A 262218-nucleotide genomic window follows, 5' to 3' on the forward strand; every position below is an offset into this window, starting at 1 on the left:
ACTCAGAAAATGATCATAGTGGAAAGTTTTAAACTTACGATTCTTTCTCCGTATCGCATTTTGTTTCTTTTTCAAAATATTTTTATTTGTGATTAAGGTAACACACCATGTCAATACGAACTTCATAAAGTTAAAGTGCTTGTGATTTTGAAATTTTAATACATCTTAATTGCTTGAGAGATCATTTCCAGTCAAATAAAGGCAACATTAGTATACCGCTGTTTAAAAGTTATAAATCGAATAAGAGAAAACAAATCAGGGTTACAAACTTCAACCGAGGGAAACACATCAACTACAATAGAAAAACAACACATTTAGTTGCAATTTTTCTTTAAAACAAAGGAAAAAGAAAAGTCATCTTTAATGTCACTTTCAGATAAATTAATGATGTCCTGTCACTCAATGAGTGCTGGCGTCTCAAATATTCCCGAGTACTTGTGATTTAGGATACAACCAAAAGTCTGTCTGATATCTTGAGTTTTTTTCCGATCGTCACACAGATCGACGACTCAAAAGAATATATGACAAACGTGATGACTTCAACTTTCTTATCGACATGTTCTCATTCTCTGCATTAACATACCCTCTTTCCAATCGTAAGTCGTTTACATATCTCAATTGATACTCTACGTTCGTGCATTTTTACTCTATACGGACTTCTTTGTGCTGCTATCAAAGAAAAATAGTTGTGAAGAAGAACGACTGAAATCGACACCACATAATTTATTAGCTCTGAATCACGAATTCGTGTCTCAACTAACTACGACATGTCTTATAATTTTAGATATCAGAATAGTCGCTTAATATGGCATCATTCCGATTGTGTTTAATTCCTGATTGTAACATTCTAACTAGTGTGGGTCCAATGGCGGATGGTGCTTGCATAGCAGGAGACACTTAGCCCATCGATGCACACGGTCTTGTTCCTTTTGGAGTTCATATCAGTTGAGATCTGAAAATCGGTCAACTACTGCTTCCTAAATTCTTTACCCTGCTTCGGGTTGTAAGATCAAGTCGTTATATTCCTAATCGTGATTTTCACTTCAACTGATAACTACTTTTAAATAGTTATTTTCTTATTTATTTGGTGAACTCTTATAATGTAAAGATAATATAATATTCCTTTATCTTGTCATTTAAGTTTCCCCAAAAGTCCCAATCCTGACTGGACCTACCAACCTGATCTCTGGATCCTCAGGGAAATGGACTTGTTCTTCAATGAATGGATACCCTGCTCCGACCATTTCCATGAGAACTCAAGACCTATATTACACCAACGAGCTTATCGTTGTACAGTATTATGATGTTATTGATAGAAGTTATTCAGTAACTGGTACATTGAACTTAGTACCATCGTCTGACAAAAGTAGACAAAATCTTTGTTGTGATGTTAGTCATCTGTTCAATAACAAAGTACCTCAATCAGTTTGCTTGCAGCTGACAATTAATGGTAAGTTATGTTTGATACTGTCATTTGTTTTTCGTATTGTTTCTTGAGATCATACGTATTTGAGTTTGATAATCAGGAGGAAATATGTAAACTAAAAACTAATGAAAAATATGTTTAAGAACGCTTTTTTTTATAATTTTATTGAGGGTTAAATTCGTTGACGGAACTACATGTTGAATGAAGCGCTTTCGGCGCTTCAATTAAAAGTGTGCACACGATCAACGCTTTTACACCCGTATAAAATTAATAAAAGAAGCATACAATTCTTATTTTACATTTTTATGCTACAACCATAACAATAAGAGTTATATGAAGCTTTTCGTTTGTTTTTTAAATGCATTTTTTTAACATTGTCATGGATAGCACGTGCATTCATAGCTGTTGTATTTTTAACAGAAATAAAATATGATATTGGAGTGCCTTGCAGTGTAAGCCAATCAAAATTACGGATTTTTATGAAACACGCATATAAAGTAATTATGATAGAATACACCGAATTGATTTTATATTTAGTTTCAGGAGTTCCTGATTAATGAAAAAATAAAAAGATATGATGTGATTGCCAAAGAGACAACCTTCCATTAGAGACTTTTGAAGTAAGCAACTAATGGTCATCGTACGGCCTTCAACAATGTGTAAAACTTTTACCGCATAGCAAGCTATAAAAGGCCCCAATTTGAGAAGAAGCATATTTCAGACACATGTTAGGTTGTTTGAAATAGGTATTGATTTTAATCTAAAACCAAAAACTAGCTTAGTATTTACTGCAATGACATATTTAAGCAACCACACGGAATTCTAAAGCAGGGTGAATATATTGAAGCACTTATATTACTGGTGGTTCGTTGATATTAATTATTTTATTTCCATTAGGAATGCATTTTTCTGGAGTTTTTCATAGGTTATGTTCAATATTTCAGTAAATTTTTATTCTTATCCACATACTATTTTATTAAGATATATTCAGTTTACATTTAAACAGTTTAGAAGTTGTTATTTACCTGTACAAATCAACAAATCTATATGGATTGGATACAAGCCAATAGTCTGAGCAGTACAACAAGAAAACATCTAAAAAAAAGTTAAAACTCTTATCAAGACTTAAGGATGTTTGCTACTCTGTTTCAAAATAACAAGCTTTTTAAAAGACTATTCTAAAATGATAGTATATAAATAAAGGAACTAAAAAAGTAGAAACAAATGAAGGGTCCGTGAGCTTGTTTTCGAGATATAAGCCATTGAAAAATTGGCGGGAAATGATTCTCTCTAGATTTTTCATTCTTTTAACGTTGGCCGCATTTTTGTTTTAAAAACTATGAAAAAATAACAAGGATTTTATAAGACTTTGAAATATGGCTTTTTAAACTATATGTAATAAAATTATGAAAAGAAAAGTAGGGGTTAGTGGGCAAAATTTTTTAATGGCAATACATGGATAAAACCAGAGGATTCCGAAAATCTGGCAAAAATTCAAAAACAAGAGGAGCAAACATCCTTAACGTTTTCAGATTCAGACGTTCCAGTTGGCCATAGGATCTAATTAGCCGTTTAAGACTAAAATGTATTTTGTTTTCCAAATTATTAACCTAGTATCTTTGGTAATTTTTTATTACAGTAGTGATATAAATAAAATTAAATGCTTATTTTTAGATAAAGAAGATCAGAACATTATTATATACGCCGTGATTGGATTGGTGGCAGTATCATTGTTCTTAATATTAATTATTGCAGTACTTTGTACATGTAGTAACAGAAATGGTATGGTTTATTTTATTCAAGCGTTAAACCTCAAGTTGGCATGTAATAGCTGTTCCATTATATTGATAGTCCTAAATGAAAGAAATATTCTAGAATAGAATTTGTCGTAAAAGAAAACGTTAGAAAGGGCTGCTATCTAAATAGGGTATAGTGTATGAGTTCCAACAAAAACATATATCCTAACATCGTTTTTAACAAAGTTTTCAGAGGAATATCTCTAAGGCGGAACAAACATACTTTGACAAATAGTTGCATCTAAACATAATTCAACATGGTCATAAATTTAGACTGACCGCAACAAATCAGTTGGGACCATAGCTTTAAGATAATAATGAATTCCGTGAAGGACTACGCCAAAGCATAGACAACTGGAAAACATTTGAACTAGTCACTCTGTCAGAATAGGTGATAGAAATTAGGTCTTTGATTATATGTCAAATCCAAAAGTTAAAACCACTGTGTAAATGATCGACTTCAGTTTATATTCAGAGACAAAGAAACATTTATCTTCTCTTCACGATAAATATGTTGTTGCTCCTGCGGAAAAGCTGCAAACAATATTGTTTAACCTGTAATTCCTATAACTTCAAGTTTCTTATAAAAAACTTTTGAATAACATTCGGGAAATCCAATATACAAAACATTTTGATAATGATGAGATCCTTGCATATCACAGGTCCTTCAGACCTCATTGAACATTCCATTAAGCAACAAATATTGAAGATTTACCTTGTTTTTTTTCTTTAATACCTAAACTTCACAAAAATCCGTAAAGTCAAAAAAAATGCTGCTAAGGTGATGAAAATGAATTAGTAACGTATCAGTAACGTATCAGTAACGTATCAGTAACGTATCGGTAACGTATCGGTCAACAAATTCGTAAAAGTGTAAATACGTCTATAGCTTGAAATATGGTGTACGGTAATAATGGGATGCGTTATTCGAATTTCACTGATAAGAGGAAGAAAAGTATTTTTTTACTTATCTCCTGTTTTAACTTTCTGTATAGGTTTATCTAAAATTGTATTTTTGTTCCAAATTTATTCAATAGTGGATTATTATATGACTCATGTTCGCATATTTATCAGCTTCATTTGATGTATATGTCTTCAAGAAGATACTTTGAAGGACAACATTCACATTATACATACATTTTCTCAATTCGTGTCAAAATCTATGTCTAAGTATCGAAAAGGAAGGACTAAATGGAATACCTATACCATCAATTTTGTCATTGCAACCATATGGTGTCGCAGCTTCCAATTCTCGAATTCAGTAATCTTCCTTTTGTGTACAGAGAGGTGTTGCAATAAGAGGATTGTTAGCCCTGTGGTATATTTTTTCGATGTGCAAACTTGCATAGAAATGATCAGGCTGAATAAAATGCTGTTAAAGAATGTCATTTGCATTGTTGTTAAGGTCTGACACAAGTACGTTTATTGAGCCTAAGTTCCTTTCGTTTCAGCTAAGGTACGTTACACTCTAATTCGTAGACGATATTTGTTGATTTACAATTCAGCTCATCCTAGCGTCTGGTTAAATAAGATTTTTTAGTTAAATTGCTAGCATATTGAACATTTGTTATTAAACTTTTACAGGTTTTGCAGTTTTTGGTTTTACATTTAGAAATGAGACAGTGTTGTTCGGAGTAATTAAATTCCAAAGTGTCTTGTAGAAGAACTGAACACGGCCGCGTACACGAAGATTATTGCTATTGTCATTAATATGATGATCTGAATGTGTCGTATTCGAGATATTTGTCATGTCTGATCATAAAGGGACACCTGCCTTCTCAAACGACACCGTGTATATGGTGACGTCTGTTTCGGACCCTTTTATACTAGGCGAGGTCGAATAAAGAATTCTTTTTGATCGTTATGATTTCATGCATAGTATGTTAATAATGAGGAGTTATCTGACAATTTCGGCCATTTTACTTATTTGATGATCTTGTCTTGCTTATCATTTTTGCTTTTTAAAGTGTCTATTTTAGAGAAACATAACAGTGTTTATTTACCACACACACACTGACTACTGTGTCCATTAAAGTTGCAATTTTAATAACATATTCGCCGAGATTGCGATTCGGTCACCTAATCTATACCTAATGGTCCGGCCAAAAATAGTTAGAAAAGCTAACCCAAATGAATTTCAAAAGGGCAATCAAAAACAAAATGTTGAAGAAGGAATCCTATAGCAAAAATTATTAATATGAACAGACAAACAACAGTCAATGAAACACCACACAACACTTAAAGATGTCCACTGACCTTGTCAGATATTCGAAATACTCTGTTTTTATCCATGAAGTGCCATTAAAAATTTAAAAGGCCTGCTAACCCTTACTTTTCTTTTGATAATTTTATTACATATAGGTTTAAAAAGCCATTTTTGAAAAACTTATCAAATCCGTGATATTTTTCATAATTTTTGAAAGAAAAAAGGTACAAATGTTAAATGTATGAAAAGTATAGAGAGAAAAATCATTTACCGCCAAATTATTTAATGGCGTATATAAAAAAAAAGAATGAACCTTTCATGTTTTGTGCTCTTTTGGCTCTGTTATTTATATACTATCAATGCATAACAGTCAAAGCAGCGAGTATAAAGAGATGTTTACATATAGTAGAGGCTTTAAAATGAAACAACATATCCAACCAAGCAAGATTCACGTGACTTTGGTGACGTAGCAAAGCCGCCATTTTGTGTCATTTTGTCCCATATAAAATTCATAGGTGCTTCAATGAAGTTCAATTTTCTCATTATTCTGACCCGTTTTCTAATTTTTGCAACTATATCCTTGGTATTCGAACATAATTCTACCTAAAAATATTGGTTCTGACAGTTTAATTTTTGATTAAATTACGTCCCTGGAGATTCGTAAAAATCGTACTGTTTCGCGTCATTTGCCCGTTGACTCAATGGTAATTCTAGCGACCCCATGTCTACTTGTACATCAAATTCACAAATTCGGTAATTAAAAGTAATACTTTGCAACTCGATTGAGAATATTAAAACATATATCTAGCGAAATATTCTACTTAAAACAGTTTAAATCGAGGACAAATTACGTCCCACATCGATTTAAAAAAGAGATTTTTTCGGAATTTTTCAAAATGGCGGATGTGTTTGGAAGTGTCGCATGTTTTTTAAAGCATCGTGTATTTTTCATGCAGAATTTGTACTGTTTCTGTTATTTTCTCTGTTGATAATTTGGCATGTTTGATTTCAAAATTTCTTGAAAAAAAAATTCAAGTGTGAAGTGAAAAAAATCAGAGACATATATGTGTATATATGTCTCTGAAAAAATAGTTAACACTGAAATTTATAGAGAATTGTTTTTCTCTTTATTTTTTTTTTTTTTACTTTTTCTCCCTTTTTTCTTTGTAATTTATCTTAATTTAGAAAAAAAATATATATTCTTTTAAGAAAAAATATTTTCGTCTCGAGAGAAAAAAAATGCCCAACAATAGATAAATGCTCTGTACCTTTTAAATTTAAAATCCCTTGCATGATCAATATACGAACAGGTGAACTTGGATTTAGGTTATAAAGTTACATAACAACAAATTGTCAGGTAATGTAAAGGAATCGTGTCAAACCAAAAGCCATCAGGTGACATTAACATCCTGTGTACACATGTATTTCCAGAGTTTTGTTTTAGTGATATACAAAAGTTTTCTGAAATGTAAAAATAAATATTTTCTCTTTCCCGTCTACCCTTCCGAGGAAATATATATCAAAAAGAACTTTAAGAAAATATGAATATTATGAAAATTCTTCGATAAGTTGATTTTTGCTTAAAAAAAACAACAAATATTAATGTTTCACGATAATTGTGTTAAAGAAATACTCTAATTCAAATTTTATATTTAATAGATTTTTTTTTATTTCATAGAAAATTAAAAGAGACTTCATTTGATATTTTTTTATGTCAATGTTTTAAGCAAAATCCAGTCATTAAAAAAAATCGATATTGAAATTTTAACTTGTGTACAAAAATATGTTATTGTATACATTTCAACATTGTTTATCAACCAATATTTATCGACAGAGTTATCGGTCCTGAATAGTATTTTCAAAATTTTGCTTTGAAATAAATTAAAGAAGTAATAAAACGTATCTATATGATTCATCTATAATTTTCTTATTTCAGTATTACTTGATATTCCTATCATCTTTAATTTCATTGTAATATTTTTTTCAGTATTACTTGATATTCCTATCATCTTTAATTTCATTGTAATATTTTTTTCAGTATTACTTGATATTCCTATCATCTTTAGTTTCATTGTAATATTTTTTTCAGAATTACTTGATATTCCTATCATCTTTAATTTCATTGTAATATTTTTTTCAGTATTACCTGATATTCCTATCATCTTTAATTTCATTGTAATATTTTTTTCAGTTTTATTTGATATTCCTTTTCTATACAATGTATTTATTTCATTGAAATATTTTCGTATTCTTTTTTGTATGTTGTTAGCTGTCGCTAGGCACGGTTTCTAACTCTGGTATAGCTTTCATCTCTATAAATATAATATGGACGGAACCAATTTTACTGCACCAGATTCGCATTTCGACAATAAATGTCTTTTCAGTGATGCTCGAAGCCAAAATATTTCAAAATCCAAATTTTATTAAAAATTGAAGAGGTTATTAACCAAAAGACAAAAAGTATAGCCAAAGCCGGGCAGGGATTCCGAGCTATGCTTGAGCTGAAGACTTAAATCTTTGTTGTGTCTTAAATCAAAGTGATACTCTACACCCAGTTTAATGTCAAAATTTCAAATCTCCAACCTTTAAAAAAAGGATTCTGAGACTAAAGATCATATATATATCCCCTCAAATCAACGTCAAAGACGTCATATCATATTACTTTTATATTTCAATTTTTCGCAATAGTTTATTCTTGTCCGCAATTTACCTAAATTTATTTCAGTTAAGGAACGTACCCCGAGGCTTAACAGGGGTATTTAAATATGGTAACTTGGACTTATCCCTTAATTCCAACGCTCCTCGGTGGTTTCATTTAAGCCGTGATCCCAAAAAAAACCGCTCACACTCGAATAAACCCGATCAATTCACTCTAAAAACAAACTAGATCCCAGTTGGACATTATACCTACCGTGACAAGGCTCTTTTTAAAATTGTAATCGGTTCGATTGGCTGTACCTAATAACCGAATGTCGATTTGAATGAACCGTGCTCACAAGACACATAGGAATGTTTAGCATGGTGATGTTTCCCGTATTGCCTCTAAACTAAGATCCGCACGTTCGATGGCACAAGCACATGGAACAAAAGTAAGTTGATCTACATTAATCAAACTTAAGGTTCCAAAGAGCCTTTATCATTCACAAGGTATCTCTCGGCTGATCCAAATACTTTGTGTTTGTCCTTAGTAGATAGGGGCATTCTTTAATACATTCACAAGCATTATCTTGATATTGTTTAATCGTTAATACTTGTTTTGTTAAAATCTTTCAACGGTCCATTTGTCCGAGAGTTAATTCGTCTCACAGGTCATTATTCCAAAACTAAGGAACTTAAATGCAATATTATCCAATGGAACTCGGTACATTAGAGGGGATTTTTAATGGGCTGGGATGGAGGGTAAAGTTTTCCCTTGTCCATCATTCAATTTTTTACGCTACAAAGAACTCATTTGGTATTTTAACAGACCTAAATGGAACTTTGTATTGAAAACTCGCGCGGTATCATAATTGAAAATATTTCGTTAAAAGGGGGACGGGAGAAACTAAGGGGTCAATCAAAATACCTAAAGTCGAAATAAAAGACCAACGGACACAAATAAACAACAGTCCACAAAACACTTCACAGAAAACTAAATATTAAACAACAAGATTCCCTTCACAAAAGATGGACAATAAATCACAGTTCATGTTCAAATAGCAGTGTATGGTAGGAGTGTAGACTAAAAACTGCATACAACATTAAAAAATGATTCTGATGATCATAACTTTTTAATTCGAATATAGACAATCAGTATCTACACATTTTCTAATGATAATGGTTAATTTAAACCTCTGTGTTATTTGGTAATATATTATGCATGTACATGAGGCTTATCATACGCTTTTCTGAACTTATCGAGATATAAGGCGTTTGATTGTTTATTTTATACGTGATGTACACTTGCTAATCAAAGAAGTTGTTGATTTGTGATACTGCTATTTGTTTCTTAATCGATATTGATCTGTTGAAATTGAAACCTTCTGGCATTTAAGAAGAGTTTTTATACAGGCCATTTGTTTACTAAGCATCGTGATACTCTGAAGGATTTGGTGGTGTTACTTTGTTTAATGACGCCAGACAGTAGAACTTTGTGAAGGTGAGTTTTGTATAGTTACATCTTAGCAAAATCGATGGTTAGGTTCAATCTTCTTGTCCATCATTTAGGTCGATTGAGTTAGCTCCCTTTCAACACAGACGCTTCTAAATTGAAAATAAAAAGTGATACACTCATGAAAGTCATGATCAGTCATAGATACTATTACAAAAAATAATAAAATAAGAAATCGACAGGGAAAAAAAATCAAACGAAAAAGGAGGTCATTATTTAATTCGAACTAAAAGACTAAAAGAAAAAAGACGGTCTAGTAATTAATTTGACAGGCACTAACGGTTGAGCAACACTACACACATTTAACCAGCTCCTGAAGGGTTAGCAGTGCGTAATCTACCAGTTGCACCTGCGGTCTTGCTCATGACAAGCAATCATCGATGATCAATCGTCCTTTGGTGACAAGTCATATATGTTTACAAACGGGATCTGTGACGGATATGTTCCATTCAAAGGTCACATCATAATGATCGTCCGTTAAATGCTCAGCCAAATTACCAAGTCAACAAAGTTTGTACAATTTATTCTTTTCAATTTTCAAACACTTATGTATCTAATGGTCGCAAAAACAAATAGACCCTTTTTTTTGGTCTCCTATGTATTCAGAATCATGGAACATGTCAATTGACTCTAATTGTTGATTATTCATGTGTTATTCAGCTGAAACAAAATTAGTTTAAAAAAAGCATGATAACCGTATGAAATTGATGTGTGAAACAATAACAAATTCGTAGCATTATACATGCATCGCCATTTAACTTTTAGTACGAATTAAAGATAATTAAAAAACATTAAAAGTGTCCAAAATAGGAAACATATCTGACTCCGCATGCATCTTGTATCTTAAAGTTAAATAATTGCTTCGGAGTATATGATTGTGCCGTGTTCATAATCAAACTTTTAAAGCTGGTTGGTGTCCTTTTTTTATAAATCATGTATGATAGAGTCTAATTTGAGCTTCTCTGATTTTTTTTCTTCTTGTATAACCTCATCAAAGATACATATATCTTATAATTTGTGACGTCATACGCGCGTTTCGTCATCATCAGTGGCGCTCAAATTATAAAGTAGGAGGACTAAATCCAATATGAATTTGGAGAACATTGGCGCCAAAAATTCCAAAAACAGTACAATTTGTACAACCAACACCAAACATTTGGAAACCAATTTTCTTGAAAGGGGTCAACTATATTCACATAAACATATTTATAGAAAGAGCAGTTTTATATTGTCATGCGTTGAAACCAAAATCGCTTTGGTGCCGGGTACTCGGTGAAATACAGGATTGAATTACATGAAACAAGCTGATTCACGAGGACAATATTGATTTGAATAACTCACAATCTCTAAAATAGATAAAAGAAAACCAAAGAGCTCTAGGTAAAATTCAAAATGATGTGATTGTTGCAGATAAATTGGTAAACATGTGTATTGTTTCAGTTGTAAAACTTTGTTTACTTCGATGGTTCTCCATCGTGCATTTTTTTAACGTTTTTTTTTTTACTTTGAACTCACCCTTACAAAAGTACAAGGTATCTTTTTCGAACTCTTCAGTATTACAAAATATAAGTAATTGCTGTGCATTTTGTGAGCGCGTGATGACACAGTTATCTACAAAAAGTAATTGATAAATCATCTGCACTAATTTACAATAATATTAGAATTCTTTTAATCTGATTGTATACGTGCAGACAAGAGAGTTTATATGTTATTTGTTATACTTGAAGGCATGGTTATAACGCAAATCCGCCATTATCATTTTTGTATTATATAGTCTGTTCTAACTGAGATATGATTTCAGTTACTTCTATTCAAAACATAAGAAAATTTGTTAAAGATCATAAAAAGAAAAATTATTTACTCTTGGAGAAGTGCGTGCCAGTAATAAAGATCAAGAAACTATACGTCCTGAAGCGGTTTGGGGGGGGGGGGGAATATGACAGCGTCGGCCGGCGAAAAGTCAGGTCGAGGCTGGTCACCAGGATATTAATGTAGCAGCCGTCGTCCTGGCGATCAAAAATGTAAAAAATAGAAAGCTGGATGAAGACTGCCAAGCCTGGCAGTGGCGTAAATTTAAGCATAGAAAAGACGATCCGCGTCGCGAAGCAGGGGAGAAAACTACAGGGGATCGGTCGGGAAAAAAACACAGGATAAATAACTGTGGACGATGTTTGACCCGTGCTGCCCTAATCCCTTTTGAGATTAATGCAGCCCCCACTTCATCATGTGACTACAGCAATACTTTTTGATATTCATCATTGAACTTTCTATAAACCACAACACACCGAAAATTTAATTCTTCTGTGCATTGAATTGGAGAAAACCATTTCATTTTAGAAAACCATTCAAGTACATTTCAAATCATATAATCTTCAACATGGAAAAGTTACTAAGTAGTATATAGCAAGTAAGGAAAACATCGTTTTCACTAGAAATCTTGATCTGCATACTATTTAAATGTATATGTAATTACACCATTGACAGTCAAGTTTTATATATAAATGCTGGAAATTTTTATATTAATGTATACACATGTTACCAATATGTAACTGATAAATGAATGCATTCGATTCATGTTAAATGTTGGACCCTTTTATTGTCTATAAAGTCCAATCTTCTTATTTACTTCGTACTAATTACTGATAATTAGAAATTCAGAGTGTCTCGACTGCTTAATTCAGGTCCACCACTAGTTTTATGGAGTACAGGTCTGTTGATATAATTAGAATAAGGTTACAATTCAGATATCTTAAGTCCTTTGAGAGTATTTTTTATAAAAAAATATTGAAGTACAGTGAAGTATTACTGTGAATTTATTATTATTTGTTGGATACCAATTTTCATAGATTTCGTGGGTACAGGGGAACCACAAATTTAAAAGTTCAAAGAACTAAACATTTCTTATATCCTTGGCTTTCAAATATTTCTTGGTGAAGGTAAATCCAGAAAATCGCTTCGGACGCATGAAATTTATGAAGTGTTTAATTTTTGTAGAAATATATACAGACTTGGTCAAAACCACGAAATCAAATATCTAAGAAAATGAAAATTTTCCTTAATCCACGAAAATAATTGTATCCACAGTAGCAGGTTTTATACACTCATAAAGGACAGTTTAATTACAATTATTAATTGTTGTTTTCTTAATGTCCAGTAGCAAATATTTCATGCTTATTCAGCTACTACGATTACAAAGTGAACTGTAAATCAAAAAATGCGAAGAAGTCGGTCGGGATAATGGACGAGTAATGTGGACTTATTAATTCAGTGGTTGTCGTTTGTTACTGCGTAATATATTTATTTTTCGTTCATTATTTTGTACATAAGTTAGGCAGTTAGTTTTCTTGTTTGAACTGTTTTACATTTGTCATCTCGGGGTCTTGTATATATGACTATGCGGTATGGGCTTTGCTCATTTTGCTTTGTTGAAGGCCGTACGGTGACCTATAGTTGTTAATTTCTGTGTCATTTGGTCTCTTGTGGAAACATGGGAAAGTCTTATTGGCAATCATACCACATCTTCTTATTTTTATATGCCAATGAAAAAGAGGATATGATGAATAGGGTACAAATTTTGCCATTTAACATACCGTTGCACAGACGGACCCTTGCTGCAAGAGTTTTTCCAATGGTTTCATATAACATGCCGAGAGAAAGGCACTCTATCAGTCTTTCGTAGAAAACACTTTGTGGTCAGGAGAAGTCTATGGAATGTTTACACGATAACGCTTCACTTCTTACAGATGTATCTATTATGCATGTTTTACCATAAATCAGTATGAAATCGATGGAAACCGAAGATCGTGATTCTAATAACAGACAATTAAATAACGTACCAACAGTTACCTTAAATTAAGTGAATGAGTTCAATGACCTTCTTCGGTTGTTCTGTTTCTGTAGTGCAGTACAATTTCATTGTATTGGTGCACATGGGTACGACACGGGGAGCTTTATAATATACATACAGAAAGAAGCACAATTATAGAATAAATAGATAAACAATATGTCAATTGCTTTACATATCCACTTAATAGATTACTGCATGCTAAGACCAGCTGGAACTCAGCTTTACATACATCATACATGTCAATCAAGGAAGGAACGTGTTTGAAGTTTTTGGAAATGTTCCCGTGAATAATACATATTAATGTCTCTTCGATGAAAATCGAGACTAAACCATTTGAAAATCCAAATCATGATACTAACATTAAAAATCTGATAAAACGGAAAGGAAGTCAAGTATTATCCGGAAAAGGAATTACATCTTTACATGAGGGAGATATTTCTCAATTTAAAATGATTTCCAAAATATGTAAAAGCAAATATTTATGAAACTATGTCCCGCGTATTTTTATGCCAGTACCGAAATTTTTACTACTGAGGGAAGTTTTGAGTAAACAATCCAGAAAAACCAGCCTCATGATACTGTTTCTCTACCATAAATATCAGTTAACATTTCAATAGTAAACATACCAGGGTAGATGGAAAATGTTCAATTCAATGTTTACTGTAAGTTCTGAAATCTGTGCAATGTTTACTGTAAATTCTGAAATCTGTGCAATGTTTACTGTAAATTCTGAAATCTGTGCAATGTTTATTGTTAATTCTAAAATCAATGCAATGTTTATTGTAAATTTTGAAATCATTGCAAATGGTTACTGTAAAAATTCTAAATCAATATACGTTGTTTTACTGTAAATTCTGAAGTTAATACAATGTAATGTCTTTTTTAATTGTCGCTTAGATGTGACAGAAAGAGCAATGATCGCAAAGTATGATAATCGCATTTTACATTTTGGAATTATCTTCTTGAAAAGTAACAGGAGCGGTATGAATTCCATTTGCGTCATAGTTCGCGGTAAATATATCACAATGGTCGTTTTAGATTTTAGAATGAAATTTTTTTTTCTAAGGAATTTCTCGCTTAATAGCTGCATCGTTCTACCCGTCATGATATGTGAAATCATATATATTGTTGAAGCCAGTAAAAATAAGGAGAGTGGTATGATTGCCTGTGAGACAAATATCCATTAGAGGTGAAACGACGAGGATGTTAACAACTATAGATCATCGTACCGCCTTCAACAATGAGCAACGGGGTAAGCTATAAAAGGCCCCTGTATGACAAAATGTGAAATACAGAATAAACTGTAAAAATCAGTTCATTTTTATTTGTTTTCCAGTAAATTGTGTAATTACTGTTCTTAGTTTTTAAGGCATAACATGCAGTTTGGACTTAAGCTGTAGAACTGAATGGATTTTTGTGATCTGAAAACAAGTGGTAATGTTACGCATTACACATGCATTAATAAATGACCGCTTTAATTAAAGTATACTAAGTCACGTGATTTATTATGATTGATTGATTGATTGATTCATTGATTGATTGATTGATTGATTGATTCATTCATTCATTCATTCATTCTTGGTGTTTAATGCCACGTTCAGCAGTGTTTTCGATGAGAAATTTGAAATATCCCATCAACATTGGCTTTAACAATAATATACAGGGCTGACTATAAACAATTTGATTTGATGGAGATACATTTGTATGTAAAATGTTGAATATTTAATGGCGTGTCCTTGAAACTCTTTAGTATTGGAAATCAGTCCTTGGAACTCTTTAATATTGGAATGTCATTAAGATTCATCAACTTTCCGATAAGAACAAAAATTAGATGGCATTCTGTTTGCCTGAAATATATAACATGTTGATATATTTGTATTTCCCATCAAACACATGGTTCACATCATTGATCGAATTGGATAGACATTTCGTTCCTTGATTGATTATTTGTTTGTTTGATATCCCAGGAAGAATGTTATGTACAAAATTACTTCATTTGATAGACAACCTATCAAATTTATAGTTTGAGTCACGTGACAATAAGACCATTCTTTGGGAGGGGAGGGGGTGAAGATGTCAGTTCGTCACTTATTGGTGACTATACAAGTTATCAACCTATAATCTCTTGGACTGAAATAAACGTGTTACGGTAATATGAAATGAAATGCCCAATATATTATATGAGGGTGTGGATGGGGTTTACAGAATAGAATTAATGGGCAAAAAGTGCGGAATACAGGACAAAAAAAAGAATAGAGAAGAAAAGGCGAAAAAAAATAAAGCATAGAGAATAATAGGGACTGAAATATGAAGAAATGAAGAATGGAAAATAATAGGGTGCTGAAATGAAAAGAATACAAAGTAATGGGGTGCTGAAATGTGAAAAATAAAAAATAATTATAGGGTGCTGGAATGTAAAGAATAGAGAATAATGGTGTGCTGAAATATAAAGAATAGAGAATAATTGTGTGCTGAAATATAAAGAATAAGGAATACATGTAATAGGGTGCTGAAATGTAAAGAATAGGGAATAATAGGGTGCTGAAATGTAAGGAATAGGGAATAATAGGGTGCTGAAATGTAAGGAATAGGGAATAATAGGTTGCTGAAATGTAAAGAATAGAGAATGAATAGAGAATAATGGGGTGCTGAAGTGTAAAGAATATGGAAATAATAGGGTGCTGAAATGTAAAGAACAGATCGAGAATAATAGGCTGCTGGCATATAAAAAAGAGAATAATGGGCTGCTGAAATGTAAAGAATAGAGAATAATGGGTGCTGAAGTGTAAAGAATAGAGAATAATAGGTTGCTGAAATGTAGGAAATAGAGAATAATGGGGTGCTGAAATATAAAGAATAGAGAATAATGGGGTGCTGAAATATAAAGAATAGAGAATAGTGGGCTGCTGGCATATAGAATAGAGAATAATAGGCTGCTGAAATGTAAAGAATAGATAATAATAGGTTGCTGAAATGTAGGAAATAGAGAATAATGGGGTGCTGAAATATAAAGAATAGAGAATAGTGGGGTGCTGAAATATAAAGAATAGAGAATAGTGGGGTGCTGAAATATAAAGAATAGAGAATGATAGGGTCCTGAAATATTAAGAATAGAGAATAATGGGTACTGAAATATAAACGATAGACAACAAAGACAAAATAAAAAAAGAATAGAGAAAAATGGTCTAGAAAATTGAAGAGTACAGAAATGAAGGACCCCTCATCCAGACTCTCATATATTCTTTATGAACTAATTATCATATAATTATGATGTTGCATAAAATGAAAATGAAATTTGACTGCACAGTTAAAACCTTTCTCATACTAAAGATAACTTGCGTTTTAATTAGACAAAATAAAAGGACGTACTTGAAGATACAGGAGAGAATGTCTCTAATTGTTTGCTATAGTCTTACAATACAATCGACTGTTATGTGGAAATAGTTAATATGTTTACCGATGACTTGCATTTACGTAGCACAGAGATCGAATTGTAGAACTGAAATGATACGTTGTGAATTATTGAGTTTGAGTGAAGCTTTTATCAATATGTTCATAAATATCGGTGTTCAATTTTGTTCATATAGAAAATGGTTGTTGCCAATGAATTTCGACTTTCATAACCAGTATTTTAAATTGTAGAAAATGCGACATCACATATTTGTATGCTACTTTCTTAATAATAGATTGCTTTTTGGCTTCATTCCCTTCAAGAACCTGAGAGTGACCATTCTTAAACAGAAGCAAGAAATAGAATATAATAAGGAGATGCGGAATGATTAACACAGAGACAACTATCCACCACAAACCGAATGGAGTAGATGTTAGCAGCTATAGGTCGCAGTACGGTTTTCAACAATGAGAAAAACTTGTATCAGCATAGAAAGCTATAAAAGGTCCCGATATAACAAAATATGAAACAATTCAAATGAGAAAACCAACGACCTGATTTATGCACAGAACAGCAATGAAAAAATATGATATACAGTAACAAACGACAACCACTGAATTATAGGCACATACAGAATGTGGTGGGGTTAAACATGTTAGCGGGCGCCCAACCCTCCCCTAACCTTGGATAGTGGTGCAATAGAACAAAAAAGAAAAAACAAACAAATATGATAAACAGCAACAAACGACAACCACTCAATTACAGGCTCTTGACTTTGGACAGGCGCATAAAAAATGATCAGTGACTTCAATTACAATCATTGTCATATAAAAAAGAATAGATCCATATTTTTAGAATAAGCTATACTTCAGCTCATGAGGTTCTTCGGGCCAAATGTTCCGACCATTGGGTCTTTGGACGACTGAACCTTATTTTCGGACTAAAATACTTCAGAAAAATTACCTTTCGAATACAAAGTTATCGCAAAATAGTTATATTATTATTGCGTTTGTTCCAACTTATTTGATTCGTTTAGAAACAGTCACATGCCAGTTTAGCTATTATTTCAAAGGTAGACTGAAAACAGCAGATAGAAAAGTGATATTGCATGGTTATTTTTAGAATATCTGACACAATCGTATCAACCAATCAAACGAATTGCTGCTCTACTTATTGACAACAATACAATGATATAACAATTGTAGCCTTTGTATGAGGTCGACACGAGGATATATCGACCTCAAACAAAGGCTATAATTGTGTAGTATGTTACAACAGAGTGTGCATACCGTTATGTTACAGCAGAGTATGGATAATGTAATGTTAAAACAAAGTATGGATTGTGTTAATATTATATATCAAATTATGCATATTGTTGTTATGTTACAATTAAGTTCGCACATTGCTGTGTTACAACAGAGTATGCATATTGTTATGTTACAACAAAAATCAGCAGCAACTTTACATATTGTTATATTACAACAGAGTATGCATATGTATATGTTACAACAAAGTATGTATATTGTTATGTTTCAAAAGAGTAGGCATATTGTTATATAACAACAACATTTGCATATTGTTGAAGGCCGTACTTTGACCTATAATTGTTTACTTTTTACACATTGTGACTTGGATGGATAGCTGTCTCATTGGCACTCATACCACATCTTCTTATTTATAAATATTGTTATAAAACATCAGAGTTTGGCGGCAACTTTGCATATAGTTATATTACAAAAAAGCATGCAGATTATAATGTAACAACAGAGTATGCATATCATTATACTACACAAAAGTATTCATAGTGTTATGATACAACAGATTATACATATTAGTATGTTACAAATGAGTATGCATATTGTTATATTACAACAATGTAGGCATATTAACGGAGTTCGCACGTTGTTGTTTTACAACAGAGTATGCATATTGTTATGTTACAATAGAGTATATGAATATCGTTGATTATATATATTGCTATGTCAAAACAAAGTATGGAGTGTGCTATTGATATCAAATTATGCATACTGTTATGTTACAAAGGAGTATGCATATTGTTATGTTACAAAAAAGCAACTGAAAAAACAAGACAATTAGCAGTTTTTACATGCGAAATATCTGATTTCGTGTCTTTCAAATATATATAAAATTAAGCACGGGCAAAAGAGCCAGAGGCAACACTATTTTGCGACCACTCCCACATTTTGGCAAAAAAGTATACTCGTACGCAACTGTGAAGAGACAAAATTGTAATACAAAATGCATACATAAAAACAAAACAAAAACACATGAATGTATAGAGTGTTCGTATCTCAGCATAATTATGCTATTTCAGTCATAGTTACGTTCGATAATTCTGCATGTTACTCAGTCTGGTTTAATAAGAATTATGTCAAATTTACTGGTTATCCGTGTGATGATTAGAAAATTGAAAAATATAGATATTTTACCTCGGTTACCATCCATTCGAGATTTTCTTTTATTGATATAAAATAATAGCATAAATTAATTTCATTAAGAATCGAACAATACTAATTTACATGTACACAGGTCTTGTCAAAACTTACATCGTGATGGTTTATTCCTTGAATGCCAACATCCTTTGGTCTACCGACAATTTACCTGTAAAATTATGTTGGCGTTCAAGGAATAGGTGTAAGTAGTTATCACAACAAAAGTGCATGCTTAGCAAAACAATCATACTAATTAAACAGATAGGTAAATTACAGGTAGCTAAATCTAGTTTATGTTTGTCAAGTTGTTAAAAATCATTTTTTGCTGCTACTGCACAAATATGGATTCTCTTAAAATGAAACTTTGAAAAGTGTTGCATCACAGAGTTAACTTGTGCATATTTTCAGAAATTCCCGTTTGCACAAATTCTACATTAGACTCTTTAAACTTTGATGTTGCTTTTCAATATTTCTATAGTTGTGTGTGCTGTAATATCCGCCCATATTACTTGATGGAATTTCTTGAAACTTTGTATCTCGTGTAAGATTACTATGTGTAATTAGGGCCCCGCCTAGTGGCGGTTCGCCCTATTGTAATCAGTCTGTCCGTCCGTCCGACAAATTGTATCCGCTCTATATATAGAGAACCGTTATGATTTCAAAGTTTAAACTTGACATGTATATCAACCAACACTAGAGGGTGCGTCATAATGTATGTACAACTCCCAGGTCAAAGGTCAAGGTCAAAAACTTTGGTTTCAGTTGACAACCCCATGTCCTATGGTAAAGATCGTGTCCACTCTATATCTAGAGAACGGTTATGATTTCAAAGTTTATACTTGTATATTTACCAACACTAGAGGGTGTGTCATAATGTATGTACAACTTCCCAGGTTAAAGGTCAAGGTCAAAAACTTTGGTTTCAGTTGACAACCCCATGTCCTATGGTAAAGATCGTGTCCACTCTATATCTTGAGAACGGTTATGATTTCAAAGTTTATACTTGTATATTAACCAACACTAGAGGGTGTGTCATAATGTATGTACAACTTTCTAGGTTATAGGTCCGTCCGTCTTTCTGAATAAAATCACTCTCAGCACATAACAAGACTATACATATATGTAATAACTTGAAAAAGTGCTTCATATCAGCTCATACATACACATTTTTTAGTTTGTGATAATTGTATTTAACTAAAATTTCTTATATGTCTTACGTTATTAAAATTTGCCATTCCCAAAATATCTTTTTTTTTTAATAAAAAGTAATAAAAATGTTTAAATTTTCTTTATTTCTTTAAAATTCATAATAATTTTAACCCCAAAATCTACTATTTTTTCTTATCAAAAAGTGATAAAATGTTTAAATTTTATCAAGTTCACTAATTATTTTTAACAGTTTAATACTTATAAAAACATTTAAATAGTTATAAAAACACCTATTGCTATTATATAAACATCTATTGAAATATTTTTGTTGGCGTTCAAAGAATAGGTTACATATAAAATGTTGGCATTCGAGGAAGACACCATCGTGATTAGGTGCCATGTTTGTTTTCTTTGATCACGTTAATGACTTAATATCTCCTTAATCTAGCTATGTCCTTGGGTATTATTAAAGTGACAATAACGTGTTATACTTAATTGCAATATCAACAGTGAAATCAAATTGAATCATGTGCATGGGTAAATTAGTGTAGAACATCTTCTACGTTTGAAAATTATTTGGTCGCCATTTTTTTTACGTAGCTTCAAAATTTTATCAAAACAAACAGCATGTATCCACTTTAACAAAGAGAAACACTGTTTGTTTCTATGTTGCTTTAAGGTAAGACAATTACTGAAAACGCAAGCATCCAACATTTATTCGATTTTCATCGTAAATATCTTACAAAATATATCTTCACAAGTCGGCCCAAGCTGTCAATGTAAACTGCCCTTATGGAACTGAATTGTTTGCCGCAAACTTGCAGCAGACTTGCTGCAAGCTTGCGGCAAACAAAAAGTTTGCAGGAACACAGAAAATAGTGTTTGCAGATGTTTACCGCTAGCTGCAAACTTCCGGCAAACATTGCAGCTTTTTGCTGCAAGCTTGCGGCAAGTTTGCAGAAACATCAATGTTTGCCGTTAGATTGCCAGAAAGTTTAAAATTATAAAGAATGTTTGCCGCAAGATTGCAGAAAACTTTGACCATTCTATATGTTTGCCGCAAGATTGCAGAAAACTTTGACCATTCTATATGTTTGCCGCAAGATTGCAGAAAACTTTGACCATTCTATATGTTTGCCAGAACATTGCAAGAATTACACAATATTGACTGGGCATGCCTAGTTGGCACTTCCTGGAAGTTATCAATTTGAAATTGTGGCTAGGTCATGTTGGTTGTGTTTGGAAAATGCATTTCACAAATAAGAGATCAAGGAGGCATTTTGGTTCAATAGATAAGGATATTCAGTATGTAATTTTGTAAGTACAAATAATTCATAGAACTGCATGTTTTAATAAAATAATTAATGTTATCATCATACATAATAAAGTAAGCAACTATATATACATGTATGTGTGTAATGAAAAACTTTAGCTATTATACGTTTGAATTTTGTAACTGATGTACATGTACTGTACCATGTTTATTAAAACTAAGTTCAATTCTGTTATGCAATTGTTACCTAGCTTTATACTCAATACACATTTGAGATTTATCCTTTTTCATTTCTTAATACAGGTATATGATGTCATTTGAGAATTACCCCTGCCCCCTTTTTCAAAACTCAAATGCATGTATGTATTTCCTTAAATCTCGTAAGTTTGCAAGAACTCTTTCAATGACTGTTTGTATACAGGCATGAATTGATTTTTTAAAAATGTTGCTGTGTAATTTGAATGAGATAAATTGAATATGTCTACACACATGACATTGGTATAATGTGTAGTTCCTGCAAGTTTGCCGCAAGTTTGCAACAAACGATTGCCGCAAGCTTGCAGCAAACAATTGCCGCAAGCTTGCGGCAAATCTAATTTGCATAATTATGTTTGCAGCAAGCTTGTCGCAACCTTCATTTGCATAGTAAAATAGTTGCGGCAAGTTTGCAGCAAATGTTTGCTGCAAACTTGCGGCAAATGTTTGCCGCAGAGCTTATTTTTCGGTAAGGGTGCATGGTTAATGCATATAAATCTATGTTTTGAGTGCGAGAGACTGTTTCTAATAAATATATTAAAGAAAAGGTGATATAAGAAATTTCTTAAATACAATAAGATACACTTTTTATAAAAATTTGAAATATTACTTTTTGATTAATAACTAAATGAATACCGGCATATCGTTACGTTGTTTAGGTAAACGGACAGAAAGTCACAGGACAAAAAGTCACAGGACATAAAGTCACAGGACATAAAGTCACAAATTTGATAGGACAAAAAGTCACAGGACAAAAAGTCACAAATAATTTGTTGACAATTTTTTTAATATATAAGAGAAAGATCTTGAAATATTTTCTTTTTATTACATATATTCATTTTTAAGTTTAGGAAATTGTTCATAGGCCTTGATAAATCAAAATTTATTAAATTTTAATCATGCAAAGGATATATTTCTTGGCACAATGAAGCCATTTAAGTACCAAGCCACTTTGACATTTTGTTTTCATAACAGTTATTAGATCATTATTGATATTTATTGAATAAATTTTAATTACAAGGTTGCTTTATATATAATACTTCAAGAAAAAACAAAAAAAAAATATTTTTAAAGTTAGTGTTTTCTTGTTTGAAAAAAAATAATCTCAAAAATGAATTGTGACTTTTTGTCCTGTGACTTTTTGTCCGTGACTTTTTGTCCGTGACTTTTTGTCCTGTGACTTTCTGTCCTACATTCGTTGTTTACTCCCAACAGCGGCCGCCATGTTTAAAATATTGGTAACGAATGCCAAAATGTCAACTTTTCAATCAAATTTTGTGGCAAAAAGTTTGATACCTAAACTGATATGGTTTACGATTTCATTTATATGAATATGTTGTTAATCTTTTTAGGGGTTGGAAGGATATTAGTAATAATAAATAAGTTGAGAAAATTGATTATATAATAAGGTCCCATTGCAATTTTATCGAGTTTTAACGAAGAAGTCAACGGAGGCTGTGTGACTATGTCACCTCAATTTTCAAACTTATTTTGAAGCAAGAAATCATATATCTGAACTGAAACTTAAAACATTTTTAATTGTAAAAATGAATGTAGTGTAAAACGCGGGGTTGGGAGGTAAAATACACAATGCAACAAAAAAGTTATGACCGTTTAACTTTTGTACCCCGTTCATTTTCATTGATATTCAATCGGCCATTAATGATATACAACTGAAGTGTAAAAGTCACGTGATGACCGCGATAGTTGGATATGAAACATTATGTCAAAGTGACTTGTAACAACTTTAAATAGGCTATGCAAATGATGAGTCTGATATATGCAACATATTGTAAACGTGTGCTTAAAAGTCAATAAATAGCTGGACATTTTGCCTGCAGCTGTTAAATAGTAATAGCAACACATGCGAAATTTACCCATGAGGAAGTAAATTACGAGACTAAAGCCGTAACATGTGTAACAGATTGTACTTTACATCTACGTACATTCGTAGTGCTTCAAGTAGTTGGGTCTTACTTCGTTGATTGGGTAAGTAGCCTTAAATGTTTAATATTTATACAGGTACAATGTTTAAGCGTGATATGTTTAAGAAAAGTATATGGAAGTAATTGGTAATTAATTTAACGCGCCAATTTTTCAAGAAGAAAAAAAACCAGGAATGACACTATAGCTTCTTATTAATTAAAGAGGATATGGGTTTTTTGTGTGTGTATTCCAAATTACTGCATGGATCATACACACTTCATACAATAGAAAAACAGCGAGGAATATGTTTACATGGAACAATAAAAATAAAAAACGTCATTAACGACTTATCACTATGGGGATGATAAAATGATGTTTTCTCTACAAATTTGTGACTAGTGAGATTTTTTTTTGATTTTTTTGGGGGGGAGGGGGGATCTTGTAACGAGTATTGTTTTGAGATCACCAGAAAGAGATGTTTTTGAGAAATTTATAATCCTTCATTAACGAATGGGCAAAAAGATGCATCATTAATCCGTCTGCTTTGCAGTCACGACGTAACTTGTATGGCATTCAAATCCCTACCAATTTATTTATTTCTTAGGAAAATCATAACCGATTTATATATTTTCCAAGATATCAGAAGTACAATCTATTACATCTTTAGATGTACACCATGTTGGATCATTCATTTATCATTAGACAAAAATATAAGTACACATGCAGTTTTAACAGACATCTTAACAGAACATAAAGATTTATAACCCTTTGACATAAAAATTTCTACCCATTGTTATACTACCTCTGCGGAATTGCACCCCATTGACATATATTTGACATTCAAAAAGGTGACCACCTGCAGTACGTCTGTGTTTGCCTTTCTATGGGAAGAGACCCCCGTGATCTTGTTTGCGGTGGTAATGTCACCATACAGTAGTCGAATATAGATTAGAAACTTTCACAGTAGCGATCAGGCCACCGTTTCACAAAGCCTTCTTAACTTACGATCACCGTATCATTTTACGATCCGTTTACGTGTGGTTCTACGTTCCCGTTACGTGTGTTTCACAAAGGCATCGTAAAGGACTACTAAGTTGATCGCAAGTTACGCACTGTGTATCATCGTAAGTATATCGTAAAAAGGAACTCTAGCTGTAAACAGGAGGTGTGAATCGTAGTTTATTTACATCGGAATATGGCACACTCTTCTTTCACAGATCGATGAGTCGAGCATGCCGATGAGAGCGGACGTGAAAATGTTTGCAGAGCGAATCCTTCAACATCATTGAAATTGTTTTGCCAAATTGGTTTCATGGATAAATATTGTTATCCTTACATCTTATATTTTATGTTTTGGATTATATTTTTTTGTTGAGGAAAGTTTCTGCAGATATTTTCAGGTTTGTTTGAGACATGTGGTCCATTAGTAGTTTCCATGTGGGAAACTATCAGACCAATTTATTTGATGTCTTAGGGTTTTAGCTGTTGTTCCCCTAATGGATCGGTAGTTTCTTTCCGAGATGCTTTATTGTAAGATTTTCGGCTTACCTCTAACAGGAATACAGCTGGGCATTTAGCGGTATCGGTTTGGAATCCAAGTATGTCCTTTCAGGTTTCTCCACTGTGTCTAAACTACCCCGGCAAAAAATGTTTGGACTCGATGGTATCTAATATCCGGCACGGTGACGGAATATCAATAGACAGAGAAAAGGTAGTTTTCTGATTATTTATTTGTTATTTTTATGATATCGAAGAATATATATATATATATAAAACTATTTTCTATTGTGAGACGTAATATTTTCTACAACCGTTCTAGATTAACAGAGAAATAAGTAAAAATGCACGTCAAAATGACGAATTGAGTGAACCTTGCCTCGAATTTGTTTAATTTCTCCTCAAATTGTTCACATGGTACGGAAAGAAAGGTACGGAAAGAAAGATATTGATATGGAGATTGCAAAACTAGTCACTTTGAGCACCTCAATCCTTGTATTTCTGCGTATGGAACGAAAGAAATAGGTCATGTCAAAATGGAAGCACCCGGTTTTGTCAATGTTGTTTACTACACAACGACCCGGTTTTGTCTATGTATAGAACCTGGTTTTGTTTATTTTATGAAAAACAACGTTTACACTGGTTCCCTGAAACAAAAAATAAATTTACAAATGGCTGATCATGTGAGTTTTCAAACCAGATACCTCAATAAAGCGTGTGGTCAAGTTTAATTAAATCATTGAAGAGGAGAAGATGTTTGTAAGATAATTGGCAAAAACTCAAAGAAATGGTAAAAATCGTAATTAAAGGTCAATAATTATCACAAGGATATCGACCATGCAAGTCGACTTATTCGTATATATTGTCTTGCTGATCATTTTTGCTATATAACTTTTATAAAGAGATATTAGACAGAAATGGAAAAAAAAGGAGAAATTCGTCATTCAAGGACTTTAACTTCTATAAGAATTCGTGTGAGAGTTTTGATGTGTATGGACAAAATGTAGAACTCATCATTATGAACATATCTGCCCCTGTTAAATTTTCTCTTTCTATAGCTGTTTTCAAATAATAGACAAAACTTGCATCCCCCTATGTTCTATTTTAAGCCATATCGGCCATCTTTGTTGACAAGCGGGGTCATCAAAATTTTTTTAAACTAGATACCCCAATGATGATGAAAAACTGTTAAACATAAGTTCGTTAGACCTTTTAAAACCGACATAAGATTGTGGATAAGGTTCGTTAAATGTATTGTAGCCCAGTATTTTCAGAGGAGAAGATTATGTAAAAATTTAACGGAGACGACGGACGACGGGGGCCAAGTGATGAAAAAAGCTCACTTTTCCCATGGGGTCAGGTGAGCTAAAACCAACCAAAAATTCCAAACAGGATTGCACCGTTCTTGAATTAAAAAAAAGTCTTACATTTCATAATAAAGGCTTACACGAACGAGATGAACTTATCAGACATTGCAAAACAACTTCAATTGCGTTTTTTTTTAAACAAAAATAAATACTACATATTATTTATACAGGAGTGACTGTACGCACTGACATTTCGCGACTGCTGGAATGATTGTTATCGAATTTATTTTGAAGGTCTGTAAGATAATTAATTTAATAAAAATATCTCATAAAAAAATTCAAGGTCTGATGAAACCTGCCAGACGGACATGAACACATTACAATCATTAAAACCAAACAAAAAAAACTTAACATTTACCAATTAATCAAGAAAATAAGTTCAAGGTCACTTAAATAGTCATGTGTAGGAAATCGCTTAACCATGAAAATGAGGTCAAGGGCAATGGACATATGACAGATAGAAACATTGTTACATAAAAGATCTGTGTGCGAGGTATGTTTCAGTCAGGCCTTCTAACTTCTGACATATGAAGCTTCGTACAAATAGTTCAAGCCGCCACGAATTTGTATCCCTTGGTCTCGCATTCCGACAATTCCAAAATATCAATGTGAATTTTTAGAATAAACATGATAATCCTACTCACATACATCCAATTTCGCGGGTGTCCCTGCTTTCTGATTTCTTATAAAATTTTAAGTTGGTATACGATTTAGTTACTAGTATATAACATTAGTGGCGAATCAAGGCCCCCACCTTTGATGGCCCAAAAAAATTAAATTTTATTTTACGATTTTTTTTAGCATAATTCGTCCAAAACATTGTTCGCTTAGCTACGCTCTGCGGTATGTAAGCTGTTTGAATTACGCCCACTTTGAAAAAACCTGAATCCGTCCCTACATATTGTCAATAATATATTGACCAACGTCAATGTACGATAATCATAACACAATGGAGAGATAACAGAACCGTTTATTTATACAACTATTAATAAACTATCATTATTGCATTTTCTCGATGGCCTGAGACTATTATACTAATTTATACTTAGTATTATAGTTACAATTAGGGATAGATAGATTTGATTTTTAATGCATGATTATTGTAATCCTTTTCTCACCATAAACATTCATTTTCTATGGCGATTCTGCAAGCATATATACATTTGTCTGATTATCATGCCTTATAATGAACATTTAGCCTTAAGAAGATTTATTTTAAACGATCATAGGAAATATTACACCCCTAGGTAGGACTACTTATAAAGATAACCATCCTGTTGTGCAAGTAAATCATGATCACATATCAAATGTGCGTCCTTCAATTTTTAAGACCATAAACTCTAATTTTAAGTTTAAACACTAAAATTTACATAATTCATATAAAAAAAACGTATAGAGAGCTTAAAACTCAATTTGCGGTTTAATGTTCATTTCTATCTATTTCGCAGTTAGAGTTTTTTTTTTTTGAATGCAAAGCAAAATTATAATTATTTTTGTTCCAATAAAGTAGGAATTTAAGTGTTTACAGATTAAAATAAGTAACAGGTTGTCCTCTGTAAGAAATCGTTTTCCAACCAACCACCAAACTCCTTTTAGTTGCTAAAGTTCAATTATGTTATGCGATTATGCATTTTTTTTCTTTGACAGAACCGGGTTCTGCCTTGTGAAATCTAGGACAAAACCGGGTTGTACACATTGACAAAACCGGGTGCTTCCATTTTGACATGACCAATTTCTTTCGTTCCATACTCAGAAATACAAGTATCGAGGTGCTCAAAGTAACTAGTTTTGCAATCTCCATGTCAATATCTTTCTTTCCGTACCTTTCTTTCCGTACCATCTGAACAATTTAAGGAGAAATTAAACAAATTCGAGACAAGGTTCACTCAATTCGTCATTTTGACGTGCATTTTTACTTATTTCTCTGTTAATCTAGAACGGTTGTAGAGAATATTACATCTCACAATAGAAAATAGTTATATATATATAAATATTCTTCGATATCATAACAATAACAAATAAATAAACAGAAAACTATCTTTTCTCTGTCTATTGATGTTCCGTCACCGCGCCGGATATTAGATACCATCGAGTCCAAACATGTTTTGCCGGGGTAGTTTAGACACAGTGTTCTCGTTCGTTGCCTTAGCATTTGTGCGGCATCCGGGGTGACCTTATCCTTTATTTTGTATATAATTGGTTTTATATTTTGAATTTTTATATTTGTGAGGACGAGCGAATCAGGTGAGTGGGTGTGTTCGTATGTTTTTCATTTGTAAACGAAACACAAGCCTTGTATCTTTGATGGGTTACTTCCTTTGATATTCAATAATACTTTTTTTCTTTGTATCGGAAATTTGAAATAATAGGAGAGTGACGAGACGTGTTTATATTTGATCAAAGGATTAAACGAATTTTTTAACAATTATTTGATAATGTCTAAAGTTTTTATAGTACTGCAATTTTAGAGGAGATATGATTGATTGGTTGCTGTTTTATGAACGTACAGTGGCAAATATTTCATGCAGATTTATGACCAAGAGAAGAATTTTCAAACAAGAAATAAGAAGTTGCATGCGTTGTCGTTGAAAAAGAATTAAAAGAAAGTCCAATAAAAATAAACAAAACCAGTGTATATAATGTGCAAATCCTGAAATACCGTTTTCACTGTATCCGTTATGAATTTCTAATGTAGAATGATAAATAAATAGACGACAAATTCATGATTTTTGAATAGAATAAGAAATAAGATATAATGTGTACTGTTTTTATAAATTCATGATGTAGTTATGAGATGCGGACGGGTTTTCATCGCGCCTACAGCCATCCAGGTGTAAAATTGATACACAAATAGATAAATATTAAGAATAGTTCACGAACAGAGCGTGCAAGAGATTTAAAAGCAGCAGATAAATTTCATTTGCAGAAAAATGTACCTTTTAACATAATTATTAATGTTGTATAACTTAAAATATGTTTTGTTATTCAGCTTGTTGATATTGAATTAAATTCAACTATGCTGTTTTCGTTATGCGATTCATGTTTACTGTCGAATAATGATACTAGACTTTCATTTTCACTGTAGGGGCGATTCATTTCTATTATACATGCGATGCATTTTCACGGAAGGAAATTAATTAATTTTCATCATATAACGTCTTAATTCAGCCGACTCTCTAACAAAATTTATGAAGTCAGAAGGATTGATTATATGTGACCCGCCACGACATTTCCAGGCTTATGGAGGTAGAACATCATTGTGAGAAAAACGCCGTTAACTATATGTGACTAGCCACTTCCAGGCTTATGAGGGTACATTGTCTAAACTTTGCTTTTTGTATATTTATCTAGAACATTCTGAAACAAAAAATTTCTGTCATGTTATTATGACCTATTTTTTGTAATAACAATGAAACGAGTCATTTTGAATACCGACATGATAATGAGACTGTTCGATGACGAATTTTTCATTATCGAAGACACTAATTTATAAAATACAAAGTTATTGTATTCTATTGGCGCTTAGTAATCTTCAACAGCGTATTTGAATAAAAATTTCAAACGAATTAAATTTATACAACATTACAAACAGTTCTTAGCTCTATTTTAGAAAATGTAATTAAAACTTGTTAAAATGAAGTTAATATAAAATTTGTCAAAGAAAGCTTTTAGAATTCCCTTTTTTTTGAATTTGTCTTTTAACTTAGATTTATGATGCATTTCTCTATACATAGTATGCGACGCGTAGCAGTTTATAAGTAGTTGTTCTCATATATGCATTTGATACAGTGCATTTATTATGGATATATTTGAGACTACATTTATGAAAATCTATAAATCAGAGAATTTTGATTTTTTGTATCAATTTAAAATGTAGATTCAAATATTTATATGTCGTTGATACAGACAAAAAGATCTTATCATGTCAAAATCATGATACAACAGAAAATTTTCAAATGCACGGTCTGAACACAAGAATTTACAGAATAAGCATATTTCTTACTGAATAGAGAAAAATGGCCAAAAGAATTACAGAATACAGAAATGTAAAACCCCCCCACTCCCCCCCCCTAATCAGATCTTCATATATCATTGTGACGGATAGTTTTGTTTGTTTTATTTAACTGTTTTTATTTTCGAAAAGAGTATTTGTACAAGGTGTTGTTAATAAATGTAACGGACAATATATACCATGCCCTCTCAGCCGACGTCGTAATTTCATTTTTAATGAAAGAAAGTATTTCAAAGCTTCTCTCCCTGTGCAATATGATTTATTAAACTCATTAGGCAAAGCAATTTTTATGACTACTTGCATAATTGTTTAATCGTATTAAATTCTGTATCAATAGATATAAGAAGATGTGGTATGAGTGCCAATGAGACAACTCTCCATCCAAGTCAAAATTTATAAAAGTAAACCATTATAGGTCACAGTACGGCCTTCAACACGGAGCCTTGGCTCACACCGAACAGTAAGCTGTAAAGGTCCCCAAAAATTACTAGTGTAAACCATTCATTCAAATTTATATTAATAATAAAAGTTTCAGATCTTTGATATTGAAAACGGGTTAAAATTATTTACTTGCATTAATAGTGATATAAAAACATCCAGTTCGTTTTTTGTGTTTTTTTTTGTAGATCTAAGAAAAAAAGCAACTCTGTTACACTAAAACAATTGACTAATTAAAATTGTCACATGGTGTCTTCTTATGTCGTCTGAATTACAATGTAAGTTATTGATCCGTAATCTATATATTCGACATCCGTAATTATTATCTAAAATGTTTATTTGACATGCCATACTCGATAGAAGTGCGGACGTGAAAGAAAGCACTCTTCACAAAAACGTGAACGGAGATTACATTTCGATGGTTTCGTCATTTATAAAACAAAATACGTGAATCTGAAGATAAAAGTTATATCAAAATTGAATGTTGACACCGATATCGATCTGTTGGGTGTAGAATTTATTTTCAAAATAGGTGTTTGTTTAGGATATACCATTCCACGGAGATTACATGCTTAACAAATCTCTGCAGTTTTCAACTTTTTTTAGTTTTCAAGACTGATATGATTTGGAATAAATGACGATTTAACAATATTATTTATGGTAACCTCATAAACAAAATTATTTATGGTAACCTGATAATCAAATTTAACTCATATCACACTCTATGTTGTGCTAAATATTTAGTCTTGCTTGGTCTTCTATCCGTTAACGGGAATTACAGGTTTACGAAGAAAACATTATGACGGCCGGTACGATCACTATCGTTGTGCAATATGTACTAAACTTTATATAAATTAAAAATATAGATAATAAAGAAATATAAAAATCTCAGATATAAGTATAACAAGCTACGGGTATATAACTCGAAGTCGTTAGTTTTGCTTTGTTACGATGGGACAAATCAGCGTCATAAAATGGGCGCTTTACCGGAGAACCAGTGAGTAGCGCAAAGCTAACAAAACCTGCGTTTCAGGAGTAAGTGCATGGGACCTATTTGTATCATGTTTTATATCTATTGCCAATGTATTTCATTGATACTGTGTCTATCCAGTCTGTATCTGGATATAATATTCATTTCATTTTCAAAATGATCAAACGAAGAAAGTGTGGTTCTAATATTGAAGATTCTTCTTCGTCTTCTAACATTTGCGGCATCTTGATCGAGAATAAAGCCATCTTAGATATGGTTTAATTCATATTCGCGGATAAACTACGATCGAGATACGACTGGGTATAGCTGTAGTAAGTTACGCCAAGATTTACGTATTATTTACGCTCATCTTAACTTACGACGGCTTTGTGAAACGGCTGTAAAACCTACGATTTATTTACGATGAACGTACGATGACACGTAGATTTACGAAGGCTTTGTGAAACGATACCCAGGACTCTGAGGTTAAACGTGAGGTCTACAAAATCGTGATTTTGCAACACGTGTTTATTCAGTTGAGATTTTAGTTGCAATAGGTGCAATGTTCTATATAACAGACTGATCTTAAATGAGTAGAGCTATTCTAGATTGGACAGCTTTTGATGGAGGATAATGACTTAATTAATGGCATAAATACCCGCGGTATTTTTTTTTTCCAATAGTTAGTTTCAGAAGCATTTAAGAGTTTTTCCATGTCTTTTTTTTCAATACCAACAGGTCTTAAGACTTGTCATACTCTGTGGATGCTTTCTCGTTGTTATATAATTGTCGATCTATTTGTGTTAGCTTGTGTTGTTAGATTGCTACCTGATTGACGCTTACCCAACATCTACTATATTCATATTTATATAAAACGGTCATCTAAGAAAAAGAAGAAGAAGAAGAAGAACAACAACAACAACAACAACAATATATTCATAGATTTGGAGGCAATATTAAAGATACGATTTAAAACACTTTTACCTTTTTATCTCTCTTTCTTTGTTTTCTTTCTTTTTTTATGGAACCACATGTATAATTTAAAAAAATTTGAAACTTATTTCAGTTCATTAATACTGGGATATCCCAGATTAATATTTATTTTTATTACTTTGAAATGTTTGAAAATTCTCATATTTAATATGTATTGGGTGCCATTACATCAAGGTATACATTGAACTGATCCCATACTATATATATATATATACAACATTTACGATTATGCATGATAAATACATATATAAATATCATTTCGTGATAACATTGAATGATCTATATATATCAGTAGTTACCTATTATTATGAAAACTGTCCATATAAAATGTCTATTTTTGTTGCATCTGTATTGAAGTTTACATTCCTAAATACGACTATTCTTGTCGACATGACCTTGTCGATACTCAGTAGTTAGTACTTCGGTACTGACGTGATGTATAACAAACTTTTCTCAAATCACCATTGATGAATTAAGAAATTCAGGTTCCAACTCCCTCAGACAGCGTTGATCTTAGGTGAATTAAGAAATGAAGGTTCCAACTCCCTCAGACAGCATTTATCTTAGAAGAATTAAGAAACTCAGGTTCCAACTCCCTCAGACAGCGTTGGTCTTAGATGAATTAAGAAACTCAGGTTCCAACTCCCTCAGACAGCGTTTATCTTAGAAGAATTAAGAAACTCAGGTTCCAACTCCCTCAGACAGCGTTTATCTTAGATGAATTAATAATGGAAGTTCCAACTCCCTCAGACAGCGTTGATCTTAGAAGAATTAAGAAACTCAGGTTCCAACTCCCTCAGACAGCGTTTATCTTAGAAGAATTAAGAAACTCAGGTTCCAACTCCCTCAGACAGCGTTGATCTTAGATGAATTAAGAAACTCAGGTTCCAACTCCCTCAGACAGCGTTTATCTTAGAAGAATTAAGAAACTCAGGTTCCAACTCCCTCAGACAGCGTTTATCTTAGATGAATTAAGAAGTGGAGGTTCCAACTCCCTCAGACAGCGTTGATCTTAGATGAATTAAGAAACTCAGGTTCCAACTCCCTCAGACAGCGTTGATCTTAGATGAATTAAGAAATGGAGGTTCCAACTCCCTCAGACAGCGTTGATCTTAGATGAATTAAGAAACTCAGGTTCCTACTCCCTCAGACAGCGTTTATCTTAGAAGAATTAAGAAACTCAGGTTCCAACTCCCTCAGACAGCGTTGATCTTAGATGAATTAAGAAACTCAGGTTCCATCTCCCTCAGACAGCGTTGATCTTAGATGAATTAAGAAACTCAGGTTCCAACTCCCTCAGACAGCGTTTATCTTAGATGAATTAAGAAACTCAGGTTCCAACTCCCTCAGACAGCGTTGATCTTAGATGAATTAAGAAACTCAGGTTCCAACTCCCTCAGACAGCGTTGATCTTAGATGAATTAAGAAACTCAGGTTCCAACTCCCTCAGACAGCGTTGATCTTAGATGAATTAAGAAATGGAGGTTCCAACTCCCTCAGACAGCGTTGATCTTAGATGAATTAAGAAATGGAGGTTCCAACTCCCTCAGACAGCGTTGATCTTAGATGAATTAAGAAACTCAGGTTCCAACTCCCTCAGACAGCGTTTATCTTAGAAGACTTTGCCTATTGCAGATCCCTTTTTGTCATATAGCTCTCTATGTGTGTTGGTCCTATACATCCGGGGCTTTCAAATATTTGGGTTGGAGCGTTCCTGGTGAAGGTAAATCAGAAAAGCGCTTTGAACGCACGAAATTAATCAAGTGTTATTTTCATTATCATTGAAGAGAAGGTCAGTCTTAGTTTTTCGCCTTCATGGGTGTAAGAGTCGAGGGAAAAGGGCAAAACTGTGTATTTGCCACCCCCGCCACTTTACTGGTAAAAAAAAATATTGAAAAAAAAAATAATTTGATAATGAAAGAGAACACTGACAAACCTTTAGACCATTAGACTATAGAAAAAGGTGGGTTTTTTTCTTGTTAGTACTTTTAGAAGTTTGTCCTTACTTTTGCTATCTTTTTGTTGTCCATTCGTACGCCACTGCCTTTAAGACGATAACTTTTTAATGTTACCAATTTTTACAGTGAAAACCATCATTATTCTGTAGAAGCAAACTCGTCTTATTGGTGCATAGACATTTCATCATATATAATTGTCACCGTTATTAGTAGGTATATATATGAACACTTTGGCGAGACTTATTAATAAGAAAAGAATAAACTGCAATTGTTGTTCAATCACTGTGTCTCGTATTTTTATGGGATTAATATCAATTTGATATCTTATAGTCTTAAGCAATACTAAACTGTATCGTTTACGGTTATCTACATAGTTTTTAATGGGTTTTGCTTCCTGTACTGCTTATTGCGTAGCTGTATGAAATATTCTATAAAGTACAGCAACCAATATTAAGTGTAGTATGACATGGTTTCTTATCAGCATGTTAACTGTATTTAGAGTGTCACTGTATGCGAGCGACGCCGGATATTGGTACCAGCTGAAGTGGAGAGATTCGCACAATGCAAGCTGCAGTACATATCAACAAATAAGTTGCCGTACACCATCGAAACTTTGTCTTTGTGAAACGGTCGGTGCTTTCTGAGCAGTAACGGTGAGCCGGGTATTTTTTTCATTTTTTTTTTATCTACATTACCGGTATTTTATAGTAAAGTGCTTTTTTCCTGTACTGTTGTTTTTTATTTATAGAACGTTATTATATGTTCACACGTGCGTATTGTTAATTGACAATGAGGGATGTGATCTAAACTGAAAAAAATGTTGTTAACCCTGTCACCCATTATGAGAGTGTGGATGGGTGTTTACAGAATAGAGAATTCGCGAATAATGGACAAACTTGAATAAAAAGAATAGAGAAAAATGGAAAAAAAAAGAAAAGAGAATAATGAGGTGCTAAAATATAAAGAATAGAGAATAATGGACAAAAAGTATAAAGACTAGAGAAAAATGACATAAAATATTAAAGAATTCAGAAATGAAGGAATCCCATCCAGACCCTCTTCTATGTGCCTGCAAGGAACTTTGCCGCGGTCAGTATTGTAATTGTCAATGTCATATCTTAATGTTTTTCGTTATTTTGGGGGAATTGGCTGCTAAAGAAAGATTTTTGGTTGTTTCTGTCAGTAAATTTATTTACAACGCATCTACAGATACAGATAAGTCTGTCTCATATCTTGACTTACATCTCGAAATTGACAATGAGGGTCGGTTGAAAACAAAACTTTACGACAAAAAGGGATGATTTTCAGCTTCCCAATTGTGAACTTTCCATTTCTCTGTAGCAACATTCCAGCTGCGCCTGCATATAGAGTATATATCTCTCTCAGTTGATACCATATTCCAGGCGGCTTGTATTTCCTATCATGACTTTCTTGAAAGAGGGTTGCTGCTCTCAAGAAAGCTATTAAACCAAGAGTTCCAAGTGGTGAAGTTGAAGTCATCCCTCCGTAAATTTTACCGTGACGCCATCACGAGTTGGTTGACCGTTATGCGGAATATCCGTTTCACAGATGATAGCGGATATGTTCCAATTGTCACCGGTAACTAAAATCCAGTCTTTCTTTCCTCGAATGTGACCTTTCGAATTAGACTTATTACCGAGTTTGTACTCACAAGAGAAACACGACTGGTGCCACATGTGGAGCAGGATCTGTATACCATTCGGGAGCACCTGAGATCACCCCCAGTTTTTGGTGGGGTTCGTGTTGCTCAGTCTTTAGTTTTCTATGTTGTATTTTGTGTACTGTTAATTGTCTGTTTGTCTTTTTCTTTTTAAGTCATGGCGTTGTCAGTTTATTTTGGACTTATGAGTTTGAATGTCCCTTTTGGTATCTTTCGCCTCTCTTTTACGTTACCGTGGACGATTTAGAGTTTCAGCGACACATTACGGTATGAACACCTGTCTGTTGTTGAAGACTGTTAGTTCAATCCCATCTCGATGTCCTTTGGTTATTTTGTCGATGGGTTGCTGTCTCGTTTATGTGTACAACACGTCTTTCAATTTTTATTTCGCTTGATACTTACTAATTGCTTTTTGAAGAATGTTTAAGTTGCTCAGTGTTTATTACTAGTGATATATGTACGTGTTATGTTGCCCATACACACGCTCTTATATTTGGCAATAAATATTCTTTATTCTATATTCCTATATATTTCCTTTCCTAAGTCTTTGTTGCTATCAACAGAATGTTGTCATAGAAAATATAGTGTGTATACTACAGTTTATAAAGAAGGCCATTGTTGTCCTATATTTTGTTAAACATTTATGACTGGTTTTTAGCACGACCTAATGTATTTTTTGGCACCTGTTTCCGGAGAGTTCCAGTCACGTTCGCGTGAAAGAAACTGAACTCTTGAACTGATTCTATGGAATATATGCTAATTATTTATTTGTTTAAATAACATTTTTATTCTCAGAAGTTAACAAATTGTGGAAATATAAGTCATTTAGCGTAAGTTTCAGTATAAATAGCTGAAAATTTTCCATGTTATTGAACGAGTTCAAATAGTCAATGGTCTTTGTTTGACGTCAACGGGAAGAATTTGTGTCTGATTTCTCAATGTCAATCAGGTTATATGTTTGAAAAGCCCATATTTCTCAATTTAATGTTTCATTTCCTTAAAGGTCTTTTTAAGCGATATGAAGTTACATTATGGTTTGATACAGTTAAAATGTACATGTATCTATTAGATATTAGACACATGGTACATTTAAACCTGACATCATGTTTGCAATCTATTTCCAGTTACATGTATATATAGCAGATGCTTTAAATTACCTGTTCGTAATTGTAGAACTGAACAATGTAGTCAATCTTTGTAAGAACAATTTCAGCCTCCGGTCAACTTGTGTGAACTTACATGTACCTTGTAGAAAGCTTCAAAAACAATGTTACTCTCACATCTTAAGACAAGTATGAGCAGCGTTCTCTTACAAATTATGACGAAGATATTTGTATTGTGACGACAAGTTTTCCTCGAAATGCATGAAAAGTTTCATATGCCTATGCCCCCCCCCCCCCCCCAGCATAATCAGTACAGTGTCATATAAAATCCAGGTCCGTTCGTCCAAAATCACGTTCACTCCCATTCATGTTCACCCCACCACAGATTCGCACCCTTTTTATTGGTTTTGTGTTGAATAAAGTTTCAATCATGTTTAAGTACATGAAGTAAGTGTATTGCAATTAATAAATTGTTCTTATTGTTTTAAAATAAAGTGACATACTAAAAATGTAAACAGGTTTCCTTTAGTGTTGTTTTGTTTAATTAATTATTTTGACGAAAATGAATCATGAATAAAAAAGTAGTCATGACAATTAAGGCAAAGTTCATTCATTTAAGATACTAAATCTTCATTGAGTTTACTCATACCAAACTAACTACAATGTATAGCAGTATTTACTTCAAAGCTAGTTATAACAACAATCATGATTTTCAAACACAGAACAATAATACCAAATTTGGCTTTGTAAATACCAATTAACAGTTATCATACATAATTAGCATTTAATCATTAATCAATTGCAACAAATCACCAAAAAAAAATATTACATTTAAAAGTTCCAGAATTTTTAAAGAAAATTTAAATCTGTATCTGTGAGAACGAACTGTAGGGAGTGAACAGACCCAATACCGCCAAATGTAATGGAAGATGATTTATTGGTTTTGATGCGGTTAGAAAAGGGTTAAATTCTAGCATTTTATTTTAGATGTTTTAGTGCTTGAAGCCTATTATTCAAGGTTTTTCTTGCAGACTGGTATTATGAGAGCAAACTGTAAGCTACATGTAAGCAACAACATGTACATATATCTTAAACAACAAATGAAAACACACAACTTCCATTAATTTCTTGTGTTATTTTAAATTAAGTAATTATGTTCACACAGTCCCTTTTGATGGGCCTTAAAAAAATATTCCAGTCATCTATTAACATAATTAAGCATATTGTTTTCTATTGCAATATTCAAAAGATTGTATTGGTCCTTTATAGCTTATTTTGGTGGTCAGGGCCCACAATAATAGCAAACTCGGATACTAGATCATTGCTAGTGTTTCTCTCAGTTTTAAAAAAATGGTAAGGTTAAATATTGCTCTGAGGACTTGAGTGTGAAGATGGATACTTTTTATTATTAAACGCCATATCCCAAATTTGAAGCTCAAAGGATTTTGTTTTCAGTGAATATTTCCAGAACTGCAGTTAATGCTCTAAATCTCACATTAGATAGAAAGTTGGATTGTTAGACCCGGCTCAGTATTTTAATGCTCCTTATCTCACAGTAGATAGAAAGTTGGATTGTTAGACCCGGCTAAGTATTTTAATGCTCTTTAGTCTTAATCTCACAATAGATAGAAAGTTGGATTGTTAGACCCGGCTCAGTAATTTTATGCTCTAAATCTCACAGTACATAGAAAGTTGGATTGTTTAGACCCGACTCACTATTTTAATGCTCTAAATCTCACAGTAGATAGAAAGTTGGATTGTTAGACCTGGCTCAGTATTTTAATGCCCTTAATCTCACAGTAGATAGAAAGTTGGATTGTTTAGACCCGGCTCAGTATTTTAATGCTCTAAATCTCGCAGTAGATAGAAAGTTGGATTGTTTAGACCCGGCTAAGTATTTTAATGCTCTTTAGTCTTAATCTCACAATAGATAGAAAGTTGGATTGTTAGACCCGGCTCAGTAATTTTATGCTCTAAATCTCACAGTACATAGAAAGTTGGATTGTTTAGACCCGACTCACTATTTTAATGCTCTAAATCTAACAGTAGATAGAAAGTTGGATTGTTAGACCTGGCTCAGTATTTTAATGCCCTTAATCTCACAGTAGATCATGTAGATAGAAAGTTGGATTGTTTAGACCCAGCTCAGTATTTAACATGTTTAATGCTCTGAATCTCACAGTAGATAGAAAGTTGGATTGTTAGACCCAGCTCAGTATTTTAATGCTCCTTATCTCATAGTAGATAGAAAGTTGGATTGTTAGACCCGGCTCAGTATTTTAATGCTCTAAATCTCACAGTAGATAGAAAGTTGGATTTTTAGACCTGGCTCAGTATTTTAATGCTCTGAATCTTACAGTAGATAGAAAGTTGGATTGTTAGACCTGGCTCAGTATTTTAATGCTCTGAATCTCACAGTAGATAGAAAGTTGGATTGTTAGACCTGGCTCAGTATTTTAATGCCCTTAATCTCACAGTAGATAGAAAGTTGGATTGTTTAGACCCGGCTAAGTATTTTAATGCTCTTTAGTCTTAATCTCACAATAGATAGAAAGTTGGATTGTTAGACCCGGCTCAGTAATTTTATGCTCTAAATCTCACAGTACATAGAAAGTTGGATTGTTTAGACCCGACTCACTATTTTAATGCTCTAAATCTAACAGTAGATAGAAAGTTGGATTGTTAGACCTGGCTCAGTATTTTAATGCCCTTAATCTCTCAGTAGATAGAAAGTTGGATTGTTTAGACCCGGCTCAGTATTTTAATGCTCTAAATCTCGCAGTAGATAGAAAGTTGGATTGTTTAGACCCGGCTCAGTATTTTAACGCTCTAAATCTCACAGTAGATAGAAAGTTGGATTGTTAGACCAGGCTCAGTATATGCTCTAAATCTCACAGTAGATAGAAAGTTGGATAGTTAGACCTGGCTCAGTATTTAAATGCTCTAAATCTCACAGTAGATAGAAAGTTGGATTGTTTAGACCCGGCTCAGTATTTTAACATGTTTAATGCTCTGAATCTCACAGTAGATAGAAAGTTGGATTGTTAGACCCGGCTCAGTATTTTAATGCTCTAAATCTCACAGTAGATAGAAAGTTGGATTGTTAGACCAGGCTCAGTATTTTAATGCTCTAAATCTCACAGTAGATCATGTAGATAGAAAGTTGGATTGTTTAGACCCAGCTCAGTATTTAACATGTTTAATGCTCTGAATCTCACAGTAGATAGAAAGTTGGATTGTTAGACCCGGCTCAGTATTTTAATGCTCCTTATCATCTCATAGTAGATAGAAAGTTGGATTGTTAGACCCGGCTCAGTATTTTAATGCTCTAAATCTCACAGTAGATAGAAAGTTGGATTTTTAGACCTGGCTCAGTATTTTAATGCCCTTAATCTCACAGTAGATAGAAAGTTGGATTGTTAGACCAGGCTCAGTATTTTAATGCTCTAAATCTCACAGTAGATAGAAAGTTGGATTGTTTAGACCCGGCTCAGTATTTAACATGTTTAATGCTCCGAATCTCACAGTAGATAGAAAGTTGGATTGTTAGACCCGGCTCATTATTTTAATGCTCCTTATCTCACAGTAGATAGAAAGTTGGATTGTTAGACCCGGCTCAGTATTTTAATGCTCCTTATCTCACAGATAGAAAGTTGGATTGTTAGACCCGGCTCAGTATTTTAATGCTCTAAATCTCACAGTAGATAGAAAGTTGGATTGTTAGACCCGGCTCAGTATTTTAATGCTCTAAATCTCACAGTAGATAGAAAGTTGGATTGTTAGACCCGGCTCAGTATTTTAATGCTCCTTATCTCACAGTAGATAGAAAGTTGGATTGTTAGACCCGGCTCAGTATTTTAATGCTCTGAATCTTACAGTAGATAGAAAGTTGGATTGTTAGACCAGGCTCAGTAGTTTAATGCTCTGAATCTTACAGTAGATAGAAAGTTGGATTGTTAGACCAGGCTCAGTATTTTAATGCTCTGAATCTTACAATAGATAGAAAGTTGGATTGTTAGACCAGGCTCAGTATTTTAATGCTCTGAATCTTACAGTAGATAGAAAGTTGGATTGTTAGACCTGGCTCAGTATTTTAATGCTCTGAATCTCACAGTAGATAGAAAGTTGGATTGTTAGACCCGGCTCAGTATTTTAATGCTCTAAATCTCACAGTAGATAGAAAGTTGGATTGTTAGACCAGGCTCAGTATTTTAATGCTCTAAATCTCACAGTAGATAGAAAGTTGGATTGTTTAGACCCAACTCAGTATTTTAATGCTCTAAATCTCACAGTAGATAGAAAGTTGGATTGTTAGACCAGGCTCAGTATTTTAATGCTCTGAATCTTACAGTAGATAGAAAGTTGGATTGTTAGACCTGGCTCAGTATTTTAATGCTCTGAATCTCACAGTAGATAGAAAGTTGGATTGTTAGACCCGGCTCAGTATTTTAATGCTCTAAATCTCACAGTAGATAGAAAGTTGGATTGTTAGACCAGGCTCAGTATTTTAATGCTCTAAATCTCACAGTAGATAGAAAGTTGGATTGTTTAGACCCAACTCAGTATTTTAATGCTCTAAATCTTACAGTAGATAAAAAGTTGGATTGTTAGACCAGGCTCAGTATTTTAATGCTCTAAATCTCACAGTAGATCATGTAGATAGAAAGTTGGATTGTTTAGACCCAGCTCTAAATAATTTGTTGTTACTGCTTTAAAAATAATTTCATTTACTTAAAACTATATAGTTTTTAAAGTATTTCTTAGGAAAAATTTTCTGGTATAGCAGAATATAAGAAATAAGGAGAAAAAGCTCCCCAAAACTCTAAGTATGGCTTGTTCTGTCAACTAATATTCAGAGTAAAGTCCTATTTCAAGGAAATTTTCTCATAAAATGTGTTTTGGAGACTCAATCCACTCAGAATATTTCATTATTTGTAATATTTCACTTAAATAGCAAGAAATTTTAACACATGCGAGTACTCACAAGGTCAAAGGTGCATGTACAGCTTCCCATATTAGGTGTAATACCACCATTGATTTTCCCCTATTAGTCTTTGTTAAATTTGCACTTTTCAAAAAATTATGCAGAATTTATCTTTGTTTCAAATAAAGAAATACTTGGCATGAGTAAAGTTTTATCCTGTCCAGTACTATAGAAAAAATTTCACATAACATTTCATTGCATATAAGAAAATAACCATCACTGGAAGTTAACCAATCAAATTTTCCCCCTTTTTTAACCTGTGTACAAGCTTTAGTAACCATGAAACCTCAAGTTTCCAAAATATTCTATAGAAACCCCAAATAAAAAAATAATGGTGCTTTGAAATACCCAAGATATATGTTTATGACCCAGAAATGTTTTACTGCAATGAAATGTAGGATCAATTACCTACAACTGTCAAATTCAAGGGAATATTTTTTTTCGACCTATTTTCGTATGCAACCGGATGTGACGTACTATGATTTGGTGGTATTACACCTAAAGAAGACTTTTTTGTTAAATAAACTGAATGTGACTTTTTCCCTTTGTAATACTGGTTATTTCAAGCATTCCTGTCAAGGTTTGTCATAATCAGTTCAATAGTTTGAGAAAAATCTAGTATAATGTAAGACGACATCTACAGTGTTTCGAGCAAAATTTCTTCGAAAAATCCAAACCAAGCCGCATCATGATAGAATATAGTGTGGACCAATAAATGATCAAATATTTATCTCATCTGCCTACAAACAGTTGAATATGATACAAAAGATGACTTTAGGATGATAAATACTACTAATGGACCTCTTTGTCTTCCTTATAAGGCAGGGATGGGCACGATTACTGACAAATGTAATCGATTAATAATCGATTACTTGAGGGATTTTTGTGTATTCGATTAATAATCGATTACTCTGATTTTTGTATGTAATCGATTGCAATCGATTACTTTATCAAAAGTAATTGGATTACTTTTCGATTACTGTCAATTACATGCTATAAAATTACAAAAATATAATAAAGTAAGATAAACACAAACATTTTGTTATGTATAGGGGAAATTTATAACTTGATCAAAACTTCATTGAAAGCATTGTTTTCAAAGTTCATGAAGTTAAAGTTGAGAGTTTGTTTCTAGATAGAAGCTCTCACTGAGGATTTGAAATATTCAAAAATTCTTTAAAATCTGGTTATCTACATGAGTGAGATGTAATAAAGTTCTTGCAATGACACCACATGGCTTCAGTCACTTCTTTATAGTCTAGTTTATTTTCCACATGTCTCTATATTTTTCAAGTTTTGCTGTCATAATGACTTAAGTTAAGTATTTTGTATTTATTAATTTTTAACTATATTTGATATAGTATATATTACAATTAAAATGTAAAAAGAAGAATAATTAACTTGTTCAGCTAATTTCAAAGATGTAAATTTATTATATTTATAACTAATACATGTATGAATTAATTATTTTGTTTGGATAATCTCCCTAATTACAGGTTATAAAACTGCCAATGGAGTACATTTCATAACCTGGGGAAATATAATGTCAATCTCCTCTTAATTAGACATAATTGAAATCAAAACATCTTATTAATTAGAAGTCCTTGATCATCTGATTAGTAAACACAGGAATTTGTTGGGATTTTCTATACTCTATTCAAAATCATGATATTTAACAAGATATATTTTAGTGTCAATATGGGATACATGTATCTATTTCTAAACAAGAATTTCAATGCAAATCAATTGGTACGTTGTGTACATTCTGATTTTTATATCATAATATTATAACGAATCCACTGTGTATCTAGTTTAGCTAAAATTCCAAATCTTATTGAAAATTACACTTCAATGTCAAAGTAGTACAGAACTTAACATAAGACTCATTTCTTATTTTTATCTATTTACTTATTTCAAAATAAAAGGTCTTTAAATAATTGACAAGCATTGAAGACAGTTATAAGTCAATTGTTTAAAAAGCTGGATATACAGTAAAATTGGTAGGAGTTCTGGTTGATCATAATGCAGCTTGAGACAATAGATACAAATAAGGCATTTGATAAGCTCTGAAGTCTAAATACTTTCTATTTTATCTGTACTATAAAGTGATGAATGCATATATATTTTCATTTAAAATAGGTTTATTTTCTTCAAACTATTTCACTAAAAGTAATTGAAATGTAATCAAAAGTAATCGATGATTACATCCTAATTTTTGCTGTAATCGATTAAATTACGATTACATGTAATCGAAAATGTCTTCGATTACAGATTACTGTCGATGACTGGGAAACCTGTAATCAATTACAATCGATTACGATTACAGATTACGATTACCCCATCCCTGTTATAAGGTCTCTTTTGGTCCATTTATACCTCTCATTTCCTCAAAATTTCTACTTTTTAGGCCAATAAATAAAATTTTTGGGGTAACTTTCACTCATTTATGATAGAAATGTTATAATAAATGATTAATTGAAGTATTCAAGCTGAATGAACTATCCGTATAAAAGTTTACTGTCTCCAAGGAGGTTTCAATAAGTCCTTACGTAAAATTTAAATTTACGCCGCGTTCCAGAGAGTGACATAAAAATCTTCTCTTTTGGTGAATAATTTGTTGTTACTGCTTTAAAAATAATTTCATTTACTTAAAACTAAATAGTTTTTAAAGTATTTCTTAGGAAAAATTTTCTGGTATAGCAGAATATAAGAAATAAGGAGAAAAAGCTCCCCAAAACTCTAAGTATGGCTTGTTCTGTCAACTAATATTCAGAGTAAAGTCCTATTTCAAGGAAATTTTCTCATAAAATGTGTTTTGGAGACTCAATCCACTCAGAATATTTCATTATTTGTAATATTTCACTTAAATAGCAAGAAATTTTAACACATGCGAGTACTCACCAGGTCAAAGGTGCATGTACAGCTTCCCATATTAGGTGTAATACCACCATTGATTTTCCCCTATTAGTCTTTGTTAAATTTGCACTTTTCAAAAAATTATGCAGAATTTATCTTTGTTTCAAATAAAGAAATACTTGGCATGAGTAAAGTTTTATCCTGTCCAGTACTATAGAAAAAATTTCACATAACATTTCATTGCATATAAGAAAATAACCATCACTGGAAGTTAACCAATCAAATTTTCCCCCTTTTTTAACCTGTGTACAAGCTTTAGTAACCATGTAACCTCAAGTTTCCAAAATATTCTATAGAAACCCCAAATAAAAAAATAATGGTGCTTTGAAATACCCAAGATATATGTTTATGACCCAGAAATGTTTTACTGCAATGAAATGTAGGATCAATTACCTACAACTGTCAAATTCAAGGGAATATTTTTTTTCGACCTATTTTCATATGCAACCGGATGTGACGTACTATGATTTGGTGGTATTACACCTATAGCAACATTACACTGACTTGTCTGCACTAATGTGTCTATATTTTGTAGATTAACCAACCTGTTAATTTATCAATAAAATAGATATAATTGTGTCGCTTTGACGGAGTCAAAAAGTGAGACTAAGGTTTGCTGTTTCCTGCGGCAGCAGCATCAACAATGTATTAGTTTGTGATTAGATCAGTTTATGGGAAACCACTAGTGGTAGGTCAATAATATTTGGTATGCAGTTGTATAAGCATTGGCACATCTTATTTTCATGGAGATTTATTTTTTTGAAAAAGTCTTGAATTATTTTACTACTTTTGTAATTTCATTATCCAACCTCTTCCTTTACTATACCATGTATACAATGTTGACTAAAATCCCAGATTTACATTGTTATTAATGGTAGACTTATGATTTAACAATGTTTAATCTGTGTTTTCCTTTCATTTTAATACTAACAAAGTAACATACATGTATATATATGATGTATACATGTCACTTAATATTAAAGGACCTCATCTTAATTTGGATACTAAATAAATACCAGTTTAAATGGTGGCAGTGGCCCGCTTAACATTATAAACAAATGTCTGTACAGTTTGATGAAGAATACAAAAATCTAATTCTAAAGTGTCCCACTTCATGTCCTACTATGCTTCGTTGGCAAGTAGACATGACCTTGAATTTTAAAACGTTAAAAAAATAAGATTTAAAACCCTGAGGGTCATTAGGATAAAAATTGAATTAGGATATTAAACACATTACCATTTAATTATTGAATATCTTCAATTGATAAGTGTACAGTGAAATACTTAAGAAGGAAATACATATAAGGAAGGAAGTCTGGATAATTTCACTTGGGACAAGCATCAATTAATGATAAATTATTGAGTTCAGACAATGAATGACCCTGTCTGCATTATATCAACATGATCAATTCTAGAGATGTTCCGATTACCAACTATAACTGAAAACTCTATTGTTTGTTGAAAATTTTCAATAATTTATAATTTTCATTATACCGGTAATCTATTATCAATAGAAGTAAAAAATATCTATAAAATTCGGGAATTAACTTATTTTTTTGTTAATAATACCTTTCTGTGCTGGGATTGCAACAAAATTGACATATAAAACTGAATAATATGTTCTTTCGAAATTGATCTTAGTGTCAAATTTTTCAGATTTACATGCAAGTCTGACTGGTAGGTTTCACCTGACTTTGACCTCATTTTCATAGTTCATTGGTTAATGTTAAGTTTGATTCAAAGATGCTACAGACCATACAATGTAAATCAACTATATCTGTTGTATAAAATATTGTAAGTTGTACATGTACAGGTTGGTCTGTTAAGGGTTATTTATTTGACCTTGACCTAATTTTTCTGATTCCTTGGTCAACTTACAGTTTGTAAGTTTTTCATTTTGTGGTTTAGGCAATTTTTTCATTTATATATATATATATACCATAAGCAATAGGTCAACAGTATTTGGTATATTAAATGATTGTAATGTGTATATGTCCATTTTGCAGGGTTCATCTGAATTAACATAATTTTCATGGTTCATTGATAAATGTTTAGATTTTGTGGCTAGTTCTTTCTCAAATCAATACTGTAAGCAATCGGTCAACAACACAAATAAAATAAGGAGATGTGTTAGGATTTACATGCGTATTTGTTGTAAGGTGTACATGTCTATCTTGCATGGTTAATCTAACCTTGACCTAATTTTCATGGATCATTAAGTATATTTGATGCCTTTAGTAAAACCTTAACTTAAGGAGGTATTAGCTGTCAGATACATGTTCACCAATTTGACTCAAATTCTCATATTTGATTTATAACATACTAAAACTATATCCAAATTACAAAAAGTCTAAGATAAATAATTAACAATGCATGACTCATTAATATATATCAGCATCTACAAATGTAATTAACCATCGAGATGACCTCCGAAGACTTGCGACGGTCAAATAAACTGATATTAACATGAATAGGATTAGAAATAAAAAGCGACCACATGCAATTTTTCTAGGTCTATTTGATTTCATGTTATTCTTATAGGTTAAAAAAAATGTTAATCATCGTTTTTACCTGTATAAGAATGATTTTTTGTGGATCGAATCAGTCAACGAAATGGTTTACCCTTGTTTCACTTTCAATGTTGACATTCTTTTCTTTTTAATAGCTGAACATGCCTAGTACATGTGTAACCCATCTCCGGGCTAAGGGGATAAATTGAAGTTCACATGAGTACGGATTCACATGAGGTCGAATTATTCACCTACAAGTCAATAATACATCAGTGATTTTTTTGGAGCTTATTTTGACAAATTTGGGCCAAACTAACTGCTAATAATCAAATATTATTTCAAAATTCCACTTTTATTAATAGTTGAAACAAAAAGAATTGTATTTTAATTTTTTGTCTAAATAGTAACTAATGCCCCTTTAAAGGCTTTAAGCATTAACTAGAGCAGGTGAAATATTTCAGTGAGTTCACACTTGTTTAAATATTGGAGAGATACAGAGGCAAGTTTACTATGCATTTACGCTTTTAGGCAAAACAATACAGTTCTTTGTTCAATTTTATGCCTGCCTTTAACACATTTTATAGATATTTTTTGTTTAAAGCACCATTAAAGTCTAGACATTTTGATTATGCACAATAAAAGTCCAGAATTTTCCCCAATATAGTCTGTATGTATTATCTATGTTAAACATTTTTTGTACTTACCCAATGTTTTCTGCCAAGAGACAGGAACTAAGTTTATATTTTTTTGTCTTATAAGTGCATGCAAGTATACATGTATTTATTCTTTCAAGTACACATATTGTTTATATTTGAGATAAGAACAGAACAAATGCTACAAGGAAATACAAAAATGGACAGTCTAGTTTATAGAGAATAGCACATACAAAATAGAACAAAAAAAATCATTCCAATAGTTTTTGAGTAATTTGACTTTACATTTTATGATTAATCCGACTTTTCATACATGTATTGATTGTTGAAATATTACAATGCATGGAGAAAAGTATCAATTCCAACATAAGAATTAAATTTACCGTTTACAGTTCTTACTGGTATTTAAAGATTTAAGAAATCAACTTTACTATTATTACATTTCTATAACAAGCTGTTTGACATTTATTTTCTAGGGAATATCAAGAAAATTAAGTGATTTATTGAAATTCTGATATAAAAGATATGAACTAGAAGAATCAATTGTTCAAAATAGTTGTTGCACATCATGCACATATGCTTTCATGTCCATGAAAATATTAAGACTAGACAGTTAAGCAATTATCAGAGGGCCTTAGTGGCTGAGTGGTCTATGTAGTCAAACTACTGTATCACTAGCCTGTCAACACTGAGGTTGTTAGTTCGAATCCTGCACGTAGCAGATGCGCTCGACTCCAATCCTAATTGACTAGGAATGTTAGTTTTCCTACCGAAGGTTAGTGGTACTCTCTGGGTACTTCTGCTTGTGACTGCTTCATCCACCAAAAAAACTGACTGCCACGAAATAGCACAAAATTGATAAGAATAATGTTTGATGAAAACTAACCCATTTAAATAGGTTTAACTATGCATGCATGGCTAAGGTTCAGGTTACAAAATGTACTTTCACTGATATTTCAGTATGAACTATCTAACCCCCTTTGGCATGCATCCTTAAAGGGGCACTAGCTACGAGATATATAAAAAATAAAAAATATGATTTTTTTTGTTCAATCATTAATGAAAGTGAAATAGTGAAATAATATATCGCTTTTAGCAGCCAGTATGGTTCAATTTTGTCAAAATAAGCTAAGAAACATTGATTTTGAATTATTCACTTGCAAGTGAATAATTCGACCTCATTGAATCCGTATTCATGTGAACTTCAATTTAACCCCTTAGCTAGAGATGGATAACGCATGAATCGTGCGTGCTGAGTTATTTAAAGGAAAAGAATGTCAACAATGAAAGTGAAACAATGGTAAATCATTTGAGTGACTGATTCGATCCACAAAAAAATCATTCTTTTACAGGTAAAAAAGATGATTAATATTTATTTTTAATCTATAATATGAAATTAGACAGACCTAGAAAAATCCAATTGCGTCTAGACTAAAATACACACGAAACGAAGCTACATATTATAGAGTCCATGCCCTGTAAATTGATTATTTTTTACTTTTTATAATTTGGATAAATGATTTACATTGTTATAAATCAAATATGAGAATTTGAGTCAAATCGTTGAACTTTAAAAAGGTTAGTTTTCATCATACATTTCTTAGCAATTTTCCAGAATTCAAAATTGTTCCAGATTACTATAATTCCTTGTTAGTACTGTGTTAGCTGGTGAAATAGAATAAAAAATGATCCTTTATATTTGTTTGAAAAAAGTAAAATAACAAAAATACTGAACTCCAAGGAAAATTCAAAACGGAAAGTCCTTTATAAAATGGCAAAATCAAAAACTCAAACACATCTAATGAATGGAAAACAACTGTCATATTCCTGACTTGGTACAGGCATTTCCTTATGTAGAAAATGGTGGATCAAACCTGGTTTTATAGCTAGCTAAACCTCTCACTTGTATGACAGTCGCATACTAATCTGAATTCCATTATATTGACAACAATGTGTGAGCAAAACAAACAAACATAATAGGTAAAAACATCAAAAATTGGGGTACAGCAGTCAACATTGTAATATAATCTTAATCACTATAAAAACAAATAAATGTTTCAACAAAGGAACACAAAATGGCATATAGACAAAGTACATAAGCAAAAATGAAAGACAAGAACTCAAAATTGACCATAGCACAATGAGCCCCTCTGTTTTTATATTATTGGTTTTAACACTGCCCAGTATAATGGAAACCAACATATTTTTGTAACTTTCTGCAGTAGAAAGCTTGAATGTTTTGCATAATTTACATGTTAAAAGTATTGCCATTATAATTTCAACATTTGCATTTTACTATCTAAATTACGATAACATACAGGCGTAACAAATCTCTATGTCAACAGTAAACTTGTGTGGGTTATGCATTGCAATTGTATATTATACCAATGATAAAAGACAGATTTTCTTTACAATTGCAAGAATAAAATTGGTTTACTTTTAAATTTTAAGCATTAAATCAAATATATTTTGTTAATTTTTGTGTAAACAATTTTTTTCTTTGAGAATTTATACAAATAAAGATGCATAGATCTTCCTGGATTTTTAATTCTATCCTGGAAATACTATTGCGGTGTGAAAATGTAAACATTAAGGTGAAGGTTTTAAGTGAAGTGAAACTCAAGCATTCTGTAAAAGCATTGAAGCCATTTAAATACAATGTACATGTATGTATACTGTAAGAGTGTTGAAGCCATTTAACAGTGTTTAATTACAATGTATACTGTAAAAGTAAATATTTCTTATATATATATATATATATGAAATTGGAAATTTGAACATAATGAAGTACTGAACATTAACATGGACACTTATTTCGCTCAAAGCTCTTTCTTGTCGACTTTGGAATTATCTATTTTTTTATGATTTTCATACTTTGTTGATAGATTCACTTAACATATGTCATGTATGTAAGGGAGAATCCATGTACATCTTCATATCTTTTTGTAGTCACATTATTATTTTCCTATAAAAATCAATTTTGCAATATTATTATCAGCATAAAACATTTTTTAACAGTAACCTTTCATTAGCTTTTATTTTTCTAATTAAAGTGTGAGTAGAAGTTGAAAAACTTAAAAAAAAAAAAAAAAAATCAAGGGATATTTGCCCTAATTCTTAACTTGTACTTACTTAAAGCCTTTGATTTCATTCTTACTTTAATGTTAAATACAAATATGTTTTCAATGGAGGTTGTCAGTACACAGTGGTACATATGTACCATAGAAATAATTTAAGTGTATGTAACTCTATATCATACAAAATTTAAACTGCATATATATGTCAATGTATGTATATATTGAAAAGTACAAAATGCATACACAGATACAACATACATGTATGGCAATATTTTGACCCCATAGCCGGTTTAACTCGAGCCCCTCAATGTTTAAATCCCATTGTAAATGATCTGTTAGAGATTAAAACTGTTTAACACAGTAGTGTATATAGACTGGGAACATTTGAAACATTTTAATATGATTGTCAACTGTCACACAAGTGATCCATTGATATAGGAAAAAGATGTAAAGGTAATATTCTTAAAAGGTGATTGATAATTAATTATACAGTGGAAAATGAATTTGATGCTGACTTAGGGATCCTTTATTATATGATGGAGGACAGATGAAAAAGGAAACATTTATTGTATCGTATACCATTGAAATGGAGGCAGGTTTGATGTTAATTGTTATGTTGACTTGTCTAGAATCAGGTAGGGATCTGAGGTCATGTAGGTTTAAGGTAGCTATACATGTAGTATAAGTGACTTTCTTTGGATTAGTTAGAGATCATTAAATAGAATTTAATTATGTTAACCTTAGTTTGTTTATTACATGTGTTATAATTTGTTTAACCTTTTTTTATTTTCTTATATATAATGTTTGAAAAAAAATTATATTGTAATTATTCTGCTCATTTTGGGCACTGTGATTGGCAAATTAATTATTTGTTTGTTTGTTTGTGTATGATGATGGATTGATCAGTGGGGGATGTATGGTTTGCTAGCTGTAGTTTATTAGCCTATTTTAGGGCCCTGATCTTAGTTTGGATTGCATAACAATCTACTTTTTCACATGCTGTCTGTATCTCTCTTTAATGACACATGTTCTTTTATCTATACTGATTAACATGCATATAGAATTCTTACATGTTAATTACTAGTTAAGCATCAAATGTACCAAACAACTCCTTATATTTAGGTTAAATGAAATGGCACATATTTTCATGTCATATATTTTGACATATTTGTTGTATCACAGGTGCATGTTTAGTCTGTACTAGATGTGTAGTACTTTCTGTTTTAAGGTGCAAGCTTATCGGTCATTGTATTATCTGTTTATATTAGTAAATGTCATTGACTTTATATACAATTATGAATGGTCACTTTAAAAAGCCTTAAATACTAATACTACCTATTTGTGTATACAATCATACACCATAGAGAAGCAACATATAAATCCAATCTCCTATTAGGGATATCAGCCCTTTTCTGATTTCTTTCAAAATATATTCCATCTACTTTTTTGTCCATTCTATAATAATTTCCTGCAAGATGCAGGATTTTCAGATATGATGATTTAGAAAAATGATATATTTATCTATTTTTATCATTAAAAGATTATCATTTATATATAAAGAAATAGCTTTTTGCTTCATTGTAGTATGATTAAAAATTCTATTTTAGCTGTCAGACTTATTTAGTCAAATTTGAAATGAAATTGATCTGAATAATGTGTCGTAACATTGGAATTTGCAATAATTCTATCTTGCATGCACAAATTATCAGATGCAATGCATGCAATGGGTAGTGTTAATTGGGATTGGATTTGTATATAATATAAATCATATTTATTTTGTCACTGAAAAAAAAAGCTTTAAAAAAATTGTGACCTACTGTCCCTTTAGAGGGAAGAAGACTGCAATACTGCTGGCTGTTTCTAAAATCATTGAACCATTTCCAGAAGTGCAACTATTTCCCATTCTATGTTTTACAACTTTATAACTTCGGTTGCAAGTTTATAAAATAGCAACTGCATCATTTTATAAAACAAAGACAGGTGGCTGGGTTGGTGTGGTCTGCTTTCATTGTAATTCAAGTTTTCTTTTTATATATATCCTCTTCCCCTCCGTTTCCGTCCTCTAACTTTAGTTTGCCTCAACCAAATGTTATGAAACTTATACACAATGCTTATTACCACAAAATACAGATCAAGTTTGAATTTTGGTGGTGTCACTTTAACTGTTCTAGAGTTATGCCCCTTTACAAATGGAAAAAATTGCTGAATTTTTCGTTTTCGTTCTCTGAAGTTAGTTTCAACCAAATGTTATTAAACTTATACATAATGCTTATTACCACAAAATATAGATCAAGATGGAATTTTGATGGTATCACTTTTACTGTTCTAGAGTTATGCCCCTTTACAAATGGAAAAATTGCTGAATTTTTCGTTTCTGTTCTCTAAATTAAGTTTGACTCAACCAAATATTACGAAACTTATACACAATACTTATTACCACAAAACTCAGATCAAGTACAAATTTGGGTAGCATCAATTGTAAAGTTCTTCAGTTTTGTCCCTTTATAACTTTATATGATATGCAAACGGGGGCATCATCTGTGTCCCATGGACACATTCCCCATTTATTATAGATGGACTTTAATTTATTATTCATTCAGACGTTGATTTGAGGATATCTTTATAGATAGACTTTGTGATCTATTCAGACATTAATTTGGGGATATTTTTATAGACATGATGGATGGACTTTAATTTATTATCCATTCAGACGTTGATTTGGGATTATTTTAATAGACAGAATTTATTATCCTTTTAGACATTGATTTGGGGATATTTTTATAGATAGACTTTATTATCCATTCTTACATTGACTTGTGGATACAAAAGAGGCTTAGAATATAATCTATTTTCTGTCTTTTATCTCACTGATGGAGATTTTTGTTGTTTTCACATCAAAAGATATCCTATGCTATGTAGTGTTGTGATTCAGATTATCTGGAAAAAATAAGAATTACATTACACACTAAGATGCAGTTCTGTTGAGAAAATGAATAATGGATGTGATTATATGACACCTAGGTCATGTATGTCAGACATTATATACAGTTAAATCTTTATAAAACAAAAAACAAACAGTATGGGTTTTGCTCATTATTGAAGGCCATACAGTGACCTGTAGTTGTTAACTTCTATGTCATTTGGTCTCTGGTAGAGAGATGTCTCATTGGTAATCATACCTCATCTTCTTATTTTTATAGTGACTTAGCCAGAAACTAGTCTTAACAAGACTGGCTCAAAAGTCTCTCTATAACAGCATCAATATTCTTTGAACATGGCTAAACCCAGAAAATTATTTGATCTTATTGTTCAGTTGATACAGTTTTCACTGTACATATACAGTCAGTCAGAGGACTTACTTAATTGAATGATTTCTAAGTCACTGATTCAAGTAACATTTTGTGCACAAATGTTGGAAGTAAGAGTTGTCTTTCTTTAATAATCACCTATTTAAGTAGTACAAATAAATCACTAGACTAAGGGATTTAATTTTATTGTAGCTTTAAATATACAATGCTATTGATCCAGGGACTAATTTGTTGCTAAAATTATCAGAACCAACATCTGTGTTGGTAGGATGACCGGTCATGTCAGGTGACGACCTTGTACTGAGTCTCAGATAATGACATGAAAATCACTTGTTTAGGTATCATACCTCTATTTTCTTCCAAAAAAATCACTTCTTTAAGTATTATTATTTTAATTACCCTCACTAATTTCAACCCCCACCCCCCGAAAACAGTGAAATGTTGATCTCGAACAGTAAAATTTTATTACATAATCTGTAAGATGAAACCTTGAATTTACAGGAAAAATCTGTTAAGAAAGTATCAGTTCATTATGTAAAGCCTTCATTATAGCATTTTTTTCAACAAATATAGAATTTACAGCTAAATGATTGCATCAAAGGCATAAACCTTGCTACGTAAAAGAAGCAAAAGGTTCATTTTTTTTCAATTTTACTAATAATAAGATATAATCTAAACCTGTATGTTTAAAATATTGGTAAAACTACGAAATCACAATTTGTGACAAAATTTCGAATTTGCTACTTAAATAAGTGATTTTATAAATCACTTATTTCAGTAATTCCCCTGACTGACAGTAGGGGAAAAAGGGTCAAATATATATGTACCAGAAAGGATAAAAGAAAACAAGCACAAAACTAAAACTAAAAAGGGACACATGGGTGATATAGGCAGGGTCCTTAAAACATGGCCTCCATTTCAACGGTATCTGTATGTTATTATGATGGATAAAAGAAAACAAGCACAGAGCTAAAACATAGGTCCTGTTGTCAGCATCATTAAAACATGGCCTCCATTTCAACGGTTTCTGCATGTTATTATGATGGATAAAAGAAAACAAGCACAGAGCTAAAACTAAAAAGGGACACATAGGTCCTGTTGTCAGTATCCTTAAAACATGGCCTCCATTTCAAAGGTATCTGCATGCTAATATGATATTGATGCTATTGAATATTTTGAATGGTTTATTGTACTTCCAACTCCAAGGTATGTCTATGAAAGGAAGTAGTGGACCTTGTACTTGAGCATGTTGAGCATATATCCCTTGATCTGTAAATAAGTAAAATGTGGCTTATATGCCAATGTGACAGCAACACAACAACACAAAAAACCAAAGGACATAGATCTAGAGGGAACATTGTATTTTTTTGTACTTACATTTCTTTAAACTCCCTGATGTAAATATTTAGTTGAAATAAAATCATTTTTTTTTTTTCTATTTTCAGGAATAATTCTGTATCAGAATGAACATGGAAGAATACAGTGAAGAGGATAAAATAATTTGAATCTATAAATAAAAATCATAATGCCTATGGATACACCCACTATACCCAATTTACCCATTAGGGATTTGGGATCATTTGCCAATGCACATGTGCCCAGTGATGCTGACATAAAAGGTAATCCAAAGCATTTTACTTGCTTGTAAATTCAGAGCACCTGTCAGTTCACCCTTGGTTTTGTTGAGAGGTTTGTAATGCTCAGTGTTTTTTTTCCTGTGTATTGTTTTATGGGCTGTTGTTTGTCTGTCATCTTCATCTATTGGTCAGATTTGAAGGGTTTCTTTTTTGTCGGCCTTCGACTTTAGTCGAAAAAGCGAGACAAAGCGATCCTACATTCCGTTGGCGGTGGCGGCGTCCACAAATATTCACTCTGTGGTTAACTTTCTTAAACTATCCTGGATTTCTACCAAACTTGGACAGAAGCTTGTTTATGATCATAAGATAGTATCCAGAAGTAAATTTGTAAAAATAAAATTCCATTTTTTCCGTATTTTATTTATAAATGGACTTAGTTTTTCTGCCGGGAAATATTACATTCACTCTGTGGTTAAAGTTTTTAAAATTTTAATAACTTTCTTAAACCAACCTGGGTTTGTACCAAACTTGGACAGAAGCTTGTTTATGATCATAAGATAGTATCTAGAAGTAAATTTTGTAAAAAAATAATCCATTTTTTCCTTATTTTACTTTTAAATGGACTTAGATTTTCTGCCAGGAAACAACACATTCACTCTGTGGTTAAAGTTTTTATAATTTTAATAACTTTCTTATACTATTTTGGATTTGTACCAAACTTGGACAGAAGCTCGTTTATGATCAAAAGCTAGTATCTAGAAGGAAATTTTGTAAAAATATAAATACATTTTTTCCGTATTTTACTTTTAAATGAACTTAGATTTTCTGCCAGGAAACAACATATTCACTCTGTGGTTAAAGTTTTTAAAATTTTAATAACTTTCTTATACTATTTTGGATTTGTACCAAACTTGGACAGAAGCTTGTTTATGATCAAATGCTAGTATCTAGAAGGAAATTTTGTTTTCTTCCAGTTAACATTACATTCAGTCTGCAGTTAAAAGTTTTTAAACATTTATTAGATTCATAAACTATCCTGGATTTTTACCAAACTTGGACAGAAGCTTCTAACAATCAAAAGATAGTACCAAGAGGAAAATTTTTATTGATTTACTTCCTCATTTTTGTTGAGCCTGCGATTAACAGAAAAAGTGGGTGAGACACTGGGTTCCGCGGAACCCTTACGAATTTTTCCATATAAGATTCACTAGTGGTTTTTAAATGGGTTTTGTAAATGAAAAATCCAGTTATTAATTATACCCCACGCAACGAGTTGCGGAGGGTATAATGTTTTTGACCCGTCTGTCCGTCCGTCAGTCTGTCAGTCCATCAGTCCTGTTTCTTGTCATCGCAACTCCTCTCAAACCACACAACAGAATTTCACGAAACCTTTTTAGATAATAAGGACATACTATGTAGTTGTGCATATTGACAGGAAATTACGATTCAATTTTTTTTCCAGGAGTTACGCTCCTTTGAACTTATTTGCCCAATATACTACTGCAACCTTTTGTCATCGCAACTCCTCTCAAACCACACAACAGAATTTCATGAAACCTTTTCAGATAATAAGGACATACTACGTAGATGTGCATATTGACAGGGAATTACGATTTAATTTTTTTTCCAGGAGTTACGCCCCTTTGAACTTATTTGCCCAATATATTACTTCAACCTTTTGTCATCGCATCTCCTCTCAAACCACACAACAGAATTTCATGAAATCTTTTCAGATAATAAGGACATACTACGTAGATGTGCATATCGACAGGAAATTACAATTCAATTTTTTTTCTAGGAGTTACGCCCCTTTGAACTTATTTGCTTCAATATACCTCTGCAACAGTTTGTCATCACAACTCCTCTGAAACCACACAACAGAATTTCATGAAACTTTGTAGATAATAAGGACATACTAGGTAGATGTGCATATCGACAGGAAATTACGAATCAATTTTTGATTCAGCCATGCTGGATCTATGCGATCACTCTGTTTTTGGAGATGGTGAAGACTACTAAGTTGAAGACATGATATGAAACTAATTATGTGTTTTTATGACTTGCAGAAACTTTCTACACCATTTTAATCATCAACTGCCAAAGTTTGACATGTTATTTGTCCTTAAATCAAGAAAAGATTGGTCGAACAACCCTTTTATTTTAGATATACACTTGCATATAGTTCCTTTGTAAATTAAAATTTATAATGATTTACTATTTATGAATTAATTTGAAAAAGTATTTGTACATCAATTGAATCAGTTGATAAGAATTTTGAGAGTATTATATTAGTATCTTATGCTTGTGTAAGTTGTTGTTCAATGAAATGTAGGTCAACATCTGTATTAATATATCTAAGTTGATTCCCACACTTTTTTTGAAATGGTATTACTCCAATTCTTTCCATAGGCAAGTAAGAGTCAGTATGATTATCAACTGTCATGATTTTCAAATAATTACACTCAAAGGTGCAAGTATTAATTGGAAACGACCCCAGTCTTAATTCACCACAGTTAATATCTCATGACCTGTTACATAATTAAATAGACACAATTTATTACACACCTAACTGAATACACACATTCTCAATAGTAAACCTAAAAATGTATTTATTTATTGTAATCTACACTAAAATATTCTGTTAGTTTTGCTAGTAGCTAGCTGAATGATTAATCAGATGTGTTTTTTTTTCAAAGAAAAGACAAAAAATTAAAAAAATATGTATAAAAAATGCAAGCAAATTTTATTTCACTTGTAAAATTAGAGTGTCATTATCATCTGACATAAGTCAATAATCAAGTTCAAATTAATTATTTAAAACTATCAGAAATTTGGTTGAAATATTATACAAAATTGCATAACTCTTACCTGAGCATTTTCTGCAATAAAATGTATTTGTTTGTTCTACATTTATATCCCTTTATATTGCTATTTAACAGTAATAGGAAATATCTCATCATTAGGTATTTGTACATTTAAATTCGAATACAGGAAATGTATTTTTTCTTAATGAAGAATGAACACCAATTTAGATAAAAAAATAGTTATTATTTTTTTTTAATTTTTGTTGTTGAGAAAGTGCATTTCTAAGTCCTCTTTCTGGAAATTATAAAGCCAGTTATTATAAATGGCATATAAAAAAATATTTTACTTATTTGACGATTTCCCTTTAAATTATTGTCAAAAAAAATCTGACAGAGTCTAAAATTGAAATATCAATATATATATCTATATTTGCATTAATATTTTTATTTCCTTTGGAAAATAACATAGAAATTTTACAGTAAGATTTAGAATGAAAAGAGAAAAAAAATTTGAAAAAGTATGGTCAGAAAGAATATCAGACTAGCTATAAATATGGCTGGATCACAACATCAACGATGCTTTGATTTTTCTAGGAGTTACGCCCCTTTGAACTTATTTGCTTCAATATACCTCTGCAACAGTTTGTCATTGCAACTCCTCTGAAACCACACAACAGAATTTCATGAAACTTTGTAGATAATAAGGACATACTAGGTAGATGTGCATATCGACAGGAAATTATGATTCAATTTTTTTTTCTTATACAATTTTTATACGACCGCAAAAAAAATTTTTGTGGTCATATATTGATATGACGTTGGCGTCGTCGTCGTCTGAAGACGCATTAGTTTTCGCACTCTAACTTTAGTTTAAGTGAATGGATCTCTATGAAATTTTACCATAAGGTTCAATACCACAAAAGGAAGGTGGGGATTGATTTTGGGGGTTATGATACCAACAGTTAAGGAATTAGGGGCCAAAAATAAGCATTTTCTAGTTTCCAGACAATAACTGTGGAACGGTGTATGGATCTCTCTGAAATTATACTACAAGTTTCCATACCACAAAGGGATGGTTGGGATTTACTTTGGGGGGTTATGGCTCAAATCGTTTAAGAATTAGGGGCAAAAAAGGGGGAAAAACAAGGTTGTCCTGGTTAATGGACAAATACTTTAGTACAAAACATAATTTAAAGCAGTGTAAGGGAGATAAATCGAATACATCATTGAAATTATCTCCCTTACACTACTTTTAAATTATGTATAAAGTAATGGTTAATGAACAATTAAGATAATTTAAAACAGTGTAAGGGAGGTAATCCAAATACAACGTTTTGGTTACTTCCCTTACACTGCTTTTAAATTATGTTTAAAGAAATGCATATTTATAAAGGAAGACCAGTAAAAACATCTGCAAATGTTGCATCTTTTTTTTTTTACAACAAAATCCATATGAAAGATTTGACACTATATTTTAAATTCTATTATAAAATAGATTAAGTTAGCACTATGGTAAATTTAAATGGGTAATTATGGTTTCAAACTCCATTGGAAATTTGAATTGAGATTATGACCATATCTTGAGGGAAAGAATTTTTTTGGGGAAAAAAGGGGGGGGGGGGGTTTAAAGAAATTGTGGGGGGTCAATTTTTTCTCATTTAAGATTTCAGAAATTAAAAAGAATTATTCTTCAAATATTATTTTTTTTTCAAATTTCAAATATTGAAAAATTTCAAGAAGTAATCTTTAATTGGACAATATGGCGCATTTGATTTGTAAAATCTTTGACCACATTTATTTATTTGTTATGCCGAATCTAACCGTGTATTTAGATTTTTAATTTTGGGTCCAGTTTTCAAATTGGTCTACATTAAGGTCCAAAGGGTCCAAAATTAAACTTTGTTTGATTTTAACAAAAATTGAATATACGGGGTTCTTTGATATGCTGAATCTAAACATGTATTTAGATTTTTGATTTTTGGCCCAGTTTTCAAGTTGGTCCAAATTGGGGTCCAAAATTTAACTTTGTTTGATTTCAACAAAAATTGAATATATGGGGTTCTTTGATATGCTGAATCTAACCATGTATTTAGATTTTTTATTTGTGGACCCCGCTATCAAATTGGTTCATATTGAGGTCAAAAGGGTCCAAAATTAAACTTTGTTTGATTTCAACAAAAATTGAATATATGGGGTTCTTTGATATGCTGAATCTAACCATGTATTTAGATTTTTGATTTTTGGGCCCCGTTATCAACTTTGTCCACATTGAGGTCAAAAGGGTCCAAAATTAAATTTAGTTTGATTTTAACAAAAATTGAATTCTTGGGGTTCTTTGATATGCTGAATCTAAACATGTGTTTAGATTTTTGATAATGGGCCCAGTTTTCAAGTTGGTCCAAGTTTGGGTCCAAAATTAAACTTTGTTTGATTTCAACAAAAATTGGATATATGGGGTTCTTTGATATGCTGAATCTAAACATTTATTTAGATTTTAGATTTTTAGCCCAGTTTTCAAGTTGGTCCAAATTGGGGTCCAAAATTAAACTTTGTTTGATTTCAACAAAAATTGAATATATGGGGTTCTTTGATATGCTGAATCTTGCCATGTATTTAGATTTTTTATTTGTGGGCCCGCTATCAAAATGGTTCATATTGAGGTCAAAAGGGTCCAAAATTAAACTTTGTTTGATTTCATCAAAAATTGGATTATTGGGGTTCTTTGATATGCCAAATCTAACCGTGTTTTTAGATTTTAAATTTTGGGTCCCATTTTTAAATTGGTCTACATTAAGGTCCAAAGGATCCAAAATTAAACTTAGTTTGATTTTAACAAAAATTGAATTCTTTGGGTACTTTGATTTTTGATTATGGGACCAGTTTTCAAGTTTGTCCAAGTTGGGGTCCAAAATTAAACTTTGTTTGATTTCAACAAAAATTAAATATATGGGGTTCTTTGATATGCTGAATCTAACCATGTATTTTGATTTTGGACATTGGACCATAATAGGTAAATTAAAAAAATTGAAGTTCTTAGACCACATTCTTTCTGTGTCAGAAACCTATGCTGTGTCAAATATTTAATCACAATCCAAATTCAGAGCTGTATCAAGCTTGAATGTTGTGTCCATACTTGCCCCAACTGTTCAGGGTTCGACCTCTGCGGTGGTATCAAGCTGCGCCCAGCAAAGCATTTTATTTTTCTTACAGTTATTTTATTTCTCCAATGACAATGTGGGGACGTGGGGTATGTGAGCGCGCTTACTAAGGTTCTCTAATTTGGTGAAGTACATGTATGGCAGGCGGTAGGCGGTGCACAGGCGGCTGCCAACAGTTTCTTTCAATAACTTATGAACCGTTTATCCAATGCTTTTCAAATTTAATATGTTGTTATTGGTGACAAAATGGAGGTCAATTTTGAATTGATGATTTTCACTTATTCCGTTTAAGAGTTATGGTCCTTAATAGGTTAAAAATAGCTAGGCACAAAACCTCAAAGGTCAAACAAGCCTGTCAGTGCCTTCAAAGAACAGAAAACCCTGTGTGCTGTCAATTTGGTAGCTCTTTTCTTGTTTGTGAATTAATTACTGTTAATTCAAAAATATTTAGAAAATTGCAATTGGGATGTGTTTCAAAAATTTGAAAACTTGCATTTGAATTTGAATAGCCTTATTTGTAATTCCTAATTTTAAGAAATTCCTGAAATTGCTTTAATTACATGTAGTCCTGCATTTGTGTTCAATGTTTGCAATCATGATAAATGCACTTAATAATTTCTGAATTTACATTATTATTCATTGTTGATTTAAAGATTTATCTGATTTGATGTAGCAAACTCATGTCTTCACAGGAGGACTTCTAATTTAATGTATTGATTGATAAAAAGTAAAAGAAAATTTGACTGTAATATATTATGTAAACATGGATATTTTAGCAGGTTGTTATAATTATTTCATTGTATTTTTACAATTTCTATGCATAAAACCTGTTTACAGAGATTCATGCATCTAATGATAAGTGAGCCCTTTACATCAACATGATCAATACTTTTATATAAAAATAAGAAGATGTGGTATGATTGCCAATGTGACAACATTCCACAAGAGACCAAATGACACAGAAATTAAAAATTATAGGTCACGATACGGCCTTCAACAATGAGTAAAACCCCTTTTGCATAGTCAGCTTTAAAAGGTTCCGTTATGAAAAATATAAAACAATTCAAACGAGAGAACCAACGGCCTGATTTATGTTCAAAATAATAAATGAAAAACAAATATGATAACAGCAAGAAACAACAACCACTGAATTACAGGCTCCTGACTTGGGACAGGCACATACAGAATGTGGCCGGGTTAAACATGTTAGCAGGCGCCCAATTCTAATTTTAATTTGTTTAACGAATACATGTATGTGTGGGGATATTTTCACTCATTTTATATGTGCATTAGGTACATTTGAACCCTGAAAATTACCGGTATAGTCAAGCCTTTTAAACTATGTAAAGGAATTTGATAAATGAACAGGCTGACTTAATCTGGACTCTTTTAAGTTCAGAAAATTCAATTGTGATGTCACCATGACATCACAAACGTGGAAATGGACTAAAGTTTAGATATGACATGAGCAAAAAAGTGGCCTCATTATAAGATTGCCTTTGTTTATCATGTTTATCATGTTTATCATGTTTATCATGTTTATAGTGTTTATCATGTTTATCATGTTTATAGTAAGTTTTTGTTACTTTGATGTATTCATTCTTACTTATTTTAATTGAATATTTGACAGACCACAGACATCAAGAAACAGTATACATTGGATTACAGTTACCTAAACATCATCATGGGATGCGACGTAGACGTCACCACAAACATAAAAAGACAGGTGTTGAGAGAATTAAGGCTGAGGAAACTGACAACAGCTGTAAGTCATCCTAGATCCATACACATAATAAATGTATGTAAAAAGAATATGTATACCCCAACATATTGTCTCACTCCATCATTGTGTCATCATAGTTACATGCCGTAGCGGAGGGGGCATTAAGTTTTACCTGTCCGTCTGTATGTACGTCCCAAAATTACTTTCCGTTCTCTAACTTTAGTTTGCCTCAACCAAATGTTATGGAACTTATACACAATGCTTATTACCACAAAACACAGATCAAGTTTGAATTTTTGTGGCGTCACTTTTACTGTTCTAGAGTTATGCCCCATTACAAATGGAAAAGTTGCTGAAATATTCGTTTCTGTTCTCTAACTTTAGTTTGCCTCAACCAAATGTTAAGAATTTGGGTAGCATCACTTTTACAGTTCTTGAGTTATGTCCCTTTATAATGTTAAATGCAAGCGGGGGCATCATCTGTTTCCGATGGACACATTCCCTATTTATTTTTTTTGGCGATCCCATGAATACTTCTTTTTTCCTGAACATACAATATGCAATATGGTAGAAGTAGAGGTAATGATTTTATTACATTAGAGTGTTTTCATATGTTGACCATGGATCTAAAAATGCTGCTAGCCAGGAATCGAACCTGGGTCCCCTGGCACAGTAAGCCACCACTCTACCAACTGAGCTACAGGAGTACTCCACTAGAACAGCTTATGGAGGGTGGTTATATATCTACTAGGTAAGGGGAAGCACTTCACACTTGTCCTAGACCTGGGGCAATTTCAAGCTTGACAATTTTTGAATTTTTTATGTTTGTTAATTTGTTCCCACTATTACCTAGATAATATAAGTAGCAAAATAAATGGAAAGTTAGTGCGTACATTTGTATATGATGTAAAAATCAATGTAGAAAAAAAGCATTTAATTTGATTAGCTTCACTAGAAATACAAAGATACTGCACTAGTGCATGTGTACTAATGACACTAGTTCATCAGATAGTTGAAACAAACACAAAGGTTGTTTTAAGAGATAAATATTCTATACCAGGTGGGTATAATAAAATTCAAAATAAAAATAAGAAGATGTGGTATGATTGCCAATGAGACAACTATCCACCAGAGTTCAAATGAAGTGGATGTAAGCAATTAAATTGGCAATCATAAAGCCAGTCAGTCACTTCCTGATTCACAAAGCAGATCTGAAAATCCCATACCCTATACAACTCCACGGAATAAAGTTCTAGACTACATGTAAATATCAAATCATTCATTATAATTAATTTTTATAGATATTATGATGACTTCTTGACAGTTTTTATATGACCGCAAAAATTAAAAATTTTTTGGTCGTATATTGGTATGACGTTGGCGTCGTCGTCGGCGTCGTCGTCGTCATCGTCGTCGTCCGAAGACACATTGGTTTTCGCACTCTAACTTTAGTTTAAGTGAATGGATCTCCATGAAATTTTACCATAAGGTTCTATACCACGAAAGGAAGGTTGGGATTGATTTTGGGGGTTATGGTACCAACAGTTAAGGAATTATGGGCCAAAAAGGGGCCAAAAATAAGCATTTTTGTAACTTCCAGACAATAACTTGTGTGTAAGTGTATGGATCTCTCTGACATTGTACCACAAGGTTCCATATCACAAAGGGAAGGCTGTTATTGATTTTGGGGGTAATTGCCTCAAAATTTTAGGAATTAGGGGCCACAAAAGGGGCAAAAAACAAGCATTTTTCTAGTTTCATGACAATAACTTGTGTGTAAGTGTTTGGATATTTCTGAAATTGTACTACAAGGTTCCATATCACAAAGGGAAAGCTGGAATTGAGTTTGGGGGTAATTGCCCGAAACGTTTAGGAATTGGGGGCCAAAAAGGGGCCAAAAATAAGCATTTTTCTAGTTTCCAGACAATAACTTGTGTTCAAGTGTATGGATCTCTCTGAAATTGTACTGCAAGGTACCATACCACAAAGGGAAGGCTGGGATTGAGTTTGGGGGTGATGAATCATAAGGGGGTTCAAAAAATTTTGGGGGGGGGGGGGGGGTTTTCTTTTTTTTTCTTTTTTTCCTTTTTTTTTCTTTTAAAATTTTCCATTTTAAGTTGGTTATTTCTGATTTATATTTAAAAGCAAATAATAATGATATGGTAGGAGATACACACCAAACAGAATGTGTAAATTATTATATAATAAGTATTGTGCAATAGCAAGAAATTTTCAATTGCACAGTATTGCACAATAGCAAGAAATGTTCAATTGCACAGTATTGCACAATAGCAAGAAATCTCCAATTGCACAGTATTGCGCAATAGCAAGAAATATCCAATAGCACAATATTGCGCAATAGCAAGAAATTGTCAATTGTACAGTATTGTGCAAAAGAAGATACTTCGTATAAATTGCTTATTTCTTGATCAATTTCAATAGGGTTTTATTCTTGAATTCTTGGGGTTCTTTAATATGCTGAATCTAACCGTGTATTAAGTTTTTGGATTTTGGGCCCCGTTTTTAAATTGGTCCACATTGAGGTCCAAAGGGTCCAAAATTTAACTTTGTTTGATTTCATCAGAAATTCAATTATTGGGGTTCTTTGATATGCCGAATCTAACCGTGTATTTAGATTCTTAATTTTTGGTTCCGTTTTCAAATTGGTCTACATTAAGGTCCAAAGGGTCCAAAATTAAACTTTGTTTGATTTTAACAAAAATTGAATTCTTAGGGTTCTCTGATATGCTGAATCTAAACATGTATTTAGATTTTTGATTATGGGCTCAGTTTTCAAGTTGGTCCAAATCGGGGTCCAAAATTAAACTTTGTTTGATTTCAACAAAAATTGAATATATGGGGTTCTTTGATATGCTGAATCTAACCATGTATTTAGATTTTTGATTATGGGCCCAGTTTTCAAGTTGGTCCAAATCGGGGTCCAAAATTAAACTTTGTTTGATTTCAATAAAAATTGAATATATGGGGTTCTTTGATATGCTGAATCTAACCATGTATTTAGATTTTTGATTTTTGGGCCCTGTTATCAACTTTGTCCACCACGAGGTCAAAAGGGTCCAAAATTAAACTTTGTTTGATTTCAACAAAAATTGAATATATGGGGTTCTTTGATATGCTGAATCTAACCATGTATTTAGATTTTTGATTATGGGCCCAGTTTTCAAGTTGGTCCAAATCGGGGTCCAAAATTAAACTTTGTTTGATTTCAACAAAAATTGAATATATGGGGTTCTTTGATATGCTGAATCTAACCATGTGTTTAGATTTTTGATTATGGGCCCAGTTTTCAAGTTGGTCCAAATCGGGGTCCAAAATTAAACTTTGTTTGATTTCAACAAAAATTGAATATATGGGGTTCTTTGATATGCTGAATCTAACCATGTATTTAGATTTTTGATTTTTGGGCCCCGTTATCAACTTTGTCCACATTGAGGTCAAAAGGGTCCAAAATTAAACTTTGTTTGATTTCAACAAAAATTGAATATATGGGGTTCTTTGATATGCTGAATCTAACCATGTATTTAGATTTTTGATTATGGGCCCAGTTTTCAAGTTGGTCCAAATCGGGGTCCAAAATTAAACTTTGTTTGATTTCAATAAAAATTGAATATATGGGGTTCTTTGATATGCTGAATCTAACCATGTATTTAGATTTTTGATTTTTGGGCCCTGTTATCAACTTTGTCCACCACGAGGTCAAAAGGGTCCAAAATTAAACTTTGTTTGATTTCAACAAAAATTGAATATATGGGGTTCTTTGATATGCTGAATCTAACCATGTATTTAGATTTTTGATTATGGGCCCAGTTTTCAAGTTGGTCCAAATCGGGGTCCAAAATTAAACTTTGTTTGATTTCAACAAAAATTGAATATATGGGGTTCTTTGATATGCTGAATCTAACCATGTATTTAGATTTTTGATTATGGGCCCAGTTTTCAAGTTGGTCCAAATCGGGGTCCAAAATTAAACTTTGTTTGATTTCAACAAAAATTGAATATATGGGGTTCTTTGATATGCTGAATCTAACCATGTATTTAGATTTTTGATTATGGGCCCAGTTTTCAAGTTGGTCCAAATCGGGGTCCAAAATTAAACTTTGTTTGATTTCAACAAAAATTGAATATATGGGGTTCTTTGATATGCTGAATCTAACCATGTATTTAGATTTTTGATTTTTGGGCCCCGTTATCAACTTTGTCCACATTGAGGTCAAAAGGGTCCAAAATTAAACTTTGTTTGATTTCAACAAAAATTGAATATATGGGGTTCTTTGATATGCTGAATCTAACCATGTATTTAGATTTTTGATTATGGGCCCAGTTTTCAAGTTGGTCCAAATCGGGGTCCAAAATTAAACTTTGTTTGATTTCAATAAAAATTGAATATATGGGGTTCTTTGATATGCTGAATCTAACCATGTATTTAGATTTTTGATTTTTGGGCCCTGTTATCAACTTTGTCCACCACGAGGTCAAAAGGGTCCAAAATTAAACTTTGTTTGATTTCAACAAAAATTGAATATATGGGGTTCTTTGATATGCTGAATCTAACCATGTATTTAGATTTTTGATTATGGGCCCAGTTTTCAAGTTGGTCCAAATCGGGGTCCAAAATTAAACTTTGTTTGATTTCAACAAAAATTGAATATATGGGGTTCTTTGATATGCTGAATCTAACCATGTATTTAGATTTTTGATTATGGGCCCAGTTTTCAAGTTGGTCCAAATCGGGGTCCAAAATTAAACTTTGTTTGATTTCAACAAAAATTGAATATATGGGGTTCTTTGATATGCTGAATCTAACCATGTATTTAGATTTTTGATTTTTGGGCCCCGTTATCAACTTTGTCCACATTGAGGTCAAAAGGGTCCAAAATTAAACTTTGTTTGATTTCAACAAAAATTGAATATATGGGGTTCTTTGATATGCTGAATCTAACCATGTATTTAGATTTTTGATTATGGGCCCAGTTTTCAAGTTGGTCCAAATCGGGGTCCAAAATTTAACTTTGTTTGATTTCAACAGAAATTGAATTATAAGGGTTCTTTGATATGCCGAATCTAACCGTGTATTTAGATTCTTAATTTTTGGTTCCGTTTTCTAATTGGTCTACATTAAGGTCCAAAGGGTCCAAAATTAAACTTTGTTTGATTTTAACAAAAATTGAATTCTTAGGGTTTTTTGAATGCTGAATCTAAACATGTATTTAGATTTTTGATTATGGGCCCAGTTTTCAAGTTGGTCCAAATCGGGGTCCAAAATTAAACTTTGTTTGATTTCAATAAAAATTGAATATATGGGGTTCTTTGATATGCTGAATCTAACCATGTATTTAGATTTTTGATTTTTGGGCCCTGTTATCAACTTTGTCCACCACGAGGTCAAAAGGGTCCAAAATTAAACTTTGTTTGATTTCAACAAAAATTGAATATATGGGGTTCTTTGATATGCTGAATCTAACCATGTATTTAGATTTTTGATTTTTGGGCCCTGTTATCAACTTTGTCCACATTGAGGTCAAAAGGGTCCAAAATTAAACTTTGTTTGATTTCATCAAAAATTGAATTCTTGGGGGTTCATTAATATGCTGAATCTAACCATGTATTTAGATTTTGGATATTGGACCATAATAGGTGAATGTCCAATTTAAAATTTTTAAGTTCTTAGACCACATTCATTCTGTGTCAGAAACCTATGCTGTGTCAAATATTTAATCACAATCCAAATTCAGAGCTGTATCAAGCTTGAATGTTGTGTCCATACTTGCCCCAACTGTTCAGGGTTCAACCTCTGCGGTCGTATCAAGCTGCGCCCTGCGGAGCATTTTATTTGAAGTTGTGCAGCCACAGGACCAACATGAATTCTTTGGAAAATTTTGTATAGATTGTATTGGCTTGTAGTAAAAATTCTTGGAGTTTGGTATTTTTGTTATTTTACTTTTTACAGGTCCGATGATTATTTTTTGCCAGGTCAGATGTCTCTTTAGCCAAGCACTTGAAGCATGAAGACTGCTTCTTGGTTATATATTGGGTAAAGGTAGTCATTAATGTTTTGGGTTATACTTATGTTTCTTGGTTGCTGTCTCACTGACATACACCCCACGTTTTTATACCCCAACGTTCGATAGTCTTTGAGCAATATGTTTTCTATTCAGATCAACCATCTATCCTGTAGTAGTGGTCACATCAAGTTCAAACATGTCCATTTTGGTGTTAACTATTTAAATTATATACCAAATTCTGGATTTGGACCCCAATTTCAATGTTCACTGAACATATAATTTTAATGTGATTGGGTCATGGTGTTTTATGGACACAGATTCTTGTTGCTTATATTCTGAAGTAATTGTTAATTATTTTTTCAGCCACCACACCTCCTCGTATGAGAATTCAGTACCTACTTGGAGAAGATGATGATGATGAACATACCTCCCATGAATTGTTTTGTGAATTAGAAGAACTTATAACTGTGGATGGGAAGGAACCACAGTGGAAAGAAACTGCTAGGTATTCTGTCAACTCTTAATATAATAAAAACACATTATTAGAATAAAGTTCCTGAACTATATTGGCCTAGCTGTGAAAGTTTGTTTGTTAGAAAATAGATAGGTCACGTTAGTTAGTGAAATTGTTGTGAATTATACATAAAGATACTTACATCAAGATGTCATTAAATGTAATTGGATATCCTGTGTTTATCATGCTTTACCATAAAATAAGATTAAATTCTCTAATGTAAGGGTCAAGCTGGCCATATTTTAGAGGGATACTGAAACTGCAGTTGATTATCAACCAACATGCTCAAGATTAATCAGCTGTTAGATTACATTAAGCTCATCTCATAGTACATTGTGTGTAACAAACTACAATAGTACATTGTGTGTAACAAAAGTACAATAGTGCATTGTGATTACTATGACAAATGTACAATAGTACATTGTGTGTGTCAAAAGTACAATAGTACATTGTGTGTAACAAACTACAATAGTACATTGTGTATAACAAACTACAATAGTACATTGTGTATGACAAAAGTACAATAGTACATTGTGTGTGTCAAAAGTACAATAGTACATTGTGTGTAACAAACTACAATAGTACATTGTGTGTAACAAACTACAATAGTACATTGTGTATAACAAACTACAATAGTACATTGTGTGTAACAAAAGTACAATAGTACATTGTGTATAACAAACTACAATAGTACATTGTGTGTAACAAACTACAATAGTACATTGTGTATAACAAACTACAATAGTACATTGTGTATGACAAAAGTACAATAGTACATTGTGTGTGTCAAAAGTACAATAGTACATTGTGTGTAACAAACTACAATAGTACATTGTGTGTAACAAACTACAATAGTACATTGTGTATAACAAACTACAATAGTACATTGTGTGTAACAAAAGTACAATAGTACATTGTGTATAACAAACTACAATAGTACATTGTGTGTAACAAACTACAATAGTACATTGTGTATAACAAACTACAATAGTACATTGTGTGTAACAAAAGTACAATAGTACATTGTGTATAACAAACTACAATAGTACATTGTGTATAACAAACTACAATAGTACATTGTGTATGACAAAAGTACAATAGTACATTGTGTATAACAAAAGTACAATAGTACATTGTGTATGACAAAAGTACAATAGTACATTGTGTGTAACAAACTACAATAGTACATTGTGTGTATGACAAAAGTACAATAGTACATTGTGTATAACAAAAGTACAATAGTACATTGAGTATGACAAAAGTACAATAGTACATTGTGTATAACAATGTATGACATGCAAACAAGAATAAATGGTGACAAATGATAAAGTTTAGTTATGTAAGTATCCAAGGCTTCCAAAATGGACATATTTGCCTGACAAATATAAATTTATCGGACATTGGTTGACTGGGCCAAGCATGAAGCGGACATCCTACGTAGGTTTGCCATTTCAACGTTCATGTGATTCCAAAAAATCAATCATTTTGACTTGACCTTGGGCCTTAAACAGCCACATTTTCCCGGTCATTAAAGTAACAGTACTCTATAAACAAGCCCTTCTATAATCCCCTCTCATTACAATCAAGGTAAATTAAGTGTCTAACAGGTGAAATTTACCTGTGGTCACCTATGTCAGGTAAACTATTTGTGCCGGACATCGATCAATCTTTTTCAAAGTTATTTTTTTATTTAAATTAAAAACATTCCTGGTCTAAATCCTAACTACTTTTTAACAAAACAGATTGATACTATCAGAAAAACGTATTTAAAACGATAAGATCATAATTTACACGCAACAGGTAAACTATTTTGTACCGGTCATTGATCGGTACATTTATTTAAAAGTTTGTTTTTTTTTAACTTCAGCGGTTTGCATCTAATTTAGTCAAAAAGATTTAGATTATCAGAAATACGTTTATGAACATGATTTGATGAAAATATAAAAAAGGTAGTATTAAAATAAAGGTTGTAAGTGAAAAATCATCACCACGTTGTTTGAACAGTATAAGTGTGCGCATGTGCACAGGGGTGAGGTTTAATTTTACATCCCAATTTTTCAAAAATGTAAAATTATCATTGATTCCTTTATCTAACGTTCATTTCGAGTATTTTCATGAAGAAATAATTTGGAAAGAGCTACTTAAACTCAATCGTGCTTTGAAAAGGTACACAGATTTTACGTATCCGTCTCTGGTCCATGTTTAACCATTGTCAAGTCAGCATTCAGTATTTGAAAATTTTTTTTTTTTTTAAATCGAAAACGAAGTTTTTGACAGCGTAATTTTCCACAAATAAAGAGTCTAAGGCAGATATTAGTATGCTGATATTGCAAACCTCGAATGATGCACCATCAATTGAACAGTTTACGTCAGAACATAGAATTTATATCAAAAGTCAAGTTTAAAGTTTGTTTTTTGTGTCAATCATTGTTTATATGATGGCCAACTGATTAAAATGCTTGCCTTTTGTTACTAAGTCTTAAGGGACTGAAATCAGGATAGGACAAAAAATGTCCGGCTGGGTCAAATATTTTTTGGAAGCCCTGTAAGGATCACCTTAAAGCAAAACTAAATAAGAAAAAGTCTGCAAAAAATTTTGTGATTAGGATTTTTATTGTGTTTGTTAGCTGTATTATTGACCTTTTTAAACCTGCGTATTTTTTTTAATATATATAATATTGAATATCATTTGCATTTGATTACATGAAAATAAAACTTTTGATTTTTTTTCAATTCTTGCACTTGGCAGAACATCCTGAATTAAAAAAAACGTGGCAACTTACAAAAAGAATGAAAAGGAGAAAAAAAGTATTTAACATTTACTGTAATGTGTATGTATTTGTTCTAAACAGGTGGATTAAGTTTGAAGAAGATGTGGAAGAAGGTGGAGAGAGGTGGTCAAAGCCACATGTTGCCACCTTATCATTACACTCTTTGTTTGAGTTACGGTGTGGCCTCATGAACGGAACAGTGATGTTAGACTGTGAAGCTAATGACATTCACTTCGTTTTTGGTAAGAAGTTTGTATAGGTTACTGTTTTGAATTGGTCTTTTGTCATGCCCTAATTTGACCATAATCTGCTTTTAAGTAGTAAACAGTCCCTCTATAAGGCAATATAGCCTTTTTTTCTGAGGTGGCAAAGAGCAAACACCAATCAATCAATTATCAGACTCTTAAACTATTATTATTGATAACTTCATACCCATAATTTTGTAAAGACATTCAGAAATAAAGAAAGTTAGAGCAAGTTACTCAAATTTTAGTCACTGAAGCTTTGAACAAGACGAGTAAAGGAGATTTTAAAACATGACTAGAGTATGTTTTGCATTTGGCATGTTACATACATGTGTGATTTCTAGCAGAGTAATCACTTAAGGTAACTGGGGTGTCTAAATAATCAACGATAGATGTTACTTAAATTTCTGTGAAAGACTTCTGGGTCAATGTACTTTCAAATTTCAATATTTCAAAACTGGGGGTCACGGACCTTGTTTTTTTGTTAAATTACATTGAAATTCCCGAAATCACAGTTATTTTATATGGGTTGTATTGGGTAACTTACTTTTTCTTTATTGAGGAGTCATTAAACGATAGAATTGGTTAAAATTCACTGAGACAATTGCTTTTCATAAATACATTTGAAATATTAAATTAAAAAGGGGTTTTCTTGAAAAATTAAAAAAAATACAAATTGTCCTATCAAATTCAACATAATTGTCTGCCCTTGATTTTGAAAAGGATTTTTTCTGAACATACTTGGTATAATATTTTTAACCCAAAAAAGTATTTTTGCAACATGATCATGAAGAGATGCTCAGAAAAAGACGCCCGATCTTACTTAAATCTCCACATTAATTTATTTTCAGACATGCTGGTTGATAACCTTATTGCAGCCAAGCAGCTGGAAGAAAATTTGAAAGATAAAGTACTTGACACATTGTATCTACGACATCACCATCAGTATCAGAAAAAACACCACGAGGACGGCAATAGTGGTCGATTCCATTTACCTATCATACGATCACTTGCTGACATTGGCAAAAAGTTTTCTGCACCAGCATTGCATAATAATGGTAAGGTTTATGTTATATATGATTGTATTTTAGTGTTTTGTTAAAGCAACTGTTGAATAAAAAGGGTTAGTTTTACATGTTTTTTTTTTAAATTTGATTATGTTTTGTGAAAAACTAGTTAGTTAATTGGGGAGTTAAGGACAGTTTCATTTTCTGTTATTCTTTTATTAATCTTGTCTATGATATATATTGCAAGGTACAGTAAGGTCTTGAAAATAAAAGAAAAAAAAAAGAATTAGTTGATACATGCATATGTATGTAGAAATTGGGATTTATATTATTTCTCTCAAAAGGTTTACTGTAACTTGAACAAATATCAAAAGGCACAAAAAAACTTGTGATAAAAGAACATTTAGGCATATTATTTGTTTTAAAACTTGACTGAAAGAGTAACATCGATTTTCTTTTTAAAAATCCTGATCTTTTATAAGGGCTGTTCCATTAAAACATACATGGTACCCGGTGAAGGCACTTTAAAAATGGGGTAATCACCTATAGAGGCAAATTAAAATTTCATTTACATTTCCACTATGCAAAAACATTGATGACACCAATCCATAGTTGAGATGTGGAAGTGCCTTCCCTCGGTCCCATGTATGTTTTTATGGAACAGCCCTAAGTAGGTTCTTGTTCTTTTTATTTTGCTTCAGTATCCATTAAAAATAAATGATTATTTTAAATATATGTTCTCTTGCTTATTTTGAAAAAAAATATAAGTTTACTCATAGAAATGCCTACATTCTCTTTACTTGTTTGTTAATACATATTTTAAGGGAACTAGGTTTGAAATTTTCTCAAATATTAAAGGATGTTTTGTGTTAAAGTTTACTAATAGGCAATAGACAATTTTCATACTATCGACTTTTGACTCCGGATTAAATAATATTTCGACAGGTTACCTACTATACTTTGTGGTAGGACATCCTGGTACTCAGTCAAGTAAGAGCAACCTAAAGAAGTAAAATCAAACATGTAATCGGTGCAATTTAGGTTGAAAGTTTGCTGTTTTCCGATGATTTTGCTGTCTATAGAAAACATGAAGCAATAAATTTTTCCCCCAAATTGTACCGGTTAAAAGCTTGATTTTACTTCTTTAAGTTGCTCTTACTTGACCGAGTACCAGGATGTCCTACCACTGATTTGGTAACCTGTTGAAAAAATATAAAATCCGGAGTCAAAAGTCGGTAATATGCAAATAGTCTATTGCTCTACCAAAATTTTGTTGTAGCAAATAACTATTAGTATTTTTGTAATTTTCTGCTTTACGTAAATTTTCTTCAAGCTCTGATTTGAACAGCCAAATTCACTATTGAAATATCTAAACATAGCTAAATCGAATATTTGTCAAGAGTTAACTCCCCTGAAACTGTCCCCAACTCCCCCTATAGGTTATGATACAAATATATTAGTATTGTTGATTTAATGCACTGGTTATCATATTTGCTCATTTAGGTTTGGTTTTTTTTTGGCAATACAGAGGTCCCTATTTGGGGTCTAAAGTAATTTTTTACTGCCATTATTGTTTGGATACCTTGGATGACGTAACCAGATGGCATGTCATTGTTTAGAATTTGATTAAAGTTTTATAATTTAGTTTTGGGATAATTTAGATGTATTAGATTTGAATGTTTTATGAATGTGAATGTTGTAAGATTTGTTTTTGTTTAGTAGATTTTCAACTGTTGCAAAGGTTTGTCCATTTTGTAAAATGTACATGTAAATTATTTACCACTTAATTAAACATTTAATTTATATCCAAAACCTCAGTACTCGCCTCAGACCATTTCAGTTACAGTTGAAAATGTAAAACTTATTTGTGACCTTTGACCTAGGTATTTAGCCTGGTATCCAGTGCAGAGTGATATCTGTTGGTTTCGGAGTTTTCAGATTATACTTTCTTGAACATCAAGAGATTTTACTCAAAAATGTTATTTTTGTAATGAAGAGGTGGGAAAAGCCAAATATTTAAATTTTTATTGAAGCTTCATATGTTTATCATTCTTATAGTTTGAAGATGTGCTGCCACAGCATTATATGAGGGTCTGGATGGGGGCTTACAGAATAGAGAATAATGGGCAAAAAGTGCAGCATAAATGACTAAAAATATAAAGATTAGAGAAAAATGGGCAAAAAAATAAAGAATAGAGAATAATTTGGTGTCAAAATATAAAGAATAGAGAATAATGGGCAAAATTTATAAAGAATAGTGAAAAATGGCTAAAAAAATTAAAGAATACAGAATTGAAGGACCTCCATCCAGACCCTCTTCTTATGTCAAAAATTGATTTCTTTCATAAAAAGCAGAATGTTTTTGAAAAGGTTTGTTTCCCCATATAAATGCTTAAAAAAGTAATATCTTCATAAAATCTTGAAAATTTTGGAAGGCAACCTGTTCTGTATAAATTGAATTTTTTTTTGGTGTGTATTATAGCCTACTCAAACCTTCTCTTGGTTTTACTGGTATTTATACGTTAAGATTCTTGGTATTAGTTTACCTAGCACCAGTGACTTATCTGATGAGAAATGATACTATGAAGATTTAAACATTCCTGGTTTTACTGTAAGATTTTGTTAAAAGGGCCTCAGATCTTCATAGATTAGTTTTGATGAGGACTTATGGTTTAGAAATTGCTGTTTAATTATATTGATAAGTAAACAAATAATCTGAAAACTCCATGGGAACCTGGTACATATGTTGTGTACAAATTGTAATGTTGCACAAAATATAATGTGTACACAACATATACAAAGGTTAGAAAATGATAAACATATTATATTGACAAATAGAATTCATATTTGTTTGCAGGACGTCTGAAAAATTCCCAAATTCCCAAATCCCAGACTGCTGTTAGACTTGACAAATACAAAGGTAATAGGTTTCTCCAACCCAATGGAATATGGTACAAGTTTAGTAAGAATTTGTCATTTAGAAATGAAAAAATCTGAATAGAATAAACGATAGAAAAAAATTATAATTAGCACTTTAAGTGACTACAACATCAGAACATGCAGTTAGAGATGGTAAAATTTAGTGGGTGTTACTGTAAACCAACTAATAGTCAAGACTTTTACCAAGATCTTCCCTAATGAATACATCAAGAAAATGAGAAAACCGTGAAAAGAAGGCTAAAAGGACAACGTTTAATTAAGTATCCTAGAAAATAAGTTGGTTTACAGTATCACCTGGATTTGATTCTCATTTAAATTTTGAAAATAACAATGCAAATGTCACAACTGTTTAGATTTTTTCTTTCTGACTGAGAAACTCTTACTTCCCATCTGTTTTTCTAACTTATGCATTCTACTGTCTATTTATAGAATATGTCTTGTTTTAGCATGACTTTTTACGACCGTGGTAGTGTTGGCCCCGGTGAATCTAGTTTAAAATGATTTACATCAAGCATATGAAAAATTAGTTAAAGTATTGATATTGTTGTTCATCACATTAGTTCATTAGTTGTATCATGGGTAAATTTAAAAGAAAACAGAATTACCCATAATTCCTCAGATTCTTAAGCTAGAATTTACTTAGATATGAATTTATAGATGAGTCTTATTGAGGTATACCCCACATCTTATTTTATTCATACCAATTGTGAAAAATCATTAATGATGGACAATTGGCAAAAAAAAACATAAAAAAACTGTGGAATTAAACTTTTCTGATACTGTTACATTTTTCTTGATGTCTGGCAAAAGGAAAGACAGATTTCCCTAAATAAAATGGCATGTCACAGTTAAAAAAAGATTGGCATGGCACACAAGAATGTTTTCACGTTAAAGAATAAGTTTCAGAAAAAAAAGGTTGGCATGGCACACAAGAATGTTTTCACATCACAGGAATAAGTGCGAACACTAATGGTTGAGATATGTCCAGTATCAGGTATATTGTAAGGAAAATACAAGTCGAACATGACCAGTGTTTAAAGTTACTAGGCTGTAATGCAGAAGAAAAAACATTTTGAGCCACACATGCTGTAGGGATGCCTATTTTCACCATTATGGTCCTGGAAATTTTTCTATATCTTATATTATGTCCTCTCTGTATCCTGCATGCTTAAAGGGTTATTTGGATAGGAAAGAAATTCCATTTATTGTAATTTATATTTAATTAAATAGAGGGTACTTGTATATTGCCTAAGATTCACAACACGGAATGTTATAACGCTTGGAGCACTTGAAATAATTTTATTATGGGTTCATTTATTTTCATGGATACAGGGTACCAATTTTTAAAGTTTGGCAAAATTTTGCTTTGCAGAATCATTTTTTGGGTTTTGGCATCTGCTACCATCAAAGGACTTGCATTGGTGCCTTGCCTATGTTGAAAAGTTACAGAGTGCAAGACATATGTTGGCTTATCCAGCAATGGTGGTTTTTACAAATTGTATAAAATTTATAATAATTAAGAATGTAAAAGAACTACAATGTACATATGTTTTATTTAAAGATGGCATATGTTTTGAAGTCTATCGGTCAAATTTGACCTTATAAACCTTATTTTATGGTTCATTGACAAACTAAAGCCAAAATTAAGTTTTCACTCATGAATAAGTTTTTCTGTTACTGTGAGTCTTTGGTCATTTATTTGATCTATTACATGGTTGTATATGGTACATGTCTGTCATTCTGACAGGAATCTTCTTACCTTGACCTTCGTCCATGAGTTTTCATAAAGGGTCAACTATATTTGGTCTATAAAATTGTTGTAAAATGTACTTGTCTGTCTGACATCTGGAGAACCTGACCTTGACCTCTTTTTGTGGTTTAATGATAAGCATTAGTAGTTTTCATGCTTTATTCAGTTTCTGAGTTTTTATTAATTTAACATGTTTAAGGTTAATTATCTTTAGATCATTGAATTACTGTGCATTGTACAGTGTCTAACACTGGCTACTCAATGACCTCATCATAATGGTTCAAAGGTCAATGTTAAGCTATCTCTTTCAGGTCAGTTTCTAAGGTACCATGAATATTAGGTCAGTTATCTGTGGTCAATAGACTCAATGTAAGGTGTACATGTTTGACAGACAGAGTTTAGTTGATCTGACCTCATTTTCGTGATTCAGTGATTAAGGTTAAGTTTTCTAAATATATTCAGTAAGAGCATTTTCTCAAAAAATGTCAAAATATATGTTTTACTCAGCTATAATCTATTAAGCAGGCCAGACATTTCAGCATGTGCAGTTCTGTTTTGTTTGAGAACAGTGCTCTCATTAAGACCAGAATATAGCTACCAGCTTAATAATTGTTGGCTGTATTGAGCAGCTATACTAAAAAAGTATTATGCTATTATTTTGTGCCTTCCAAAGTTGAAAAGGAAATGCAAATTTGATTGGGCCTAATGTTGACATTCATTATTTTTTATGTGATGCACACATGAATGTTAAGATAATGAAATTTGGTATTCTTTATAATGTATGAGAGATGTGATATGATTGCCAATGAGACAAGTGTCCATCAGAGAACAGAATAAGTAAACAGTAGTTGGTTTGAGTGAAAATGTAACAAAATTATTGACTAGCTTTATTATCTTTGGAAACCAAAGATTTAACCTCGCCCCAAGAAAATCCTTACACAGTATGCAATATAGCATATTGGACCAGTCACCTGATATGAGAAGTCATGCGTTGTTGTGTAGTGTAAAACTTCTTTCTAACTTTAACATTCACACAAAGTTTGTCAATTTCTGCACTGCATTAATCTTTTGCCCAGGCGTTGAAGCCATTTTGTGTAAAAATTGAAACGAAAAAAATCATTTTTAAATTTCTTGTCCAGTAGCCATGTTTAAACCTCTGATTTACTGTAAATCCAGAATTAAATGTTGGCATATGATTTTGTAAATCTATGAGAAATTATCATTATATGAGAATAGTTTTATGTATTTCCTGTTGTATTATTATATAAAGAGCAAGAATAATCAATTTTCAAAGTACCAACTTCGTTTCTAGAATTTTTGGCAATGGAAGACAACTTTTAAGAAGGACAGACTTGTGTTCCCTGCAGTCAATGCAAAGTTTATTAAATTTGTCAGTTTTGTTGAATAATTGATGTTTAATTCTATTTCGTTCTGAATCATATTGGCTGTTCATCAAGAATATATAGTCTTTTACAGATAAATTGATACAAATAACTTATATTTTATTCAATTTTTTCAACAACATAAAAAAATGTCTTGATTTTGATTTTTTTTCTCTCCTATAGCAAATAGTTTGTCCACTGCCAAAACAACTCCAAATTTTGGACGTGCTCAGAGCAGCCATAGGTTGGAGGCTTCAGGGACTTTACAAGGCTCGTTGGCCCCAAGTGAAGATGATTCAGAGGGCCCTTCATCAACTGGAAAGGTAAAATTTACATTTTAAGTTGTGAATCCTGCCTTTTTGTAGCAAAAACTGCATGCAGACAACAGTGCTCTTTAAGAGCTTTTTAAATCTTTCATTTGAACATTTAAGTGACTTGAAATTCTTGGGTGTTTTTTCACTACAAATATTTTATACAACTATGCTGGTGAAACTGTTAAATTGTATTGATTGTATGAAAATGTGTGATATCAGTCAGTGCATAAAGTTTTGTCTGAGATGTGTAAAAATAATGTCCATTAAGTTCATTGTGATGATTTAAAACGTACATGCTTATTTCATCATTAGCTTCATGAGCAGAATTTACAAATTACCCCAAATATTCAATATATAAACTTTAAAATGGTTAAGGGATTATTTTTATCATTGTAACTTTGTAAAATAATACTTGTTTTCCCTTCAACAGTCTGTAATATAGTTTGAAAAATGAATTGTATTATCTTGAAGGAATTCATGAAGACTGACTTTCATCATAGGTGAAGTTCATTGTCAGCAAGGGGTACAACATTTTTGTCTCCCCTTGACGGAGTCAAAAAGCGAGACATAGGTATGCTGTATCCGGCGGCGCGGTCAACAATGCATTAGTTTGTGATTAGGTCTCGTTTATGGTGAACCACTAGTGGTAGGTCAATGATATTTGGTATGCAATGGCACATCTCATTACAATGGAGATTATTTTGGCCCCGCCCCCTCAGTCATGGTCTATTGACTTTGAAACTGCTTAGGTCAGTTTATGGGGAACCACTAGTGGTATGCAGTTGTATTACAGTGTTCCAGCTAGGATTTCAAAAGGGCAGGGAGTCAATCACGAAAAAGGGCACTTTAGCACGCTGATTGATAATTTAAAAAGGGCATGTCAAACATTGTCTTTTATTATGTAAACAGCAGGGGTTTCAGCTAGGAGTTTGAGGGCTTTAGTCACTTTTACGTGAGAAGAAAATCAACCTTACTTTGGGTAACAGTAAGGAACCAAGGACTTATATTACTAGCTATACATATGCCCAAGTCCTTCAAGGAGCAGGATCTTTGAAGGCCTTAGGCATGGCTACAAATGTAGGCAGTTATTGCATGATTTGACTGATGTGATGCTTAAATATAAAGATTAGAACAAGGATCTGGAAATCTAGTTTCACTTCAGTTATTTTCAGGGGACATTCCTGATCAACAAAAGTTGGGTTCCTCTTTTTATACGACCGCAAAAAATTTTTGAGGTCGTATTTTGGTATGATGATGATGTCGTCGTCGTCGACATCCGAAGACACATTGGTTTTCGCACAATAACTTCAGTTTAAGTAAATGGATCTCTATGAAATTTTACCATAAGGTTCAATACCGCAAAAGGAAGGTTGGGATTGATTTTGGGGGTTATGGTACCAGCAGTTAAGGAATTAGGGGCCAAAAAGGGGCCATAAATAAGCATTTTTCTAGTTTCCAGACAATAACTTGTGGAACAGTGTATGGATCTCTCTGAAATTCTACCACAAGTTTCCATACCACAAAGGGATGGTTAGGATTTGCTTTGGGAGGTTATGGCTCAAACCGTTTAGGAATTAGGGGCAAAAAAGGGGGAAAGACAAGGGTGTCCTGGTTAATGGACAAATACTTTAGTACAAAACATAATTTTAAGCAGTGTAAGGGGGGTAATTCAAATACATCATTGAAACTATCTCCCTTATACTGCTTTTAAATTATGTATAAAGTAATGGTTAATGAACTATAAAGACAATTTAAAAGTTGTGTAAGGGAGGTTATCCAAATACAACGTTTTGATTACCTCCCTTACACTTCTTTTAAATTATGTTTAAAATAATCCATATTTAAAAAGGAAGACCAGTAAAAATATCTGCAAATGTTGCATCTTTTTTTTTCACAAAAAAATCCATATGAACGATTTGACACCATATTTTAAATTCTATATAAAATAGATTAAGTGAGCACTATGGTAAATTTAAATGGGTAATTATGGTTGCAAACTCCATTGGAAATTTGAATTGAGATTATGACCATATCTTGAAGGAAAGAATTTTTTTGGGGGAAAAGGGGGGGGGGGGTAAAAAGAAATTGTGGGAGGGTCAATTTTTTCTCATTTCAGATTTCAGAAATTAAAAAGAAAAATTCTTCAAATATTATTTTTTTTTGCCAAAGAAAAGTGTGTGGTGGGGGGGGGGGGGGGTTAATATTCAACAGCATAGTGTATTGCACAAAAGCAAAAAAAAGGGGGGGATAAATTTTTTACTTTTTTTTATGTGGGGGGAGGGGGGGGGTTGATTCGCAACAGAAAAGTGTTTTGCACAAAAGCAAAAAATTGAATATAAATTCAAATCATATAACCAATTCTAAGTTCTTTGACTACAGTTATTCTGTGTCAGAAACCTTTTATGTGTCAAATATTTAATTACAATCCAAATTCAGACCTGTATCAAGCGCGAATATTGTGTCCATTTTTGCCCCAACTGTTCAGGGTTGGACCTCTGCGGTCGTATCAAGCTGCGCTCGGCGAAGCAATTTATTTAAAACCAGGAATCACAGCAGAAATGAAATTGTAACGACTATTTCACTGCATAATCATTATCCCTGTAAAACATTTAAAGAGATATTTGGAATTCCTTTTTTTTAAACTTGGAACGATTAAAATGACAGTATATATTCTAGATTTATCAAGAATAAATCACGTTTACTTTCGATTTTTAAACGAAACGAAAACAGGAAGTGGCAAGAGGATAATAAATTTAGATTGAATCCGTAATCATCTACGGATTGGTTCGTGTTTAACAAAAAGGCAGGATTTTTTTTAAATTAAGTTGCTCAGTGACAAATATATTTGTCTCTCTCGTTTAATTTTATACTAAATGATTTCGTATCTTATGCGAAACAGTCCGGGGGAGAACAATGTTGTTCAATGGACAAACTTACAAAAACATCTAAGGATAAACGAACTGCAAATTGTGGTCGTTTAAGAAATATTGAAATTGAATTGCCGACTGATCAATATTACTTGGAAAAATATTTATAATGGTCAATCATGAGGCTTAATAATTAATTAACAGATAAGTGACCCATCCAATGGTGATAAGCAGATTACCTGTAATCACAACTTATAACACCTGCTGTAAATGTTAATTAGCTGAGGGTCATAAACTTGTCAGAAACATGAAGACAGGTAGAATTATAGTATTTTCATCAAAATAATACAACAATAAAGGAATGGATTTGTGAAAAAAGGAAAGGGCATCAGAAAAAGGGCACAGGGCGTCAGTCGGAAAAGGGTGGGCGGACCGCCCTGTGAAAACGATCAAGCTGGAACACTGTATACATGGTATAAGCATTGGCATATCTCATTTCCATGAAGATTATTTGGCCCCGCCCCCTCAGTCATGGTCTATTGACTTTGAAAACTTTTGCTTAGTTTTCATGTATTAGTTTGTGATTAGGTCAGTTTATGGGGAACCACTAGTTGTAGGTCATTGATATTTGGTATGCAGTTGTATAAGCATTGGCATATCTCATTTCCATGGAGATTATTTTGCCCCGCCCCTTCAGTCATTGGTTATTGACTTTGAAAATTTTGCTTAGTTTTCATGTATTAGTTTGTGATTAGATCAGTTTATGGGGAACCCTTATGTTTAGCCCTGTACCTTTAGTCAGGTTTCATTGACTTTGAATATTTGCATAACTTACATGTTAAAACATTGTTATTTTAATTTCAACATTTGCATTATCAAAATAACAAATAGGCGAGACATATCTCTGTGTTAACAGTTTATTATTCTGAGAATTAGTGTAGAAAATCTCATAGCTTTGGTCTCACCTCCAAAGAAATTAGCTGAAAGAGAAACTTCCTGTATGCTCATCCAATGGTGACAGCATAAACAGTTGTAAAAATCTTTACATTTTACAAGATAGAAGGACTGGATACATTTCTGAAGGGAAAGCAAAAATTATTCAAATCTTAACATTATTCACCTCCTTAGGTAGAAGTTCATGTTGTAAAATCTTGTTTTTATTCATTTTGTTAGGAGCAGATATGGGTAACTGTTATATTAATTGTACATGTTGATGTTATTTTTTCATTTTATATTTGTTCTAGTTGAGTTCTAAGGTGGGTAGATAAATGATCTTATAACTGCAAGGTAACATTTGTGTGATCAGCGATAAAAACAATAATTCACTGTGTTTCATCACAATCATTATTTTTCATATTTCACAACAGCAGGTCAAGTATTGAGTGAACATAAACCACACAGTTTCATACATGGTAAATCTTAAAACCAAAAAATTGAATTTGATTTCTGAAGGGCAGATTGTTCCAGCTTTAAGTTTATATTTTGAAAAATTGCCTACATGTTTTAAACAATCTTTTTTTTTCAACACAAGTTGACAAGATTGCAGACTGGTGCTAAAGATGTGTAACAGGCTTAAAAAGTTTCAAGATAATGTGAAAAGCTTAAACCATCCCAAATGTGATGTGGCAAGCTTAAAAAATACCAAAATACAATGACAAACTTAGAAAAGGACAAAAATCATGTGACACATTAAAACAAGGACCAAATTTATTTGACAAGCTTAAAAAAGGTTTGAAATCATGTTACAAACATAAACAGGGACAAAATTCATGTTGCAATCTTAAAAAAGGACCATAATCATGTGGAAAAATTCAACAAGGACCATAATCATGTGGCAAACTTCAACAAGGACCAAAATCATGTGGCAAACTTAATCAAGGTCCAAAATCATGTGGCAAACTTAAACGAGGACCATAATCATTTGGCAAATTTGAAAAAGGACCATAATCATGTCCAAAACCTATAACAAGGTCCATAATCATGTGGCAAAGTTGAATTAGCCGTAGAATAAATATTTAATATATATGTTTTATGAAACTTGACAAAGGCAAGCAGTGATCTCGTTCAGAATTTTTGTTGCCTCTCTTGCAACAACTCTTAATTCTTATTTTGTCAAATTATACATAAGGATTATGTTTACTCTTCAACATCTTTATGCTAGATCTGCTGTTATGAAGTAGGTATTCTTATTTTGTTGCTTTGCCCGAAATAAGGTGACTTTTGCAAAATGAAAATTACATTAGATCATTTATTGAATTTAAGCTTAAATAAAAAGCTAATACTGATATTAGTAAAATTTGGAAATTTTGTTTCTTAATCTTTGCTATGATCATGGTGACGTACAAATCAGAAAAATAATGATAATCAGAAAAAAACAATATATTACTATTTATCAGATTCAAAGAAATAGATAAAGTTCTTTGTAAACCTAAAATTAAGTATTCTGTCTAAAAAAAACCAGAGCAGTCAATTATTTCATGCATAGCACAATGCAATTTCACTTTATCACAACTTTTCTTAATTGAAATGATATGAAATCATTAACAATAAAAAAATTTTGGTCATTGCTTTGAATTTTTTATTCTGTCACTTTAATGGTGACTGCATATATGGCAAGCAGAACTGAAAAACTACCATCTTGATTTTTTTCTAAGTACTCATGTAAATCAAAGACTTTATTAGAGTAAATGTCATTTTTAGAATATCAGTATATTGTAAAATATCCTCTTTTTATTTCTTGGTTATATAAGTTTGTTAGATCAAAAGTTATGGAAAAAAATACAGTGAAAATCCAATGCTGTTACACAATGTTTCACAACTTAATCATATTTTTAGAATGTCTCAAAATAGACGAATTTGATTTTCCATTATTTACAAATAATCTGAAATTTTATTGTTAATTAAATTTGTTAAAAGATGGATTTATTCTATATCAGGAAAATGAATCTCTTATCAGAATTGGCATAAAAAAATGCATACAGATAAAGTTATTTGGGTGTACAAGATTTGTACATTTTGAGACAGTCCTATGATTGAACCCCTCAAATACTATATCCTTCAGGTTGTTAAGGTCTCTCTTCTTGTCACATGACTTATCACATGACTTGTAGAATGTCTTTCTGTATCATGACAGTCCTACTGTCCACTCTGTTACATAAAGTATAAATGTCATCATATAAGATGATCTGATCGCAATACAGATCCTGATTTTTCATGCTTCGTTTACAAATATCTGACAACACTGGGTTTTACATTCTATTCTGATGATTATTATGCCAATGAAATGTTTGTCCTTCAAATTTATAAGTTTGGTGATAATATGAATAATGGATGGATGATGGTTGTAAATTTTGAAGGATTGGGCTTATATCAAGTAAAAGGGAATTTCAAAATTTTAAACGAAGAGGGCCTTATTTGATGCATTCAGGTACCATCATGCATATACTCTCTTGGGAAAACCTTAAACTTGATAATTTGTAAAAGTTGCTCACAACAGATGAGAAATCAGAGCACTCTCCCATTTTTGTAGGCAAAGCCTGGATACAGGATCTGTATTTTGCATGTTACATTAGTTACAAGCTCTATACCTGTTACAATACAAACTTTATAATCCCTCTATTTATACTTTTCTCTGGTCACTTAGTAATCTGATTATGACACAAAAAAAACCTGTTGATTACAATTTTATAACTTAAACCTATTCTGATCTTACCATTTTACTCATAGATAGGTGTGTTTATAGTTTGAATTATATTCTATTATAGAGTGATGATGTGGCCTTACATATATATTTAAAGCTTTTTCTTGAAATTTATTTATAGATGTTGCAACAACCTTTAATTATGAAAGGGCATTGCGTTTGTCTGGGTTCTAGGATTAAAAAAAGTCAAGAGTTTTTACATTTATCACAATCTCTGTTTGATAGAAAAGAGTAAAACTTAATTTTTAGGACTACAAGTGGGTTTCAATTTTCTGAAATTTTTATTTGTGCCAAAATTTGATTTTATACGAATTGACAATAAAGAAAGATTTCCAGAAATTCCTCAAATTTAAAAAATTTAAAATTAAGAATGATTTTGAAATTCCTCAAATTAACTGAATTTTATTTCCTTGATTTTTGACCAATTAGTTTGTTATTTCAAAAAATATACAGCAATTTAATTTTTATTACAAACACATTAATAGAAATTGTGGCTTTCGTTTGTTGTTAAGTATAGTATTTTATTATTATTTTGTACATTTATTCAGTATCACAGGTACAATCTATGGTACTGCAGAAAAACTTTTCAGTACCACATTAAGTTGTAAAGTATGCTCATATAGCATTAATTATTGTAAAGGTCATTATAACATTTGCATAGAAATTTCAGTTTTATGTTTTCTTGAATATACAAAGAGAGAAAAGGTCAGCTTGATATAAAAAGTTGTGAGATTCATGTCTTGACCTGAGCTTTTTTGTAGCTAATGTTAAACCAATATGATAACGGAAGTGATATTTACTGCTGTTTGTAAACTCAAGAAAGCTATGATATTTTAGAATTGTCCATTGTTGGACATCAAGATTTATTATTTAGTCTGATTAACTATTCTTGACAAAATTACCTAATGGAGGCAAAAAGTAGTCACTCATTAAGTCTTAGGGTCTAAGGGAGTTGTCTGATAACTGCTTCTAAAACAACATTGGTTGTAAAGTTCTTGTAATTTAATCTTGCTTTGATTCCAAGGATGATCATTTGTTGATGCATCGAAATTGTGCATGCAAGCCCAAACATCATGTAAAACATTATAAAATGTATTATTTTTGGGGTGTTTTCTTTTCAGTTGCATAAGAATTGACCTAACAGTAATGTTTTTGAAGATTTGTGGGAATCAGTTGGTGATTTGATGATCACAAATTGAGTTTACTGGCATCAGATTATACAGTTATAGAGTCACTTATGTATAATTAGACTCAATTTGCATCAACCAATTCACCAATTGATGCCTCCAAATCTCCAAATACAGTACTGTTCTACTAATTACAAATTAAAAACAAAATGTCTGCTCACAATGTTCAAAATTGTTAATTTAAAGGTGGATGAGAATTTATCAAGTGCACATAGCAGTGTACATAGTATTCCTCATGGTGAGGTAAGACCGCATGATTTATTCTGAATGGACAGTTAAGTTAGCGCATTATATTTAGTACTCTGCTATGCCCAATTCCTAGTACCATAGTCATAATATTGCATTCACATGCAGAATCAAACTCTAGTATTTTCAAAATGTTTCCAAATGCATTTTATATTCACATTTACACATCTGATAATTATTGAATACCATACTTAAAGCCAAAATAAAATATATATAGGTGCAAGTTTTCTATATTACATTTTCACTTAAAGTGAAAAGGGTGCATTTTAGAAAGTTGTAAGTGTGAATATAATCTGTATTTTAGTTAACACTTTGTACATGTTTCAGATACTTGCATGATATGAACCATGTTTCTCAAATGTTTTGTCTGAAACATAAAAGTGAATGCATAAGATAAGTTCTTTTTATACATATAGTGCCCATAATTGATCTAAGGGTATTGATGTTTAAATCAAATGTGAAATTATTCTCCTCATCAAACTATATTATATATAACACTAGCTCACAAAATATAAACACTCCACAATAAGACAATATGTCAATAATTTGATACTACATCCTGTTATTGCAAATTAACCAAAATAGGCAATTAATATATGTTTACTACATGAATAAAGTTATTTCATGGAGAGCTGTCTTTGGACTTGTTATGAATAAATATCCCCATTTAAAATTAATTATCCCTTGCAACAAATGTTTAAAGGGACTTAAAGATGTTTGCTAGTCTTGTTTTTGACTTTTTGTCAGATATTCGGAATCCTCTGTTTTTATCCATGTAGTACATTTTTGTACCATCAAAGAGTTTGCCCACTAACCCCTACTCTTCTATTCATAATTTAATTACATTTAGTTTAAAAAGCCATTTTTGAAAATCTTATAAAATCTTTATTTATATTCTTTCATAGTTTTTGAAAGAAAAAAGGAGCCAATGATAAATGTATGATAAATCAAGAGAGATCATTTCCCGCCAAATTTCTTTACTTATATAACAAAAACAAGGACACTGGCCTTTCATTTTTTCTGCTTTTTTGGTTCTGTTATTTGTTAACTATCAATTTATAAAAGTCTTTTCAAAAGCTTGTTATTTTGAAACAGGACAGCGAACATTCTTAAGTTGGAAGTAAAATATTCTGCTCCAGTTCAACATACTCTCTTTGTCCAGTAGCATTGTAAATTTTCTAACCTTTATCCCGGTAGAACCACAGTATTATATTGATTATTGATTTGTTCTTGTACAAACTACTTGCCGCTGGACATTATCTAAGTCAATTAATCAATCCATTGCGAGGATTTCAAGTAAGGAAGATTTACAAGAGAAGAAGATTTATCTCTGACACTATTGATAATCAAGTCTGCTGTAGTGTTGTAATGATTATTTCCGATGATCAATTTAGATAGACAGCTCTTACAATTGATTATGTCTTCAATATGATAATATGGCCACCCTTAAAAAATTCTTTGTTTGATGTTGCCTACCCATGCCTTGTAGGGTTGGGTAGGTAGGTAGGGATTTTATGTTTCTTTGCCAACAACTTAAGTTACATGTTTTAGACAAGAAAATGACATTATAGCAGGAAAAAATCTATCAAAAAAAATTAGAAACAATTAGTGTCATAAAATTTTTCAATATGCTGCTTTTTAGGTGAGTTACAACATGTACAAGGTAGGCAACATCAGACAATTTAAATTTATATTTGGCCTGGGGATAATCAATAATTGATGTTTAGTGTGAAAGTTAAGTAATTTTAAAATATATTTGTAGCCCAACACTATTCATGCTATTGTATGAGTGCATGCTGGGAGAGAATCCATGTTATAATGCTGAGTGTCATAGTATGCTTTATGTCCAATGTAATTTGGGTACAATGTACTATAATATCAGTTTAAATGTAAAGACCTTATCATTGATTTTTATTAACATGTAAATCTATAGAGATTATCTTTTGAAACTATTACATATACCATCTTTCAGACCTTTTGCTTTTCGGACATTTTGTCACATTTAGATATTTAATATTAGCCATAGCTTGAAGTGTTTCAAAGAAAGATTACACAGATTCACAACATAAGATAATAGTAGCCATACACATTTTGATAGCATTCTTGTCTGCATCCGGAAAAAAACTCATTACAGAAACAGAGTGGAGCTTCTGTCATACTCTAGCACACTCTATTATAACATGGGATTCTTCTTCAATCTAACTATGGTACTTAGGAAATGTTTAATTTAAGGCTTTGTCAATGTGAATGATTCCATTACATCAGTAACTTATATATTAATTTACTCAATTTTTAACTCAATGATTGGTTAAGTTTACATGAAAGAGAATTGGTTTTGCTTTAGGTATAATTAGCACAAGAAGTGTATTTTTAGCTTACAGCACATTATTAAATTCCTATTTTTAGATGTATGAAATAATGATGTTATGTTAGTAATAATTTTTGTTCTGTAGTCATTTTGAAATTTTGTTTGTTGTACTGAAACACTAACTTTTATTTTTACCATCACAAAAATTAAGCTTCTCATCCTGAGCACTCATAGAAAAAAGTAGTCGCATCATCAGAATTTTCATAACATCAGGCCTTGTGGTCATAAAAAGTTTGAGTACAGACTCAGAATTCAACCAATCAAATAACTGGATTTGGTGCTTCGAGCACAAATTGCACTCCAAGTATTGAGTTTAGTTTTATGACAGAGAGACTAGACAAAGACGTTTAAATTGGACTGCTTATGTAGAAAAAATGCTTGGGACATTTTTTAGTCCTGTTGTAATCAATTCAGTGATCAGAAATAGCAACTTCTCCACCTATTTTTCTTAAATTGTTTATCTCTAATTTATGTTCTATGAAAAGTCATTAAAAAATTTACATGCCATGTACTCAAAGAGTCATGAAATGTTCAAGAAATTTAAGCCAATTTACAAAGTCTGACATTTATGTATCATGTTTAAATTCACACAAGAGGTTAGAAAAGATGCAGTTTCAAAGATTTTGTGATGTCAAGTAAATTGTTTGATCAAATGTTCTATTTTTGTTTGTGATGCAATATTCAGGGATAATTTTTATCAGTTTTTGTCTTTTTCCAATATTGATATTTTTTTTTCAAAACTTGCTGAACTTAGCAATATACACTTTTGAAAAGTGGTGAAGGTGTTTTCAGATAAATTTTAATGATTATATATACATGTACTAAGCTAATTTTATTTCAAAGCAAAATCTTTTTAGCATTACTTATTCTGACCCCCTCCGAAACCCCATTATGACCACTAATTAAAAGTGTACATGTATATGATTGTGTAATATCAGTGATGTTTTAGGGGTCTACTGGAACAAAGGTAAGGATTGTGTTCAGATTGTGTTTTTCCTCAGTCCTATGTTAGGATGATAACCAGACTAAAACAATAATATCAAGAATTCACGTTTGAGAATGATCCATAAATCCCCAAGTCACCATCCTTCATAATCCCTCGATGAAATGTAAGCAGTTTTTGTCTACCTTGCAGTGAAAACTTTAAAGATGGTGATATACATATATGTGTATTTAAAGGTAATTCCTCTCAAACAGTTTTTTGTCGAGCCTGCGACTTTTGTCGCAGAAAGCTCGACATAGGGATAGCGATCCGGCGGCGGCGGCGGCGGCGTTAGCTAACTTCTTAAAAGCTTTATATTTTAGAAGATGGAAGACCTGGATGCTTCATACTTTGTATATGGATGCCTCATGTTACGAAGTTTCCGTCAGTCACATGTCCAATGTCCTTGACCTCATTTTCATGGTTCAGTGACTACTTGAAAAAAAAGTTCAGATTTTTTGTAATGTTAAATTCTCTCTTATTATAAGTAATAGGATAACTATATTTGGTATGTGCGTACCTTGCAAGGTCCTCATGCCCGTCAGACAGTTTTCACTTGACCTCGACCTCATTTCATGGATCAGTGAACAAGGTTAAGTTTTCGTGGTCAAGTCCATATCTCAGATACTATAAGCAATAGGTCTAGTATATTCGGTGTATGGAAGGACTGTAAGGTGTACATGTCCAACTGGCAGGTGTCATCTGACCTTGACCTCATTTTCATGGTTCAGTGGTTATAGTTAAGTTTTTGTGTTTTGGTCTGTTTTTCTTATACTGTATGCAATAGGTCTACTATATTTGGTGTATGGAATGATTGTAAGGTGTACATGTCTAGCTGGCAGGTGTCATCTGACCTTGACCTCATTTTCATGGTTCAGTGGTCAAAGTTAAGTTTTTGAGTTTTGGTCTTTTTTTCTAATACTGCATGCAATAGGTCAGCTATATTTGGTGTATGGAATGATTGTAAGGTGTACATGTCTAGCTGGTGGGTGTCATCTTACCTTGACCTCATTTTCATGGTTCAGTGGTCAAAGTTAAGTTTTTGAGTTTTGGTCTTTTTTTCTAATACTATATGCAATAGTTCAACTATATTTGGTGTATGGAAATATTTTATGATCTATATGTCAGTCACGCAGGTTTTATTTGACCTTGACCTCATTTTCAAGGTTCATTGCTCAGTGTTAAGTTTTTGTGTTTTCGTCTGTTTTTCTTAAACTATAAGCAATAGGTCAACTATATTTGTTGTATGGAAGAATTGTTAGCTGTACATGCCTGCCTAGCATGGTTCATCTGACCTTGACCTCATTTTCATGGTTCATTGGTCAATGTTTAGTTTACTTGGTTAATGTTAAGTTTATGTGACAGTTGTAATAAAGCTTTATATTTAGGACTATCAACATAATATCAATGATTAGTAAAGAAGGCGAGACATTTCAGCGTGTGCACTCTTGTGTTAAAATCTAAAACCATTTACCTTCACCATTGCTAAAACTTCTAATTTCTTATTTGGACATGACCAAATCCAACTATCTGGCTGTAAAGAGCAGGACTTAATGACCATGTGGACACAAGAAAACACAAAAAAACAGAATTACTGAAACATTTTAAATGTATTGTTTTTTTTTCAAATCACATCAAATACCAGAAGGTAACATGTGAAACATTCTATGAAAAAAGACCTGGAAAAAAAAACTATGTTGACATGTATAATAGTCTGAGCAACCCCTTTCTCGGAAACCTACCCCAGGATAATATTTATATTGTACATACCAAATGGCTGAAATAAGTAAAAAAAATTATTTACAATTTGAAGTTTAAGTTGACCTTGGATGAATTTAGCTACTTTTTAGGTCCCTTTTGGTCATATAGCTCTAATGTGTTTAGGTGTTAAAAACCCTTGGCTTTCAAATGTTACTTACATAAATGGGGTTTTTTAATGACCTTGACTGGCTATAAAGCCCTCGCACTGTCAAATGTTGGGGTTTGAGTGTTTCTTATGAAGGTAAATCCAGAGAAGCATTTCAGACACACAAAATTAATAATGTTATTTTCATTTAGTCAAGATAAAATCAAATCTGAAATTTTCATTTAGATTACAGATAAAGATTTAGTTGAAGATATGATTAATTAGAAAAGGCTGAATCTAATAATCAATGGTCAGCGTTTTATAACTGATTCAATCAAACTCTTTCATCTGAACCAGATATTGGACAAGTTGTATTGATGGATATGTCAGGATATTTTGATAAGGAGCAGCAAATTATCTTGATATTATTGTGGGCTGATAATAGGGAATAGTCAAATTTGTAATATTGTTAAAGATATGTGCTTATATTCTCTGTTTCTGAAAAATTTCCTGTTAAGTGGTTTGAAACAGACACCTTTAGATTTCTGACATATTAAGTCAGTTGTATGAATTTGTTAATTTGATAACCTGTCTTCCTCATCTTTTTCTTCTCATGATAAGGAAGTACATCAATTTTTTATAACAGTTCTGGTTACTTTAAAATTGATAATTCTATTATAACATTATTTCTTTTATTTATGAGTTTTACAAATTTTTAGTCAATTTAAATTTTTACTTTAGCCATAATCTGTAACAGTTTTTGTCACTCCCTTAAATATAGATATATATGAGTCAACGTGCATTATCAGTTCACAATTATTAAAGTAATTTTCTGCTACTTTAATCAGAACACAAAACCATTTGTACAATATAGCGACATTTAAATTTTAAAATAAATTACCAGTGATGTTTGTATCACACATGTCTCCCAATCCTCCAACCCTTGTGTCTAGAAAATATTTTAATCGCTGTGTTTGTGTTACAGTCAAGTTTGATTTTAATATTTTGTTTTCAGATCTCACAGCTAAGCTATTTTTTGTGTTCGAGATGTTTCATGTTTAATTGGCTGTTATAATAACTAGTGTTACTCTTTCAATTTTATGGTCCACCTAAGATACAAACACTTCTAACTGCTCTTTGTACACACTCAAATAGATCATTGGATATGTAGTGTCCTAATATTTAACCTATAACAAGATCTCACATTTTGAGCAACATGTGCAAACATGATAAATAAAAGTCAAGTCATAAACAATGACATTTAAAACTATGAAAATACTTTTTTTTTTAAATTATAATGTAATTGCATTAGAAATGGGTAATATAGAAAAGTAGTCTTATTAAAACACAAATCCTGTGTCCACACTTTTCTACAATGATCTGACAACCTCGCTTCTACTTTCTGTTCTGGTAATTATTACATCAGCCAATGAAATTTCTGCCTTCAAATTGTTGAATATGTGGATCATTAGGACAAAACCAGAGTCTGAAGGGTCTTTTTAAACAGAAAATAAAACATTGTTTCCAGATCCTTGTAATTGTAAAAAAAAGTGTGGACACATGATCAGTATTTCATCCAGATTGTTAGATAAGTCAAACATCAATTCCAGAAAAAGTGGCAGGTTGGACTAAAACCTGGCAACAGTTTTCAGGACCTAACAATTTTGTCTTTAAGCCCCCTTAACTTATCTGCCTATGGAAAATCTTCTGTAAATTTTCTGACAGAGTGCTACGGTGGAAGATTTAAAATACAGTTACCTTAAAATTGACAAAAAAATCAGAGTGGATCAATTTTCCCTTATGACTACATCTGTGTTGAAACCCACTCTTCACTTTTACAAAGATCCATCCGCAACCCTGGAGAGAATTTGGTGATTGCAGATTGCTATTTCAGAATCATATGAATATGCTAACCATTCTTATTCCCATTACCATTCAAACACAAAATGAAATTAGAATATTTTAGAATAGGATATTTAATGACATGATCAGTCTGTTTTATGGGTTATCTCCCTTTTCTTAACTTCATGATGAAAGATGGTTTACTGTTATGTGCAATTTCAATAAATCATACAGCTATCTGAGAGAGAGAAAAAAAAAGATTAATACCAATTTCCTTATAAAGTAAATTATGATTGATATCTTTATATTTAGTACAGGAAGTGGTGCTAAACTTCAATCAGTCAATCCTTCTAATATTGAGTAAATATTTTCTCACATAGAAATCGTGTCTGTCAATAATCCTTTACATCTTAAAGTAACTTAATTGGATCTTATTTCCCCATTAATAAATCAATAGCTCCTAAATATTGATGATATAATACATTAATAGGTTTTTGATGTTATTTGATTTTGCGATAAGAAGGAGTCTTGGTCTACTTTGTGTTTTATTTCTTTTAATGTACAAATTTCTACATGCAGAAATAAATTGAAAATTTACAGAAGTTGAATTTATACATCCTCATGATTGTAAAGACTTAAGCTTGCAACCTGTTGTTTGCAAGAGAGGAATGAATTAGTGGGGATAAAGCCCTATTAAAATAATGCTTAAAAAAGGAAAAGTTTGTTCAAAACCATCTGTTTCATATCCCAGTGTATGTGGCATATAAGCCTTTTGGGACTGCTATGAGATTAAATGACATTCAATTGGTCCATTTGAAAAATTTTGTTTTAATTATTTTAAATGAAACTTGTGGAAACTAAATGGATACGTAGTGATAAGTAGTGTGAATTAGACTTAGTCCTTGCACATTTTTAGGAAAATACCATCTAGATCCAAAGTTATAAATTTTCTTTTAATTTGAACAATCCTGTTTGTTTCTTTGTTAGTTAGTATTTTACCTCACTTTCAGCGACCTTCGCAATATCATGGTGGCTGGTTGTTAATTAAGATCAGATTTGAAAATACCACACCTGGAGTGTTGTTGACAAGCTAATGGTCAATCTATATGAACTACTTAGACTGACCACTTGTCCTACGAGGCCATTCCAATCAAACAGTCACGTCTCAGTCCTTACAGCTGAAAGGCTGTGCTGGGTCAGCTCCTGATTATCCATTAGCTACAACATGTTACACTGCTCAGATGGTTCAACGACAAACTAGTTTATGAGGCTCCCGTACAGAAAACCCGTGTCAGCGACACTCTGAAACCTATTGTGGATTGGTGAGTGTCATATGCTGCCCAGACGTCCGAGGGCTAGCTATATCGTTGTTTTAGTGAAATTTGCAGTCATCTACTAAGGAGTCAATGATTCATCTTCCAGTAACACATCGTCATGGTTAGTGGGCTGCCCAACTGATCAACCTGGCCCTGAAAGCATCCGTGGGGTCCATAATTCAAAGAAACATCAAAATAGTCAAAAACCAAAACCATAACAACTCACGTAAACCAAGATGGCAGCCTACCAATATGGCGCCTTCCACCTGTTCCTGACCAACTGCAACAGAAAATATTTAATGCTCAACAATCGCCTCCAGGCCTGAGCCGACCATAGCTGTATAGCCAGTCAAGGTCGTTAAAAACTCCCATCATCATCATCCACCGAGGTCCCATGCTTCCTAGTAGAGCACCATGTACAAGATTATTCACAAATTTAGAAGAGTGCTTACTGGAAGAAGAAATGTGAACAAATAATTTAATTAGTATTTATATTTATCCAGAGGAAATCTTCTGCATTTTTAACTCCCACTCTAAGGTTAGATGAAATAAAAATAAAATATGAATGCAAAAGATTCATCATGGAAATTATTTAATTGGGTCAAATCTATTTTATTTTGTAAAATATTTGATCTATTTATAAACAGTAGAAGCTTTCTGGCTGTGTTGTTGTCAGATTATACGTGTTATGCTTATTTTATCTGGTATACACAGACACATATTTCTCACCCTGTAGTTTGTTTACTTATTGCACAATAACTCCTAATGTACTGAGATATTCCTGTCTCATCTAGTCTTATGGGTTAGACAGTGTACATACACACCTTTTTCCACAATATTTGAACATACTATTTAACCAAGTGTCTGGCAAGAACTAGATGGAAGAATTTATTTATAAATTTTTTTTTTTAATTTTCTAATTTTATACCCTTTAAATTGTCTGCGTGAAAAAGTGTTTACACCACTCTCTGCAAATTTACATGATGGCAGTTTTATTGAAGGCAAATCCAGAGTGACCTTGGCCAAAAGCATAAAAGTCTCCTTCATTGATACTAGTACATTTACCCATTTTTCCAGGAGAAAAAGACTTCCATAAGATAAGAAAACAAGTATATTTTTCAAATTTATATTTTCAGTTAAATCTACACTTCATGAAGAAAATTCCGCCAGGTGCAGAGGCAGCCAACATCCTTGTTGGAGAAGTTGACTTTCTAACCAATCACCAAATTGTGGCGTTTATACGATTGTTGAAGCCTGTGATGGCTGATTTAACAGAAGTACCAGTTCCTACAAAGTTTCTATTTGTATTACTTGGTCCTATGGGCAATTCAACTCATTACCATGAAATAGGCAGATCTATTGCCACTCTCTTCTCTGACGAGGTAAGTAACAAAAGTTCTGCAGAACCCTTAATAATTTTGTTTATGAGTGAGTATGATTACAAACTGTATCCAATGTCAAAAGGTTTAGTTCAACTATTGGCCTACCTGTGCACACGTTTAACAAGCATCAGACAGAAAGCGTAGCTAGAGAAAAAAAGCCACCACTGCAATGACAAGGTAGGGAACCAGACTACTGTTACCTACAATGACAAGGCAGGGAACCAGAATATTACCACCCCTTAAGTTTATGACCCCTTCTGTAGGCCTGTGTATTACCGTATTTTCCGGATTAAAAAGCGCACCCCTAAATAAGGCGCACGGCCGTTTTTGGGGGTGAGGATTGTTTTTTTCCTTACATAAAACGCACCTGCATATAAAGCGCACCCTGAAGAAAACGTACATGCATTCTACTGACCTTAGCGTAATGAATGTTCACTCCTTCTTGTAACTCACTCCGTAACATGTTTCATTTTTATTTTCAGATTGTTGAGAAAGTTGAAAGACATATTGTATATATTTATTTGTTTCATATTAAAATAAATAAATGTTAATAAAATTATTATAATTTTCTTATTGTTTTAATCATGCCAGATTCATTAGTTGTTTTTTGTCAACAATGGCCATGTGTTGACAGCTTGGGTGTCCATTGAACCTTGTTGTTTTGATTAAAATTAGTTCGGTGTTGATTGCTCATTTATTGTTTGAATTGGAATCAAGGATTTTATTTAATCTTGAAAAGGTATTCATTAAAAGTTACCCAAGCCATAAAACTGCCGTTGTTTACCTTGATTATGACCTACTTAATTACCTGTACCCACGTGTGAAAACTGTTCACCCATAAGTCAGGAAAACAAATTATTAAATTAAATCTAAAGAATTTTATTGTTGTTTATAAAATAAAAGTTTAAGTTTTTTAAGTAACAAACATTTTTCAATTTAAACTTGGTTGAAAACTACAACAAAACCATTCAGTTTCTGCAAGTCATTGTCTATTTTTAACTGAAAGTGAGATGGGCCACGGAAAGGGGAATTCAAATAAGACGGCAATATATAAATGTCTTAGCATATTGAATTATGAAAATTAATATTCATTTTTTTTATTTCTTACACCAATATGTGACTACAATATTTCATAAAGATATTTCATTTTGAAACAATAAAACAATAAGCAGTTACTCCTCAATAGTATATCCTGTATGGTACCTCTTTTCAAACACGCTTATCTTTCTTTGTTTATGAAACACTTTAAAGGGTTCATTTCAGTACATGGTTATCACCATCGTCATTAAAAGAGACTTGAAATATTGGAAAGAAACACAATCACTACCTTTATTATTTCTAAAGAAGATTTTATTTAAAAACACATTACAACAACAAACAATTACATATTTATTGTAAATACACAATTAATATCCTGTATGGTACCTCTTTCAAACACGGTTATCTTTCTTTGTTTATGTAATAAACACATGGTTATCAACTTCGTAAGCCAACAATGAAATAAAGAACAAATGATAAAGTATATATATTTTTATTCATAACAAAATATGCCACATGAACAATTTATCAAGTCACTGCAAGCACTTGACAATCTGACGGTCTCCATAAAAAAAAATCCAGATACATATTTTTTTTTCACGCTTGCCCTGAAACTGAAAAAAATACATACACAAAGCGCACCTGAGTATAACACGCAGGGACAATGACAGAGAAAAAAACCTGCGGCTTATTTAACGAATTTAACGGTACTAAATTTTCAAAGTGCTACAATATCAAATCAGTACAAATACAGAATAAAAATAACATGCTATTTTGTACATATATCAAAGAGAAATGCAATACTGTTTATTGTTCTTTACATTTAATAGAAAATGGTTATTTGGTGGCAAATAAAGCCAAGATTTTTGCAAAAAACCAACAGACCTTATTACAGAGATTTTCGTTATAAATTTGTAGACAAAGATTACTCACTTGTTTCTCCATGATGCTCTAGCGTTTATTGTCTACAAAAAGTCCGAAACAAACTTTACAATTTAAAAACCTCGTGCTGAGTGACTAAAGTTGAGAGCACTCTAGAAGGTGTACTTGAATAAATCCATGTTTATCCTTGTTCTAATCATTATCTTTATTTATATACTTTTTGTCTCATCTCATTATCTTTATTTATATACTTTTTGTCTCATCTGCGACGAAAGCAGACATAGGGATTGCTTTTCTGGCTGCGGCAGTGGCGTTAACAATTGTAAAGTTTTCTGCTTAAGTTATTTTGATAGGAACTACTTGTGATAGGTCATTGGTGTTTTATAAAAAGTTGCATTACTATCAGTACATATCAGTTGGACGACTATTTCGAGGCCCTGCCCCCTGGGTCATGGTCCAGAAACTTTGAATTAACTAGTAATTTTCAATGTTAAGTTTTCTGCTTAAGTTAGTTTGATAGGATCTACTTGTGATAGATCATTGACATTTAGTAGGAAGTTGCATTACTATCAGTACATATCAGTTTGATGACTATTTTGAGGTCCTGACACCTAGGACATGGTCCAGTGACTTTGAATTAATAAGCAATTTTCAGTGTTAAGTTTTCTGCTTGAGTTAGTTTGATAGGATCTACTTGTGATAGATCAATGATATTTTGTATGAAGTTGCATTACTATCAGTACATATCTGTTTGACGATTATTTTGTGACCTTGCCCCCTAGGTCATGGTCCAGTGACTTTGAAATAATTAGCAATTTTCAATGTTAAGTTTTCTGCTTAAGTCAGTTTCATAAGAAATACTTGTGACAGATCAATGAAATTTTGTATAAAGTTGCATTACTATCAGTACATCTCAGTTTGTCGACCATTTCTAGTCCCTGCCCATAAGATCATGGTCCAGCGACTTTAAAGTAATAAGCAATGTTGCTGTCCATCAGATTTTGTTTTTCTGAATTTTATGCGGACAGGCAAGACATATCTCTGTGTCAGCAGTTTATTTGATGGAAATCATTGCTAGCACTGCATGCAATAATCGTCTGTCTATTTAAAGCACTAACTTGTCAAATATAGGAGTACAAGGGGAAAGCCTATGGATTTTTTTATAAAACAACAAAGAGGTACATTATCCTTAATTGTGCCAGATTTCTGACAAAAACATTTATGAAAACTTTCTTCTTAGATGTTCTAACTAGATCCTGTTTGAAAACGTAATGTCATGGTTTGTTTTGTAATAGTTAACCACACATTTTTGTGGAAATTTTACACGAAGTAGCTGCACTGCTTCAGAAGTTGGGGTACCCAAAAGAAAATCTAAAAAAATGACAAACTATTATATTTAAATTCATTTGACCTTTAAATAGGTTTTCCGTGATGTAGCTTACCATGCTCACAACAGAGAGGATTTGCTGACAGGAATTGATGAGTTTCTGGATCAGGTTACAGTGCTGCCACCTGGTGAATGGGATCCTACAATCAGAATAGAACCACCAAAAAGTGTTCCATCACAGGTAAAAGATTTATAATCATGTAATTTAGTTCAAAAACAAGTTCATTTCAATGTATTGTCAATTTTTTTTTGTTCATAGATACCAGTTTTCATGGATTGATGAAAATTGTATTTTTGTGGATAATGGATTTTCTTAGTTTAACAAAACTTTGTATACATGCCTGTAGAAAATTTGTGGAACATTTAATTTTGTGGTTAACCTAAACCAAAGAAATCCATGAAATTATTGTATGTATGGTATATGGTAAAATTACCCCAAGAATAATAATGTTGTTACACATTTTATCAATGCAACTAAAGATGTAACAAAATGGCATTTGTAAAACAAAGATTGATTGATCGAATTTAAGTGTTTTTACACAACTTTTAGCACTTTTGTCTATATTTTTACGGTCAATTTTTATACGCCTGTCAAAGACCGGTCATATTATGGTATACAGATGTCCATCTGTCAACACTTCATAAGATAACTCAAATTTGCTTTAACCAATTCTCATATACTTTATAACACAGCGTTAGAATTGATGGAAGAAAGCTCCCTTTTTCTATTTTTTTATTTTTGGCCTTGTCATTCCAAAGTTATAGAGCTTTGACCTTTAGATGTAAGGCATTTTTTCACAAATCGCACATTGACTCCAGTATTCCTGAATTGATTTCTCCCAAACATAACATAATTGTAGGGATTGCTGAAAGGAAGCTTCTTCTGATTTCATACCTGCAAACTAATTTTAAGTGCAAGAGGACCTAATGCTCATCTCTTACATAGTCATAAGTGTTTTTAATCTACTTCTATATTGTTTGGATGAGTATATATTTGCGCTGAAATACCCTATTAACTCATTTGTATGCCTGTTTTGAGGTGTTCAGTTTATATAATAAAGAATTTCAAAATTCTGGTCAACACCTCTAATGCGGGATATCCCCCATAAATCGGGATAGTTGGTAAATCTGTGATTTTTTCAATTTTCCAGTTTATCATTCCTGAGTTAAAGATTTTTAACTGTTCCATTTAAAGCATTTTTTCACAAAGCCATACTAACTCCAGTATTCCTGGATAGATTTGCTCAAAACTTTACATTACTGTCGGGATTGAAGAAAGGAAGTTCCGTTTTGGTTTTTTTTTTGGTTTGTCACTTCACAGTAAGTAATGAAACTTTAATTGTAAGATTCTAGTAAATATTTCACATATTGTATCATAACTTGAGTTTGCTTAAATGATTTAGTGGAAACTTGACATAATTGTTTGGATTAGTGAACATAACAAACTGTTCGATTTAAAAAACAGTATTCTCAGGAAACTTTTTCTACAAAGTGATTTTATTTGCTTATGATTAAATGCCTTCAAAATATCCCATTTTATTCTTGCAATAATTTCAATATGCACAATAAGGGCATATCATGCAATCTTGGCACAGCTGTATATTATTGATGGAGGAAGGCGGAGTGCCTAGAGGGAACCACTACCTTTCGGTAGGAAAACTAGCAATCATAATCAATTTATTGAAGTTGAATTCACCTGACAAGTGTGGGGTTGGAACTCACAACCTCAGTGTTGACAGGTTAGTGATACAAAAGATAAACTACTTAGACCACTCGGTCACTGAGGCCCCTACACAACCTCAGTGTTGACATGTTAGTGATACAGAAGATGAACTACTTAAACCACTTGGTCACTGAGGCCCCTGTCAAACAAAGGTATACATGTCTATGAACTGATAACAAAAAAGTTCTATGAACATGTGTATAGATTGGCAACAGTTTATAACTTAACTTGTTGTCTTTTCCTGATTCTACACCAGATCAGAACAAACCATCATGAAATAAATTGAAAACAAAAAATGAAATGAATTAAGTATTGATAAAATTTGATTAATTTTCAGGATTCTCGTAGACAGCCTACTGGTTCCAACCTACCAAATGGTAAACCTATACCAGAGGATCAAGTTGAAGGAGGAGAAAATCAAGCTGAGACTTTACAAAGAACTGGAAGGTACAAGTTTATACGTCTTTCAGTATTCAGTATCTGGTCTAATAAGCTAATTTGTACATTGCAATCCTTTCTTCTTGTTGGTTGTTTTTCTGTGCACAACCTGTTTTTTGTCTCACCTGCGATGAAAGTCATAGAAGACCAAGATGTTTCTTTTCCGGCGGCCATGTCAACAATTGCTAAGTTAGTTTGATAGGAACTACTTTTCATAGATCAAGGATATTTTCTATAAAGTTGCATTACTATCAGTACATATCAGTTTGACAATTATTTCAAGGCTATACAGCGACTTTTAATTATTTGTTAATTTTCAATGTTAAGTTTTGCTTTAGTTAGTTTGGTAGGAATTGCTTATGATAGACAATGATATATCCTATAAAGTTTCATTACTATCAGTACATATCTCAGTTTGACGATCATTTTGACATGCTGCCCTCTATGTCATGGTCCAGCAACTTTGAATTAATTACTAATGTTGCTGTCCATCTTATTGTCTTTTTCTGAATTATTTACAGTATTAAATGTATTAATAGTTAGTTCTTACTTTTAATAGTGGTTAAAGAATCAAATTAAGATATAAAAAGCTTACCCTCAGAATTATAAGTAAGATATTAAAAGGAATGTTTTATTTAAGGATGTACTTTAATGGGTGAAATTAAAAAAAATCTAGAATTTGAAATTGATACTACATTGTATAAGTCAGAATAGCATTAGTTAAGGAGCAAAATAAGCTAAAAATATTGAAGGTTGTGGAGCTCCTTTTCGAGATATTTAATTTTTTTTTAAATGGAGGGAAAAGGCTGACTCTGACTCTATTTGCATTGGTATTATTAGGGTCTCATGTCTAAAGAAAAGAAATCTAGAATCTGCTTAAATTTTGGTAAATGACCTTCTATGAGCTAATGAAGTCTTATATGAAAAGAAAAATGGGTGTTATGGGGCAAAATGTTTTACCCTATATCGTAGGGAAAAAAAATAGGAGTCTGAACATCTGACAAAAATTCCTAAACCTGACCTAAGTACATCCTTAAGGGCTGTTCCATTAAAACATACATGGTAATTAAGGAACGCACATTAAAAATAGGTAAACTACTAATAGGCTTTATTTTTTAATTTACTTATTTATTCACTATACATGACACCCACCCATAATTGAGATTTCAAAGTGATTTCCCTCTGTCACATACAATTGAAAATGGAAACAAGGAATGCATCAAAGGGCAACCACATGTATGTTTTTATGGAACAGTCCTAAGAGGACATTGCAGAAATGACCAGAAAATGTTGTCAGAAAGAAGTTTAATATAAATGTGATGTGTTGTGAAATATTCTTGGTTTGAAGTTTAAACATGGTAGGGTGCACAGAATGTGTCTTCCCACCCCCCTCCCCTTTTTGAAATCATATTTGTAATACACTTGAAAATTGTATGTATTCATGTAAGAAATGTCCTAAAGTTGCTAATAAAAAATGATTGGATTTTTTCTGAATTTTATAGATTATTTGGTGGACTAATTGCCGACATCAAAAGAAAAGCTCCATTTTATATCAGTGACTTCAAAGATGCACTCCATGTTCAATGTGTTGCATCATTTATATTTTTATACTTTGCTTGTTTAACACCTATCATTACTTTTGGTGGACTTTTGGGAGATGCAACTGGCAATAACATGGTAAGTTGACACTTCCTGTTGTATTTTTATGCCCCCGCCACTAGGCAAAGGGGGTATTATGTGTTACCCTTGTCCGTCCCATCCCTCCGTTGTGTATGTCCCCAAAATTGGTTTCTGTTCTCTAACTTTAGTTTGCCTCAACCAAATGTTATGAATCTTATACACAATGCTTATTACCACAAAACACAGATCAAGTTCGAATTTTGGTGGCATCACTTATACCGTTCTAGAGTTATGCCCCTTTACAAATAGAAAAATTGCTGAATTTTTCGTTTCCGTTCTCTAACTTAAGCTTGCCTCAACCAAATGTTATGAAACTTATACTCAATGCTTATTACCACAAAACTCTGATCAAATACAAATTTGGGTAGCGTTACTTTTGCTGTTTTGAATTATGTTTCTTTATAACGTTATATGAAAGCGGGGGCATCATCTGTGTGCCATGGACACATTCCCCATTTTTTTAGAGGTTTACCAAAGTAAAAATCCAGTTATAAATTTGGGGTGCACAGCATGCTTGTGAGTGGATCCAAACCATTTTTGCTGGTATGTTGATAACCAATTTAACAATCCTTTCCAAATTTTAACATTGTTTTTCATGACAACATCAGGGTTAAGTTTTATATTGACAATTTTGGCTTTTGCTGCTAAAGAGTTATGGTCCTTGATTGGTGGTCTCATACCATATTTATAATAAAATCCAATGCTGTAGTCAGGAAAAAGAGATGAAAAGACAATAGACAACAAAACAGAAAACTGAGCAACACAAACCCCACTTAAAAAGTAATATGATCTCTGCTGCTCAAGAAAGGGGGGTAATTTATAAGTATATCGGACAAACTCCTCTATGCCTTTCTCTAATATTATAGCCTACCAGTGTACTGGCCTTTGTGAGTCTTATATGTTTGTTTAATATTGGTTCATTTATTTGTTTTGGAGTTTAGTGTGGTGTCCATTTTCGCTGAACTAGTGTACATTTTTTAAGGGGCCAGCTGAAGCCGTCTCCGGGTGCAGGATTTTCTAGTTGTGTTGAAGACCCATTGGTGGCTTTCGGCTGTTTTCTGCTCTTTGGTCAGGGTTGTTGTCTCTTTTACACATTCCCTGTTTCCATTCTCAATTTTATTAGATAATTTAATATTCATGTGAATAACTTGTCAGAATTTGTTATGACTTACCGTGTCTGTAGGCAATTGTTCATTATAGATAAAATGTTATTTCTATACAAGAATAAGGAGATGTGGTAAAATTGCCAATGAGACAACTCTCCACCAGAGACCAAATGGCATAGAAGTTAAAAACAAAAGGTTACTGTATAGCCTTAAATAATGTACAAAACCCATACTGTTAGAAAGCTATAAAAGACCCTGAAATGATAAATGTTAAACAATTGAAATGAGAAAACTAATGGCCTGATTTATGTACAAAACAATGTATGAAAAACAAATGTGATGAACAGCAAGATGAGCAATAAAGAACAACCACTGAAATACAGGCTATGTTCTATCTCCACAATCCTTATTCAAAGCAGTAATATTTTCTTTCAGGCTGCGTTTGAGAGTTTGTTAGCTGGTTGTATAGTTGGTGTTATTTATGCATTATGCTCCGGACAGCCATTGACCATCCTAGGTAGTACCGGGCCAGTTTTAGTGTTCGAAACAATATTATATGATATTTGCGAGTAAGTACTTTTGTTTTGTTAGAGTGAACTCTGTTAATTTTTCAGTTTGTTATACATGTACATGCATATATATATATTGGAAAAGCAACACTATGAGTTTGTCTTGATTAGTCCATATGACATTTTTTATATGCGGTCGTATAATGTAATGGCGTTGTCAGCAGCGTCATCAGCGACATGGTTGTCGTCTGAAGACATTTGGATTCCAGACAATAACTTGAGTATAAGTATATGGATCTCTATGAAATTGTACCACAAGGTTCCATGCCACAAAAGGAAGGTTGGGATTGATTTTGGGGGTTATTATCCTAGCTGTTTAGGAATTAGGGACCCAGAAGGAGCCAAAAACAAGCATTTTTATTGTTTCAGGACAATAACTTGTGAATAAGTGTATGGATCTCTATGAAATTGAACCACAAGGTTCCATACCTCAAAAGGAAGGTTGGGATTGACTTTGTGGGTTATGGCATTATAGGCCAAAAAACTAGGATTTTCTGGTTTCCAGACAATAACTTGAGTATAAGTCTATAGATCTCTATGAAATTGTACCACAAGGTTGCCTATCATAAAGGAAAATTGGGATTGGTTTTGTGGGTTATGGCCCTGACTGTTTGGGAAAAAGGGTCCAAAAACAATGCTTTTCTAATACTGTGTACCAATTGCTTATTTCTTGACCAATTTCAATGTAGTTTAATTCAAAGTCATGAATTCTTGAGGTTCTTTAATATGCTGAATCTAACTATGTATTTGAATTTTGGATTTTGGACCCTGCTTTTAAATTGGTCCACATTGAGGTCTAAAGGGTTCAAAATAAACTTAGTTTGATATTAACAAAAATTGAATTCAAGGGGTTCTTTGATATGCTGAATCTAAACATGTATTTAGATATTTGATTTTGGGCTGAGTTTTCAAGTTGGTCCAAATCGGGGTCCAAAATTAAACTTTGTTTGATTTTAACAAAAAATGAATGTAGGGGTTCTTTGATATTGAATTTGGGCTGAGTTGAGTTCATATTACTGAATAATTTTCAGCAAAATCTATCATAAAGAAATAAAAATTTGTTATCCAAATTCCCAGTATGGAACCCCCAAGGGTGACTGGGGAATAGAAGTATGGTCACCATTGGTCTTCCTCCGACCGGCAGTAAAACCCGTGCTAAAGTGGGGCGTCCGTTTGGCTGTGCGGGATGTACAAATTTGCAGCCACGTCCGGTCAGAATGGGGACGTTAAATCCGATGCCTCGTGTAAAGAGAGTGCCACGCTTTTTGCACGTTAAGAACCCTTGCAACAACTCTTTGAGGGGTCCGTAGGTGACCTGTTGCAAGGCTAAATTTCTGTCCCTATCCAATATACCCTCATTTCCCGTGGCAGTCAAAATTTCTCCGACCTTAATCCCTTAATCTATTACAGAACCTACCTATTGTATTTATTGTGAACTTGTTCTCGTCCTGAATATGCATGAAATATTTGCCACTGGACGTTAAGCAACCAACAATCAATCAATCAATCCCAGTATGGATTTATTTTAAAGCCCCACCTGCAGGCTCCTTGGGCATTAAGTTTTACCAAAGAGTGTATGTATGTTTGAATGTACATAGCCTGTCTGTACGTTCTGAAATTGGTTACTGTTCTCTCACTTAAGTTTGCCTCAGCCAAATGTTATGAAACTTATAGGCAAAGCATATTACCACAATTCACAGATCAAGTTTGAATAAGGGTGGTGTCAGTTTCCGCACTCTAAATTTACTTTGCCTCAACCAAATATTATGAAACTTATTTACAATACTTATTACCACCAGACACAGATCCATTTCAAATTTGGGTGGCATCACTTTCACAGTTCTCGAGTTATGTTCCTTGGTAAATGCAAAAATTGATGAATTTTCCATATATTTGTAACACTCAATTCGACGTCTGGTCTCTTATCGACGTCGGTTCCTCAAATTGATGTCCAATGTGACGTCACGTTCCCAAATCAGTGTCCAAAATTTTTACCCTCTAATCGACGTCCAGTGTGGTGTCATGTATTACCAAAACGACGTCTGATCAATTGTTGATGTCAAATATTATTTAATTATTTATTTTTATACACAATGCTTATTACCACAAACTCAGATCAAGTTTTTGGGTGGCATCACTTTTACTGTTTTTTAGTTATGCAAGCAGGGGCATCATCTGTGTCCCTGGAACACATTCTCCATTTAATGCTGTTGTTATAACTGATATTCAAAACAATCACATTTTTATGCCCCTGCCATAGCGGAGGGGGCATTAAGTTTTACCCTTGTCCATCCGTACGTCCCAAAGTTGGTTTCTGTTCTCTAACTTTAGTTTGTCTCAACCAAATGTTATGAAACTGAAACACAATGCTAATTACCACAAAATACAGATCAAGTGTGAATTTTGGTGGCATCACTTTAACCGTTCTAGAGTTATGCCCCTTTACAAATGGAAAAATTGCTGAATTTTTCGTTTCCGTTCTGTAACTTTAGTTTGCCTCAACTAAATGTTTTGAAATTTATACACAATGCTTATTACCACAAAATACAGATCAAGTTTGAATTTAGGTAGCGTCACTTTTACTGTTCTAGAGTTATGCCCCTTTAAAAAAGGAAAAAATTGCAGAATTTTTTGTTTCTGTTCTCTAACTTAAGTTTGCCTCAACCAAATGTATTGAAACTTATACACAATACTTATTACTACAAAACTCAGATCAATAACAAATTTGGGTAGCATCACTTTTACCGTTCTTCAGTTATCTCCCTTTATAACTTTATATGATACGCAAGCTGGGGCATCATCTGTGTCCCATGGACACATTCCCCATTTATTGAAACTTTTGTTACAGCTACCAAGACATACATGTTAGAACATTGTCTGCCAATGATATGTAGAAAAGAGTTTTTGACCAAACAAGTTTCAATTTACTGATTTTTCAACCTTTTATAAACACTTTTACAATATTCCTGTGTAAACATATTGAAATGGTACCATGCTGGGCTCAGTGCAGCCCTATTATTAATAAATCATTATGTGAAAGAGTTGTGAGATAGTTCATACAAATCCATCACCATCATATCTTTACTAATAAAGAAAAATTGATAGTTTCATTTGACTTTAGTATTGCGATTTATGAAGAATGGATAAAAATCTGAGATTAATTATTGTGATTATAAAAAAAATCACTTAAAGAATTAAGAAAGCAAATCAAGGTCACAAAAAATAAACTGAAGGAATTGCAAGAACTCTAAAAGGAGAGGGACCTAGTCAGTCCTAGTGCATTAAGAAAAGCTTCTGTAATTTCAGAAATTATTGTGAGGTTTTAATTATTGAGAATATTGCAACTAGGTGAGTTATCGCAATAATAAGAACTCGCATTCTGATACATGTATCTGATACATATCTCTGTATGTAGACTTTCCTTATATCGCAATAACTAATCTGAACATTTTTATCCATTCTTAAAAAATCGCAATATTAAAGTCATGTGAAACTTCAAATTTTAAAAAAAAGTTGAATATGTTTTATATACTTGAATGGCTAAGTTTTACTATAAAACATTAGTGTACGTGAACTTTCTTGTAAAAGAAAAGCCTTTATATTATCAAAATGTTTATAAATGTACTGCTATTGAATTATTGTCTTCCCGTAAACTAATTCCCCGATATTTTCCCGTATGCAATTACCTTAACTAAGTCTAACTGAGACACTCTCATTAGAACTTTGGTCACCGCACAGCGCAAGTGCGAGGGGAAAACAGTGATGAAAAAATTAAACAAACGTGCACTGGAAGGTAAATAGTAATATAAGGAACAAATTAAATACAACATTTAACAACTGGAAAGAAAAAGTTTAATTAACAAATGGGAAAGCGTGGAAAATTGAAAAAAAAAATAACATGGCTCTATCAATTCACTTAGTTATCACATGCTTCATATGCTCTGTGTTGATTGTTTAGCAATGTCAGGATTTTATAAACTTCGAAACTTGAAAGTTAATTAACTTGCTATCAACAACCACTGAATGAAATATTGCTTGTCATTTATACATTATAGATTCGTACAAAATATATAAAACTTGCATACAGGACTTAGTTTAGTATATATGCATGCATTGGTTCAATAATTTTGATAACATTAAAAATACAAGAAAGTCGTTTCATATGACTTTAAATGCATACAAAAATGTCTGAATTTACAGTAAGCCTCTCTTCCTATGCATGTATCACCCACCAAGTAAATCAACTTTCAGTCAAATTATGATGATCAGAAATAGGATGAACCAGATGAATTTATTTGCAAGAAATAAAAGTTCAGGATACAGCCATTGATTATTAATTTCTTTATATTTATTTTCAGTGGCCAAAAATGGGATTACTTAGAAGTTCGCCTGTGGGTTGGAATGTGGACTTTTATCTGCCTGATGATCATGGTGGTGTTTGACTTAAGTGCTTTGGTGCGGTATATCACCCGTTTTACTGAAGAAAGTTTTGCACTATTGATAGCGCTTATCTTCATAAAAGAAGCCATTGCTAAATTGATCTCAATCAGCCATTCTCATCCTGTAAAGTTGGGAACGAAGGAAAATCCGTATTACGAGTGTTGCTGTGATCAACCTAGTAATACCTCAGCTTTAAATACAAATGCATCAAGTCCTATGAATGTGACAATAGCTAATAGTTCTTTCATAAATGCATCAAGTCCTTTGAATGTGACAATAGCTAATAATTCTTTCATAATTGCAACGGAGGACCAGTGGCATCTGATGAATTGTACATATTGTCTTGAGATGGGAGGCGTGGTCAAATTTGAAGGTTGTCATGGTTTTGTTGATCATGTTCCAGACGTCTTTTTCTTGTCTATACTTCTGTTCCTCGGAACATTCTTCATCGCCAAAATCTTGAAGAGTCTTAGATTCAGCAGGTTTTTCCCACACGGTGTAAGTTACATACTGTTAATTGATTTATTTAAGAGGGAAAACTGATGCTGGGGGAAAAATGTCTTAATAACATAGGAATTGTATACAGTATGTCATAATGACATTATAATTGTATACACAATGGTATGATAACATTATAATTGTATGCACCATGTCATAATGACTTAAGAATTTTGTACACCATGACATAAATATTGTATGCATCATGTCATAATGATTTATAAATTAATATTGTATACACTATGTCATAATGCCATAAGAATTGAATACAACATGTCTGATGACATAAGAATTGTATACATCCTGTAATAATGACATGTGAATTGGATAGACTTTGTCATGATGACATAAGAAGTAGACTTTGTCATGATGACATAAGAATTGTATACATCCTGTAGTAATGACATGTGAATTAGATACACTTTGTCATGATGACATAAGAATTGTATACATCCTGTAATAATGACATGTGAATTAGATAGACTTTGTCATGATGACATAAGAATTGTATACATCCTGTAATAATGACATGTGAATTGGATAGACTTTGTCATGATGACATAAGAATTGTATACATCCTGTAATAATGACATGTGAATTGGATAGACTTTGTCATGATGACATAAGAATTGTATACATCCTGTAATAATGACATGTGAATTAGATAGACTTTGTCATGATGACATAAGAATTGTATACATCCTGTAATAATGACATGTGAATTAGATACACTTTGTCATGATGACATAAGAATTATATACATCCTGTAATAATGACATGTGAATTAGATACACTTTGTCATGATGACATTAGAATTGTATACATCCTGTAGTAATGACATGTGAATTAGATACACTTTGTCATGATGACATAAGAATTATATACACAATGTCATAATGACATATGAATTTTATAAATAACTATGTCAAAATGACATAAGAAATGTAAAATATCTTTCTGTAGAAGCTTTTAACATTGTTTAAAATGAATTGTAGACAGATAAAAAATAAGTTTTATCTAAATTTGTATATTTTCAATTGTAAATATTGGTTTTTAGGTAAAGATTGCATTCATGCAATTAAACCCGTTATGTGGCTGGCTTGATAGTTATCAATATTTCAAACTTTATCACTACTTTTGAGATGCACAAAATATAGTGCATTGATCATAACATTTGATACATCCTATCCATGAATATTTCCAGAAATTTATCAATGAAATATATGCTCAGATATTCAAGTTACAAAATGGTGTTATACTTGTCAGGAAAATTACATAACTTGTGCAAGGTGCATTAGTCTAATATCTGTTCTTAAAATATCAATGATGTCATTGTTAAAGTCATCTTTAAAATTGGAGTTATCTTCTTCTGTCCGTAATTGTAGTTGACTAAACGACAACTTCAACCAATACTTTATACAATGCAATTATTAATTTTTCTTCCCACTGATAAATTTAAGCAATCTTTACCCTTCAGTGCTTACAAGCACTTTGATTAGATATGATATTACCAAGTCTAATTTTAAGGGCCAAATAAAGGCCTTTCTGGACCTACTCCTTTGAAGACAACAATGGAGAATGCCAATCTAATGCTATAGTCAGCAATTTTTTGTATGTTTGAAACGAATGCATGCATATAAAATTGAGAATGGAAACAGGGAATGGTCAAAGAGACAACAACCTGACCAAAGAGCAGAAAACATCCAAAGGCCACCAATGGGTCTTCAAAACAGCAAGAAAATCCGGCACCCTGAGGTGGGCTTCAGCTGGCCCATAAATAATAATGTATACTAGTTCAGCGAAAATGGACATCACACTTAACTCCAAAACATATAAATGAACCAAATTTTAAAAAAACTGTAAAAACCTACCTTAATTCTCAATCATATTTTCTGGTGATACAATTATAGCCCTTTGATTTTCTGGTGTGGACTGTGTATAACTAGTAAATTGTTTTCATACACCTTCCAAATTTTATGCATAAAATAGTAAGAATATATGATATAAATGCAATTACATATAAACAAAATTTGAGTAATGAATGATTAGGTAAAGTAGTGATTTGGTTCAGGTGAAAAAGGTATAAATTAGTATGTCTGAAGCTTTCAAACTGAATTCAATTATATAACCCCTTAACATAAAATTTTCTCTATTTTGAGTTAGAGCTTGAAGACTTTTCTATAATTTGTTTTAAAAGCAAACATTTTACTGTCATGATTGTAAAATTTTTTTTTAGAGATATGCAGACAAACTTAATCAGTGATCTGCAAAAAGATGTGTTCTTTCTATGTGACATCATCAGGCATGGATGCCTTTTATCGTGAAGTCACAATAGGAAATTCTGTGGAAAGCAAGAAAATTTAACATTATAATTGAATTTTGACCAATGAAGAACTGAGATCTAACAAACCACACATTGATAAAATAAAAATAACCAACAGGTCAGGACCGTGGTCAGGACAAGGATAAATGAGCTAAGAATAAGAGAAATTAGATTATTTATATTTACTTACAGGTGAGATTGCTGATAAGTGATTTTGCAGTAATTATAGCTATTGTGTCAATGGTATTGTTGGATTTCCTCTTGGAAATTGATACACCAAAACTGGAAGTGCCAGATGATTTTCAGGTAAGAAAGACAAAACAAAAACTGTGAATTCATTTATTTTCATTGAAATCTATTTATGTGGTATGAGGTAGAATTGTATTTTTGTGGATACTTATTTTGCGGTTTTGTCAAATTCTCTATACAGTTCAATAGAATATTGTACCCTTATATTGCATTCACCTTGTTCGTCTATCTGTTCTTCTATCCATCTGTTCGTTCTACCACAAATGTTTCCATTATACTTTTTTCAGGTACCTCTGAAAAGAATTATTTATAATTTCTCATCACTTTAACAGTAATCATGAGTTGTACATGTTGTATTAAGGGTTGAGAACTTTTAGGATCTGTATGACACCAGTTTCCTGTTTGCCACCATTTGAATTTTTCAATTTGTTGAGTCAACTTAGATTTTGTCACGCTTTGTTGAGTAATATCAAATAACTTATTATTATACCCCCGCTTTAAAAAAGTGGGGCTATACTGTTTTACCTCTGTCTGTCCATCCGTCAGTCCATCCTTCAGTCCGTTTTTCCGTCCCATGAATATTTTTCGTCGCATCTTTCACAGGAACTGCAATACAAGGATTTCTGAAATTTGGTTTCAGGGTTTATATAAGTCAGCTCTACCGTGTGATGCGTTTTCAGATTCATCACTCAACAACTTCCTGTTTACCAAACACTTGTATCATTTTACACATGATAGCCAAGTTGAAAATGTTCTCAACAACTTCCTGTTTACCGAAATATTTGGGCGGGGGTATCATCAGTGAGCAGTAGCTCGCAGTTTCACTTGTTTTTATTACTATTTCACCCTTAGCCTTAAATACCACTACATTTTCGGTACATGAACTGCTTCAACTCTAATTTTAAAGTCAATAGATGGGGGTATATGTTGAAGGAATAGCATCTGAACAGAACAAATTTACAAAAAAAACCTCATTTAAATATTCAGATTCCAACAACAACCATGTGAACATACCATATGTGAAACTCAAATCAAAATGTGTCTTAACAAAAAAGGTGAAAATATATTATTAATCAAGAAACAGGCTCTGCAAACAATAAAATAAAAACTAAAAGAAACAATATTATAAAGAAGGTTATTCAAAGCTTACAAACAAACTAATTAAAAAACATATAAACCGAAAATGTAAGGAAAAAACTATCATAAATACCAGGATTAAAAATTTGTACGCCAAACTCATCATCAACGCTCCAATAAAAAATAAAAAGGCCAAATAAAGTACGAAGTTGAAAAGCATTGAGGACTCAAATTTCTGAAAGGTTTTGCCACGGCTACGGTAATCTATTCCCTCGATTGAAAATCCTTAGTATTTCGAAAAAAATTTAAAGTATTGTAAGCAGTTGATTTATAATTATTACTGTTATCAATGATGAATCATGTAAACACAGAAGTGCCGACTACAGGGCTGGTGATACCCTCTGGGAAAAACCTCCACCAACAGTGGCATCGTCCCAGTGGTTGTAATGGAACTCATCATAGACTCCCGGATTAAAATTGCGTAGGACAAACGCACATTTCGTCTGCTCAAATAAAAAATTCAAAAAGGCCAAATAAAGTATGAAGTTGGAGAACATTGAGAACCCAAATTTCTAAAAGAATTTGCCAAATACAGCGTAGGTAAGCAAATAGAAATTTTGGAACTTGTCCATTTAGGGTTTCAATCTATTTCATCCAAAATGTCTGTCTTTTCAGAACTTGTGAACTTGTTTTAATGCTTATGGCATTGGTTGTCAAAATGTTTACAAATTAAATAAAAAAAAGTTTTATACTTGTAAACCTTATATTGTATGCTATATTTTTTCTTTCAGCCAACTAATCCTGATCGAAGTTGGGTGATAAACCCGTTTGGGAAGAATCCTATTTATACATATCCATTAGCCATTCTCCCAGCACTTTTGGCAACCATTCTGATTTTTATGGATCAGCAAATTACAGCGGTCATTGTTAATAGAAAAGAAAATAAGTTACTAGTAAGTGTGTTAATTGTAAATTCAGAAATTTCAGCGATATAAAAATAAGAGGATATTATGGTATGATTGCCAAGAAGACATCTCTCCACAAGAGACCAGAGCTTTAAGGCAAAGGCATCAGGTTTTCCATTATCCATCGGAATGTCATAAAAGTTGTTACCATTCAACATTAGTTAGTCAGGATAAAAGCCTTGTATTTGGAAATTTTGTTCTAAATGACTAAACGCAGCTTGAGTCGGAATATTTATAGAATAACTAATCGAAGAATTCAAATAGAGAAAAATATTCAACGAGTGACCGAACAACACATTAATTCACGAATGCGCGTAGCGCATGAGTTAATTATCAGTGTTGTTCGGTCACGAGTTGAATATTTTTCGATATTTGAATTCTTTGATTAGTTATTCTTTTTATTACATTGGCAAATGGCTTTTTTTAAATGAAATTAATGTAGAAAATGTAAGGAACTATATCTTTTTTCTACGCATTCACAATTTGTTTTGATCCGACGTTATCGACGTCTTCACAACGCTTATTGTTGTATGACGTCAGAGAGTGAAATAACCACGTTTATTTCACATATGAAATTATCGGTTTTTATTTGACTGGGAAATCAATGTAATTCATTGCTACCAATGTAATAAAATGCTTTACAAACCTGTCATTCTGAAGATAATGCAGAAAATATCTGAACTTTACTGTGTTTTGCTTTCCATGAAAATTAGATTTATGTATAAACAGAAAATCAGGAGGGAGAAAAAAATTGTACTCTCTCTTTAATGTTGCCAACTTGAATATTGAATATTGAATATTTATCGACTTTAATAGCATTAAACTGGTACCAAGTTTGCAATCAGAAGCTTTGTGCTTCTAATAAGTTCTAATTGCAATTACTAAATAAAAAAAAAGCACAATATAAATAAGAAGATGTGGTATGAGTGCCAATGAGACAACTATCCATCCAAGTCATAATGTGTAAAAAGTGAACAATTACAGGTCAAAGTAGGGCCTTCAACATTGATCCTTGACTCACACCGAACAGCAAGCTATAAAGGGCCCCAAAAAGACTAGTGTAAAACAATTCAAACAGGAAAACCAACAGTCTAATCTATTTAAAAAACAAGAAACGAGAAACACTTATGAACCACATCAAAAAACAACAACCACTGAACAACAGGCTCCTGACTTAGGATAGGTGCATAAAAATGCTTCTGTAAAATGATTTACCGGTGACATTTTAAGGTATAATTTTTTTTAGATTTTTTTGATCAACAAGGAAATGTTTGAAATTTAAGGTTGCTGCTCATGAAAGATTGGTTTTGTTAGCTGTTAAAAATTTTCTCTTTCAAAAGTAAACTTTAAATTTGTTTTGTAGAAAGGAAATGGCTACCATTTAGATCTGTTGATTGTGGCTACTCTTATCTTAATAAATTCCTTCCTTGGATTACCATGGTTTGTGGCTGCAACTGTTTTGTCCATAACTCACGTCATGAGTTTGAAGAAAGAGTCAGAATGTACAGCTCCCGGGGAGCAACCTAAGTTCCTTGGATGCAGGTGAGATTTTTGTACAGCTCCCAGAGAGCTGCCATATTTCATTGGATGCAGGTGAAATTAAGTTACAAAACACAGCTCTAGGACAGCAGGTGAGATTTTTGACAGCTCCCAGAGCAACCTTAGTTCCTTGGATCGAGGTGAGATTTTTGTAGTTTCCAGAGAACAGCAAGAGTTCCTTGGTTGCAAATTCCTTGGATGTAGTTGAAATTATAGTTACTAAACACAACTCTCGCACAGCAACCTTAATGCCTTGGATGGTGGTGAGATTTTTGCATACCTCCCAGAGAGCAGACTAAATTCCTTTGATGTGGGTGCTTTTTTTGTAACTACGGTTGGGTTGATTCATTTATATTCTTCAGAAACTGATAAATATATATGAGCTTTATTGAAGCAACAGTGAGCTTAAGAACAACTAAATTATAGAAGTTTTTTAAATATTCATAGTCTTTGGTCAAATTTTAACTTTTTATCATTATCATTAGCTGACATTAATTTTCTCTCATACATCCCTTTTATGCTGTGCCTACAATATTTTTTTGAACCAGGATTAATATTGCTTTACATAGTATCATAAGAGAGTCATAGCATAAATATTTATCAAATGTGAAATATGGTTACAGGGAAAATAATTAAAATTAATTACTTCAATATACTATTTCTCCATTACATTTAAATTCAAATAATAACTTCATAAAATCCCTTACTCATAAGTTACAGTATATATTAAGTTTTTGACGGCTTTTTCTTTCAGGGAGCAGCGTGTGACTGGTGTATCCATCTTCCTCTTCATTGGACTCTCTGTTTTAATGACGAAATTTTTAAGGGTAAAGTATTTATTTAATCGGAATTAAAGTACAGATCCTAAGTCCACACTTTTGCTTACAAGGATCTGACCCCATTTTTATACAATAAAAATTTTTGCTGTCGTATATTGGTATCATGTCGTCAACCGAAGACATTTGGTTTCCAGACAATAACTTTAGTATAAGTAAATAGAAATCTATGAAATTTAAACACAAGGTTTATAACCACAAAAGAAAGGTTGGGATTGATTTTGGGGGTTATGGTCCTAACAGGTTAGGAATTAGGGGCTAAAAGAGGGCCCAAATAAGCATTTTTCTAGTTTCCAGTTTGTGGAACGGTGTATGAATATCTCTGAAATTATACCACAAGTTTCCATACCACAAAGGGATGGTTAGGATTTGCTTTGGGGGGTTATGGCTCAAACCGTTTAGGAATTAGGGGCAAAAAAGGTGGAAAAACAAAGGTTTCCTGGTTAATGGACAATTTAAAAGAAGTGTAACGGAGGTAATCCAAACTCATTTAAAGTACAATGTTGTGTATGTTTTCATTACCTCCCTTACACTGCTTTTAAATTATGTATAAAGAAATTTTGTATTGCCAATTTATTCTTAGAAGTTACTATTAAAGGAATATTAATTCTAGCAATGATTATGTATGTCATTTTCTATTTTAAGACTTTTATGATGTATTTAAATTGGTAATTATGGTTGCAAACTCCATTGGAAATTAGAATTGAGATTATGACCATATCTTGAGGGAAAGAATTTTTTTTTTTTTGGAAAAGTGGGGGGTAAAAAAGAAATTGTGAGGGGCAATTTTTTTTTTTCATTTCAGATTTCAGAAATTAAAAAGAAAATTTCTTCAAATATTATATTTTTTGGCAAAAAAAAAAGGGGGGGGGGGGGGGTTAAACCATTTTTTTTTGGGTGGGGGGTCAATACACACCAGCATAGTGTATTTCACAAAAGCAAAAAAAAAGGGGGGGGGTAATTTTTGGAAAATGACGCTGTCAAAGCGTCAATTTTACTATACCATTGACCAGATTTCATTTTATTGCTTCCGGTCGCTTCCAGGCCGCCTTCCGAACTCGGTTCTGTATTTTACATACCTATGTCCTGTACAGAATTTCATTCTTAACCTATCCATATGTTTATTGTTATAAAATGGTATTTTGAGCTATCCCTTTGGTATTTCTTCATATTTATATGAACTTTCGCTTTTATGTGCATGACTTTACAATCCATAAAAAAATCAGAATATAAATAGATCCGTATTGTTATGGTTTTGGACTTTTTACATACCAATGATAACAAATCGCTATCGCTAGAAAATAGTTCTTGAAAGAATGTTTACCTTTCTTGTCAGCTGAACTTAAAAAATAATAATCGGAATCATCTTGAAATCATACGAAAGATATTGGTCTTTATTAAGATTTAATAAGTTTTTTAAGCATGATAAGGTTATATCCACGGGGTGCGTATGGATTTGTTTACAAAGTTACTGCTACAGGCATAATATTGGTCAAATATGTTCTATTAAAGAATAAAATGACGATAATTGTAGAAATTTTCTGTCTAAAAGACTTTATTTCTTTCTGGATTTCTTCACTTTAAAAAGAATTATAAGATGCAGGATCTTTATGAATGGATAAGGCAGTGCTCAATGAATCATACCAAAAGTATTTAAGGGAAGTTTTACCCTTTCTCTGACAACGAGGTCTCGTCCATTTTTGAAACATTACGATTATTTCATTACTTTTTCGAGTTAACAACTAAACTATTGAACCTGTATTGTTTTGAGAAAAGCATTCTTTGAACCTGTATTGTTTTGAGAAAAGCATTCTTTGAACCTGTATTGTTTTGAGAAAAGCATTCTTTGAACCTGTATTGTTTTGAGAAAAGCATTCCCGTTGTCCAGGTGTTCATTACAAGCCCGTATTTTACAATTTACTTGCTCACTATTTTCAAAATTGGATACGAAAATTTCTTGAAAATAAAAAAAAAAAATATTGAGATTAGCCATCCACTTTTCAATAAATTAAATATTAATTTAAAATCAATGTTAACTGTGGATGACTTGGATAAGGAATGGCATTTAATAATTCCTAGAGATACAACAAAAAAGTGTGTAAACAGGAAGTTGTGAAGGGAGACAATTTCAAAGGGCAAAATTTAATGTGCTAACACAAGTATTGTCAAATCTTGTAAAATATTTCTGGTGGCAATAATTCACATATTCATAAAATAACCAAACACAACTTTTTAAAGTGGTTGTAATGTTTCAATTGGCAAACATTTTTTTACTGATAATCCACCTTTAATAATAAAAAAAAACGTCTATAAATAAAAGATTTCTATCATATTCATCTTGGAATATGATCAAATATGTTAGCATATTTTAAACATGCCTTTAATAACATTTCAGTACTTAAGGAAAGAGTTATTCCATTTTTATTTCTTTGATATTAAAGGATATACCAATTTTAATTGCAAAATTCAAATTTGATAAATTTAAATAAAAATTAATGCAGAAATTCCAATTTTGTCATTGTAAACCTTCTTAAATATGTGTAAGTAGACTATGAAGCTGTAAAGGATATATAACTAGTTTATAAGTCAAACAACCGAAAGTGGGAAAAAAAGATATACCTACTGTGCTACATTTGGGGACGGGTGGTAATAAAGTCAAATTATTTAAGTTATCTAGGCAATTTAATTTTTAAAGTTTAATTAATAATTGAAATGTCACTTATTTGCATTTCAGTTAATGCACATGGCACATGTATAAAAAATCCAGGTCTTTGTCTAATCAATATTATAAAACTAACATGGTAGTTATAAATAAATGTAACACCAAGTCACAAACATGAAACTTAAGGTGAATCAATCTTAAATCGGGCGCTAATACCACAGCGATTTAAAAAATCCTCGGGAGAACACTGGATTGTATTGCTTTCAGAGTTATATAATACACCTTGCCTAAAAAAAAGGTCTAGCTAGGTCATTAACAAAAAAATGAGGCTATAATGATGTAAAGTGACTTATGACTGATCATAACTGCCAACAACCACATTATTTAGACTCTGATGGATAGTTATCAGACTGTTACCTCATTGGCAATCATGTAACCACATCTTCTTATTTTAGTATGGGTTAATTATTTGAAATAAATGACTCACAAACATTAAATCATTTGAAAGAAGATAACTCTGCAATGATTTATGTTGTCATTTAAAGATTTCAGTATATATATATATAAATACAAATGTATCAACAATGAAATTTGGTTGTATAAATGGTGTCACTATATTTGTAATTGTCAAACTAGTATAACAATACTACTGTCTAAATCTACAGAATTTGATCATCCTTTAAGTAACAGAAATAACAATGTCACCAAGTCACTTATAACTTACCTCTTAAATAAGGACTATGTGGGGTATCAGAGCTTGCTTACTGCAGGCTCTTTGTCATCATTTTGTTAAATAATTCTACAAAGAAGAGGATAGTCTGTTAATGTATCCTTGACGAAGAATAATGAAATTGCAAGAAACAAATTTACATATAACTTTGAATATTGTAGATCGTTCAGGTAGTCTTGAGCCATTTCTTTATACAAAAGAAACAACCAGTATATAAATATAGTCATGTTACACCACTGTCCCAGGTTAGGGGGAGGATTGGGATCCCGCTAACATGTTTTACCCCGCCACATTCTGTACGTATGTGCCTGTCCCAAGTCAGGAGCCTGTAATTCAGTGATTGTCGTTTGACGATGTGTTGCATATTTGTTTTACATTCATTTTTTTGTACGTAAATTAGGCCGTTAGTTTTCTTGTTTGAATTGTTTTACATTTGTCATTTCGGGGCCTTTTATAGCTGACTATGCGGTATGGGCTTTGCTCATTGTTGAAGGCCGTACAGTGACCTTTAGTTGTTAATTTCTGTGTCATTTGGTCTCTTGTGGAGAGTTGTCTCATTGGCAATCATACCACATCTTCTTTTTTATATTCACTTCACACACACATATATATATATATATATATATATATATATATCTTGACAAACAATTAAAAAAGTCATAGACATTGAAAACAGTTCATTTCTTTTCTATTGTCAGTCAGCCTACCTACCATGAACTGAAAAGTCTCTTTAAGTTTCAGTAGGTAAATTATTTGAAAATCAAGACTTGCATCAAAAATATCCCAATATTACAGACAATGGCGTCATTTTTCCTCAGAGCTTTCAGCTCTTTGATTTTATTTTTTTGGTGGGGGGGTGTTCAATTCGTAACAGCATAGTGTATTGCACAAAAGCAAAAAATTGAATATAAATTCAAATCATATAACCAATTCTAAGTTCTTTGACTACAGTTATTTGGTGTCAGAAACCTATTATGTGTCAAATATTTAATTACAATCCAAATTCAGACATGTATCAAGTGCGAATATTGAGTCCATTTTTGCCCCAACTGTTCAGGGTTGGACCTCTGTGGTCGTATCCAGCTGCGCTCAGCGAAGCATTTTATTACTTTCTGTAATATTTACGCCAAACAATGAAATTTCTGCCTTCATATATTCGAAGATGTGTATCGTTTACAATAAAACAAAGGTATTCTGAAAAGAAAAGAAAGATAACAAAAGGATATTCAAACTCATAAGTCACAAACAAACTGACAATACCATCCATGGCAAACAACAGTACACAAAACGCAACATAGAAAACTAAAGCCTAAGTAACACAAACCCCATCAAGATCTGGGGGTGAATTAAGGTGCTCTGGAAGGGTAAGCAAATGCTGCTCCACGTGTGGCACCTGTTTGGTTGCTGATGTGAGTACAAACCTGTCGATAAGTTTAATTCTGTATGTCACATTCAAGCAAAAGAGGACTGGATAGTGGTTACAATAATCAAAATATATCCAACACAAATTATTGTTGTATATTATCTATGTTTACTAATCTTTTTTTTATTGGAGCCACCAATATACAATTGTACGTTTGATTTCAGATTATACCTATGCCTGTATTATATGGAGTATTTCTATACATGGGTGTGTCCTCCTTGAAAGGTATGCAGCTGTGTCATCGGGTGATGATAATGTTTATGCCACAGAAATACCAGCCTGACTACATGTTTCTGCGATATGTTAGGATCAAAAGAGTTCACCTTTTTACCTTCATACAGATTATGTGCTTAGCATTATTATGGGTGGTCAAAACAATCAAAGAGATTTCCATCATATTTCCTCTCATGGTAAGTTAGCATAGACAGAAACTGTAAATGCTATAGGAACCAAAAAAGGGGAGAGAACTCGTACATTAGAGACTTCCAATGATGATGATGTAAATAAAGCCATTTAAGGAAATCTCAGAATCGGCAGTGGTGCTGAATTTTACAACAGAATTTTGAGTCTCAGATTTTATATATTTCTTATTTCTTAATATGATGTTAAACCTGTGAGTTACTGGAAACCAACTAATTTTCACATGTCATTTATTTTGGCGACTTGGGTGAGTAAAAAAATAACGTGAATTTAAATATCTTAAACTTGGATCTTCTCTTAATTAAATATATTTAATTAAATTTGAAAATCACGAATTCAAATTGCCGCTTAGTGGTCTGTCTATAAAGGGCTAAAAGCGAAATAAAGTGTTCACGAAAATAAGTTGGTTTACAGTATTAGATAACAAAAAAATCCACTTAAACCTTCAATTTCATCATATATTCCTATACATTTTATAAATCAGAATAAAATGAAATATGTTAACCATTGACAACGGTCTATGAATGAATTTTAACACAATTTCCAATTCTTAAAGATTGTTGTCTAATGCCACTTTCACTAAATTCAGTACTCTTGGCTTTATTATGGCGTCCAGTTTTGTTGGTTGAGTAAGATAGAGTTCCCCGAGAGAACTTTTGTCCTTCAGCAGGAAAACTGGCAATTATAGTGAATTAGAATCCGAGTGGTACACACTTTGAAAGGGGAGGGGTTCATACTCACTACCTCAGTGTTGACAGATGATTGACAGTTTTCCTGTCAAAGGTTGGTGACTCTCTCCTCCTACTCTGGCTTCCTCCACCAATAAAAATTGGCTGCCATAATATAATCAATAAATAATTTTTGAATTGAATTTTGAATTTTGCATTTTTTCTTAATCTGAAATTGGTAAATTTAAAGGGAAGTAATTGATTGTTGGATGTTAATGTTATTTTAGGTGTTAGCCATGTGTTTTGTACGCAAGGGGATGGACTGGATATTTACAAGAGATGAATTAGAATGGTTAGATGACAATTTGCCTGAGGCTCATCACCGAGACCAGGAAGATGAATTGAAGAAAAAAGAAGAAGAGGTATAATGGTTTTAAGTGAATGAATGAAAATTAGGGGAAATATTTCAAAAAGGGGTAATTAAGAAACAGCATTTCTATGTTGGTTGATTGATTGACCTAAAGAATTACCTTTGACGTAAGTTCACTCAAAATTACATCATTGTCATTTCAGCATAATAAAAATAATTTTGTGCTGATTTAAAAAAAAAAGATTGATGAGAATCTAGGATTTTTTTTTATAACAGCCTAAAGGTAACATTTTGACATGGCTTTAAAAAGAACTGAAGAAGAAGTACACCATAATGCTTTTCTCTAACAGACATTTATGGTTTGAGATTGATCATTAAAAGGAATGTTGAATGTTGAAAGGGGTCATTTTATTTTTGGACATGGGTTGTGGTTCATTTATGATTGTGGGGTCCTTTCTACCCTCAACATTCATTTTAGCCCTGAGGAGTTCATTTATTTTAGTTCTGCATTGAATCAAATGTTACAGGAATCTTTATTTTGCTCCTAATTTATTGTCCCCCGTGCAACGCCGTCCGTCCGTCTGTGCGTCTTGCAAATATTGATTATATCGAAAATTGCATTGTCAGCGCTCTCATGTGTACAATTCTTGCAAGATTTTTATGAAACTTATATCATAGGTTTATATCAGCAATGTCTTTGACACTTTCAAAAATAAGTGCTGATCAAATATTTTAGACTAGTTATGCCCCTTGGAAAAGTTAATTATAATGGAAATCGCATTGCATTTGCTCTGAAGCCTTCATTTCTTTAAGATATTTATGAATTGTTTTAAAGAACAAAGAAAAAGTTTTTTTTTAAGTTATTGCCCTTGGATAGATAAAATATGTGCAACGCGGGGGACATTGGAACTCTGTTCTTTTATTCTTTACCAATGATTGAAAAATTCTCACAAACATATTGATTTATAGAAAATTAGCATTAATCCTTCTGTTTTCTTAAGTAGATAAAATTATGAAAAGAAAAGTAAAGGTTAGCAAGCAAAATTTTTTATTGGCATTGCATGGAAAAAACCAGAGGATTATGAATAGCTGACAAAAATTCAAAAACAAGAGCGAACATCCTTAAAACAGGTTTCACTGTAATTTTGCATTTTCCAGGAAAAGGAAGCGGAAGAACTATCAGAGGCTGCGACCAAATTTATGGACAACCAAGATTCATCAGGGCATACACAAATACCAATAATGAGTGGCAATCTGGAGAATATACCAACAGAGGTCATGTTTGGACCTAATGAGGTCAACATTTCAGAAGAAATGTCAAAAACAGGAATCTGGAAAAACTTGACAGCCAGTGAATCATCAGAAAAAATTAAGTTCCGGTAGGTGGCACTAACGAATGTAGCATAAACAAAAATTAAGTTCCAGAAAGTATATCACTAATGACCTAAACATAAAAAATAAAGTTCCGGTAGGTATCACTAATGACCTAAACAAGGTATCACTTACAAAAGTAACATTATCAAATTAGGTTTTTATAAGTCACTAATGAACATATAACAAAATTAAGATCCAGGTCTTATATTTGATATGTCAGTATTCCACTCTTTCCTCCAACAAATGTCAAATTTAGAGAGCCTGATTATTCCTCAATTTTTTTTTGTGGGGTTTGTGTTGCTCAATCTGTTGTTTTCTATGTAGTGTTGTATGGACTGTTGTTTGTCTTTTCATCGTTTTTATACGACCGCAAAAATTGAAAATTTTTTGGTCGTATATTGGTATGACGTTGGCGTCGTCGTCGTTGTCGTCGTCGTCGTTGTCGTCGTCGTCCGGCGTCGTCCAGCGTCGTCCGAAGACACATTGGTTTTCGCACTCTAACTTTAGTTTAAGTGAATGGATCTCCATGAAATTTCACCATAAGGTTCAATACCACGAAAGGAAGGTTGGGATTGATTTTGGGGGTTATGGTACCAACAGTTAAGGAATTAGGGGCCAAAAAGGGGCCAAAAATAAGCATTTTTGTAACTTTCAGACAATAACTTGTGTGTTAGTGTATGGATCTCTCTGACATTGTACCACAAGGTTCCATATCACAAAGGGAAGGCTGTAATTGATTTTGGGGGTAATTGCCTCAAAATTTTAGGAATTAGGGGCCAAAAAAGGGGCAAAAAACAAGCATTTTTCTAGTTTCATGACAATAACTTGTGTGTAAGTGTTTGGATATTTCTGAAATTGTACTACAAGGTTCCATATCACAAAGGGAAGGCTGGAATTGAGTTTGGGGGTAATTGCCCGAAACGTTTAGGAATTGGGGGCCAAAAAGGGGCCAAAAATAAGCATTTTTCTAGTTTCCAGACAATAACTTGTGTTCAAGTGTATGGATCTCTCTGAAATTGTACTGCAAGGTACCATACCACAAAGGGAAGGCTGGGATTGAATTTGGGGGTGATGAATCATAAGGGGGTTCAAAAAATTTGGGGGGGGGGATTTTTTTTTTTTTTTTTTTTCTTTTTTTCCTTTTTTTTTCTTTTAAAATTTTCCATTTTAAGTTGGTTATTTCTGATTTATATTGAAAAGCAAATAATAATGATATGGTAGGAGATACACACCAAACAGGATGTGTAAATTATTATATAATAAGTATTGTGCAATAGCAAGAAATTTTCAATTGCACAGTATTGCACAATAGCAAGAAATCTTCAATTGCACAGTATTGCGCAATAGCAAGAAATCTTCAATTGCACAGTATTGCGCAATAGCAAGAAATATCCAATAGCACAATATTGCGCAATAGCAAGAAATTGTCAATTGTACAGTATTGCGCAATAGCAAGAAATATTCAATTGCACAGTATTGTGCAAAAGAAGATACTTTGTATAAATTGCTTATTTCTTGATCAATTTCAATGGGGTTTTATTCTTGAATTCTTGGGGTTCTTTAATATGCTGAATCTAACCGTGTATTAAGTTTTTGGATTTTGGGCCCCGTTTTTAAATTGGTCCACATTGAGGTCCAAAGGGTCCAAAATTTAACTTTGTTTGATTTCATCAAAAATTGAATTATTGGGGTTCTTTGATATGCCGAATCTAACCGTGTATTTAGATTTTTAATTTTGGGTCCCGTTTTTTAAATTGGTCTACATTAAGGTCCAAAGGGTCCAAAATTAAACTTAGTTTGATTTTAACAAAAATTGAATTCTTGTGGTTCTTTGATATGCTGAATCTAAACATGTGTTTAGATTTTTGATTATGGGCCCAGTTTTCAAGTTGGTCCAAGTTGGGTCCAAAATTAAATTTGTTTGATTTCAACAAAAATTGAATATATGGGGTTCTTTGATATGCTGAATCTAAACATGTATTTAGATTTTAGATTTTTGGCCCAGTTTTCAAGTTGGTCCAAATTGGGGTCCAAAATTAAACTTTGTTTGATTTCAACAAAAATTGAATATATGGGGTTCTTTGATATGCTGAATCTGACCATGTATTTAGATTTTTTATTTGTGGGCCTGCTATCAAATTGGTTCATATTGAGGTCAAAAGGGTCCAAAATTAAACTTTGTTTGATTTCATCAAAAATTGAATTATTGGGGTTCTTTGATATGCCAAATCTAACCGTGTATTTAGATTTTTAATTTTGGGTCCTGTTTTTTAAATTGGTCTACATTAAGGTCCAAAGGGTCCAAAATTAAACTTAGTTTGATTTTAACAAAAATTGAATTTTTGGGGTTCTTTGATATGCTGAATCTAAACATGTGTTTAGATTTTTGATTATGGGACCAGTTTTCAAGTTGGTCCAAGTTGGGGTCCAAAATTAAACTTTGTTTGATTTCAACAAAATATGAATATATGGGGTTCTTTGATATGCTGAATCAAAACATGTATTTAGATTTTAGATTTTTGGCCCAGTTTTCAAGTTGGTCCAAATTGGGGTCCAAAATTAAACTTTGTTTGATTTCAACAAAAATTGAATATATGGGGTTCTTTGATATGCTGAATCTTACCATGTATTTAGATTTTTTATTTGTGGGCCCGCTATCAAATTGGTTCATATTGAGGTCAAAAGGGTCCAAAATTAAACTTTGTTTGATTTCATCAAAAATTTAATTATTGGGGTTCTTTGATATGCCAAATCTAACCGTGTTTTTAGATTTTTAATTTTGGGTCCCGTTTTTTAAATTTGTCTACATTAAGGTCCAAAGGGTCCAAAATTAAACTTAGTTTGATTTTAACAAAAATTGAATTCTTCGGGTACTTTGATATGCTGAATCTAAACATGTGTTTAGATTTTTGATTATGGGACCAGTTTTCAAGTTTGTCCAAGTTGGGGTCCAAAATTAAACTTTGAATATATGGGGTTCTTTGATATGCTGAATCTAACCATGTATTTTGATTTTGGACATTGGACCATAATAGGTAAATTAAAAAAATTGAAGTTCTTAGACCACATTCTTTCTGTGTCAGAAACCTATGCTGTGTCAAATATTTAATCACAATCCAAATTCAGAGCTGTATCAAGCTTGAATGTTGTGTCCATACTTGCCCCAACTGTTCAGGGTTCGACCTCTGCGGTCGTATCAAGCTGCGCCCAGCGAAGCATTTTATTCTGTTTGGTGATGGTGTTGTTTATTTTTTCTTTGACCTATGTTTTTTTAAAGCCTCCCTTAGTGAGTTTTATGTTCTTTCTTCAGATTTTAACAATAAAAATATTAGATATTAATTAATAAAAAAACTGCAAAAATAGTCCACACTGTAAATTAATGTATGGCTAAAACATTTGATGTTTTGTTACTATGCAATCTTGATGAATTATTTGTCTAGAACTCTGGAGCGATTATTAAAGAATAACAGTACTGAAATTTTAAAAGTTGCCACAGTCAAATCCCCAATTGATGACAACAACTCTTCAAATACAATACTGTTAAAACTATTCTGTTGAAATACTGGTAAAATGTTAGGGGAAAAAACATTTGAATAATGCTCGAAACTTGAACTGCAATTATTGCAAATTACTCTGACTGTCAATGCTGGAATTGACGGCAGACATCATCCAATCAAATATAATGTAACATATTATATTGCATCAGAATTAAATATCATTGATAATAAACTGATATTTTAGAAAAGGACTTGATCAGCAAAGCAAGTGAGTACAACATTTATTGATTGTGCAGCTTTTAGAGATATCTTCTTCATATCATTATTTATTGTAATATATAATCTAGCTCTCTGCCTCAGCAATTTAAATAAGATGACAAAAGAACATTGTAGCTTTTTGTCATGTAAGGTTAATTAACGCCATCATTCCCCTCTCTATGATCAGAATGCTTTCAACTCACAAACAAATCATGCATTAAAAGATCTCATATTCATGTGTAATTCTGTATGTACTGGGAATTATACATGTACTTGTATACTTGCTTTTACTAAGGGTATGTACTTGTAGACTTGCTCTTAATAAGGGCTATTCCATTAAAATGTATGTGGGAGGGTAGGAAGGGACTTTCAAAATATCACTACAACCAAGAACCATTTTTTAGATAATTTTGCATAATGGTTATAGACGCATACTGAAAAAAGACCCATGACCCACATTCAATAATTAAACTTCCCTTCCTACCCTCCCACATACATTTTAATGGAATAGCCCTAAGGTATAGGATGATATTAAGCTATCCTGTAAAAGTAAATCCATATTCTACTACAATTTTAAAGGTATATACTGTAATTTTTGTTGAATTTAAATTGTGGATTTCTAGGTCCCAACTTGTTCCTGAAGTTTTATTTTCAAGTTATTCTTTTCTCTGATTCTGATTTTCTTAACAGATCAAACTTAAGCTTGGAATACTAATTGTTATTGTCTCCTTATTGCCAAATTAGTGGAGATTTCCACATTGTAATATTGGGGGAATTTTAGTTAAAGGTCTATAAATGTAGTCCAAAATAGAAATACATTGTTTCATCTCTCCCTGCTTTGTCAATGAAATAACACACAAAAGAAATATTCCTTTTTAATGGCAAAATATATTTTTCCTCCTTTCGTTCTTCAATATCTACTAAACTGTTTGGTATATGAAGGTATTTGATCATTGTTCATTTTGTATGTTGGATGATGCAAATTTCATACTGAAAAATGCATTGGTGCAAATACTATTTTAATAAATGCACTTGTATGTGAAGGCATGTTTTAACATCCAATAATTTAAAGAATTTTCAAGATATGTGAATTCTAACAATGACGTTATGCAAATTTTTATATTCCACACCTAAAAACTAGAATGTATTAAATGTAACGATAATTATGACTTACAAATATCCCCCAAGCAATAAAAATAGAATAGCACACACAACTCACTGCAAAAAGATGTATTCAAATTTCTCAACTTTGAAGAAAACTATAACAATTCATACAACTTAAGCTCAAAGTCAAATATGGCAAATTCTGCATTTTTTGGGCAGATCCAGTTTTTGTTTTCAAAAGTGATGTTATTACAAAATAAGGGACCTTCACTGTGATACCGTTTACAATGAAATACATTTGAAGCATGTTTGTTGTAAAAGTTCCCATTTTGTACCCTCTTTTATGAAGTTTTGGATCTTTTGGATTACATTCTTGTTTATGTCCCAACATATGTCTATGTGTCAAATAAATATATCTGTCTAATTTGGACAAAGTTTGACATAAAGAAAATTGGTGATATTTTACTTTTTCATTCCTCTCATGTAGTAAAAATTTGAGTTACCATGCATGACCTACTTTCCGATTTGATAGAGATTTGCAAATTTTTGTGTGAAATCATTTTTCGTTGGTTGTTGTAAAATATAGTTGGGCTATTTTGACTTGATATTGATGATCCATCTTGCCATTTCCTGATACAAGCCACAACTATTATGAACATTTTAAAAATAAAAAAAGTGGTTGTGGTAATTGAAGTGTTTTTTTTCTTCTTTCGAAATTAACTTTGTACAACTCATACTTTTACAGCAAGCTCTTGTTGTGAAGTTTTGTTTTGCATGCCCTATTCATGAATGTAGAATCTGATTAAAGTCATGAATAACATTTTAGTGCCTTAAAATAGAAAATATTTTTCAAAAGTGTTTAAGATATTTATTTGGAAAAGTGATTCTCTGAAGTGCCCCTCCATCAAAGCATCTGATCATGGCTAATTTAAAGACCGTTTTACTTGTTAGTTTCTTGTGTAAAACTTGATTTGGTTACATTTTGGAGTAAGTTCTACTTCTTATAAACTTATGATGGTAACATGTATATCATTGATGTATATAACCAGAATTATAAATAGATAGCAAAAGTCATTAACAGTTAGGTTGCAGTGACCTACTTTTTACAATGATAACATTCGTCGTATTTAATAGGCCCTTCAAAGTTTTTCGGGAAATCACCCTGTCTGTCTGTCTGGGAGGACATCCTTATGGCACAAATTATATTATTTGAAGGAATTTGTTTAAATGATGCATTCATATGTATGCAATGGTTATAGTCATCAAGAATTGTGGATGTTTTTTTCACTGTACATGTACTACAATTATAGCATTTTTTCACTTTTTTTATGTTTTTTTTTATCTTAAGGGTTAAGTTCACATGATGACCTACATTATATGAGGTTTTAATTCTAATGAAAATCCATTAAGCTTTTATTTAATGTATAGTGGTTTACTTTTGCGATGTCTGGGCCAAAGCTTTTTTGACAATGTTTTATTTTCTTCTTGTTTTTTTTCCTACCTAATTCTGTTTTTCTTTAAAGATCAAATTTACACAAAATGATAAAATTGCAATTTTATCTATAATGCAAAATCAACCAATATGAAACTTGTCACTTGTGTGATATTAAATTTCCCATTTTGTAGCACTAAATGTACCTAGAAGTAGTAGGTCATAAAATTCATATATTAAAAAACTGTCAAAATTTAGTGAGTTCTGTTTTTAATTAATTTTTTTTCTAATTGGTTATAATTTTTCATTTTCCAAATTTTACACCTGTCAGTATATTCAATTTAGGAGGTAAACTTAAAGCGCTCTGTATATTTAGCTTTTTAAATAATTACCCAGCACAATCATATATCTATACAGAATATAAATATAGTCAGCCATTGTATATTTTATTATGCTTAGACAACCATTCACAGCAGTTAATTTTAGTTCTTTAGACATTTTAAATGTATTCACATATGTATTGATTTAAATAGCATTATGAGTCCAAACAATATATGTTTTTGTCTCTCAAAAAATAAGACAGGTGTGGGTATGTAAGTAACAGAGACACACAAAAAAACAGCCGTCCATTTATCTTATGTAGCTTTCAGTGGAATGGGAAGAAACTGGATAGAATTACTTCGCGGCTAAAAAAGAAATACCCTCCTATGTTATTATGCCCCCGCCGTAGCAGAGGGGGCATTAAGTTTTACCCTTGTCCGTACATCCCAAAGTTGGTTTCGGTTCTCTTACTTTAGTTTGCCTCAACCAAATGTTATGAAACTTATACACAACGCTTATTACTACAAAATACAGATCAAGTTTGGTGCAGTCACTTTAACAGTTCTTGAGTTATGCCCGTTTACAAATGGAAAAATTGCTGAATTTTTCATTTCTGTTCTATAACTTCAGTTAGCCTCAACCAAATGTTATGAAATTTAAACCCAATGGTTATTACCACAAAACACAGATCAAGTTTGATTTTTGGTGGTTTCACTGTTACTGTTCTAGAGTTATGCCCCTTTACAAATGGAAAAATTGCTGAATTTTTCGTTTCTGTTCTCTAACTTAAGTTTGCCTCAACCAAATGTTATGAAACTTATACACAATACTATTACCACAAAACTCAGATCAAGTACAAATTTGGGTAATGTCACTTTTACCGTTCTTCTGTTATGTCCTTTTATAAGTTGTGTTTCTCCAAGGCAAAAGGAAGACGAATCTAATTAAAACCAATTGTTTGGAGAACAAATTGAAGGTCTTTTCATATTTAATTTCAAAATAATTGATAAGAAGCTACTTCAGGTTAACTTAAAATTTCTATTTGGGTCCAATCATAGGATTCTTCATACTGATTCCAAAAATATATTGTTTCTATTAACTTGTCTGAAATAAAGGAAATAATTTGTTCCTTCCTGTTTAGAAAATGTATCTTCCAGTCTCATATGATAAGATTTATTTGCACTAATTCCAAAAATAAATGGTTACTACTTACTTTTGCCTTAAATATGAGAGATCATTTGCTACTTCTGGTTATGAAAATGTCACTTCTAGTCTCATATGATGGCTTTCTTTGCAATGATTCCAAAAATATATGGTTTCTATCAAGGGTCCGGAAACGGTCATATATGCCAGACATGACCGATTTGGAAACTGAAAAGACCGAAATGATTTATTGGGATTTAGGTCTTTTTTTTTTTTTTACAGAAATAATTTCGGTCATTTCATTGAGATCAGGGTTTTATCGGTCGCCATTTTGAACTTATTTTTGTTTTCAGGTCATCAAGAAAAATAGATTTGTTTGAGACAAAATAAAAATTTTATTGATTTGTGTTAGTGATTTAATAATATTTATCATTAGTCTGTTGTTTATTCTATAATGTAAGTGACAACAATGTACAGGACTCTGTCGAGTCACAGCGTGGGGCAAGTCTGGGTTCAAGCCACTAGGTTTGTTTACATAGTAATTATCACCACTTGAGGATAGTAATCAATGTCCAGGAAGTTTGAATTCGGCTTGGGTGTCGTTATTGTCTTGATTAAAGCCATAAAGGCCATGTACACAAATCTCACCTGTAAACACCTGTTAAGCAATAAAAACAATATGGCGATTTGCTGTGCATCAAATTTAACGTTTTAACCATTCTGACCTAGATTTTCCCAAAAAGATATTATTTTATTCATTAAAGAAGACAAATAACACTGTTGACTCGAGAATCTGTCCATTTTTATCCAAATAAAACATATAATCCATTTATAATCGATCAGCTGATTTGGTCAACGTTTGTTAAATATAGATTTATGTTTATTGAGTTTGCGCATGGAAAATGGGGATCAACATGGGTTAATTGATGATCTTATTTGAAAGATCGATTTTACTGTTAACTTTTCGGTAGGAAATGGCAGATAAAGATATTAAATAGATTTACAAAAGTGGTAAAGCGTATAATTTATAGGAATGCAGAATTAAAAAAAAATGTTTAAAAAAGGAATTAAAACTAAATAACGTAATTTAGATTTGAAGCCATACAGCCTATTTAAGAAATATACTCAGCGAATGAACAATCTCGATTTCTTTTTGTTTTTTTTGCACTTCCGATTTTTTGAAACCATCTTACTCACAGAATGTAATGGGCGTTATCCTTTCTTTTGTTTTCCTGGCTAAACTTCCGATTTTTACCCAAGTGAAGCCATACATTCTCTCTGGACTGTATTACAATGCAATTGTTTTTCATTGAACTGTTGTAATTGTGTACAAACTTCTGTTCAGATAAATTATTTATTTATTTAAAATCATGAATTTTATTATTAAATTCAATTGTTATCACTATACCAGACTTGAGTTATTTATTCAAAGAAAAGTTGAATCATAGTTTCCCCTTTTTGATCCTCTTATCGTAAACCAGGTGAATACACATTATCTTGTTGTGTATTAGGTAATCACTTACACTCATCCAAACAGCAGCAATTTGAACAATACAAACGATATCTTGTACATGCAATAAGAAACTCAACACAGTTTATTAATTGGTTTACATAACTTTATTTCAAAATGATGAAACATGCCGTAATTATTCCTCTTTTAATTTATGCAAATTTAAAGGGTTATGCATACGACCTCAGTGATGCAATACACAACAACAAAACGTCTCCTCGTGTAGTTTCTAACTCAGAGACATCACTGTTACTGTTAGATCAGGGTACAGTTACACTTGTTTGACCCAATACTTCACAAAAAAGGACTTTACTTGTCCATGTGCAAGACTTGTCACCCTCAGAAAAATGCATTATTGTGCATCACGATATTATTACATCACAAAAAAAAATAACCGAAATGACTTGGGAAAATTTCCGGATCCTTGGTTTCTATGTAATTTCACTTGAAATCAGGGAGATAATCAACCACTTCCGGTTTCCCAAAGGCCACATCTGGTGTTATAAGATAGCTTACTTTACACCGATTCTGAAAATGTATGGTTTTCAATATTCTTTTCTTTCAAATAAGGGAGATAATTAGCTTTTCCGGTGCAATTTAAAGGTTTACTGTATGCTGATTCTAAAAATATATATTTGCATTAGCGCAAAAATAGCTGCTTCCAGTTTATACAAGGTCACTTCCAGTAGAGATTTTCCAAGGTCATGTGTTACTCAACCCTTTGCAAATGACCTTATGGCTTTATCATGTACCAGAATTAAGTAATAATCAATTTACCTTAAATTCTAACATTTCAGGGGCTGTCACTCCTATACGATGTCATCAGATCACATCGGACTGACTGTACCATTTCTTCATCTTAACAACCCAAACATTAAGCACCAGTTCTTTCATATCTAGCTTTTATAGAATAGATGCACACACAAGCAAAGGGCAAAATTTAGAACACGACCTTGACACCATTTTCTTTTTGGTGGACCAAGCACCTCAAATCAAGATACCCTTGGTCTTCATCACTTACGGTTCATGAGTTAAATTTATATATCACTTATGTTTTATACAAAAGGGTAAATTACTCTCACATGTAATCTCAGTACTGCTTAAAAGTGACTGAAGCATCCTAAGGATTTAACGAGCAATTTGGAAAATAATTTGTCTATTTCTTTTACAGTTGTGAAGGATATGCGCACACAAGAAAAACAGTGTTTGGGGAGATAACTCTTACAATAAAAGTGTTTGGTTAAACAGGGTGAATTTCAAAAGCACAATAACTGTTCGATATCATGTGCAAAAAAATCTAAGCAACATCTTGCGAAACCACTATTCACCGCAAGAAAAAAAATAATAATAATAATCAGAACAAAATCAATAGGTCTTTCCACGGAAAAGTGGAAAGACCTAAATAAGGGTTAGTTTTCTAAATTCTCTTATAGATTATATTGAAAATTGTATTGAACAGAAATTGATACTGACAGAAAAACTGACTTATGAGGAAGAACAACTGAAATGTACACTAACATAATTTTTATGGTCACCATCATGAATTGATTGACCGTTACAAAATGTCTGTGTCTCAACTCCTGTCATATGGCATTTTGAGCTCTGTGGGAAAATGCTCCCACACCCATCCCTCCCCCTCCCCACCACCCTTTCCCTGTTTATTCATTTCATTATGGAAAATTTATAAAATTGTGATAAGTAGTTAAATGCTATTGTAAATTGAAATTCTGACATCATCTGATACAGAGAGAGTGGGGTTTGTGGGGGTGGAAAATGCCATGGCTAAGAAATAGTGTTATAAGTTATTAAAATCTTCTCCAACATATGTTTTTCATTCAAGCTTTATAATTGGATCTAAGCTTAAATGCTTTGAGAATTTGAAGTACCAACATCTAAAGAGAGTGTTTAATTTTCTATAGAAGGGCATTCAAAATACAAGGGCTAAGGCATTTGAACTAAAATCTTTTCAAATATATGTTTTTTTTTATTCCATATACTTTATGAAGCATAATAATTATATCATGTAGCTTGAATGCTTTTAACTACTATCTTAATTGACTAGGATTGTAAGTTTTCCTGCAGAAGGTCATGATTCTCTCCAGGCACTCTGGCTTCCTCCACCAATAAGAACTTGACCGCCACAATCTAGCCAATAGTGCTGATAGTGGCGTTAAACACTAACAATCAATAATTAAATGATTTGATAATTTGAAATTCTGATAACTTAATTACAGAAGAAAAATTACTCTTGTTGGTAAAATTTTTAAAACATTATGGTTAAATAAGGTAGCTTAGCTTTGAAAATCGGAAAAACAGAAGGGAAATAACTCTTGTCAGTACATTTTATATTTTTTTCAAATTAAGCTATTTTTGTTAACTAGTCTCACATATTCTGTGTACTAAAAACACATTTTAGTACACAGAATATATCTGGCTGAAATTTACTTCTAAATCCTGTTGGATGTTAATTATTTTGAAAATATTAAGAAATATTGTAGTATTTACACACCTTATTGAGTTCGCAATAAAAAATTGCCATTTATTTTCACACTGCATGATTTGGGCATGTTTTACGCATGATTGTTATACAATCATTATAAATTTTGGCAGCGAATTGTTGGCTTTCATTGACATAAGGGGAGAAGAGTTTGCACATCTTTACAGCAGCTTAGGATGATTATATTATTAGATTAAGTTACAGTTTAAAGTTGTATACATAAGTTATATTACTACAATTTCATGGATATGAAAATTAATTAACAAAACATTTCCAACTTACACTGAATTTATACTTATTATCCAAATTTACATATACAGTCGACTCTTGTTATCTCGAAGTCAGCCGGACCAGAGAAATTTTTTAAATACCCGTAGTTCGACTCAAACGAAAACCGGAAGTTTAACAGACCAAGGGACACAACTCTTGCTTACCTTGGTAAATAAATCCGGATGAATATGGGAACGGGATCGATATTCTGGTCTCATATCGATGGATTTGTATGTTATGGTCTTTCATTATTATAATAACATTGTTTTCACTTATTTAATTATTTCTTTGAACAGTTACAATTTTTTCCTGTGGCTTTTATCCGAGAGAGTAATTTCCAATCGATCTTGGCGTTATTTAAGTCATTTAAATTTGACAAAATTGTTTATTCTCGGATACAAGAGATTTTATAAATTTAGATTTATTTTTATTTTATTTTCTTTTATCTCAATCTTTCTTTTAAAGAAAAACTACAAAAAGATAAAAGACACTGGTTGAGTAGTTTTTATGTGATCACCAACGGAAGTCTTAATCCCCACTTTATACACATCCAAGCTCATCAGTGTAAATCACGATTAATTTAATTATTTTTTTTTGTAAACATTTTAAATAATTTTTCATAAACTTTAACAATGTATCACTAATTATTTATCATGGTGATAAAAGATAATCTTAGGTAAACACTCGTGGAAATAGAATGTCATAAACCAATACCTTGGTCAGTGACCGGAAATTTAATTACACGTGTCAGATTAACTCTTCAATCCATTTAAATCCCGGAGGTCATGTTTTGACATATGTGTATTAGTTCGAGATAAATAATGAATTTTGAATGCTTTTGTTAACCTTGGAACTGTAAATTTAGTTCGACTCAACCGAAATTTCGACTCATCCAATTTTGACTCATCAGGAGTCGAAATACATATATTTATATGGAACAAAGTTGGGGACCACGAGAAAATTTCGACTCATCCGAAATTTCGAGTCAACCGAGTTCGAGACAACGAGAGTTAACTGTAATTGGGTTCAAAATACCTTGATTATTGTTAAGATCCTGCTCCACATGTGGCACCCGTCGATCAAAATACCATGGCTAAGATTTGCAAATTTGCAAATTGCCTCAGCTACTGTGGATTCATTTATTTTCGTGGGTACCAATTTTCGTGGAATAAGGAAAACTTGCATTTTCGAGGATATTTGATTTCGTGGTTTTGCTAAAATCTGTATACAACCATATAGAAAATTTATAATTCGTTGAACATCTAAATTCGTGGTTCACCTGCACCAATGAAATCCACGAAAATTGGTATCCAACGAATATTAATGAATTCACAGTACTCAAATACTTTATATAGTAATTATCCTCCAAGAATTATTTGATATGAATGAAAAATGCTGGACAAGATGATTTAATATTTTTACTCAACTATGGTATTTTGACCCCATACCATAAGCATGGAATCTTGATTGAGATCTTACTTGGTCATGGTATTTTTAACCCCCTACCATGGAAAATTGACCCCCCCCCCCCCCTAGAGACCTAAGATTTTCATATCAACATAGCTTTAAAAAAATTCAAAAAAAAGATAATGCTTAGTTACATTTTTGGTAAGAATAAAACATGTTGGAAAAGATTTTTTAATGTTTTTGTCGAGCCTGCGACTTTTGTCGCAGAAAGCTCGACATAGGGAAAGTGATCAGGCGGCGGCAGTGTTAGCTAACTTCTTATAAGCTTTATATTTTAGAAGGTGGAGATCTGGATGCTTCATACTTTGTATATGGATGCCTCATGTTACGAAGTTTCCGTCAGTCACATGTCCATTGTCCTTGACCTCATTTTCATGGTTCAGTGACTACTTGAAAAAAAAGTTAACATTTTTTGTAATGTTAAATTCCCACTAATTATAAGTAGTAGGATAACTATATTTGGTATGTGCGTACCTTGCAAGGTCCTCATGCCCGTCAGACAGTTTTCACTTGACCTTAACCTCATTTCATGGATCAGTGAACAAGGTTAAGTTTTCGTGGTCAAGTCCATATCTCAGATACTATAAGCAATAGGTCAAGTATATTCGGTGTATGGAAGGACTGTAAGGTGTACATGTCCAACTGACAGGTGTCATCTGACCTTGACCTCATTTTAATGGTTCAGTGGTTATATCATTTGACCTTGACCTCATTTTCATGGTTCAGTGGTCAAAGTTAAGATTTTGAGTTTTGGTCTTTTTTTCTAATACTATATGCAATAGGTGAACTATATATAGTGTATGGAAATATTTTATGATCTATATATCAGTCTCGCAGGTTTTATTTGACCTTGACCTCATTTTCACAGTTCATTGCTCAGTTTTAAGTTTTTGTGTTTTGGTCTGTTTTTCTTAAACTATAAGCAATAGGTCAACTATATTTGTTGTATGGAAGAATTGTTAGCTGTACATGCCTGCCTGGCATGGTTCATCTGACCTTGACCTCATTTTCATGGTTCATTGGTCAATGTTTAGTTTTCTTGGTTAATGTTAAGTTTATGTGACAGTTGTAATAAAGCTTTATATTTAGGACTATCAACATAATATCAGTGATTAGTAAAGAAGGCGAGACGTTTCAGCGTGTGCACTCTTGTTTGCTTAACCATGGTATTTTGATCCCCTTTAAAGACCATATTTACAAAACCTCATTTATATTCAAACTATGTTACATAGGAATTATGCCTCAATAAGTATTTGTTATGAATAAAACATGTTGGAAAAGATGTAGTAAGATTTTTACATAGCCATTGTATTTTGACCCCCTACCAAGTAAAATTAACCCACCCATCCCCCTTTTGGCCTCAGATTTTCATATCACCATAACTATTCACGCTATTTTATATAGTAATAATGCCCCCAATGAGTATTTGGTCTGAATGAAAATATTCAAAAAGATGTTAAAATTTTTTTACTTAGCCCGATATTTTGACCCTCCTACCATGAAAAATTGAATTGCCTACTCGTCCCATTGTTCATTTGATATACTACAATACTTCTAATCAAACACAGGGGTTAAATATTACAAAGGGGTATTCAAATATCAATGAGGGAAAATTGTCCCCACTGTCAACTTCTCATATGGTGTTAAAAAATGTGTCCAATGATCCAGCCTGCCAACCAACTTGGCTGACTTAAAAAAACAGGGGTAAAAGGCAAGTTTTGTCTATTATCTTGGAAACTGTTAGAGACAGTATTATTTTTTTAAATCATAAGAATTAAAAACACTCATCTTTCACATCTTCTCTATGGCACATATATATTTTTTGGTCTTAGTACAAAATAAAATCATTTTATCTCTTCAAGTACAAAATAAAATCATTTTATCTCTTCAATCTACAATTGATACAAATGTGATTTACTCTTGGTATTGAAATGGCCTAAATTTCTTTATTTGACTCATTAAACACCATTTTTGTACCTGCTTTGAACATACCATCAGTTGCTGTAGTTGATGAAACACAGAACTGGATGAGGTTTACAGAATAGAGAATAATGGGCAAAAAGTTCAGAATAAAGGGCAAAACAAATTAAGAATAGAGAAAAATAGCCCCAAAAAATAAATAATAGAGATTAATGGTGTGATGAAATATAAAGAATAGAGTATAATGGTCAAAATAAATACAGAATAGAGAAAAATGGTTTTAAAAATAAAACAATATAATGAAATGAGGAAACCCCCCTCCCCCAGCCAGACTCTTAAGCAGCAATTAATCAATCAATCCAGAAACAAGATATTGAAAGTATCTAGTAACCTTTAAAAAATGCAATTCTTTTGTCAAATATTAAATTTCATTTTTTTCCTTTTTTTACAGAAAAACAAAGAGGAGAACAGAAAGAGAATCGGAAGAACTTCCCACAATTCCCAGTGGAATGGAAGTTTTGTCACCTCATAGGCCATCTAAAGGAAAGAAAAAGCCAAAGAAAACCCATTTTTACATTGATGAAGAAGAAACTGACCATCTTCTTGACAAGGACAAGCCGATAGAAATCGTGATAGAACCTCCAAGTAACTCTAGCTCCATGAATAATATAAGTGATGAGAGAGTGTAAAGAGACTAACTAATGGATATTCATCAGTGAGGGACTTTCTCATATGTTATGATGCCATTTCTATGAGTTTTCTCAGAAATGTAAAAAATTATTTTAGATTAAGACAGTTGAAAGCATTATTTTTATACGCCCGTTTACGGGACGTATTATTAAGATTGTGGGTATATATGTTGCAGCATACTGACAAAACCTCTCAGGTTTTGCATACAGTTACTTGTTTAAGTATATAATTCTATTATTTAATGAATTATTTAATTGCAATTAAATATAAAGTACATTTACAAATAGCAGGACAACTTTGAAAAGTCCATTTGAACGAACTGTAAATAAATCTCCTTGGACCATATTAGCAAAACATATTTTTCCAATTAAGACTCTTTTTTCCTCTGAAAACGAACTTAAAAAACCAGTAATCGGGTTTATCGATTTTTTGTAAATATGGTTCTCGGGTAAATGTATAGATAGGAATGATACTTTGCGATTATGTGTAGAAAAATAATTTGCGTGCTGTATTTTTCAATTAATAGTGTTTTGAGTGGGTAATGATCATTCATTTAATGTTATACATTTTCATTAGCAATTAGATAAATAGTCGATAACCATGTTAAAGAATAATTTATTTTGACACAGTTTGCATTATATTTGTATGAATTAAGCCATTTCATTTATGAATCTGTCATAACTATATATTCGTTTATTTTGTTGAGTTCTTAAATATGTACATTGACAATTAACTTGTAAGAGAACAAATAACCTTGACCTCCTGTTTATTGTTAAATTTAAAGTTATATTTGCAGATGAGTTTTACTATACCCTACTAATAGAGACAGGAATATATTGTAATCATCTTGACCTTGTGTTAGGTCAACAAATATTTTCATCACATTTTTCTAATGTACTACTTAACAGAATGACTTCATTTTGGTCAGTAGCTTGACAATGATTATTGAAAGGTGAACGCATTGTGGATCCATTAGATAACTATGTCCTATATTCATATACCTTGAATTAAGAATGAGAATATGCTGACAAAAAAAACAGCAATAAAAGAAATCCAGCATTACTTTTTTATTTGATATTTATACACTTACTTATAATCTATAATCCAATTTCTAATTCTAAGACTGAACTAAGATTGACTTCAATTTTGTGACAGTTTGATGTAGACGTTTGCAAAACATTCACTATTGGTCTGTGAGATCAAATTTGTTTTGTTGTAAAGCTGAAATGTTAAGAGAAAACTTTTAATTTCAGTGTTAGAGAAAAAAAAGTGACATGTAGTGGTCATTGCATAATGACTTGCCTTGGTGTTAATAGGTGTTTGAGTGAACAAGCTCTCAAAATGTTGATTATTTTCATTTGTTAAAATGTCTGTTGATACAGACAGTTAGTTATAAACTCTTATATTTGATGAAAGGAACTGCCAATTCTCCTTTTCAGAATCTAATGCATTCCGGGTAATATTTCCAAAAGTTTACACCAAAACATTGTGATTGGTTAAGGTCCATAAACAATTGAAATTCAACCAATGATGTGAAGTTATTTTCATTTTGGGGTACGAACATTAAAATTACCCATAGTCCTTTAAATTCTGAAACGGCCAATTGGGAATTGTCCGTAACAAGAAAACGGCCAATTTGGAATGTCCGTACCAAGAAAACGGCCAATTGGGAATGTCCGTAACAAGAAAACGGCCAATTGGGAATGTCCGTAACAAGAAAAAGACTTTCTAGATTAAGTCATGCGCATTGACAGAACAGAAACAATGAAAAATAAAATAGTACTATTTAAATGACATTGTTATAATGCTTATATTGTACAGATGCTTGTTTTGTTAACACACTTGAACTAATGTATCAATAAGTGGATACTGAGTATACACCCCATGAATTGTACAATATAGGCTTTGCCGAGTTTGGGTTGTAATTAAATTGTTTTACATGGATTGTAAATTATTACTTGAATCAAACTTTATTTATTGGGTAAAGTGTTGCAGTTGTATTGTTTTTCTTGATGACCTGAGTATGCACATTCTGTATGGATGCCTTAGTCAAACATAAGGGTAAAGAATGAAGAACTAACTATGCTTGAAATATTTGCCACTTTGCTGGCTTAGTTGGCAACATTGCCATTGTACTTTACGATGTATAAGTTTTACACAAGAAAAATTGAAAAATATGTGAGAAACAAATTCTCCCTCTGATTGCTCTCAAGTTACTATTTTTCTCTACTCTTGATAGTTAAATTAAAGATTTTAGCATCCTCACTACAGCTGGCATGTTAAAAAATTTAAATTTGATAAACTTGAATTGAGAATATCGTATCTTACACATAAAATAGAGAATCTATTTTTGATAACCTGCCTTACATCTTTTTGAACAGTAACTAACAGAGAATTTGAACATGAAATCCTTAGAACTTTCGTTTTTTTCAGTATTTGAAATCCATTTTCTTTTGTTAGAAATAACATTTTTTCTTTATGCTTTACTTTTGTCAAATTATAGTATTTATCATTATTTGTTAGTGTATGTGTATTGAATTGAATCATAATAGGGACATTGTGTATACATTTAATTGTAAAAACGATGTCTGCTTTTGTTTGCATTCTTTTCTATGTTTGTTGCATAATTTAAGCAATTTTAGAGATATTTTTATTTCCACCATTCATCCCACTGTTACAATTTATTTTGTATTTTTAATTTACAAATGTTCAGCATAATTATTTGTTTTGTAGAGTTAGCTTAGTCTTGTACTGACATGTTTATTCTGTGGAAGCCCTTTTTTTTAAAAAGGGGTTTTTATATACATAGAAGAAATAAAGTCCCAACTTTTAGGAAGAAATATAGTCCCAACCTTTAGAGCTGTAACCAAAGATCTCATCAAAGAGATTAAAACAAGATCAAATGTGTTTTCATCTTTATTTGAGCTGCATCGGAAGCAAACCAACCTTATGTAAAAAAAAAATTCACAAATTGACAAAGATTTTATTATAGCTACATAGACCTAAATTTTCATGATATTTGTTGCTAAATTTGATATTGTAAAAGTTGACACAATCTAATAAAAACTTAAATTTTGGGATGCACAATGGGAAATATTGGCTTTTTTGTCAGCTTACCTTTCAAGATTTTGGATTATAACACCATGCTGCATAGGGTTGATTTCTCTCTGACAAGGCTTTATAATAATGAGGGTATTTTTACAATTGAGATTTTTATTTATATTAGGGTATAATTTCCTTTTTTAGAAGATTTATAAATAAATGTTGAATAGCATTCTGCTTTATTTATCACATCCTATAACATGTCCCTTAAATTTTATTTTAAAAAAACTCTCGTTAAAATTTTCATTTTCTTCATCCTATAAGTTTTGTGCAAGTTACATAGAATTCTGATTTTCCATTATAAACTTTTCATTTATATGAAATTACCATTGAAACAGCTTTATAACAGAATTAACAGGAAAAAAAACCCCAAATCATCAAAAGTTGTAGTTCATTTACAAGATAATGTCAACATATTTCATTTTTCAGTTTCAAAATTTTGAATATTTTAACATGGTTTTTAGGTCCACTGTCTCAAATCTTATTTGATGATGTCTTGCACTGAAGAAATTTGATTGGATTCACACATCATGAAATTTCTTCATTAGGAATTGTATTTTAATGAACTGATACCATGGGTTCATCCTCCAATTAAACTTGAAATGATTTCATTGGTTCAATAAATAACTTCATAATATATCTGATGTACATTGTTGTCTATTGAAAAATAAAAAAACACAATATAAGTTATGATGTAGAAGTAGTGTCTTGAAATCATTTTCCTGAAAGGGATCGTGCAATTTTACTACAGTATTATATACTGTGAGCTACTAAATCCACTTGTTAGATTAAGTGATAGTGTTTTTGTCATGTTGGTTTAAGTGAAGGTTTTTACTTTTTTGATAAAGAGTTGTCTCTCTTGTAACAAGGGAAAACATCACTAAAAATTCATTATTCACCATCTGATGTTAACCAATTAGAATTGAGCTTTCTCCCATAAATCTGGTCAGGCACTGCATGTGGTAATATTTGTCAACAAGGGCCTGTCATTAAAAATTTAATTCGAAGATTGTAATTTGTATAATCATTTAAGACTGAATACCAAGCAGTCATTGTCTGATAACAATTTAAATAGAATTTTTTTAATTTGTGATTTTGTTCAAACGATGATGAATAGATAAACTACCAGCCTGTTGGCTTGCCTATAAGCATTTCATTGAAATCAAAATTTTGAATCTCAGGATTTTTAGAACTATAACAATGCAATGAAATTACTTGTATTTGTTAAATTCCTATTCACAAGGGAGCTATATAAAAGAAAAATCTACATCATTCAGACAACACATAAAGTCATATTTTCTGTTTTTCCTTGCTGGCTGAGAATTTTGTTTAAGTATAAGGATATGTATAACATTGTCATACACAAATATTTCAGGTTAACATTTAACTTGATTCATTTATCCTGTTACTTTGTGTAGCTATATGTGCAGTGCTAATTTATTGTTATTTTGTGTAGCTAAATGTGCAGTGCTCATTTATCCTGTTATTTTATGAAGCTTTACGTGCAGTGCTAATTTATTGTGTTGCTTTATGTGCATTATATATACTCAGCTTTTTCTGTGTCTACTCTTCTGTTTATTGCTTAGTCAAAAATTTAAGTTTTTGTCTGTATTATTTGTTGTATCAAGCTAAATTGAGTTGACTCCCTTGTCTAAAATCATTTTTATTTATACTGGCCTATATTGATCAATATTTATTACCTTAAATTGAAAATATTGGAGAATTTTAAACAGTGTTTAAATATTCTCAAATAATGTTTCTGACTAATAACAAAAATGTCTCCAATATCCACTCATTTGTCATCCTAAACTACATGAAATATTTGCCACTGGATGTTAAGCAACCAATCGATCAATGCAACTCATTTGACAGACAGTCTTGGTGGCCAAGTGGTCTAAGTAGTTCATTTACAGTGATCCGTAGCCTGTCAACACTGAGGTTGTGAGTTTGAACCCCGCTTGTGATGAGGTGTGTTCATCCTGGTCTTAAGGTGGTACATAACACTTCAGGGAGATAACTCTGTAAAAATCAGCTGAACATTTAAATCGCCTTCTATTGTTAAAGAAATATTAAGCTTCTCGATGATCAAAATTAGTGTTTGTGTGTGTGTGTCAAACTGCTATATATCCAATATAATTTTTTCCGATAAAGTGTGTGGTTCAAGTTTTTTGAAATTTTTGTATTTTTGTCAAAGGGTCAAAGTTAATATTTTGTCAAAATTTTATGATAATTTAACTAGCCAAATTAATTTTAGTTAAGAAGTTTGGGTATCACCTTAATTGACTAGGATTGCTAGTGGTCAAGGTCATGGTCCTCTTAGAGCACTGTAGCTTCCCCATCAATAAAACTGGCCGCCATGATATAGCCAAGTGTGCTGAAAGTGGTGATAAACACAAACAATCACAATCAATTATTTGATAAATGTCCTGAAACCAGTGTCACCAATTAATCATTTGATGTGATAGTTCTGTTGTTTCACAGGCTATTTGAAATGACAAATTAGTTGATAATCCACATCAAATGGGAAGAACCAGATCCAGACATAAATGAAAGTACTGAGTGCCTGTTTATGATCTTATAAAGCCATGAAAATTTAGATTGTCTTCCATTGTAACTCTTTTGAGAATTCAAGGGAGACAATCTGAAATAAAATCTTTTAACATGTAGTCATATATTTGTATAAAGCCATAAGATAGTATGAAAATTTTGTTTTAATAATGTTTTGTAGAATTTTATTTTTACCTAATTTAATCAAATAGAAGTTCTATGTATAATACCCTTATATTACCTCAGTTTGGTGTGCTTTGTTAAAAAAAAAAGTAATATATTGATGTCTGTTTCTTTAACATCTGTTATAAGCTATGTTTTTGGCGTGATTGAAAAACTCAATCCTTTGTATAATGAACTAATGGAAGATATAGATTCTACCTCTTTGATTATGTTTTTTTTTTGTTCTCAAGATACATTGAGATAGTCAATTTTAAAATTTGAACATTTAACAATGGAGACAGGAGGATTATTATAATGAATTGGGTAAAATGGTAGAATCTTTTTCTTAAATGATTAAACAAAAAACTAATATTCAAAATAAACATGACCAGAAATCCCATGACACTATTTATGGTTTATTGGAAATTTATCCAACTGGTCAAAAGGGGTTTAAATGGACAAAGAATTAGAGAAACTGTGGCAATTGAATTGTATTTGAATTGACCTTACGTAATAGTCTAGTGGATGATATCATTTCCTAATAAGGGTTGGTTTATATTTTTTTTTTCATTGTCACCAGTTGACACATTGTCTATAATAAATTGATTACCAATATGTCACCTCACAAGAAAGGCATGCCTCAAATATCTTAACACTTATCAGTCCAGCCAATTGACCAGACTCAACAACTTTTCTTATTTTTTTTTTCTCCAATTTCTAAATAAATAATTAAAATTTGTTTTTTGTTGTGTTTGTACAATTTTTTCTGATTTAGTTCTATTTTTTTAGGAGGAAGGGGGGGGGGGGGGATATGTAATACATTATCTATTATTATCCTCTAAACACGAATTAAAAGTCTAAATCTTCTCTGGTATACTATGCCTCGTTTTCTGGAACCTTTATTTATATGCCTGTTTTTTAAAACAAACAAATTCAGAGATCTAATATTTCCAAAGCTATAATTAGCCAAACTCATTTTTCTACAGATTGCCACTGGTGGTATGATGTGGAATAGTTTATATAACTACATGAGGATTTTTTTACTTTAATCCAGAAATCCTCAATCCTCAGTATGCAGCAACTGATTTTTTTTTTTTTTTTATTTTATCAAATATTCTTGTTCAGACTTCGGATACCAACTTTTAAAATTTTTTACTTAAAAAAAGTCCCATTTACATCTCAGTATGATTTATATACGATAATTTCCATTCAAACATTACTCATATATTCTGCATTATTCAGGATACCAACTGTTTGAACTTTTTTATTAAAGAAAGTCCCATTTACGTCTTGGTATGTTTTATGTCAGATAATTTCCATACAAACATCAGATTTAATTCATATATTCTGCATATTATGTAAGAATAGAGATTGTAAGGTTATTGCATAATTCCATAAAAATAGACTTGCTATATTTAGTGATGATGTAATATAATTTCACTGTGATTGTGTGATACGGTGTATATTTTAGGTCACTGTGATTATTGTAATTTAGAAATTTGATTTTAGACAGGTTGCTTTATGTTATCAAATAAAGTTTTATTATATAATTGTTATTTTTACAGGGCCTCTTCAGTGGCCACATGGTCTAAGTAAGTAGTCTATCGACTGTATCAGTCCATCCAATTTTTCAGACTCCACAACTTTTCTTATTAGCTCACCAGGGCCCCATGTGAGCTTATGCCATCACTTGGCGTCCGTCTCCATCGTCGTCGTAAACAATTTCAAAAATCTTCTCCTCTGAAACTACTAGGCCAAATACCTTCAAACTTTAACTAAATGTTCCTTAGGGTATCTAGTTTATAAATTGTATCCAAACTTTTGATCCATCGACAAACATGGCCGCCATAAAAATAGAACATAGGGGTCAAATGCAGATTTTGGCTTATATCTCAAAAACTAAAGCTTTTAGAGCAAATGTGACATGGAGTAAAATTGTTCAGTTGGTCAAGATCTATCAGCTCTGAAATTTTCAGACGAATCGAACAACCCATTGTTGGGTAGCTGCTACAGAATTGGTAGTTTTAACAAAATTTTGCAGTTTTTGTCGAGCCTGCGACTTTTGTCGCAGAAAGCTCGACATAGGGATAGTGATCTGGCAGCGGCGGCGTTAGCTAACTTCTTAAAAGCTTTATATTTTAGAAGGTAGAAGACCTGGATGCTTCATACTTCGTATATGGATGCCTTATGTTACGAAGTTTCCATCTGTCACATGTCCATTGTCCTTGACCTCATTTTCATGGTTCAGTGACTACTTGAAAAAAAGTTAACATTTTTTGTAATGTTAATTTCTCTCTTATTATGAGTAATAGGATAACTATATTTGGTATGTGTGTACCTTGCAAGGTCCTCATGCCTGTCAGACAGTTTTCGCTTGACCTCGACCTCGTTTCATGGATCAGTGAACAAGGTTAAGTTTTGGTGGTCAAGTCCATATCTCAGATACTAGAAGCAATAGGTCTAGCATATTAGGAGTATGGAAGGACTGTAAGGTGTACATGTCCAACTGGCAGGTGTCATCTGACCTTGACCTCATTTTCATGGTTCAGTTGTTATAGTTAAGTTTTTGTGTTTTGGTCTGTTTTTCTTATACTGTATGCAATAGGTCTACTATATTTGGTGTATGGAATGATTGTATACTATATTTGGTGTATGGAATGATTGTATACTATATTTGGTGTATGGAATGATTGTAAGGTGTACATGTCTAGCTGGCAGGTGTCTTCTGACCTTGACCTCATTTTCATGGTTCAGTGGTCAAAGTCAAGTTTTTGAGTTTTGGTCTTTTTTTCTAATACTATATGCAATAGGTCAACTGTATTTGGTGTATGGAAATATTTTATGATGTACATGTCTGTCTTGCAGGTTTTATTTGACCTTGACCTCATTTTCACTGTTCATTGCTCAGTGTTAAGTTTTTGTGTTTTGGTCTATTTTTCTAATACTATAAGCAATAGGTCAACTATATTTGTTGTATGGAGGGATTGCAAGCTGTATATGTCTGCCTGGCATGGTTCATCTGACCTTGACCTCATTTTCATGGTTCATTGGTCAATGTTTAGTTTTCTTGGTTAAGTCTGTAACTTGGAAACTATAAGCAATAGGTCAACTATATTTAGTGTATTGAATGATTGTAAGGTGTACATGTATTTCTTGTTTGGTTTATATGACCTTGACCTCATTTTCTTGGATAGCTTTATATTTAGGACTATCAACATAATATCAATGATTAGTAAAGAAGGCGAGACATTTCAGTGTGTGCACTCTTGTTTGTTATTATTTTGAATATTATTATAGATATATATAAACTGTAAGCAGCAATAATGTTCAGCAAAGTAAGATCTACAAAAAAGTTAATATGACCATAATTGTCAATTGACCACTTAAGGAGTTATTGCCCTTTAAAGACAATTTTACACAATTTGTTCATCAAGTTTGCTAACATTTAAAAATCTTCTCTGAAATACAGGTGAGCGATTCAGGCTCTTGAGAGCCTCTTGTTTTTTTGTGTCAACACTGAGATTGTGAGTTCTAAACCTTGCACATCACAGCTGTTTAAAACTCAAAACAATGATTGTCACATTTTTCCTGCCAAATGTTGGTGGTTCTCCTTCACTCCAGCTTCCCCCAACAATAAAAGAAGACAGCCACGATATTGCCAATAGTGCTGAAAGTGCTATTAATCACTAACAATCAATTAATAATGTTATTTTTATGAGCATATTTAAAGGGTGTGCTCCCTGAAATTGACAAAAACGTTTAACATTAGCAGTTTTGATATAAGTGCAAGATGTACCTGCCTTCAGCAGTCATTGTAAAAGGATAAAATTTCTTATAATTTTGTAACAACAAAAGGGAGAAAAGCATGGCAAGAACGACTACCCCTTTCAGAACTTCTAATATAAACTGTGTTGGAGTTTGTATCATCTAGCAAATAGAAAGCCAAATATTAGTGTGAACAAAAAGTAATGTTCAGGCAGTTTAAAGGTAAACCGGATAGTCAGGATGCTTGTAAGGCCAGCAAATAATTGTCAGAAAGTCTCAAGGTATTTTGTACCTTCAAATAGTAAAGCATTTTTGACAACCTAAGCTAATCTTAAGTCATTTTAAAGTAAAGCAGATAGTCTTAATTTGTTATCTGCAAAAATGAAACATGGTAGTCTACATATTTTGACCCTGCAAAAACAAAACTAAATAGCCTTCACTTATGTTCAGTTTGCAAAACATGTCAGTGATGAGATCATTTTTAGCTCACCTGATCTGAAGGGTCAAGTGGTCTTCATCACTAGGTGTCCATCATTGTCCATCTAATGGCATCATCCATTAACTTTTACAAAATTCTGATCTGTAACTACTGGCCCAATTGGAATCGGGGACTTTCTTAACTATACTGTAGAAAGTCCCTGTTTGAATCAAACTTGGATACAATCATCATTGCTGTATCGCGTTCAAAAAATGTGTTTTAAAAATGATCCTACCTGCTAACCAACACGGCTGACGGCTTATAAAAGAACATCGCTAAAAATGCTAGTTTTGACCTTTGTCTAGAAAATCACTTTAGATAGAGAAATCTGACAGAGTCAGAAATGTTCAGAGCTTTTAGATCTACCACTGTCCTTTCATAATAAATCTCCAGAAATACATCTTATAGGAGTTATTGCCCTTAAAGAATGAAATTCAATTTTACATAAAAAAATTATCTACAAAAAAAATCAAACTAGCTGAAATGATCAATTGACTCCTTATTGGAGGAATTGTCCTTTAATGACGATTTTTACCATTTTTGCGTTTTACTTATTGCCTGGAAAATCATTATAGATAGATAGCCAAATCCATCTAATGGTAACTTATTTATTATGAACTTTCAATGTTATTTTCAACCCAGTTTGTTTGTCTCGTCTGTGACGTATTATGTGCAAAGCAAGACTAATGTCCTTACATTTTCGACGATGATAAAGTTGACGGATCGTTGTAAAGCGTCCAGTGGCAAAATATTTGATTTTATATTCAATCAACAGAATGACATCAATGATGAACGCTCGTCGAGGGCCTGTAGTTCGCTGGTTGTCGTTGGTTCATGTCTGTCATGTTTGTTTTTCGTAAATGTTTTGTTATAAATTAGGCCGTTAGTTTTCTCATTTGAATTGTTTCCGATGATATTTTTCATGTCGGGGCCTTTTATAGCCGACTATACGGTATGGGTTTTTTCATTGTTGAAGGCCATACGGTTGCCTATAATTGCTTACATCCGCTTTATTTGAACTTGGATGGATAGTGGTCTCATTGGCAATCATACCTCATCTCCTTAATTTTACACTCTGACTAGAAGTTAACTTCGAACTAGAAATCACTTACTCCATGTTCGAACCGTATAAATATTGAATTAACTCAATTTTCAGACTAAGCCATTGCACGGGGGCCATTTACTGTATAAAGACTGGTAGTGATGAACCGCTGGAATATGTCACTTTTTCAAACACCTTCACTGTACGAAAGCAGGGGCGTATCCAGTCATTTTTGAAAGGGGGTTCCAACCATATGTCCCCATTCAAAAGCATTGATCGCCAAAAAGGGGGGTTGCAACCCCCGGAACCCCCCCCCCCCCCCCCCCCCCCCCTCTCTCTGAATCCGCCACTGGATAGGGTCGAGAAATTAAGATGAAAGATATGGCAAGGTTGCTGCTTGAATCATTAGTATCTGAAACTAATAAGATGTCGAGTTTTGTCTAAGTTGCGATTGACACTCACGGCAGTCGTAAATTCATCAGATATTATAATTTAGTCAAATATATTTATCTATCCATGAAATAGCGTAAGTATGATATATAAGTAGAGTTTTTGTTTAAAAAAAATATATGATAATATACGTATTTGTGTTACCCCCCGCGAGGGCCATTATGTATGATAATGTACGTATTTGTGTTACCCCCCGCAAGGGGCATTATATATTATAATATACGTATTTGTGTTATCCCCGCGAGGGGCATTATAAATGATAATGTACGTATTTGTGTTTCCCCCCGCGAGGGGCATTATATATTATAATATACGTATTTGTGTTATCCCCGCGAGGGGCATTATATATGATAATGTACGTATTTGTGTTACTCCCCGCGAGGGGCATTATGTATGATAATGTACGTATTTGTGTTACCCCCCGCGAGGGGCATTATATATGATAATGTACGTATTTGTGGTACCCCCCGCGAGGGCCATTATATATGATAATGTACGTATTTGTGTTACCCCCACGAGGGGCATTATGTATGATAATGTACGTATTTGTGTTACCCCCCGCGAGGGCCATTATGTATGATAATGTACGTATTTGTGTTACCGCCCGCGAGGGGCATTATGTATGGTAATATACGTATTTGTGTTACCCCCCGCGAGGACCATTATGTATGATAATATATGTATTTGTGTTACCCCCCGCGAGGGGCATTATTTATTATAATATACGTATTTGTGTTACCCCCCGCGAGGGGCATTATATATTATAATATACGTATTTGTGTTACCCCCGCGAGGGCCATTATGTATGATAATGTACGTATTTGTGTTACCCCCCGCGAGGGGCATTATGTATGATAATGTACGTATTTGTGTTACCCCCCGCGAGGGGCGTTATATAAGATAATGTACGCATTTGTGTTACCCCCCGCGAGGGCCATTATATATGATAATGTACGTATTTGTGTAACCCCCCGCGAGGGGCATTATATATTATAATATACGTATTTGTGTTACCCCCGCGAGGGCCATTATGTATGATAATGTACGTATTAGTGTTACCCCCAGCGAGGGGCATTATATATTATAATATACGTATTTGTGTTACCCCCGCGAGGGCCATTATGTATGATAATGTACGTATTTGTGTTACCTCCGCGAGGGGCATTATATATTATAATATACGTATTTGTGTTACCCCCCGCGAGGGCCATTATATATGATAATGTACGTATTTGTGTTACCCCCCGCGAGGGGCATTACATATTATAATATACGTATTTGTGTTACCCCCAGTGACGAGAGGCATTATATATGATAACGTACGTATTTGTGTTACCCTCGCGAGGAGCATTATATATGATAATATACATATCTGTGTAATCCCCCGCGAGGGGCATTATATAAATCAAATCAAATCAAATCAAATCAAATCAAATCAAATCAAATATTTATTATTCCAATCATGGTCCCACAGGGGGCATTTACAATTAAAAATTATGATAGTATAAGCAACAGACATGAGACATTGTACAGTATATAACGTGACAGATATTATAATAGACAATGAAAATAGCATGAGTAACAAAAATACATTAAAAGTACTCTTGAGTATTTTTTTTTCTCTTCCTTCCTTATGTCCAGCAGTGTAAAAATTAAAAAAAAGAAGGTATTAATAATAAAGTGTGAACAAACTTAAATTATTATAAAGATGGAAATTTCTTCATCTGCAGGAGACACCAAGGGACGGTGCTCTAGGATATATATGATAATGTACGTATTTGTGTTACCCTCGCGATGGGCATTATGTATGATAATGTACGTTTTTGTGTTACCCGCGCGAGGGGCATTATACATGATCTGTATGACATGTGATCAGTAAGAGGACAAAATTCAATGCCTATATCATGCTTATAGAGGGTCTGAATTGGGGTCTTCATTTCTGTAATTCTTTATTTGTTATGCCATTTTTTAGCTCACCGTTCCGAAGGTCTTCCGTTTCAGTTCTACAATTTGGACAAATCGGGTCTACTTCGGCCTGGTTAAATCTGTGTTTATGAGCTTGTAATAGATAGGTTCCCGTTAACATGCGGCTTTTTGTAATTGCTTTTCTGATGTCTGAGACTGATGAGGAAACTGTAGCCCAAACAGGATGTGTGACACCTATTCCTAAGTTTGAAATTGCTAGATTTTGTAGAGTTGATTTTTCGTCACATTCTAAGCGTAGTTTGTTAGACCAATGTTCGTTTATGCTGATTTTGTCAGTCTTTTCCATTCTATTTTTAAATACTTCTTTTCGAATAATTCAAGAAAGAAAGGTAGGTTGTATATCTCTAAAATTTCTGCTGTTTTGGTATAGAAGCTTGTTGATCTGCCGGACATATATTGACGCATAGCTAATGATCTAATAGTTTCATTGTTGCTGTTGAGAACACCAAATAAGAGGCTAAGTTGTCTTTTATGAATTTAAGCATTAAGCGGAAGAGCTCCGAGAAGTAGGTATACTGATGCAACATGCTGTCCTTTTAGGAAGAGACTGTAGTTTTCTCAAAATATCGAGGTGGAAGCTTGATAGAAGCGTCATTTCTTTAGAGTTCACATGCAGAGTTTCAAGCCCGTATAGCAACCTTGGTAGGACGTATGCTTGATAGATCCTATATGATGATTTAGGGTTTAAACCATTTGAGCCATGTACGCCGGTCTTTATGAGGGAATACAACGTTCTTCTTGCTAAACTGATGCGATCTTCTACATTTTTTCTGGTTTCATCTTTTGTTGATCTTGTGAGTCCTAGATGAGTTGTACGATCAGAACATTTTAAATCATTGTTCCCCATTTTAAAAGCATCGCTATCTTCAGGATCTTTATGCTTTTTTTCCAGTCTTTATTATAACATTACTCATTTGCGGATGGATGTTAAATCGATGATCTTTTGAGTAGTTATCGACAATGTTCAGCATTTCTAGCATTTGTTCTCTATTGAGGGATAAAAGTACGATGACATCCCACATAATTGTTACTTATATGAGTACCTAGATTTCGTTTTTGCAGATCTAGAAGCAGTTCATTTATGTAGGCCTTATATAGGTGAGTAGATAGGAAACCTCCTTGACGCACGCCCTGGTGTATATCAAAGCTTGTACTTGTTTCTCCTTTCTATTTTAGTGTTGATGTTACACCGCTATATAGCTCCTCAATAATGTTCCACAAATTCAGATTTAGCCCGTAATGATATAGCCTGTCCATCAGTATTTCGTGACTAACAACGTCAAATGCCTTCTGACTGTCGAGTGTTGTGACAAAAATGGTTTGCTTTCCTGAGATCTCTGAGCATGCCTCCGAAAGTATTAGGGCTGCCATGTTTGATGATAATCCTTGTGTAAAACCAAATTGTAACGGAGATTGACCAGATTTCATAAGGTTGGCTTTATCCAAAATGATATATTCGAATACTTTTCCAATAACTGATGTGATGTACCTGCTATGCCACGGTAATTTTCGACTTCATAGAATGCTTTTCCTTTCTTCAGAATCGCTGATACTGTTCCGGTTTTAAACATTGATGGTACTTTTTCCTCTAATAGAATTTGATTGAATGTTTCTTGTAGTATTTCTCGCAAGCTTTCCCCAGAGTGTTTCAAATGTTCTGCTGCTAAGTCATATTCATTTGCTGCTTTCTTAGCTTTGAGTTGGTTTATAGCTTTCCGGATGTCTTCCTATGTTATGGTAACTTCTGAGTTGGTTGAAGCCTTTGCGATTTCTTTTATGATTTTACATCTTTTCTTACAGTTCAGAAGTTTTTCGTAGTTGAAATTAACGTTGTCTTTTGGTTTGGCCAAGTCTTCAAAGTATTTTGCTAGTAATTCGCATTGTTCTTTTTTGGATATAGATTCTTCCTCTCCCATTTTTAGAAAATCAGTGTCCGATTTTGAAGTTTCTGATCTATTTCTTCGGATAAGTTGGTGGAATATTTGGTCATTTAGATTTTCTTCAAGTTTTGAATGAATTGTTCTTTTTCTATTGCAGTTTCTTTTCTCTGTTGTTTTCTGAGATTTCTTTTGGCTTCCTTTTTTTCTTTAAAGCAAGGGTGGTCATCTCGTGGTCTTCCTGCATCATTCCAGAGTCTATGTTTGTTTTTGCTAAATCCAATCAGTTTTTTAACATCGGGGGAAGCTTTTCTTTTGGGTCCATTTAGTTTGGTAATTCTTTAAGGTACTGCTAGTTTGGCAGCTTTGTGCAGAATTCCCATGACACATTTTAGCTTATCATCAGCAGTAGTTTCATCGGATGGAAGGTATTGAAGATGTTTATCAATCTCATTTATGTATATGTCTTTGTCCATTTCTTCCCATATTTATTTATATGCTACTGAATTTGTTTTAGATTTACTGTTCTTCTTTAATTCTAGATACAGATTTGTACATGTTTTTACTGGTACATGGGTTGAGGTGTTTACTGGATCTTGACTGTATATATTGGTTGATAGTAAGATGTCGTTGTTAGACAGAATATAGTCAACTAGAGAAGTAGCTTTTCCATCTGTATGAAAGTATGTAGGTTTGAATTGGATATCTTGTGTTGGCTTTAATCCATTATTAGAAGTAAATCGTTTGAGACTAATATCATGCTTGTTGTTTCTTGTTGGAATTAATGACCCATTTAGATCTCCACATAGGATGATATTGTGTTATTGATCATATTTGCTCTTGATGTTAAATATGATGTCAAGGCATTCCTTATATTCATCCATAGATAGATTGTGCTGCATTTGTTGGCATGTAGGCATTTATGAGACAGTTTGGTTTAGGTACTGACATGATCTCTATTCTCTATTGCTATAATTCTTTCATTTCCGTCGTCTAATTTTGAAATAACTTTGTCGAATTTTTTAGGCCAGGCAATAGCTACGCCTGCTCTTCCTCTTGGTATGTGGAAGTTAGTTATTGGTTCATTACAATCGTGACTCCGTCCAAATACCTTATAGTCTGTCAATTTTTCATCCAATTTTTGAAGTTCAAAAGACCATAACCAATGTTCTTGTAAACAAATAATATCTTCTTCTTTACTTAGATCTGAAAGATAGGCTGAGTTTCCCTTTACCCCTTCTATGTTGCAGGTAATTATATTTAATCTCTGTCGTGACTGCTGAGTGTTTCTGTTGTCATGCCCATTCTGAGGATTTCCTGTGGTTTGTTCTTGAGGCTCGGAATTTCTAAAAAAAGAGGTTGATTGATTCTGTCTTCATTCACCATTTGCATCTTGATTGTTTCCTGTCATTTGCTTGTTTGAGTTTTTCTCAAGATGAATTATTTGAGTTGATTCCTTAATAGTTTCACTCAGCACAGGTGCTACTTCTAATTGTACTGTTGAAGTTGACATTTGAAAGTTCTCTGCTATCACTGACGTTAATTCTGATTGTTAGATCTCTGTTGTTGGCTGTCTAATTGGTACGTGTTGAGTTCTTTCATTATTTTACGCACCATTTTGTTTTGTCCATCAGAGCATGTAATTGTTGGGTCTTGAGCTATGACATTTGTTGAATTGTCAGTATACAATACATGTGGAGTATCCTCTTGTTGTTTTTCCAATATGTTGCTAGATGTGTTAACGTCTGTATTGATATGTTGAGTCGTCCTTGTTTGGTTGTTGTTTCTAATTTCCTGACATTGAGATGACCTTTGTAGATTGGCTTGATGATAGGTTGGCGGTGGTGAAATGTGCATGTCTGTTTTGGGTCTGAAATGAAGCTTGTGTTGGTCTTTCATGATTTCTACTTCGATGAACATAAGAACTTTGATGTATGTACTGATTATGGAGGGCTGGATTCAAGTTGGCAAATCCTTGAGTAGGATGGAATGCAAAGTTAGTAGCTTGCGGAACATGAAATTGATTGAATAGTCCTGCCTGCATAGCTGGTTGAGTAGCATGATTATACATCGGATGTTGATGATATATTTGCGATTGCCCTTGTATGTATGGAGCTAGTTGTGGTACCATATTAATAGTTACTGGTGGTACTTTGTTCCTTGATGAAAGAGACTGTTGCAATTGCATTGCAATTTGTGTTGTCAAGGCAGTAGTGATACACATATGCTGAAACATTTGCTGTTCTAACGCCCGAATGTTGTTGGAGAGGTGCTGATATTGACATTGAGTTTGGTTGACTGTTTGGTTGTTGATTAAACATGTGATAAGTCTGTTCATTATTTCTTATCTGTTGATTTGCTATAAGTATGTTACCTTCTAATAGTGCCATTTTTCGTTCCAGAAGGTTAATTGTCTGGTCTCGGTCTTTAATAAAATTGAGAATGGAAATGGGGAATGTGTCAAAGAGACAACAACCCGACCATAGAACAGACAACAGCAGAAGGTCACCAACAGGTCTTCAATGCAGCGAGAAATTCCCGCACCCGGAGGCGTCCGAATGTTTTAGTCTGTTTTCCAGCTCATATATGTATTTTTTGAATTCTTCAACATCTTTAGATTTTCTTTGTTGGCCTTTATTCTGGTTTGAACTATTTTGATTGTTGGTCTTTTCTCCTTTACAGTTGGTCTTTGTTCTGGTTCTATTGCGTTTTATTTTGCGCAACTACCTGTACAGAGTTCGAGGTTATTAGCATATTTTAGTCGTTTGATTGCGATTCTTCTGTTACTACTATGCTACTGTTTGTTTCTACAATCTGTATATTTTGTTGGATTCTTTTCATCTCATCTTCTGGTGATTGGTCTTTGTCTTTTGGGAATTCAATTGCTGGTTCTTGTTCATCTAAATGTAGCACTTCCTTGACTGTTGTTTACAGAAGTGTTGTTATGGACCATTTCAGTACTATATAGGTTGTTTTCAATACATAAGCGACAGACAAATGGATTGTCTTTTATCTTATCAATGTCACTGTCTTTTAATCCAGCACAGTTGAAATGTATCCATTCATCGCATTGTTCACAAGCAACAGCACGTTCGCCTGCTCTTTCGTTGCATATAGGACAGAAGTAAATGGTGACATTTTGCTGGACCTCAGCTTGAGAGATTTGGGTATACTCTATACTGTTTTGCGTTATTCTAGGTCCAGTTACATTTGTTTTATCTTTATTAGGTGTGATGTTACTCCATTGATTTACTTCAATTGGTTGTAGTGATCTTTGAATGTCATTATTAACAGAGTCAAGTTCTGATTCATTACTAGTAATTAGTTCTAGTATGATTGGTAATAAATTTTCTGCAAATTTGTCTGTTTTGACTCCATTGATCAGGATTCTAGATGTTATATTATAGCAGTTTACTGTATACTTGTGTTGATTGCCAATAGAACCATATCTCTTTTTGTTGTATATCCTAAATCTTGTCTCAACTATGGCTGTGGATTTGTCTAGTAACTTTGATATATTGCTTCTACGGAGAGTTAAAGAATAGGACGGTACCATGGACTGTGAAATATTTGGAGAACCACCCGTTGCCATCCTATTTGTTTATCTTAATGAATTGATTTTTCAGTGAGAATGGTATAGCGTGGAAAGCCCACGACTGACAAAAAAATGATGAATTGTTGTTTTGATGACTAGTTATTAGGTTGTTAAAAGGAGTTTAGCGTGGAAAGCCCACACTTACTCCGAAGATATTTTTTCTTGTAGAGATTTTAGTACCAATAGTCTCGTGTAATTTGATTTGTTGTTCGTTTCAGCCAAACTGTTGATAAGAGAGTGTTAGGATGAATACTGTCAGTGTAAAAGTTGAAATTGTTTATGTGCCTTTGACAACGATCTCTATGTTTGCTTTTCTTGTATTTTGGATTTTGATATAGGTCCAGTGAGAAGAATGGAGAATGGCTCCCTATACCAGTGTTTATACTGTCGATTTCTTGATTTATGGTGTCAATTTGGTTCCAAAGTATGTTATCGTTGTCTTTATATTCTGTATAATTTTTATGACCTTTTGATTTATTGTAAAATTCAATTGAGTAGTGTGGAATTTTCAGAATAGTATACCTTACTTCTGGGAAGCCTGACCAATTTCTTGAAATTTTCTCACGTAGGTGGATAATGGAAAATCTGATATTGACCGTATATTAATTTTGTGATCTCTCTCTTTGACGGTTTAATCGCAAGTACCAAGCCAGATGTAGATCCAAATGTTACCAAATTGTCTTATTGCTCTATTGATATTTCGTTTGATATATTGAAGACCATCTGCTGTAGTATAACCAGAATCACCCCCACCACTGGATTTCTTTTTCAACGGTGTTATAATTTCTTTGGTTATATAATTGGTATCCCTTGGTATCTGCTAGTAGTATTGGAGTATATTGCTTGATCCCATGTAAATTAGAAGTTTCAGTCTCTAAAAACCTCTCTAGTTTTGATGTTGACATATGTGACCTTGAGTTGTACGAAGATGGATTGAGGTATAGCGTGGAAAGCCCACGACTGACCAATTATGATTAACAAGTTCTAGTTATATGTCAATATGTGGAGAGATTATCTAAATAAATTCGCCAGTTGTAAATGGAAAGTTCAAGTTTATATATATTATTCCAAACTTTAGAATGAATAATTACACTTTATAAAGATGACAATCACTCTGGGTACACAGTCCCTCCTCTAATAGGATGATTTGATATAAATATATGAAGACTGTATTTGTGCGAGGTATTAAATAAGGAAAACGGCTCTGGTTCAAATGTATGACGACACAAATATAAATGCAAATGTCTACAGGAAAAAAATAATAAATGTCGATGTATACGATGATAGATTTCAGAAGTTTTTAAAGATGGAGGTCAGTGGCAGGACGACAAATGCCAAGCTGGGTAGAAAATATTGACTGGAAGTTGGTGTTGGTCGGGAAACTGTCTATCTGGGTTATAATATGCACAACGCGGACTATAAATAAAATATTGTGCAAGTGTTCACTAAACAAAGTGCTGAAACTAGAAAAAAACAGTGCTCTAAATCTTCTCTCTTCTATTTCACACGTCTGTCATTCCTCACTTTCATCTTTTGAAACTTGGCGTCCGTCGTCGTCCGTCGTCGTCCGGCGTCGCCCGTCCGGTGTAAACTATTTCAAACATCATCTCCTCTGAAACTACTAAACCAATTCCAACCAAACTTAAATTGAATGATCCTTAGGGTATCTAGAATAAAGTTTGTGTTTTATTTTCTGTTTCATCAAAAAACATGGCCGCCATGGCTAAAAATAGAACATAGGGGTAAAATGCAGTTTTTGGTTTATATCTCAAAAACCAAAGCATTTAGAGCAAATCTGACATTTGATAAAAATGTTCATTATGTCAAGTTCTATCTGCCCTGAAATTTTCAGATGAATCTAACAACCCATTGTTGGGTTGCTGCCACTAAATTGGTAATTTTAAGGAAATTTTGCAGTTTTTGGTTATTATCTTGAATATTATTAGATAAAGATAAACTGTAAACAGCAAAAATGTTCAGCAAAGTAAGATCTACAAATAAGTTTTATATGATCAAAATTGGCAATTGACTCCTTAAGGATTTATTGCCCTTTAAGGACAATTTTACACAATTTGTTTATCATGTCTTCTAACTTTAAAAAATCTTCTCCTCTGAAACTACTGAACCAAATTAAACCAAACGTAAGCTGAATGATTCTTAGGTTATCTACAATAAAAATTGTGTTTTATTTTCTGTTTCCTCAGAAAACATGGCCGCCATGGCTAAAAATAGAACATAGGGTAAAATGCAGTTTTTGACTTATATCTCAAAAACTAAAGCATTTAGAGCAAATCAGACAAGAAGTTGAAGTTTTCATTAGGTCAAGGTCTACCTGCCCTGAAACTGTCAGCCAAATCGGGTATCTGATTTTTAGGTTATTGGCCCTGAATTGATGATTTTAAGGAAATTTTGCAGTTTTCGGTTATTATCTTGAATATTATTATAGATAAAGATAAACTGTAAACAGCAAAAATGTTCAGCAAAGTAAGATCTACAAATAAGTTTTTATATGACCAAAATTGTCAATTGACCCTTTAAGGAGTTATTGTCCTTTAAAGAGAATTTTTCACAATTTGTTCATATAATCTAGTTTGATTACTTTAAAAAATCTTCTCCTTTGAAACTGCTGAATCAATTTCAGCCAAACTTGGGCTGAATGAGTTTCAGAGTATCTTGTATAAACTTTGTATTTTATTTCCTTGTACGTCAAGAAACATAGCCACTATGGCTAAAATGGAACACAGGGGTAAAATGCATTTTTTTGGCTTTTGAAGAAAATATGACAGATACAAAGAACATTTAAATGGCATTTTTAAGCCACTCATTAATATATATTGAAAAGCAAAAATAATAATTGATGAAAGATTTAAGCAAAAAATTACAGGTGAGCGATTAGGCTCTTGAGAGCCTCTTGTTTCTATTCTTTAAGTTTTGATCCATTATTCTCTATTCTTCAAGTTTTTGGTCCATTATTCTCTATTCTTTAAGTTTTTGGTCCATTATTCTCTATTCTTTAAGTTTTTGTTCCATTATTCTCTATTCTGTTAGCCTAATACAGACCCTTTCATATGGGATGTTGGAGAAGAAATACGAAACACGAATATAGTATTGATTCGTGGTTCAAATTGAAAAAAAATATACTATTCTAACTGAATTTATCGTATTTGTCTTGACAATTATTTTATATACTATTGACCTTCAAATGAAAAAATGAAACAATCGCTTGGCACTTTTATTGTCCAAATATGTATACTAATGTATATAACTTTTCTTATATATCTGAGTGTCATCGATCATTATTTATTAGCATGTTGAAGTAAGAAAGCAAAATTACGTCTCACCGATAATATAGGTTATATGGAATGTAAATACATTGTATTTGATATGGATATTAATATTAAATAAGGAGATGTCACAGTGTTATATGATTTCCAATTTAAAAACTATCCCCCAGAGTCCAACTGACGTGGATTTAAGCAACTGCATGTCACCTATATAGTAACCTATAAAAATCTCAAAATGAAGCTATTTTGTCAGTTTTTGATGCAAAAAGTTAATATATTGATTGATTGTTGATGTTTAACGCCACTCTCGGATCCCTCCGCGGATTTTTGATCGGGATAATTCAGAGTGCCAGGAAATAAACCAGTGGCGGATCCTGGGGGGGGGGGGGGGGGGGGGGGGGGGGGGGGGGGGTCCGGGGGTTGCAACCCCCCCCCCCCCCCCCCTTTTTGTCGAGCCTTCGACTTTTGTCGAAAAAGCGAGACATAGCGATCCTACATTCCGTCGGCGTCGGCGTCGTCGTCGTCGTCGTCGTCGGCGGCGTCCACAAATATTCACTCTGTGGTTAAAGTTTTTGAAATTTTAATAACTTTTTTAAACTACCCTGGATTTCTACCAAACTTGGACAGAAGCTTGTTTATGATCATAAGATAATATTCAAAAGTAAATTTTGTAAAAAAAAAATTCCATTTTTTCCGTATTTTACTTATAAATGGACTTAGTTTTTCTGCCAGTTAACATTACATTCACTCTGTGGTTAAAGTTTTTGAAATTTTAATAACTTTCTTAAACTATCCTGGATTTGTACCAAACTTGGAAAGAAGCTTGTTTGTGATCATAAGATAGTATCCAGAAGTAAATTTTGTAAAAAAAAAATTCCATTTTTTTCGTATTTTACTTATAAATGGACTTAGTTTTTCTGCCAGTTAACATTACATTCACTCTGTGGTTAAAGTTTTTAAAATTTTAACAACTTTCTTAAACTATCCTGGATTTGTACCAAACTTGGACAGAAGCTTGTTTATGATCAAAAGCTAGTATCTAAAAGGAAATTTTGTTAAAATTTTGTTCCATTTTTTCCGTATTTTACTTATAAATGGACTTAGTTTTTCTTCCAGTTAACATTACATAACAGTCTGCAGTTTAAGTTAATTTTAAAACATTTATTAGATTCATAAACTATCCTGGATTTTTACCAAACTTGGACAGAAGCTTCTTACAATCAAAAGATAGTATAGAGAGGAATATTTTTATTAATTTTTTTCCTCATTTTTGTTGAGCCTGTGATTAACAGCAAAAGTAGGCGAGACACTGGGTTCCGCGGAACCCTTACGAATTTTTTTGACAATCAATGCTTTTGAATAGGGTTGGACACACACCCCTTTTATCCTGGGTTGGAACCCCCCTTTTAAAAATGGCTGGATCCGCCCCTGTTAAAACCGACCATCGGCTGAAAAATGACCCGCGGCAGTCCTAGTGAATAAAGATCGGATTTGAACACACCTGCCACGTGCGAGACTCGACCTCAAAACCTCAGTTTTGACACCCTAGTCTCATAGGCAAATATACCACATCTTCTTATTTTTATAGTGCTTGTTGTAGTTTAACTACTTAGAACACTCGGTCATCGAAGCCCCAAGAAGTTTGAAGCCTTAATGGGGCACTAGCTACGAGATATATAAAAAATCTAACATATAATTTTTTTTGTTCAATCATTAATAATAGTGAAATAGTGAAATAATTATTCGCTTTTAGCCGCCAGTATGGTTCAATTTTGTCAAAATAAGCTAAGAAACATTGACGATGAATTATTCACTTGCAAGTGAATAATTCGACTTCATTGAATCCGTTTTCATGTGAATTTCAATTTAACCCCTTAGCTAGAGATGGATAACACGTGAATTGTATGTGTAAAGTTGTTTAAAGGAAAAGAATGTCAACATTGAAAGTGAAACAAAGGTAAATCATTTGATTGACTGATCCGATCCACAAAAAATCATTCTTTTAAGTTATACAGGTAAAAACGATGATAAACATATATCTTTAATCTATAATATGAAATTAAACAGACCTAGAAAAATCCAATAGCACGAGTTCGCTTAATCTATTTATATCTTTATTTATGTTTACATCGCTTATATGGTCATCGGATGACTTTGGAGGTCAACTCGATAGTTAATTAGATGGCGTCTAGACTAAAATACACACGAAACGAAGCTACGTGTTATCATGCCCATGCCCTGTTAACTGTTTATTTTAGACTTTTAATAGTTTGGATAAATGTTTTACATTGTTATAAATCAAATATGAGAATTTGAGTCAAATCGGTGAACATGAATTTGACAGCTAGTGCCCCTTTAATGCGAATGTGCAAGACAATATAAAAAAAAATATAGATACTAATACATCTGACGGTCTAATGTCTGAAGAACATCTGAAGAATGTTATTTGGTAGAATAATAATTTTGATTTATAATACTTTTGAATTTAATTTTGTTATTCAAGGGGACAAACAAGTGGCCTTATCCTACATTCTACTTTATTTATGGATGAAGATGGAAGGCTGATTATTAAACGCGGGAAATCAAATGCATAGTAGGGACGAGAACATAGTTCACAAGGTAACAGATTGCAGGAAGACATGTCACCACGCTCGGACACATTATTCTGACTCCGAGCCGACCAGTCTTGCTCTTTAATGCCGCGTGCTAAGTGGAGAAACAGCAAATACCAATTTTAACGTCTTTGGTTTAACCCCGAGGCGAACACGAGACTAACGATGCGATTTCCTTTAACTTGATAACGTTTATGTATGTATATATGCAGAATATCAAGTGGTGTTTTGTTTTGTCTATAAACAAAGATTTATTTGTTTACCTATATTTGTCTCTTTGCCCTATTGATTTTATAATAAGCAACTGAATTCCTACAATCCAGTGGCGGATATAGGATAACGTGCAGAGGGCGTACCCCTATAATTGCCCAAAATAAAGAAAAATCTCATTCAAGTTATGGATTTTTAAGCATAAGTTATGCAATTTTAAGCATAAAACCTCCTAAAAAATACAAATGCATCCATGACTCCGCTCGGCGGTTTCCATAAACATTTCGGGAATGTTCCCCTTTCAAAAGTACTGGATCCGCCCCTGCACTCTTCATGTAAATATATCTATGCTCATGCATTTGTAGTGGGTCTCATTGAAGTCTAAGTGTGACGCGTGATTGTCCGATTTTTTGTAAGCGTGACACGTGAAAGTCAGCAAATTATGTTGCGTGAAAACGGGAAACGAAGTCGGGTGGAACACGTGAAATTACTAACGCTATTATTACAACAATGATAAGCGGGATATGGGATTCTGACAAAACAATAAGCGGGATCCGGGATCAGACTCTCCCCCCCCCCCCCTTTTCCCAATGAAACCCCCTGTGTAGTAACCGTATTTCATATCACACTCGAAAATTATACCTTATAGTTACTGTTACTCATAAAGTAAACGTTGAGAACTGAAGCTTGGCGTCTTGAACATGTATTACTGAATTGTTACTTGATGATTTATAATATTTCTTTATATTAAAGACTATTAAAGTAAGCCGTGGTGGTGTAAAAATTCGATACAAGTTCTCTCTTTAGGTCTACTTTCATTTATAATCTTTATTACTATTTAAGCATACATAAATTACTTGTAATTGTTTGTTGCATAACAGATGAAAGAATTTTCCAATGCACAAAAGATAACCTTCTAATTATTAAAAACACATATTTTATTTTTTGTTTAATAAGACAGCCAAAATGCAAGGAATATGTGCCCCGCTGTTTATAGCAGTTTTGCTATTTGAACGAAAAATCGTTACCTATTTCTGATTTTGATCTTGATACAATTGCAAAATTATCACATTCTGGAGCAAAGTACTTAAAGATTAAAACAGACATGAACTTAAAAAAAACCTCATGCGCCAACTCAAAATACGTTTCTGTATTCGTTTACTTTTAATATAATCGCAAACCTTTCAACCCCTTGGCTGGTCAAAGAATTAATTTCACCATGAAACAAGAAAATCTATTTAAGAAATTGACAATTTGTTACATAACAGATTAATATATATTTTAAGTCTAACTTCTCTAAATTAGAAATGGGACTAAATTATTTTCTTTAACGGAAAAAAACTATAAATCTAACAAGGGCCCAAATCATTATCACTATAAATCAGTGAATGATGTTAATACCCCTGGGTGGTTAAATAATTGTTTCCACTATAAAACAAGAAAAACTATTTATGAAATTGACATTTTGATACTTAACAGATTGATATATATTTGCCGTCCAACATCATTGGAAACTTGGACTAAATTATTTTCTTTAACGGAAAAAAACTATAAATCTTACAAGGGTCCAAAGTCAATAACTGTAAAGTATGTGTTCAAAAAAGTACGAAAGACAGAGTGGTTTACATTTATCACATGTTCGGTCCGTCAACAAATGTTTATCATGATAAAAAAAAAAAAATTTATACGTAAGTTGCACATAAAGAAAACGTTGTTATCCTTATTACATGGTCTCTTCAGTCTTAACGGGGCGGATGTGGAGTTCAATGACGGGAGCCGTAATTATGTGTAATTTGACAATTTCCTTTATGCAAGTACGCCCTTTATATTGTTTACATTCTCACCCGAATCTTCCACTGGATTTTGAATGTTATAATTCTCCCTTTCTTTTATCGAAAACTACTTTTTTTAAGATACATAGATATCTGTTGAATATTTGAATTAACATATCATTTTTAGTATAACTATTATTGAAACCCCTTTGTTTTCGCTGATGTTGGTATTTGAGTTGTTTAAACTGGTATATTTTTTTTCAACCCAAACAAGTGCCTTGCATCTATCATACCGAATGGATAAACGTGGCCAACTTCTTAATATCCAGTTATCAGAAAGTTTGGCTTTTAAAATATGTTAATATCTACACGGTAGGTATAGTGTCCGGTTGAGATCGTGTTTTTTCGAATGAATCGGTCCACTTTTTTCGAGTGTAGAATAGTATTTTTTCAAGAGATATTACATGTAATTAGATCGATTTACTGCTATTTCGCGAGTATAAAAGTTGTATTCGTGACTTTTCGTCTTATTCTAAATGCTATATATATATATGCATGTTTTGAGCACAAACGACGTACAATTTCCTTGTTGTTCACTTACAATTCAGTGTTTAATATTGTCCGTGTTTTTTCGAGAGCAACATTTAAAATATCTTAATATTTAGCTGATCAAAGGAACGTAGTTGATTTTAATGTTTATTTGTATAAAAATTTGGATACGTATTTCTTCTGGGACATAATACTATTCCCGATTTTTTTCAAACATCGAATTTTGACTGGGAAACTAAATAAACTTACATTTACATATTTACCAAAATGATATGAAATGCAACAGACTTATAACACAAAAGTAATAAACTGTGACCTAGTGGGGACGTAAAATAAACAGCTATAAATCTTTTGTGTGCACATGGTCAGTTTTGCACGTTAGTCTTTATGGTTATCATTTATTGTACGTCAGTTTGGGCGTTTTTATTACCGTAAATTGTATTTTTACCATCTGATAATATTTAACCTGTCAGTTAGACGTCTTCGGTTAACTAGCAATGAAGTGAAGAGAGGGAGAAAATACTAAAGGAAACTAAAACAAAAACTATTAGTCGAGAAGAAAAATACCCCCCCCCCCACCCACCCCCCCCCCCCCCCCCCCCGAAAAAAAACTAGGAGTGAATCTTGTTCTCTGGGAGTGTAAGTAGTTCCTGCTCCACATTTGGCACCCGTCGTGTTGCTAACGACAAGTAAAATCCCAAGTAAAATTCCAATGCCTCATAAGTCGGATTTTGTGATGTAGCAATCGAAGAAAAAAGGACGGGATTGTGGACAAGACAAGTGGGACTAATAGTGGTAACTTGTATGTATTCTTGTGTCAAAGAAAGGACGGGACACGACAAGAGGGACATATCCTTGATAACTTGTATATATATTCTTGAGTTTGAACTCGCAACAGAGAGGACGGGATTGTGGGTAAGACCAAAGAAACCATATAAGTCTTGAGCACGATCTCGTCATAGTAGAGCGGTACGACAAGTGAGAAATATAGATTCTACCACTGCAACAAGTGTGTAACGATATTTCTCCACTCGAGACAATTAAATTTTAATATTTAAAGCGCGAGGCTTGCCGAGCTTTTTAAATAATTAAAATTTAACTGTTGAGAGTGGAGAAATATCGTAATACACGAGTTAGAGTGGTAGAATCTGTTTCTCTAATGATTTTTATCCTTCCTTTTCAAAGATTTGCAGAAAGTTGTGTTCTCTATATGTGACGTCATCAGGCATGGTCGCCTTTTTTATGACGTCACAATAGGAAAATTCAGAAGAAACCAACAAAATTTGACGTCATAATTAAATTTCGACCAATCATTTGCCAAGAACAGATATTTCACTAGTGAGGAGAAATATTTTTCTCACGCCGATCTAGAAATGTAAAAATAGCACAAAAATTAGAGAAAACATTATGTCGCCCTAGATAGTATCAACGTAGCCCATTTAAAATTGACCATCCTTTCCCAATTATTCCTCACTGTAAAACTAATTAGAATATTCATCTTATAAATGTATTGAATTTCTTTGTTAGCTACATAATCATTATTAAAACGTGTTATTCCGATGATTGGTTAACAACCTCCGTTTCCGGGTATATACGTGACACGTGACGTTATTTTCATTTTGGTGTTCGAACAATGAAATCAAACTGAATCAAATGATTTATATTTATTTTTGAAACAAATTTAATGACACTAATATCCCTTGGGAGATGTTACAAAACAATCCTTGTATTTTTATAACCAAAGAGGATCGTAAACAATATACGGCTATATAAATCTTTTGTGAGTGGTCAGTTGTCCGTAGCATACATTAAGGGAGTCATTTATTGTTTGTTGCGGCGTTTTATTATCATAAAGTGTTTCTTCCATCATCTGTTAACCCGTTAAATGTCAGTCAGAGGTCCTTATTATTATTAGAGTATAAATGTCGTGCGGAATCTGTTCTGGTATTTATCAGCAGGAAGATATTTGAATTCCCCCCTTTTCCTAATAAGTTCTTTTGGTGTGTATTATGCTTTGGGGATTGTTGTCTTTTTCTATATTTTATATTATTAACCAAGGCTTTTACCAATCTAATAAACATGTGGCAGGTTCCCTTGACTCAAATCATAATTGACTATGATTGTCAGTTTTCCTACGTAAGGTAGGTGGTTCTCTCCGGCACTCCGGCTTCCTCCACCAATAAAAACTGACCGCCACGAAATAGCCAATAGTGCTGAAAGTGGCATTAAACACCAATCAATCAATCACACCATTGAGTTTCAAAACAAGTTCTGGCTTCTGTATCTTTTTTCAAAACTATTTATTTCTTATTTAAATCGAAAATAAATGTTTATTCTTAATTCCGATTGACTGCCTGATTAAGATTTCGAGAATTCATTCACACTGAAAAGTAGATTATTTACACTTGCTCGTATACCATTATAATTGATGTAGTCAGCGCATGCTCACATACTCTTCTTACTGTCAGTGGCGGCTTCAGGACATTAAAAGGATGACCAAAAGGGCCGCACTGAAAACTTAAGAGGAGCCCGGGCCATAAAGGGGGGGGGGGGGGGGGCTGTTCCTTTGACCTTAATCACTTCCGTCTATGAATATGCGGTGGGATTTCTCATAAATACTAGTAAGTGATCTATTTGAGTTAATTTTTATAAAAATTGAAAATTAATGATTTTTAACTAATTATTTTGCTTACTTCCACTACTTTTGACCTCTGATATATAGTTGTTTCATTGGCAATCATATCACATATCTTTATTTTTATATTATTATATATTATTTTTACTTTAATACTATAAATTGAAGGGGAAAATGTCTGCATGTTTTCTTGCAAGGAAATCGTACAAAAAAGTCACAATTACTGTGACCCCTGTAAGTGTATTACACCCCAGTCGTTAGTATAAAATTTAGTGATAATCTTATGATTATCGTGTTCTCCGAGGTCAACATTTGACCAGGAACTCTTTAGTCGTTTTATGTTGTTGAGTTGAAGGTATCGGACAAGTGACATATACCTTATAGAAGTTATTATTTTATTTCCAAAATGTTCTTATTCAGCTGAAGGCAATTACTAAGTAGGGTGTAATCAATTACCCGAATAAATCTTATATGAGTGGTCAGCTGTCCACAATTGACCTTAATGGGTCATCTATAATCATTTATTTCCGTAAAGCTTTTATTTCATCATCTGGAAATCCGTATAACTGTCAGTCACATGTCTTTCATGAGTGTTAAAATCTTCATCTCATAATTTATAGAAATCCTAGAACTTTCCGTGTTAATAGCTCGTCATGTTTTGGCTTTAAGCGACTTTTGATAATTGTTCTTAAAATGTGATGAATTAAAAGAAAAAGAAAACCAAAATTAAAGAAGTTGTCTTTGAATGTGTATAAAACTGTACCATTCTTAGGAGCTACCATTTGATTTTTATGGGGGGCTAGGATGAAATTTGAAAAAAATAGGCAGGACAGGAGTTCTGAGTAAAAAAAATGCAGGGTGAGACACTTTGCAAAAGAAAAAGGCAGGATGACAATTTAGGTAAAAAGTCAGGATAAACTAAAAAAAAAGAAGGCAGGACCGAAGAGAGTGAAAAATAAAAAGGCAGGACAGAGATTACAACTAAAAAAATGCAGGACAACATTTTTCATCCTAACCCCCCCATAAAAATCAAATGGTAGCTCCCTTATTTAGTCTTATCAAATGTAAGATAAATTTTAAATTAGAAAGACGAACTAATAATTTCGGTTTTTGTAAAAATCACTCAAGCGCTTGGTGCATGAACCTCTCTTTTTCTGTTGATTTTTTTTGTGTTTAAGGTGGTTGGGGTGTCTTCATCCATCTTGGATTTGGAAGTAGCAGATAACAATCGGTCTAGACCTTTAATGAAATGTGCAAATTTCGAGAGTAGTATTAAAATAATGTGTAAGACTTTTAATGCTTATATAGAAAATTATGTTTTATCATATTTTACGATTGTATTTTACAGCAAAGAAAATGTTTTTGTTTGATTTAATTTTTTTTCAACTATGCCGCATAAGGGGAGATAACTCAGATAAAGCAACTTTTATAATAGAATGTGTTGTGAATTTACCAGTTTTATTATGTAGCAAGAAAAAGAGTCTGGTGACCCCATTTTTTCTTTTTCTTATCTGAAAGCATATTAGAGTTATCTTGTCATATTTTATCTTAAAATTCTATGGTGAAGTTTCCTTTTTATCACACAAAATTGGATTTTCCATGCAAAATCTATACAAAATCTGACAATTTTGCACAACCTATAGCGTGAAAAAAGCTAGGTGACCCATACTTTTTATTATATTTTTGAAAAAAAGCATGATATGTAGTTTTATATACACTACATTTTGACAAATTATTCAAAAATTCTATGGATTTAATCAAGACCACCCGTCTACCGTAAGAGTTAATTTTTATTAAATATTTCCCTGTAAGTGGAGGGTCAACAAATATAAACTACAATTATTGTAAGATTGACGAGTGGGAGCATCAAAAAAAAGAAAAAAAAATTTAAACTAAAAAAAAAGGGTTCATCCCAAAGCACAAGAGTTTTCTCAGATAAACAGAAATCTTATGATCGTGAAACTGCTGTTGATGCTTTTCTTTTTTAAACTTATTCTCCGAAATGTACCATCAATAGCGCTATTGTATCCGCACTGAGAAATCTATTTCGTGTCAAGTGGCAGCAGTATTTCAGGTAAGTGTGTATAGCAACACCACGGTATGTCCATGAAAATATAATCATACAAGAAAATTTAACATTGGTTACTTTTTTTACCTGTTTTTGTTTGCTAACTTAGTGACCAAACACTATTACATTTAAGATTTCCTACCTAACAAGATGCCACTATTTAATGACTTGTATTGTTTCATAGATTTTTACTCAAACGCAAAAGCAAAATGTCATTCAGACTTCGACTTCATAAACTCGGAAAAAGTTAAACGCAGAACTTCGGGAAAGTTCAGAGAGCCGACCATCTTGCTCCGGAAGGGACGTTGATAACCCTATGCAATAAGCAATAAAATCAGTATAGCACGTTTACAATTACTTTAAAGATGCTTAGAATTTCGTACACAAATCTACGTTTATCACAAAATCATGTTTACTCTCCTATAAAAGTCATTATTTAATTTTGACATGAATAAAAAGCATTCGGTCAAACAACAACAACATTATAAACAACAATTGGCTATTGTATACAAAGTGCGTATTTCGTGGATATATTTAAGCGCAAAATATGTCACAGAATAACATTATAAATGGTGAAATGACAAAATTTATGTATTGTACATGCGACACAATATGCGTTTCAACTTCACCAACCAGAGTAGTAAAACAGTTTTATGAAATAAATAGATATATATGTTACAGTGAATTTGTATAATCAGGGATTATGTCGAATCCCTGGTTTTTCAGGGATTATGTAGAATCACTAAACTCATTAGTGATTATATATAATCCCTGAAAATGACCAGTGATTTTACATAATCACTGAACATTTTAATAATTATTTTACAAATTCCCTAATATGATTTCAGGGATTATCAATAATGAAAAAAAAAAAATAAGGGAAAGGTTTTACCATTGATATTTTATTTAACTGTATGTTGAACCACAATATTTCACAAACAAATAAGTATGGCAGAGGAAAATACAAAATGCAAGCTATGGACAAGGAACAAAAAATGGTATTTTTACTTTGATGACAAAAGAACCAAGTAAAAAAGACTAAAATCCTGCTTAATTCTATCTGCTAACAAAGTATATACATTGTATTTAAATTGTTTTAAGGCTGCTATTATCCTATATATTTCATACATATTACACTCTTTACAGCATTATGCAATACTATAGGAGGGGACGGGGTTGGTGGGCATGGATCTAAAAATAGATAGTCTTCAATATTTGACGAAACAAATATATATTTTGTGAAAAGCAAAAGTTGTCAAAACTAGATATACAAAAACAGAAGTACCATTTATATGATTTGCGTCTCATAAGTATACTAGTTTTTATAACAAATCAGTGGTTGATTCGAGTTGAATTGAGGGCGTTGTCCATATATAGAGGGGATAAAGAACATGAAATTCAATTCTGAGAGAAATAACGCAACAGAATTCTGCTAGCATCAGCAATCAGTTCACGGCTGCTGATTCCCTTTTTTTGGGTACCTTCAGATGATTGTATTACAAACTTTATTTCTCTTAGACATGCCGTAAAATCTGATTCGATATGAGAAAGACAAGGTTTTTTTTTAATGTGGATAGTGTAGTAAAACAGATGCGAATCAGGTAGATGTGCCTGTAGAAAAACAGGGCAAATGTGCAAAAGTTTCTGCCATCCAAATTTATTTAATGAATGTTTTAATATATTGTGCTTAACATTTTTGTATTTTGTGTAAAATATATTGAGGTTATCATTTTAATATATAGTGCTTAATATTTTAATTTTGTGTGACATTTTAAAATATTATGCCTAACATTTTTATTATACTTTAAGGTTATCATTTTTGTCGAGCCTTCGACTTTTGTCGCAGAAAGCTCGACATAGGGATAGTGATGCGGCGGCGTTAGCTTACTTCTTAAAAGCTTTATATTTTAGAAGGTAGAAAACCTGGATGCTTCATACTTTGTATATAGATGCCTTATGTTACGAAGTTTCTGTCTGTCACATGTCCATTGTCCTTGAACTCATTTTCATGGTTCAGTGAGTACTTGAAAAAAAGTTAAATATTTTTTGTAATGTTAATTTCTCTCTTATTATGAGTAATAGGATGACTATATTTCGTATGTGCGTACATTGTACCTTGCAGGGTCCTCATGCCCGTCAGACAGTTTTCACCTGACCTCGGCCTCATTTCATGGATCAGTGAACAAGGTTAAGTTTTGGTGGTCAAATCAATATCTTAGTTACTATAAGCAATAGGACTAGTATATTTGGTGTATGGAAGGATTGTAAGGTGTACATTTGCAACTGGCAGGTGTCATCTGACCTTGACGTCATTTTCATTATTCAGTGGTTATAGTTCAGTTTTTTGTTATGATCTGTTTTTCTTATACTGTATGCAATAGGTATACAAATTTGGTGTATGGAAATATTTTAGGATGTTTATAATGAAGTTTTATTATGATTTGATATTATACATTATTTAGTTTAACTTACATTCATTTTCTTCATACCCAAAACTGTTTCTTCATTTCAGTTATTATGCATAATCCCTGACGTCTTTTCTAGTGATTATACATAATCCCTGAAAATTTCAGTGATTATATATAATCCCTAAACTAACCAGTTATTTTACATAATCCCTGAAAATTTCAGGGATTATGTAGAATCCCTGATTATACAAATTCACTGTAACATATACATGCATGTAATAGATAAATATTGCACCATAAAACTTGACATTTGTGTAGCCATTTAAAAGTTTGATATATTGCTACAAACTGCTTTGATATATTCACCAAATGGGAAAAGTAAGGCGGGATATTTTATCATGTTTTGACTATTTTTTCTCTATTCTTTATTTGTTTCCCCATTATTCTGTCCTTTTTAGATTTTAGCGCTCCATGATTATTTATTCTTTATTTATTTTTGTGTCTCATTTTTTTCTATTCTGTATGTTTTGCCCATTTTTCTCTATTCTGTATGTTTTGCCCATTGTTCTCTATTCTGTATGTTTTGCCCATTTTTCTCTATTCTGTATGTTTTGTCCATTGTTCTCTATTCTGTATATTTTGCCCATTTTTCTCTATTCTGTATGTTTTGTCCATTGTTCTCTATTCTGTATGTTTTGCCCATTGTTTTGTATTCTGTATGATTTGCCCATTGTTCTCTATTCTGTATGTTTTGCCCATTGTTCTCTATTCTGTATGTTATGCCCATTTTTCTCTATTCTGTATGTTTTGCCCATTGTTTTCTATTCTGTATGTTTTGTCCATTTTTCTCTATTCTGTATGTTTTACCCATTGTTCTCTATTCTGTATGTTATGCCCATTGTTGTCTATTCTGTATGTTTTGCCCATTGTTTTCTATTCTGTATGTTTTGTCCATTTTTCTCTATTCTGTATGTTTTACCCATTTTTCTCTATTCTGTATTGTTTTGCCCATTGTTCTCTATTCTGTATGATTTGCCCATTGTTGTCTATTCTGTATGTTTTGCCCATTGTTCTCTATTCTGTATTGTTTTGTCCATTGTCCTCTATTCTGAATGTTTTGTCCATTGTTCTCTATTCTGTATTGTTTTGCCCTTTGTTCTCTATTCTGTATTGGTTTGCCTTTTGTTCTCTATTCTGTATGTTTTGCCCATTGTTCTCTATTCTGTATTGTTTTGCCCATTGTTTTCTATTCTGTATTGTTTTACCCATTGTTCTCTATTCTGTATGTTTTGCCCATTGTTGTCTATTCTGTATGATTTGCCCATTGTTTTCTATTCTGTATGTTTTGTCCATTGTTCTCTATTCTGTATGTTTTGCCCATTGTTCTCTATTCTGTATGATTTGCCCATTGTTCTCTATTCTGTATGATTTGCCCATTGTTCTCTATTCTGTATTGTTTTGCCCATTGTTCTCTATTCTGTATTGTTTTGCCCATTGTTCTCTATTCTGTATTGGTTTGCCCATTGTTCTCTATTCTGTATTGTTTTGCCCATTGTTCTCTATTCTGTATTGTTTTGCCCATTGTTTTCTATTTTGTATTGTTTTACCAATTGTTCTCTATTCTGTATGTTTTGCCCATTGTTCTCTATTCTGTGTGTTTTGCTCATTGTTCTCTATTATGTATTGTTTTGCCCATTGTTCTCTATTCTGTATTGTTTTGCCCATTGTTCTCTATTCTGTATGTTTTGCCCATTGTTGTCTATTCTGTATGTAATGCCCATTGTTTTCTATTCTGTATGTTTTGCCCATTGTTCTCTATTCTGTATGATTTGCCCATTGTTCTCTATTCTGTATGTTATGCCCATTGTTCTCTATTCTGTATGATTTGCCCATTGTTGTCTATTCTGTATGATTTACCCATTGTTCTCTATTCTGTATTTTTTTGCCCATTGTTCTCTATTCTGTATGTTATGCCCATTGTTCTCTATTCTGTATGATTTGCCCATTGTTCTCTATTCTGTATGTTATGCCCATTGTTCTCTATTCTGTATGATTTGCCCATTGTTTTCTATTCTGTATTGTTTTGCCCATTGTTCTCTATTCTGTATGATTTGCCCATTGTTGTCTATTCTGTATGTTTTGCCCATTGTTTTCTATTCTGTATGATTTGCCCATTGTTTTCTATTCTGTATTGTTTTGTTGGCTAATGTTCTCTATTCTGTATTGTTTTGCCCATTGTTCTCTATTCTGTATTGTTTTGCCCATTGTTCTCTATTCTGTATGTTATGCCCATTGTTCTCTATTCTGTATGATTTGCCCATTGTTCTCTATTCTGTATTGTTTTGCCCATTGTTCTCTATTTTTTATGTTTGCCCATTGTTCTCTATTCTGTATACCCCTTCCAGATCCTTATTTACGAATTAATGAAAAGACGAAATGACATAAAATCTTGCCAGTAAATGATACTGTATATATCTAGTATTTATTTATTTTGTTAGTTTTGGTGAACCGTTGGCAAAATGATGTTCCACGTGAAAATAGACCAAATAGAAAATCTGTCAAACATACGGACAACACAGACGTGTTTTCTGGCTTTCTTTTGGAACAGGTTCACAGCGGTGCTTTGTGAATGGAACCTCCTTTTTTAAATTCATTCAAAGTAAATTTTCTTATTTAAAAAGTAAAAAGAGAAGGCAGATCAAAATATTTTTTTTAATCGTGAAGATAATTGCAAGAATACGTTAAAAAGTGGGAAAATAAGTTAAAACACTAAAAAAATAAATTTACTCTCAACGAATTTTGAAAAAGGGGGTCCATTCCCCCAAGCACCTGTGAACAGGTGGCGAAAAATACGACAAGTTCTGATCTGCATCAGAAACTGAACTTTCAGTTGTATTTTTAAACTCACTGTAATGAAATAAAACTAAAAATGTGATCATATATATTGTAGAGAGGTATCATATCCAAAATATCTGGCTGCAAAAATAATTAATTCATAACAAAAGAAGTGACAACTTATTACTGTAAATGGACAACCCTTGATTTCGATATGCGATAATAAACAAGGCCATACATGTCTGGGTTTTTGTTGGTTCTTAATTTTATGCTTTTTGTGTGTGTGTGTGTGTGTGTATTTGTTTTTGTCTTGGAACCATCATAACCCAATCGGCAATCCTCGGGTGTAGATGGATCGAGGAACGGAATCGACAGAGTAGTAACGAGTTGGCCTAAGTTTAGTTTTTTAATCTTTTCTTTGTCTGTACGAAATATTTACCCTGCACTTTAACAATAAATTAAAATAAAATAGATTTATTAACTTATTACAGGATAAGAAATGATTTATTTTCTGATTATACTTCAGTTTAGCTTTGAACTCAGTTAGAATATATTAGTTCAAACCTGTAATATGTAAATATTGTTAGTTTTTGTGGTTGAAAAGGGAAATAAATAACAAACTAGTTGCATAAAAAGAAAAAAAAAACGACAAATAAAATAAACAATAAAGTGCAATCGGTATTAGGTTTAGGATTTTTTTAAATATGGGTACTAGTATGTAATAAAAAGAGGTCACATTTACCTATTTATTGATATATATATATATATGTGCAGGAAAAAAAATCCCATGGTAAAACAAACATGGAAAATGTTTTTACTGAAAAAAAGCGTAAACTTACAGAAGAAACCAGAAGATACATATAGGTCAAGACAGACAAATGATAACATTTTTTCATTACAATAGTGCACCGTATTATTCAGGAAGATGAACCATTTTGACAGACATATTTCTTTTTTTCTGAGTTTTTCTGCGTTTTGATAATACAACGGATATTTTCACAGATTTTGGAGTTGAATTGTATTTAATTGCTGTCACGATACCAGATCTTTCACGATCCAATCGCAACGCCTGGCCACCGTTACTTACTCTTTCACGATCATTTTTCTTGATATACCGAATGATAGCCGAGAAGTTGTACCAGGTTCCTATATCTAGAGATCAGTCTCCGATTGTTTGTGGAAGAAAATAATGATCTACTGATACATGAGATATTATCTTGTAAACTTGAAAACATTATCCTTACAGATACCAACGTGTTTTGAGAAATGTAAAGCCATCCCAATTATATTTTTGTTCACACTCAGGTCATCTCCGAAATGCCATTGAATGTTACATAAATAGTATGACAGCTTCATGTGAAGACGATAAGGCTGTGTAATATCATCATATCACATTTCTGTCCATGCAGCCAATTTGTTTTACTCTTAAGGACATTCCACATTTTCAAATTAACAAAAGTTAGCAAATGTCTCACTAGTATCTTTCCTAAAAATCGTAATGTTACTGTTTGTGGTCCGATATAATTGAAATAGATAAATACATTGCCTTCATATATAATGGATAACAAATACAGTATTGCTTCTATATTATGATATTACATATCGTCATACTGGGAAGTAATTACAAATATATGGCCATCACTTATATATTTACCTTTATTTTTTACTGGGAAGTGATTAAAAATATATGGCCATCACTTATATGTTAACCTTTATTTTTTACTGGGAAGTGATTACAAATATATGGCCATCACTTATATGTTAACCTTTAATTTTCATAATATACATTTGTATGTGTTAACAGCCGATTGAAATTCTTATAGTATTGTAAATCGTTTTGTTGCTGTTGTTAAAGGAATGGAGTATGGGTGGAGTAGTATTTACGATTAATTTGAGAATAAGTCAAATCTGCACGTGCTGAATAGTAAATAAATAATGAATTGCAACGGTATTTTCAAACGCGTTGTATTCGTATCCAGCTAATTTTCAAAAGGATATTAACAGGGAATCACTTTCAACTAACTCGGCTACTATCATGAATGACTAACAGACCAATATTAATTTATTGTTGGTTTCTTAACGTCCAGTGACAAATGTTTCATGCATGTTCAGGACGAGTAGAGAAAAGGCTTCGAAATTAATAGGCTAGAAATACATCAAAGAAAAGTCAGCACACAAACGCCAAAAGTACAAAAAAAAATAAAATCAATAAAAATCAATAAAAAATGTATTACGTGTGCCTAGCATTGACGTCATCTTCAATATAAAACAGACATGTGGCGATATAGAGCTGAAAAAATGACATGCCCAGCTGGCCGTTATTGGAGACATTTGTGCTCTTCCGAATGTCTATTATGTTTTGCTGTGTTGTTAAAATAATGCCGTCTTGCTGACATATAGCCTACATCATCCTTTTATTCTTATATGCAAGCATTACCTTATATACAAGCATTACCTTATATACAAGCATTACCTTATATACAAGCATTACCTTATATACAAGCATTACCTTATATACAAGCATTACCTTATATACAAGCATTATCTTATATGCAAGCATTACCTTATATACAAGCATTACCTTATATACAAGCATTACCTTATATACAAGCATTACCTTATATACAAGCATTACCTTATATACAAGCATTACCTTATATACAAGCATTATCTTATATACAAGCATTACCATATATACAAGCATTACCTTATATACAAGCATTACCTTATATACAAACATTACCTTATATACAAGCATTACCTTATATACAAGCATTACCTTATATACAAGCATTACCTTATATACAAGCATTACCTTATATACAAGCATTACCTTATATACAAGCATTACCTTATATACAAGCATTACCTTATATACAAGCATTATCTTATATACAAGCATTACCATATATACAAGCATTACCTTATATACAAGCATTACCTTATATACAAACATTACCTTATATACAAGCATTACCTTATATACAAGCATTACCTTATATACAAGCATTACCTTATATACAAGCATTACCTTATATACAAGCATTACCTTATATACAAGCATTCTCTTAAATACAAGCATTACCTTATATACAAGCATTACCTTATATACAAGCATTACCGTATATACAAGCATTACCTTATATACAAGCATTACCTTATATACAAGCATTACCTTATATACAAGCATTACCTTATATACAAGCATTACACATGAGAAATTTTCTGCAATTGCATTTGTAAAGAACTTCAAGATTTTCTCTGAATTCTAAATCGTGAAATGAGAATATTCTCTATGTTGATAAACAATAGGGAAAGTCCTTTTATTTATCGTGTAAGGGATAACGAGCAGTATACAACTGATCACAACTAGTATTTATTTACTGAGGAGGAAACTATCATTGTCAAATGGTCATCTGTCTGATGTATGCTTTATGAGGATACATAAACACATTGTCGTTCAGAATTGTCACTTTATGATCGTAAGGTGTATATTTTATTGTCTTAGCGGACAATCAAACTGACAGTCAATCTGGATGGTTTTTGTTTTTGTCATATAGCGACTTATGTCATAATCAAGAGCTAACTTCTAAAAAATATGGTTTGTTGGTCCCATTTCAGTAGATCAGGTTAGAGATTTCTTCTTTTTATTTATTTTTTGGGGTTATTGTGTCCAACTTTCCTCTCCTTTATTACAAATTACAATAATCATCCAGACAATACAAACTCGTCCAATCATACTTCGGGAAAATATGTTAATAACTTCTGGAAACTAACAAGTCGTCCAATCATATATACATGTTCTGAGAGAAAATGTGTTTATAACTTCTGGAACCTAACAACTCTTCCAACCATACTTAGAGAAAATGTGTTTATAAGATCTGGATACTAACAAGTCTTCCAATCATACTTAGAGAAAATGTGTTCATAACTTCTGAGTACTTAAAAGTCGTCCATTGATACTTTTGGGGCCTCGATGGCCGAGTTGTCTAAGTAGCTCAACTAGTGCATCACTAGCCTGTCAACTATTACAGGTGCTTTCGACTCTTATCTTAATTGACTAGGATTCAATTTGTCAGTTTTCCTGCCAAAGGTCAATTGTTCTCTCCGGATACTCTGGCTTCCTCCGCCAATAAATACTGACTGCCACAAAATAGCCATTAGTTCTGAAAGTGGCATTTAACACCAATCAAGCAATCAAGCAATCCAATCATATTTAATTTTGATAGCGAGTAGCCAAGAATACAAATTGAATGTAATCATGTCGATCTTCGATTAGATAATTGTATGTCAATGGTATTTTTAAACGCCGTATAGTTAAAAGAGAAAGAACTGTTTTAAATGTCAAACTTAAAACGATCAAGTGTCATGTAAGCTCATTAATCATATTTCATAATCAGTGCAAACACTAAGTTAGATTCATAATGCGAACTTGTGACATATTCTATTAAGGAAACAGTTTCTATTTTGTATGTAAGATAAATACAATCAGTAACCTTGGATACATTTAAATGACCTTGCATTAAGACGTAAGATTCACTTCGTTCCTTTACATGATACATTTGCAACCCATCTAACCTCAATTGTTTCCTACTTAAAACCCCTTCATGGTTGACTAAAATATATTTAAAAAAAGTGAGGCGAAAAATACCAAAGAGACATTCAAACTCTTTAGTCGAAGAAAACTGATAATGCCATGTCAAAAAAACGAAAAAACGAAAAAACGATAAAAAGACAAACAACAGTATACAAAACACAACATAAATAAACAAATACCGAGCACACGAAACCTCCCAAATACCGGGTATGATCTCAGGTACTCCGGAAGAGTATCCAGATGTTGCTCCACATGCGACACCCGTCGTGTTACTCTAATAAATGCTTTGAAAAGGAAAATAAGCATCAAACAATAACGGATTGGTAATTGACGATTATCTAGTAACCCTAAGTCATTGGTAATTGACGATTATCTAGTAACCCTAAGTCATTGGTAATTGACGCTTATCTAGTAACCCTAAGTCATTGGTAATTGACGATTATCTAGTAACCCTAAGTCATTGGTAATTGACGCTTATCTAGTAACCCTAAGTCATTGGTAATTGACGATTATCTAGTAACCCTAAGTCATTGGTAATTGACGATTATCTAGTAACCCTAAGTCATCACAAAATTAATAAACCATTGAGCAAAACTTATACCGTATAGTCTGCAGAGTTGGTGAGTTTGTGTTTGTGAGAGTTGTCTGACTTGCTGTATAAGGTAACTTAACACGTAAAGAACTTAATCTAATTAGAATATAGATCTCTGATTTCGCTATCCGTATATATGTACGAGCACGCGAGTTAATATAGGAGGGTGTGGATGGGGTTTACAGAATAGAGAATAATGGGCAAAAAATATAAAGAATAGAGAAAAATGGGCAAAAAGATAACGAATAGGGAATTTTGGGGTGCTAAAATATAAAGAATAACTGCAAAAATGATAAAGAATTGGGTAAAAATAAACTGATTGCACTAAGAACAATGTCCAGGGTACAGAAATCAAGTAATTACAGAATATTCATTATTTTTAAAGATAAAGAATAATGAGCGAAAAAAATTTAAAAATACAGAAATGTAGGACCCCCCATATATACCCTCATATAGGTCTTAATTTTGATCAGATTTGTAAAGAACTCCAACCGGTGGTAAATCGGAATATCGTAAAAAAGAATACATGGACAAATTCGCGGTAAAAAAATCAACTTCACTAAATGTGCATGTTGGGAAATAAAGTGATATTAATCCATCCTTACCAAAGGTGTCATCCACTGGTCGATTAATTAATTCATGTCATATTTTTACATATCAAATGAATTAACTATAGAACAGACATAAATCAGACTGTTGGTTTTCTCGTTTAAATTGTTTCACATTTTGTCATGTCGAGGTCTTTTATAGCTGACTATGCGATATGGATTTTGCCGTACGGTCGCCTATAGATCCTAACATCCACATTATTTGGACTTTGATGGATAATTGTCTCATTTGCAATAATATCACCTCTCCTTATTTACATATTCAATACCGACAATAATAATTCTTTTTTCTATGAGAATGAAATAACAATTTGTCACTGAAAGCAGATAAAATATGTGAAAAATCTGAGGCTTATTAAGGTAATGTTGGTTTTTCCACAAACTGTGTTGTTATTTGCAGTTTCCGACAATGAGAATATATGTAGATTAATGTTAAACAGATGTAAGTAAACATTATCGAGGATCTGGATGTGGTCTACAGAATATAGAATAATGGGAAAAAATAAGGAATACAGAAAAATGAGCCAAAAAATAACAAAAATAGAGAATAATAGGGCGCAAAGGTACAAAAAAAAATAATTGTGCAAAATAAAAGAAATGGGTAATATATATAATACTTATTACAGAAATGAACGATGTACATAATAAAGAAATCTTCTAATTACAGAAAGTGTAATAGTAGTTATTTTCATGAGAATTTTACAGAATATAGTCAAGGTCAAACTTTTCTCAGACTGTTTATGACACCTTTATACTAAATCTGTTTGATGTATACTGGTTGGTACTTTAATTAGTCTGGGCTAACTCGATTAATCTATTAGTTATATATTTGTTATTGGCTATGAACAAGTTTCAGTAACTGTGGGTACTCCTAGATCGGTACTTTGTGTCTTTCAAATTTGTTTTATATGCGTTTGTTGTGCTTCCTGCCAATCTGATGAGTCAAGCCATTGTACAGTTTGTTCCGATATTATACGCTTACAACACTGTCACAGGTTAGGGGAGTGTTGAGTGAGCACAAGCATAATTAATCCGCAATATTCTGTATGTGCCTGTCCAGAGTGAGAAGCCTGAAATTCAGTGATTGTTGTTGGTTGCTCTCTGTCCTAATTATTTTTCATAAAAAATGACCACAAAAGTATTCTACTGAAGTAGAACCCTAAACATTTTATAACAAAATAAACGACTGCGGTATATATAGTTTTGATATAAATAAACTACAAGTAACGAGTTTTATTAAAGAAAGAAATTAATATTAGTTTCTAACAGTTCAGGTTTACTGTCATCTTTGGGTGTATATTTAGAACGAATAAATGATGAATTTAGGACACCATTATAAATGTTTTATTGTCAACATTCATCAAAGAAAACCTTTGTTTTACAGGTGTGTTCATTGTAAAGTTGACGTAAGCGTGAAAATACATTGAACTTATACGACCAGAGCATTCTTCAGGGAAACACATCCTTCTACGAGGACTAAGACTGGAGTCTTCATTTCTTTATTATAATTTTCTATGACATGAAGATGTGGTATGATTGCCAATGAGACAACTCTCCACAGGAGACCAAATGACATAGAAATTAACAACTATAGGTCACCGTACGGCCATCAACAATGAGTAAAGCCCATACCGCATAGTCAGCTATAAAAGGCCCCAAAATGACAAATGTAAAACAATTCAAACGAGAAAACTAACGGCCTAATTCATGTACAAAATAAACTCGTTTGAAGGCGCCAGCCCCCTCCTAACCTGGGACAGTGGTGTAACAGTACAACATACGAACAAACTATAAAAATCAGTTGAAAATGTTCTCTAAAAACGTTTTGCCCATTATTCTCCATTCTTTATATTATAGCACTCTATTATTCTATATTTTTTTTTTATTTTGTCAACTTGTCTCGATCCATTATTTGCTTGTCCATTATTCTCTTCTGTAAACCCCATCTATACCCTCTTCTGTAAACCCCATCCATACCCTCTTCTGTAAACCCCATCTATACCCTCTTCTATAAACCACATCCATACCCTCTTCTGTAAACCCCATTTATACCCTCTTCTATATATTGTGATTAAAAGTTGATACCAAAAAAATATACTAGTTTGGTTTGATTTTGTAGCTTAGTTCACCAATATGTACCGCCTATCTGAGTTGGACAATCAGTGCTGAAAATAAAGATCCCAAGGCACACGAGTTCACTTTCGCGTGTTTTGTTTTTAGGCTTTGATTGAGCAGTCTTTGTGTAAATGTTTTAAGCCTGTTATAGTGTTTCGATTTTATCTTTCGTATTTAGTTTTTCACTTGAATCATATGCGATGCTATGCAATGGTTAGAAGCACAGTAACATAAAGACACAGTAGTAAGCAACATAGACACCAAAAAAGGTCCACGTCAACGTTCGGTTTTCAATATAGAAAACTAAGAAGTGCACGGCATTTAGAAAGTAAGAGAAATTGACTGGTCGCACCAGGGTCCCAGTTCAGTTACAGATCCCTTTGTAGGTTTGTGAGATGACGCGTTCAAAATTCGAGTACGAGTGTCGCTTTGATATTCTTTTAGTATTATATCATGTTATCGCCCTTAATATTTGTATATAATATCCATTATTCAAATTTCGATTCTCTTTTTTTATTCAATGTTTCAAAATCAAGTAACGATTTTTTGTTTTCTATTTCAGACTCTGGGCCTTTTTAAGTTTGTCCCTGAAAATCTGTATCGGTGATTTGATCATACATTTATAGTTCTAGTGATGTAGAAATGCGAAAAAGGTCACCTTGCATTAATTCAACACCGAGCCATACATATCACAAATACGAACATATATATCCAATGCAGGAATATTAAAGGTTGTGCCACAGGCACTTGACGTTCTATCAATATAAATGAAATAGGGGCAACGGGTAGAAAGTAAAATAACAAAAATACAAAACTCCATGGAGAATTCAAAGCGGAAAGTCCTTTATCAAATGACAAAATCAAAAGCTCAAACACATCAAACGAATAGAAATCAACTGTCATATTCCTGACTTGGTACAGACATTTCCTTATGTAGAAAATGGTGGATTAAACCTGGTTTTATAGCTAGCTAAACCTCTCACTTGTATGACTGTCGCATAGAATTCCAGTATATTGACAACAATGTTTGAGCAAAACAAACAGACATAATAGGTAAAAATGTCAAAAAAGGGGTACAGCAGTCAACATTGTGTTATAATCTTAATCACTATAAAAACAAATAACTATTTCAATAAAGAAAAACAAAATGGTATACAGACACTCTATAGACAAAGTACATAAGCAAAAATGAAAGACAAGATATCAAAAATGACCATAGCACAATAACACAATGACGATGTATATATAATGTGCTAATGATAACCACACGTAGAAGATATTTCGTATTGCCATTTACGAATGCCACAAAAATGTTACAATTTTGCCATAAATCATTGTTTTGATTAGTTTATTGTTACATGTATAAAATTGCTATAATAATACAACAAAAAAATGCAAACAATTCTGAAGATTAGGTTGTTTATGTTACATGTACCAATTTATCAAATGGTTTTAAGGGAATGACTGATTTTCGATAAAAATACAAGCTTTTTTACTATACAAAAGTAAAAAATACAACCTTTTTTATTATTCAAAGGTATAGTATATGGTTACCGGTTTTACTCATTGTTGAAGGCCGTACGGTAATCTATAGTGGGTTACATCCATGTCATTTGGACTCTGTTGGATAGTTGTCTCATTAGCAATCATACCACATCTCCTTTTTCTTTTTAATATAGTAAAAGAAAGTAATTGTTCTCTGTCACTCGTACAGAAAGTAAGGGACAGACTATGTTTCCTCCCACTCATACGCAAAGAACGTTCATACTATGTTCCCTGCCACTCGTACACAAAGCGAAGACAAAGTAAGGGAGATAGTATATGTTCCCTTCCACTCGTACACAAAGTTAGGGACAGATTATGTTCTCTTCCACTCGTAAACAAAGCGAAGACAAAGTAAGGGACATAGTATGTTGCCTGTCACTCGTACACAAAGAAAGGGTCATAGTATGTTCCCTGCCACTCGTCGACAAAGTAAGTCGTCTTAATGAAAACGTTAGGTATCTGCCACTAATAGTCAAGGTAATAGACAATGTAGAATCATCGCCACTAATAGTTACAGTATAAAGAACACGGAATTGTTCCTGCCACTTATGTTCAATGTAATGAACGTTAACAAGCTTAATATTATAAGGTATGGCACCTGCCGTAAGTAGTCATTTTAAAAGAAAAAGGTATCGTCTCTGCCACTAATAGTCAATGTAGGGGACAAGGTATTTGTCCCTGCTTTACTAGGTGTCATAATACGAGACAAATTTTCTGGTCATAATTATATTTATGATATCTTTTTAATAAAATTGAGAATGGAAACGGGGAATGCGTCAAAGAGACACTGTGACAACCCGACCAAAGAGCAGAAAACAACTCAAGGCCACGAATGGGTCTTCAACACAGCGAGAAGAAGCTATGCAGTTTTAATTTTAAAATACTCGGGATTATTTAAGCTAGTAAAAATACTTTTAACGTAAACTTTGAGAAATTGATAGCATCCAGACACCTACGCGTGTTTACAAGTTATCTTGTAACTGGTTTATTCAATGAATTTCACCATAAACAATTGAAAGGTATCGAAAACAATGCCCAGTGAGGGAGGGGCTTTAACAGTTTTGTTGTAGGGGTGAGCAGCTGAGAGATTGAAGATGACACAATCTATCATTTCTGGATATGTTATTCCACCTTCCCATCTCGATAGGTAATCGGTGACTTCCACATCTAAATTTACACAATAAAAATTGATTATATATTGACAATTTGGAAAAATAACTTTCCAATTTAATATCAGTTTTAAAAATTCTGTAACATAAGCATTTAGGAGTACTGTTAAATTAAATTTCGCTTAGGCAATTTTGCAAAAACTGGTCTTTAAGTTTCAACTCAATACTTTTAATTACCCATTTATCTAACAGTTGGTTAAACCAGATATTTGACATTCCACATGTATCAAAAACATTTTTTACAAATGATATCCATTTACAATTAAGACCATAGTTGTGAAAATTAATATACAATAGTTTATATAAAAGACATGAAATTTTACTTTCTTTACCACACAGTAATCTACATAAGAAACTAACCATACGCGCTTTGGCATTAAGAATAACAGGATATCTACCCAATTCTGCATAAACAATACATCTGAGAAAAAAATTCGACACCTGATCAGTTTTTGATTCTTATGATTCAATCAGAAGCAATTTCATGATATCTCGACCTTATGCCATACATTATGAAGCTTGAAAAGGTGACATTTCTAGCGGCTCACCCTTTCCACTCATTACATAGTGAGTGCCCATGAACTTTTTGTTATATCTTGTATACTTTGTATCGGGGAAGGGTTAAGATCTCACAAAACGTGATTAACCCCGCCGCATGTTTGCGCCTGTCCCAACTCAGGAACTTCTGGCCTTTGTTAGTCTTGTATGTTTTTTTAATTTTGGTTCATTTGTATGTTTCGGAGTTTAGTGTGACGTCCATTTTCGCTGAACTAGTATACATTATCGTTTAGGGGCCAGCTGAAGCTCGCCTTCGTGTGCGGGATTTTATCGCTGTGTTGAAGACCCGTTGGTAGCCTTGGGCTATTTTCTGCTCTTTGGTCGGGTTGTTGTCTCTTTGACACATTCCCCGTTTCCATGTGAAGATAGATTTTTTACTTCTGTCACATGAAAAAATGTTGGGATGGGTATTGGGCTAACGAATTCTTGTTACTCCAGTAAGTGTGAAAACACATGCTGTCACATACCCAACTTTATCTTTAATTTAAATGTTATCGTTGATGTCTTACGATACATTAGGCATGTTGATGACATACAAGAACCCGGATATATAAAATGAACTAAATCGTACATGTTGCATTGATTATAGACAAGCTCATTTCATGGTAGTTAAGGATGTTTCTTATTATGTATAAACCCCCCCTGTAATTTAATGTTAGAAAAATACCATTTATAAAAGGTAAATGTATTCCATAGTTCATGTTTATTTCTTAATCTCTAGACGGTAAGCCAGTGGAACTAATTGGACGTGGTATAGATTTAGAAAATGAATGTGGAAAATTAAGTCGAACCTTACCAAATATATCTATATCCATACATGAATCGTTTTTTACCAGGAAGCACTATAACGAGTTATCATACAATATAATTAAGGAAGAAACTTCAAAAATATATATAAAAAAATATTTTAATAATTTTTGTTTTTCCAATTTACATATTTTTTATATTAATTTTGAATTCCATTTATTTGGGTCGAGAACGACAAATTGTATACTTGTATTACAACTTAAGTTTCCGTCAGCCTAATCTTAATTGGCTTTTCGTTTTTCTCGTCAACCATTCTAATAAACTAACTCATTATACAATATGTTATTTAAAATATTTTCCCTCTGCGATCTGAAACTAAAAAGTCATGAAAATCCTGTTGTACACACCCTTCCATCACCGAAAATCTGGTTATAGGAATCGAATCAAAGTTTCGCCGACTAAAGGATACGTCCCCACCATCTCGCAAAGGACGTCCGCTGTTGTGCAGGATGTATCAATTACGCAATCCGTTCATCGGGAGTAACGTTAATTGTCAAGCGTTATGAGAATGTCATGCACATAGTCACTAGCCAGAAAATGTTCCATTCAGCATTATGCGGTATTAGTAAGCTTATCTAGAGCCGATAATGAGACTTATTTGTCTAACCCTACCAACTTCTCAATATATATTTTGACAATCAAATTGTGTCCAATCAATCTCCTTTTTTTTCATTAATACTCTCGTTTGTCACACATATTTCTTGTTCGTCTCATAAACATAGCCTATTTGTGATGTTAACATAAAACATAACATAAAAAGTCAGTTGAATAGCCATACAGAATCTTTATGATTTAATGTTACATACACAAAAGATACAATACGCTTACACGTGCTGTTTTCTGTCACTTGAATTTGCGGGGGTTGGGAAGCAAGTTATTCTTCGTGATTGGGAAAAAATTTTTAATTCCCATATTGCAAGCGTGTCCTTGACTCCATAAAAAATGTTCTGTATAACTTATTAAATATTTTGATGACTGGTAATTAATGTCATTAGTTTCCTGTTGTTTTTGTCGTATATTCTGAATGATAGGCTGGTAAATAAAGATTTCAGATCAGAAATTCCTAATATTTTACAACTACAGCAGTGCAGAGTGGCTGCATTTTCTGTCAATGGTTATGTTGTTGTGTTTTGCCCTTTAGGTATAAATCTAAGGTGACGACCATTTGTAGGGTTATTTTTCTGATGGAATTTTCACGTTCGCCTATTACGATTCTCGCTTTTTTTATATTTTATTTTTGTGTTCACTTTTTGAACACAATGATTTTCAGAATTTTGTTGGGTGAATTCTTCATTTTCATTCGATTTTGGACAATGTTGTTGTTATTTCAGTTCTTACCAGCCCATAATTTATCGTTTCTTCATTTTTTGCCCATGTTCTCTATTCTTCATATAATGAAACACCATATTTTAAATTCTTATTTCTTAATTTTTATGAAGAATTTTTGTTTGTTTTTTTTTTGGCCAATTACTCTCTATTCTGTAAATGGTAAAAAAAATATAAATAAATACATAGCTAAATAATAATAATAATAATAATAATAATAATAATAATAATAATAATAATAATAATAATTATAATATGAAATGTCTCGTCTGCGTTACAAACCACTGATTTTATGCTCTAAGTCTTAAAGATAAAGGTTTTACTACAAGTATCACATAAACTTAACTTTTTTAAAGATCCATGATAATGAGGTCAAGATAAATCCTGTCAGACAGACATGTACACCTTCAAATCATTCCATAAACCGAATATAGTTGACCAATTACTTATAGTACTTGAAAAACAGACCAAAACACAAAATCTTAACATTGACCAATGAACCATGAAAATGAGGTCAAGGTCAGATGATACCTGTCAGACTGACATGTACCCTTTACAATCATTCAACACATCACATATAGTTGACCTATTACTTATAGTATCTGAGAAATGGACCTAATAATTACGTAACTTTAACCTTGATTTATTTATCCATGAAATGAGGTCGAGGTCAGGTGAATACTGGCTGACTGACATGTAGACGTTACAAGGAACCCATATACCAAATATAGCTATCCTATTACTTATAATAAGTGAGGAATTCACATAGCAAAAACACTTTAATGTTTGTGCAAGCAGTCGCCGAACCATGAAAATGAAGTCATAGACAATGAGTATATGAAAGACGGAAACTTTGTAATATAAGGTATCTGCACACAAGGTATTAAGCATCAAGGTCTACCATCTGAAATATAAATCTTTATATACAAATAGTTTGCACCGCTCTCGCCGCCGCCGCCGCCGCCGCCGCCGCCGCCGCTGCCGCCATTGCCGGGAAGTAATCACTGTGTCTCGCATACAAAAACTTTGCGGATACTTATACTGTTTGTGTTCATTCGGTTGTTTGTGTTGGTGTTTGGTGTACTGTTGATTTCATTTTTTCTCCATTTTTTTTTTTTTTGGTTTGGTACTGGATTTTTGCACCTGGATTTTTTTCATCGTAAATCTACTGCATCTGCATAGGTTTGTTAAAAATAGAGCTGTTGTGATCAAGGCCGGATAGTTAGGCTTACCACTTACATATGAAGAAATTATACTAGATCACTGTTAGGACTGGTCAATCGTTAATTTAGTCCAATTTGTTCTAATAAAAAATATATATTTACTCTAAATATACCGTTTATAAAGATATCGTATATATGCATATGTTTCAGACTTTAAGGCAATGACCTTTATTACATTGTCAAAGTCGTATGAAAAGTCATGTCTAGAAGTCAAATTATTTAGGATATGAAGATTAATGGGCGTAAAACACAAGTTTTTATTCTTAAAACAAGGTTATCAAAATGTTCAACATTGTGAAACAGAGCAAATTAGAATAATGAAAAACATAATGCCCTAGTTTTAAATAGGTGACTTTAAGGTTTAGGTTTTAGAAGTTGTTGAAGACCGTACGGTGACCTAAAGTTTCTTACATCCTCGTCATGTGGTCTTTGGTGGAAAGTTGCTACTAGACATTCTTACCACATCTATTTACTTTTATATCGTATCTTTTGATATGAAATATCAATTAACTAACTAGTAATTTCATTTGCTATTTCATTTTCTTAAATGGATAGATATAATATGGTCAAATTGTTTTGTAATTTATATTTTTATTTCCGTATTATTATATATATTCTTTATTCCAAAAGCAATACAGATTTTAGTAGTTTAACCCCTCCACATTCTTTATGTGACTGTCCCAAGTCACTCGCCTGTAGTTCAGTGGTTGCCTTTGGTTCAGGTCTGCCGGTCATATTTGTTTTCGTAAATTGTTTTGTTATAAATTAGGACATTCGTTTTCCCATTTGAATTGTTTCACATTTTTCACGTCGGGGCCTTTTATATATAGCCAACTGTACGATATGGAATTTTCTCATTGCTGAAGACCAAATCAATTTTTTTTTTACTTTTTACATAGCAAGCCTCCAGCATACCTGCATAACAGTTTTTCAGAATAAAATTGTCAGTTTTTATCAATTTAAACCAATATTTCATCATTTTACAATACCTCTGTAAATACCATGGGACTGTTCAAAATATACCATTTGGTTTGTAGTATTCAAAATTATCTTTAAAAATATAAATGAAGAGTTTCAATCACAATTGCTTTATGGTATCCTTATATAGCTACTTACAGTGGCGGATCCAGGGAGGGGGTTCATTTTTTGACGATCAATGCTTTTGAAAGGGGACATATGGTTGGAACCCCCCTTTATCCTGGTATGGGACCCCTCCCCCCACTTTTAAAAATGGCTGGATCCGCCCCTGTCTTCACGGCCTTAATTCAAGATGCTTGGATCATATGTATAAAATAAAGACAGTAGTGTCTCTGCATCAAGTACGTTTCTTGAATTTTACTAAATAAACCGAACACAGCCTTTTAACCTTAATTTGACAGCATTTTCTTGGTATTAGTAAAAATATCATTATAATTCAACAGCATACCGAGATATATAAATTCATCACACGACTCAATATACTGTCAATTAATGAACCATCTTCTTCTGGTTAAATAACACTTCTATTTCTAAATATAACAATCTTATCAACATTATAAGTTTTTAACATACATTTTACTTATATGCAAACCCTTCAGAACATGTATGAACAACGTCTATCATTTTTTTGAAGATTATTTATATTTTCAATATCATTATTTGAACATTTTTCTTTTATCCTATATGTCTTTTTTAACCGAAACGATTAATATGATTTTTTAGCATTAAATCGTCCAAATTTTTTTTTCACATCGCTCCAGTAGACAGTATCTAATACGTATTCTGGAATTACGTCCCCCTTTCAAAAGTCACGGATCCGCCCTCCCCCTCCCCGATGGTATCCTTTATAGTCTTCAGTCTGAAAAAAATATTGTTTGAGGAATATAAAAGTTTACGACCTATTTTTGAGTTTCAGCTCGTCGCTATAGTTAGTTGATAACCTAATAAATTTTGAAATGACCATTTTATGAGATTAATAACCTATTGTTTTCCCAGGAGAATGCATCAAAGTTTTGATTTTTCTACCCTATATACCACATTGCCTCACATTCTCATTAAGAAAAAATTCACACACCTAATTAAATGGGCATTTAAAAAGTCAGAATGTGAATATATATGTTCAAACTCTTTTAGGTCATTTTTTAGTAGCAATAAACAAAAAAACTATGTCAATTGGACATGCTTTGATACTATATATGCCCTTGAATTTTTACTAGATAACATTTTTGTTCGCTTTGGAGATTCCGTATATCGTCAGGTTATCGGAATTCCAATGGGGACTAACTGTGCACCACTTATTGCGGACCTTTTTTTGTATTGCTATGAGTTACAATTTATGACAAAAATCAGCAAAGACCGATCGAAACAACATCTGATACACAAATTTAATAATACTTTTAGATATTTGGATGATATTTTGGCTCTCAATAATGACGACTTCAGTATGTATACTAATGAAATTTATCCTGTTGAACTTACTTTAAATAAAGCTAATACTAACAATGACCACTGCCCTTTCCTCGATCTTGATATCTATATCATTAACGGAAAGCTTAATACTAAAATATATGATAAAAGAGATGATTTTTCATTTCCTATCGTTAATTATCCATTTTTAGATGGTGACGTTCCCTTGTCACCATCTTACGGTGTTTATATATCTCAACTTGTACGATTCGCTCGTGTATGTAACAATGTTTTAGATTTTAACGAGAGAAATTTATGTATTACTGAAAAATTATTACACCAGGGTTTTCGATATCACAAACTAGTCAAAACATTTACTAAATTTTATCATCGGTATAAGGACATCATTCGTAAATATAGCTCTACATGCAGACTTCTTATACGTTCAGGTATTTCACATCCAATTTTTTATGGAAATATTCTTTATAAAGCACAAAAATGTCAGTATTCACCTCTGAAGCTAACAAAACCTTTAAATAGACTTATTAAGAAGGGATATAGTTACGATACTGTTGTCAGGTCATTAAAGATTGCATATTTTGGCGTTAATATTGATTCACTTATAGGGTCTTTGCATCGGCACTAAACACATTTATTTAAAAACCAGTTGTTGGCATGACACGGGTTATGTTCTTCTCATATATGTTATGATGGTATGATACTAAACCCCTAACGGGAAGGATTGTGCCTGATATTCATATGATGAAGACATAATCTTTCAATCAGTTTAATTGAAGTCTGGAGCTGGCATGTCAGTTAACTGCTAGTAGTCTGTTGTTATTTATGTATTATTGTCATTTTGTTTATTTTCTTTGGTTACATCTTCTGACATCAGACTCGGACTTCTCTTGAACTGAATTTTAATGTGCGTATTGTTATGCGTTTACTTTTCTACATTGGCTAGAGGTATAGGGGGAGGGTTGAGATCTCATAAACATGTTTAACCCCGCCGCATTTTTGCGCCTGTCCCAAGTCAGGAGCCTCTAGCCTTTGTCAGTCTTGTATTATTTTTAATTTTAGTTTCTTGTGTACAATTTGGAGTTTAGTATGGCGTTCATTATCACTGAACTAGTATATATATTTGTTTAGGGGCCAGCTGAAGGACGCCTCCGGGTGCGGGAATTTCTCGCTGCATTGAAGACCTGTTGGTGACCTTCTGCTGTTGTCTGTTCTATGGTCGGGTTGTTGTCTCTTTGACACATTCCCCATTTCCATTCTCAATTTTATGTATACATACACTTGATAAATGTGGTGTACATTTAATGTAGGTCCGCCTAATAGAAAGTTACGGTAAAGGGTTGTTGAAGTGGTTTATGATTATAAGAATTCATATTTCATCTTGCATAGTTCATATATTTCATTCCCGTTGTTTACATATATGCTAGACATTATTCCTCAAAATTTATGCATAAAATCGAATAATAATTTTACAATAATATGATAGACAGATGCAAAAGAGAAAGAGCAGGTACGTTTGTGAAACAAAACTTTTTGAAGAATATTCCTTGATTTTAAGATGCATATTTGTACAAGAATATTTATAGTTCTAACATGCATCTGTTCTATATTTTTCAAAATATCACTGAAAAATAGCAGATGATAATCTGTTTTGATTTTCGGGCGTTTTAGGTTTAAATATAATGGCATTATAAGGAAATAACAGGCGTGAAAACACTTATTTATATTATGATTTAAATGAGACTTTAGAAATGTAGAAATTGTATTGAAAAAGGGATACTGGTATTACACCCTAATTTTACGGTGTTGTTGTTTATAGAGCTCCTAAACTATAAGGAACTACCTTTATTTACCTATTGGTGCTTTTGATTTGATTGGATTTTTTGTGTTTTTAACGCCACTTTTAAGCACCGCTTTTGGGCTATTTCGTGGCGGCCAGTTGAAGAAGCCGGAGTGCCCGGAGAAAACCAACGACCTTCGATACGAAAACTGACAATCCTAGTCAGCGGGGTTCGATCTCACAACCTCATAGTTGACTGGCTAGTGATTAGAGTAGTAACTACTTAGACCACTCGGCCACCGAGGCCCCGGGCTTAGGTTTTTAATTGATAAATTTATTCGATCTTAAATAAACAAATAAGGAGCTCTAGATGTGGTATGATTGCCAATGAGACAAATATCCACCATAGTTCAATGTCGTGAACATAATGAACTATAGGTCATTCGCTGTACAGCCTTCGACAACAAGAAAAACACTTTCCGTATAGTCAGCTATGAAAGGCCCTGATATGAAAAATATGAAATAACAAGAAAAACAAACTGCCGAATTTATAACAAAACAATTTACGAAATACCTAATAGACAGAAATGAACCTCTGAATTACAGGCGAGTTACTTGGGACCGGGACCTTTTATATGTCACTATGCGATTCTGGTTTTGCTCTTTCTTGATGTACAGTGTCCTATATAGTTGTGTACAATCTTAAAGTTAAACGACTGCTCTGTTTCTTTATAGGTTTTACTGTAAGATGGGAGAGGTTAAAGTTAATTGTAGGTCAATACGAAAGCACGTAATAACACTAAAAAAATCAACAAGAGATATGTTGTGGTCAACATTCGGTCATCAACAATAGAGTGTCTATACACGGAATGAAGAAAATAAATCTAAACGACCAACAAAAACGTTGCTGTGGTTGATAGTGAATTTGACACAAACAAATAATTTGACCTTTAAAGGTTGATTAATGACAGATCTTTGATAGTCCGTCTTTGTTAGATTTATTAATATCTTTTTGGAATGTTTTAGTCGGTTGTGTTGTATTTATGTGATGTATGTTTACAAAGTTTTGGTTGCTGGATCCAATTGTTGTCACCTTAACCTGTTATGTCTGTTTGTGTTGATCACCAAATTTTGTCAATATAACGGAACTGTCATACAAGTGAGCTAGAAAACTAGGTTTAACCCACCATTTTTTTCTCTCGGAAAGTGCATGTACCAAAATCATGAACTGAAATCATATCATGACGTCTAATCCCATATCCTTTTCTTTCCTTATATTTGAAACGGTTTACGTCTCTCTCTCTGTGTTGATGATTTATGCATGTCAGTAATATGACCGATGTTTTTCACTCGTTCAATCGGTCGATAACGTTTGATTGTGTCAATTTTTATGGACTTCCCATTTTTAGCTCACCTGGCCCAAAAGGCCAAGTGAGCCTTTCTCATCACTTGGCGTTCATCGTCCGTCGTCCTCGTCGGCGTCCTCGTCGTCGTCCGTCGTCCGTTAACTTTTACAAAAATCTTCTCCTCTGAAACTACTCGACCAAATTTAACCAATTTTGGCCACAATTATCATTGGGGTATCTAGTTTAAAAATGTGTCCGATGACTCTGCCTGCCAACCAAGATGACCGGCATGGCTAAAAATAGAACATAGGGGTAAAATGCAAGTTTTGTCTATTATTTTGAAAACCGATAAAAAAAAGAGAAAATCTGACTGGGGCAAAATGTACAGAATGTTGAGCTCTTCCAATTGTCTAATTACGTTGAAATTGTCAGGTGACTTCTTATAGGAGTTATTGCCCTTAAATGACAATTTTTTACTTTTTTTAAATATTTTCCCTATATCTTGAAACATTGTACTGCAAAAATGATTAGCAAGACAAGATCAACAAATAAGTCTGCTTATTAAAGTTATTGCCCTTTCATGACGATTTTTATCATTTTTTTTTTTTTGCATTTTGCCTTATATGATAAAGATTATAATAGATAAATAGAAACTTTAGATAACAAAAATGACCAGCAAGGCAAGATCTACAAATAAGTCAATTTTGCCGATTAGTAGATTGTCACTCTTTATTAGAGTGATTGCCCTTAAATGAAGATTTTTTACCCTCTTTTGTGTTTTGAGCAAAAATTAAAGAAGATAGAGAGAAACTAAACAGACAAAACGATCAGCAGTACAAGATTTGTGTCATGAATTCTATTCTCGTCTACAATGTTGGAGAGTGTTCTTGGTTGAATATGCACATAGACCTAGGTGAGCAACACGGCTCTTTAGAGCCTCTAGTTTGAATTTACCTTGGAGTACGGTATTTTTGCTATACTTTTTTTTATAACATTGCTTTTCGATCTTCAGCTTACTGTCAAAATATCAGATATTCTAGAAGGGAATATGATACCCTACTTCAAGAAGATACACCAATTGAAATCATATCATGACATTTTCACCCCATATCCCTCTCTTGCCTTATATTTCAAAGGAGTCTACGTTGGAATGCCGGGATGATTTAAACCCGTCAGCGGCGTGTTTGTTGTGTATGTGGTTGTCGTTGGTTGGTGTCTGTCTTGTTTCTTTTTCATTTGTTGTTTTAGCATAAATCAAGCGGTTGGGTTTCCATTTCGAATGTTTTCACATTTTGTCATACCGTGGCCTTTTATAGCTGACTAGGCAATTCTGCATGGTTTTGTTCATTGTTGAAAATCGTACAGTGTTCCGGCTCACAGTTGTTTGCATCCTCGGCCTTAGGTCACTGGTGGATATTTGTCTCATTGGCAATCCATACCACATCTTCTAATATCTTTATCCATGAAAAAATATCACTTGGACGGGTGCCACATGCATGTGGAGCAGAATCTGCTTACTATTGAGAGCACCTGAGATCACCCCCGGTTTTGGTGGGGTTCGTGTTGCTCAGTCTTTAGTTTAGGTTTCTATGCTGTGTTTTGTGTACTGTTGTTTGTCATGGCATTGTCAGTTTGTTTTCGAATTGTGAGTTTGAATACCCCTATGGTATCTTTCGACTCTGGTGTTTGACATTTCAAAGTTATTACAAAGTAAGAAAAGAGACTAACCAAATATACGGTTCACGTCTAGTTGTATAGAAATGAACAACTTCTATGGTCGTTTGGTCTCTAATGGAGAGTTGTCTCATTGCCAATCATACCCCATCTTCTTATTGCTACATATGTCATATAAGAAGTCTCCGGACAGCGGCAAGATACATACTGAATTCATTGTACTGGCGATGGTTTCCTCTAAGAATATTCAGTTAAGTTCCATATTTTAGAGTCTTATACATATACATTGTATGCATGTAATTTCAAAACTGAAGAATAAATCCATGTATAGAAAGATACCGTCACATTATAACATTGAATCAACATATAAAACTGTTTTAAAACGTGCCTTTAAGTAGTTTAACATATAAATTAAACACTTTTTTATTCTCTAACTAAACTATTATTTCATGTGTATAAACAAGTTTAACTATTATATTTGTTAGACAAAACCAGTTTAACTATATATCTGTTAGATAAAACTAGTTTTAATATACACGTTTTGGTGGTAACCTGTCTATCACAAGATGAAAATAATAAAAACCTAGGCTACAATAAAACTAAATATATGGTAAAAATTTAAATTTTGTCATGTGACAAATTTCTTGGTCAGGTGACCTATATATAAATATAAATATACACCTTGACAATGTGACATTCAGGTAGATAAATGGTCTTATGTGTCTTAATGAGAGATATATAAAAGTAATTATGTTCATAATTTAATTCTTTTACATAGTGTTCATTTTGGAGTAAGACTTAAGGAAATTTTACCTGTCCAGGTAAGAGACTTTATTATGATATACAAGCCGAAAGTAAAATAACGGAAATCTAATAAGTAAATCCACGTGGAGTAAAAAAAAAAATAAAATAAAAAAAAAGGATTTTTATTTCTAATGTAAACAAATATTTTTATAAATCATTTTTTCAAAATATAGGAAAACAAATTGTAATGACAAAAAATAGAAAAAAATAAGATATAACAGATTACCGACGATAGAATTTTTTTAAACTACTTTTATTTCATCCCTTTTACGTCAAACAGTGCGTGATCGTGCTTTGGATAAATGCGAAAAGACCGCTTCTCTCTATTTATAAACAAGAAAGAATAATATGAAATTTAAATACCCTTTTGTATATACTTGGTTCTACAAGACTGCTTTTAAATTCATTCATAAATAAGTACAGCGTAATTACATATATAAATAAATAAACATTTCAATCGTGACCGGGCAATAATTTTGTTAATTAATTGAATCCAAAAATGCAAAAAAATACTTTAATCGTCGACCAGTCTGTTATCCTAGACCTGAGACTGAACGTATACTTTAACACGACTGTTAGGGCGGAATGGGGACTTTAATTCCGATGCCCCCGTGTAGTGTGAGTGCCACATTCTCTGTACGTTAAAAAACTTTTGTAACAACTCTATGAGGGGTCCGCGCGTGGCCATACGAAAGACAAAATTTAAGTTGTAAGTTATTATAAGTGTAATGAAACAAGTGTATAGTTATATTACTTTTTACAAGAAATCAACACTGTATTAGTAGCTAAACAACAGTTAAAAAAAAACCACGTTAATCGTAAAACTTCTACACATTAACTCAATCATGCAACAGTCATTTGTTCCAGTATGATAGCACTATTTATTAATGCGATTAATTGTCATATTGCCATATTTGAACAAAAGGAAATATGACAGATGTAATCAAAATGCTGCAGGATGTGAAAAGCCAAACAATCTTGTGTGAAATTCTTGGTAAACGGTCTCCTCTATAGTGTAGAACACATAACCAATAGTGTAGAACACATAACCAATCAGTAGAGGAAGTAATAAAACTAATTAAAAAAAAAGTAAACAGCAAGATGACCAGGGTACGTAGTTTTTAGTCTTGAATTGCTCGGTTATACATTCGGAATTCTTTAAAAAAACATAAGAATCAGGCGTGAAAGAATTAAACGAACATTGTATTTATAAATACTATATACGGCCTTTTAGAAAGGTATATCATAGATAAAAATAAGGAAATGTGGTATGATTGCCAATGAGACAACTATTCAAATGAAGTGGATGTAAGCAATCATAGGCAACCGTACGGTCTTCAACAATGAGAAAAGCCCATACCGTATAGTCGGCTATAAAAGGCCTAGTTTCTTCCAATATGTGACGTAAATCATAGAAAGAAAAAAAATTCTCATATTAATGATAACTGATTTGATTCAAGTATAAGATTGGTGAGAATATCTGTTTAGGATAATAAAGGTGTAAAATTTAAGGTTTGGACAGTAAATGATTTATTTGAATTAATAAATATTTTGTGTACATTAATATTTAGTAGAAACATAGAAGTTTGGAGACGTTATAGTCGGTAATCAGTTTGTGAGTCAGGAAATAAATGTTTGAAAGCATAATTGGATTTATATAGGTTGTGGTTTGAATCAGAAAATGATATCAAATCACACCAGTACCCACTCCTTCGTTTGACGGACAAATGTATTATGAAAATACTAATTCAGTTATTTAGATATATCTCGAACAAGGCAAAATGTATAGAATTTATTCCAATTAACCGTAAAATAACTGAATCTATAAAAATGAAGCTTATTGTATATGACATTAAATAAAAAGTTAGTTCCTATCACTCATATTTATACTGAGAAACCTACATTGCAAGGGTGGTGTATCCTGGTTGGACCTTTTTCTTCTGGTTTTTTTTTTAAATGATGTAAAAATGTACGAAATGTAGACTTGAACTACCTTCCCTACCTTTTCGTGTGGAACAGTAATAAATTATCGACATCCCTCTTAATGATTAATCGGATAGAAATCGACCTTATGCAAATGAATATCAATACATTTGTTAACCTATTTTGGTTTGAAAAATAAATCAATTTTTTGAAACTTGAATTGAGTTGTTACAAGAACCATTAAAAACAGATCAAAATTCATCTTTTGTTTCGTATTTGAATGTTCCAAAATCAATCAAAGTATTATACATGTACATGACTTTTGTATACGTGCACTTGCATAAGGTCGATTACTATCCGACTCAGCTCATTTGTAGAAAACCCATTTCTGATCAAGGCCCCCAGTTTTTCTACCACAGAAAGGATAATTTACTATACTGACTGTATCACTTAACGCCCACCATCAAACGTATATGAATTGAGGTCCTACATTAAAAAGGTCATTAAGGCTGAGAACAGGGGATTCTTGACCTTTGACCTGATTATTGTGATTGTGTTTGTGTGAATTTTCATTTACATTGTGCACTACTTTGTATTGTTACGTGTCACAGACTTGCAAGTGGAAATAAACAATGGAGTTAAATAACCAATCTTCCTTTTTATCTATAGCATGTTTAAAATATTTTTCTGTTTTCTCTGACGTAAAATTATCAATTGATATGTTATATTATAAATTGTAAACAATGTACAGTGAAACCTGTCTAAACCGAATCTTAAATAAATCGAAACCTGGCTAAACCAAAACATGTTCTTAAGCCCAGTCATATCAAATTGTATATGCGTTGTGAAATTGATGAAACCAAGCATCTGCCAAAACCGAACAAAATCTTAAGTCCCGAAGAGGTTCGATTTAGACAGGTTTCGGTGTACATGCAATAGCATGACAAGTATTTTTACTTCAGTTGTTTCCTTTTCCCACCTTTTTATGCAGCCACAGCTTTCAGAAATCTGATATGTTTGTTTGTTAATACAAAAAATGTAATTTAAACACAACATTAAAATTTCATCATCCAAGATCATTCTACTAGTAAAACAATGGCTAAACTGTCAGAAAATCTAAATTATACCAGTAAAACAATGGTAAGAATGTCGGAAATTCTACCAATAATACAATGATTAGAATTTCAGAAATTCTATCATTAAAAAAATGGTTACATGTAAGACAATGGTAAGCATGTCAGAAATTCTACATAACACCATGGTAACAATATCACAAGTTCTACATGTAAAATTTTTCGCTTGGATGTAAGGAGCTTTTATTTTGTCAATTGATTTCACTCAAGTAAAACTTGTAGTGAAGAGTTCATTGCATTGTGATTTCATATTCGATAATACTCAATTTTCAATGGTCTAGTTGCTCTGTTTGTAAAATGTAATCCATATATGATATGATAATACTCTAAAATTTAGTTATTTCAACATTCTTGTAATGATTAAAAATTCATTTGTGATTCACCAGGAAACGTTCTGTATCCTTGAGCATGACGGCGAATTGGTTTCAAGGCCACCAATCTAGTCCTACAAAATCAACTATCATCCTGTATAAATCCCTTTATAAAAGTTCAATAGATATAGGACGGGTACTTCTCGGTTGGCAAATTTTAAATCATTATGCAAAATTATATCAGTTGTCCCTATGAAGAGTCACCTCTACATCAGTGTTTCCATACATACTAATGTTTTGTTAAACCGATCATCCCATGATTCTATAAAAGAGGAAAAAACTGCAAGTTCAATATTTTAGTGATAAGCACGTGCTTCGGTAAGTTTTCTGTCTTAATAGTTCATATAAGGAATGCCTGTAGAACTGTTGATTTCTGTTGTCTTTCTGTTATCGTTGGTTTGCTGTCTTATTGACTTTTACTTGCATCGCTGTTATTCATATGTCTTAACGTGCTTTTTTTCGCAAATGGGAAACAAATGACCTGTATTCTTTCTATTGTCAACTATAGAACGAATATTAAGTCAGAGGTTCTTTTCACAAAAAAAACCTTACGATATGTTATACTGAAATGTTCATGACTTACGAGTATTTTTTTCTCGAAGAATTTTTTGTGTAATGAAATGCAGGTCTGATTATAGAAGGAAAGTTTTAAATCGACCATTCTAAAGGCAATTCAGTACTGCTGTTTATGGAAAGGTTAACACAATTGGTGCATTGTAGGATAAGATAAAAATAGTAATTGAACAAACAGTGGCGTGTAAAATGTGAAATCATTCCCGTATTTAAACCTGCGATTGTCACTGTAGATGTTGAAGGCCTACTTAGTTCTTATAAAAATCACGTTAATAGCCGGACATTATCATGTACGTTTCACAACTCGATCCCATGATAAAATTGTCAAGTTTCTATTGTGTGATAATGAATGGCATATTTTTGTGTTGCAGGCGCTTTGATAAAACACCCGTTGAAACGTTTTGCGCAAACTGCATTGTTGTTATATTTCATACTTAGCGATTAAATTAAATTAAAAAAAAATCGACGGTATATTTACACTACTTGTATACGAATAAAAAAGTCAGCAAACGTAATATATCAGTGTCGAATTTCGTATAGGGGCTCAGGAAATTGTTAACTTCTCTCTGTTGGTATTTTTCGCAAGTACCGATCCTTAACATGGTATATCTGTTCAAAACCTCTCGGTCACATATTTATACGAACTGCATTGTAAACATGAAACATGTCCAACAGGCGGTCATAAATATACTTAAATAAATACCATGTATAGTGCATACTCGAATTTTATCGAATTTCTTAGTATAGAAATTACTTGTATTTGTCATTGACAAAGTTAAACTGTATGTTCAAGATCATTTGAAGGTTGTGCAAAACCAACCACAAGGTACAATAAATTTTCTACAGTGCACGCTTATTAAAATGTTACCTAATTTGTAAAACTGGCCGTCGGCAGTATGTCAAGACGTCTATGTACAGTAGGTGTGATACATTCAAAATTATCACGAAAAAATAAATAAAAACACATATTTCCTGACTCATTATTGATAGTAGCATGAACTATGAACTTATTAGAGCCGGTTTATCGAAACAGAAAAACAAAACTCACACTGTGTTACAAGGAGTTTAAGGATTGCATCGCTTTCTAAAATAAGGAGATGTGGTATGATTGCCAATGTATCCACCAGAGACGAAAGGACGAAGATGTTAGCAAAATGATGTGGTGGTGTTGATTTAAGACCTTAGTTCAGTTCTGTAAGGGAGGTAATACATTAGGTCTACAATCGTTATCGGCATATGGACCATTTCTATATATCATTTCAACATGTTCAATAAACCAATTTCTAGTTACACGAGGAGAAATAAATGCTTTTAAATACCTTCGTATTCGTCCGTCCTAGATCTCCCCAGCACGAAAAATCTTTGACGATTATGTAAAGAAAAAAAAAAGGTATTTATTTATAATGCTCACATACATATGCAGCTGATCGTGATGCGGACAAGGAATCGTTGATAAGAAAATGATCTCTTATGTAATCAATTTGGTAATTTCTATCTCAAAGGTGAAGTAAATTACTGGCTGAAAGACGTCAGGTTGGGAGGGGTATATCATATACGGTCAAGGATTCGTATACTATAGGAAAAAGCTCTTTATAATACCTCTAAATTCTGACCATATATTGGTAAATTCAACTCAGGAGGATGAGTGGATCGAGGAGGAGGATTCCTATATGAACTGAGGTATATATACAGACGGGAGGTTGGCATTATTGATCTACAAGACTATCGAGTTAGCAACTAATTAACAGATGCCATGAGGTCAAATTTAATTGATCTGTATAGTTTAGAGAATGTGCTTACATTGTAAATTGATATTTCGTTATTATGAATAGATAATCAAAATTTATCTTTAGAATATATATTGATTGGTATCATCTGTTTCGCATTGTACTTGTTATCAATAACCTTAAATCTTGTAACACAAATATACACGTCTCCATAGCAACCATGCAGTTAGCATGGTTAGTATATCAGTATGTGTGTTTTTTTTGTTGTTGTTTTGTGTGCGTGTTAAATAGTGCCAGTTGAATGTTGTGTATGACGTTAAACACCCTAACTATATACTGTCATTGCCAATAATACCAAAGATATGCAAAACTGCTGCCTGCCGCACAGACTTTAAGATATCTCAATTTGTATTGTATTGAAGATACTTCGAATTAGCTCAATCGACTCGATTGAACATGTGTGAAATATTTTTTCCACTGGACATCAAGCAACAAACAATCCATCATCGATTACCAGAAGTTTGTAAAATCATAGCGGCTTTACACGATGAAACAAGCTGCTCTGCTCGATACTGCCCACTGAGGCCCATAGGGTTACCAAAATCATTCTGTATGTGCCTGTCCCAAGTCAGGAGTCTGTAATTCAATGCAGGGTTGCAGCTGCATAGTTGCTGTCTGTTATATCTGTATTTCTTTCTGGATGATTTTTTTGGGTCATAAATCAGGCAGTTGGTTCAGTATTCGTTTAAGTTGTTTCATACTTTGTCATGTCGGGACAGAGACCGATATATAGTACTCGGTACGTGTGTCGGAGCCTTTTATAGTTACTAGTATACGGAATGGATTTGACTATCGTTGAAGTCCGTACGGTAACCTATAGATGCTTAAAAGCGCCATTTGGACTCGGGTGGATAGTTTTCTCATTGGCAATCACATCACATCTCCTTATTTTATCATGGGTGAAACTGTGAAAAAAAATCGGTTTTATGTGTTCGTTGTGGGTAACATTGTCTTTAGGCGGAGACAGACAGCCAACGTGTGATATAGTGTAGTATAGTGAAACATTTTTTGGGAAGAATTCCGCTGAGGTTCTCCTGATATAGGAGAGATCTACAGAATGTAACAGGTAGCCGAAAATTTTAAACTCCCTGATCTGCTTTAAAGTTAAATTGGTGTTCTACCCTTATCTTTACAATATAACGGATACAAACGTTTTCAGTTGATCTAATTGAATTTTTCAAAGAAAAGTATGTGGCGAGGAATGTTAAAGCAGTGAACATACATTAAAGATGTACGGAATCTGAGTATGCTTTTTCCGTCAATGGGTAGATTTGAAATTAAATGTAAACATCCGGAACGAAAATTAGCGGGAACGAAACACGTGTTTGAAATTGTCAGGTTTCAAAACAAACAAAGAGATATTGATTATTGTAGCTTTTTAGGGATTCTTATAAATCAGAAAACATTATGCAAGATAATTTTGATTTACATGATGGGATTTAAGACTCGCTATAACATGTATCATTGTATGACAAGGTAATTAAGCTGGTTTTTCGTTTTTTTAGGAGTGGTAGCCTTACTTCACTGTTACTACAAACGATAACATTTAAAAAGTCACTGATTCATACACAATTACATATCTTTTTTTAAAAACCACTGAGTGATTGTAATTTAAAGCATGAAGTCTGATAAGCAAACGTTTTATGTAATGTTGTACACGATTCAAGATTTTTAATTGACCAGTTATGTACCCTCAAGGGGCATATATATACATGTACTCAAATGATTACAATTATACAAATTTATAAACAAAAATTACCCAACGCCTGGTACATCTGTGGTACAGCAGAATCCCTGAAGTGGATACCGTGGGTATGCAGGGTCGTTATGATAAAAACAAAAAAATGGAGAAAGTCTTGTATTGACAACACTTTATCACTAAATTGTCGTTGTAAGACTTTCTACAAATTATACAAATTATAAATCAAAATTAGATACATGTACCTTATAGGCAAGTGAATAAGTACAGGTCTACAAGCATTGAAAATTAGTCAACAACACATGCATGACATTCATGAGCGAGTTATCTTTACTTATTTATATTTTCAGATTTAAATGTACATTTCAAATGTCCAAACAAACATGACCAAAATGAAAAAAATGAAATGTAAGAACAGATAAGAAATGTACTTACTGTTTTTCTATTTTAAACTCCATTATATTTGACAATTAAGACCTGCCAAAAGAAAAGTCTGTAAATTTTATAGCAGAATGCTACCATTTTGCTCTTCTTTAATACAATGTAAGTGGACACTTTTGTACTTTAAATTGTGACAGTCACATGAGGGTTAGTAAGAAAACCTTTAAAATCTTTAAAATTGACATTTTAAACAGAAACATTTAATTTTAACTGAAAGTTTTTTTTAAGATTAAAAAAATATATTCATTTGTATCTATGTCAATGTACAAATGTATGTATATATCTTTACCGAAAAACCCACATTTTTCAATCAAAATAAGAAATACCATCAAATAAAAATATCGTGATATGATCAAGTATAAACCACACACTTTGAAATGGTAAAATATGGGATATTGGTTTCACATTATAAATATATATATGATAATGTACATTTGAATCAGACAAACTGTTAGTAATAGTAACTTATTAAACAATCCCAATGTTAAAAGACTTATTATTTTTGATTTACAGAGAAAACTATAGGAAAAAACTCCTGAAAACTCTGAATAAATCTGTCCTAAGTCAGGAATCTGATGTTAAGTAGTTGTCGTTTGTTGATGTGGTTCATAAGTGTTTCTCGTTTTAGATTTTTATATAGATTAGGCCGTTGGGTTCCCGTTTGAATGGTTTTACACTAGTCATTTTTGGGGCCTTTTATAGCTTGCTGTACGGTGCGAGCCAAGGCTCCGTGTTGAAGACCGTACTTGACCTATAATGGTTTACTTTTACAAATTGTGACTTGGATGGAGAGTTGTCTCATTGGCACTCATACCACATCTTCTTATTTATATGTAAGTTATAAAAAAACACTAGATTTTAAGAAAGGATAAAAATATGTAAAATCTGATGTGAAGGCAAACACAAATAACAGATCTAGATCACCTTCATGACCTTGTATTATTTCTCGCTTTATTACTTGATTCCTTTGTAAGTGGTAGATAGCAATTCTAATATGATGTGCTAAGTTCTTTTGCTTTGTAAACAACAGTGTGATAAAATTCTCGATATATCTATACTTAGCGCAGACACAGAGATGTACATATAAATGGCTGTTACTATTTACCTCCCATTTAAATCCACATGTAACGTAACCTATGTGCAAACATTATGTGGATTTCATCGTGTTCAAATTGAAATTGAAAAAGAAACTACAGAACTGTTATTCATATTTTAATGCATAACAAAAAGAATTAATGCATAAGATCTTAAAAAATGTATAAAATCAAAATAAAATAAAATTCCCCAAAATTTCATGAATTGAACACATTTTTCTAGTGGGTTTTTAAGAAATAATTCATGCAAGCCTTAGATTTATTTGAAATTTGTAGCTTAAAATATCTTACAGGGGGTAAAATAGAGCAGCCATACACACAGCAATCTTACCTACGCTTCAGTTTTTCAAATTACCGTATTTGTCCTATTAGAATCAAAAATAATTCATGAAAGCCATAGATTTGTTATCATTTTCACATGGCATATTATTTCTTAAATATTTTAGACATTTAATGGAAAAGGCCTATTCAAAGTACCAAGTAAGAAACATTTATCCTCAAAACTAGTAAAAAAGATCTAGCTACAAGTCTACAGAATTGCAAATTATTTTACAGCATCAACTAGAATTAGCATAACATGTACAGTACACACAGAGAGGATGTAATCTCATACTCCCTACACTGTGTAAAAACTTGGTGTCACACCAAGAAACTCCAGCAACTCTCTCCAAATCTTTGGAGGAAATTGGGAGAAACTTGGAGTAATTCCTCCCTAAAACTCCTTAACTGTTTATTACCTTGGTGTGGTTTCTCCCAACAACATGATTTTTATTGCTATGATTACCTTTGAAGTGTGCCAGTAGTTGATGACTACAATAAACATTTCTTGTGTTTCCTGTCATTAAATGACAGTCACAAAAATGATGAAAAGTGTGAGATTTGTTAAATTTAATCAGAGACATATTATAATCTGATTTTATTAAAGAATCCTGTATGTACAACTTTATTTATTAAAATTATATTCAGCATTTGTTCTGACAGTGTTGGGTTTTCATACCTAAGAAACATACAAAAACAAACAAAACATCACCTGTAAGTGGAGTATTATTAATAGAAAATAAAGACATACCCCCCGGTATATTTTAATTGAATTTATTCAATCGTTTTTTCTAAATTTAAATGATAAGAAATAAAGGAAGATTATATAAATATAATATATATATGTAATTTATCTACATTATTTTATTTTATTCATTATTTTTTTTTGTATCATTACTATTATTTTTTAAACCATGTATATACTAATATCTATATGTTTAAACTGACTATCATTGACTATGAATACAACTTATTGTAAATATCAAGTTGCCATTCTTGATTATGAGATTATGAAAGAATGTAAATAATTTTCCAATCTAAAAATACATATTTGTATAAAAATTTTAAAAATCATTTCGTTAACCTTTTTTAATAGCTTTCAGAAATAAAACTAAATAGGAAATGATTGAAATAGGAAGAAGTGAGAGAATAGTTGACATGTAATTATGTCACTGTCAGACCATGCAGTCGTGCTTTGTTGATTTTTATTACTCTTACCTGCAATCAACAGGTCATAAAACCTTCCCAGATGGGAGTAATTACTTGGTGTTTTTTGGGATAGAAATCTGTGTTTCACAGTGTGACACTGTGTTACACCAGAATCAGTGTTGGGAGTATGAGATTACATCCTCTCTGTGTGTACTGTATGCTTAACAATTGACTTGTGGTCAAACAGGCAAATGAGAGGGTACCTGGGCATAAGGGGTACTATCAGTACATCTCAGTTTGATGATCATTTTGATGTGCTACCCATTTTTTCGTGGTCCAACAACTTTTAATTAATTATCAATAGTGCTGTCCATGAGACTGTTTTTTCTGAATATTCTGCTGACAGGCAAGACATCTCTCTGTGTCAACACCTTACTATTCTATATGATATAGCTCTTGCATGTCTTTGGACAAAATTAATTGAAATGTTATTGTATTGTAATTAACATGATTAATTGCTTTTAAAGATAAATGTAATTGAAATGTGATTATTTTGGACAAGTAATATATTATGGTCACTTGCCCAAAGGGCAAGTTGGGTTAAAAAACAGTTAATGTGAAACACTGATGTATAAAATACTCTACAAGTACGTTGTTACATTTTGTTACATAATTCTCTTTTGTTCAAAATAAATTGTGAATATATTGATCGAAATTTCACTCATATTTGTGAATAATTGACTTGGATGAATCACTGCTAACATTACATGTATGTATGTATATATTATGATCCTGTCTGGTTTTCTGATTTTTTTTTCTTCACGAAATTGAGATTTTAGAAGTTTAAACATGTTAAAGGAAGTTTAAGTTACATGTACTTAAAAGTATGTATCTTTAATATCTCCTACTATTGATTGGTATATATGTAGTACAGATACTCTCCAAAATAGAAAATGTACTAGGTTTAGTTCATCCCTGATTTTACATGTGACTCAACTTTTTAACCATGTTTAAGTGTTTTGTTATGTCTGTTTTTCTTTTTTCCTTTGACCATGGTATTTTCCATCTTTTTATTACTTTGATTGTCCCCTTAGTCATGTTAGTGTTTTGTGATGTTTGTTTCTATTTCTTCCTTTGACCATGGTATTTTCCATCTTTTTATTACTTTGATTGTCCCCATAGTCATGTTAGTGTTTTGTGATGTTTGTTTCTATTTCTTCCTTTGACCATGGTATTTTCCATCTTTTTATTACTTTGATTGTCCCCTTAGTCATGTAAGTGTTTTGTGATGTTTGTTTCTATTTCTTCCTTTGACCATGGTATTTTCCATCTTTTTATTACTTTGATTGTCCCCTTAGTCATGTTAGTGTTTTGTGATGTTTGTTTCTATTTCTTCCTTTGACCATGGTATTTTCCATCTTTTTATTACTTTGATTGTCCCCTTAGTCATGTTAGTGTTTTGTGATGTTTGTTTCTATTTCTTCCTTTGACCATGGTATTTTCCATCTTTTTATTACTTTGATTGTCCCCATAGTCATGTTAGTGTTTTGTGATGTTTGTTTCTATTTCTTCCTTTGACCATGGAATTATCCGTCTTTTTATTACGTTGATTGTCCCCATAGTCATGTTAGTGTTTTGTGATGTTTGTTTCTATTTCTTCCTTTGACCATGGTATTTTCCATCTTTTTATTACTTTGATTGTCCCCTTAGTCATGTTAGTGTTTTGTAATGTTTGTTTCTATTTCTTCCTTTGACCATGGTATTATCCGTCTTTTTATTAAGTTGATTGTCCCCTTAGTCATGTTATTGTTTTGTGATGTTTTTTTCTATTTCTTCCTTTGACCATGGTATTATCCGTCTTTTTATTACGTTGATTGTCCCCATAGTCATGCTAGTGTTTTGTGATGTTTGTTTCTATTTCTTCCTTTGACCATGGTATTATCCGTCTTTTTATTACTTTGATTGTCCCCTTAGTCATGTTAGTGTTTTGTCATGTCTGTTTCTATTTCTTCCTTTGACCATGGTATTATCCGTCTTTTTATTACTTTGATTGTCCCCTTAGTCATGTTAGTGTTTTGTCATGTTTGTTTCTATTTTTACTTTTGACCGTGGTATTATCCGTCTTTTTATTACTTTGATTGTCCCATTTTGTATCTTGCTTTCCTTTATTTTCATTGTGTACTGCATCAATTACCTTTGACATTTTCCTGTACATCAGCTTAACGTTAAGTATATGCTTACCTGTAAAAACGAGGCAGAAGATATCAAGGGGAGACAATAAAATCGTAAGGTAAAGAAATTCAGAAAATACCATGTACAATAGGAAAATGATGAAAAGACAACATTCTACAGAAAACTAAAATTGTGCAATAGCAATCCCAAGAAAGACTTGGGTGAAAGGGGGTAGGAGGCGTCTCATACCAAATTTCAGAGAAATTAAATGCCAAATCTTTAATTCCTATGAAAATAATGTGTCCGTTCACGCATCATGATATAATGAAGTCCATAATTCCAGGACAATTTTACTGGCTATTCCTGAATTCCCACAAATTAAATGGATCATTCCCGTATTTCAGAAAAAGGTCTTTCCGCCAAGCGCTCACAAGAATAAGCTCCACTAGCAGCATCCTGTCCTGTTGCTCATCAACTAAAAATTTATTAATCATTGTTGATAAGTCAAAGTAGGTAATGTAACACTCTTATACATGTATCTTTCCAGGTATTATAGTTCCTAAGGCTATAGTAGGACAGAAGTCCAAACAGCAGATCTGATCACAATGGCTGACCCTGATCAAGTAGAATCTGGTGTCATTAAAGATCATCGTTTGCATCTTGGAGATGAGGATTATCATGCAGAAGAATGTAAGCTTCCATATTTATATCATATATTTACTATACAGTATTTTTAACAGCGCATTATATGATAGGAAAATTACCCTAAGCACTTTACAACATATCAATTCACATATACATATAGATTCTACCACTGCATCGAGTGTGATATGATATTTATCCACTCGAGACAGTTAAATTTTCAACTTTAAAACGCGAGGCTCGCAAATATTTAAAAATTTTAACTGTCGAGAGTGGATAAATATCGTATTACACGAGATTTGGTGGTAGAATCTGTTTCTCTAATGATTTTCAAACAATACGCAGGCAAACTTATTCCTTCTTTGCGACTGATCTGCAAAAAGATGTGTTCTTTCTATGTGACGTCATCAGGCATGGTCGCCTTTTTTCATGCCGTCACAATAGGAAATTCAGAGGAAAACAAGAAAATTCGACGTCATAATCAGATTTTAACCAATGAAGAACTGAGATCAAACGAACCACACGTTGATTAAATTTTTTTATACAATGGGTGTAGAAAGGGATAAATTGACGAAGAATTAGAGAAAAGTATTTACAATTAAATATGAACGACCTTGAAAAAAAAATTAACATATGAGAAATGATCAGTAATTACTTTTAAAAAGATGAAAAAGAGATGTTGAAATTTATAAAATCTGATTTATATCAAAGGGATAGGAAAATATATGTATTATATGTTTCCCTTAAGTTTAAAAAAAAACTACATGTATAAAGGCTTTAAAGAAGGATTTTGGGAGGAAAATATAGAGAAGTTAAGGAGATATTACATGTAGTATCTTTTGGCTCTTTTTTAGTAAAAAATAGGGATACTCTGAGTTAATTTCTGAGTGCTTGTGTTTTATAATGTGATTACAAGAGCAACACTGAAATTTGACTTCACAAACTATTTTTTAACAGCACAGCACAGATTGGCAGACCCTGGCTATATTGGTGTGAGATTACCAAGTAGGCCAAGACGTCCAAAACGCCATCATTCACGAAAACGTAAATCAAAACCAAAAATAGAAGCTACCCCAAGTAAGTATAGATTTTTTTTATAGCAGGAGCTTGTTAAGATTATGATATGTCAAAGGTCCTGATATTAAATTTTTTTGTTGGAATCTGAAAAAGACTGATGCAGCAGAAAAGTTTTTTTTTCTTTACTTCCATATCTTTCCAATGTTATGAAAATGTTTCAGGCAAAAGACAATTGATAGAGTGACAGTGGCTAAAATATTTTTAGCCTAGTTAGGCATGACTGAATTCTGAATGTTGTCTTTTCATCATTTCTATTTAACTTCTGTGAAATTGTTTGTCCCTGACCTCTTTAAAAATCCTACAAATTCCTACCATTAATTTACCAATTTCAGATATTACTATTTCATTATTATGTGTAGTGTTTTTTGTAGATTATGATTGGTTGATTAAGCATGTATTATTATTACTATGTTATTTTAGGTCTTTTTAGTTCATTTTGACATATATTTGGGGGAGTTCATTGTTTTAGCCCTATTCCTTTTGGATTGGTAGCTGTAGCACCCGCCCATTCTGCTCATTCTACAATAATAACTTTCTAATGGTTTGTGTTGTTGTTTCTTTATTGGTGATGGACCATATTCTAAAGGTGTGTTTATAACACAATATGATTTTCCATCCGATTTCCAATTGATTTTTTACCTGTAATGTTGTTTCGACAAATATCACACCCTGTGAACTCTAAAATCAGACATTGTTTGGTTAATCCAGGCATGAAATCGTATTGTGTGAACGGAACGCTGTACGACTACCTGGGCAATGGTATAAAATCGTATTGTATGAACAGAACGCTTTACGACTACCTGGGCAAAGGAATAAAATCGGATGGAAAACCGTACCATGTAAACGAACATCTAGATAATCCTGACCAAAGTTTTATAAATGTTTTAGATAAATTAATAATTAATGACCAATATTTTAGAGATACCATCTGATCCAACATTTATGGATCCTGGTAAGTTCTGTATCAGCGTATTTAAGAAAAGGAAAACTAACGAATGGAAATATACACTTAGTTTTAATTTCATGTAAATTGTATTTTTCACTTTAAGATATAATTAGAATTTAATTAATGTAAAAAAAAACACTTTTCTTTGTAGATTTCAATACCTTTTGTGGTTTTGGCTCTATTAACATTTTTAAGAAGCCTAGATAAATTATTTATGTGAAATTTTAATGATGGGTTGCTGTAGCAATGACATCTTAGCCCCATTACCACATTACCATGACTACTTTGTTGGGGTACTTTTTAGATAAAAGAAGAATGCAATTTTACATTAAATATAGACTAAGTGTGAATGAATTTTGTCGATGTCATAAACATGCATGTCTGGTATTTAGTGGAAAACAAGTACATGTAAATAGTTAATTGTTTAAAAGAATTAGCGCCAGTGATAAAAAGATGAATATATGTAAACGTATGGGATTGGAAAATATTCTAGAAATGTGAATACATGTACGCTGTTTAGAGTTTTATCATCTGATCTAGGATTCCAGAATTCAACATCGGACATTTTGCAGCTTGTTCAAATGATATCAATGAAAGAGTTTCTATTTCGTAATGATTGAAACATTTTTTATCTGATATTGCTACAAAACAGAGATTTATGTGGTTCTTATAAAATATTGAGCAATAAATTAAAGACAGAATAAAAACACCTGTGTCATTAAATTACATTTTTAGTTATTTTATAATCTTTTGGGTCTTTGATAAATAGATGATAAACTTTCAGTAGTGTATGTCAACTCAGTGTACATGTATGAACAATCTTTATGTTTTTTAAAACCACTAAGCTGACTGAACATTTTCAGAGTAGATTTTTGCATTAATGAAATTTTGGAGCAATAACATATACCCCCCTAAGTATTTTTTTTGTTATAACTTTCAAAGTATTTAGCTTTTAGTAGATTGCAAAACATATTGATTCACTAGATGAGCAAACGTCTACTTACAAAAAAGATAAACTTTATGAAAAAACAATATTTTGCTTGGTTAGAACATACTACCCTTGAATCAACAGTCAACATTTTGTTTTATATATGAAAATTCTTAGTCAGATTAGTTTTGTCTATAAAAAAACACTTGTATATTACACAAGAATAGATTTGACACTATTTGTAATCAAATGTTGCATGCATTGTATCTGTTGGAATACATGCACTTGTTAAAAGACAGGACTTATTAAAGGCAAACTTGTTCACTTTACCATGTTCATTTTATTTTGTAACTATTTGCTGTACATAATTTTTTTAGTAAGGTTTAAAACTTTATATGGAGGTACTCCTACTAACAGGAGGCTACTACAGAAGAAGTTTTATTCCATTAAATTCCATCAAAAAGAAGACGATTCAACATTTTCAACTGATGAGAAAAAACTGTGTTCTCTTCCTTTCTGAAAACAAGATGAATTGCTTTACTTTGCTTTTTGTGAATTGCAGTTAATCATGTTAATCATAGACAGTTAAACAGATTTCAAGTCTAAATCATTGATATGAGGATGAATTTCAATACTTATTTGATTGTAAATTTCAGCTAGTCTTACTCCAAGTGAACAGATTCAGGCCCTGATCACTGAGAATGAGGAGGAATCTCACGATATTTTCTGTCAGTTGGACACTTTGTTTAAGCTTGGAAATGAGATGCAGTGGCGAGAAGCTGCAAGGTATGGTAATGCTACTGATAAGTGGTTTATTTTTGTGGAGATTACATGTAGATATCACATTTTCAAGGGTTAAACTTATTTGTTTGCCTCAGAAAATTGCTTTTTTAGTAACTCAAATTCATAGTGGGAACTCTTCCCATATAAAGGTACAGATATCCCACTGGAATGGATCCCTTTTATGATAACACCAATCTATCAATGGGTTGCTACTTTACCAAGGTAAAATGCCAATGGGTCAGTAGTTTTGATCTTATGATATTTGTATGTATGCTATATTATCCTTTCAGTAATCAAATATAGATGTCAAACATTGTCTTTGTGATAAGTTAGAAATATATGAATGGATTATGTTTTGCAATGTAATATATTTATGTTTTATGATTTTAACAAAACTTAAATATATGAATGTTGGAAGGGGGGTTCCAAATCCCAGCTGCATATCTGTACCCAAAATCTTTGTTGAGACCCCTCCATGCTCAGATTAGTTATATTTTAAATTACATACTGCTGACCTCTTGTTATTTGTTATAGATATGCTGTATAATTTACAATTTTTTTTTATAGATGGGTAAAATATGAGGAAGATGTAGAGGACAGTGGTAATAGATGGTCCAAACCTCATGTAGCCTCACTTTCATTACATTCCCTATTTGAATTGAGGTCACAACTTTTGAATGGTGCTGTGATGCTAGACATGGATGCCTACCATATATCACAAGTTTCAGGTTGGTTATATAATTCTCTAATTTTTAACCTTTCCTAAGCTGTTTTTTTTTTTTTAATCAACGTGTTGTTCATTTGATTTCAGTTATTCATTGGTCAAAATTCGATTATGAGGTCAAATGTTCTGGCAGTACTCAGAAAATCATATTGTGATGTTATGATAAAAGGCGATTATTCCTGATGATGTCACATCAAAAGGCAACTATGCCTGATGATGGCACATATAAAGAACACATCTTTTTGCAGATCAGAGATAAATTTTGTCTACATGTTGTTCGAAAATCATTAAGAGAAACAGATTCTATCACTAAATCTTATGTAATACGACATTTCTCCAGTTTAGACAGTTTAAAGTTAAAATATTTAAAATGCTTGGCAAAAAATTTAACTGTCTTGAGTGGTGAAATATCGTATCACATTTGATGCAGTGGTAGAATCTATATATATAAAATGCAGTATCAGACTTAATCAAATAGACAAAAAAATGTATTATTGTTCAGAAGAACATTGACAAGCTTTTAGTTAAATCCCAGTTAGTGACACAGCCAACATTCTGTAAGCATATTAATAGACGTTATTTGTTGATTATGTGAGGTAGCAATTCATATTTCTTTGTTTGACTTGATTCTGTCAAAAATGAGAGAAGATTTATTGGTAAGAATCTGCGGTTAAACGTGGGATCCATAAATTTAACACTTCAACCTTTTGCTGGAGGTCATTAGAGTTTAAATATGTATTGTATATGACAAATAGATGTGATTAATTACAGGTTTCATAAAAAGTTAATAATGATAGTCTTTCATGGTTAATACATGTAAACATATGAATGATGGCCAAAATAAAAAGGGGAATTTTATGTGACCTTTCACAGCATAATGACAGAAGTTGACATGGTTGATGTCAATCATATTTGTATTTCGTTTATTGCGTTTTCATAAGTCAGGCCATTGCTTTTCTAAATTGTTTCACTTTTTGTCATGTCTGGGCTTTTGTAGCTGTTTGTACAGTTCTGCTCATTGTTTAAAGCTGTAGGGACTGACCTATAGTTGCTTATTTATGATTCAATTGATTGATGTTGAATGCCACTTTCAACACTATTGTGCTATTTCGTGGCGGTCAGTTTTTATTGGTGGAGGAAGTCGTAGTTCCCGTAGAGATCCACCAACCTCGGTAGGAAAACTGACAATCCTAGTCAATTAAGATTGGAGTCGAGTGCACCTGCCCCATGCGGGATTCAAACTCACAACTTCAGTGTTGACAGGCTAGTGGTACAGTAGTTGGACTACTTAGACCACTTGACCACCGAGGCCCCTTATTCATTTGAACTCTGTTGGAATATTGTCTCATTGGCAATCATACCACATCTCCTTATTCTATATGGATAATATGCTAAATCATTTCTCCCTTTTAGCTTTGTTATTTGAGACCAATCTGTACACTGTTATGATTGGTTGAAAGATTGTTTGATGGGAGTTAAAATATCCTTCCTATTCATTTATACAATTTCATGGTGGTCAGTTTTATTGGTGGAGATAGTCTATTTCCTGCCCCTTAATCATGTACCATTCTTCAGCTTACAACCAGTATAGGATGAAAAAATACGTTAAATTAAATTAACCTATCTAAATACTTGTTGTAAACGGAGAATGCTGCATTCTTCAAAATATCAATTGATCCAACTTATGCAGAAACTACATATAAGATACACAGAAACTACATATAAGATACACATAAACTACATGTACATATAAGATACACAGAAATGACATATAAGATACACAGAAACTACTGTAAATTCAGAAATTATTGCGAGGTTTTTATTAATGCGAATAATGCGAGTGGATGAAGATCGCAATAATAAGAACTCGCATTTTGATATCAGATACTTAAATCTGTATGTAGATTTTCCTGAAATCGCAATAATTAACCTTGCATTTTAGTCAATTCTTCAAAAATCGCAATAATTAATGCACGCAATAATTTCTGAATTTACAGTACATATAAGATACACATAAACTACATATAAGATACACAGAAACTACATATAAGATACACAGAAACTACATATAAGATACATTGTATATTCAATTATGAAGATATGAACATCCCCTGTATTGTACATGTTGTATGAAAATAAGACATGAAAACAGGATTTATTACATTTTAAGTAGTAAATACAGGTAAATTGTATGTGCAATACGATCAATGTCAATCATTCTGCATCAGTCATCAGTGATAACATCAATATCAGTGAGGGTAACAATGGTTTTATCTTACCCTGAAATCTAAAACATCTGTTAGTATATAATAAAATGTATATGATATTGTTTTTTCAATATCACAAGCCAAATCAATCCTCAACCAATTTAATCCCTGATCAGATTTCTCAGAATTATATTGGTGTCTCGGGTTGATAAAGGTGTGATTATGAAAATTCATATAACATTCTGTATTTATTATTTCAGAGTTAAGTCAACCTTATTGATCTAAATTTTCTTAGTACGGAAAGTTTTGAAAACCTTGTGTGCAGTTACATGTACATTGAATTTCATACTTTTCTGTAATTACTGCAGAATTTTGAATTTTCTTTGTTTTACACATTATTTTTTTACTTTGAGTTTGTGTACAGTGCACAGGAATTGATAAACGTACTTTAAGTACCAGTATTTTACATTCAGTATGATCACATGTTTAATTATTAAATCTTTTATCTTTCAGAGTTACTTTTAGACAATTTGATAGCCAACAAACTTTTAGAAGACACCATGAGAGACGATATTAAACAGGCCATTTTATCCCCACATATACACGCCCATCTTAAAAGGAGGAAGACACAAGCAGATGACCTCGGCAGAAAGAAGTCAATTGCCCGAACATTCTCAGAAATTGGCAGATCTTTTTCCAAAACAAATACCAGAGGTTTGTTTTCTGTGTGAAATTAACACACACACATATCATCAATTAAAAAAATGGCTGCTATTTATATAATAGAAAAATTATTTTCCCCAGCATCCCGTAAAAATGCAGGATCTGGGTAAAAAAAAAAAAGGGAAAAAAAAGCAGGATTTGGAAATAAGCATCCCCTCAACAGGTGTTTTAAAGCTTTCTATACAGGATGGATTTTGCTCATTGGTGAAGGCCATTTGATGATATATCCTAGTTTACATCCTTGTCTTTTGGTCAGTTGGGATGAATTGTCTGAATGACAATTATACCACATCTATTCATCTTTCTATAGGAGTTAGATATAAAGAATAACAAATTGGCCTGTCAATTCATGAAACAGAGCCCTAAATTCAATTGACAAGACCCAAAACAAAAGAGTAGTGCTTTTATTACAATTCTTCATCTTAAAGATATATTATTTAATGATAACTGAAAGGTGTTTTTGAAAACCTTAAATTATTGTGCTGCTACACATTTTTGTATAAACACAGAATCCACTACAAGATGTTTGATTGTTGTAAATAAGATAGTTACCATACAACACAGAACGTAAAGGAGACATACTGTCTTTAGCAATAGACTGTTGTTTATTTCATTGGTAGAATATATGAAAACACCATAAAATCAAAAATCCTTTAAAAGTGAACTGTATCCTCTAAATGAAGATTAGAATTCAATAAAATAAATAAATTTTATCTGCACTGTTTCTCATAAAGATCTTCAGATTTAAAAGTCAATAAAATTTTAAATCTCTTAAAATGACCTTAAGAAGTCATAGGAAAATGACCTCTGAGATATAATTAGCAACAACAAAGTTACGGAAATGTTTAACTAGGTCTATAATATACTGTAACATTGACAATTGACGTCAGTTTACATGCCATTAAATGTTAAACAGTGTCTGTTTCCTTACAAATTATTATAGGATTGTAATTAATCCTGCTTTTTACATCATCAACATTGACTAAGATTTGTTATGTTTTATGTTTATACCTATATTAACACATGTTTATATTTTCATAGCAAGTGAGAAAACTGGCAAATTAAATGACACAAAAATTATTTTATGTATTCCATATGTAAGAAAATGAATATAGGTATCTCTTATTCAGAAAATCAAAATATCCCATACATGTATCCCAGAAATGAAGATTGCCAAATATCAAATATTTCAATTATATATAGAGAGAATATTGTACATCCCTAAAACCTTGAAAAAGACCTAACAAACAAAAAAGACCTAACAAACAAATTTCTGTTGTTAATCTGCAGAAGATTACTGAAATGAAATTTACAAAGAGATTGAAAACCTTGCAATAGTATAAATAGGCAGGATTCTTGACCTTCTCCTTTTTTGTGGCTTTTATGAAATTTAAAAAAAAGAATCAGTGGGTCCCATGTACCAGGCTGTAAGAATCCAGTTTAGCATTGTTTGGTCTGTATTTCACAACAAAGCTGAATTATACTTATCTGCAGCGACTCTTTTCATAAAAAATCTTACGATTAAAATTGATCGTAAGTTATACTGAAATGTGTATGACTTACGAGTATTTTTACTCTTAAGATTTTTTGTGAAATGAGTCGCAGGACTCCAGTTCAATATTTCTTAATCTGTGTTTCATAAAAGCGTTAAACCGTTAGTTTTTTAACTGACACCAACAAGTTAATTTTTGAATCGTATTAATATGTGCTAGGTTGTACAGGTGTAATATAATAACAATTTTGTATGACACATTGTATCATATTTAATTAATTTTATTTGAGACAGAAGTACAAGTAGAAATTGTCATTAAAACAACTCTTGCATACATAATTAAAAGCGTTATGAAAGAATTATGACTTATTTTAATACATTGTTCAAGTAATTGGATGTTATAGAATTATAAAGATGAAATGATATTAACTGTTAGACATGTTGATTGATTGACAGAAATTAGGTTTTTTTTTTTAAAACTAAAAATCTGATTCATAACCAATTCCAAGTTATCAGTTATGACAAAGTACTTAATATTTATTAACCCTTTCCTCCAGAATTTCAACTTATGAAGACTCCCTTTTACTCTATAATGACACCTTTTGATGACTCCCATTTACTCCATAATGACACCTTTTGACAACTCCAATTTACTCTGTAATGAAATCTTTTAAGGATTTCCCATTTACTCCATAATGACACCTTTTGACTACTCCAATTTACTCTGTAATGAAATCTTTTGACGACTCCCATTTACTCCATAATGACACCTTTTGACAACTCCAATTTACTCTGTAATGAAATCTTTTAATGATTTCCCTTTACTCCATAATGACACCTTTTGACGATTTCCTTTTACTCCATAATGACACCTTTTGACGATTTCCTTTTACTCCATAATGATATCTTTTGATGCCTCTATGTGTAACCTCATTTGAAACGCTTTTCCTTAAGAAAATCTGTATCAGACTTCATCAAATTGTATCTAACATAAATACCCATTGAAGGCCATTAATGATGTTGCTGTTAGGGTTCGTAAAATTAATGTGCAAGTCTCAATGAAAGTATAAAGTCAAATTATAAAGTACTTCCATTGTTGTTCAGTGGCGGATCCAGAAATTTTCATAAGGGGGCCCACTGACTGCCATAAGAGGGGGCCCGCTAAGTCATGCTTCAGTGATTCCCTAAATGATCAACCAAATTTTTCCCACAAAAGAGGGGGCCCGGGCATCCCCTCCTAAATCCACCATTGTTGTTTTAAAAGTATTCTCCTTTTTGAATTCCTTATAATCCCTTAAAAATAATCACACCTCAGTGAAACAACACATCAAAATATACTATTGTATTATGCCATAATTTAACAACAGTCCATAAAAGAGGGTCTGAAAAGAGGGGGGTCTTCATTACTGTATTTTAAAAAAATTTGAGGCCATCTTTTCTATTGTTTATATTTTCCCCCATTATGGTCTATTCTTTATATTTCAGCACTCTATTATTCTCTCTCCTTTGTTTAATAGTTATATCCAATTTCCCCATATCTATATTCTTTTTGACCATTATTCTGTATTCTTTAAAACCCATCTAGACCCTTATGAAATTTTAAAATGTACATATTTTATAGAAATTGCAACTATTATGAGGAAAATTACAATAAAAATTAAAGACCATACAGTTTACCTAGTTAAATAGTGACCATACAGTTACCTAGTTAAATAGTGACCATACAGTTACCTAGTTAAATAGTGTTGAGACATTGATGTCATATTGAAGTTAACACTGTATCTTTTTGTGCAGTTATTTGGTGAAATATACAGCTATTTAAAAAAAAAAACTGCTCAAAACACAATTGCATGCAAATAGGAAGAGTACTCCTTAAATTACCACTGATTGAAATTCTTTTGCTCAGAGACATGTCTTTTAATCCAGTAGTTCTTTTCCCAGAATAAATTGAATGCTCTATACTGAAATGTTCACAGCTTTTAATGTTTTTTCTCTGTCAATTACTGCAATATCAGAATATGCTTTATACAAAAAATGCTATCAAAAATTAGAAATGCGAAATTTTGCATAACCCACAATAATTTGAAATTTCTATTTTTAGAGGATAGTGTGACAAGACTAAAGGGAAATCCCAACAGTGTACCTAACATGGAAAAATTTCAAGTCAATGGGGACCTGAAAGAATCTCCTTCTAGTGCTAAAGTAAGTATATACAGAATCACAATGCTTCTGTAGTCAACAATTCACCATTTCAGAATCTAATGCATTCTGGGTAATATTTTCAAACACATACACCACAATGTCACGTTTGGTTAAAAAAATTCCTTAACAATGGAAATTCAACCAATGAAATGACATTGTTTCATTTTTGAATACAAAAAATGAAATTACCCATGATCCTTTAGATTCTGAAATGGTGAATAGATATTTGTTAGGCCACATGAATTATATTTTTAAATTCTCTTTACTTTCCTAATTAGGACTTTTTCTTCAGGTCCATATTTTGTTTCACAATTTTGCATAATTTTGTTTAAAATATTGTTATTGATTTTGGGGAACAAATTTCCATTTTATATGGGAGACTAGTGAAAATATAAAATATAATTTCATGTGGTCTTGGTGTTGTTTAGTTTAAATATACATGTAGTTTATTGATATATACAGAAACGATTTATTAAACGCATGATCATGATGTCAACTGTTGATATTTTAACTTAATGGTTTGGAAAGAAAAAGAGGAAGAGAAAAAATAAAAAAATAATGACATTCATTAGATCTTTATTGTTAATGATTAGGGAAAACACTTTATTAAAAGAGACGGATTTTCCTAAGGGAAATTGTTAAAACTTGTGTTATTACGTACTTTAAAAATGGACAAGGATAAATTACAATCATTTAACATTTACCAGAATACAATGAAGATTTACTACAATGTAAACAGTATTTATATTAAAAATACAGGTCACTTTCTGGTCATGTTGTGAATATATGTGAAAATGACATTTAGTGAAAATATTATTCATCCTTACCCATTCGTAATTTTTTATTTCATAATTTTTGTAATATGTTTGTACCTATTAAAGAATCTTGTTTTATGATCAAATAAGAAATCTTCTCAGGAAAATATTAGAAAGAACATATGACATTGTCATGCCTTTTGGAATGAAAAAGTTATATGAGTAAAATAGGGATTAATATTATGTTTTAATATTTTTTTAGCTACATAAGGGACATCTAGTATGTATTGAGCACTTGGTTGCTTTTGATAGTTATTTACTTTCACACATATGGCTGTTACTTTGAAGTGTTTTATATTACATTTTTAGCTTCATTAATTTTAATACCATATAAACATATAGACAGCAGTACTTTTAATGACAATTTGCCATGCAGGATTTGAGGCAGCAAAAAATTAAAAAAAATCAATGTTTCTGGCGATCCTACTGAAGGCTGTTCCCTAAAAACATATTTGGGACCCACGGAAGGCAATTCCAAATCTCAACTATGGGTGGGTGTCATCTATGTTTTTGCATAGTGGAAATGTATGTGAAATTTCAATTTACCTCTATAGGTGGTTATCCCATTTTTAAAGTGCCTTCACCGGGTACCATGTATGCTTTAATGGAACAGCCCTGACCCTTTTATTCTACTCATGGCTCAATTTTTTTTATTACGAAGAGTAAAAAAAAATGACAATAAGTTCATTTTTGTTTCAAAACTAGAATTTAGTTTGTTTTAGTTTGTTGCCTCCATTGAATTGTCTCCCCTTTTTCACAAATTCTTGCATAGTATATCTGAAATTGTGACTAGCATTTGAACCCCAGACATTGTAATAAATTATATGCATTATGCTTGATTACAGGTTAAAAATTTATCAAAATAATCATTAAAAGCAAAAACATTTGTAGAGGATTGCTTCCGATTTATTTCTTGATCATCACCAGGCACTGTTTAATTATGTGTTTTTGTCTTTACCTATCCTTTTTTTTTTTATAATTTCCCTAATGCTGTTTTAATCCATTCTTACTACTAAAATGTTACTTTGGTTAATTTATAAGTTTTGAATAAAATAAAAATTATTGAAACACAGACCTACCCCACCACTTTTAGGTTTTGTATTTTTAACAGATATGCAATGTGTTTGTCCTTGCCTCAGTCAATGTACGCTTTATATTTGAATATAATTATGTATGGTTTGATGATATGCTACAAATATAGCATCAAATAATATTACATAGGCTATGCAGCAAAGTTTGAAAATGGCAAACATAAATTGCCAGTGAATGCAGCTGAAAAAAGCTAAAAGTGTTAATTAGTATCAACGAAAGTAATTTGGTTTAATGTATGGCTAAAGATACCAAATAAAATTTTAACACATGTGAGATCTGATATTGAAAGAGAAATAAAGATAATAGGGCCTTATATTGTAAAATATATTTTCAGCATCATAAGGAACATCATCAAGTATGTACTCAGTAACGAGTTTTTTTTTGAATAATTGAGTTCGATTTGTAAGGCAATTTAATATTAGCTTATAATTTATCACAACTGAATTTTAGCTTTATTAACTTTTTATAACAGCACAATTTTTGGGACTGTATCTATGGTATTCATACTGTATATTTTTCATACATCATTTTGCCCTTTCAGAATTGAAGGAATTGTGGGTAATTCTGTTGTTAAGGTGGTACATAAGTCATAACACTATAGGGAAATAACTGTAAAAATCAGCTGAATGTTTTAACCATATTCTATTGTAAAGGAAATATTAAGCTTCTCAATGATAAAAATTAGTGTTTGTCAAACTGCTATATAATCAATGAAATTTTTCGGATAAAGTGTGTGGTTCAAGTTTTTTGAAATTTTTATATTTTTGTCAAAGGGTCAAAGTAAATATTTTGTCAAAATTTTATGAAAATTAAAAAAGACAAATTAATTTTTGGCAAGGTGTTTGGTACACCAAAATGAAAATGATGGTGATGCAATGGTTGTTCATCCATGTTTTTCAGACAACATTTACCAATCCCAACATGTAGGAGAATTACCCAGAATGCATTAAATTTTGAAACTGAATTACCATCATGCTTAATAAAGAATCAGTGAAATAAACCTTAATAAATACAGGTCTCACTCTTTTAGCAAATTCCAAGTTTAATAGTCATTTGTAGCAGTAACACTACAAAGATATGTTGATCAGACATTACAAGAAGGTGCTTAGATTAAAGTTGATTAGATAAATTTCTTGATGCATATTTAGGAAATACATTTTCTGAAAAACTTAATGATTATAGAATGGCAAAAAAAGTCTAAAGACAAAGTCCATGAAATTTTACACAGTTAATTAAAGAATAACGAATGAAACAATGTTTTTTTATAAAAATTTATGGAAGAGTTTAAATTTATAAATTGGTTCCAGTTGGCAAACAAAGTTATAAGTAATATCTAAGATTTGAAATTGTGGTATCCTTTTTTTTGCTTGATATTAATATAAACATTGTTTGAAGTTAAATTTTATTTTTAATTTGTACATCAGCACTGTGCATTTTGTTAAAAGAGAAAAATGAAAACTACACAAAAAAATGTATGATAATTTAAAAATATCAACTTTTTTGTATAAGGGTTAGAAACTGAGGAAGGGCATGGTTTTAGAAGCCCTTCAACAATGTGTTGCTGAATATAAAACAGTTGATAGTGTTCTGACATTTATTTATTTTTGTTTCTATACTTTAGCTTAAAAGGATACATTTATAATTAAGATATTAGCACATGTTTAAAACTTATTTTCCATCAATTAACGAGCCTCAGATTGTGAAGAAAAGTGACATGACATGAAATCGACGTTGCACGAAATATCACTTTGTCGGTATATTCGGTAGAGAAAGACAAACAACAGGATACGGTCTAGCTGCATTAATAAAAATACATGTTAAATGTACATTTGAATACTGTTTCAAGCACCTGATGATTAAGATTTTTCTTCATTCTGAATGCATGAAAGGTCATATCGTAATGTCTAGAGCTCATATACATGTACAACCATATCAAAATAGTTGAACTTGAACATAAGGATAATTTTTCAGGCTCTTCCTAGTGTTTATTTTTAGTAACATAGTTAAATAATATGTAAAAAATTATGAAACAGAAAATGTTTTATATGTACATGAATGTTGCCAATGAAATTTAATTGTTAGATTGTCTGTTGTGTTGCGATTGAAGAGTTTCTTTTTGTTTTGTTTTTGCAGTATTTATGTTGTTTTATTTCACAAAATGCACATTTTTGATCATCATCACAATCAAATTTCACAATGACAAGTATTTGGCATGACTTGAATGAGTACATTTCTGTTTGAGTACTATAGTATTCATTCTTTCAATCTTTTAGGGAACTATGATGCAAGCTTAATCTACTAATTTCAATATTTCATCAGTTATATTTTATTAGAGGTATTCATCAGTTATCTGACATTAACCAATGGCTTATAATTCAGGGGAGGTAATAAAAAGATAAACAAACATCAACTCTTTATTAGACAAAGCTAGTTTTGTCCGCATTGAAAATATATTATTCATAATATTTTGTATTCCAAAATATAAAGCCAGATAATTTGTACAACAGGAGTTTTTTTTTAATCTTACTATATACTATTCCTAATAAAGTAAGTTACAATTCATTCCTTGAAATAAAAAATGTTCCAGAGTTGTCTTTGCTTACTTTGAGATTTTAGTTTCAGGTTTCACTGCTCACGGCTTTTTTAAGTGAATTAAAAAAATCCACAGTTATATATCATATTGTATCAGCTACTAATTACATTCCTGTATTTAAATTCAAGGGGAGATAATTGACTCATCATGTGCTTTTATGGTTTGAGGCAATTTTAATTTTGTGTTATATCTGTTGGAGAAAGGATTCCTTGCTTATATACTGAAATTAATAATGATTCATTAAATTTAGTTTATTGGTATGCAATACTGTTTTATACAGTTTTCTCTCAAGAAAAAAACGTTTTACTTTTTCAAATTGTGTTGAAAAAATAAGTTTAAACACTTTAATACAGCAATTTATTCTGTCAGCATTCCAGCGAGAAATATTTACATAAAAGTAAATCTTAGCTAGCAAAAATGCAGATCAGATTAGATAATTATAATCAAATAAGACTAGGGTGAAAAAAACCAGCATTTTTCACTTTCAGACCTGCCAACTTTCCCGATTTATTGGGGAAATCCCCCATAAGAGGTGTTGACCTGAATTTTAAAATTCTTTATTTTATAAACTTAAAACCCTAAAGCAGGCATTCAAATGAGTTAAAAATGGGTATTTAAGCACATATAAACTCATTCAAACAATACTGTAACAGTAGTAGATTAAAGACACTAATGACAATATAAGAGGAGCATAAGGTCCTCTTGCACATAAAATCCCACATGGAGATTTTGAAAAGTTGGCAGGTATACACTTTGTTAAAAATTGATATTGTGACATGTTGATAATCACATTTCCTTTAACTGTAAATTCAGAAATTATTTTGAGGTTTTTATTTATGCCAATAATGCAACCAGAGCACTAGTTGAGTATCGCAATAATAAAAACTAACTCATATACATGTATCTGTATGCAGATTTTCCTGAAATAGCAATAACTGATCTCTCATTTTCCTTCGTTCCTAAAAAATCCTAATTATAAATGCACACAATAATTTCGGAATTTACAGTACTTTAAACTTTTTTAACTGTTTACAGCTATATCATTGTATATTGTGAGAACTTTATTTTGATAGACATGGTTATTAGATGCACCCATTGTAACTTTGTAATTATTAATGTCAGTAAGCTGTCATAGGGATTTTTTCAATTTTTTTATTATTGCAAAAAGTGTGATAGGATAGGTTTCACAAAAATTAACTCACATTTTATATTTTTCATAGAATTATTTGTACGCATATTTGTGTTGATTGTTCAACAATAAACAGATTAAAAGCATACAACAATTTCTGAATTTATTGCATTAAAACTGTTCTTATTTCAGTTAAATCAACCATTCATGAAAAAAATTCCTGATGGCGCTGAAGCTGCAAACATCTGGGTGGGTGAAATTGATGCATTGAAATATCCAGTGACAGCATTTATACGTCTTTCTGAAGCCAGGCCAATCGGAGATTTGACAGAAGTGCCTCTGCCAACAAGATTTTTATTTATTCATCTTGGTCCAAATGGTACAGCTGGAAAATGTTTAGAAACAGGCAGAGCTATATCTACAATCATGGTAGACGAGGTAAAATGGGAAATTTTTACACCATTTATTGTAAAAAATATTTGCTGTGCAGCGCAGCAATCTTTGTTTCACTCTTCCCCACCAAACTGTTACATAAGAGAATACCTAAAGTAAATAAAATGGCTATGACTGTAATGAATATGATAGGTCATAAACTTATACGGTAATTTACCATTGATTCATTTTATTTGTGGGACTAGGTGCACATATTTACTAATTTTTTATGGATTTCATGGACAAAGTTTTACCTAGAATTTAGGTGGTCAACAAAGTCCAATTTATATTTTAGCTTGTATCCTGAGTTTTGTTAAACCACAAAATCCAAGTATAAGCAAAAATGCAATTTCCCCTCAGTCACGAAAAATCGATACCTGGAAATACAAGTTGTTCAGCTGTAACAAAAAATTCCCAACAAATGGCATATACCTGAACATGCTGAGAGAATTTGTAAATGGAAGATTTTATTGAAACTGTCAAAAGCTTTTAATCTGTTGTGAACTAGTATTCACCCCCAGAAAAATCTGAAAAGAGTATTTCTCTTATATTTCATAGTTTCACTGTCCCATGTAAGGGGAGGTTTCGGCATACACAAACATGTTTAACCACACACAATGTGCTCGTCTGAAGTTGGGAGCATGTTATTTAGGGGTTGTTGTTTGTTGCTGTTTTTCATAATTATTTTTTCTTCATTTGTTATTTTGTACTTAAATTAAGCTATTGGTTTTCTTGTTTTACATTTTGTTATGTCTGGGCCTTTTATAGCTTGGTAAACAGTATGGGTTTTGCTCATTGTTGAAGGGTGACCTATAGTTGCTAACATCCATGTCATTTGTTTTTTTTTCAAAAGTTGTATTGTTGGCAGTCATACCACATTTCCTTATTTTTATATAGCTACATCAACAGACAACTCCAGAAAATGAAACTGTTAAGAGGTGACTTTTATTTGATGTAGAAGTATGAGTTGAGTTTATAGCTTATTGATTTTGGTACTTTCATAAAACTGAGTTAAAGGTTAAAAAGTTTAATTTCTATTTAGGTATTTAGAGAAGTTGCCTACAAAGCCAGGAATCGTCAAGATATCTTAAATGGAATAGATGAATTTTTAGATCAAGTGACTGTGCTGCCACCTGGTGAATGGGATCCTAAAATCCGTATTGAACCACCTTCTACAGTTCCTTCGCAGGTTTGTAATAGATATGCAACTTTAACTTTTTGGGAGAGCCTTTACTCCATGAATACAATTGGTGAAGGCTGGTGTACTTAACCATGACCTTTAGGTGTAATACCACCAAATCATAGTACGTCACATCCGGTTGCATACGAAAATAGGTCGAAAAAAAATATTCCCTTGAATTTGACAGTTGTAGGTAATTGATCCTACATTTCATTGCAGTAAAACATTTCTGGGTCATAAACATATATCTTGGGTATTTCAAAGCACCATTATTTTTTTATTTGGGGTTTCTATAGAATATTTTGGAAACTTGAGGTTACATGGTTACTAAAGCTTGTACACAGGTTAAAAAAGGGGGAAAATTTGATTGGTTAACTTCCAGTGATGGTTATTTTCTTATATGCAATGAAATGTTATGTGAAATTTTTTCTATAGTACTGGACAGGATCAAACTTTACTCATGCCAAGTATTTCTTTATTTGAAACAAAGATAAATTCTGCACAATTTTTTGAAAAGTGCAAATTTAACAAAGACTAATAGGGGAAAATCAATGGTGGTATTACACCTTAAACATGAATTGTGCACTAATAAAAAAATTGGTTTATTTTCCAAACATTAATTTTGAAATCGTAGTCACATCCATACACAGATTAAGACTTCCTAATTTAACAAAATGACCTCTGAACCACCCTCGGGTCATGGGTTAGATCAAATTAAAGTTTTTTAAATGGCATTGCTGCTTCATCTCTTAGCAGACACCAGTTAATGGGAAGCACAGATTTGTATAAAACTCAGCATTTAGGTCTAGCTCAAAGCAGTGTTCATAATCATATTACATCAACATAATTATTCTGAACATGATTAAAATCAAAATATGCCAGTCAGGTGTTAGATACAGTATATGATGAAACCAAACTTCAACCATCCTTTAGACATTATTACAAGTGTTATTAGGCACTACTATTCATGAATTTTAAGCATAAATTTAGTTATTTTAGTACTTTTTTTCTCTATTTTCTTAAATTTTCTTTTGATCTTTCTGTGCAAGAATTTTTTTATCTCGAGCTACTCAACCGTGCAGGTTTTACTAAGTAGAGTAGGGTGAATATTCATTGACGTAATAAGCCCAACACCATTGGCATCATTTTGCAAAAAATATACAGATTATCTATGGTGTTTGAAACATGAGGAGGTTTCTCAACTAAATCTCAATTCCGGGCTATCACCATTTGATGAGATTGTAGCAGAAGAGGGAGTGCACCATTTGATGAGATTGTAGCAGGAAAGGGAGGGCACCATTTGATGAAATTGTAGCAGGAAAGGGAGGGCACCATTTGATGAGATTGTAGCAGGAAAGGGAGGGCACCATTTGATGAGATTGTAGCAGAAGAGGGAGGGCACCATTTGATGAGATTGTAGCAGGAAAGGGAGGGCACCATTTGATGAGATTGTAGCAGGAAAGGGAGGACACCAATTGATGAGATTGTAGCAGAAGAGGGAGGGTACCCTTTGATGAGATTGTAGCAGAAGAGGGAGGGCACCCTTTGATGAGATTGTAGCAGGAAAGGGAGGGCACCCTTTGATGAGATTGTAGCAGGAGAGGGAGGGCACCCTTTGATGAAATTGTAGCAGGAGAGGGAGGGTACCCTTTGATGAGACTGTAGCAGGAGAAGGAGGGTACCCTATGATGAGACTGTAGCAGGAAAGGGAGGGCACCCTTTGATGAGATTGTAGCAGGAGAGGGAGGGTACCCTTTGATGAAATTGTAGCAGGAGAGGGAGGGTACCCTTTGATGAGATTGAAGCAGGAGAGGGAGGGTACCCTTTGATGAGATTGTAGCAGGAGAGGGAGGGTACCCTTTGATGAAATTGTAGCAGGAGAGGGAAGGCATCCTTTGATTAGAATGTAGCAGAAGAGAGAGGGTACCCTTTGATTGGATTGTAGCAGGATAGGGAGGGTACCCTTTGATGAAATTGTAGCAGGAGAAGGACGGCATCCTTTGATGAGATTGTAGCAGGAGAGGGAGGGTACCCTTTGATGAGATTGTAGCAGGAAAGGAAGGGTACCCTTTGATGAGATCCAACCCAGGTACCTGAAAAACTAATCATTAATTCCTGAGTCCAGATAAGTGTTAATGGTAAATTCTAGCAAAAATAAAGGCCCAAACCTGTCATCTCTAAAAAAAGTCCTTCTGCACTCTAGCAGAGAAACTCTTTTGTTTTTAGAGCCATAGATAAACTATATTTTTAAATATCAATCCCTTGAAACAGATATTTTCAGTGATATTTTCATATCTTTATTTCAGCAAGGACGTAAAGAAAATAAACCACAACCAGCTGGGCCAAAGGAAGCTTTAATGTTCATCGAGGAGGAAGAGAGTCATGTTGATCCTACTCTAGTCAGAACTGGAAGGTAAATTGTAGGATTTGTGAACTGAATGGAGTAAAATTATCATTTCCTAGGAGTCTTTTAAAGTTTGGATTTAACTTTAGAAATAAAGATTTGATACAAGTCCTGGGTGTCCATGGAGGTATCAATGGATCCCAGCCATAAAGAGAAATGGTCAGCAATAGAAATAGAATTAGGCCTATGTTCAGTTCAAGTCTTCTCCCCAGGGTCTTTTTGCACCATGCTAATATAGTGATATATTGCTTGAATTTGATGCTATCTAAAATTCTTCGAGTGTGACTCTTTAATTTCTAGAAACAAGATGGTATTTTCAAAATTCCCTATTTACAAGGATGCTATATGAAATTCATGGGGAGAACACTAAGGGAGCTACCATTTGATTTTTATGGGGGGCTATAATGAAATTTGAAAAAAAAAGGCAGGACAGGAGTTTTGAGTAAAAAAAAAGGCAGGATGAGCAACTTGGCCAAAAAAAAAGGCAGGATGACAATTTATGTCAAAAAAGTCGGGATGAACTAATAAAAAAAAAAGGCAGGACTGAATAGAGTGAAAAATAAAAAGGCAGGACAGAGATTACAACTAAAAAAAAAATGCAAGACAAAATTTTTCATTCTAGCCCCCCCCCCCCCTCCATAAAAATCAAATGGTAGCTCCCTAATATAATTTGTCTTAATCTAAAGGTGGTGGATACTTTTATTGTTTCACCCAAAATAAATCAATCGTCACTTCAGTGGTCGAATTTCTATTGTTTATGACATTTTCAACCAAACACAACCTTTTGGTGTATGCTTTTGAAAATATTACCTAGAATGCATTAGATTCAGAAAAGGGAATTGTTGCAGTGTTAAAATAGCTCTAAAACACGATTTTGTGAAATTCTACATGAAAAGTTTGAACTTTTCCCAAGGGAGACAATTGTGATCAGCGAATTAAAATCTTGTGTTTCTCATGATCACATTAATAAGCCAAGCAAAATAGTTGTTTCTCATGATTATTAGGTATTGCAAACATGCTTAATTTTGAACTTTTTTTTTTGGAACGTTTGAATTGTATTCCTCTGTCTGTATGCCAGAATTGTAAATATCATGATTATGGCAGGTGACTTTTCATCTGCAAGAAGGTTCTTACACAGCTTAAGAAGAAAAGCATGGCTGATTGACAAAATTCAAAGATGCAGTACTACCATAAACATAATAAATAGTAGCTTATGGACATTACCCTTGAGCTGTGTCGGATAGAAATCGACCTTATGCAAGTGCCTGTATACATGTACATGTATAAGACTTTGATTGATTTAAAAACATTCAAATACATGTATGATATAAAAGATGAATGTTGGTCTGTTTTGTAGGGTTCATATATCAACTCAATTTTCAAACAGTTACAGACTTTTAATAGAGAATTTTTTAACCCGAATAATTTCAGAATAAGTTAGCAAAGGTATTGATATTTATTTGCATAAGGTTGATTTCTATCCGACACAGCTCACTTATTGTAACAGATCACATAGTGTTGTCATTCTTGTAATTAAATTACCAAATCATTTTAAGTACAATGTACAAATGCACCATCTTTTATTTTTTACAAGTAATCAAAGGATCAGATAAATGTCCTTCTTTGTGGATATTTTTAAATTGGAAAAGTCAACAATCATTTTGATATTCCTACACAAGAAAATATATCCTGGTTTTCTAGCTACTTGTTCACCTTTTCTACACAATAATTTTAAGTACTAGAATCATGCAAATAAAAGAAGAAAAAGACTTATAAGCTCATCATCAGTATACCATATAAAAAAGCTATGACACTTTTTCTAGAGCACAAAACAGCGAGCGCAAAAAATGCCGCAAAAAATTGTAACCTTTGAAATTGTTGTCACACACTTAATCCCCCATGGGGATTTTCATAATTTTGCAAGTATGGACATTAACTCACTTTTTAGAATCTTTCCAATGCACTTGAATGTCCATGATGTCAGAATTATATAATGATAAAATTTATAAGCTTTACCTGTTATTGAAGACATTTTTTTTGCTAAATATTGACCTTGACCTTGTCTTTTACAGTTTATTTGGAGGTCTGGTTGCAGACATTAAGAGGAAAATACCATGGTATCCAAGTGATTTTAAAGATTGTTTACACATGCAGTGTGTGGCGTCTGTCATTTATTTGTATCTTGCCACATTAACTCCAAACGTGACATTTGGTGGATTACTGGGAATAGCCACTGATAACTATATGGTAAATGCTAAGAATTAAGCAAGGCTGTTTCAATAAGACATATATGAAAACCATGAAGAAAAGGCTTCACATTTTGGATGAATACATAAGATTTAGTATTTTTCTGACAAGAAAACATATCTAAGCGGAAAAAGGGTGAAGGTTTGGTACCATTAAAACGTTTAAACCCGCTGTATTTGTTTGCACCTGTCCTAAGTCAGGAATCTGGTGTTCAGTAGTTGTCGTTTGTTGATGTGGTTCATAAGTGTTTCTCGTTTCTCGTTTTTTATATAGATTAGACCGTTGGTCTTCCCGTTTGAATGGTTTTACACTAGTAATTTTTGGGGCCCTTTATAGCTTACTGTTCGGTGTGAGCCAAGGCTCCGTGTTGAAGACCGTACTGTGACCTTTAATGGTTTACTTTTATAAATTGTGACTTGGATGGAGAGTTGTCTCATTGGCACTCATACCACATCTTCTTATATCTATATCTAAAAAAATGTTTTTACCCAAACCTTCAAAGTTACTTGGACAATTTTTCGTTGTTTTGACTTTTATATTGTTAGTAATTTTATCAATACAAAAACCAATGGAATTAATTTTTGCCAACCAGCCACTTAAGATTTATCTTATTTCTCAGATATGGCAGCAGGCAATAATGAATAAAAGGAGATGTTGGGTTAACAGATTGATAGGTACTTAGATAAAAAACAAAAAAAAAGATAAATGAATACTGGAAACATAAATGGCATCAAGAAAAAATATAAAAAAAACATTGTTAATATATATAGAGATGCAAGAAAACCCTCTTAAACAAGCCCATAACATATGGAAAAGTGTGAAATACAACACAAGAGATTTCAAGGCACCCCAGGTCTTCCCCCTTAGAAAAGAGACCACCTGCAAAGTAAACAAGATACTGGAAGAAAAACATATATTTCAATTAATATGATTTTTTAGCAGTCATTATTGTCTTGAACATGCTTATGCTAGGAACAAAATTGATTTTGAACATTGTATTTTCAGGGAACAATGGAATGTATCCTGACTGCTGCTTTGACTGGTATCCTGTTTGCGCTTTTTTCTGGACAACCATTGAACATTTTAGGAAGTACTGGTCCCATGTTGGTGTTGGAAATGATAATCTTTAAGTTTTGCAAGTAAGAAAATGCAGCAAATTTCTCTTGTTACAATGTCTTAAAAGCTCTTGAATTTTGATAGCTTTTTGATTTTTTTTAGAAAAAATAACCCACTTGTGTAAACACAATGAAATATACAATCTTATGTAAATAACATTAATGGTACCAATTTACTGCACCAGATGCGCATTTTGACAATAAATGTCTCTTCAGTGATGCTCAAGGCCAAATTTGAAAATAGAAATGTTTGACATTGTACAAGTTATGATTAATTTTCATATTGAGTTCAACTTTCAGAATGTGGAGAAAATGCTTTATAAGGGATATTTCCAAAATGTATTTCTAATGAAGACAATTTATACAAAATGAACACCCATTGCAAACTTAATTTGGTAGGAGTTATTCAAAATAGCTATTTGACATTCAGACATGTTTATTTCAGTGACAGAGGATAAAATTTCCTGCTGTTGAGACCCATGCATCAGACATGTTGGCTATATCTGTTACCTTGTGTTAATGATGTTTTGTTATTTTTTCCAGAGACAGAGACTGGGATTTCCTACCATTGAGAGCATGGGTCGGTCTATGGTCAGCATTTTTTCTCTTGATAATAGTTGCATTTGACCTTAGTGCACTTGTGAAATATATAACAAGATTTACAGAGGAAAGTTTTGCATGCCTTATAGCAATCATTTTTATTGTTGAGGCATTTAAAAAGCTGTTTGCTATAACGAAAAAACATCCTTTCAACATACACCCTGAGATTCCACTGGATTATACATGTGGCTGTTACCATCCAAATTTCACAATGCCGGACCATAACAACAGTACCTTAATGAATATAACATCAGACATCGGATACACTTTAGTGGATATGACAAAAAGTATGTCAGACATTACCTTCAATAAAACAGATTCAAACGTAACCGATTATTCAATGTATTTAACAAAAAAGGATTGTGAGGATAATGGAGGGATACGTTTGGGAAGTGGTTGTGACACAATTGTTTACCATGACAACGTCTTCTTCCTGTCCATCATATTGTTTTTGTTCACCTTTGGAATAGCTTGGACCTTGAAGATGGCCAAGACAAGCAGGTTCTTCCCAACTTTTGTAAGTATAAAATGTTTCCATCTCTTTTTGTGTTATAACTTGACTTGGGATTCATTCTTTATTTAGAGCTATTCCAGCTATACGTGTTAAGGGAGGTAGTGGGGGAAGTTACTTGTAATTTTAGCCCACCATTCTAAAAAAACTTTGATGAATTTTTTTTTTTTAATTGTTGAGGCTATCAAACTCATAACCCATAAAATAAAATTTCAAAAGAAGATCTAGAGCCTTTTGACCCCCAAATCATCAATTCTGGAACAACTCTTACAATATCTTCTTTAATACAGAGGATTTATTTATTTTCCTTGGTATCAATTTACAAAAAATGTACCAGGTCACAGCTAATTCAGCTATTTAATATATACCTATTTTCTTGGTTTCATCATTTTCTCATACTAAAGTTATAAAAATTAGAATTTTCTTTAGGTATGTGACTTTGTAGTTATTCACCCTGCCAACAAAATCAACTTAAATTTGTTTACCCAATGGTTAATAATGAACCACAGAAAAGGAGGTAAATTCATCATTGTTCATGGGTCACTGACTTTGGTGGAATAGGTGAACCACAAATACAAATGTTCAACAAAGTACATTTTGTACAAATCTTATATCATATAAAAGTAAGGAGTTGTGGTATCATTGCCAATGAGACAACTATCCACCAAAGTTCAAATGAACTTGATGTAAGCAATTATAGGCAACCGTACAGCCTTCAGCAATGATGAAAACTCATACTGTATAGTCTGCTATCGATAAAAGGCCCCGACATGAAAAATATGGAACAATTCAATTGAGAAAACTAACAGCCTAATTTATAACAAAACAATTTACAAATAAACAAATATGACTGACATGACCCAACGACAACCACTATAGCTTATATCATGTATATGCAGACTCTGGCAAAAACAGGAAATCAAATATCCACCAAAATATAATTTTTCCTCCATCCACGAAAATGAATGAATCCACAGTATATCTTAAAACTTCACTAAAAGAGTCACGTGAACTTTTTAAAAAAATTTAATGTATAGATCTGCATGATCTGAGAATACTACTTATTAATTTATTATTTAAGAATAAACAAAATATCAATGCAAGATATTCTTTGCGTTCATCAGACGATAATTGTCTTTTCAACCCACGTCCACGAACAAATTTTATGATAAAGACACTTCAATATTCCTGTACTGTTCTTTAAAACAGTATTCCTGTAGAAATAAAAGATAGAACAGTTCAAAACAAGGTATCATAATTTATTGTTTTTAGAACAAAATGGCTAATTATAAGATTCAAATACGACATGTACAACATGCAAGACCAATGAAATAATTATCACAGAAGTTTATCTGTAGTAAAAATATCCATATATTTGTCTTATACATCATTAAGGAAATATGTTAATGAGACGTAACACTTAATCTGTATGTTTTTTCACCATTTGTTTGCATAGTTAGTTGTATTTTTGTATATGTATATATATTATTATATTATTTATCTCAGGGGAGATATGTATTGTACAAACTGATTTTACCCTCTTTAAATAAAGTATTAATTATTATAATTATTATCATATATTTTTGGATGTGTTGAAGAATTTGACAAGTTTTCTCTTCATTTTAGGTTCGTCAGTATTTGAGTGATTTCGCTGTGTTGATCTCTATTTTATGTATGGTGTTACTGGATTACTTTATCGGTGTGCCCACACCAAAACTTGAAGTTCCAGCAAAATTTGCTGTAAGTATAACCACCTTTATTATCATGATTATAATTTTGTTTGATATATGTTTTGTTTTAAATGGAGGTATGATAAGAAGATAAGTATAAAGGAAGCAACCAATAAAATTTAATTTTGTTTATGTAAATTTTCAATATACCCAATTGCAGTCATACAAATTTTAGACACCATGGTACTGAGACTCATAAATCAACCAATCAAAATGCTGGATTCTGTGTTTCGAGCACAAATCTTGTACTCCGAGTACTGAGTAAAGTTTAATGACAGAGAGCCCTGGCCTTGCGGTCATACAAATTTTGAATACAATTAGCGTACTCAGACTCATAAATCAACCAATCAAAATGCTGGATTCTATGCTTCAAACATTTGTCAAACACATATTTTGTACTTTTGAGTACTGAGTGAAGTTGTATGACTGATAGCCCAGGTCCTTGTAATTATAAGAATGAAATAATGTATCATAGTGAGTGGATCATGTATGGTGAAGTACACTTAAGCATAGAATCTAGAAAATGTATGCAATTGATTTTTTAACCTTACACATTGGAATGAAGAAATTATTTAAAATTTCCACAAATAGTAAAATTAAGGAATATGAATGAATTAAGTGCAGTTTTCTTCCAATAAAATCCTTTTGTTGTTGAAAAATTTGAACTGCAGATTTAATTCAGCAGCTGTATTTAAATTCCAGCCCTCCAGCCCTCATCGTGGATGGTTCATTAATCCGTTTAGTCCAAGGAACCCATGGTGGACTATTCTAGTTGCAGCTGGACCAGCCATTGTTGCAGTCATTCTTATATTTATGGACCAGCAGATTACAGCTGTCATTGTAAACAGAAAAGAAAACAAACTTCGAGTGAGTTGATAATTCCCTGTTTATGGGTAATTTTATTGTTTGTACTAAAAAAAAAATGTTCCTTCAAACATGTGACCAGTATACACAACGATGCTCCTCTAGATTGTTGTTTATCCTTCAGTTGTAAAGCATCACTTCCCCCTGTGTTTATTTACCGCCACATGCAGGGGGGATTTGCTATGTTTGACACGGCATGGCAGTTTCGAAGTGGAAAAAACGATCAAGGTAAGAAAAGTATCAGAATTTATTTTTTGAGAATTGTTAGCACCAAATAATGTATTGCACAGAAGGAAGCGAACCATAATCTATTTTCAGCAAGCAGAATCAGACGTTTCAAGTTCTCCGTTTTACTCAAACACCTCTCCCTAGTTTTCCATGTTGCAGATTTTGAGACTTCATATACAAGTGTCAGGATAAAAACTATTTTTGGCAATTTTCCTGTATGATTTATATAGAAAATAATTCCTATCATAGAATTTAACAAAAAGCCACCTACTTAGTCAAAATATATTGGTTTTAAATTAAACTTTTTATCAAAATGTAATTTGTTGTTGGGAGCCGAATCCACCAACACATAAACTTCATCAAATTTCTTCACCAGTTTTCTCTACAAAGCACAGGTGCATGCTCTAAACAGGGCTTATTCTGAAAAGGAAAATGGCTTTATTTTCAATTGAAAATATATTTGGCAGATTTTCGTTTGTAAATATAGATGGCAGTATATCTGTGGAGTAAGTAAGCGAATTTGTTTCGAAGTAAGTCTTTTTTAGAGCGTGCACATGTGCTTTGTAGATAAAACTTGTGAAGAAATTTGATGAAGTTTATGTGTTGGTGGAATCGGCTTCAGGGAAAATCTTATACAGAGGTCTGCTCTGTGATTTTGCTCCATGTTTTGGTGCATTATGCCATAGTTGTGACCTCTTCCTGACCATGATAGTATCAGTTGTCACAAACTGTATAGTCATTTGCTCTTTGTTTTTCAGAAAGGAAATGGATATCATCTGGACATGATGGTTGTCACAGTCTGCATAATTATATGCTCCTTGTTTGGTCTCCCTTGGTATGTTGCTGCAACTGTGTCAGCACTTGCTCACATTATGAGTTTAAGGAAAGAGTCGGAATCTGCAGCTCCTGGAGAAAAACCTACATTCCTTGGTGTAAGGTGAGTAAATACTCAAATGATAAACCTGTAGTCCTTGCTGTAAGATGAGTAAATACTCAAATGATAAACCTGTAGTGTCCTTGCTGTAAGGTGAGTAAATACTCAAATGATAAACCTGTAGTCCTTGCTGTAAGGTGAGTAAATACTCAAATGATAAACCTGTAGTCCTTGCTGTAAGGTGAGTTGTTATTCAATAAAAGCCTACAGTGCTTGGTGTTAGGCAGGTAATTGTTCAATGAAAATAAAAATTCCTTGCAGTTTGCTGAGGAATGACTCAATTTAAGCTGACTTTACTTGATGTATTCATTCAAATAAAAGTAAAAGTTTTTGTCGAGCCTATGACTTTTGTCGCAGAAAGCTCGACATAGGGATAGTGATCAGGCGGCGGTGGCAGCATTAGCTAACTTCTTAAAAGCTTTATATTTTCCAAGGTGGAAGACCTTGATGCTTCATACTTTGTATATAGATGCCTTATGTTATGAAGTTTCCGTCTGTCATATGTCCATTGTCCTTGACCACATTTTCATGGTTGAGTGACTTCTTGAAAAAAAAGGGAAGATTTTTTTGTAATGTTAATTTCTCTCTTATTATGAGTAATAGGATAACTATATTCAATATGTGCATACCTTGCAAGGTCCTCATGCCCGTCAGACAGTTTTCATCTGACCTTGACCTCATTTCATGGATCAGTTAACAAGGTTAAGTTTTCATGGTCAAGTCCATATATCAGATATTATAAGCAATAGGTCTTCTATATTTGGTGTATGGAATAATTGTAAGGTGTACATGTCCAGCTGGCAGGTGTCGTCTGATCTTGACCTCATTTTCATGGTTCAGTGGTTAAAGTTAAGTTTTTGTGTTCTGGTCTTTTTTTCTAATACTATATGCAATAGGTCAACTATATTTGGTGTATGGAAATATTTTACAATGTACAGGTCAGTCTGGCAGGTTTTATTTGACCTTGACCTCATTTTCACAGTTTATTGCTCAGTGTTCAGTTTTTGTCTGTTTTTTCTTAAACTATAACCAATAGGTCAACTATATTTGTTGTATGGAATGATTGTAAGGTGTATATGTCTGTCTGGCAGGTATCATCTGACCCTTTATTTAGTTCATTCAGACTTATGCGTTCTTATTTGAAATATTTTCCTCTGCAATACTTTAAAATTTGACGTTCAAGATTGGTCAAACAAGAGTTTTGTCACTTCAGTGATGTTAAAGTCACTAATCTGCTAATTGTTTTGTTAATTATACCATACAGAGGTGTCAAACTTTAAAGGAAATAGCCAAGAAAGTCTTAGAATCGTCCTGCCTAGGAAAAAAAATCAATAATCTATGACAAGTGCACGAGTAAATAAGTTTTTAAACAATATTAATCTCAAAATACTAAAACGTTTGTCATAGTAATCCCAAACCTGCATTGAACCATTTAATATCTTTTTTAATGATTTAAAAACATTAAAATGTGCCTAAATCCCCCCTCAATTCATGTGCAAAAAATTGATGGAAAAAAATGCATTTCTTCTTATTCTTGTGTATATTTCTCCTGTAGTAGGGAGCACCTGGTAATCCCAAACCTTATTTTTATATTAAACCATTAAATATGTTTTTTAATGATTTAACTGGAAATCAGGTGAAAACAATATCTTCAGAGCACCTGAGATCACCCCCCCCCCCCCCCCCCCCCTAAATTTTTTTGTTTTTGTAGGGGTTCATGTCGCTCAGTCTTTAGTTTACTATGTTGTGTATTGTGTACTGTTGTTTGTCTTTTGGTCTTTTTTTTTGTCATGGCGTCAGTTTATTTTCAACCTTGAAGTTTAATGTCCCTTTGGTATCTTTAATATCTTTTTTAATGATTAAAAAACGTAAAAATATTTGCCTAAATCCCCCCTCAACTTTAAGTTTAAATGTCCCTTTGGTATTTTTTATATGAAAAATGAAATGAAGTGACAAAACTCATGTTTATTTTAAACTTTGAGTTTCATTGTCCCCTTGGTATCTTGTGCCTCCCTTTTATCTAGTTACTAGAATATATTCTCCACTAGTTTTCATAAATTAAATACTGTAAATTCAGAAATTATTGCGTGCATTTATTATTGCGATTTTGTCATTTTAGACTAAAATGCGATTTTATTTTTTGCGATATTGAGAAAAATCCTGTTTAATTCATATAAAATAATTCAAAATGCGAGTTTAAATTATTGCGATTATAACTCTGTCGCATTTTTCGCAATAATAAAAACATCGCAATAATTTCTGAATTTACAGTAACACTTTTTGCACCCCTCAGGTCCTCTTTCAAATTAAAATTGTCATCTAGTTTCTTATTCTGCTTAATACTCTGTTATCTAAAGTTGATTGGAAACAATCTGTGTTTAGTTTATAGCTTTTATTGACTGTATTTCTTTTTTTATTTTATAGGGAACAGCGTGTTACAGCACTATTGGTTGGAATATTGAGTGGGGTGTCTGTGTTTATGACACCGATTTTAACGGTAATCTCAATTTATCATCATTGACAGAAGAGATTTAATTATCTTTCCAAAGAGTCTCTTAACACAGATTTCAGACCAACTCAATTTTTTACTCTAAAATTTTACAGTATGATAAATGTAAATCCATAATTTTTTGCGACATTCCTATTATTGCAAAAATTGCAAAAGGATAGATTCAGAAAATTAAAAGTTGCATCGTTTCTACCACTCTTTCAGGAAATTGCACTAATTGGTCTCTATTTTTTTTGTCCATTTTTCAACAATGGCAATAATAATTGCACACATTAATTATGAATTTACAGTAATAGATTTTGATCATTTTTCAAAAATTTCCAAAAAAAATCACAGATTTTACCCAAATGATTGTTGAGTTGTCCTATACCATGCACAAGGGGTAGGTAACTCTTGTATTCTTATTAAAATCAAAACACTTTATTAATGCAGATCAAAACATTTTTAGTAAATGTAAGTTTCTGCTCACAATAGTTCTATCATATATTAATATAAGGGGAAAACAAATTTAAATCTTTTTCAACAATATCAATGTTGGATTACTTTTAATGTCTGAAGCATTCTGTATATTGTAAATTTAAAATGAGGCAGGTGTTACCTGTAAAAGACAATGGAAGTAGTTATTATTTTTATGAACCTTTTCGGTGATCAATTATACAATTTTGCGGGAAGTCAAATGCTTCGACAACATGGCAGCACCTGTCAACAGGCCTGGTGCTTAAATGCATGTGTTGTTGAGAGCCTGTCTATGAGAAAACCATGCAAAATGCTAAAAATGGTCTGGAAGCAAGTTTTGAAAATTAATGTTATGAGACATGTATCTAGAAGGGTAACATGTTGGGACTCTGTGTATACCATCTAAAGTGAAAATATTTCATTCTATTGAAAAAAAGAATTAACAATTTTGGTTTCACTAGATTTTTCTTTTTATTAATTCTTTTACTATATATATATTTTTGTGTGTAAATTAATCTTTATATGTTTTAATTTTTATAGATAATCCCTATGCCTGTCCTATATGGTGTGTTCTTATACATGGGTGTAGCTGCTCTCAAAGGCATGCAGGTAAGATATACTAACTTGAGAGTACACCTATATGGTGTGTTCTTATACATGGGTGTAGCTGCTCTAAAAGGCATGGAGGTAAGATATACTAACTTGAGGGTACACCTATACAGTGTGTTCTATACATGGGTGTAGCTGCTCTCAAAGGCATGCAGGTAAGATATACTAACTTGAGGGTACACCTATAAATTTACACTTTTAAACTGACAGTATCCATTGCAGGCAAAACATTTTTTTGAAATTTGTGCAATTCATCTTATTTGACTCATAACCATTGATGACACAAAACTAAATAAAAGAATGATTTTCTTCATCCATTTTATTGTAAAACCCTTTATTTTCTTGTCGTATTTAACCAAGCATTGGAAATATTCAAAGAGTGACTGAACGACACATTGATTTCACAAATTGTGTAGGCCATGGGCTCTCTAATGGAAGTGTAAAATGCAAGGTACTCTATTTTTTCTACATGTATATTCCCCATTTGATTTGGTGCAGCGTCTGTGATAATGTCTTGACAACATCCATTGTTGCATGATACCAGAAGAGTGAAACTTTGGGATATATTTCACATGTGAAACTATCAGTTTTTATTTAACTGGGAAATCACGATATTTAAATGCAATCGATGAAATAATTTCTAAACACTAACACTAATCCAACATAAAAAAATTACAATTATAAGTAACTCTGTTTTTTCTTCTTTTTTCAGTTGACGGACAGAATTTTGATCCTTTTGATGCCCACCAAGTACCAACCCGATCACATCTTTTTACGTCATGTTAAAACCACAAGAGTGCATTTATTTACTCTCATCCAAATTCTTTGTCTGGTTGTATTATGGGCAATTAAGACCACCAAATCGATTTCAATCGTTTTTCCCGTGATGGTCTTGGGAACATGCTTTGTCAGAAAAGCAATAGAAAAAATCTTCTCTTTTGATGAACTGAAATGGCTTGATGATATAATGCCTGATGATAGTAAGAAGAAAAAAGAAGATGAAGAAGAACTAAAAAATGATGATGAAGATGAAGAAGTAAGAAAACTCTATCAATAGTGGAACATTTATAATAATGTCAACTGCATATTGATCAAGAAAGAAACTACTATTAATATGCATAAATAATTTTACTCATGTTAATATTGATTTGTTCATATACCTTGTTCATACTTCCAAAAAATATTTTTTCACACTTTTCTCAAAAACAGCAAAGCAGAAAACATCAAATTTAGTCAGCAGCTTGTCAGTGATGAGTTGTAATGTGTATGAGGGTGGGTAAGACACCTACATTATTGCCATTACTTTTAGTAAGGAGTGAGGGGTGCTTAACACAACAAAGCATGCATTCTTGTTGATACTGTTCAATCATTAAAATTTTTGGTATCATAATGAGAACACCCAACGTTATCAATTTTATTCTTCCAAATGATTGGTCACTGTTAACAAGGTTTTCTGACAGATTGTTTTTTTTCGCAATTTCAGTGCATAAAGTTTGGAGCAAGGGTAAACTTGACCTATACCCACTCAATCCACACAAATTTGGTACTCCACAAATAATACTAAATCCACAGTACTTTAAAAATTAGAGCTTCTTTTGTCCGTCCATCTGTCCCGCTTCAGGTTAAAGTTTTCGGTCAAGGTAGTTTTTGATGAAGTTGAAGTCCAATCAACTTGAAACTTAGTACACATGTTCCCTATGATATGTTCTTTCTAATTTCAATGCCAATTTAGAGTTTGACCCCAATTTTACGGTCCAGTGACTATAGAAAATGATAGTGCGAGTGGGGCATCCATGTACTATGGACACATTCTTGTTTAATTCCAAATTCTGGTTATCTTGATCTACAAATACAAGTGACTATGATTCCACCATGTAAAGGACAAATTATCTCTTTAATAGAGAGGTGGAAGAAACCAGAGGAATAGTCAAACTCAACAATCTAAAACTAACTTACAATACCATGGCAAAAGTCAAACCAAAAGACAAACAACAGTATACAAAACACAATATACGAAACTATAGACTGAGCAACATGATTAAAGAGAGACAACTTTACAAAGAGAGAAACAACATTTGTCAAAAGAAATTTAAAAATTATTTTCTCATTTATTTTCAGACGGAAAGTTTACTTGGTGATGAAAAGCGAAGACTTAATGAAATGAAAGCCATTTATGGTCAAGGAGATAAATTCAGTGGTAAGACACCTTTCGCCCAGGATCGGGTGAATATTACGGAGGAAGTAAACAAGACGGGAATCTGGTTACAAGTCAGACGTGACTCGATGCCTGTTATAAGAGATCCGGACCAGAGTAATGGAGGACTTCACAATAGGTTAGGAACTAGTTTATAAAAATTGGGAGAATTTAGCAAAGGGGGGTAATAAAAACTATTAGTGGAAGACAGACGGACAGACAGACAACACCATGAACAAAAGAAAAAAGTAAAACGAACAAAAAATACAACACAGAAATCTGAAGATTGAGCAACAAGATCCCAGACCAAAAAATTGTTGAACTCAAATGCTCAGTAGTTCCTGCTACTCAACTGGCACCTGTCATGTTATCGAGGATGGCTTTCTTCACAATAAGCTCTTTAGTGGTTTCACAATGACGTTAGGTTTGCTAACTGTGGATTACTAATTTTTATGGATTAAGTAGGAATTTGAGGAGTAAAAGCTAAGAATGGTCAATATAAAGTGTCTGGGTAGGGTGATATGTCCCCCTCTGCCCATTTTACTAACTGTCTCGTGAGCTCAAACACAAAGTATCCACCTCAGTAGGTCAGAAGGAGGCAGATTTCATGATCACATCATAGTAACATATTATTACTAGATGTGCATGTAATATTTTCCACTGGATTATAAGCAGCCATCAATCATTCAATCAAGTAGTTTGATGTTTTATATCAGATCTTTATAAGTTCTATTTATTAAAATCACGTGGGTTTATTTCCTTCTTTTTTTCACCTGTTTTTTGTTTGTAGCATTTCTGTTTGAATTTTTTTGTATGTTCTTTGTTTATTTCTTAGGAAAAATGGATCAAAAGACAAGAAGGATAAAAAACCTGCAGAAAAGACTTCTTTCTTTGTTGGTGAAGACGAAAGAACTCCTCTGAAAGAAGAACATGAAGAAGATGATATGGTTTAGATATATATTCATTAAATTTCAACATGTGAAACTTTAAAATGTGAAACTTTAAAATATAAATGTGAAACTTTAAAATGTGAAACTTGAAATCATGAAACTTTAAAATTTTTGTAATTTTAAGTATGTGAAGATTGATAGACACAAATTAAAGTATTAAACTTTTTCTGATTTTTGTCATCTTAAGTGGAAGATGGACAAGAAAATTAAAGGTCTTTTCCTGGTTGTGAAAAAGATGTAATGAAAATGTGTAACTGTTGAATATAGTTTCATTTAGTGCTTTGATGCTTCTAGTCAGAAATTGTAGAATTTCAAAACATGGTGTTAAATTCCTACTAAAGACAAAAATCTTTTTCATATCACAAGCTATTGTAGTTTTGTTTTGTGTCAATATGAATATCCAATTACATTAACACTTAATTTTAACATCAGTTGAGGTAGTTTAAATTAAAATTAAAGAATGAATATTTTTTTCATATGTTGATCAGATTGTTAAGTATATTTTTACATACTGATATGTTTAGTATAGATTTATGTACTGTTTGTTATATTAAGCACATTATACGATACTGATATGTTTAGTATAGTTTTATAATGGACAATTTACCTATTGTTAAAATATGTCATATATTTTTATAATATTTGTGAATTATAAAAATTAATATGAAATTTATATATTCCAGTTGATATTTTCAGAGTAGTTTTTTGAAATATTTATTATGCATTTCCGGCACATATTTTGAAAATATCTAAAAAAAAAAAAAAAACTTGGTGATTTTTTTAAAACATTATCAAAACAATGTTTGCGTTTAACTAATAAGTCTTCCAAATGCTAGTTGTTGTCCTACATGTTTACTTCTAATTGTTTTGAAACAATGCTTTTGACTGTATTATTATTTGAGTTCAGAATAAATAGATGTACTTTTTCTTACATTATAAGTTTATCCTATGCAAAGATCTTGCCAAAGTAAATTTTGATGAAGTTATATAAATACTCTATTTTTGCAAAACATATAAATCTGAATCTGATATTTATTTTGAAAAATTCTAAACTGTATAAAATCAGGAATAATTTATCTTTTTGATCCTGAATCATATAAATTGTTGATAGATGTATATTTGTTTTTAAATCCTGAACTGTATAACATTTTGAAATATCTTCTTTTTTTAAATCCTAAATATTATAAAAGTCTTGAATGATTGTATTAAAGGTTGGAAAGTTTATTGTTTTAAACCCTTAACTGTATAAAAGCTTGATAGATATTTTTTTGAAAAGTCTGCAACTAGAAAATCTTGAAAGCTGCAGTCAAATTAATGACACACTCACACAGAATATCTAGTAATTGTTGAATATGAAAACAGTCTGTTATGAATCTCATGAAGAAACCAAAGTGCTTTGAACTTGTGTGTGTAATATATAAGCCATAATATTCCCAGATAACACTCAGATGTTTTAAGCATAATATGTTCATATTGTTACATAAGTACTAGTCAGTTCTATGTGACATGCATGTAAGTATTTTACAATTATTTTTTTTTGTAGTAGTTATTTTATAATAGACCTGTTGAACTAGACAAAACATTTCTCTGCTTTGTTATGTTTCCAGTAATATGAAAAAAAGGAGAAAATGACATGAATTTAATAAAATTTATAGTTTGTAAATGTCATTTGTTCAGTTAGATTAAACTGTTAGGTCAGTGGGAATCAGGTCAATCTGTGCAGTTCTTTCTCAAAGAGTACTTTTAGATTCCACACTGTTAACCTAACACGTTATATGTTGGCATTCAGTACAACAGTTAAATGGTGCTCCGGAATGATTTTTTTTGCCTGAAGATAAACAGACAAAGATTTAGAATTTGTTAGTTGGTGTAATGTGAATGAATCTCAATTTTCAAATATTTCTCATTAGAAAAAAAAAAATGCTTCATTTTAACATGAGGACTCCAATTTAAAGAATAAATTTTAGTTCTTTACATTTATGTACATAAATATCTATTTGATTTTGCCAAGTAATTAATTTCTTATAATGAAATAACTTTTTATAGAGAAAAATGAACGTGCAATTGATTTATCTTTGCTATTAATTAAGTTTTTTTTTTAAAGATTTATATATTTAATTTTAGCAGTAATGTAAGACATTTTTATTCATGTATTTAACATGCAGTATGTCGTTTGTATATTACATTTAAAACAACGAATATCAATAAATAAAAAAATATTTTATAAAACATTGTATATCTAAATGTTATAGTTTATTAAATTCATTTAAAGCTTATAATTTTATTAAATTCATTTAAAGCTTATAACTTTATTAAATTCATTTAAAGCTTATTTTTTACCAATTACATACATTTTTACTTCTCATTGCCTTTTTCTTCCTGTGCTCGAATATTCATTTGCACATTTGTGCAATAAATTATGGATATTTGTTTTAATTAATTTTAATGCATACAAAATTTACACCTGTAAATATTTTAAACGTTTCATATGTATCAGCATTTTATATTGATGGTGGAATCATATTTTGACTGGAAATATCACTTTAATTATGACTAATTTCAAAATGAGTTTGGTTTGTTTTTTGTGAAATTGATCCCACCATGTATTCAATGTTTATTATAGCAATTGATAAGCATATAAAATTTTTATTTTTTTAAGCATTCATTATTGTAAATACACTTAAAATTAATTGTAAATTTTAGCTGTACTGTTCTGCAATTATTTATCATTATTTTAAATTTGAGAGAAAATGTTTTCATTGGAAATTTCACAGCTAGACATGTGTTATGCTACATTTATGTAAATAAATTCATCAAAGAAACCAGAAAATCACTCATTATCAAATATTTCTTATGAACGCAATGTACAGATGTCACAAACTTCATAAAAGTCGTTCAAACTGATATCAGATAAGGTCAACAAAAAATAAATGTCTCGGTCAGTAAAAAGATTAATACAGCCAAGTTTAAGTGACTTATTATATTAAGCAATCATTCAGCCACAAGCTCTATTTTGTTAATACATTGTAGACTGAATACACCTATACTGCCGTGGCTTGACCGTTCAACAGTTGTTCTGATGTATACACTGTATGAAACATATTAGAAATCGTTTCTTGGAGGCCTCCTGTTAACTTCAATTTGGATAAAAATTCATATTGCTGTTGAAGGTCATAGTGTAAAATATTTTTGATTTTGAATATCAACATAGTAAAATATATTTTGTTCATATCCTGAAATGAAATTGTGATCCACTAACTTGTGATGTCCTGTTTGAAAGTCACAGGGATATTTGTGAACTAGCATCCTGGACTTTTTTTGCAACTACGTGATTTTTTGTTGTATGGATGTCATAATGATGCAGTTATTTCTATCTAAGCACATTTTTGTTAATTTGGTAACATCATGGATATGTGTTAAGAACAAGGCTTTAATATCTTATGATACATATCATTATATTTATATTTTATTTTGATTTGCTGAATTCAACAAAGAGCTTTTATTTAATGCTAAACATGTATTTGACTCTATACACAAGACTTGTAAGAATATGCAAATTGTTAAATATTCATTTAGGATTTTCATGAATATGTATGTGATAACCATAAATGATTTAAAATAATAAAACAGGATATAATTTTTTCGGTGGTCTGTTTTTTGTTTAGGCATCACATACATGTGAACCTTCTGTGGGGGAGACAATAATCCTATTTTCAGGAGTCTGCTTCTGTTCTCCATTTGAAGAGATCCAAATCCTGTGTATAAAAGATCAAATGAATGAAATTTTCCTGGGATGCAATTTTTGCTACGTTTGTTTCAAACATTCAATGATGTGGTTAAAACCAGATGCAAACATGTGAACCTCCCGACGGGAGTACAATAATCCCGTTTTCAGAGGTATCCTCCCGTCCTGTTGAAGAGAAAAAAATCCAGTGTATAAAATATTTCACGAATGAAAATTTTCAGGCGCCATTTTTTTTTACTACAATGTTTACAAATGTTTGTTATTGAAGACGAAAAAACCCAAGAGTACCGAACATATCCGATGTAACTGACATTACCTGTACACAAGACGTGTAGATTTTGACCTGGCCAACGGTTAATTACATGTAACAAGTGATAATAATTTGATTGCATAATAAACAGGTGTCAGCTCAGGTGATAGAATATTAATATTGCTTCTGTCTATGGCACACGCAAAGGATGATTAAAGGGAAATACCGGCAATGATCAGCTGATGATAGAAAAGTGGAATGTTGTCAAAACACTATTGCCAATATTGGAAGGTTTTGAAGCCGAATAAAACATTTAATTAACTTTCAACTCATTATAAAAAAAAAATACCTATTTCGCACTCCAATGTGTATATTAAAGGATTTTCATCATGCTCAACAAGATCCAAACTGACAGCTGAAAACATTGACTCAAAGACAATTCACAGCATCCTGAGTATAAAAATCAACAAACTGTTACCAGGATCAGGATTATTCAATTTCTACATCATACGCTTACATTAACGACAAAATTTATGTCGATAAAAAACCTCCTGATCTGAGTTCTAATATCCTGACCAAAATTTCCCAATCTCCTGATCTGAGTTTCACAGTCCATCACATGTATGCAGATGATTATTTAAATAGTTTTACAATTGATCTCGGCTCTTTTTGACATTACACAACTCGTGTAGATTTTGTCCCTATTGCTAATTAACAGCTGATTATAGTGAGATTGAGAAGTCAACAGGTGAAAGGATGTTAATTGCTTGATATGGCTTCTGTTTATGCCACATGCCAAAGATGATAAAAGGTAAGTACTGGCAAAAGTAAAAATGCTGTTGTCATATCATCGTTCATAAGGTTTTGATGTTGAAAATAACATTTATTAAACTTTCTACTCAGCAAAATAATGCTCAATATCTCACACTTCAACATGTTTGGGACAATCCCCCCAAGTGTGAAATAGTTGCCCAAATGAGTAACTATCCTTCAAATGAGATACTTTACTAGTGTTAAGAAATTATTTTTTTGGAAAACACATTTTACAATTGAAATGGCACATTTTCATGAAAAATGCAGCAAAATTACCAAAAGATGAATAATGCTAAAATGATTTACTGAGAAATGCAAGGCTATGAAACCTTCGAACAATTGACAATTTTCAAGGCTACTAACTCTCTGAAAAACTAAAAAAAAAATTGGATCTTAGGGGAAAATTCTTCCATTTTCTTTAAATTTGTGCCATTGTAAGTAAAAAGACTGCCGAAAAAATGTTTTCTTTAGCATTATGGTATGATTACTGAATTGAGGGATTGTTACGCATTTGGGAATAGATCCCTATTTTGCAGGTTGCCCCAAACTGTATAATGCTATAATGCTAACAGTAAGAGGACATTCAGCATGCTAAGAACATATAAAAAATAAATGCTGAACATTAAGGAAAATTCAAAAAGGGGAAGTCCATAAAAACTGATGAAATCAAATGGTGGACTTTATTTACCAAGAGAACGAATGGAAAACATCTGTCATAATACTGACTCGGTACAGGAATTTTTACGAGGAAAATGGTGGTTAAACCTGGTTTTATAGCAATCTTAACCTCCCACTTGAATGACAGTTGTGTATAGTTTTGTTATATTGACCAAATTGGGTGAGCAACCCAAACAGACATAATAGGTTAATTTGACAATAATTTGGATCCAGCAGCTAAAACTGTGTAAACAAAAATCACAGACATACAACACAATTTACTTAAAACTTCAAACAAACATACAAGTAAATGTATCAAAGACACTAACAAATAAGTGTTTGAAGTAGAAAGTAAATTTGACAAAAGACGCCAACAAAGTCATTGTAGTTGATACTAGTAGTTCATACAATACAAATTACACACTTTCAGGTAGTATTACATATAAGGGTAAACAAAATGTAAAAAACAGGGTAAAAACCTCTTGCGCCCAAATCGCACCTTTGGACTCACCTGCACAGGGAACGCCCAAAGCCAAAACCTTGTAGCTGGATTCACAAATATCGAGTCACGTCAAGAGTCATACAACCTGGGAATTGTATATTTAAAATATTAATAATTTTCAGAGGTCAAACTGATCAAATCATAAAATGTTAAGGTCTGCTGATTATCCAATGAAAGTTTTAAGGATACAAAATACTGAAAAAAAGAATCGGTGATAATAGTAAACAACCTAAATCAAAACATTACCATGATATGGGACACACGACCGAACAGACGAACACATAAAAAGACAAAATAATATATAAACAGAATCACGTATCAGCAAACATAATGCCCTGTGCTATCGTAGGCGTGAAAAAAAACTCGAATAAAGTAATATACTCCACGCATAAAGCATATCACCGTTTGATACAGAAAAAGTGGCATACTTTATCAAGAGGATGATAATAAAGCATACGAACAGCAGACAATACGCTAGACAAGAAGAAAATATACAAAAAGTAAAAATCAGTCTATAACAAAATGTAACGAAAATACCGAACTCCAAGCCAAATTCAAAAAGTGGAAGTCCATAAAAAGCGACAAAATCAAACGCTATCAATCAACGGAACAAAGGAAAAACAACTGCCATATTCCTGACTTGGTACAGGCCTTTCCGAAGAACCATCAATATATAAAACACAAAAAACTTAACACAAACCCTTACAAAAACCGAGGGCTGTCTCAGATGCTCCGAAATCATGGAAATGGTAGGCAAATCTTGCTGTGTTGAAAACCCAATGGTGGCCTTGAGCGGTTTTATGCTCTTTGGTCGGGTTGTTGTCTCTTTGTCATACTCCCGGTTTTCATTCTCTATTCAAGTACTATGTATCCCTGCTCTGCTGTAATATTCCTAAGATTAAAAGGAAAGTTTACAATTAGACAGCTGAAATCTTTTTCATGGTAAAGGTTAGTTCTTATCTGACCAAAATTGTAGATTACTAGATTTCAAGATATGAGTTACCTTTATTGTATAAGGTGTTTCCTTTATATCAGTTTAGATAAAATATATGTTTTCAACATCGTCTTCTTTAAACCTTGAATTATTTAGTAAGAAGACATCGCCATAATATGGAACGTGTATAATAGAATAGTTTCTTTTCATCCTTCCTTTGAAGTTTCTATTTGGAGTCAGCTTCATATGTACAAAGGAAAGCGCTGGCAAGAAGAGGAGCACAGTTTCTATTGAAAAGATATCTTCATAAGTAAAAATTACCATCTTGATAGCGTCAGTTTCATAGAAAAAAGTAAAATCACAAAAATACTGAACTCCGAGGAAAATTCTAAAAGGAAAGTCCCTAATCAAACGGCAAAATCAAAAGCTCAAACACATCAAACGAATGGATAACAACTGTCATATTCCTGACTTGGTACAGGCATTTTCTTATGTAGAAAAAAGTGGATTTCACCTGGTTTTATAGCTAGCTAAACCTCTCACTTGTATGACAGCCGCATCAAATTCCATTATATTGACAACGATGCGTGAACAAAACAAACAGACACAATAGGTAAAAATGTCAAAAATAGGGGTACAGCAGTCAACATTGTGTTATCATCTTAATCACTATAAAAACAAACAAATGTAACAAAAAAGTACAAAAAGGCATACATCAAAATTAACATCCTCATTTTGCTTTGTTTGCCTCATACGTAAACATTACCATCTTGATAGCGTCAGTTTCATAGAAGTTTCTCCTTCAATCAGAGATCTTTAAAAAATATCCCTTTCGAAAACAATATATTAATATTTTTTATTGTATGATAGATGTAGCATTAATGTTCATAGAGTCAGCATTTTTATTTTATTCTGATTTGTATAAACCGGCTCACAGCCTTTACCCATGCAGAAAGAGCATTTGTTTATTTTTTCACTTTTGGGCTATAGTCTGATATAATCCCCGATTTAATCCGTAACTATTGTAAAGTTTGACTTCTTATTTCGGTTAACTGGTAAGCATATTTCTCAGATAAGTATTTGTGAAGATGTTTTGGTCACCACATGTAATGTGGTTAACCGGATAAGATATGACTGGAGATTTATTTTTTTATTTTTTTGTGTTTTAACTGCACTTTTTCAGCACCGTTTTTTGGCTATTTCGTGGCGGCCAGTTTTTATTGGTGGGGGAAGCCGGAGTACCCGGAGAAAACCACAGACCTTCGATAGGAAAACTGACAATCCTAGTCAATTAAGATTGGAGTCGAGTGCACCCGCACGAGCTGGGTTCGAACTCACAATCTCAGTGTTAACTGGCTAGTGATTACAGTAGTAACTACTTAGACCACTCGGCCACCGAGGCCCCTATATGACTGGAGAAGTTAGACAGGTGCAATCAACAGATTTAAAAATGAAGGCCCTGCAATACGCTTTTGAAGTTTAAAATTGAAGGCCCTGTAATACGCGTTTGTAGTTTAAAATTGAAGGCCCTGCAACACGCGTTTGTAGTTTAAAATTGAAGACCCTGCAATACGCGTTTGTAGTTTGAAATTAAAGGCCCTGCAATACGCGTTTGTAGTTTAAAATTGAAGGCCCTGCAATACGTGTTTGTAGTTTAAAATTTAAGTAACAATAAACATGTATGCAAACCCAATTTTGGCTTTCGTTGTTTGTTTGAGAATATTTTTTCATAGAACATCTGGATCTTAAGGCCAACAGTAATCTGAGACAAGCAGGATGGCCTTATATTTAGCTTGGTACAATAATACTTTAAAACATTTTGAATTTTTGGTGCAAATGCTCTATCAATAAAAAAAAAAGAACACTAAAATTTTACACTGTTTACATTACACAACTACACAAAAATGCATTACATGTTTATTCGTTATTTTCTTTTTTCTTTTTTTTTATATTCCAATAAATGTTGCAGAGTATGCCATCATCTACGGTTTGGCAAAGTAAAGCCATTATTTATTTCTAATGACACATGATAGAAGCTACTTTTTTCGTTTCTTAATCCTAGATAAGAATTGCAAGAAGTAAAATGTATTTGTTTTATATTGTTATCCTTTAAATATAATATAATAATATCAGTATAAATAGTGTTCAAAATAAATTTAAATTTGAGTAACTGTACAAAATCTCATTCCAAATATCGTGCGGATAACAATGCAATGAGATGTCATTAGTGATTCTTACCCACTTTAATGTCGTTCCATTTGAGCTAAATAAAATGGTGGTTAATATATTTACAAAAAAAAAAAATAGAATACATTAAGAAAGAAGACGTTTTATACTACTACATGAGCAATTGTTTCATATTTTATATAAAAACATTAATGTTGAATAAAAATATATTATGAAAAAATGATAAAATTGAGAATGGAAATGGGGAATATGTCAAAGAGACAACAACCCGACCAAAGAGCACACGACAGCCGAAGGCCACCAATGGGTCTTCAACGCAGCGAGAAAATCCCGCATCCGGAGGTGGTCCTCAGCTGGCCCCTAAATAAAATTGTGTACCAGTTCAGTGAAAATGGACGTCACCCTAAACTCTAAAATATATAAATTAACTAAAATTTAAAA

At 32.3% G+C, this 262218-nt stretch overlaps 3 protein-coding genes across 10 annotated transcripts in view; all 3 read left to right on the forward strand.

Moving 5' to 3' along the window:
* LOC127718672 (peroxidasin homolog) overlaps positions 1–3306 on the forward strand; it is an 8314-nt gene extending 5008 nt beyond the window's left edge. The window contains exons 5-6 of the mRNA XM_052224725.1: positions 1142–1450; positions 3101–3306. Coding sequence (XP_052080685.1) covers positions 1142–1450; positions 3101–3306 — 515 coding nt within the window. The remainder of the gene's footprint in view (positions 1–1141; positions 1451–3100) is intronic.
* Positions 3307–37474: 34168 nt separating this feature from the next.
* LOC127717603 (sodium bicarbonate cotransporter 3-like) lies at positions 37475–151150 on the forward strand. Of its 3 annotated transcripts, XM_052223307.1 has the most exons (23): positions 37475–37618; positions 56785–56958; positions 64509–64643; positions 70988–71129; positions 73991–74151; positions 75006–75212; positions 78019–78081; positions 81417–81556; positions 99038–99283; positions 102625–102771; positions 104651–104760; positions 106254–106428; positions 107973–108106; positions 112465–113044; positions 115560–115673; positions 117485–117646; positions 119022–119200; positions 119952–120024; positions 125013–125258; positions 126224–126358; positions 127465–127685; positions 131422–131445; positions 143551–151150. In XM_052223307.1, exons 2-23 carry the CDS (start codon positions 56865–56867, stop codon positions 143786–143788), a joined length of 3726 nt encoding a protein of 1241 aa, XP_052079267.1. In that variant the 5' UTR covers positions 37475–37618; positions 56785–56864; the 3' UTR covers positions 143789–151150. The 3 variants fall into 3 exon arrangements, with proteins under 3 accessions (XP_052079267.1, XP_052079268.1, XP_052079269.1); XM_052223308.1 differs by lacking the exon at positions 131422–131445; XM_052223309.1 differs by lacking the exon at positions 78019–78081.
* A 52417-nt stretch (positions 151151–203567) lies between these two features.
* LOC127717604 (electroneutral sodium bicarbonate exchanger 1-like) lies at positions 203568–256330 on the forward strand. 6 transcript variants are annotated; one of them, XM_052223311.1, is made up of 24 exons: positions 203568–204823; positions 216921–217063; positions 217973–218092; positions 219012–219044; positions 220623–220752; positions 221317–221477; positions 224194–224394; positions 227997–228097; positions 229115–229132; positions 230339–230359; positions 233919–234164; positions 235201–235347; positions 237645–237751; positions 239815–239989; positions 240995–241128; positions 241648–242221; positions 243842–243955; positions 244648–244812; positions 245796–245974; positions 248396–248468; positions 249477–249545; positions 250258–250581; positions 251664–251878; positions 252575–256330. In XM_052223311.1, the coding sequence occupies exons 2-24, from the start codon at positions 216979–216981 to the stop codon at positions 252690–252692; spliced, it is 3510 nt and encodes a 1169-aa protein (XP_052079271.1). In that variant the 5' UTR covers positions 203568–204823; positions 216921–216978; the 3' UTR covers positions 252693–256330. The 6 variants fall into 6 exon arrangements, with proteins under 6 accessions (XP_052079271.1, XP_052079270.1, XP_052079272.1 ...); XM_052223310.1 differs by having other exon boundaries at positions 203569–203730; XM_052223312.1 differs by lacking the exon at positions 230339–230359 and having other exon boundaries at positions 203569–203730.
* The last annotated feature ends 5888 nt before the right edge of the window (positions 256331–262218 follow it).

Source organism: Mytilus californianus, unplaced genomic scaffold (genome assembly GCF_021869535.1).
Source record: "Mytilus californianus isolate M0D057914Y unplaced genomic scaffold, xbMytCali1.0.p SCAF_10, whole genome shotgun sequence".
NCBI lineage: Eukaryota > Metazoa > Mollusca > Bivalvia > Mytilida > Mytilidae > Mytilus > Mytilus californianus.

Bases quoted from the DNA above. Each gene is read 5' to 3' on its own strand.
- LOC127717603 (XM_052223307.1), top strand. From the start codon at position 56,865: ATGCCTATGGATACACCCACTATACCCAATTTACCCATTAGGGATTTG. The intron at 75,213-78,018 runs GTAAGGTTTATG...ATTTGTTTGCAG, and splicing joins ACCAGCATTGCATAATAATG to GACGTCTGAAAAATTCCCAA. The intron at 127,686-131,421 runs GTAGGTGGCACT...CTGATATTTTAG, and splicing joins TCAGAAAAAATTAAGTTCCG to AAAAGGACTTGATCAGCAAA.
- LOC127717604 (XM_052223311.1), top strand. From the start codon at position 216,979: ATGGCTGACCCTGATCAAGTAGAATCTGGTGTCATTAAAGATCATCGT. The intron at 224,395-227,996 runs GTTTGTTTTCTG...TTCTATTTTTAG, and splicing joins TTCCAAAACAAATACCAGAG to AGGATAGTGTGACAAGACTA. The intron at 235,348-237,644 runs GTTTGTAATAGA...TCTTTATTTCAG, and splicing joins CTTCTACAGTTCCTTCGCAG to CAAGGACGTAAAGAAAATAA.